The sequence below is a fragment of the Mytilus edulis genome, chromosome 3 (genome assembly GCF_963676685.1).
Source record: "Mytilus edulis chromosome 3, xbMytEdul2.2, whole genome shotgun sequence".
Taxonomy (NCBI): Eukaryota; Metazoa; Mollusca; class Bivalvia; order Mytilida; family Mytilidae; genus Mytilus; species Mytilus edulis.
The window spans coordinates 60,364,283-60,652,640 of NC_092346.1; the positions used below are offsets into that span (position 1 = coordinate 60,364,283).

Consider the following 288,358-nt stretch of genomic DNA (forward strand, 5'->3'; position numbering starts at 1 on the left):
AGAAAAAGTCATGTTACTAATATGTAATAACTTAATGTTAGACAAATTTGGCATGGTCTATAAGTTAGCACGTCATTATTTAAGGTCGAGGAAAACCAAATAAATTTCTGTACCCAGAATATGAAGGACAAGGACAAAGCTACAAATTTACTCCATGTACTATATGGTCAGTTGCTTGAAGTTCTGTAAATAAGTATTTATATAAATGAGATCAAGGTTGTATGTATTGCCAGATAGATATGTACACCTTACAATATATATAGTTGACATATGGCTTAAAGTATATGAGAAACTGACCTTGAAGAATATTGACCTATGAACAATAAAAATAAGGTCATGATCAGTTGAACTATGCCACAAGGATAGACATGTTCACCATACAATCATTCTATACATTAAATATAGTTGATATTTTGTTTATAACTTGATAGTATCAAACAAACCTACAAAACCACCTTGAAAAATTACCATTGACCAATGAAACTTGAAAATGAACTCAAGGTCAGATTACAACTACCAGACAGACATGTACATGACACAATCATTCCATACACCAGAAATACTGGCCACATTGCTTACTAATGTACCATATACCAAACATGTTTATCCTATAATGGTACTCATAATACATACTTATTTTTCATGACAAAAACTTTTTTCAAGCAGTAGCTGAGCCATGAACATGAGATCAAAGACATTGGACATATAACAATATAAAACTTCTTAACATTACATAAGGCATCTGCATATAAGTTATGAAGTATCATGATCATCTTCCTGCTGTAATATAAAGCTTTATACAAATAATTTAATCCTGCTGCAAATGTTTGCACCTGTCCTAAGTCAGGAATCTGATGTACAGTAGTTGTCGTTTGTTTATGTAATATATACGTGTTTCTCGTTTCTCGTTTTGTTTATATAGATTAGACCGTTGGTTTTCCCGTTTGAATGGTTTTACACTAGTAATTTTGGGGCCCTTTATAGCTTGTTGTTCGGTGTGAGCTAAGGCTCCGTGTTGAAGGCCGTACTTTAACCTATAATGGTTTACTTTTTAAATTGTTATTTGTATGGAGAGTTGTCTCATTGGCACTCACACCACATCTTCCTATATCTATATATAAGCTGCTGTGGCTGGAAAGTATTTCATGTCACATTTTGCTTCTTACTATAAATCTGCACAACATCCTCAGACCAGAACAAAATTCAATCTTCATCTGTAACTCCTCATGATATAAAATGATTCACAAGGCGCAGCTTGATACGACCGCAGAGGTAGAGCCCTTAACAGTTGTGCAAGTATGGACACAACATTCTAGCTTGATATAGCTCTGAATTTGGATTGTGATTAAATATTTGACACAGCATAGGTTTCTCACACCAAATGAATGTGGTCTAAGAACTTAAATTTAAATTGGACATCTAACTACATGTGTTATGGTCTAATATCCAAAATCTAAATACATTGATAGATTTAGCATATCAAAGAATTTTTGTTGAAATCAAACAAAGTTTAATTTTGTACCCTGATTTGGACCAACTTGAAAACTGGGCCAATAATAAAAAATCTAACTACAAGTTTAGATTCAGCATATCAAAGAACCCCAAAATGCAATTTTTCTTAAAATCAAACTAAGTTTAATTTTGGACTCTAAGGACCTTAAGGATGTACACCTCTGAGGAGCCAAATTTTTTTTTCTTAACCTGATTTTTGGGTTTATAAGACTAACAAAATAATTGGTAAAGAAAAAATCAAATGGTGGTGCACTTCTTATTTTGCTACGGCCCTTTGAAAATGCCCAATTTTGATGATTTTCCCATTTTTCATCGATTTTTACCTATTTTTGGCCTATTATCGTGAAAAAAATCACAGTTCCACAATTAAACTTTTTTTCATACTTTCTATAAAGATGAAGTGGAGCAATCTGCATACATTTTGCTTAAAAAAACTATAGGTAGGTGTTAATATAAGAAAGTTTTATCATATTTTGACGCTTTTTTGTGTAAAATTTACCATGCTGTCAATTTTGTATTTTTGTGATTTTTCTCAGTTTAAGAACAAAATGCGTATTATTTCATCTTTTTTGTTATTAAATGATTGAAAAATACTTTTCTAAGAAATTTGAAAAGACCAAAATGATATGGGATATCCATAATTCTTGTAAAATAATTTTTTGTATCCCTCACCCATTTTCTCAAAATTTTGGCTAAAAATACTGACTTGATTGGTCGTAAAATTTGAAAACTGGATTACTCAAAAACCATTCATAGTAAATAAACAATTTTTTCACAGAGTTATGTTTGATTATAATATTTTTAAATTTCATTTATATTTTCCACTTGTATCACGTTTTGGAAATAATTCAAGAACGAGCTTAAAAAAACGAGCGAAAAGTCAGAAGAATACATCCTTAATGTAGATTAAGCATATCAATTGAAAGAACCCCAAGAATGCAATTTTTCTTAAAATCAAACTAAGTTTAATTTTGGACTCTAAGGACCTTAATGTAGACCAATTTGAAAACGGGACCAAAAATTAAGTATCTAAAATTTATGATTCTAAATACACAGTTAAATTCAGCATATCAAAGATCCCCCAATAGTTTGTTTTTTTTAAGAAATCAAACAAAGTTTAATTTTGGACACTTTAGACCTCAATGTGGACCAATTTAAAAACTGGGCCAAAATTCAAAAAACTTAATACACGTTGAGATTTAGCATATTAAAGAACCCCAAAGAATCCAAGAATAAAACCCCATTGAAATTGGTCAATAAATAAGCAATTTATACAAAATATGAGAAAAGTATTGTTTTTGGCCCCTAATTTTAAACATTTAGGGCCATAACCCCCAAAATCAATCACAACATGTATATATATATAACTTGTTTCTGATCTGTTTTGCTGATCAGAACTTCCCTCTATCTATTATAGTTTTTACCCAAAACACCTAAAATGACATATATTTCTGCTACTGGGATTTCTTTTATTTACATTGGTACCAATTTTCACAGATTTATGATTTAGTGATTTTGTCAAATGCTGAGTACAACTCCTTAAAACAATTATACATGTACTCTGTTGAAGACTTAAATTCTTGTTTCACCTGTGCCAAAGAAATCCTTAAATATTGCTATCCAAAGGAAAATAACGAATCAACATTATGTTGACTTATTTGTAGATCCCTGTTTTGCAAAACTGGTCAGTATTTTGTCTTCACACTCATCAATTTTTTGTCCTTACCAGTGGCGGATCCAGAGGGGGGCATAGAGGGCGTACGCCCCTCCCCCCTTAACTTGGACTTCTTTTTTTTTTTTGTAAAGGATTAATCAGACAAGACTTCGTGAACTTTGATATTTCCCGTGTATTTAGTTTTTATGTGGCAGTTCTTTACTTATAAAAATATTTTTCGCTCGTATTTACTGTAATATATTATTGGTTATGACAAAGTCCTGTGATTCGCTACGTTGGAGTAAACCAGTGCGTCGAAAAAACGTAACTATGTCAATTTGAAAATCAAATTACAGTAACAAATTGCTTATGCTTAGGGTGACAAGAATGACACCTTCAAAGTGACAAGGATTGAGCAAGAACATACTGACTTCTATTTCATAATTCCACCAAACAGAAAGTAATACTCTATTACAATGTCAGGAACAAAAAAGTTCCACACCAATATTATTTACCTACAAAAACATGTTTAACCAAACACGGCCAAGCCTATTAATAACATAGCTGAATAATGATCCCCTGTCAGTAAGCTTAAGATCTAAGGTACGGACCATTTGATTTGAAGGGGCAGTCTGAGATGTATAAGAGGAAAAGTTCTGACACTGCTTTCTGCCTTAAACAAAAATTCTTATCGTAACAGGATTGAAAACAATAATCTTGTCCACTTTTTTTGCCATTTGAAACCAAAATTTCCAACAGATTTTTTTAGAATTAAATGAACATGATGATTACAGTGACTTGACTGTTAGTGTTGCTATCCACCAATTGCAATTCATTCAAAATTTTGACCAAATTGCAATTTGTTTTATTAAACCAAATTGTTCAACTGGTCAGAAATTTGAACCAACTGCTGTAGAAAACCAGTCAAGTCTTGAAAGTGCAAGGTGATAAAATAAAACATACTTACAATCCTATAAGACTTTAACTCCACTTTATTGATGGTATTACTTAATCAGTCTATCAATCTGTATAGTTACATTATAGCCATTACCATACTAAAGGTGAACTGTTTTATTTTTAATTGCTATAAAAATGTCCAAACTAAGCTTTTATATAGTTTTTCTTTCGAAAAGTATTCTATATTCATAAGAATCACACATTATGTGAATAAAAACATTTCATATTCAGTAAAATATTTGTGAAATTGCAATATGTTTGTAGGAAGGGGAGATAATCTTTTTTGGTTTCAAAAAATCTTTATTCAAAAGAATAGTATTTTAGGTTATCTCCCCAAGGAAACTTATCAATAGCATATTGTTATTTCACACGTATTTTACTGAATATATGATGTATTATTTTAAATGATATATGATTCTTATAAATAAAAAATCCTTTTCGAAAGAAAAACTATATAAAGCTTAGTTTGGACATTTTTATAGCAATTAAAAATAAAACAGTTCACCTTTAGTATGGTAATGGCTATAATATAACTATACAGATTGATAGACAAATTTAGTAATAACATCATTTAAGTGGAGTACAAGTCTTATAGGATTGTAAGTATATTTTATTTTATCACCTTGCACTTTCACATATTGACTGAACAATTTGTTCAATATTCTGACCAGTTGAACAATTTGAATTTATAAAACAAATTGCAATTTGGTCAAAATTTTGAATGAGTTGCAATTGGTGGATAGCAACACTAACAGTCAAGTCACTGTAATAAATGGGCGTAATTTTTTGGTTCCCGGAGTTTTGCATGTAAATCAAGTATCTGACCGGAATGTCTGTTTCGCCGAACTGATTTATTGAATACTTTGTTCAAGGCCCGACTGCAACCTGCCTGCTGGGTGTTGCCTTAATGTCTCCATTTTTCGACCGTCATTCATTAATTCGTTGTCATTTCAGACTCATTCGTAGCCTTTGGTTGATTTGGAACCCCTCATTTCCATTGTTGGCAGAAACATTTCGACCAAACATTTGGATAAAAATTGTCTGTTTGTTTCTTAACTCGTGTCGGTCGTATTGTAAATTTCATCGAATAGCCCGGCGTATATCTTGATACTAACTAAACATACAACAAACGAGAATTTTCCATGTCCATTTTTAACTGGCAAGTCCCAATCAAATATATTAGTACATTAGTAAATAGCTTTGGATCCATTCCATCATTTTATAATTTATTTATATGTGGAGAATACGGCATAAAAAATGTCCAATCTTACACTTTACAGCAACTATAAAATATACATGCCCAAAGTCAAGAACCGTTTAAAAAGTGCATTTTACACTTATTTTATGTTTTTAGTCTAAAAAAAGGTCCCAAAAATTTTTCGCCTCGTTCCGCTTTTCGATTTTTAGTTACTTCCTCCCCCCTTTCCAAAATCCTGGATCCGCCCCTGCTTACACCAAAATGATATGTGCTTAGCAGAGTTGTAAGAAATACACATTTTAAAGTCTTTGGTTTGATCATATTAAAAGTGTCTATGATATCAAAAGACTATCATACCGTAGTAGTTATACAAAGATTTGTACACCACTTGTTTATGAACATACTGTAATTTTATACAGTGCAAAATGTAACCTCACTTTTCAGGATTGAGTATGCAAATCAGTAAAATAAATGACAACAAAACTGAAATATATATAGATTTTTTTTAATCATTTCCTTTCAAGTAGGTTTTTTAAATAATTTAATAACCAAGTTAAAATGATATGTTACACTGCTTCAATATCACAGAATAAGAAATAAAAACACATATTAAAATAAAAACTTATATAAAATATTGGACGGGAATTGATTTACACTAACAGAAGATACACAGGAATCTGTATTTTTCTTTTTTAACCAAGTTTTATTGGGGTTTTTTTTCTAAAAATAATCTTCAAGAAAAACTTTCTTTTATATTAATTTGAAGAATTTAAAGGAGAATAATATCCAATCACTGGTTTTACTTTTCATAGGGAAGATTGTAATCAGCTATAAACAACAATTACAAAATTTCTGTGCAATATTGACTTTTAAATAAAAGCAGGAAATTTTAAAAGTAATTGTGCAAGTTCATATAAAAAACACCAGAAAATTATTTGAAAACTATATTAGAAAAAAAATAGTATCAAAAAGTGAAAACGAAGTGGAAATATTTGCCAGAATGATCTAAATAAATAGTAAGCCAATTTTTTTTATTAAATAAACTGAATAAACAAATAAAAAGCTTGCACAACCAAAAGACGCTCCCTGAATTCCCTGTTGTCTAGATATACTAGTATATCTATATATATAACAACAATACTCTATTGAATTTTCATAACCAACAGTAAACTTAACCTGTGTTTAACCTTTAACAATGAATTTGCAAACTTAGACCAAATAAGTCTAAAACAGAACATTTGTATTTAAATTATTATTAAAAATAATACAACCACTTTTTTGGCCACTACATTAGGTATAAATTTAAAGGCAAAGTGTAATTACGTTCAGAAAAAGCACTAAATTAAAATTGTAAAATAAAACTCAACTATCAGTTTTTTTCCAACATTTTCCAATATATCATAATTGTGAATGGTATCACCAATTATAGTGAAAATCTAACTTGAGCTGACAAATAAAGTATTTGTTATGTACTCCTTTAAAAAAATCATGGAGCATAAGACACCTTGTAATGCAATGGCAGTCTGAATCAGTGGTTATATCATAAACTTGTTAAAAGAATATTACAAATTTCAAAAGTGATTTTCAAAATTAACAGATATTGCTATTTTCTTTCTGACAACATTTTTCTTTTCAAATTTGAATTAAATAGCAGTCACTTTTCTTCAAATGGAACAACTTAAAACACCAAAAAATCCATCTGCTAAAAAGACCAAGAATGAATATAAATAAACTGGTTATATTTTCTAAGTTCAATTTTGTTTAACTTAAATGACCCATATATATACTGCTTTAACAAACTGAGAGTAACTGTGGTTATTTAACAAAATACCCAATTTGTTAACATGATCAAAATATCAAAGGGTTACCAATACTGATTTGACACAACACAATCTCAGCTCACAAGTACATTTATTTAACAAGGCACTTAGTCCTTATAATACTGTTCACATTTTGTTTCCTGTTCAAATAGTGGTATTCAAGGTGTTTAATATTAATAAGAATCTTACTATGGACTTGCAATTAGTGGTTTGCCTCAAGTCCCAAAAAAATCATAAAATGGTATATAAAGAAATACAGTAATGTGTAAATATAAAAAAAACTTGGTTATAAGATTTCTTTTTCATATAATACTTTAAAAAATACCTCTTCTTCTGAATGATATAATAAAAAGAAATATTTCTATAAAAATTCATTGAAAGTATTAGCTTCGATAGGATCCAATTCATCTAAAACTAATCATGATTTACTAAAATTAGTTTAGTTTGTCGATCTATTCAGTATTTTTCCTGATATAAATGTAATCTTTAATTCTCTTTATAAACTAAAATGTTTTAAAAATCCCTGGTTTTAGTGATTGACATAAAATTTCGAAAGCAGCAAAATGTCGTCGATGTATCCACATTCACCTTCAAATATTCAAATATGTAGCATTTATATATTGGTCAATTTTTTTAAAGTATATTATGTATAAAATGCAACATTTTAAAAGAATTAATAAAATTTAAATTGATAATGTAACAAAAACCTATACATAACTGAGTTGCTGGAAACTATAACATTTCCATAACAAGAAGAATGCATTCTTCCAACATGATCTGAAGGTTACACAAAGGTTATAGAAAACTGAAAGCTTTTGGCACTAACATAATTAACAAAAATAAAATTTACATATAATTAACATTTAATCACAGGGTTGATGCCATTGTAAAGTCAGCTAACATATTAATATAAATGATACATAGACTTGTACACTGGTCCATCATTCTATTCAATGTAACTTTTCTTAAAATGCTCTCTGTTGCAATGAACATAATATACATTGCTTTTTGTGGAATACAATTTAGATTTCGGTTGACAAAAAAAATCATGCAAAATATAGCCTATTCATATGACGTCATCAGCTCTACGAAACGAAAAACAATTAAAATAAAGTACACTAAATGAGCTTTCTAATCATAGTTTATACGTCGACCTTCAATACCAAAAAGGTCTTGAACAGAACACTGAAGATCCCTGGTATCAGCAGTGTCCCATTGTTGACAGTTCTATGTTGATCAATAGAATTACATTGTTTTTCACCTGATGGATTTATATGTTAAAGCAGCTAAATTTTGCTACTGTATCCACATTCACCTTCCAAATATTTAAGTATATAGCATGTGTCAGTCATTTTTTCCCGTCTACATTTTTGTCTTGAGCAGTAACTTATTACTTCAGAAAAAAAGATGAAGAAAAATTGTGTATACATACATATATATATATATATTAAAACATGGTTAACATGGTACTATTTTACTGGTGAATTTAAGCATGAAACAGTAACAGAATTGCAAACTAAATACTTTCCTATAAAGAATGCTTGTAATTGATCATTCATGGAAGAATATCTAAAAATTGTATTTCATTTGTGCCACAGAGTTTTATTTCATTTGCATCCAAAATAAATCATGCTTTTGTGCCAAATTGCAGGTAAAATATAAAGGAAACCATTTAACATAAGTTGAATTCTGAAAAAGAGGCTTGTACAAGAAACCTCTCCCCATAAATATAAACCAAAATATAAAGGTGTCAGTATTTAGAATGACTTGAACAATGGCACCATCTAAATGACAAATCACAGTTGGTTACACATTATAAATGCATTGTCATTAATCATGTATATAATACTATGTACAACTAAAATGAATACTGTTATTAAGGTCTTTTTCACGCAAAACTCACTATCATCCTTCACAATAAATAGGTTATACATTTAACTAACAATTTACTTGGTTTTCTAAAAAGAATGCCATCACACATGATAACAGAAACATGTAAAAAATCTACTCAAGAAGATGTCCTCAAAGAAATATTTAAACTTTAATGCAATTTTAACTCGAGTAATTCTGAAAATCTGGACAAGGAGTTCAAAAGTGTAAAGATTAGAGGTTCAGGAACGGTCTATGCTATGCAAGAACCAGTCTCACAATAAATTTTAAATCTTAGAATCTATTTATTACATTTCACTTATCAATATATATATATATACATAAGAAGATGTGGTATAATAGCCAATGAGACTATCCACCAGAGACCAAATGACATAGAAGTTATCAACTATAGGTCAGCACACTGCCTTTCCCCCATACATAGGTTTATAACTTGACATGGCTGCATTGACTTTTGATTAAGTTTAACACTGAATACCTTAAAATTTTAAGAATCTAACATGGAGCTAAAAGGGGTCCATATTTATCCATGAAAGCCTAAAATAGCATGGAGATAAAACAAGAACCTTTAAACATTTTACTGTTTGCTTGCATATCATCTATAAAACGAATTCTGTAATATTTTCTGTATGTCTTTAGAAATAAGATAAGTATATAATGTATACCTTTGGTTTGAAAAAAGTAAATTAATAATATGAAAAAATGCAATTCAAATTATCTTTCAGAACATCTTCAAAATCAATCAAGAACATTTGAAAAAAACATACATGAAAACTAAAAAACACATATATGGTTCTGATGTTTGTATATATAAATAAGTATGAACAAGTCTATTTCTTAGAGTTAAGAAGATAACCATATACCCTGTCAACAGTGAGTACAATGAAAGATTGAATTTTCGAATGTTGCATGAATAATTGATGTCGCACCAACTAATTTCTTATTCTTTAATTTCCTGTATATGAATATCACATTGTTGTTTAGTAATAAAATGTTTGTTGCTATATCAACAAAATCTGTGAAAACATGAATGACTGTAAGATATGCTACAGTAAGTTACTGTGGATTAATTTATTTTTTGTGGGTATCAATTTTCGTGGATTGAGGGAAACTTGCATTTGCATAAATATTTAATTTAGGGTTTTGCCAACCTTTGCATTCAAAGCCAATACACTGTATGTCATTGAAAATTTCAGTTCGTGGTTCACCTGTACCAATGAAACCCAAGAAAATTTGTATCCAACAAGTAATAATGAATCTACAGTAGCTCTTGACATTTGATGAGAATAACTGGCAGATGTTTGAGCAATTTCTGTCAACAAAATGACTAGCCTTACAGATGTTTACATTCTGTAATTACTATAAATTAATTTTACACATTTTAAAGAGCTACAGTATATTGACTGAGAAATTCAGTGCGAGACCTGAGAAATTCTGCAAACAACAATAAAGGTGCTCTCAGAACTGTTTTTCACAAGATGTAGCACTGAATGTAGATTATTTCTTGATAAAAGAACCCACTACATTCTATTAAAATGATGCAGCTTACAAATTGTAAAACATGGCTACCACAAAACAATGAATATCTAAATATGGCTTCACATCTGCACATTCAAACAATATCTCAGTCATCAACAGAACTGTATATAGTATTGTCATGGTTACAATAGTCTGCTAAAATCCTGCCCCTCGCCTATCTAACGAGGGGAGATAAGTGTTTGTACTCAATATATTCTTTGTTGCTTTACTGTTTGCCTGAAAAAATAAAATGATTTTTTTCAATTAGTATATATTTTACAGTGTGCTTTCATATTTATTATGTTTGTTTAAATTTTGTTACATTTTCCTAAAAAACCTATCATGAGCAATTCTACATTAAGTTGCAATCTTAAAGTCAGATAGTTTTATCTTTTTAAAGATAGAAACAGAAAATTCAAAAATCAATGATGTATTAATTGCAAAATGTGTCCATTCCTAGAAACAGATCAATGTAACTTTTTCATTTTTTAAATATTGTTTTAATCAAATTATTTAATAAATTTTTTCTTTTCAATTGTAAATTTATATCATTTTTGTGTGCAAATTTAATTGCCCATGATTTAAAACAATAAGTATTCTTCTTCTATTTTACTCTAATTTTCCTGCTTGGTTGTAATGTTGTTCTAAAAACTTATGTATAGTTGGTCTTTTGTTGTTCAAATCATTCTTTTTTTTGTTGTTTTTTTTTTATCAATATTAATTGTGATTTTGAGAATGAAAATAAAAATATGCAAAAATACATACAAGAGTGCACACACTGAAATGTCTCGCCTTCTTTACTAATCATTGATTATGTTGATACTTCTAAATATAAAGCTTTATTGACTGTCACATAAACTTAACATTAACCAAGAAAACTAAACATTGATCAATGAACCATGAAAATGAGGTGAAGGTCAGATGAACCATATGCCAGGCAGATATGTACAGCTAACAATGCTTTTATACAACAACTATGGCTGACCTATTGCTTATAGTTTTAGAAAATAGACCAAACACAAAAACCTAACACTGAGCAAAGAACCGTAAAAACCAGGTCAAGGTCAAATAAAACCTGCACGACTGACATATAGATCATAAAATATTTCCATACACCAAATATAGTTAACCTATGACATATAGTATTAGATAAAAAGACGAAAACTCAAAAACTTAACTTTGACCACTGAACCATGAAAACGAGGTCAAGGTCAGATGACATCTGCCCGCTAGACATGTACACCTTACAATCATTCCATACAACAAATATAGTAAACCTATTGCATAAAGGTATGAGAAAAACAGACCATAACACAAAAACTTAACTATAACCACTGAACCATGAAAATGAGGTCAAGGTCAGATGACACCTGCCAGTTGGACATGTACACCTTACAGTCCTTCCATACACAGAATATACTAGACCTATTGCTTTTAGTATCTGAGATATGGACTTGACCACCAAAACTTAACCTTGTTCACCGATCCATGAAATGAGGTCGAGGTCAAGTGAAAACTGTCTGACGGGCATGAGGACCTTGCAAGGTACGCACATACTAAATATAGTTATCCTATTACTTATAAAAAGAGAGAATTTAACATTACAAAAAATCTGAACTTTTTTTTCAAGTGGGTACTGAACCATGAAAATGAGGTCAAGGACAATGGACATGTGACTGACGGAAACTTCGTAACATGAGGCATCTATATACAAAATATGAAGCATCCAGGTCTTCCACCTTCTAAAATATATAGGTTTTAAGAAGTGAGCTAACACCGCCGCCGCCGCCGCCGCCGCCGGATCACTATCCCTATGTCGAGCTTTCTGCAACAAAAGTTGCAGGCTCGACAAAAACTGTCATGGCGGTAAAAATTTGACACCTACAAATATAATTAAATAGTACTTACTTTATGTGGTTTATAAGTACTATTTATACTTGGTAGTAAAGACATAGTTCCATTATTATGTAATGCACTATAAGATCCTGAGAAAGCAGCAGCATGAAATGATGGGTTTATTGAACCTGTATGCATTGGAACTTTCGGAAGATTAAGTCCTGTGTGATTTGTAAATTGATGGCTTTCTATTAATTTCTTATTTCTTCTCTGAAATAGAAAGAATAGCAAAAATTCAGCATCATATTTAAATGTTACAAATCATTGATATTTCAATATGTAATTCCAATACATTCAGTAGCAAACTGTGTTATCTCCCTTTTCACACAATTTATCCAAATCATTTACTTGTCATAAATCAGATTTCACCCTTTCATGCTTTTTCGTTCAGTATATGTTTACTAGTTTTTTCATACTTTTTCGTTCGATGTACGTTTTCTTGTTTTTTCGTGCTTTTTCATTCAGTGTATGTTTACTTGTTTTTTCATGCTTTCTCATTCAGTGTATGTTGACTTGTTTTGTTCAAATGTCTAAACCATTTCAATTGATATTCCATAGCTGTAAGCGTGTCTTTTATGTTGTAATGTTACACTACTGTCTCAGGTTAGGGTGAAGGATTGCATCTGTTAAAACTTTTAAAAACTCACTGCATTTGTATGCACCTGTCCTTCAGTTGTTCAGTGGTGGTTGTTTGTTTGTGTGATTAATAAGCATTTTTTTATATCGATTAGACCATTGGTTTTCCTGTTTGAACTGTTTTACACTAGTCATTTTGAGGCCTTTTAGAGCTTGCTGTTCAATGTGAGGCAAGGCTTGATGCTTTAATTTGCTAATTCTAAATTTCTATTTGAGCTCTGTGTTGAAGGTCGTACTATAATTGTTAACTTTTTATACATAGTGACTTGAATGGAAATTTGTCTGATTGGCACTCATACCACTTCTTCTTTTATATTTGTATTTACATTTTTTGATAACTTTTCAATATCCAATTTATAATGCAATCCGAATTTTCAAACAAATTTAATTTCAACTATTTCAATTATAATTCAATTTTTTTACTTTTTAAAATAGAAAGTAGAAGAAAGCAGCTACTCTTTAAGGGATTTAATAACAGTTTTTTTCTTCAAATTTATACACCATAATTTAATCCAAACTTACAGGAACTCGTTTTCTATCTTTAAATAAATGAGGATGACTGGGTAAGGATTGAGCTTTAGGTAGACTAGGTACAATTGTACTACTGCTGGCATCAGAATCAGATTTCTTCTTTTCTGATCGTGATGTGTCCATATCAGGTGAAGCAGTTATTTCTGATGGAGGCACTGGTTTAGTTAAATCTAAAGTTTTCTTTTCCTTTTCTTCATGCTGTTGTTGCTGTTGTTGTTTTGCTTTGGCCATCATGGCTGCCCTTTTATCAGCATCCCTATAAACATCCAATGAAAAATTTAAGGATCTTTTCATATGAAGATTGCAATCCAGCATTTTGAAAGAAGCCTTAATAAACACTACTACCAAAGAAACCTGAACAATTGTAGAAAAGAGTTATTTCTTTACATCTTGACATTTAATGAAAAAGTCTATTGTAATTAAATTTTAACTATTGAACAAGTTAAACTTCAATCTTAAATTTTTTTTTTTTTTTATAATACATAAACCCCCTTATGTCATAGAAAAAGGAATAATTTCCAATTAGATGCAAAGCCATATATTTTCAATGGTGTGTTTCAAAGTAAGAAAAACAAATATTCTGCACAAGAATTTAAAATAAAAGAAGAATAGCCCCTGCCCAAGCTTTGCAATTTTAGAAGGGCAAAACTCTAGAACATTAATGACTCCATACCCAAATTTGAACTCTATCTGCAAGATTTGGTTCATAGCATTGTGTACGATTTTCATAAAATTTCGATGTTAAAAAAAACCCCAGAATCACAAAAACTTTGCAAATGAGTGTCTGAATCAGTATTAAAATATCCTGCATTTTCATATAATGATGTTAAAATATGATGTATAATTCCCTCTACTAACAATTCACTACAATACTAGTATATTTACCTGAGATCTTTGAAATACTGATGTCTCAAAGCTTGTTTGGCTGACATTCTTTCATCTGGGTCGTATGTACACATTTGATATATTAATTCTACAGCATCAGTGCTTACATGTGGCAGTAATCTTTCTATACCACTACCTTTCTTAGATGGAAAATTAAAGTTCATTCCTCGCGACCTGTAATATATCAGTAAGGTTTATGATAGTGTCCTTCTTAACCAAGTGTTTTTACTCTAAGTAGTGAAAATATGGTTATCATGTTATAAATGTTGGTTTTAAGCTTTACTATTATGACTGTCAAATTGTTTTTTTCTGTATTAACAATGTGTAATATTGATAATGGTCACATAAAGGTGTTTGTGATGATGACAATATGTTTCAGCAGAATTTTTAATTATGTGTTTCCCCTTCAAATGCAAAAGTTCACAATTTACTTAAATATATATTTTTTTAAATTATTGTTTTACTCAAAATTTTCAAATTATTGTTAATTCAGACTGCTGCTACTTACTTTTTCAATTTATTGAGAACTGAAGGATCTGGTGTCCCTAAAATGTCATGGATTTTAGCTATTTGGTCTACTTCATTAGAACCAGGAAACAGAGGATGCAAGCTAAAATATAAAAGTTATTTCCCTTTGAACATATTGATACATGATCACGTATTGTATTGACTTTTCAAATTCAAAGTTGTTTAACACCCATTAAAATATTGAATGCCTACAAATTAAAACAACCAAAACAGTCAAAAGAAAAGTATGTCACTGTATTGAGAATTGATATAAAGCTCTTTTTTTTCTTTTTCTTACTCCAATGGTTGAGTAGGTATTGAAATATACATATCTAAACTTCTCCAATCAGGCAGAATAACCCTTGCTAAAAAGGGTTTCTGATTGGTTTTGCATGATGTATAAATATTCAGACTGGTCTGGTAAAGATGGGATGGGTCATATAGAGCAAGCACAATGCATTGAAAGTTTGAGAACCCTTTTTTTCTTTTTACAAGGAAAAAACCTGCCTATTGGACTTGTGATGATCTGATTTATTTTGACAAAAACATGAAATATTTGCCACTGAACATAAGAGAACAACAATCAATCAATCTACCATTTTAACGAATCAGAAGTATAACTATAAAAACAAATATTTATTTGTTTAAAACTTACAGTATGTATCAATGCAGACAAATAGGTTGTATATCTTATACACTTCAAGAGTAGAAGAATGTTCAAGTTGCAATTAGTTCAATTTCAAGTGTAGGTAACTGGCATGATATTTACCACAAAAAGTTATCAAGATGTCTTTGCAGATGGTTGAAAATAAACTAATATAGAGGTTTGGGTATAAAACATATTCCAGCACCAAATGTATATTTAAACATTCTGTGCCTTCAATGACCATGATAATGGGGTTTTACCTTGACTGGCTATATAGCCCTCGCACAGTCAACGAACATCCCCTTCCTTTCCCCTTATTTACTTTTTGTATGAAAAAGCTAGTATATTGAGTTGTTTACCTGAGAATTTCAAAGAAGACACAACCAACACTCCACATATCCATTTTATATGTATAGTAACCATCAGTCAATAAACATTCAGGTGCTCTATACCTGTAATATAAATATAAATTGCATAATTATAAAAGATTTCTCCTCTTTCTTCCGGTCTAATTTATCAAGGACAAAAACTCTTAAAATTAATCTGATCAACAGGAAATGTGAAATAATATTTTTTGCACTGGCTGTCTTTCAAATATGTAGAAGTAGGACAAATGTAAGGGTTTCACCTTGTGATTTTCTACCTAGCCTTTGTGAAGACATAAATTTATCATATCCCCCCTATAAAAAAAATATTCTATGGTAAACCCGTATGAAATACCAAACATTTATAAATAGTCTCAAGCAATCCTTTAATTAAAACTTTAATAAAATTGGTAAGTGTTTCACAGGATTTTTAGGTAACTGTATTTCATTTCAATATTTAACATTATATTTCATAGCTATATATGTTTTTTTAATTCTTAAAATGTGATCTCTACAAACATAGAAATAACTTAGTCCATCAATTGCTTAGCTATCCCAAAAAATAAATCAGATATACAAATAAAATTTGGATGTGTACATTTATATATCATATGAAGAAATACGGTCTAGTTTCTATCAAATGCAACATACACATAAAAACATACTTCTGCCATATATTGTGGTGGAGACAGTATTCAAATAAACTTTTACTGCATACAAAATTGTGTCTTTCCTGATTTGCATGACAACCAATAAACATGGAATAAATGTTTTATCACTATTTCCTCAAATTTACCCTTGACGTTTTTATGCTTTAATTTTTCATATTATCATATTCTAGTTCTATTGGGAATTTCTCTGTAGAGTAGAAAATGAATGTTTGACGTCATAATCCAACATCATAGAAATGCCTAAGAACATAGTGATAAACAGATTATCAATGTTCTTTTAAACTTGAGGATGTTTCTGGGCAACATCTCACCAAAGGGCTGTCACCCTTCCATGAGATTGTAGCAGAGATACTCCTTGTTTGAAGGACCAACAATTATCTAAAAGACCACTGTAATTTTCTTTGGTTGTGATATTTCCAAAAATATTCAGAGATGTTTTAATTTGCAAATGAAGTATATTGTACAGACTGTGGCAGTTGGTAAATACTTGTATGAACAAATAACATTCTTTCCTCCAATCCTGAATGATTTAGCTCCTATTTCTTGAAATTTCCAGGAAAGGGGAGAAGAAGGGTTGAGGTAAATTGTTTTATTGCTGTTTAAGTAACAGTGTTTCAAAATGATACAACATTTTTGTTTTGATTGAATTCATTAACTTACAAAATGTGAAATCAATATTCGTACAAATTCTAGGATAAATTTCAATCTATCAACCCAGAACTGAGAGTCATTTAGTAAAAAAAAAAACATCAACATAAGCAGAACTTTAGTTTTGTGATTTTAAAGCAGTTATTGAAATCCCTCACAACTCCTTAATACAATGGTTTCATTTTTTTCGCAGAGTTGTTTTAAGAAAAAAAATAGACTAAGAAGCTTTTTTCTGTATTTTAAATGTCATCACTTATTGTGATGTTGGATAAAAGTTAGAACATACATGATCTTAAGGTACAGGTAAAGTTAAATCTCATTCAATGAACTTTCATACCAATAAAGGAAAGTACTTTTATTAAGTTTGCATAATTTGGCTTAATTAAATATTTAAATGGTATCTATAATCTGAAGATTAGCATAGGTTATGACATCTTTATTGAGAACACTAACCATCTGGTAGATATATATTCTGTGTAGGGTTGCTTTGAGTATACACTTCTACAAGAACCAAAATCAGCTAATTTTAACAAGTCTTCCTGAAAAAAAGTGAGAAAACTATTAACACGGTTTGAATCAAGAAGACAAAAGGTGTTTCTTGAAAAATAAAAATAAACCGAACAAACATAAAGAGATTAATATATGATTTAACAAGAACTTAACCTCCTTATAAGATCTGTAAAAAATCAATATTCCTATATGTAATGATTAATCCTTGAAGAATAAGTATATATACATAAGGTGGGAGTCAAAACTCTCGTTGCCATGTCAGAATATAAACATCTTATACTGTATGTTTTAGCAGAAGACAAAAATATAAATAATAAAACATATTATGTTGTTTACAAATAAAAAGTATCTTAATAATTGGTTGAATCTTTTATATTAAGCTTGTACTATATCAACCATATTGCAAATGAGAACATGTTGATTATACATGTACACAAAATGTATATAAAATGTCAATATAATCCCTTTTTTGTACTATATCAACACACTATACAAAATTTGTTATATACTAACTCATAAGGTTATGAATGACATGTAAATAAAAAGTCCCTTATCACTACATTTGTAAGTAAGAGATATTATTCTGACTCAAAGTCAGCCTGTCTTTTGTTACTCCTAAATGCTGCATGATATGCAAAGACTTCTAATACGCAACAAGACCAATACATTGCCATGACCTGTGTCTTTGCTTGAGATTGATTTCAAATTATCAGCACACAAGGATTAACTGTACAGCAGGTCTAAAAATGCTTACATGCTTCAACTCAACATTATCAAGCTCCAGACCAAACATAAAACTTTATACTGCAATCAGCTATTTTACTATACAGATAAAGCTATACGTATAAACGTTAGCTTTATACGTCAATGACCTCAACTAACCTATAAGCCCCGCCTACTTACCAGAACTACTGTATTTCATCAACAACGTCACGTCACAACCATGACAACGTGTAGTAACAATGGTCAAACTTTTATGAATTTAAACTTGTTATGTCTTCGAATTGGTAATTTATATACCATGATCATTAAATGTTATTAATTAAGTTCATTTTCCCTTTCTAATTCCTTAAAATGTCAATGTCTTTCCGCCGGGACTACGCTCATAGGGAAATACCCCAAAATGATACCCCATGAGGGAAATTCCAAACACTTTTTTAACAACAATTTGTTACATATTTTTTTATTTTTTTTATTTTTTATCAATTTCAGTATAAAGACAATATACGTATAGTGTCTTGAAATATGAAATTTATTTGTATTCGGCACGAAACGGGAAAATGCTCGGTACAACCTCGCATTCCCCCCGTTTCTAAGCCTCATACAAATAAATTTCATATTTCAAGACACTATACGTATATTGTCTAAATTCACTTCAATAGAAGCTAACAAAAAATTTACAAAATTTTGTTTCTACTCAAGGTCTTTCCAGTGGTGAATATATCTGCTTTTACGATACAGATACTATGGTCCTAGGTGATGTTATATTATTGCCAATAAGACAAACTATTCAACAGATATAAAAAAGAAGATGTGGTATGATTGCCAATGAAACACCTCTTCACAAGGGACCAAATGACACAGAAATTAACAACAATTTGTCACTGTACAGCTTCCAGATGAGCAGACTTTCACATGACCACTGATGTGTTTGTATTGAGTATGCTTTTGAAAACATTATTTGAAACAATTTTTCTTCTGATACAGTAAATACTGGAAACATTTGATTTTCTGGTTAAATGTCAAAACCATTTAAGATAAATATGCTTTAACGTATGGTTCTAATGACGTCAAAACTAGTGTCAACTTAATATGCTTGATTTTAATGTATTGTTTGATCCAGTCTTTTATAGACCTTAAAACTTAGATATGTTTACACATTGGACAGAAAGGATATTCTTTATAGAATGGTCAATAGCTAGTTGACCTTATTCAACCCTAAGTTTTTAATTCACTTTGAAGTTCTATCGATTAATAAAACTATCACAAACCCTAACCATATCTATGACATATATAGTGGCTGATTAATAGCCATTTCCATGTTAATTAGCAGTTGTACCTAAACATGGAACTGAAAACAATCATAAATGATGAATGGTTCTTACTTTAATTAATATGTTTTCAGGTTTAACATCTCTGTGAAATATACCATGCCTGGAAAAGATCAAATATTATATGATTATTCAAAAAATAATGATCAACAATGGCAATATGCAGACATTGATATATGATAAACTCAATTTGTTGGTCTAAAACAACTAATATAACTATTCTGTTCAAAGGAGTAAACTTTTGCTATTATGATGTGATTTTTTTAATTGGAAAGAATTTATGGTAGAACCTTGTCTGTAAAACAGTCCACTCCTTATTATTTTACTGTACATGAAAAACTAACAAATTATACCATATTTTACTTCATAACAAATGTAAACAAGAATGTGTCCATAGTACATGGATGCCCTACTCCCACTATCATTTGCTATGTTCAGTGGACCAATAAATTGGGGTAAATATCATATCATAGGGAACATGCGTACCAAGTTTCAAGTTGATCAGACTTCAACTTCATAAAAAACTACCTCAACCAAAAACTTTAGCCTAAAGCAGGACAGATGAACAAACGGATGAACAGACCAGAAAACATAATGCCCCTCTACTATTGTAGGTAGGGCATAACAACTGTCAAATTTACTCATAAAAATTGAAGTTGAAAACAATCCCTTCTCATATGAGTTTTTTCCCTTCCTTATTTTATTCATTACTTGGTATGATTGCCAGAAAAGTTTGAAAGTAGAAGACTAATTACTATTAGTTGGCTGCCTGATTCCAAAGGGGAAAAATGTTTCTATGCAAATGAAATTCAAATAAACAAATGATTACTTAAATTACATTTGCCAAGGGGATATTCATTTGTTGATTTAAAAAGTATAAGCACAATTTCATTTCCAATGTCATTTTGAATGTAACAAAGGTTTGTTTTATAAAAACATCATGTTTTCCATTCTTTTCATACTACCTGGCATACCCCAGTTACACTGTTTATTTCTATCTAACAATCTTTATTCAAGGAATTAAAAATCACAATTAAATATTTTACCATTGTAACAATGCATTTGGATTTAAAAGTTTAACATTTGCTAGTTTGCCTTTTGTGAAACAGTTTGATAAAAATCATTTTGAACAATGATAAAATTTATTATGAAGATTGGACCATTACTACGTATCAACAAGCGATTAAAGTCCCACTTGAGAGTGATAATTTGAGATAATCAAACACTTATGTTTTCAATAAATGGCATAAATTGTTACAGTATTTCAAGCTGCTCTCAAAGAAAGATAAGTGAAGGCCACGATAACATTTGACTTGAGTTTGACACAATTATTTTGTTGAATGACTTGCATTTTTTTCAAATCTATGCAAAAATTACATACTTTAATTATGCTTTAGCTTAAAATGAATATATTTCATAAGACATCAGAATAAGCCAGAAACATTTCAGTATAACTTAATACATTTCTTTTATTTTTTGTAAGATTTTTTTGTGAAAGGAACCTGTGGTCTTTGGATAATTTTCGAAAATACTGCTAATAACATAATCCTTCTTATAGCATTAAATAATACAATTGAAACCTGTTTACGACTTTTCTTCACAATGATTCATTCTTTATCATTTGCTATGTAGCATATGATTGAAGTAAATGCAGAACCCACTGAATAATTTGCCATCTTACTTTAGATATGAACACATATAATAAATTTTTAAACAGTTTAACCCTTTCCTCCATAATGACGTCTTTCGACGCCACCCCTTTACTTCATAATGACGCCTGTGTAGTACGTCAGTTGAAACGCTGTGACTATGAAATGTCTGCATCAATCTTAATAAAATGTGTATCCAATATGAAAAGGATATTCATAAGAATATCTGACTAACTATTTATTTGATGAAATATTTGTTTTTTTCAATGCATTAATACTTTAATGCATATTTTCAGGGTTAATAACAAAGCCCTAAATATCAACAATCTTAATAAAATTGATCATTTGCAGCAAAGTTGTACTAGGTAAAAGAGTTTTGTATTTAAATCATTTCAAACTTATTTTTGACTCGTACAGATGAATACTACATACCTATGCATATGAGCTACAGATCTTAGCAGCTGATACATGTAATTTTTAACAACAGATTCAGGCATATAGTGCTGCTTGTCTGTGCAAAAAGAAAAGATATGTGCAAACAGGCTAACTAAAGAAGATATCAAACTTAAAACTAAAACATTCTAGCTAATGTGCAGAGTAACATATTCACACAATACACTAGACCTAAACTGTGTTCTAAAAACTCAAAACAATTAAGTCATGGAATAAAAGTTTGCATTCTAACATAAGTATGAGTCCAATTTAATAATAGGTTTTAATATCAAAGGGGTATAAATAAAAGAAATGGCAGCTATTTCATAAAATTTTGGTAGAAAATTAAACCAAACGCTGCAATCGAAAAACAAACTTATTTACGGGTATGTTTTTGAATGCTTAATAAGCAAAAATGAATTACAAAAACATCAGTTCAGTTCTAGTCATGCAATTCTACTGACAAAATATATTACAAAAATGCAGTGATGATGTTTGTAAACACATGTTGTGAATGAATCCTGTACCCAATACTACATACTATTGCAACTATATTTCATGTCTTAGTCCCAAGTCCAATGACTTTAAAACAATTTTTCTATCTAACTAGTTTCAGGCCAGCATCATAAGAAAAATAAATGGTGAATGTGTCCATGGGACACAGATGCATGGACACAGATGATGCCCCTGCTTGCATATCAAAAAGAAGTTAAAAAGGGACATCACTGAAGAACAGTAAAAGTAACGCTACCAACATTGGTACTTGATCTGAGTTTTGTGGTAATAAGCATTGTGTATCAGTTTCATAGGGGGAGGGTTGAGATCTCATAAACATGTTTAGCAGCTGATACAGGTGCGGGAGTTTCTCGCTACATTGAAGACCTATTGGTGGCCTTCGACTGTTGTCGGCTATATGGTGGGGTTGTTGTCGCTTTCACACATTCCCCATTTCCTTTCTCAATTTTTTTGTGTATGAGTTTCATAACATTTGGTTGAGGCTTACATAAGTGATAGAACGGAAACAGAAAAATCAGCAATTTTTCCACTTGTAAAGGGGCATAACTCTAGAACGGTTAGAGTCACATAACCAAAATTCAAATTTGGTCTCTATTTTGTGGTAATTAGCATTGTGTATCAGTTTCATAATATTTGGTTGAGGCAAACTAAAGTGAGAAAATGAAAACCAACTTTAGGACATATGTACATACAGACAGACAAGGGCAAAACTTAATGCCCCTTTGTTATGACGGGGGCATAAAAATACATGAAGAGAAAATTTCCTAGATCTTTACTCTATAGAAGTGTTCTTCATAGATCTTCTAGAGAAGTATAATGTTTATTTCTAAAGTTTGGGAACCTATGGACTATATATTCATTTATACTAGTAATTTTGGGGCCCTTTATAGCTTGTTGTTCGGTGTGAGCCAAGGCTCCGTGTTGAAGGCCGTACTTTAACCTATAATGGTTTACTTTTTTAAATTGTTATTTGGATGGAGAGTTGTCTCATTGGCACTCACACCACATCTGCCTTTATCTATTTAATTCTATGAGAACATTCTTAATACTCATGAGTATGAAAATTATAAAACTATCATTTCCAATATCCTATTTCTTCATACTTTACACTTTGGGCTATTATTTTTGTTTACTTTTCTAATGGCAAATTCAATACAGTTGTAATTTCTGCTAATGAAACATTTTTGAATAACTTAACAGCTTGCCTCAAAAACAAAACTTCATGAATGGATTAATTAAACTAACGCCTATTGTTTAGATATGCAGACCATATAACTAACATTTAATAGATCTTACATGTGATATAATCATATTGATCTTACATTTGCAGGTTTTAAATTCTAGAACTCTGGTGATTTACATATTGATTCCATGTTTGTTATATTCATTACTTATACATCTTCTTTTTCATCAACATTTTTTTCTGAGAAACTTTTATTGATTCTGCTTTAAGCTTTAAATCAAAACTTGAACGGTTAAAACTTTTAAACTAAAAAAGAGATCAGTATTTTGATGTTTGTGTATAGTGTGTTTTGCCCAATGGCACAGCATCTAATTCAAAAGTATAATTCCAGAGTTATGGTCCCAACACCTAGCATCCATAAATGACAAAGAAATGCCACTATCATACAATTATAAGTAAAAAGTAACGGAATAATATTCAAATGTCTTTGAATGCTAGAAGCATTCATATGTGTATTCTTTTAAAACTAGAAGGTGTCCTAAGGGCCTTAAAATGAACACCATGAAAAACTACACATCATGGTAATTCTAATTTCATATTTGCAGTTACAGTTACACTTCATGTATTTAAACTTAAAATGCAATCAATTATTTATCAAAACATTCTGAATTTATTCAAACTGAAGGAGTTTTCAAATGAATGTTTAATTTCAATATGTCAATACATGATTTTAAAACATAATAGTAATAAAGTTGCAGTGAATTCAATCATATAGTTAACAACAATAAACCAAACTAAAGTCTTTATTACCACTACCTAAAAACCTTAAAACTTTCTTATGTTGAAAAATGCTACATCTGAATAGAAATGAAAGAGAATTTTTTGTTTATTCAAATGTACCTTTAATCATATAAAAATGACATCTACTGAATAAATAGCCAAAACAAATACAAGAATGTTTTCTAACAGTGAAAAATAGATTTAGTGTATTACAGGTACATGAATGGAATAAAGTATGAAAAATACCTTTTGGTAGGTTCATGAAATAAGATGAATAAAGTGAGGTCAAATGCATGCTACCACGATAAAAGAATAAATGTGTTCAGAGATACAGAGTGTGTTCAAAGAGTGCAAAGAAACTAGCAACAATATACTTGTACACAAACCATTCTTTTAATATTTTCTACATATTCTTTTACAAAATTTCCTGCTAAATTTTTAAGTACAGATGTACAAACACGAATAAAAACTATTATCAAAATCTATAATTGCTGAAAGATACCAATAATATTCTTTTATTCAATGAAGATTAAACTATTTTGATAACCAAATAGAGGCATTTTCTCTTGATGTGAAGAATGATTTGTATAAAAGTACAAGGTTTTACATATACAATAGTGAAATCATTTGTTTGGTGTACTTTACCTATGCATATGTTCAACTGACTTTAACAATTGATACATATAATGTTTAACTTTTCGTTCAGGTAAATAATGTCTTTTTCCTGAAAATGTCAAATTTAAGTATAACATCAATAACAGTAAATTAAATAAATAAAACACTTATTTGATTTAAACTTCTCAACTAATTAAGTATAACGAATGGTAAGATTTTCTAGAGAACACAACTTTCTCGTTTACTAATACAGCAGAATTTTGATTTATAAAAGTGAACTATTCAGCATCATGAACTTTTAACAATACAATTAATGGTCTGTGTTGTGTAAATGTCACCTGGAGAAATTATTAGACCTGCTTGAAAAGAACACACCTTAAACTAGAACAGGGTTTTATAGTCTTTGTCTTTTTACAAGTTTGAGTATATCATAATCTTCAACTGATCCAAAGCATATTATGATAATTGTATGGAAAACTTTGATTAGTTTGTGATTCAAACTTTATTTGACACAAAGATCCCAGTAAAAGTTTCAAAAACATTCTAATATGACGTTCTTCTTTAGCTTTGGGTACAAAGCCATGTTCTAATTTGAATAGAACATGGGCTGCACGTGTTTGACGTCACAATTGAAATTGCAACGTCAGATGAATTTTGAACAACGCCAGAGATCAAAATAGACATTTTTGGCATGAAAGAATTATTTCTTAATTAAGGCAAGCTAAAGTTATAACATTATATCCAATGAAACTAATATTGGGAAACACTTGCATCTTAACTCATATGGAAAATAATATCATTTTTTGCACTTGTTTCTGAATTTGTTAAAAGTTCTTTGTAAATAAACCAAAAACCTGTCATCCGAAAAAAAAATCATTACATAATTATCAGTGGTAGTTGCATATAGAAATTAAGTCTTGTTGGGGGTCCTAATTTTCTGATGGAAAGTATCATTTAAAGTATTTATCTATACTTTCACCAGCATCATCAGCTTTGCTATCCAATGGTTACCATCCAGTTCCCCACTCTTCACAGTAAGGGGGCAAGATCGTCACCCTAGCTAGGGAAAATACATGTTCATGTACTGTACATGCAATTACAAACAAAAAAATCAGCTCTATATTTATAGAATTTTGTTCCTCTATAAAGTTGATAAAGTGGTATTGATCTGATTGTAAACTTTGGACCAATTATGATACATAATTGAAACATCACTTATAAATCATTTACAAAAACAATTGGTTGCTTCCTACAGGGACATTTAAACTGATGTGTTGCTACATACTTTTTTAATAATTGAGGCTGTTTAGCATACAAGTCATTTATTATGAAATTTTATGTTCAAAATAGCTACTGAATCTTAGTTTAGATTGATTCATTATAATGAGAAATCAAACATGAACATTAAATACCTTGTTAACTAGTGAATCAATATATTGAAATTAGACACAACTTAAACATGTCTCTGTCAAGAGCCACAGATCCAGGATTTATAAAATAGTAAAATTCTGTCTATAAGGGGGGACATGCAGGCTAAAAACTGAAAAAAAGTGCTAAAATAATTGGCCATAAGTAGACGCAACTTTAAGAGGGGGGCAGGATTTGGTTAAAGTCACATTGGCTAGCCTCAACAAATCAAAATTTTATTTGGCAATCAATATTTACATACTGTGTATAATTATTTAACTTGTATTCAGAACCCCTTTTTATTAAAAATTTGGTACATAAGGATATATCTGTATGCATAAACTAAATTATAAATTGTTACTTTTTCTTTCAATTATTGAAATAGAACTGAACCACAAATATACAGATTATTTTCAGACCTACATGTAAACTTTGTACAATGAGTAAGTTTGCCTTCTCGTTAGTTTTTATGAACTAACTGATTATCCATGTCTTTTCAATAAATAATTCTTGTATATTTAATTTTCAAACAGACAGTTTTGGTTCAAAGACTAAGTATTTTTCAAACTATGGTCTGATTCTAAAACAAATCAGCAGAACTGATATTTAAAAATATGTCAACATGAAAATTTAATACACCTGGGATTTTTCACATGATTTTTCTAGCTAACCATAAGTGAAGAAAGTTGATCTGTGATAGAAAAAATATAAATGCAGTTGTTAGAATAACCAATTGATTTCTGTGCAGACAATTACCAAAATCCATTTTTAGAGATACATGCTGGGGTTTGAGAGGGGTTTGATTTAGGGGGATGGTTGGCAATGTTGAAGGCACAATCAGTAACTTCAACTAGACTTCTTTGCATGGTTGTCACAAGCTAGGAGCCTTTCTGAAAACAAAAAATACTTATAAAGGCCATGAAAGTTAGAACAAAGACACCAAATAACCCCTCATAGAAATCCATGATACAGACCTGTTACCCTTCCCTCTTTAGCTTGCAAGAAAGGCACTTTTTAACCTGCTTCTTATTTCTTTCACATTGAAAAACTTCAAAAAAATATTCTCTCCTCAGTTTTGGAATTGCTGACTAACATGACTAAAAGAAAAGTTTTCAGGATTGTCTATTTGATAATGGGTTTGAGAAAAAGAGTTTTGCATAAAACCTGTACACATGAAGTGAAGCAAAGTAACTGTCCAGACTAGTCATAGCTAATATAGTCACTGCACAAGTTTTGGGTATCTTTTCAGTAAAAAAAGCAGCTACCATAATTCAAATTATTTCTCAACTGGAAATTAACCTTTTTCAGGTGCCAAAAAAAAAGTATGTGTACAATCCATCCTTTGTAATAAGATTATGGGGGTTTGATCTTTACTAGTTTTCACCAGTGATCTGTTTTTGCCAGTTGTTGTCACTGCTCACTTCTGTTGAAAATATATGACAGAATTTATCAAAACTGAAATATAATCTTATATTAAACAATACCTAACTGTCATTGCCAGTGGCTTAATGACTTAAATTTTCTTGGTAGGTCTAGTTTAAGTGTTCTCTAGAAAATCTGTTCGAACATTCTTTCTATGATCTAAACTTTTCCATTTTATAAACAGACGTTAATATAGATTTTTGGCTTAAATAAATAATATAACTGAGCAATGTAAATAGCTTTACTTACCTCTAATTAATTCATATATATTCATATCCATTAATTCACATATAAGCACTAATGTTCCTGACTTCTTGTCACTAAAACAGAAAATTAAATTACTTATACATGTTATATGTTTATCATGACTAGTATTGTTATAATATCCATTAAAACTGAATAGAGCAAAAACAGACTAATAGTCATTTTTGGGGCACTATATAGCTTGGTGTTGGTGTGTGTCAAGGCTCAAAGTTGAAGACTGTACTTTGACCTATAATGGCTAACTTTTACAAATTGTGACTTAGATGGAGAATTGTCTCATTGGCAGTCATACCACATCTTCTTATATCTATATAATAAATTGTAAAATTCAAATAGGAACAGTCTATTTTGCCTATTTCTGGTTCTAAAACAAATAGACTTTTGACGTTTTCTAATGAATTATTATACATGTAGTTAAAGTTACTTAGGATACATTTACATTGACAAATAAGTGTTCTTTTAGAAATGTGAGGTGAAATTTTATATATGAGTCTATGACATGTCATGTTATCTGAAATGATTTTCTTATACGTTGTGCTGTGGATGTGATGTTATTATTTCTAGAAACAGATGGCATTCAAAGAGTAAAATAACAAAAATTCTAAACGGAAACAACAGTCCCTAAGCAATGGCAAAATAAAAAGCTTGAACACATCAAAAGAATGGATAACAATTGTCATGCAAATGTTGAAATTAAAATAGCAATTTTTTAACATGCAAGTTATGCATACCGGTATTCAAAGTCAATAGACCATAACCATGATAACTTAGGATGTGGGGCCAAAAAATCACAGTGGAAATGAGATGTATCAATGTTATTTCAACTACATTCCGAATATCATTGACCTTCCACTGGTGGTTCCTCATGAACTGACCTTATCACAAACTAATATATTGTTGAAGCTGGCATAGGAACCATCATACCTATGTTTTGCTTTTTGACTCCTTCAAAGGGGAGACCAAAACAACTACCTTTGAATTAAACATGCCTTCAATGTAAATGTTTAAAATTTGAAATAATTCTATATTAGGCTATAAGGAAGCAGCACATTTCCTGCAAACCTCTGTGTCATGAAACACATGGAGATGCATGTAAACATAACCAGAGTATAGACATTTAAACTAACAATACCGAGCTAAACATAGATACATGATTGGATTTTAAATTTTTAAGCATATCTACCTTTTAACAATTCATTAAACTGATAAATAGTCAAACAATAAAACATGATGTGATTGACTGATAAAGAACATGTGCAAACAAAAAATTGAGTCGGCACATTTACACCATTGTTTTAACAATTAGAATGTCATGGTGTAATAAATGCCTTTAGAATATGTAGAAACATTAAACCTAAATATGTAACAAACACCCAATCTATCAGATGATAGTTACAATCGCATGCTTACTGTTTAAACATACAATCTCAATCAAACATATGAAAACATTTCCTCCTGCAGTTTATACATTATTCTACTCATTTCCACATTACAAGTTTTAAAAGACTGATCTACATATCATTCATGAGACAGTACCAAAGAAGAACTTAATTCTGTGGTTTAATGTTTCAAACATTAACATGCTCCACTCTCCATTTTATCAGAATGGAGAATCATTGCCAGTCAGATATGTACACCTTTATACAATCATGAGCGTCACTGTAGACACAGCTAGACACTTTTTGTAGACACAACTAGACAAATTGTGTGTCTGGCGTAGGTACAAAATTTAATCCTGGAATCTATGATGAGTTTATCCATACACCAAATATAGTTGACCAATTGCTTGTAGTATATGTGATACGTACTTGACCACAAAAAATTAACCTTGAACACTGATCCATGAAATGAGGTCGAGGTCAGGTAAACCCTATCTAATGGATATGCAGACCTTGCAAGAATCCCATATATACCAAATATATTTATCCTATTATGCAGAATAACTGAGTATTTCACATAGACAAAAAAACTTTCTCAACTTTTTGTTCAGTCACTGAAGCATAAAAATGAGGTCAAGGACAATGGATACTTTGTCTATCATTTTCTTATAAATTTGTTATAAAATTGACCAAAATATTGTTAAGTTGCAAAACTGAACAACTGAAGATTCTTATTACTAAAAAGAAGTTATAAATTCAAGCCTTAAAATATTACCAAAAAAAATTAGAAAAAAAATTGAAACAGATAATGGTCATTCCATTATTTCCAACTGTTAATTGTCTAAAGGGAGACCACTAGGCAATTATAAGGTCACCTAGGGGCTTTTTTGAGAAGCCTACAGGTGTAATATTAATACCACCATTGATTTTCCCCTATTAGTCTTTGTTAAATTTGCACTTTTCAAAAAAATGTGTAGAATTTATCTTTGTTTCAAATTAAGAAATACTTGGCATGATTAAAGTTTTATCCTGTCCAGCACTATAGAAAAAAATTCACATTATAACATTTCATTGCATATAAGAAAATAACCATCACTGGAAGTTAACCAATCAAATTTCTCCCCTTATTTTATCTGTGTACAAGGTTTAGTCACCATGTAACCTAAAGATTACAAAATATTCTATAGAAATCCCAAATAAAAAAATAATGGTGCTTAGAAATACCCAAGACATATGTTTATGACACATAAATCTTTTACTACAATAAAATGTAGGATTAATTACCTACAACTGTCAAATTCAAGGGAATATTTTTTTTCGACCTATTTTCTTATACAACCGGATGTGACATACCATGATTTGGTGGTATTACACCTACAGTGTACATGACTGCAATAGAAATATTATTTGTCAATATTCAACTTTCCTTTAAGCCATTTTGATTCCTAAAGGCACTTTGACTTTTTTCTAAATGTTTTATTATGTGCACAAAAATCACCATTTTCTCTTGTTTTGTCAAAATCCATAGATCACCTGTTCCCCAAATTAAATACTTACAATATGACCTCCTGAAGTTCCAGGATATTGGAATGGGGGCTTAGTCTCCTCATGGCTTGGATTTCTCTTAAATTGTTTACTTGTTCAATACTGTAAGTATAAAATAAACAATGATAAGATATCTACCTTGAGATATCTATAAATATAGGTGCATCAAAAAATGTATCTATTAATCAATAAAAAGTCATTTGATTTTAAATAAAATATGCTAAACTATGTTTATATCACTTGAACTAGGTGACCAAATTTCTGCATATATCCATCTATTAAATAATCTCTACATGAACCTTTCCAAAATCTTTTCATCCTCCTATTGTGGGGTAAATAATTAAAATGGTAGAAAGAATATTTTAACATTAATAACACATACATTGCAAAAAATGTGGGGTTTTTAGTGTATGCTGGAAAATATACTATGAAGTATATGCATGAAAACTCTCAGTTTTTTTAATTTTCAGTCCTCTAGTGTATTTCAATAAACAATTATCTTACATACATTTTTCAAGAAACACTTCCATGAGGTCCAATATGAATATAGAGGAAATTGTATAAGTGTATTAATACACTAGAAAGAGTTTTGGTTCTTCTTGTAAATTTTTAGAAAGATTTGATGACACTTATTGCTTCCTATACTTTAACAAATAATTCTATAAATTTTGAGTTTTTAAAAAACTAATAGAAATTTGAAGTTATTTAAAGGTCCTCTGTTTATAGAAAAAGTCTGAGCTATTTATTTTTTATATATTTTTATATTTAAAATTTACTGCTTCATCTATTATCCCTATTACATTTCAATTATTGTAAAGATTTGTCAGACTTTTGTTATAAAACTATAAAAGGAATGGTCAAACATTATAATTCAAAGTCCTGAAACTGAGATGTATATATTCTTGAAACATTCTTTATATCTTATTTGCCGTACTTATAGATTATCGTTGGTTATCTCAACGAGATTGAATTCTCGCTTGAGCCGGTCACAGCGAAAGCGAGAAATTCAATCTCGTTGAGATGACCAATGATAATCTGCTTTATCGCTATTTTACCAATTTCATGTCAATTTCATTAGCAACGCCACATGGCTACTTAGTTTCTAGCGATAATTTTCCATCACAAGCGAGTAGCATGATTTGAAATATTATCACAAAAAAAGATCAAAGGAAAAATGCACAAAAAAGCGATAATAAGTTATTATCATTATTATTCACTGAATGAATATCTACATTTGTACATGTACATGTACATGCAATCATATATGATTATCCAACCTATTTGTTGATAAACATCTACATCATTTGGGTCTGGTGGAGAGTTGTCACATTGGCAATCATACCACATCTTCTTATTTCTATTCTTATTTGTGATAATATAATATATGGTGTCGTATATAAACTTGGATTTTGAAACCAGCATGAACACATTATTTATATATTCTTAGTATTCATATATTCCTACTATTCATATATTTCTGTACCTTTTTGAAGATTAAGTATAAACTATACATAAAAAGAACATTTTCTTCCTAAGATATTTAGTCTAGACCGACTCAGAATTTAGCCTGTGTGACACTACTGAGTCAAACTAAACACATCACGATTCACAGATGTATTTTATGATATAGTCTGAAAAGATCTCAATCTGCATTTTATTCAAAACTTTTTTAACATCAATATGTAAAGATAGTTTAAATGCAGATGATCAGTATACAGTATGTAACAGTTTTCTTTGACACTGTGACAGTATATGCATTATTCAAATATTAGACATAATAAGAATTGGGGGAATCTTCTTTACCATCGCTCAGCTTAATTATCTTTTATCCTATGCATGTAGTTCTAGTATTTACCAAGTATATCTTTACAAATTATTGATATTAATCCAGGAAGTTCATGACTTCTGGAATTTTTTTTCCTATGATGAATCAATACAATATACTTAATTCTTATTTATTTCTTTTAATTGGATTTTTATCACTTCCATTACTCATGTTACTTGTATATTATATTTATATTAACAAAATTTTGTCAGGTTTTTTTTTAGGTAAATATGTGGAAGTGCTGTAAGGCAATGGCTTTTAAGTTTTTATAAATTTATAACACGGAGAAGTTATAAAAAGTTTAAATGCATTTGTATATGCAAATAAATCCTATCAATAGTGATTAAGGACCAAAGTAGACCCACAGAAAGATAACTGCTATGAGCTAGTTATTTAAGATAAATATTCAAAAGTTAACATTTACTGTTAAATTAGAATGACCAGTAATATCAGATCAGAAAAAAATTTGGTATACATTAAAACGAAATGGTAGATGTTATAACTTTATGACTTTTTACATGGAAAAAAATGGGTCAATTTCAAGGAGAAATAGTGAATTAAAAATCAGGTTTGTCGACAACGTGAGGGTCAGACTAAACTTGGGCTACATTTTAGAGTGCAATATAAATATTAGCATAAACAGGATTGGTTAAGTTGATGAATTTTAGAAAATAAACTGTACTTGATAGGAGTTATTGATATAAATACATGTACATGTATGAAGGAGTATAAAAGTCTTTCTATAAAAATAAATATATTTTCATTTATTATTCATGTTATTTGATTACGAATATTATGATTATGAAAAATCTTAAAATGAATATTATGATTTAAATTTCTAAAATATACCTAGCCTGGAATAAACACAAAATGTAAAAAGGAGTAGGTCCGGTAAGGCCTGGTTTCGGCCTCAATTTTCAAGTTCATCTAACGAAAGATTTTAGACACTTTTTAAACACTTAAGTGTCTATTTCAATTGATTCAATTAGTTTATGGGAAAGATTTTAACTGATTACGTCATTAAAAATGCTCCGACTCAGGCTTAAATATGAAAAATCTATCAAATATGCCAAAAATCGTCACTTTTCAGATGGTTTTTGTCAAAAATGAAAGTGGCCGCATCCGTGTTCATCCTCGACCTTTATATATATCATGTATTATCATCAAATACAATTTACATTTCAATATTATGGATGAACACGAATGCGGCCACTTTCATTTAAGACGGAAACCGTCTAAAATTTAACTAAAATGATCAAATTGTGAAGATTTCAGTAATTTAGCACGACTTAATGATGCTAGTACTCGATATATGTGAATTGTATTGTCAAAAATAACCCATATTTATGTAGCAGAAGCATTCTACTTTTCAATGAATATCTTAACGATTACATATTCACAATTTTCTAAAACTGCTATATTTTGGGGCCAAAAAGGGGTCTTACTGAACCAACTCCTTTCAATGGTTAGGAGAGTGCTAAGTTATCATACATCTTTATATGTACAACATGCTAAATGTGCACATGTCTGTCCAAATTTAGTGGTTGTCAAAGATTGTTGTCTGCCTCTTTAGCATTTATTTGTTTGTTGGTATTCTCTTTTGAATTGTGTTACATTTTTTTCATTCCTAGGCTTCTTTTAGTTTACAATAGGAAATGGGTTTTGCACATTGTTAGGGGCATTGTCCTACAGCATTTTCAATATCCTTGTCCTCTGGTCACTGGTTGATAGTTGTTACATTGGCAATATTACCACATGTCCTTTAATATTTCTAGGTTTATAAACCATCTTTATTGTGGGTTTTTTCATAGGACTTTTGGGGAATATGACTGACAGATTGCCTTGCTTTATGTTCCACTAAAAATCAGTACATGTATATAACAAAATCACATGTATTAGATTACAACATTTACATTTCAAAAAGTCTTCTTTGATAATATGAGCTCAAAGATGTCTTTTTGGTGTATTTCTTTTGTTAGGTTGCTGTCTCAACAATTATTAACTCAACATCTCATAGTATTCACATGGATATGTCCATTATCAAACACATAAAATTGATCTTTATTCCATTAATGGTAAGAGGGGTTTCTGTGATCAAAAAGTGCTGACATATCTTAATAAATGAGATAAAAACATTGCACAAATAACAAATTAATTCTTTTATAATAATTATTAAATATAGATTTTATTGATTTGAACTTTATCATGTTTATTGAGGTACATGTACATGTATGAATATCTGATGAACAATTCAACATTTAGTACATAAAATAATCAAAAGACTTAATTGTAATAATAGTCTGCTGGTGGGATCATTATAGACTAAAGGCCATGTATCTATTGTAAAGAGGAAAGGTATTTTTGGACTCATGCCACCCCATGAATAAATATTAACAAAATATTTACTGATCTAATAATATAAATGTAAACAAAAATCAACACATTAACATACAAATAGTTGTCTATACATGTTTGTTTCAGTTTAAATTCAAATTAATTTTAAGTAATACGATATAACTAACTACGAAAAGTTGCCAACTTTCATGGTATTATGAATAAAACATATTCTTTTAAAATACTAATTGATAATTGATTGAAAGTCTTTCCACTTGACAAAGACAATTGATTAGTATCTAAGATATCGTCAGTGTAATATGTTTATACTTTTGAACCTAACGATAGAGTCGGATCAGTGATATTTGTTTGTCTAAAAAGCAATATATAACTGACGTATAAGATATTGACCTGTCCTTAATGACTTTCACATTTTATCTATAATAATATACACATGTATATCCTAATACGCCTTAGATCACATAATTGGAAATCGCATACCTCATATCTTTTTAAGATTAGGTTTTCAAACCTCAGTAAAAAATATAACACGATAAACAGGCATTTTTTACCTTTCGTATGTTTGTTTCATCTTCTTGCACGCCCAGTAAGTACCATCTTTTATATGTTGACATTTTAATACTTCAGAAAATGTACCTTCACCCTTTTTTCCAAGGATTCGATACTCTGAAAAGAAAATAATCCATAAAATTATTTCTCTTACATCATGTGTACATGTAATTAATATTAAGGACATCCACAAAAAATACATGATGATGTACATTGTACTTGGTTAGTTGTTTCTCATTGAATGTAACTGACTCCCATTAATCACTGTAAATCAGTTTTACCCTTTGTTTTACAATGTGTGTTATTCAACAACAAAAAAACAAATATTCCCATTAACAAATTAGTATTTCATATGCATTCCTTACTTTGTACCCTCTCCTTGACAAATCAGACATAGCTTGTACAAATGTAACAGCAAATTTCAGTTCTTAGTCATGATTGTAAAGAAAAAGGAAAAAGATATATGCAAAAGGATGGTTTTGGTCAAAACCATATAAAACAGTTACAGTAAATTTGAAATTCACAAATGATTGCAAGGTTTATATCTGAGAATAATGCGCAAAATGTGCCTGGGTGAATATCTCAATTTTAAGGACTCACATTCTGATAATGATACAAGTAAATGTATCTGTCATTTTGGACAATTCTTCAAAAAAATCGCAACAATAAATGCTATATAATTTCTAAGTTTACAGTATCATTTTCAAAAAAGTCTACATGCATGACATTGGAGAACTGATGAAAAGATGTTTGAAACAAAGATGATTTTTACATAGGTTGGATTATTAATGATAATTTACTTTATACTTTTCAATTTGTTTGTATGTATTGTAAAATCATTTTGAATGTTAACTTTTATATATAAATTAATATCAGGTTTTTAGATATATATTGTTCTGAGCTTATTCAATAGAATTTGAAATGGGGAGAAAAACAAAACAGTGCCTTTTATAGCTGACTATATGATATGGGCTCTGCTCATTGTTGAAGGCTGTACAGTGACCTAGTTAAGTTCAGTGTCATTTGGTCTCTTGTGGAGAGTTGTCTCATTGGCAATCATACCAAATCATGCAAATAAGCCTGTAATATTGATCACTGAATCTTGAGCAGTCACTTTAAAACACTATACATTGTAAATACTGGGATAACTTCAGAAAAGAGAATGGTTACAGCAGGGCTGTACTTGTGACTTTCATGTAAAATGTCAAAAAGCACTTGAAACAACTGTCTCAGACAAAGTTCATCAGCTATCATTTCTATGTCTCTTTTAGTAATAAAAATATGCAGCCTCTTGTATTTCTACACATATATACATCCATGAATGTCAACTCTTTAGGTTTCAGATGCACAAAATTTACTAAGGGTTATTCTATTTGCCACTTTCAACACAGACCCATCCATCTTTAATCATCATACATGGATCAATATTTAGAATTTCTTCTGTGGTTCAAAAATTTGGTAGATGGTCCAGAGATAAAAGTCTTAACCTGATAATTTTATACATTTTACACAACAAGAAGACTTGGTTAATTTTTTAACCAACAAAATCAAAGTGTATAAGCATGATGAGTGACTGCCTTTTTGACTGGACATTATATTTTTTTTTAAATCCAATCAATGTTCTCTAGATCTGCTATGACAGAGATGACATTTCAATTCTACTATAAATTAATAAGATAATCATTGAACAGAATTATGTCTCCCTCGTGCATTCCTTGTTAAGTTTTGGCAATACTTTAGGTACTTTTTGGTTGATCAGGTCAGTCTTCAACATTTGTAGTTATAGGATCTGAATTATCAAATATTTTGATTTCGAGCATCACTGATTCAAATGTGCATCTGGTGCAGTATGATTCGTACTGGATACATGTATATTATTAGCAATATGCATGTTTGTGTCTTTACATGAACATGTAAATAGTCCTTGTTTTTTAACTTTATATGTAAATTTTGCTCATCAACTACATGCACTAACTAGTACCATTGAGTACTAGTATAAAAAAAACAAAATTTTTGACTTCTTGTACTTGCTGACATCATTAGTTAATCTTATATTTTAAAAGTTTTATTATTTGGTTTCTCTGGCTCCTGTTAAGGTGTCAATGTATAATTGTTCCGCTCAGTTCTAAACCCTTATGTCTGTATAAACATCTACATTTATGTACATGTACAATGTATACATTTTGTGTATTCTAAAAAAGCTTTTATCATCATGATCATAAAAAAAACATCCATGCTAAATATCATATGCTAAATATAAGTTTGAAGGAGAGACTTATTTACAATGTACACATCTTTTGAACCCCTTTTGTGAACAGAATAAGCAAAGACACAAATGGACCTCGGTGTGGGGGGAAGGGGGTTAATGAATTCTTGGTCAACTACATGTTCATTGTACATGTACCTCTTAATCAAAACTTCATCCCTATTAAACAAGATCTTTATTTGACCAGTGAATGAATCAGAGTCAAAACCCTGATCACTGCTAATGTGACAAAGATTTTATCATCTTAAAAAAGAGGGACGAAAGATACCAGAGGGACATTCAAACTCACAAATCGTAAATAAACTGACAACGTCTGGCTAAAAATGAAAGAAGACAAACAGACAAACAATAGAAAACATGACACAACATTGAAAACTAAAGAAAAGCGTCACGAACCCCAACAAAAATTAGGGGTGATCTCAGGTGCTCTGGAAGGGTATAAAAGCAGATCCTGCTCCACATGTGAACATGATGAACAATAATTTGACAAAAGTGCTAAGTTTCAAGAGACATTTATTGTGTCTTCAATTTCATGATAAACCATGGCCACTGTAACCCAAATCTTTATCCTCAGCAATAAATTGCAAAAACAGGGTTAAAAAGTAATTTCATGTTCAACTACATGTAAAAGTGAGAATGGAAATAGGAAATGTGTCAAAGAGACAACAACCTGATCATAGAACAGACAACAGCAGACGGTCACCAACAGGTCTTCAATGCAGTGAGAAATCACAGCACCCGCAGGCGTCCTTCAGCTGGCCCCTAAACAAATATATATACTAGTTCAGTGATAATGAAGGCCATACTAAACTCCAAATTGTACACAAGAGACTAAAATTAAAAATAATATAAGACTAACAAAGGCTAGAGGCTAGGTACATCTTTGTACATGTACAGAAATTGAATCTGAAATAGGATTGAATAGAAGACTGAGACTGGCAAATAATTTGCCCCTTCAATTATACAATGTATAATGGGCATAAAAATAACAGTACATCAGAGTCCTTATTGACTTATGTGGTACATGTATATGTTATTGAGAGCCTGAAACCTGTTCTGAGCTAACAGAATTCTAGTGGAAACAAATAATCAGTCAACATGGTCAAAGACCATGAAGACAATAAATGTCAATTATAAAAGTATCTAGATTTATATCTTAAATAGATTAAAACAATATTAATTTTGCAATGAAATTAAAATAAATATATCATTTCCTGATACATTTTATATTCAATCTTCCAGCAGTGAATGATCATAAAAAATCTTGAGCTGCACTGCTCCATTGTATTTGAAGTACATGCATGTATTTGGGTAAAATCATGATAACCATATTGGATTGAGCAGACTCTTACCAGGCAGTTGCATACTCCATAAAATCAGACAAAATTTAAACCAAGAATTAAAGTAGTATGAAAATTTCAAAGAATCAGAATTATCAAAATGCATTAAAAAGCCAATAATGCTTTACTGTGACAGTTTTTGGGATTATGTTTAAACGAGATTCAAAGCATCCTGATCGCAATTCTAAAGTTTGTCAGCTTGCCGCTCTCGATTTGCTCACGGGTAGTACTAAGTATTGTTACACCGAAGTGCACCTTCATCTTTTTTAGTTTGTTTTTTTATAGAGGAAACCTGATAACTTAAATAGTAATGTTTTGGCTTGAACATCATGAACATATGTTGAATTCGACTGTTAAACTTGTTATAAAACATAGTCGACCATAGGTTTTTTAGAGTGAAAAAAATCTATTTAACCCACAAAATTCTACAGTAACTAAATTACATTTCTAGTTATAAAATCTTAAATTCCGGCTTTTTTCAACCTATAAAACCTGACTGAAATAGCACTCACTTTGAAGTAAAAGGTTCATTCGAAGAGTACGGAAAGTCATCCACAATTTAAAAACGAACAAGCCTCTTGGCAATTATTTAAACCTTTCTCTGAATACATCACAACTTTACACATCCCATTTGTAAATTCATAGTTTTCGTCACTTTATTTACAATCCAACAAACGTGTATTCCATTTTACAACCGCCATTATCGGTATCCTTGAGCAATGACTGAAGAGGCCCACCACAGGAGAGTTGCAGAATTTAATCGAAAATTATTAGAACTATTTGTATTATTATCATATCTTGAAAGGCGACACTGTAGGAGGACGTCACAGAAAAAAATTAAAGCCGCCTTTAACTATTTGAACATCGTTTGCCAGTTCATATTTCAATATAAATTGACATCAAGAGTAATTAACCAATTGAATGTCTTCGTTGAGGTCCGCGTTTGCAATAGCTTCGCGGGAACGCGGACCTCAAAGAAGACAATATTAATATGGTACTGTCCGCATCGGCCGCATCTTTAAAATTTGGAATGCCTTGTTTAATAGCTTTCTCAAAGTAAACAGCAACCCTCTATCAATGAAACCATCGTATCGGCAACACAAGCTTTGCCGAAATTTCGTATCAACTGGAGATAATATACTCTGCTCGTTGTTGAAATGATGCTACACAGAAATGGAAGGTTCATAATAGGCGAATTTACACCATTCTTACTTCGGATAGCTTATTGCCATTTTTTAGTATCACTTTCTGATTATTACTCAAAATATAAAACATACTTGAAAGTACAACTTAACCAGGAACCAACATGCATTATATATAATTGTTAGATATACTGTTCCAATATATAATGTATCTTCACAAACTTGTCAAAATTATACTCAAATTTAACAATACAATCAATGTCATTCAATGGAATGACCATATAAATGATCAAGTCAATTCTAAAATGAATAAACTGGTGTTAGAAATAAAATAAAAAAGAAAGAAGATGACATTATGTGTATGTTTGTCCAAATGAGACAACTTTTTACAAGAGACCAAATGATTCATATGCCGCGGGATTAATGTAAATGTTGGAGATTAAGTGTGCGGAACCAAAGATTTTTCAAACAAATTAAAGTATGTTTCTAGAAATTTAAGAAAAGATTTCCATTCCGATATTTATATATCTCGTACATTGTCAAGAATCAGTCCGGTCGATATTGCGCATGCGTGAATTCAGACACCCTTTTTGGTAAAATTGTTATATAGAAGTTGTATGGAAAATAATCTTTATAAGACGATATTCAATTTTCTTCTCAATTGTTTTCTTAGCTGTTGTGATCACCAGACTCCTAAAAGTGTCTTCTTTTTAATGATATAAATTATTTTAAAATAGTGTTTGAACTTTTTGCAACAAATTTGGATTTTTTGTACAGTGATGTAAAATTGCTTACATTTGCAGTTATTCTAACAGAAAAATCTCATTATTAGGAAAAGTTGTCAGCTTTGGAAAAATAAATAAAATACTTTTACTGATGACATACCTTAGCTGCTCTGACCAAGAGAAAGAAGAAATGTTAAAGTTTAACATGGTGTAATTAGGTCTTTCAACCTTTCTGTTGAAAGACCTATTGTATTCGTTCTGATTATTATTATTATTATTATTATTAGGTCTTTCAACCTTTCTGTTGAAAGACCTATTGTATTCGTTCTGATTATTATTATTAGGTCTTTCAACCTTTCAGGTGAAAGACCTATAGGGTTTGTTCTGATTATTATTATTATTATTTTTTTTTTTTTTTTTCTTCCGCCAACTTTTTTTTCCTTCGCTGTTTTTTTGTTTCACAAGATATCGCTTAGATATAAGGTAAATGATATCGAACAGTTAATACGCTTCTGAAACTGACACCGCGTAACAAAAAACTTGACCTTGTAAGAGTTATCTCCCCGAACACTGTTTTTCTTGTGGCCACTACTCCTTCGCAACCGTATAAGAAACCGACAATTTTTTTTTTCCAAATTGCTCGTTATATCCTTAGGATGTTCTGTTTCATTTCAACCGAAGCTATCCGGAGACTCCATATGAGAGTTATCCCCCCTTTTATATATGATATCAGTGATATGCATTTCTAACTGGTAAACTATAAGTGATAGAGACCTAGGGTCTTTTGATTTAAGATCCTTGGTCCAAAAAAATGAAAATTAGGTCAAGGTCAAAGGTCAAGGTCAAATTCTAAATTTTGATTTTGGCTTATTTTCACTTATTCTCATTAACTTTATAAGATTTCGACAAATTCTTTTTACTAAATTGTTAGTTGCGACATGTCGTAACTTAAAATTTTTGATTGGAAGGGTGCGTAGACAATAAACGGGAGTTTTTGCCCCTCTTATATTTAGAATTATGCGTAAAGTGATATTACTCATGAACCATACATACTACTGACCTAGGGTCTTTTGATTTGTGATCCTTGGTTTATGACCTTGAAATTGGGGTCAAGGTCATAGGTTAATTGGACGTTCTAGATTTTGACCTTTGCTCCAAATTCATATTTTCATATCATAAAGCCATAGCAACTGACATTTTCAACTGAATCTTAATATTTTCATATCAAAATAGATCCTTATTGGTTGAAAGACCTTCAATTGTTCTTTGAACAATTGGTTTTTAATTATTATTATTATTATTATTTTTTTTTTTTTTTTTCTTCCGCCAACTTTTTTTTCCTTCGCTGTTTTTTTGTTTCACAAGATGTCGCTTAGATATTTGGTATATGATATCGAACAGTTAATGCGCTTCTGAAACTGACACTGCGTAAAAAAAACCTTTACCTTGTAAGAGTTATCTCCCCAAACACTGTTTTTCTTGTGGCCACTACTACTTCGCAACCGTATAAGAAACGGACAAATTTATTTTTCCAAATTGCTCGTTATATCCTTAGGATGTTCTGTTTCATTTCAACGGAAGCTATCCGGAGACTCCATATGAGAGTTATCCCCCCTTTTATATATGATATCAGTGATATGCATTTCTAACTGGTAAACTATAAGTGATAGAGACCTAGGGTCTTTTGATTTAAGATCCTTGGTCCAAAAAAATGAAAATTAGGTCAAGGTCAAAGGTCAAGGTCAAATTCTTAATTTTGATTTTGGCTTATTTTCACCTTTTTTCATTAACCTTATAAGATATCGACAATTTTTTTTTACTAAATTGTTAGTTGCGACATGTCGTAACTTATAAATTTTGGTTGCGAGGGTGCGTAAACAATAAAAGGGAGTTTTCGCCCCTCTTATATTAAGAATTATACGTAAAGTGATTTTACTCATGAACCATACATATTAAGGAACTAGTGTCTTTTTATTTGAGATGTTTAGTCTATGACCTTGAAATTGAGGTCAAGGTCATAGGTTAATTGGACGTTCTAGATTTTGACCTTTGCTTAAAATTCATATTTATACATCATTAAGCCATAGGAACTGACATTTTCAACTGAATTTTAATATTTTCATATCTAAATAGATCCTCATATGGTATCGTATTGGTTGAAAGACCTTCAATTGTTCTTTGAACAATTGGTTTTTAATTATTTTTATTTTTTTTCTTCCGCCAACTTTTTTTTCCTTCTCTGTTTTTTTGTTTCACAAGATGTCGCTTAGATATTTGGTATATTATATCGAACAGTTAATGCGCTTCTGAAACTGACACCGCGTAACAAAAACCTTTACCTTGTAAGAGTTATCTCCCCGAACACTGTTTTTCTTGTGGCCACTAAGGCTTCGCAACCGTATAAGAAACCGACAAATTTATTTTTCCAAATTGCTCGTTATATCCTCAGGATGTTCTGTTTCATTTTGACCGAAGCTATCCGGAGACTCCATATGAGAGTTATCCCCCCTTTTATATATGATATAAGTGATATGCATTTCTAACTGGTAAACCATAAGTGATAGAGACCTAGGGTCTTTTGATTTTAGATCCTTGGTCCCAAAAAATGAAAATTAGGTCAAGGTCAAAGGTCAAGGTCAAATTTAAAATTTTGATTTTTGCTTATTTTCACTTATTTTCAATTACTTAATAAGATTTCGACAAATTATTTTTACGAAATTGTTAGTTGCGACATGTCGTTACTTATAAATTTTGGTTACAAGGGTGCGTAGACAATAAATGGGAGTTTTCCGCCCTCTTATATTTAGAATTATGCGTAAAGTGATATTACTCATGAACCATACATAATACAGACCTAGGGTCTTTTGATTTGGGATCCTATGTTTATGACCTTGAAATTGAGGTCAAGGTCATAGGTAAATTGGACGTTCTAGATTTTGACCTTTGGTCGAAATTCATTTTTATACATCATAAAGCCATAGGAACTGACATTTTCAACTGATTCTTTATATTTTCATATCAAAATACATCCTTATTGGTTTTAAATTGGTTATTGTTTTCTTGAAACAAATTTAATTTAAAAGTAGGCGATTTTAAGTTTTTTTCTATCAATTTCTTTTTGAAATCAGGATACATTGTTTGTGTCAACAGATAGTAACCTGTTATGCAATCTTGTTTATACAGTCATGCTGAGCTGTGTTACAGTATAGTCTCAGTGCTGAGACATTATAATTCATGTAATATAGTGTAAACGACATTTTGTATAAACTTGGTTCAGAGTTTAAGGAATTACAAAACACTATATAATATGAAATTAACGTTTTTATAATGAAAGATAAAGTTTTTATTAATTTTGTGTATTTTACATCAAACCGAGTTTCTGTTATTTTATTTCTTAAAACTAGATATACGAATAATGTGTGCGCACAATAAATTAGAAAGTTTGCACCTTTCAAGACCCGTTTTATCATCATAATTTAAATTCACAATCGCCGTTAAAAAGAAACTTGTTGATGACAAAAATAATTGAAATTAGCAAACATCTAAATGCAATCGTATTCGTGTATAAAATGAAAATAAACTACTGTTTATAGAATTTCCTTGTCATTTTATTTTATCATTAGCTTTTTTCAATTTAAATACCGAAACGTCAATAATTTCTTCACCGAAAACGATAAAGATTGTTAGCTTTGAACAGGTACTTGTATGACAATAAGCATGATGTCAACTTCAGGCTATATACCTGTGGATATATGGGAAACGATGCTGGAAGCTTGAAATTACATTTCCGAGATTTCATTTTCAGACATAATTTTAAGTTTATTTTCATAACGCAGATACAAAAAAAAATGTAGAAACTGCTTTTGAAATTACGCTTTCTCACTATCTTCGAGCAACTATAAGTTACTGTATGGCCTTTATCAATTAGCTAACCCCCATATCGTATACATGTAGTAGCTTTATAAGGATAGAATTGAGAATGGAAACGGTAAATAATTAATAAAAGAGACAACCACCCGACCAAAGAGCAGAAAACGACCCAAAGCCGCCAATGGGTCTTAAACGTTTGGGGAGAATATTCCGCACGTGCAGGCTGGCCCCTATACTATAATGTTTACTTTATAATATTGTTCAGCGAAAAGAACGTCACACTAAACTCCAAACATACAAATAAACCAAAATTGATAAAAAAAAAAAAAAAAAACACACACACATAACACTTACAAAGGCTAGAGGAACCTGACTTGTCATTTGGTCTCTTGTGCATGGAAAGCAAAGAAACGACAACCTCATAATTACAAATAATTTGTTCCTGTGATTATTAAACAGAACTAGATATATATAAAAAAGAAGATGTGGTATGATTGCCAATGAGACAACAGTTTTCTGTCCACAAGAGACCAAAATGACACAGAAATTAACAACTATGGGTCACCGGCCGTACGACTTAACAATGAGCAAAGCCCATACCGCATAGTCAGCTATAAAAGACCCCGAAATGACAATGTAAAACAATTCAAACGAGAAAACTAACGGCCTTATTTATGTACAAAAAATGAACGAAAAACAAATATGTAACACACAATTAAACGACAACCACTGAATTATAGGCTCCTGACTTGGGACAGGCACATACATACATAATGTGGCGGGGTTAAACATGTTAGCGGGATCCCAACCCTCCCCTAACCTGGGACAGTGGTATAACAGTACAATTTAAGAACGAACTATGAAATTCAGTTGAAAAAGGCTTAGAAACTTTTTCATGCGGCGGGGTTAAAATGTTTGTGAGTGCTCAAGTTTATCTGTGGTATAAAAGCACAACACAAGACCAAACTGTTAAAATTAGTAGGAAAATGCTACTTTTTCAGATGGACACGAAACTTATCTACAGAATACAAAAGATCTAAAGTACCGATTGAAGATAAATTATCTACACATGTAACATACATATGAAAATAAACAAATGTAATATGATTGCAAATAAGACAACTGTCCACCAAAGTTCAAACGAAAAAAAGTATAATAACAAAAATACTGAATTCATGGAAAATTCAAAACGGAAAGTCCCTTATCAAATGGCAAAATCAAATGATAAAACACATCAAACGAATGGATATAGCAACTGACATATTCCTGACTTGGTACAGGTGGTCGTATCCAATTATAGGCAACCGTACGGCCTTTAACATTGAGAAAAACACATACCGTACAATCGGCTATAAAAGGCCCAAACATTAAAAAAAATATGGAACTATTCAATTGAGAAAACTAACGGTCTCCCTTATAACAAAATAATTTACGAAAATAAATAGGAACTCGAGCTCTAGGATTGTGCTGTTATCCTCACTCAAAGTATTATACTGTTAATTTTATAATTATGAACTGTCAAACGACAGACATTCCGAATGATGTACCAGTTATTATACATAAAAAATAAAATTAAAAAAAAAGAATCGGAAGACAACGACCTTTCGGCCAACTGTCAACTAGTTGAACTAAAATATTAATTACATTTCAGTCAGTTTAATGCTTTATTCATTTTGAATAAGAATCAAAATTTTTATTTATATGCGTTTTTCATTTACTAATTTGGGTCAAACATCTTGCGCCGTTTCAATGTTTCAACTTCTAATACACTAATTCCGAGTAGTCCCCGGTTTTAACAAAGATCGGAACTTCGGCCTTCAATTAATTTTACAAATTGCACCAAAATAAAGAAAATATGAATCAAAATTATTTTATCGATAACATCTGGTATTGGTTTTCACTGAAGTTTTCTTAACACTGACCAGCAGGTGTTCAACCCCTTAATTGTGCGTCTTATCGCACATGTCAAATTATCAAGTAACCCCATGTGGAGCGAGGATGGGTTATCGTCCTTGTCGATACAAATAATTGTTATCAAATTGAGTTATCTCCCTTAAACCGGACAGATTCTTGGCAATGATAAACATCAACCCAACAATGTTAGATCTGTAAATTTGCTTTCGCACATTTTTTGTTCTTCCCTCGCCGGGATTCGAACCCATGCTACTGAGATATCGTGACACCAAATCGTCTGCACTGTAGCCGTCCCGCTAGACTACACGACCACCTGGGCTTCTTAAAAATGAAGCTTTCGGTGGCCATGTGTTACCGTTCCACGTCAGTTTTAATCTAGCGTCGTACTACAGTACATGATATATAAGGCATGGAGATGTAATTTTTATAGATCAGCTAAATTATCTATAGTAAAGGATCCTACAAATTAATGTAAGATATATATATATATCTGTAAATTCGCTCCCCCAATTTTTGGTTCTTCCCTCGCCGGGATTCGAACCCATGCTACTGAGATATCGTGACACCAAATCGCCTGCACTGTAGCCGTCCAGATTTGGTGTCACGATATCTCAGTAGCATGGGTTCGAATCCCGGCGAGGAAAGAACCAAAAATTTGCGAAATCAAATTTACAGATCTAACATTGTTGGGTTGATGTTTAGACGAGTTGTATATATATACGAAAGACGAAGGGTTTTACTCCGAGGCTAAACTTTATATATTTTCGGTTACTTGTATGTTTGTACAGAGGGAGTTGTCTTTCATGTTAGCAATTGTTTGTGAAATAGGATCGGTTTTCCAAATCATTTTTTTTTTAGTATGATCTAGTATCTTTGTAGATAGTTTATATATTTATTTTAAGGGTCGTCTCTTAAAAAACACAAAATATGAATTTTGACAGATAACAACCAACACAAATACAAACAACATCGAGTATTCTCGTCTCTAATTTCCAATGACGAATTTCTCTCCATTAATGTACAATTGTGTAGACGGTCTTTTTTTCCATATTCAAAATGCAACGATTACCCACTGGATACCCCAATATATTGTAAATTGTTAATCTGGTATATTATACAATTTGATTAAACCTAAAACTGAAGTTAGGCATATTGTGAAATTATATTTGATAAGTGATCGATTATTAGACGAAGGTGTCAACACAGAGAACAAGAGAAAATATTGTTAAATTGTAAATAGATCTATTTAGCTGCGGATTTATAATACAAGACGAATGACATCTGTATGTAAACAATCACCTTGTCAACGACGCCGATTCATTCTTTTGAAACCGCGGGTAATATAAAATACAGTTCATGTTTAAATTGGTGTAGTTAGATCTGGGAATAGTATACTTATATAGATTTCCCAGGTTAGACACATGATTTGTAAATACCGAAATCAGAGAAGAAAAAAAACAGATACTAAAGATATCTGATTTTAAAAAAAAAGAAATTTCAGCAATTGGTCAATTAGTTAATTCAATATAAGTTGTAGTATTTGGTAAAAATATAGATGTCTCTATCTATTAAGTTTTACTATGGAAGTATTATATTATCAATATAATACTTCCATGATTTAAATAAAGTGGCCTGATTTTTATCAGAGACAAATATATACAAAATCGAGAGATTTTATCAAAGATTTTAATCACAGGCGCTTGGATATATATGATAAGATACTTTTTTTTATTTTTTTTTGTTGTTGTTAAATAAAATATTCAATTTTCTATATTTATAATACATATCTATCACTTCTGTGCATGTCTCAACGGCTAGTTTCGAGTGATTTAAACGACTCCGAGAAAATACCAAATTTTACCATCCATACTAAGAAACAATTTGAGACATGCACAGAAGTTATAGATATGTATTATTAATATAGAAAATTGAATATTTTAATCAACAACAAAATCAATTAAAAAAATTATCTGTATCATATACTCAAGCGCCTGTGATTTTAATATTATATATTCAGTGACAGAAATTAAAATTTGGCTGTCCTTGATCATTTCTTATTGCTTAATGTTACTTCGAAAATTTGATATAATTGATGGCAGGCCTTTGGTGGTTTCTGTTTAAGTTATTCACTTGTTTTCAGACAAGATCAGTTTCGTTGAGCTTGACATTTTGTATGAACGCTGGTCTATTGATGAAGACTGTATGTTGACCTAAAGATTGTTTTAATACTGAAAAAAATAATACCACTATTGAACTATTACAAGCTATTAGCAGTTAGTAACCTCGGAGTAACAGTGCACGAGCAGCAACACCGACGCAAACAATACGTATGTCTGATATCAGAGCTATTGACGCGTGTTTCTCTGATGGTCTTCAACGTACATGGAAGCCCAATCAATCACTTTACACACTCAACAGAACCTCAAAGACAACACACGCTAAAAGTAAAGGTCAAACACTAAACTCTTTAAATCCTTATTTATCATATGAATTAATTGCCATTCTCCGCCATACCCGTATTTTGCATAATTGTTGTTATTAATATTTCACTGATCATGTAAAATGTATATTCTCTATAAGCTGTATTGCTTCTGAAAAAAGTATTATTATTATTTTAAAAACATAAAGGTCTTACATGTAGGTTTAACATACTTAACAAAACGGTCAAAGACTAAACACACGAAACAAACAGTTCAAAGACTAAGAAGAACGACCATATGCTTAACAATTTACTTAAACAAAGCTAGAGGACATGGATAAACACAAAGGTCAAATTCCGTGAAAGCGCAATAAACAGAAAGGTCAAAGTTTAAACACAATAAATAGAAAGATCAAAGATTAAACACGCTTAACAGAAAGGTTATAGACTAAACACAGCAAACAGAATTGTCTAAGGTCAGCATGGAGCTTTTTTTTAAAAGAGGTTCAACATAAGTTTGACTAACAGCACTTTGTTAAAATCAGAGACATATAATACTAGTACAATGTATTATATGTCTCTGTTAATACACAGGGATTTTTTCTGATGATATCATTTAAATCATATCAGCACTAAAGCACTGAATAAGGTCCTTATTATAAGGACCTTATTCAGTGCTTTATTAGGACATTAAATTACTTCATATAAAAATATAGAAGAATAAAATTGAGAATGGAATGGGGGAATGTGTCAAAGAGACAACAACCCGACCATAGAACAGACAACAGCAGAAGGTCACCAACAGGTCTTCAATACAGCGAGAAATAGAATGTATTTTTGACTCTAAACAGAAGTATTTGCAGTGATTAATACAATATATTTTTTTTCTAATCACTTTCAGACCCTTGTGCCCTTTCGCCCCATTCAGTTTATGTATACACCACTTACAGTCTGCTATGTGGTTCTTTATGTCATAGATTAGTGTTTTTTGTGGGAAAATCAAGATAATTCATTTTCAGTTCAGTTGCTAAAAACAAATGCTGGCAGAAAATACAGACATTGTGCTATTAGCTGCTACAAAATTGAAATTATTTTAAATAAAGGCCCTGAATCATGCAAAACTTTAATTCCTTGCCCGTCTTTGGTAATACTTTTTTTGGATTTTTTTTTGTTTAAAAACTTTTTTTTTGATAAGATTTGAATTTTCAAATATTTTTGCATCGATCATATTTTCGAAGCAGTAAAATTGGTATTAATGTTATTAATTATCACAGAGTAAGAAAGATAACTCAATTGCACCTACCCCCAAAAGTTACAAATGATTTGTTTATCGAATTCTTCCTTTCCACTTTATCTGTATTATCTTTGTCACTTATGTTTGTCTTTTCCTTTTTCTTTTCATTCTTATCCTTTTTCTTTTCGCGTTTTTTGCCAGATTTTTTACTTTTGATACTTTTAATATCAAGCTCATCGTCCGATGTTTCAGCGTTTGTATCCATCTGATCCAATATATTCATGTAAAATCGAAACGACTCCAGGATGATCTTAAATTTTGAAAGAACATTGCAAATTGATACTTCTTCTCACACAAACACACATTTTTAAGAATTTCTTGATACTTGGCACTCCTTCTGAACACATTTCTTAAAATTCGGATTAAACTATGATTTTCATTCACAAGTACATTGAATCCACAACAAAATGCATCAATGTAAAATATGCAGTATATCATCCATTTTGAGGGAAAACGTATCAATTTGATACAGAGCACAAACCAGAAACTGCGTATCCAATGTAGAATAAATAAATAAAGAACTAAGTAATTTCAGTAATATATTTTAATCCCTTAAAACCGGGTATAAAGGGATATTATTACCCACGGATTTAATATACAGGTACATATATTAAGAGTATTATTGTACTGAGAGAGGATTAAGAAGATCAATCTATACAATATTTACTGATTGTAAGCCCCTTTTTCAATACTAGGTCATTAATGGCTATTGAATCCAAAATAAATTAAATTAAAAAAATAATTATGTTTATTATTGAAATACTTCGATTTTCCACTCCACAATGGAAATGGTATGCCAATTCTGTATACCTCTTACTCGGAACTGTAAATAAAATGGATGTTGAATTATTTCGTTTTGGAAGTGACTATAAAGTTACCCTTGCAGGAGTACGTATGAATGACACTATACAAAATATGTATTAACACCGAATACCGAGACTTCCCTTATAATATGGTGGTTGGTGAAAGAGCAAACATAATTTTGGAGTATATACAGAATGACGCTGCATTGACCTTAGATAGACTGAATTTTAACACTGTTAAAAGTAACGGAATGGAATGCCCATGCACGTTTATTTCTGTTCATTTATATAGATCTAATATGTTTTGTTAGACAAAAGTTTGTTAAAATGAAAGAAAAAAGGGTTCTGCTACCATCATAAGTTTTACAGTGGAAAAACTGGTAAAAATATCTCCTCTCAAATAGAGCCCTCGAACATTTGGCACACAGGAACTGCAATACTCCGTACTGTGTATATGTATGAAATAAGACCACAGTTCTAAGTGAGAAAAAAAAATACAACAAAATTCGTATGATAATATGTGGCAGAGATTAGCATTTTTTAATTTAGTTAAATAAGCGAGTTCAAAGTTTTAAATAAAGATTATCAATTAAGAATTAAATAAAGCGAGAAAACCTTCATTTTTTAGCAATTATCAAGCCATAGTCAAACGTATTCTCGATGTTCTTATCGTACCGATTAACAAATCTGAAGCAATGTAGGTATCCGATATTTTTGATATATCAATAAGAAAACATTAATACGTATCCGTATTATTTAATAAACGTTTCATAAGTCTAAAAGTAAATTAAGCATGTCCCTATTTTTAACATTTTCTATGTCTCACTAAAGTTTTTCCTATAAATGCAGCTTATTTCGTTTCATCAAGTTAAAGTGTTCTTGTTCATATCTTTATCATTGTTTATACATTGGAGCAATTTACATGTTTTGAAAAAGAGTGAATGGTCGACAGCAATGAATTGCTATACTATATAATATCTAACGTAGAACATTAAAGAAGAAGAGGTTCTATGCAGTTGCAAATGTGGTCAACACAAATAAACCTTATTAACTGAAGATATTTTGATATCATATTTGGTCATATACTAGTAGCTCATCCACTGTGTCAGTTCTTATAATACATCCTTAAAGTTCAAATATATGGCTTTGAGCGTTCCTAATAAAGATAAATTAATAAAGCTCTTTGGACGCATGGGATTTATAAAGCGTAGTTTTAATATTTTGGATCGTCTGGTGACATTTAATAACATTGGTGGTATTTCATACATGTATACTGAATATTTGATCGTTGTTGCGGAATAGACTTTTTATATTGATTAGACCTGTGGTTTTCCCGTTCGAATGGTTTTACACTAGTCATTGTTGGGACCCTTTATAGCTTTCTGTTCGGTGTGAGCCTAGGCTCCGTATTGAAGACCGTACCTTGACTTACAAAGGTTTACTTTTATAAATTGTGACTCATACAACATGTTCCTATATCTATTATATTTTTTTTCTAATATTTTCCTTTAGAATTCTCAAACCTTATATTCTATCAGTGATTAAATAATTAGTCTCATTCATCCATCGAAGACACAGACGCTATATTGTGTCGCTACTGTATATGTATTTCTGTCATATTCGTAAGTGCCCCCGTATCCATTGCTACTTCTAAAATGCATAAAGATATTGAGCTGAATTTTATACAAATCTGTTACGTTATGATCAATTTTTCACCGATTTTTGCCTTTGAAGATTTTTTAAGTTTAAAGTTTTCTTATTCATTCCCCTATATATAATTTTACATTATACATATATGTAGACATAGTATAAGAAATTGATATAAGATTGATTATAAGGAGATCTATAGGTTACATTGGAGCTTATAGGTTGTCATATTATAGGAGTTATGTATAACTTTATATGTACGTTAAACTTGAACCCTCCTAAACATGTATATCTTTTAACAAGGAGTGCATGCAAGCAGCAAACAGAAGTATTTATTAAACTTCGTACTTTTTTTTTTCCATTCGAGCGTCACTGATGAGTCTTCACTGATTAGTCTTTTGTAGACGAAACACGCAGCTGGCGCAAATACAAACTGATTCCGGTCCTGGTATCTATGATGAGTTTATTTCGATCATTCATAAAGTAATCTGTTTTAGTTTAGGTTTTAATCTTATAGTTTATAGTTTTTTGTCCTTCAAGAAGGACCACAGAAAACCAAAACAGAAAAAAACCCACAGTAAAATATATTCCACCACTTTACATGATGCCTAAATTGAGATAAGTGTCCATGCAAACCGTGTCAAATGCCAAATTCTCAACGAAATTAATAAAATATATTTTATTTGCAATCTGTTTAAGAGTTGCTGTGAAACTACAATAGGGTATGATTCGTATAAGAGTGCAAACAATCTGAAACTTATACTTCACAAAACAGTTTACATTTAGGCAACAGTGGTTTACCGTTGTTAAAATTTGGGGAGAACAAAATTGCGAAGGGGATAAAAATCAAGGTTAATAAAACAAAAAAAAACGAGGGAATCGTATGACTTCCATAAAGAAACTGAATGCGTTGACAGGATAACGTCACCAACTGTGAGAATACACATTCCGTTAAAAAATGCACAATCGAGAACAGGAAACATGATAAAAGTACAGAACAGGCGACTATTTTGGTATATAAGACATCAAAAACATTTCGCTTGTGAGTTTAGACACATGCTAGTGGTGGTGACCGTACTGCCAACATCAGTCGTTTTCCCTCATTACTTTATTTGAGCAGTTTTTGTGAACGGATTACAGACCTGATGTCACCACGTTTCTAATTCTTGAGTTCTGGAATTACATACATCAAAATGTTTAAAGCCGAATATTTGAAAGCCAAGGATGTATAAAAACCATAAAGACCCATAGTAGTAACTAGTAAAAGAGGGACATAAGCCACCAGAGGGACATTCAAACGCATATATCGAAAGAGACAAACTGACAAATAATAGAACACAAGACACTAAAGACTAAGCAACACGAACCCCACCAAAAAATGGGGGTGATCGAAGTTGCTGAAGAAGGGTAGCAGATCCTGCTTCACCTGTGGCACCTATCGTGTTGCTCATGTTATTACAAACCCGGTAAATAGTCTAATTTGGTAGGTCATTTTCTTGAAAAGGGTACGGGATTGTAGTTACGACATAAGGAACATACCCAGTATTTGATATCATCTGTGAAAGTAAGTACTAGTATACCGTTGTTCAAAAGTCATAAATCGATTGAGAGAAAACAAATCCGGGTTACAAACAAAAAATGGAGGAAATATATCAACTATAAGATTAAAACAACGAAACAACAGAAACACTGAAGTGCAACAAAAAACAAACGACAATGCAACATACATAGAAACGAACTATTCGATAACAAATGCCATATTCTTGACTTGGTACAGGAAATTTTAAGAAGAAAAAGTTGGGTTGATCCTGGTTTTGTGGCTGGCCAAACCTAGCGCTCTGTGACAATGTTAAATATACCGGTAAAATAAACAACATAACATGAAAGGAATTCATTACAAATAAATACAAGAACACTCAGGACAGAGAAATATATAACTAAATAATATAATGATAGATTTCGACATGTTAACCACAGAATAACAACGAATACCTAAAATAAATTTAGGACCGTACACAAAAACAGCGTAATGGTATTACGAACTGTGCGTTACACGAAGGTATTAACACCACACAAATGACGTCACGTTTAAATTTCTAAAAATTGAATATAAATCGAAATTAGGTTTGTTTATGCTATTAGATGTATTTTATAACAAATACAAGAATAATATAGAATTGTGTTAATAATTGTGCAACTAGCTGCACTATCTAACTATGACGGCCTTTCTTCCCAATCAAACTTTGTAAATGAAATAAATTCTGTGCACTTAGTTGCTTTGAACTAATATTACACAAATGAAGTTAGAACTGAGAGATTAATTATCTTTACTTTTACTTACGAATAGAAAATAAAAAATAGAATTACAACTACAAACGATAAGACAAAAAACAAAATACTATTTTGTAACACTAAGGCTTTTCTACCTCAGAAATATATTACCTTGGTAGTATTTGGCAAAACTTTTAGGAAGTTTTGGTCCTCAATGCTCTTCAACTTCGTACTTTATTTGACCTTTTCATTTTTTTTATTCTAGCGTCACTGTTGAGTCTTTTTTAGACGAAACGCGTGTTTGGCACAAATACAAAATTTCAATCCTAGCTGGTTTCTATGATGAGTTTATCAGAATTACAAATAAAACATATCATAACTAAATACATGAACGCTGGCTGTACAAATACCGAGACAATGCGAATTCATACTCAGCAAAACAGTCATATTCGGGAATAGGTCAAGTTCGGTTCTTCAAAGACCAGACGAAATAGTAAACCACAATCTAAGACGTGATAAAATGTCCTTAGTTAGTTTAGACACAAACACATCGTATCAATACATTCGTGATAGTGTTCATAAAATTTACGGAGTGTCATTTTAAATCTTCCCTCCTTATAACTCTGTTGGAGCAGTTATTGCGTAAGGAGCACACTCCTTTATATGAAGTCAGAATAGTGTGAACATGCGCGAGCATAACGTATCGAACGAGATATGTAAACACCATACGATGGAACAGATGGTATGTTACTGCTGAGAAATAGAAAATTGACAATTGTGAAGTTGAAATCGCCTTGTTTGTCATAGATTTTAGTTTGAAGTCTTCCATCTGTGTCAATATTGAGGAACAGACCAAGGTATGAAGCAGTCCTTCTAGTATCCGTAGTATCCTTAATTTCAAGTTTAATAGGATATATGAGATGTAAGTACTGGTTGAAATATTTGTTATTCAGTGATAGGACATCATACATACTAAGTATATATGAAAGTAAAAATAAAGAATTTCGCAAGGTGCTTTTTCTCTTTGTCTTTTAGACAGTTCTGAACGAATTCTGCTTCATACAAGTACAAAAACATATCGACCAGCAGGGGTGCACAATTAGTACTCATTGGAATATCGACTGTCTGTTGAACTATCAATCCTCCAATCTCAACAAATATATTGTCGATCAAAAAGTCCAGCATTTTGATAATATAATTTTCAATATATTTTCTAGTAGAATCATTGTGGTTCTCCACAAAATAAGAATGAGTATAACCCAAATCAAGAAATTTGTATCAACGATTCCCATTTTTATAGAAAAAGCTCTGTTCATAAGATGGTGAAGCTTATCTTTCAATAGTCCATTTGCCAATTACCAATTACAATCTGTTATTTCACACTTTTCAAGCAAATTACTCCCCTTTGTCAATCGTAGAGTGGTTCTATTCTGGACAAAATCGGCATTTACTCACTCAAAGCATGACATGTTGAAAGTCATATATCGGCGTTTTAAGAAATTTGAAGTGAAAAATAACTTCTGGTATGAAAATTATTCAATTTTACTAACAACAAATTAAATGTAAGTACAGGGTCAATTACGGAATTGGCAAACAGACTATTGAGCATGGGGAATGGTAGTGTAAAGCGTAAACAAATCAAAAGTCTTAATGTTGTTGCAAAATTGCAGAGATTGTAATCTAAGATTTAGCAATAGATCTTTAGAATTTTTGTAAATCTACATCTGATTAACACCGCTGGTAGAATATATCTAATTACAATAATTTTGAAGGCCATCTTTTACTGTAGAAAGAATAGTAGTCAGTACTTAGAAAGATGTTAAGTGGAACATCTTGATGATCCAGCTATGTATCGTTCTTCATACTGAGTTTTGTGAAGTTTCGGTATCTAGTATAATGACGGTAATTGTTTTCGTTTTCTTTTATGTTGATACCAAAAGAAAGAAGGACATATTTGAGACTTTGTAAAATTTCGTCCTTTGTAAATGATGTTAAAAATATGTAGGAATACCAGTTGTGTTGTTTATTCCAATCTTCTTTGTGAGACATTGCAATATGGTTTTTACATACGAAGACAATCTTATTGGAGGCTTTATCTGCTGGAATAATGACATAGTTGTCATGCAAAGAGGATAAAGCATGCAAAACCGCCGGGTTCTTGAATGGGTCGGAACCCTTGTGTTCATACTACACCTTAGTTTCTGAATGCGCTTCTGAATGCACGATCAAATAGCTTTGATCCTTTCAGACAAAGTGTTCAGTTCTGTTTCGTCGAGTTCGAGCTTTAGTAGCATAGTAGTCCTCAACAGCATCCATCAGTGGCCTGAATTATTTTTTCCAGTTGATAGGCTGGTGAATTCTTTATTTCGGTCCTTAGGCTAACAACTCTCTTAATTGTCCATTGGTAACGGGACAAAGGTCGCATTTTAAAACATGACCAGCCGGACTATAATTGTATTTTGACGATGTACATGAGTTATCTGGAGGATTGGATTTCACATCTTTGAGGTTAAAGGCCTCTAAAACTCTCATGCAGTTGAACATCTTTCTAATGGAAAATATTGCTAATATTGATATCATCTATTTATTTATTGGCAGATAAAGCCCCAAACAACATCGTTTTGATGTGTAAATCGTATACATAAACTGCTTGTAAAAACGAATTAGGTATTGACAATTCACTTGGAAAACTCAACACATCCACGACATTTACCAAAGAGGAAATCCCGGATAATCATAGGCCTGTTCTATGTTCCTTTAGAATTTCAATCAAAGATGAAGAACTGGATCTTCAATCACCGTATTCGATACATAAACTACCTAAGTGTCCTTACAAACAACAGTATATTCCAAGTGCTCCACGAAACCTCTTTCTAAATTATAAACATCAATTTTATCAGCAATCAAAGCCGAATTTTAAAGTTATTGTGAAACTGCTTATTCTAGGGGTGGCGGGAACTAGATGTGGGTAAAAAAAATCCAAAGATCTTTTAGAGTACATACAATCTAAGACTCTTTCATCTTGCAATAGTATTAAAACATTTGACATTTCTACACTTTACACAAGATTCGTTTTCAATCCAAAACTAAAAGACAAATTGCAAGAATTGATTTTGCTTTGTTTTATAAAAAGGAATGAACAACGTAGATACAAATATCTTGTCTTAGGGAGGGATACATCCTACTTTGTAAGGAATCACTCTGATTCAAGCAAAAATTCTGAAAATTACATTATCAAGATGCTTTATTTCTTGATTGGCAACATATTTGTTACGTTTGGAGGACGTTTTTTTCAACAAACTATCGGCATTCCCATGGGAACCAATTGTGTCCCTCTCCTTCCTGACTTGTTCCTTTATTCGTACGAGGCTGAAATTCATACAGGAACTTCCAAGGAAGAAAAAAAAAGAAGTTAGTAATATCCGTTAACTTTACTTTCAGCTATATAGATGATGTTATCTCACTAAATAACTCAAAATGTGGTGGTTATGTTGAATGCTTCTATCCCATCGAACTAGAGATACTAAGGATACAATAGTTATCAAAGGTACCAGGATTATAATTTAGTACGCCAGACGCGCGTTTCGTCTACATAAGACTCATCAGTGACGCTCATATCAAAATATTTATTAAGCCAAACAAGTAAAAAGTTGAAGAGCATTGAGGATCCAAAATTCCAAAAAGTTGTGCCAAATAGGCTAAGGTAATCTATGCCTGGGATAAGAAAATCCTTAGTTTTCGAAAAATTCAAAGTTTTGTTAACAGGAAATTTGTAAAAAATGACCACATTATTGATATTCATGTCAACACTGAAGTGTTGACTACTGGGCTGGTGATACCCTCGGGGACGAAACGTCCACCAGCAGTGGCATCGACCCAGTGGTGTAAATAGTTATCAAAGGTATCAGGATATACAACAGATACAGTAAAGTCTACCTCATATATTGACCTACATCTAGGAATTGACAATAAGGGTCGGTTGAAAAAAAATTGACGACAAAAGAGATGATTTCAGCTTCCCAAATGCAAACTATCCGTTTCTATGTAGCAACATTCCAACAGCGCCTGCATACAGAGTATATATCTCCAAATTGATTCGATATTCCCGGGCTTGATTTTCCTATCATAATTTCCTTGGTAGAGGGTTTGCTGCTCACAAGGAAGTTGTTAAGACAATGGTGAAGTTGAAATCATTCCTTCTTAAATTTCATGGACACAATCACGAGTTGGTTAACCGTTATGGAATATCCTTTTCACAGATGATTTCGGATATGTTCCTTATGTCTTAACTACTATTCCGTTCCCTTTTCACTAATGTGACCTAGCGATTTAAGACTATTTACCGGGTTTGTAAAAACGTTAGGAAAACGACGAGTGCAACATGTGGAGCAGTATCTGCTTATCCTTTCGGGGCACCTGAGAACACCCTCAGTTTTTGTTGGGGTTGGTATTTTGTAGACTTCAGTTTTCTATGTTGTGCCTTGTTATTAATCTTCCATAAAAAGAGGAGGTTCCAATCACCAGACTCCCTGAGATCTGCCACTGTATCTTAAAGCAGCTATAATAAAACAAAAATTGTACATGTACTTCTGTCCACTGCAGATTGATTTTATTTTCTTCAATGGTAATGGTCACACTTTTGAAGACTTATGATATTTCCCTTTTCCCAAGGACGTATATTACGTATGTTAGTTATACGTCCTTGCTTTTCCCTATATTTTTGTTCAAATGTAATGAACAGTTCAATTCTATTCTAACACAGGTTCTTCTGACAAATGACTGATAAACCCCTCTTGTCACCTTCTATCTACCAAAAGGGTGTTTGAGAATATACAATAAGTCCAAGTTTCAGAGAAAAAGTCAGTCTGTTAAATGTAGGTAATTGTCTTCTTTGGAAGTGTTCAAAAACCTGTAAGAACTTGAAAAAAATGTCATATATTCAACCTTTCCATGACTATTTTAATGTTACAACAGTAGAGGAACATGGAATATTGAAAAGAAATCGTCGAAATAGATCTGCAATCATTAATTTTACTCAAATTTACTATTGTGAACTTGCAATATCCTACGATGCGCGTACCGAGTTATCTCCCTTTGATCTCCGCTTCGCAACGAATAAGCTGACACAATTGCGTATCCGGGGTTTTTGTGATGTGATATAGAAAAATAAGAAGCAAAAAATGGTTTTACTTCATATTTTATACCCCTCAACCCGTTACCAAACCTATTTAAGGAATTATTAAGGATTTTCCGCAAATTTTGAGAAAAAAAGTTTCACTTCACTCGTGAATTTTTAACATTTTAACAACACTTTTGAATGATAATTATATATATATAAAAAAAAAGGAAGCTTATTCAATCTAGAATTGAACACTTTGATTTTTATTAATATACGAGTACAAATAAGACAATACGAGTCCAAAGACCACGAGGCATGCACGTTTACCAAAAAATCGTAAACTCTGACCTTTTATCACGTGACCAATGTCTTGACCTTAGAAGCCATTAAATCGCTTGTCGTTCAACTGTGTACCAAGTCAGGAATATGACAGTTGTTATACATTCGTTTGATGTGTTATAATTTTGCGTCTTGAGAAGGGACTTTCCTTTTTGTATTTTCTGCAGAGTTCAGTATTTTTGTGATTTTACTTTTTAATATGGGTTTAAATAGTCTATGGTAAGCAATATCCATGATTATTGTAACTAATCTATTCAGATAAGAATTAACGGAAGTATTTTGAGTCTCTTGAATTAGAAAATGAAATTCAGATAACGGAATGGAATATAATTTATATCTAATATCGTGAATTCTTAAGGTTTTTGAAAAGACGATAACAGACTTTCAATTTTCACAATGTAAACAGCTGGTCATTACGACGTAATACAAACCAAGACAAACACATAAAAACAAGAAATGTAAACAAAACAACAGATATATAAAAAAGAAGATGTGGTATGATTGCCAATGAGACAACTGTCCACAAGAGATCAAAATGACACAGACATTAACAACTATAGGTCATCGTACGGCCTTCAACAATGAGCAAAGCCTATACCGCATAGTCAGCTATAAAAGGCCCCGATATGACAACGTAAAACAATTCAAACGAGAAAACTAACGGCCTTATTCAAATATAAAAATGAACGAAAAAAAATAAATGTAACACATTAACAAACGACAACCACTGAATTACAGGCTCATACATAAATAATGTAACGGGGTTTAACATGTTAGCGGGATCCCAACCCTCCCCCTAACTCGAGACAGTGGTATAACAGTACAACATAAGTCACGGCTTCAAGTTCCCTCGCCTCATTTTTAGACTTATATCTCGAATTTGACATAAGTGGTCATCTCAGTACCAGAATCGATTTTGATTTTAAAATTACCTGCATATGGAATATACATTTGCAAAGTCATTATCTGTTCAAGAGCTTGCACCATATGGAATATACATTTCCAAACTCATTCGCTGTTCAAGAGCTTGCAGCATATGGAATATACATTCCAAACTCATTCGCTATTCAAGAGCTTGCAACTTTGTAAAAAGTTACCAGAGCAGGAAGTTGATGAACCAGGGGTATTTCAAAGAACGTCTCGTCATTTTTCTAAAATAGTTCATCGGAAGAAACCAAGACATTATTGATAAATATTCCGTATCAAATTGACAAATAATACACGATGGTCTTAAAGTATACATTCTAGGTACTGCTGTTGTTTATCATCTTAATAACAGGAAAAAATATTCTTGTATTTGTCTTTGTAAATCATTACTTTAACTGTTTAGGCTATTTTTGGTAATATCCACTTGATGTGGCTCGGTACTTATACATCCCGTCATTGTTCTATGGTAAATTTTTGTATTCTTGTTTTTCGTTTTTGCTAATGCGCTTTGACTTTATGCCGTTTTGTTTTTCTTTGTTGACATATTCGTTTGTTATAGTGATTAAGATTATAACACAATGTTGACTGCTGTACCATTGTGACATTTTTACATACTGTGTCTATTTGTTTTATTCACACATCGTTGTCAATATAATGGAGTTCTATGCGACTGTCATACAAGTGAGCGGTTAAGACAGGTTTAATCAACCTTTTCGTACATGTAAGAAAATGCCTGTACCAAGTCAGGAATATGACAGTTGTTATTTTCGAATCCTGAGTTTGAATGTCCCTGTGGTATCTTTCGCCCTTCATTTGTTATACATTCGCTTTAGCTTTTGATTTTGCCATTTGTTTAGGGACTTTTCGTTTTGAATTTTCCTCGGAGTTCGGTATTTTTGTAATTATATATTGTAGCATTTAATTGAGAATGAAATTAGGGAATGTGTCAAAAAGTCAACAACCCGACCATAGAGCAGACCAAAAACGAAAGCCACCAATGGATCTTAAATGCAGCGAGAAACCCCCGCACCCGGTGGAGTCCTTCAGTTGGCCCCTAAACAAATATGTATACTACTAGTAAATCAGTGATAATGGACGTCATACTAAACTCCGTATTATACACAAGAATCTAAAATTAAAAATCATACAAGACTAACAAAGGCCAGAGGCTCCGGACTTGGGACAGGCGCTAAAATGCGGTGGTGTTAAACATGTTTCTTGATCTCTCAACCCTCCATGAATGGTCGCAGTTAGTGAATTCAAACTAGCTTTCGGTACACAATTAATACACCAAAGACAATAATCTCAAAATGGTGGACGTTTTGATCGACAACATATTTGTTGAGTTTGATGGATTGATATTTTCGCAGTCCATCGGTATACAAATAATGATGTGCGTTACTACTGAATGACTAGTTTTTGTCCTCATTTGAAGAATTCATACAAAACATATAAGACAAGACGAAAGAAGCAGTTATACATACTCTGCTCCATTATATGGTGTTTACATAGATATAGGAAGATGTGGTATGAGTGCCAATGAGACAACTCCCCATCCAAAAAACAATTTATAAAAGCAAACCATTATAGGTCAACGTAATGCCTTCAACATGGAGCCTTGGCTCACACCGAACAAAAAGGTATAAAGGGCCCCAAAATTACTAGTGTATAACCATTCAAACGGGAAAAACCAACGATCTAATCTATAAAAAAAACCCGAGAAACGAGAAACGCGTTTGAATTACATAAACAAACAACAACTACTGTACATCAGATACCTGACTTAGGACAGGTGCAAACATTTGCAGCGGGATTAAACGTTTTAATGGTATCAAACCTTCTCTCTTCTGAATTGATATGTTACTACTTCATACTATATGGATTTCAATAGCAGGGTACGATACTTACTTTAAAACTGATAGAACAGAGTTACGAGAAAGAACGGATGCAAACAATGCTTCATAAGTTGATTAGTCTTTAGTTTTGTATGTTGTGTTGTGATCTATTTTTGTCTGTGTCTTCTTCTTTTTTAGCCATCATTTTTTTGCCAGCTTTTTTTCGATCCCCTATTAGTTTGACTGTCCCTCTGGTATCTTTTGCCCATCTTCTACGGTCAGCATCATATGTTGGTTGACCGATTATGTACCAAAATAGTCGTCTTATTTGTATTTATACCGATTCTGATATTTTTACTGGGTGTGATCTCATATTGCTGCAAGCATAACTTTTGTTCCTTTTTTCCGAAGTATTCGGACTGCTTATATGAAATTATGCCATCATACAAGTGGGTGTCCTTCGGATGAGATTTCACACATCAAAGCAATACAGAGAACACGAAGACAAGATCTAGTGCAATGTCTAGAATTTTAATTCCCCCCAAAAAGAAGCTTGTCGCTTATTTCGTAACAAACATAATGCCCTCTCATTTATAATTCAAAGTTTTTGACTACTAGTATGCTGATTGCATTTATCACTTTGAAGTTAGAATAAGTAAACATTAAGCACATATTTACTATATACTTTATGTCCAACCTTAACTTCATTTTATGTAGTACATAAACGTATCTACATAATGAGTCTATACATCCTAGTTGAAACGATACTTATTGTAATAATGTTTTTCATGTATGCGATATTTTTTATCGGTAACTGTCTTGTCTATCCTCTGTCATTAAAAAAAAATGTTTTATTTTCATATTCGGTACCGTTTCAGGTCTAACAATTTACTTGGCCGATGGTTTAAAACTTATAGTAGGTTCCCTTCCTTTTTGAAACACCGAAGACTGAGTCACCACCGATTTTCGATTGGTTTCTTTGGTTTTCTATGTTGTGTTGTGTTGTGTTGTGTGTGCTGTTATATTATTTTGGCCATGGAATTGTCGGTTTGTTTTCTACTTATGAGTTTGAATTATCTGTATTTCAGCTTGTAACACTGTTTTACCATTCAGACTATTTGAATTCATCTCTTGTTCTTGTCGAGTTTCATGTAACTTGATGTAGTTTTCTGTTGTGTTTTGTTTATCAGCATTTTTTTTTACAGAATACTCAAGACGTTTTTCATCCTATGAAAAGCTATATCAATATCGTAAACCTATACCTCACAGTTTCTGTATTTGTTTTACAACATAACATGTATATGTTTAGCCAATAAAAAAGACACATGGTCCAAATAAACTATAGATCTTTCAATAATTCTATGACTCCACTATCTACAGAACTGTAGCACTGAGGCTAAAATAAAAGGAATAACAAATGTTAAAAATGATTTTTTTTATCAGGTCTTCCCCCGATTGTTTGGAATATTTCAAAGACACATCATTTAAAATGGACTACTAGACCTTCCCATTGTTTTAAACAAGTTTAGTATTGTTTTCGGTTCATATTTTACCGTTCTGATGTCAGAATGTACGCAAAAAATATGCATTCTCACTTTTCTTTAAAAAGAACGTTCACAAAACAATTTGAAAACTGATCAAAGATACTAGGCTTATTTTAAATTATTCCGGATGCATTTCAAATCTAAATATTTTATTGGTTTTGTCAGCTAACGATATTTGGAATTTCAAATATCTTGGCATCGAGCATCACTGAAGAGACATTTACTGTCGAAATATTCATTTGGTGCGGTACAATTGGTACCGTTAATGTAAAAAGTTGTGACAAGTATGTATAAGCTCATCTTTGCCTTGAAAAAAACCAATCCCATGTGTTTCGAATGAATTACCTTCATGAACAGTTAAGAAACAGAAAATGGCTGTATCTATAATACTGCATGTAAGCACAGAAAAACTGACTACTGTGGTGGCGAAACCCTCAGCAATGACGAGTCCAAGTGGCTTAAAAAAACAAACCTAAAGGAGTGCAAATAAGTACACAAATACTAGTAATCATAAGGTATAACTTTATTCAACGATGAAACATGAAGCTACATATGGCAAAATAATTGTTTTACAATTCGCCAAACAAAATATAAAAGTAGCACTCTATATCATGAAAACTATTTCACATTGTTGAGATTGTTTACTCCCTATTAGGCATGCATGCAAACCAAAAAATAAAGACACAACCGTATCAATGTTGTATGATGTGCAAATGCACGACACTGTTACCAAATTGCAAACTTTTCTGGTATTTATAATACAAAAAGTTTACAAGATGTAGAATGCTTGATAAAACTCCACACAAATAACAAAATACACACATGGTGGTACCTGCCTTATACATATCGTTCGAAAACAAAGATTTTATTCAATTGCTTTACTTGAATAGACAATAACTCTATCACAAAACTGTCTGATTATACAGTACTTTTATGAAACACATTCGATCATGTTATTTATTACAAAAGTAAGATGGAATCTAGCAAATGATATAGACAATCTAGATACCGATACCTATTACTTTGGCACAAGTTTTTATAAAATCAAATGGACAACAATATGTTAACGATCTTTACAAACAATTTTTTTTATAAGATTGAAATTTTGTATTTTCAAATTATTACATAAACATCTGTTCAATTTTGATTTCCTCCATCTATTAAAGTCTTAGTAATAACATGAAATGGTATTTTGGATTGAATTGTATTCAGAAAGTACCAATCTGTTTAAATTGTATTCAGAAAGTACCAATCTGTTTAAATTGTATTGTTTTTGTTTTTGATTTTTTCGGAGAATTGAAAGGTAAATTTCCATGACATTCATCAATCAGAAAAACAAGTAAAGGAATGATTTTTTGCAACAAAATTTCAAATCTTTTCAGAAAATTCATATGATATTCGCTATGAAGCCTGTTAGAATTTTCCTATCCAATTTATAATTACAAAAGATTTTTTTATCGGATGGTGCTATTAACAGACTATAGTAATTGCAGTACTTCTAGTAATGTATATATAGTTTCATGTTGCGATCAGAATATACATTATTTTGAAATAAATTCAGGTCTCCAATTATTCATTTAAAAAGTAGAATAACAAAAATACCGAACTCCTAGGAAATTCCCAAACGGAAGGTCCGGAATCAAATGGCATTAAATTTCAAATTAAAAGATTCACTAAGTTATGAACTAATTATATACTACTGTAAATATTATTAGGCTATAATCATTTACAAAAGTAATTTCATATTTGTTTTGCATATACAATGTAATTGCTATGGAATAAAAGGTTAACATATTGTTGTCTTATAAATCTTTCTATATTAAAAATAGATTTAGTTCATGACTGGAATTCATGTTGCAGACATTTCTTCATTAAGACATTTTGATAATGTAACAAAAAATTCATACATTTCATTAACCAGTACAACCTTAATATTAGTACCTTATCAGTACATATAATTTTCATTCGGGTAAATAATTTGATACAATTTGCAATATTATTTCAAAACAAAATGCATGGTCGGATTAGGTAAATCACTTTGATTCGTTGTTTTGGCAGATGTATCCATTTCAAATCAAACAATAGACATGGGAAGGTTAAAGAAGTGAACTGAATTGTTCAAATATTTCACAATGTTTTATACAAGTTTATTACAGATTAAAAAATATTGGTTTTCTAAAAGCGATTTAAATTTACCAAATGGTCAATACATATAGTTCAGTATTTAGAAACTTAAATGATACTTCGAACCCTTATTCTGACTATTTTATTTATTGTGTCTGTTTAGTTAAACCATCAATGTCAATATAACGGAATTTGATGAGACTGCCATCAAAGTGAGAGGGTTAGCGCTATAAAACCAGGTTTAATCCACCATTTTTTACATTTGAAAATGCCTGTACCAAGTCAGGAATATGACAGTTCTTGTCCATTCGTTTTTGATGCGTTTTGTTATTTGATTTTGCCATATGATTATGGACTTTCCGAATTGATTTTCCTCCAAGTTCAGTATTTTTGTGATTTTACTTTTTATCACTATATTTTTTTTCTTAAGAAAACCGAAAATTAAAATTTTGCAAATTCAGAATCCTGAACCCTGAATTTCAAGCGGTAGCATATTACTTTTTAGAATATCAGAAATGGGTAACATTAGAATGTGAAATAAAGAATATTTCTAGTTATTATGTCTAACTTTTTCCTCAAAAGACTCCCACTTCAAATAAATTTAAATTAGTTAAATTAGTTAAGTTTGTATTAATTGCAATATGTTTTGCAATGTTTTTGTATTATACACTTTTGGGTACTGATAAATTAATTTCCTTATTTTCATCCTGGACTGAATAATTATTTATTATTAATTTGAAGACATTATTGATCTTAAGTTAGGCTATATACAGGTTTTACAACGTATTTTTCAATGTTCAAATCATTTTAGTACATCTGAACTTTAAAATTTTTTTTTTGAATTGCCATATGTCACTAAAACTTGTTTATGCATTTATTGTCGACTAACTATATAATAAAACATCTTAATTTAAAATGTCTGCAACATGCTTTTCCACATAGAAAAGTTTTATGACAGGTTTCCTCAGATGAAGCAATATAACAAATCATCAAGACTTATAATGATTGACATATGTATACACATCTTCACATTAACTCATGATATCACAAATATTTAACTTGTATTTTTTTTTAAACAAGTCTAAATGCATAGAAATATTTTTGCTCTGGATTATATAATAAATTTATTATCAACAATGTTTCTTCTGGATCAAGAAATCAAATAATAATTTCGATTACCATTAACCATGAGTCTAAATAAAGTTGTCATTCAAGTAATGCAATGGATTAAGATTATCTTTTCATGTAAAGTAGATTTTGCATAGTTATGAAAGCTTCATTCATGTTTGGAATCTTTAAACATGCTTTAAGCTATAAAACCAAAATATAAATGCATGATTTTTACAACAATCTGAAGGCATTTGGTACTTTCTTATGCTGTCGGAAGATACTGTTCAAATATTCAAAGAATAATGCATTTGCTATAGTGTTGCTTTGCAACTAAGCTACATATTTACATATTACAAAAGATAAGCACATGAAACAACAAAATCACAATCAAAGACATAACTATTACCAAGGAGGCTCTAGCCCCTTGTTATTACACACATATTATGTTGTTTTGTTATTGAAATTAAGATCGATTCCACCACCTTACCAAAACTAAGTTCTTCCAGCCAACAATTAACCGAGATGTCTACAAAGCTTGAGCAAATGAAAGACGTTTTACTTTGTTTAATGATTAGTGAAAAGTTTTGATAGCGAACTAAAGAATTCATGTTACAGAAAGACCAAGACATTACTAAAGAGTCTATTTGAAACATAATATTTTAAATAATGTTTACCTATGTTGAATGCAAATATTCTTGAAAATCAAAATGCGATTTAAAAAAAATATATATATTACCATTTATTTTATACTAGTTGGGTACAAGTATTCATATTAGGTCCAAACTAAAATTTGTTTATAAATTTAAAATTTTGTTGTTGGCACTGTGATATATAAGTTGATTTGATAATTATGCCAAATATTGAAACATACTGAGGATTTGATAGGCTGATTATCTATTACATATGTTTTTTCATTTAGAATTTCATCTTATTGCTGATTACTATAACAATAACAACTTTCATTTGATCTGGATAAACTTAGTTTTGGTAGAGTAGTTATAATCAACAATCATTTCAATGTTTCACCGGGTTAAATAACTTCTCATTACATAAAGATAATTTGTGCAGCTATAAAATTATCGCTGACAATGTTAGAAGTTTTATAAAATAAATAAAAACTTCATGCAACATAATATGGCACATTATATCATATATGGAAAATTACTGTAAAGCACCTTTAGCAGCAAAAAAAAGTAATGTATATCATATAATTTCTAATAGAACTAAATAGCAAATTTCTTGGAAATATATTCAATTATAATAATTATTTGAGTAACATTGTTTTACAATGCACAAACATTAGTAGTAGGTGGAGGGGACAGCGGTCACCACCACAGAACTGTTGGTACCCTTCTTTATCCACCGTTCTTTCTCGATACAGTAAATATTCAGAGTTACACCCCTTTGACTGTTTGTCGATTTTTTAAGAAAACAATCAAAATAGCACCATAATCTAGGATTATCAACAAATAAAGAAGTTGCATCTAAATAATACGTTTCTTCTTAGCAAATTAATATAAGCGTATCAAACTTTTAATTCCAGTGGAACATAAAACAGAATACATTATAAAAAGATATTCATGCATTTAATGCATTTAATAGACAAAGACAGAGGACAAAACCTGCATTTGATACAATTGAAAAAATCACAAAATACAAGCATTATTGCACAAATCGAAATTTTTGTAACAATATATGTTTCAATCTAAATACTTTCTATAATATTGCATTACACAACCAAACAAAACAAAACATTCTATAGTCAAATTGATAGTTTACACCTAGAAAATGTATCATGAATACAAATATCTATTTATATTTAGTAATATGACAATACATGTACAAAGAAAACATTTTACATATAATTATGTGTTTGTAAATTGGCGAATTGCTGAAATTTAACATTGCATTTATATGTGAGCATTGGCACTTTAATTTCAATAAGATATGATGTCCGCCATAATTTGAAAAAAAAGTTATTAAGAATATTCGAAATTTAAAAGCTTTGACAAATTAAAGCCAGGTTTGACCTATAGAAACATAAAAATATGTTTATATATATACATGTATATATATATGTAGTTCTACAACTGAAAAATATGCAAAGCCATTCGAAAATATGACTATATTTACACATTTACAATTGGTTAACATAGTAATGAACAGTTTCAACAAATCTAAACATCTTTATAATATACTTTAAACAACATCAACATGAATGCCATTTGAGCAAGTCATTAATATATATAGTTTGACTGGTCCGATCAATCCGCTTCTCATATGTTTAAAACACATGTGATTAACATTAACACTGATAATATCGTCAGATAGTGATACAACTGAATGATGGAACAATAGGGGTGTGATTCAGTGTTAAATGCACTCAGAACATCATATCAATATGCACTGACTTCCAGTTGATAGGAGATCTCTCTTAAACTCATCATATTGAATGCTAGTTATTGTAAAATGCACTTGATGTGAATTGAGAAACAAAAAATCTACTCCGGGGTATATGAACAATACATATTATTTGGTAAGTTATCCATTACGACTGATCAATTATCGAATGAAACTGGTGGATGTTTGTACTATTTATTTTTCTATTTCTAAAACTATCCTTCCATTTTGATTGGATTACTAAAAGGGAAAACTCTAAACTGTGTGGAAAACTTGGACGTTCCTTTTTATTCCCAGACTTACTTTTGAAGCGAGAACATATTTATGACTGTCAAAACATCAAGATAAAATATTTTAAGTGATCATTGCGATTTTGATTTTTAAGTTGGATTTGAAATAAAAACACTTTGGGAGCCATGCTACTACTCAATTAGAAAATGTACACAAGAAATAACAAGTATATGCCGTCCAATGTGACTTTAAAATGATAGTGTCCACTTTGCATTACAGCAAATTTTTGTATTTTCAACATGATGCTTATTGATACAAAGAGTATCATAAATTGATAAACTCAGAAATATAAACAAAGATAACAATGGTTGAATCAAAAACCAAAATTCAGTCAATATATGTTTGTTAGACATTGCATTTGTCCATTATCGATAGTAGGGGCCCCTATCTAGCAGGCTAGGGTTTTGATTAAAAGTATATGTCCATGCAGTTGGGCTTGCATCAACTTGAAACTTAGTTCATATGTTCATTTTGAACTTTTAGAAGTGAACTGTTAACCAAATTAATGTTTTGAATGTTTAGATATCACAAATTATTTGATCAGTTTAGAGTTTTGGTTTAAGATAGTTGATTTCCAGTAAACCTAACGAATGTTGGTGTCATAAGTGTGTCGAGACATGCGAATCATTTTATAGTGCTCTGATGGAGTTTGATAAAAGGAAAAAGCATCTTTAAGAGAATAGTATATTCTGAAGAGTTTCAATTATATAAAATTTAAGTTTTGGCTTAAGAAAGTTAAGCATGAAGCTGTTAAATAATTATGATAACTTTGAAAAATATTATGCCAAGTAAATGTGTTGTCCCAGATTTCGTAGCTTACTTGTCAGCTTGTGTCAGATAGACAGTTGACCTTGTATATTTGTATATCTAATTTATGAATTTTAAAAATCAGTAAAAACTACTGTTGTCTGCAATTGATTTCAAATAAAATATACAGGTATCTAAAAGAAATCGGTTCAGACGGTATATTTTTTCTTCTTGATTGTAAATATGTTTGGTCCAAAAGCTGTTAAATCACTCATTGGCGCTTTAGCTTCATGTTATGAACACGACTTAATTTTCAGTAGGAGAGAATTTGAAAAATTCCAAACAAATGATGTAAAAAAAACTAGTTGAATAACAAGGACAGGCAATTGTTCATTGAATACAATCGAAGTCATACCTTAACCGTGACTTTGTTATATTTTAGTTCGTCAATAACAGCAAAATATGATACAAATATAGTTTTATAAAACCCTAAGCCTCAGGTGTCTTATATAAAAAAAACCTCATCAATGATACCAAGTTCATAAAGAAAAATTACCATTAAAGATTCTTACTATTCACACCAATCACAAGTGCTGATTCCAGATTATTGAAATAACCATGTCATATATGGAAATTTAAAATTAAAAGTTCTTATTTCTTGAATTGATTTTAAGAGGATGCAAGTAAAAAGTCCAAAATTATATTTATATCACTCAAGTTATCAGAAAAAAGGGTGAGCAAAAACGTTCCAACTATATAAAATTCTTCATGAATATTATCCCTTATAATCAGAATGCACACATACAAAATGTATACTGGCCCAACTAGGAAGAAATACGAATGTATCACATTTTGCTGCTCTTTGAATAAATCTTTGATTTACGGGTCTTTTCCCAAAAACCAAATAGGCATTAAATGCTGCTGTTCCTTATCAGTGAGATTGTCTGCATACAATATAAGTAGTTAACATGAATATAAAACCAACCGGATTTCTCGTGCAGGAAGACCAACTGTTACCAATCAGTCCATTCTTGCTGCCAATGGACGGAAAGTTTCCGTTTATTTTAACGCTAATACAACAAGACGACACTGATCTACATCGTCATAGTGATGTAGTTTGACTGTCACCGTTTGATAAATTAGGGTTTTGATGCATTAATGTTTCGATCTTCCCTTCTAAAAATTGAACTCTTTCTTTTAAGTAATGGTTCTCATATTCTAGTTCCAGAGCCCTCTTATAAAAACTACGCTCTTTCTCCTTTTTTGCTTCTCGTGATCGTCGTGCAGAGTCGTTGTTTTTCTTTCTTTTCTCCCAGTATCCATTGTCTTTGTATTCCGATGGTATGTTTGCCTTTTTTCTCTTTGAAATGATTTTTCTTGGTTTATAACCGGCAACTGTTACACCACTATTTACCATTTCGTCAATATTTATATCCAAAGGAACAGTAGGTGGTGAATTACCTGGTGGCCAGTCTTCAAGTCGACTGCCACTCCCACTTCCGCTTGCTTTAGAATCGCTGTCCGATTCTCCGAAATCAAACGGCGGCGGTTTGTTTTTCAAAGGATCTTCAGGCCGATTAGGAATACCAAGTTGTGTGAGTTTAGATTCATGTTGTTTGAAAGACTTTTGGGAATATGTTTCATCTGATGAACTAGTGACACTTTTACTCAAATTTTCATAGAGTTCTGTGGTTGAATTGAACGAACAAGGCTTCCACTTTCGATCGCAAATTTCTGCTTTTAAAGCAACGTTAAAATCCGGGTATTTTTCATTAGAGTAGTTGCCATATTTTTGTCTGAACTGATCATGCAGTGGCTTTAAGCTATCAAGATCATACGATGGTCCGAATATGTTATGCATTCGTCCATTTGGCACTTGAGCGTGAAAGGTTCCATTATTTTGTGGCAAATATGGGTAGCTGCTATGAGTTGAAAAGTCTGGCACTTGATTCTGAATAGACCAAGGCTCAATGGAAGGTGTCGATTGAAAATGATCCGATCTCTCTGCTTTAACAAAGGCAGATCCATTAGATGTAGTAGCACCGTCTGGCCAATTACATAAGAGATCATTATCACTATCCATTAACAATGCACCTGCCATTAATTTAGAAAAACTTTGCTCTTCTGCATTTGACGATGACATGCCTGAAAGAAAGAAAAAAAATGATGTAAATTAAGTAATGACAATAATATCACATCACAACTACAGACTTGTACATTGCAAACTACCTACTTCCGTGAATAAAAGGAGATATATGGTTAACGTCAACGCTTCAGCTATATAATGACACACATTTCGATAACACAGAAAAAGATCAAGATAATATGTATTTACAATACAAATAATGGAAAATTTGTACGTTCATTTGGTCAGTTTCTTCTGTGAAGAGTAATGGTAACTAAAATTCATTTACATTTGATTATCTAAACAGTTTTGTTTAAGGTCTTAATTGATAAACGAATGATACCAAAATAAGTCAGGTGTTTCTGGAGTAACCTTCATTTGGGTATGGTTGAGACGACCAAAACTGAGAGGCAATATAAAATGTAATGACACATTAACAATAAAGGTTTATTATCAAGAAAATAAATTCTGCCATCTGTGTGTGGTTAACAGACGATTGTAATCATTTTAATTTGAATATGTTACGTTTCAAGTTTTCCCCCTTTTTTGCAAGCCATTATATCAATTTTCGACTATTAATATTTTATTCATGATATTTTCTGTAGTCCGATGTTGTGTAAATATCTAATATCTTGTCTGAAATGAAATAAGTGTCGCATTATACATTGGTTTTGATACTGGCTTCTCAACACAATGACGTAAAAAAGTTGAACGTTTCCTTGTGATTTATCAATGAAAGTATTGATAGTTATTCTAGAAGATGCCAGGAAAGAGGTCAAGCAAAATTATGGAAAACGACTACTTAGGAATAAATATTGATATTCTGCGATGCAATTCTCAGTTCTAGAGGAATGGTCAGTGTAATAAAGACAGTTTTATAGGGATGTGTTCGGCACAGTCTATTATAAGTACTTTGCAAACAAGGAAAGTAATTAGAATTGATTGTTCTATATATGAATATCGATCTAGCACAAGTCGATACGAGAATTTAGTTCGTTACAAGGCTGTCACGGTTTCATTTTCTTCAAATATCTGCATCTTAACGCAGATAGTGCATCTCATCAATGTATTGGATTAATAGTTGTCGCGCTGTTGTAAGGATTTCTGTAGAGTGTATAGTGGTTTTAGAAGAGTTTCATCTTCTAGTTTGATATGAGGATAACATATAAGGACTTACGTTTAACAGAGCGGAATATTTTCTACAAAGACTGATTCGAAAGTTTTGAATAAAAAATAATCGTCCACTTTGAAAGAATCAGCCTCATGAAAATAAATTAACCTAAAAATATAACACTAATAAAATTGAGATATTAAAACTATAGAATTTAAAAAAATCCTGGTCTTCATTCATACATGTCACAAATTTTATAAATTATCTTTAATAATTCATTAACTTCTTGCCTAATTGAAATAGAAAAATAGTAGCTGTTGTACCAACTAAGGACTTAAGTACGTTGCATATTCAATACGCATATGTTTTATATCATGACGAAAAATCAATCTTCTACGAGCTGCATTTTGTTAGATTATACTGGTACTATGCACTTGATTGATTATCTCCTAGATATGTACATCTCCCATTCTGCAATATGACTAGATAGTTCGTTGTCTTATTTCGTTTGTGTGTAAGAACATAGAATATTTTGTTCTGCATGTCGACATAAGAAAACAATAAAGTCATGTATTCTTGTCGTTCCAATATTTTCTATTTCTTGACAGTTGTAGAATTATTAAAATTAAAATCCTTGAATGTCCCTCTGGTATCTTTCGTCCCTCTTTTACATTAGAATAGAAAACTTAAATGATTTGATTTTCATGATCACTTTATCAAGACAATTGTCAAGTTTATCAATTTCGCGATGTTGAAAACTCGTAATCCTTTGGATACACAAACTAAGAGAGAGAAGGGAGAGAAAGAGAAAAACCCAGAGGGAATTATATGAACTCCAAACGGAATGAAGCGGGTATATCGACATGATCATCGGTTTCGTGTTATGTATGTGTCAAACGCCATGGAATCCGAATTCAGTAAGTAATAGGAAACAATCGGCTAATTTACAGAACCAGTAATATACACCAGAAGAAGAGTATTGCAATGGTGTATTAAACACATATAACAAAAGAAGAGATGTATAGCAATGATGTATGAAACACATATAACAAGAGAAGAAATGTATAGCAATGATGTATTAAACACATATAACAAAAGGAGAAATGTATAGCAATGATGTATGAAACACATATAACAAGAGAAGAAATGTATAGCAATGATGTATTAAACACATATAACAAAAGGAGAAATGTATAGCAATGATGTATGAAACACATATAACAAGAGAAGAAGTGTATAGCAATGATGTATGAAACACATATAACAAGAGAAGAAATGTATAGCAATGATGTATGAAACACATATAACAAGAGAAGAAATGTATAGCAATGATGTATGAAACACATATAACAAGAGAAGAAATGTATAGCAATGATGTATGAAACACATATAACAAGAGAAGAAGTGTATAGCAATGATGTATGAAACACATATAACAAGAGAAGAAATGTATAGCAATGATGTATGAAACACATATAACAAGAGAAGAAATGTATAGCAATGATGTATGAAACACATATAACAAGAGAAGAAATGTATAGCAATGATGTATGAAACACATATAACAAGAGAAGAAATGTATAGCAATGATGTATGAAACACATATAACAAGAGAAGAAATGTATAGCAATGATGTATGAAACAATAGGCTTCTATTATAATAAGTACATCAGGTGCAATTATCATTTTAGAACAACACGTGGAATCAGAATTTATATGGCTGAAATCGTTAATCAATGAAAAGTAAAACTGTAAAATAGACTCTCAAACCAAGACCTAGTCAAACATAAATTACGCTAAAACAGATGGCATGACAAATATGGAAATAACAATTGGACAACATGCAAATAAATAAATAGAAAGTGCTTTAGAACGGATCATTTTATACGGATACTCTATGGTCCTAGACGGAAACGATTAAGAAGGTTATTATGTGGCTTTATATTGACTATTGCAACTCAAAGAAGTTGTAGTACATTCTGTGTGCTCATATCACTATCTAAGTTTTATGTACAAAAATGAATACTGAACGATGCATAATCGCTCTATGCGGATTCCAGAATGTGCAATGCAAGATATAAACAATTCTGAAAGTTTCCATGGATACGCAATTGTAAGAATATTTCCAAAGGAGATCAGGATTATTGAAAATTCAGCATAAGCTTAAGTTTAAAATAGACAATATGAAAATAATATTCAATAACTTGTATTTAAAGATATTAACATACGTTTACTAAAACAGACAGATGATTGTGGAATGAGCAGGAAAATAAAAATATTTCTTGATATTTTGTACAATTATATCGTGTACAATCTTGGAAATGTTCTTCTTTTCCTTATTTATAAACTTGGCAGGAGGTTTCACAATCTATTTATATATTTAGTATTAAATCAAACAAACACATGTATAGCTGGAAGAGTCGAACAATAAGATGTCTGACCATTCACCTTTTATAGGAGCATAACTCTTCAAATACTTGTAACAAATCAAATATTTTGACTTAATGAGAGGAAGTTCAAATAACCATGACTGAAATATAGCACATGCTGTTGGTTTTTTTTTTTTATATTTCTACCATGGAAAAAGAATTGTTGAGTAATTTACAAATAAACCATTTTTTATTCCCTATCTGCTGCACTAACTAGGACCGCTAAAGAGTATACGTTTTTCATATTCCTTAAATAGATTTTAAGTCGAATTTAATTGAAATAATCCTAAGATAATTTGTTCAAACATCAAATTTCAAACATTTAAATCAATGACAATAGCATCTGATAGTTACAATGCAAAGGAATTACCAAGAATTTCCGTCATGGTTTTAACATCAGGTACTGAAATTACTAATACAATTCACCAGTAAGCTCATAACGATAACAGTCCAAATAAGAATGGAAACAGAGAGAATTTGAAATTTTGATTAGATTCTTCTTTGGAATGAGTAATTGAAAACTACAAGTTTAGAGTATTGGAAGTACGGAAAGCATAAAAAGACAAATAAAAAAGAAGATGTCAAAGAGACATCAAAACCAGAAAGCTCATAACAATAACAGTCCATATAAGAATGGAAACACACGAACATACATGCCATAAGTTTTTTGCGATAGAATTAGAACAATCGATCAGATTCGTCCTTGGAATAAGAAATTAAAAACTATAAGTTGACAGTATTGAAATTACAAAAAAAAAATAAAGAAAGTATTGGAAGTACCGAAAGCATAAAGAGTTTAAAAAAAAGGAGATGTCAAAGGGACATCAAAGTCATTTTTAACATCAGGGCTAAAAGAAAACTAAGGAAACAGACTCTTTAGCAACGCAAACCCTAGCATCGTGTTACTTCTGTTACGTTAAAGATCACAAAAGAGCCTTAATAGATAAGGAAGCAAGAAGCAGGCAATAAAACATCATCATACAATACATCTTAGGAATTTGAACGTTGTTTTCCATTCGTTCTGTTAGTTAGTATAGTCTAACGTTTGATTGTACCACGTTTTATTTACTTTTTTTAATTTACTTAAATAAAAGATTTCGGTATTTTTGTTAATAATTTTGTCTCAGAGACATAGACAGCATTGACAAAAAGGAAAATCCGTTATAATAACGTTGCTTAATTCTGAACATATTGGTCTGTAATCAGCACAAAACTTCGTAATTTTCAGTAATGATTCAAATCCGGTATCTATTCTTAACACTGATTAGAGTAGCTTCCTTCATCGGAAAAATGAAAGCTAGTAGTTAATACATAAAATATGATATATGCGACTTATGTGTGTAGAAAACACAGGGTGGGCAGTCCCTACCACAGAACAAAGTAAAAGTTTTCCTGACTTCCGGAACGGTTCTCTTCTTCAGAAAACCCTCATAAAATGATAATTTTGATATATTAACTTGATCAGGAAATGAACTTTCTTATTCACTGATATGTAATGATTTTTTTTATTATTATGTTCAGAAGATGTTTGGACTAGTGCAATTATCTAGTAAATATTATTAAGATTCCGTGACCAAGTACGTCAACACTATACCAATATTACTAGTGAAAATTCTGGTATTAAGCTGCTTAACTATTTAATAGACAATCATTTATCAACAATCATTTATCAAAAGTAAAAGAAGACTGGTTTTGTAAGCATTGCACTGTTTTTTTAATCCATTCAAGTTTCATTTCATGGAATCATACTCAAAAATTAAGTTATGCCCTGCTGAAAGTTTTACTGTGATAAGTTGTCGAGGAAACTAAGAGTTTATTGTGTTCATATTGTTTTAAACTACATTGTTTCGGTTGCCAGAAGAAGATCGTGTTAAAATTGTGAAAAATTAGATACCAAGAAGGTTGTCTGAGCCATTCTTGACTCACTTTCTCTAATTTAATTGAAATAAAATGTTTTAAATATGGTTTTTTTTATGTTTAGCTTTGCCATGTATCAAACATGTCCACGATTACCTATCTGCTGATATAAGATTTATCCTTTTTATGGCTGCCATTCTTGCTTCTGAATATCCTCATGTTAACCCGTTAGTCCCAATCTGATTCGATGTCGTTCGATTGCTATTCATTGACTTGTTTGTCTATTTTAGCCTCGATACTTTAATAGACATCGATATGTTATCTTAATATTCGTCCTTGAGTAAAAGTTATTAAAATATTTTAATGGAACATTTACCCAAAATTAGATTTTAATTTGTTAGTTGGAAAAAAAATTGTCTAATGATTAAATTCATTTATAGAACCCAACCTATGATTCAATGACACTATCGCGTAAAGATATCACTTGTTTTAATAGTAGGGGTGACTTTTTGAGGGGGGTTTCTTGCTCAACGTCCAGTGGCAAAAAGTTCATGCATATTATGAATTATTTTTCGTCTTTTCAATTGTAAAGTAAATGGTCGAACAGTCTAATAATGTTATTCATGACAAGGAATTCTATCTTGAAAAGAAATTAATTTCAATTGTTTATCATTTTCATGTATTGTCAACATGAATACTCGGAAATAAAGGAAATAAATTCAGTTTCTTGTTCCTCCTCCTTACTCTGTATTTCCTATCATTTTACAAAGTTTAAATCTTTCAAATTCAAATTGAGTCTAAATTTTCGGTTAAAATCAAGCAATATGAATACAGCATTCTATTACTGGACGTAAAAAGCATAGTTAATATAACACATTTCGATAGTTTTACATCTGTTTCCATTGTCATTAAAAGTTTATTGCAGCTTTATAAAATACAAAATTAAGATCTTTTTATGTTATTTACACATAAAGTTTGATATTGAGATTATTGACATAATTTATGTTTTTAATTAAAGACAAATGGCACACACGCACTATAAAATGATCTATGGAAAGAAAGATCCAACTTAAGCACTTCAATTCGCATCAAACTAGTTTTTTGAAGAAACAAAAAAGATGGCATAATGGCCAGTACACATTGTGAATGCGTCTAGACGCATCAGTCGTCCGTTATATTTACAGTGACCCTAATCAAAACGTATATTGCATGCAAGTTGTGAATAACGATGCACGTTTAGACAATACTAAAAGCATTGAAACCCTCCATTAAAATTTGAAAACGGAGATATATTATATACGTCAAAGAGACAGCTCCAATTCAGTGAAAAGTAGAATCACAAAAATACTGAATGAACACCGATGAAACTCAAAACGAAAAGTTTCCAATCAGTGAACTACACAAAATTCTAACACTTCAAGCTACTAAATAGTCCCGAATCTATGAAGTTATCAAAATATGTCATCAACACAAGATATTTTCCAAGTAACTTAAAAACAAAAAACAAAAATCAAACAAAACAAAATATTAAGATATGGCACAATACAACTAGTACTGACACGTGGTATCTGGCTTGCAGTGCAGCAAGGTTATTGTAAGTTGTTGGAGACCTTAGCCACCCCCATTTTAATCAAACATTAAAAGGTACATACAAGAAAACACTTTGAGTTTAAAGTAACGGTATGGTATATAAAATAAAAACAAAAGTTCAAACAAAGCAATCATAAACATGTCGTACAAAACAGTGCTTTATCCTGAAACGTACCAGTATATAAGAAAGGAAAAGTCGTAACGTACATAAAAAAAATTGGCCTTGCCTATAGTGAATTTATATGGAGTTTTCGTCAAATAGATTAAGTCATAGAACTGTCGTTTTACATTTTAGTTTGAGTGACTCTTTTGTTAGTTTTATAGGGGCATAAAAGCGATTTGTATGAAGCGCGGAAGCCATTAATGCTATGAATATGCACAAGATCAACACTGTTGCAGTCCTATAAAATTACAAAAGACGTATTTCGTTCGTTTTGTTTAAAATGTTCATATGCATTGTTGAAATGTTGTCATAGAGAGCATGTGCAGTCACGAATTTTATTGGAAATAAAAAACCTCTTTTTTAAACCACGTGGATATTGTCTGACAATCAAACTAATGGAATCTTCCGAAACAACTACTATGTGTTTTTATTAAAGAAATGAAATGGGGATGATTATTAACGAAAATATAAATTTCTTCGACTGAACTTGAAAGTAATAATTGCAGTTTTTTTTAAATAAGAGATAGTACTACTTGTTAAAAATGTTACTTATATTACATGTTTGTTATTTTAATTTGTGAGCATTGTCACAATACTTTTTTTTCTTCATATTCTAAGTGCCATTGGCTTATGTCCAAGATGTTTCAAAATAACTGAAGAAAACAATTCGTTTTTATTCCAGAAGTGTCTTAAACTATACTTAGAATCATATTCAAAACAGTGTGGCTGTGGCTATTGATTAAAGACCTAAATTATCCCATTGACTGGGACAGATTGTGTGAACGTTGTCTGTAACGACCACTGCTCACTATGTCCCTTTTAATGACACTTAAACTGTGGGGTCACCAACGGTTCTCAACACCTAAATAAAGTTATTCGAAAAACTAATCAGGAATAACACGAATATAAATCAAAATATAAAGGTTATTCCTGATTGATTTTTCGAGTTTTTTTTTATTGTTAAAGGCGTTAAGAACCTTTGATGACCCTACGGTTTAAATTCTATAATAAGTAAGTAGTGAGCACTGGTAGTTACAGACAAACGTTCACCTAATCTGTCCCAGTCAATGGGACAATTTAGGTCGTCAATCAATGGCCACAGCCACACTGTTTTGAATATGATTCTATATGGTATCAAATGCATGTGTATAAAAAAGAAGATGTGGTATAATTGCACATGAGACAACTTTCCACAAGAGACCAAATGACACAGAAATTAACAACAATATAGGTAACCGTACGGCCTTCAACAATGAGAAAAGCCGATACCGCACATTCAGCTAAAAAAAGGCCCCGAACTGACAATGTAAAACAATTCAAACGAGAAAGCTCACAGCCTAATCTATATATAAAAAAATGATTGAAAAACAAATGTGTAACACATAAACAAACGACAACCACTGAATTACAGGCTTCTGACTTGGGACATGCACATTCATACAGAATGTGGCGGGCTTAAGTTTGTAGCGGGGTCCCAAACCCTCCTCTAACCTGGGACAGTGGTGGAACAGTACAACATAAGAACTAACTATAAAAAAACAGTTGAAAAAGGCTGCACTCATCAGATGGATAAAAATACAAGTACTACAAATACAAGTGGACGTAGCCGGGTACTTGTACATCTCAACAACAAAAAGACACTAAGTACAGATCTGAGAGTACTAGCAGTTACTGACAGAAATGTGTGTATATTTAAAATTTGCTTATGAGCGTATATGCAAACACAATTATGAATAAGGCTGAGAAGAACAACTTAAACATGAAATAATTTTGACTTTAAACAGATGTATGTGCTTATAAAACTAGTTACGTATCAATCTATATTCAATTTCATTTATACAGTTCCCTATATAACATTTTTTTCAAACTATGTTAAGCAGTAAGCAAATGTAAACTAAATAATGAATATCCATCAAAATTTTCTCCACTCGTTGGAAAACCCATAGAATTGATTTTCGGAATTCCCTTTATTATGGACTAACAAACAAAGTAACAATGTATATAAGTAAAATGTGTCACCAATAGAGTCAATTTGCATCTCTGTATTCGTGCATTCATGATTAATGAGTTAAAAATGTAACAGTGGAAGGTACGATAAGAATGTAGGAAGAGGGAAAACCAAAACTAGACACTGCATTATAACTTCATCATATTGTCACAGTTTGATCCAAACCGATCTGAAATTATAACCACTTCAACAGTAACCGATATCTTAGTAAAAACCAATATTAGATTATATCGAATCCTTACCAAATAATTTGTATTACAATAAGCCAAAAATGAATATGTCATCAATAAAGAGAAGTTGTAGAAGTCTTATATTCGGACAGGGATGAAATAAGATAAGGTTAATGTCTTGTTCATATTGACCTTTCAGTGATCATGCTTCTTTTGTAGTATTCATTTGTCACAAGGAGATATTGGGTATATACCATCTTTGCGTTAGTGCGTAAAAAACTTCAAACAACTATGTAATAAGAGACCATTACAAAAGTGACCATTTGGAAAACAGTATATGAATATGATTGAGTATATCCAATTTCAAAGAAATCAATTATCAGATAGAGCATAAAATGGTAAATCGCTTTTTTTAGTGAAGTAAAGGCTGAAAGCGCTAATACCATCTTAAATCTATAACCAACTCAAATTCAATCCATGTATGGGCAAACATCTAACACAAGCACCTACAACCAAACTGTACAAACAAAAATATAGAGATGCGCGTTACATGCATATTCAAACATCAAAAGGAAGCATCTACAACCATACATGTAAGCACCCAAACTAAACAGACACACATAACATACATAGACAAACATCAAAAGGAAGCATAAATAACCATACATGTAATTTTCAATCTATAGAGATACATGTAACTATGAGCTATATATTTAATAATGTTAGACCTTTGACTCTACTTAAAGGTGCTTTGACAACTGTCAACAAGTTATTAATCTTGAAAGATGATATTGGTATTATTTTCAATATCCTAACTTAAATCATGATGTTTGAATAGAATAATTTTTATTGGAAATGGTAGAGAGACTAATGTGGTAAACTTCGATTCTATTATGAACAGAGTTTAAAACTAAACAACATTGATGAAAATAAATAACTTTGTCATGTGAATCTAGAAATAAGTTTGTAGATATAACATGATTTTATTACATTATATTATTTATTAAACATATATTCGATAGTCTTATGGGTATACAATAGCAATATGCACAATGCAAGTCGCCTTGTCTTTGTTCTTGTAAAAGGCAGAATGAATATAAATCCATATTTCTTATTACTCTTTTAGAATTACTGCTCATGATTTTATATTCAAAAATCCTGTTTCAGATGTCATTGAAATCTTTTGTTTCTAAATGGACTTGAATTGAAGAATAATTCAAAGAAAACTGAAAAAAATACCCCTGATATTAGAAGAAATGACTAGGAAATCACAAGACGATATACGCATATTAGTAAATAATCAGCTCCGGAACGGTTAAAACTTTTAATTTACTGGTGGCACCCATAAATACGATAGGTAGCGAGAGGATGACAATGTTTACCATTAAGAATCCTTTGTTCAAGAACTTCCATATAAGCAATTACCCTCTATCTATAAATTTATGAAAAGATAATGTCAGTGAGCCCTAATCATAGTATCGACTGGGTTGTTCAATTTAAACAGATTGTATTCATATAATCAATGAAGTATATAGAGCTTGTTTAAACCTAAATACATTCTTAACTGGGTTATATACTCTATATATAGATGCTGCTGCTGGAAAGATCCTTCATAGAAATAGATAGTTTTCAAGAGGAAACATTTATATCCTAAGCTTCCTCCTGGATGTCAGTCAAAATAATAAACATACCTATAACTTTAACAGTGCTGCCCTTTATTAATATTCAATTAGACATGTACAATCAGCATAGTCACAAAACTTTGAATCATTTAAAATGAGAGGACATATTCTATTTAACAGAACGTGAAATTAAAGGATTTCGAGCTTGGTTCCATTATTTTTTAAAGTCCCTGGATATCACAAACACAAACATCATCTTTATCTCTGTTTGCCAGTTTCAGGAATAGAAAATCTATGACTTTGTTTTCCCATCCTTTAAATTTTAAGCAGAACTATAGCATCAGCATTTTCAGTTAGTGTACTCTTATTTGTCATAGTTAATACGATATGCCTTAAAAATATAAAAAAAACTAGTGCGAATTTTGTCCCAAAACAATTCATATGGGAGTTTAAATTCTTGCTTTAAAATATTACATTTGTCGTTGCATTTTCTCTCATGTAGAATATAAACGAGACTCTGCATGGATCTTTAAGTCCGTTACTGTATGCCAGAATTATAATAACTGTCAATGTACCTCTTCCGACTTCAAGTTTGCATGCGAGATTCTTTCGATTTCATTTCAAACTTGTCATTTCTTTGTTGGATTTATAGATTATTTATCAAATGATCTGTAAGCTACTAAAATTTTCTTATTAATGTTCATTGCTTTCTTTTATATTTTAATTACCCTCAATTTGCAATTTGCGCATTACAAAACATCAAGTTTTATCTTATAAGAACCAATTTCGTTTGAATAAACTTCACTACTCTCTATAATGATCCTTTTCTTTTTTTGATTGAAAAGCAGAAAAATCATACAAAGGATTCAACAACGGGAAAATATGCATACCGTAAGTTCCAGATATAAAAACATACTCTGTTGTTTAATTAAGGCTAATCATGTAAAATGAAAAAAATATATACTATACACTACAAGGACAACGATAGCCACTTGCTCACATGGTATATAATAATACGACACACACACACACATTAAATATATGTCGTTGTAAAAAGGTCATTCGACAGTGTTTTAACAGTGTTATTGTAACAAAACAGAGTGTAAAATTGCATATGGAAAAAAGTAAAATCACACAAATACTAAACTCCGAGGAAACTTCAAAACCGAAGTCCCTAATAAATTTCAAAATCGAAAGCTCAAACACATCAGACGAATTGACAACAACTGTCATAAACTAGTATTCCTGACTTGGTACAGACATTTTCGTATGTAGAAAATCGTGGATTAAACCTGATTTTAAAGCTAAATAAACCTCTCACGTGTATGACAGTCGCATACAATTCCATTATATTGACAATGATGTGTGAACAAAACTAATAGACATAATAGGTAAAAATGTCAAAAATAGGGTTACAGCAGTCAACATTGTGTTATTATCTTAATCACTATAAAAAGAAATAAATATGTAAACAAACATTTACTATGGCAGAATAACACAATGACGAGATGTATAAGTACAGAGCCACGTCATATGTAAAAAAAGAAACACAAAAAGGCATAAAGAAAAAGCATATATAAGCAAAAATAAAAGACAAGAACGCAAAAATTACAGAACAATAACACATTACACATGGAACTTACTCATATCCTAATACTTAAAACAGAAGACCCTCCCCAAAAAAACCCAGCAAACAAACAAAAACCGAAAACCGAAACTCCAAACGTGAATATGATATCGATTATTTAATATTGCAAGCTTTTTGTTCAAAACCCCGGTTCAACTGATGTTTAATCAGTCCCCGGTTTATCATGTTGTTTATGTTGCTTAATTTTGAATTTCTGTTTAGAGTTTTGTGAATTTTCTTTTCAAATCGTAATTTTTCTGTATAGTCAAGGAGTTGCCTGGTTTTCTTCGTCTCAATGATTTGAAAAAATAAGGTATCGACATGATTGCTATAATACTACATTAAAAAAAGACACAAAAAAACATGATGTAGAATAATATGACCTGTGTTTTTAATGGTTGGTATTAAAATTAATGTAAATTTGATCACAAACTTGAAATATGCCAATGTTTATACATGCCATGTGGAAGGCTTACAATCAATTTTAAGTTTGGTTTAGGATGTTAAAAGATGATTGATGCGGTTAAAATACCAGAGGGACATTCAAACTCATGTGTCGAAAATATTCGACCCAAAAATATTCCGGTTGTACAAAAATTGCGTCCATTGACACTTGAAAAGTTAATGTCGATATAAATTTGCATGTCGACCAAGTTCAGAAATATGCATGCATTACTAAATTAAGTATCGTATTTAACACTAAACGTTCTCTTTGGACGTAGATTTATATTGTTTCATACGAGGTGGTAAGGGAACATTGAAATGAGGGGGCGGAAAAACAGGAATCGGGGCGGGAACTGGGAGTCGTGGGTGAGGGAAGTATGAGTAGGTGGCGGACACCGGGGACAGAGGGGATCACATGATATTCTGGAAACATTATTTTTACCGATTTTCGTATGGAAGTAAAGGAGAGAGAGGTCGACGTATAGTAAGGGAAGCGGCAATCAGGGACCCCTATGGCCAACACCTCATAAATACCTGATCCCAAGACGACAGATTAATATACTAGTATTTGAAGTCGGTACATTGCAATATTCTCAACCTTATGAAAATTATAAAAACAATTGTTTAAAAAGGCCGTAGGATTTATTATAAAGATATTTGAATATAAAGACCATAAGTATAAAGACCACATTGAACACCTTTCTGAGAATAAACAATAAACTTGGAGACAAGGTGGTGAGAATTCGTATGAGCAAGGCTGTCAACAGGTTATCTTGCAAGCCGGATTAAGTCAAATTGCTATTTCTTCCATTGTGATTTTTATACGTGTTAACTTGTTATCATGATCTGTTTTCACGCCATATGGCGTTTATCAGATTTATGTTCCGCGTTTTATTTCCCTGAAATGGGTTTGATGAAAAGATTTTAAGCTGTTTAAATTATTATTCGGCCATATTCACAGAATAATATTTTATTCTTCTAATTTATAAGTAATTGATAACATACTGATATACATGCATATGTATAGCTTATTAAGTTTTTAACAAAATCAAATAAGAAAAATATTACTAAATTTCAGAAGTCAGTTTCTATTCATACAATTTTAAAAATCTCTGTCCATACGTTAACATTTAAAGATAAAAAAAAATCTTTCGTGAAAATAACAGGAGGAGCTGTGGCATGATTGCCAATGAGACAACTCTCCAACAAAGTCCAAGAGAAGAAGATGTTAGCAACTATAGATCGTCAATAAGCCAAAGCTATATCGTATAAAAGGCCTAAACATGCATGACAAAATGTGCAACATTTCAAAGGAGAAATCCATTTATGTACAAAATAAATAACAGAAAAAGTGATATTCAAACATATTCATAATCAAGCCATTTAACATATTTTTATATGTAAATGGCACCTGTTGTATCAGTACATTTTTGTGCTATTTTAATAAGAAACTTTCCTTATGAAATGAATATATAAATAACGGAAAGAGAAAAGAAGATACATTTTGATACACTATAGCAAATTTCAAGCTTCCATGTAAACTATTGAATCGGTGTATATTTCTATCGAAAATGAACGTTCCGAGAACACAACCCATAATTTCGACAACTTCCAACAGAATTGTAAACTTGACTTCAAATAGGATTATGGCTTTGATTGAAAATGCTCATGTTATTCAATTTTATCTTAAATGCCAAATTTAGCCTCAATTGAAGTTTTAAGCCATTTTCAAGTGATTTTCATTTAGTTTCAAGTAAAGAAACAGTTCAATATACAAGGCTTAGAAAAAGGGAGACAGAGGGACCGGGCATTACGTCACAAATGTTTGGGCCATAACGAGGAGTAGGGGCACCATGAAGAATACAAAATAGTGTTATTACAGTTTAAAGTTACGCACATGAAGTTGATGTGCTGTAACTAAGTTTTAGACTGACAAAAGTTGATTGAATCTATGTCATTTTGTCTCTGTTGGAAAGTTGTCTCATTGGCAGTCATACGTGTTCTTAATTGTATAACGCTAGTATTTGGAATTCCCTTTTTTATACGAAAATTTGAAATTTAAAAAGGTACTCTATCACTGAATGCCGTATGGTACCTTCAAAACACAAAATGTATATATGTATACCTGTGTTCATTAGATGCTTGTTTGGCATTTGCCAAATAAACACATATTGTCCGCTTCTATTAATCTTTGCGCAGTATTTATTGTCGAATAATGCTAATATTTGTTTAAGTCCGTTTCTTTACTACTGAATATTATAAGGGCATCCTTAACCGTTGCATCTACTGGAGAAAAAAATCTAAGCGTGTTTAGGAAATCTGACACTATAACAACTTCTTATTATCAAAAAGCCTTCATTATCACTGAACTAGAATATATTTTTGTTTAGGAGCCAGCTAGAGCACGCCTCCGGGTGCGGGATTTCTCGTTGTATTGAAAACCCATTGGTGGCCTTTAACAGTTTTCTACTCTTTGGTCGGGTTGTTGTCTCTATGACACATTCCCCATTTCCATTCTCAATTTTATTTATATCAATAATTGTCCCTTTTATTTGTGGCTGTTTCCAAAACTTCGTCTTCATGTCAATCTTTCTATTTACAAATCATTATTTTAACTTGAAATAAATAGCATGCAATATGCTGCAAACGTGTTTAGATTTTTTATGTTATATAACGATGATATTAAATATTTAAGGCGAATACTTTACTTGTTTAGTAAATACTTATGCATTTCAAATGCTACGATTTGAAAGGATACCGAAAGTGCAATTTTTACAGGGAAATGTAGCAGTATTAATGCTCAAAATAGGTAAGTATGTTATACATACTCGGTGATAATATCAAGAGAGAGATATAAAAATTGTAGCTTATTTTTAGTTAAACAGTTAACCTTTATAGATGCGGACCCAGGATTTTGTATAAAAAAAAGGCGGGGGTGGTCAAATTAGGCAAAGTTTGGAATGTGACATGTAAAGAGTCTATGTATGTAGCAAATATGTAGCTTAATATAGAGTGTAGGCTACAAAATAGTATCGTTTGGCAAATAATACAGTAGAAGAGATAAACGATTTCATTATGTTCCTTTGAATCTGTTTTTAAATCGTATATATCAAGTGTTTGACACTGGTGTTTGTGTTTGTTTTAAGCTGCTAAAAACCATCGACCAAAGATATGAGAACAACGACAACTATCACTATCATAATGATCATAAAGTCATCCTCATCTTATTATTATTATCAAAAGAAATATATTACCATCTAAATAAAAATGTCATGATTTTTTTTATTATTTCATCAAGAGAGAAAGATCAGAGCAGACTATTTCTAAATAACTTTTACACTTACCGAAACGTCTTGTTTCCACAAAATATTACTATATAAAGAATAAGCTACTGAGATTCCAAAATAATTTTTCAAAGATTGGAAGTAAATATAAGTTTTCAAATAAACAACACCATGTGCTCTCCTCTGTTATTAATAGACAGTATTTTATTAAAAAAAATATGTATGTAAAAATTCGCTAAAAAAATCATAAACAAATTACTTTAAAGGATTTCCTATAAACGTTTGAAGCAACAGATTGTCAATTTCCGATATGTTCTTTTCCATGAATAAAAATATGTTAAGCATTGGAAATTTATCGGAAAAATCAAAATTCAAGTTATCTTATAAATACTCAATATAAAGAAGAAGATGTGGTGTAAATGCCAATGAGACAACTCTTCACAAAAGACAAAATGACACAGAAATTAACAAATATAGGTCTCCATACAGCCTTTAACAATAAAAAAAGCATATATGCATAGTCAGCTATAATCATGATACCTCCTGCAAACCATAATTTTTCAACTGCTATTGCATGCAAATACCAGTAGTTCATCGTGGTAGTACTAAAGATATTATACGGTGCAAACCTTTGTCGTTAATTTCAATGTTGTTTCGTTTTTCGTTTACCTCAAAAGCCATAATATCATATACTCTCAAAAATCTAACACATAGGTCTGACAATTTTCAAAATAAAGATGGCATTACGGAAATTAAAGATTGAAACTGCATCTCTCAGTTGGTTTGAAATACGTGTTTGTGCAGTGGTGCTAAATATTGCTATAACTTTAAAACACGGATACAAAAATAATTATACAAATTTTATTTTACATAAGGGATTTATAATGGCAAAACAATGTTATTGCATCATACCGGGTTTATAAGATGGTATTCTTTATAGAGGAAACAAGTTGAGGAAATATCGTTCAAATCTAATTTATGATTCTACTGTTGTGCAATCAACCAACTATTCAGGGACTGAATTTTTGGCTCTCCCTTGACACCATATGCGAGTATGGTCTTGAGGAAACGATGATAGTCCGTCGGAAGGGGACGATAAATGGCTGACCCGTGTTAAGAGAGAGCCATATCTCTTGAACGTAAAAGACACCCTTGTAGATTTCGAATAAGAACAGGCTAATGCCGTTACAAGGCAGCACTCGCACCCGCAAAGTGGAAAGGGATAAACATAAGTTGCAAAACTTGTTTCCCAATCCACTATAAATAAATATGTTAAAACTAAACCAGCTATTTGACAGAGTTCAACTGAAATAGGTGTAATCAATTAAACCCCACCGTATACGGCCTTTAAAACTGGGGGGGGGGGGGGGGGGGGGACAAAAAAGAAGCAATTGGCCATTTTCCGTAAACAATTGATTGAGTTAATTTGCGAACCTGCATATGTCACTTCCATGATCTAAGTAACAGTGAAAGCTGGTTAATTGATGTTTGATAATTCTTCCATTGATTTTAAATTTTAAAAGGATTCTTTTTTCAGTATATTTCTTAAAACTGGGTTACACTTTCGACATGTGTTCAGACCCCCCTCGAATAATCAGATCTAATGGTAACAGCCATATTTAATGTTTGTTGTGTCATCAACCCATAGTTCAAAAAGGCAATAATAAATGTATGATATCATAAAATTTGCTAATGTAAATATTACATGTAGATGTACAAGAAATGAATTAATATATATCATATCTTAAAAGTTTCTCATTAATCTTTCTAGATGTGTGCATAAATTGTATATGGTTTTACTGCGTTTTGTATTTAGTATGTAAATCTTAATATATATTTGTATGTAATGACACTAACATAAAATGTTGAATCTGAATCCGTTTTTTTTTTATCATATTGTTTTTGGTAAAAGTGGCTGCCATGGATGATGTTGGTTGGTATTATGAACCATAAGACGTCTAAATTAATTATGAAAATATGATATATCCCCGATTTAAACTAGAGGCTATAAAGAGCATGTCTTTCACTACGGTGTATGTGCTTCTTCAACAATGGGCACTCTTCATCATTGTGGACTACAAAATAATAAATGTTAAAAAAAAATTGTAGATTTGTATTACTGATATTTTTTTCTGTGTACAACTTCACTCCATCTCCTAAAGTTTTTTACCAAAAAAAGGTAAAATAATCGTCATGGGTCTAGTCACGATTTGGGTATTATTTAACTTATTTGTAGATCTTGTCCAGTATCTATCTTGTATAGTTCCTTTGTCTAAACTTGTGAGCAAAGCTTGATAGTTAGATCGAATTTTTTCTTTCTGGTTATATTTTCTATTCGTGCTATATAAAGAGTATATCTATCTATTACATTTTTTATTTAAATAATATAGGCAAGAACACTAAAAATCGGCATTCAATAGCAATACGACAAATAAGGAGATGACTGAAGATTTTGATAATAAGATTCAGTTGTTAGTCTTATCTTTCTGATCATTTTGCTCATTTAGCTTTAATCTATTCATTGTAGTTTTGTTTAAATAATAGGCAAAAACAGAAAAAGTAAAATGATATGAACCACAATAAAAGGACAAACACACCATTTAATGAATGGCTATTATCTATTTTGAATTTATTGAACCATAAAACTAATTTTTGACTCTTCACATTGAATAATCCGCGAAGCGGATTATGTAAAATGTGAAGAGTCAAAAATTAGTTTTATGGTTCAATAAAATCAAAAAAAATTATTGCCATTCATAATAAATAAATTTCTATCAAAAATAAGGCTCAAAGAACTTTTTATATTATTTATATTAACAATAACAACGTACACACATGTTGGCGTATGAATACACAACGTCAGAGTGGGCGTGTCGCCATCAAAATTGACAACATTGAAAATAAAACTAATAATTTTAACCAATCAGAAGACAGTAAAAACACCAAATTTATTTATAAGAGAATTGTCGGATTAATGCCTTGACTGTGATCTTATTTGTAGATATTGTCTTGCTATATATAAACAAGAAGATGTGGTATGATTGTCAATGAGAGTTAAACGTGTCTCTCTATCTATTATGTTTCGATCTACTATTATTTTATTTTTTATAGTTTTAAAGATATTAGGTAAAAATTAAAAAAAACCATGAACAAATCTTTTAAGGACAGAATCTCCAATAAGAAGCCATCAGACAGTTTTGATGTAAATAAACAGTAGGGAGCTAATTCAACATTATGAATATTGCCCCTGTAATTTTTTCCCCTTTTCAAATCGGGTTTCAAGACAAAAGACAAAAGACAAAATATCCATTTAACCCATATATGTTCTATTTTTAGCCAAGTTGGTAATGTTTGTTGGTAGGCGAGGTCATCGGGCACATTATTAAAAAAATAATATGGACTTTTTTTCAACGTCAGCTAAATTGGATTAAAACAACGTCGGGGGCAAATGGTGAGAAAAGCTAGCATTTCATTTTGTCATTTATTTCAAATAAATGTTGCCCATTTAGCATTAGTTATAAAAATTCCAATGCATATGATGGCAGAGTCTGACAGTGGGAAGATTCGTATACTTTTTATCTGTAACACCATAATGTAGGACAAACCAAACTTATATGTGAGATCTTCTACGAATATACAATCACCATACCGAATGTAACAAAGACAAAAAAAATATCTTTGAAAGTAGTATACCATCTATACATATATTACTGAGTTGGAAGAACCGTTTCGTGGCATGTGATTAGACCCTGGTGTGTTTTAAATAATATATATGAATTGTAAATTCAAATTCATCAATTCCACTTGGATAAAAAGCACATTTTACATGTTTTAGGGTTCGTGCTACTAGTTTTTAGTGTAAAGTATGATTGTTGTAAGTCAAACAATTTTATTAATCTAAAACCTTTTGCTATCAATGATTCAATGTTTTACTGGCTTCCATAACGTTTGGTCTCCGACTATTCATTGCGAAGGTTATTTAGAAAGCACTTAATATATATCTTTGATTTATAAAGAACGATATTTGAGACGTCGAACAATGCACGAAAACTTGAAGCCACCATCATTTACATGCAATTTCAAACAACAAGTGAAGCAATAGACTTACGCTTATATTCTGTAGGCCGTTATTGTGGCTAATCTCACAAAGTTCTATTGCTAAAGGAATATCAGTCATAGCAATTGTCCTGCTACAGATCTTCTAATGTTTCTCGAAATTTAAAGCCATACTGCGTTTAAATGTCACAAATTCAATGATTATTTTCATCAGAACCTTTACATAAATTTTTTAATTTGTGGTTGGTTAAGCTTTTCGTTTCAATCCAAATTCTCGTAAAGCTTATATACAGTATGATGGCTTCTAGATCTTTAATTGTAGCAACAGGTTTCGCACACTTGTTCAGCTATTAATTGTGTAAATTTATGGTTGACATATTTCCTGAATGTGCGACTTGGCGTATCGGTAAACCACCAGATCACAGCCAAATAAAACCTAAGGTTATAATTATTTCCCTTAGTACATTTAATCTTTAAAAAATACATGTAGTCGTAGGTCTATCCATCGATTCACTATTTAGTATAACATTTAATGTACAATATCGCGTGCAAGTAGTTTAACAGTTTAGGGATTTCAGAAATATTTGGACATTTATATATAACAACACACCATTTCAATAAGGACGATGCGGCATTTCCTATCATTATCAGTTTTGTGTTTAATGTGTTTTGTTTTATGTCAAATATTGTTATGAACCAAACAAAGGAAATGCACAGAAGAAAAATTCTGGTCCCCATTATAAGGATGGAAAAGCTCTTTAAGATCTCTGGAATGTGACAGGAATAATTTAACAACTTTAAAAAAATGTTACCACATCTGGAATATGTATATAAACTTGATATAGTTTCGAATTGTGAGCAATATTTGTTCCTATGTTCAAAACACAGGCACTTGTCTCAGAATTTTTTTTCTATATACCTTAATATTATAACATATTGTTATATTAAGGTATATAGGGGGGAAACTGAGACAGGTGCCTATGGTCCCAAAGTCATAGTTTGTTCTGTTTATACATGTGTTTGTCTATTGATGATGTTAGAGTTAGTATCACATATTTGATAGTCTTTGTTGAACTTACTTGTCTAGACTCGGATCTGCCACAGTTTAGAGATTGTTGTATACGGTCATAAGGTGAGGGTTCCTAGCCATAGTTGAAGACCGCTTTATTACCTATACACTTCTATTAGGGCTAAATAAATTTTGTTGTATGATTGCTGTCTATTATGTGTACCATATAGTTATTGTTCATTCATATACCAGTAATTCATTGGATAAAAATATCAACGAATGCATGAAGGCACCTCTCGTTTGATCTAAAAGGCATTTAATGTCTTCCTTGTATATCCTGTTTTTTTTTGTCAAAGGTCGTAAATGTTCAAGAACAGTTATGCAGCTGTTGTCAACTCATTGCAACTGAATAAAGACGTTTCTTCGAATGGAAATTACAAATTTCAAATACAATTTTTATCAAAATGCAGATAAGTAATAAATACATTTATGAGCATATGTTATGCCTTATACGTGTACACATGTATACAATATATATATATATATATATATATACATGAGAGATAACTGAATTCGATCCGGTCAATAATTAATTAGAATAAAATTTCAACGTACACTCATTATGTAAGTGTTATAGTATGCGAATTTTCGCGCAGATTTTAATAGGTCGGAAAGACTACGAATGCCTTAGAAATCCGGTTTTATCCGTTTACATTGATTTATTATTTTAAATTTTAGAAAGAGACATGGTAATTCTTTCCTACACAAGTTTCACTCACGAATAAAAATCATAATTTTGTTAAAACCCACAAGGTTTATAGTAAAGAGACTAATCATGGACTATTTCTTATAAAGTGTTTTACATTTTGTCAGCCAATGATAGCTTACTAAAGCGAAATGAAAATATTTTGAATTTATGTTAATATAAAAGATAATTTTACATTTTACTTTTAGTGGAATTAGTTTTGATTTTGATTGAAAATATCTTTCCTACAATTTCTTCTTTTTTGGGGGGGGGGGGGGGGTCGTAAATAATGATGCAGAAATATACCTAGAGGGCAACTTGCAATAACCTATCACAATTGTTGTTTTGAGACATATATAATGTGGTTACAAGTAAAAAAAACCAAACTTCAATGTTGTTAGAAACTTAAAAGTCCACACTTGAAGTTGTGATAATGTGAATTTTAGTAAAAATTAAACAACTTATTAAACATAGAGCTAGAAAAGTGTAAAATAAAATTCAAAGTTAATCGGCCCTACAATTTAATTCCTCTTATTTTATGTTATTTTACACCTAAAATTCATACTTATATTTCATTTAAAGCAAACGTTAAAAAAAATGATTTCTATCCTATTTTTCACAAAAATATTTTTAAGTGTCCATTTAGCTTTTTCGGTAACTTAATGGGACAAAAGTCTCCTGTAAACATGCGTATTTTCTTTGCCAAGCCTCTTTTTCAGTGTAAAAGACGAAAAGAAATAGACATGGGAGACATTTATTTTCTACTTTTTGTGTTCTGGTTACATTTCCTGTCTATTTAGAAGTTGTTTGTGGGGATCTACATGGTCTAGAAATACGTCAGTCATTCTATATCCAGTTTCAGAACGTATCGTAATGTTCCCAAGTTGTACAGGAACTTCTAGTGAATAAATAGTAGAATATGAATACAAAAAACATATGAACTTAGCTTATTGTCAAAAAAAGTTTCCTAGAATAACTTTTTGTTTAGCACTAAATTATATACTTCTTGGAAGTAGGACGGTTTGACAGAGATTAAACACCCCATATGGATGATTGGTGGAGCATGCACGAAAAAATAAGCAATAAAACGTTTATTTTTCAAATCGTGCGATACGTATTTCAGGGTACAACTACATTTGGATTTTCTTATAAATAAAATTTATAATATCAATATTTTGTGATTTACAAGATTTGATTGTACAGGAATTAACAAATATAACGGCAAATAGGTTCTTACTGTATTTATTTCCCATCACTAAATTATTTCTATATGAAAAGCAAACTGGTCAATAGAGTTTTCAACACCGTTGATCGTAGACTAAGTTAGAATTGATTTTTGTACGCAGTCCTATCTCTATCCCCCTTCAATCTCCCTTTGTACGCAGTCCTATCTCTATCCCCCTTCAATCTCCCCATAACAAAAGCTCAAGACAAATTAACTCATGCTATATATAAAAGAAAAGTGTGAGAGTTTTCCTTAACCTCTGTCGCGTTTACTATGCGTCTAAATATATGCATTAATGGGAAACGTAGACGAGGAGTGCTTCATGAAGGTGCTGTTATCCTCTCATGAATTGTTTTCGTGGCTGTTTTCTTCCTTGCATTAAACTTTACGAGGTTCACTGTTAGTCTTCTTCTGTAGTCATAATCAATATCTACTATTATTTTTTTCTTCTGTTTTCTAAAGGACAATCTTACTGACTTTTGACTTGATGCAATTAACAATATTCGATTTAATTCGTGCGACAATTTCAATATGCATATGGCAGGCGTATCTTGTGCTCTTGGTGAAATGTCTTATATTTTTGTTTGCATGATTTTGTTATCAAACTCATACCACAATCTAGCATAACTGCATAGACGACATAATCCGGTTATGGGATTTGTAGTTGTTTAGAAAATAACGGAAGGACAGAAGTGAAACCCAAACCATATCTTTCTTCAAAAAAATATCACCATACATGTATATACGAGGATTCCTCTAACATAATAAGTATATCTATATTAATTGAAGTTAATAGGTAGATAAATAATCTTTAAGATGATCTAAGATGTTTTCAGACAAACAAAATTATTTAGAAACACGTGCAAAAATTGCATTTATTTGGCCGACCTGATATTCTTGGAACGTAAAGGGTATCTGTAACTCGAAAGCACTTCAATTTTGTACTAAATACATAAACTGGACCAAAACCTAATTTTGTAGAACAATAATATAAACCTATTTGCAAAAGAATACCTTACCATAAAATTTGCTTTACATGCTATAAATCAGTACGTATTGTATTGATATCTATATTCGTGTGTAATACACGTATGTCAATGACATAAATGTTTTGTAAAATAAAAGTTTAATCTTAAAACAAAGAAATATGTGCATTGTATCTGTACAATATTAAGTGCATACAACAGCTGATTGCTATTGTTTTTGAGTTGTCACACATGCTATATTTAGGTGGAATTCTTAACAATACATTTAAAGTTACATTACACAGACTTGGTCAGTTTATGTTATTTTTGTATTTATATGCATTATAAAAATAAGAAAAAAATTAGATGTGGAGTCTCCACCGGAGACCAAATGATATAGTCTAAGTAAACAATAATAGTCCCCGTACGGTCTAAAACAATGATCACTTGAAACCAAGTAAACAATAATAGTCCCCGTACGGTCTAAAACAATGATCACTTGAAACCAAGTAAACAATAATAGTCCCCGTACGGTCTAAAACAATGATCACTTGAAACCAATACAGCATGGTAAGCTATATATAAAAGTCACACAAATGTAAAACAATTTAAATGAGAAAAATAACGACCTGATTTGTGTATTATACAAAACAATAAAGAAAAACAAATCAAAACAACGTGTACACAGCAACAAACTTACTAAAACTACATGCTCCTCAACCTTGGACAGGATTTCACTATTCACTATTCATAATAACCGGTGATTCCGCCGATTTTCTCATAATATTTTTTTTTCGAAGATGATTTTAAGCAAGTCTACATTTTGTTATATGAAAACTTATCTGAAATTTAAAAAAAATAACGACAAACAATGGCTGCGATTTATATTGTCAACAATTTCCTTGAAAGAGATTAATAAAAAATCTACATAATAAGAACCATTATTTCTGAACAAGTTTGGCAATTTAAAATAAAGTATTATACCAAAAAAATCGAGTGATTTTTTTCTTCTCAAGTAAACAGTAAGTTATTAAAAAATTCCACATAATGTAATGACACTGATGAACTTATACTGTAAAGGTTTGTCACTTTCAAATAAATAATAAGAAAAACGCGTCTCATTTTTCATTAAATTTCTGATTTATTACATGTTTTATTTCTAGAAGTTTTGGATATTGAAATATGACTTTATAAATTATGATTTTGATATTCATGAAAAAATGTTAAGAATAATTAACATATTATGTATTTAGGATATAATTTTATATTATTGTCATTGAACATCCTGATCATAATTCAAAATGCTTACATTCTTACATATATTCACAGTTCTTCTTAAATATTGTGGGACAAATCAAAGACGTTTATTTGGTGTTATAATTTTTTCCATTCAATCTGTCTATCAACATAATCTTGTCTTCCAAGTCTTTTTTTAAAAAAACTTTGGGACAAAACGTTTAATTGGTATTTTAATTTGTGTTCTTCAATCAATTATCAAATATGAGCAAGAAGATATTTTTTTTTGCAAATACGTTTTTATTGCACTTCAATTGAAAAATTTATCAGAAGACAATTATATATTTAAATTATAGTTTGTTATTTTCTTTTTTAATTTCTGTCCTACATTTCGCCAACCTAAACTTTCTTGTCGTTCTAATATCGATTATATTTTGATAAATGTTGCATTACATCAATATGTTATACTTGTAGGATAATTCGTTTTAAGTCAGTGAACTTCTTAAACTTATCATAAAAAGTACAAAATCATATTTAAAATAATAATACATTACATTATATATCTATATATCAATGATCATCAATGAAATATAGTCAGCTGCTTTTGTTTAAACTCATACAGGAAATTCATCTGGGTTTTATTCGGTGAACAGATAATGTATAAAGATATAAAAGATCGTAGGGAAGAGCATAAAGAAACTAAATAGTAGATGGAAAGAAAGCCGGTCCCTGGATTGGCATAGAATGCTCTAGCAATAGTCCGCAATACTACTCCGGCTAAAGTGTCGCCTTGTCTTTCTGTGACGGAGGGAGAGTTTTGGTTATGGTGGAAATCCCTGCTTTTGTAAATTTATTATTATTTTAGAATAATTATAGGTATTGCTGGACACTTTTTCATATGTTTTATGTATACATGTTATGCTGCCCATCAAGGGTCCTTGATTGGAATAATAAATATTCTTATTCTTATTCTTATTGGCCTTTATTCTAAATTATTTACTTTTGTTTTAGTGTTACACAACATTACTGCTGTATATTTTTAATCTTCATATAAACCTAAAATACATCATGTATTTCTTTATATATTAATGTTAATAGCTTTGATATAATATATCTTTTTGATTATTCAGACAAAAGTTCAGAATCGTTTCCTAAAACGTAAACAAATGTGTACATAGAAAATCTCTGTTTGATTGAAAACTGTCTTCCCATGGTATCTCGGGACATTTTATACAGACGTAATAATACAACCAAAACGATTTCATGTATGCAGTATCTGATAAAACTGGTAATATCTAACTAATGTATCATATTTTTCAACTAAATTATATCCCAATATAATAATTAATTCATTTCGAACGGAAAACTCTTTCTGTACAAGCAATCAATTAACAACACCCACCCATGTACACCCTTGCTAACACGCTAAAAAGAATGCGCCACAACAAATTCCCACAATGCAAATACTACTGCACAACACTTGTACAAATATCAACTGTAAACAAATACACAAACTCTATAAATAAAAAAATCGTTTCGTGTTTACAATCGTTTTCTAAAAACCCAATACACAAATGTCCTTGCAGATTTACTCCAATTGACCATAATTGATATATTTTAAACGTTCTATACGTTTTTAATAAATAGATAATGTGTAAATGAATTAAATTTATCACAATGTAGGTAAATAATCTTCGCTGTCTGCGTTTACCATATGAACACTATACATGTATGTATATATGCACATTTGTGCAGTGAAGGTAAACTTTAACCTAGAAAATTGTGCAGCGTCACATGAATAATGTTAGTGACATGCATTGGTGTAGTCTAACATGCAGACATAAGATATCATAGGGCAGACGTTTGAGGCTCAATTGGAGGTGTCTCTTTGGACCTTTTCGCACTAGCGAATTTACGATAGATCGATAAGCGATGAATAGTCATTTCAAAATATCATCCATATTTATTGAGACAGCTCTATAATTTCTGAAATAAGTCTTTCAAATCTTTTAAAGGAAAAAATATATACGTGTGTAACAAATGGGGGTCGGGCAAACATCCTATCATATTTCGAATGTTCTATTATGTATTAGAGTTCATACTACACACGTTTAAGTTATTGATATTTATTAGCTAATTCATCTGAAAGATCAAGAAGGTGTGAACTTAAATATCTACTTTTAAGATCTCAATCTTGCTTCAGATGGAGAATCTGACATAATGAGAAAACTTGAGTTACTACGAAACTTTTGAATGAATCCTGTGTGGATGTAAATATAGTTTTAGACTTTTAGGATTGCACCTAATCCAAGCAAACAAGAAAATACCTTACCATACAATTGCAAGTTTGAGTTTGATATAAATCAGAATATATTGGATTTATTTCAATTGTACACCTTGTTTAGATTCTAGTCCTCTGGTCTCTCCGGTCACAGTGGTGGAAAGTTGTCTCATTGACCATCATACCACTAAGACCTTCTTTTTTTATAAGAACAGAAACTGTCACAGATGTGTTTAGGTGTCTCTGAATGTCATACAAAAAGGAGACCAATTGGTGAATTATCATATATAAAGCAACTGACACTGCTTTAACATCTTTCATGTATAACTAGCATATTGTAATAAAGTCAGGGGTAGCCAGTCCGGAACATTTAAGAAAATGGCGTCTCCGAATTTAAGGCTGGTTAAATTCCATCTTTTCTATGACTATACATAAGTGGGAATGGCAAATATGTAAAAAAAAATGGTACATTTTGATATTAATTTCACTAAAGGGAGAACATGGTATATAGTTATTTGTCTATATTTGAGAGGAGGGTTGGTTTTAATTCAAGTTACACACAGACTACTTTCTGTTTTAATATTTCATCTCTTGTAGTTTTATCCATATATTTTCTTTACCAATTCATAGATATACTCCACTCAAACATTCATTACACTTATGGTTCGACGGTTAATTACTTTTTTTTTATTTATACATTGTAAAACTTAAAAAAAAAAAAAACAACAACTAACAATTGTAAGTGAATTTTCATTAAAATAACAATGTGATAAATATTCAAATTTGACAGACATTTTTTAATCTTTTTATAAATAAAAACAAAAAAGAACAATTAATTTATTCCGTAAATTAAATTTTCAGAAAAAAGTTTTCCGTAAAATCCAAAAATTTATATTAATTATTTTGCCTAAAAAGATTTGCACATGAGTTCAACGTCCAATAGATCATTCAACGTGTTCTTCTGTAATATCATCACATTTCATTCATATATTATCTAGAAATATCCGATTATATTTTCTCTTTACTTTTTTCAGCTACTATTTACTATCTGGCTTCACTTAAAAAATAATTTTATATCTCATATAATATTTAAAAAAATATGAATAGAAAAATTGTACATTTTGTGCAAATATGGAATAAATCAAACCTGTTTTCACCAGGCCCTAGTCGTTGATTATCATGGTACGATACATCATCATACCACATTCCGTAAAATGGACATCCCACCCGTCATTTGGGTAGCCAGTGTCCCGATTCCGTGACCTTTCTGGCTTGTTGCAAATGGCCAGTCGACAGCAAATAATTATCTCCCTTCGTAACGTAATAAAATAGATTGTATGTAATGTTTGAATAAAAATCCATAAGTTTCCTTTAATAAGTAGATTAGATTAATTCCATTTTATAAAGGTTTTTTATATTCTTTTTGTTTTGAATCTGCAATTGATATTTATAATAAAGACAAAACATGAAGCTGATAACTCTTTTTCGTCGGAGATAAATTTTGAAGCGTCGAAAATGGCTGACGATGGAACCGGCAAAATCGAAAGCGCAGAACAAAGAACTGTTACTGTAAATACAACATAACAACTGGATGTCTTTTCGAAACATTAGGTTTTATTTGAAGTTATATGAGACAAATTGTTTTTATATGATCACAGTTGCCTGATCAACGGATTTTATCTGCGCTTTAAACACACAAAATTGTTGCAAAACAAAAGTAAAATAATTTTTGGTATTTGTTAAAGATCATCATAATAGATAGACAAAATAGCTTTGTTTACACCTTGAAAATTACTAAAGAGTAAAGAAAAACCAGTACAGTTGGAATTGAGTGACGATCTAGCACACACTAGATATTTAAAAGTATTAAAATATTTTTTTAAGCTTTAGACAGATAAAATCGTTTTTAGAATATGAGGTATTAGGACTGTTTGTCCCAATATACTTTCACTCCTTACAGATTTGGCAGGCCATCATCTTGCAATGACGATTTAAGTCGCCAAAGAAATTTAAAAATTACTGAATCCCGTTTATTTCATCGGGAAGTCAAATGAATTTTAATCGCTTTCAAAATCTATATAAGGGAGACAACTTATGATTTAAATGTCAAACAGGTAAACAAAAATAGCGACTAACAAGCAAAATCAAGATTTTTGAAACCAACAAGGACTAATTTTGTCGATGAACAAATGCAATTCAAATGTAGATACAAAGGCAACTTTGAAAATCCTCTGATTTAACTTTCAAAACTTTATAAAAACTGGAAGCTGAGTGGCTGTTTTAGTTATCTTTTTACAATGATTTTCTTCTGAGAATGTTGTGTAATCTCTCAGATGATTTGCTTTTATAGGCTTTTTACAATCTTTCACCAGAATGTCAATTTACAACTGACATAATGTCCTGAACATTAAATAATGTTTTTCCAAATAATGACAAGTGGGCATGCATTTGTACAATATTAGATGAAAAAAATTGCAATTATTGTATTTATTAAACAATTTCCTTAGTGATAGAAGTACTCCAACCAATACATGATTACACTCAACTTTTTCTCCATGGTTTTCAAAGCTGGTATGGGAATCAACATTATTTTGAATCAGTAGTCCCCAACTCCAACAATACTGTACAATACTCTTTGATGTTGATTCAGATAATAACTTCAGTGTCTTAACACTATGACAATGTCATTTTATAAATTACATTGTTTTAAGCATTACTGCATAGAACAGTTGATTGGATACTAGCAGTAGTTCATTACTAGGAGCCTGAGTTGTAATATTAGTAACAGTTTGACATGGGTCATAAATGAGTGATGTACATTAAATGTGCATAATTGTAATATAGTTGTGAAGGTCTTTCTTTGAAAAGACTTTCTACATTTTATCAACCTTTAGTAAACCATTTTTAAAGGATTATTATATGCAAAATAATCTGATTCACTGTTTTTGTTTTGTTTAGAAAATACAGTTTCTTGCGTGTATAATAGTGTTAATGAAAGCTTTCTGAAAGTATTTGATAGGATGCTCATTTATGAGGACATGACAAATTGTCACAAATGTCTAATCAGCTTTTCTCTGATAGTGCTGTACAAATTTTGATCGTGCCACTGCTTGAACACTGTAAATGACATTGTCTTGAACATAATAACACAGAATCAAAAAGGGTTTACATTTTTACACTAACCAAAATAACCATAATTTTAAAATTATGTGAAAGGGGGCAAATGTGAATTGGAGTGAACATGTTTTGGGCAAACAGACCATTTCATGATAGACTTTCTACCATATATCTAATAAGCAAAAAATACATTGTTCAATATTGATAAAGGATGCTTTGCCAAAATAAAGCTATAGCTATTCGCGGCATATGTCGCGATGACAACGGATTTTTCATAAGGACTCTTAAACCATTCGGTTTTCATTCGGGTCCTCTCTAATTTTTCCTTGTATGAATCGAGAATATGCAAGGTCTCATTTGCGCTTGAAATCCCGGCAATTTTTAATGTAAAATCATGCAGTAGAAGGAAAATTGAAGGAAAATAAAAACAAATATTTTGACAAATGCAAATGGCGGAAATCGGAAACGAAGCTGTAAATATGGAAATATTTCAGCATTTCTATGGCGAAACTGATGACGAGGATTAGTTAAAAGGTTTCTTGTCATCTCAATGTGTTTATTACATTCAATTCGTGTGGGAAATATGATTTGATCGATCATTTCGAGACGTAGAAAAAGGGGGGAAAACAGAGGTTGACTGAAAATTTTGAGGACGGAGCCACTGATTTGTGCCATGATTACATAATACGTTGTGTATGGTGCAATACGCTACGGAATCGAGCAATTGGTGTCTTCTTTATTATATGGCAGATAAAAAAACAAAATAGATGAAGACGAAAAGTAGTTTTTATTCAAAATTCAACACAAATGTAACAAATTACACCTTTTACCTGTTAATTACCTGAAAATGCAGGTAACATGATAAAAATTTTACTGAAATAACTGCCTAACATTACAGTTCATACTCTCCTGAGCATTTTTCATGCAATAACTTTTTCTGTATCTCTTATAATAAAAAAGATACGGCAGTCTGAAAAGGAATATAATGTTCTAATGAATGAACAAAAAAAAATGTAGCAGCAGCAGCCATTTTTCTATTTTTTTGTGTAGCGTTGAAAGGGTTAATTCTTTACTTGAAGTTTTTCTTATCTTTTTAAGGATATGAATACATCAGAAGGTGATGAAAAAATTGAACAAAAAGTGATGGAAAAAGATAACCAGAAAGAGAATGAGACATCTGTAGCAAGTATGCCAGATGAAATTGAATCTGAAAGGTGTTTGGAAAAAATATTAAAGCCTGAATCAAAGATAGAAGAAGACACACCTGTTGACATTAGTACTGATATAACAAAAAGTATAAAGGCTGATGAAATAAAGGACAATGATTGTTCTGAAAAGGAACGCGAACAAGTAATAAAAGAACAATCAAAATCTCAATTAGGCTTATCTGAAAATACTCAAAAAAGTGAATCCCCTGATCCTATTGCTTTACAAAAAACTCCTTATATAGATCATGGTATGGATATTGAGACTGCAAGTTTGAGTACTGCTGATAAAAGTAATATGAACCCAGTCACAGACAGTGATAAAATATCTAGGGCTGATAATGTTACTATTGCTACTGGTTCAGATCATGGTCAATCTGAAAGTACTGATAGTAGAGTTAGTACTGTTACTTTAAAAAATGACAACCAAGAAAAGATAAACATTCCTGAAATGATTGAATCTACTAATGAGACCAGATCTGAATTAGGGCTTTTAGGGAAAAATGACATGATGCAATTAAAAGAAAGTACTGTATGTGTAAATGCAGAACTTACTAAAACCGCAGAAAATGAGGAAAAGGAAAATACTGTTGAAAAAGACATTTCAAAAGTTGCGGATTCACAAAAGTTGGAAGCTTCAAGTGAGACTGACATTCCATGTACTACTTTTCAAAAGGATGAAAGTGAGACTAACAGTCCATGTATTACTTCTCAAAAGGAAAAGTCTGATGGTAATTTGAAGGAATTAGAAAAAGGCACAAACAATTACCCTGAATCATATAATATTGGTGAAATTACAAAGGAACAAGCTATTGTAGCAGACAAACCTGAAGATGACATTTCTAGTGTTCAAAATAAAGCCCTAAATATAACTCAATCTGATGTACAAATGTCACCAACTTGTTCTAGTAAAAATGTAGAACAAGATTTATCAAATGCCTCTGGTTCCCTTAATGACCAAACTTCTAATTCTGGTTCTGTTTATGACCAAACTTCTAATTCTGGTTCCGTTAATGACCAAACTCCTGACAAGATTACTGTAAAAGATGTTCAAAACGAAACCTTGGAAAATAAATCTAATTTGAAAAACCCAGATATGTCTAACAAAGATGGAGAAGAATCTGAAATGGAAGTAGATAGAATTGTGTTAAAACCATCTGAAAGTACATCTTTAGATCAAGGTGAAAAAGATGAAGTTGAGTTGAATCAGTTAGAAACCCAATCTTCAGATCATGAAGAGATAGAGAAAATGGAGTTGAAACAATCAGAAACTCAATCGTTAGATCAAGAGTCAAATGCTAAAGATCTTCAGTCTGACATATCAGATGATGAAGACAGCAGAAATGAAACAGAAAGCAATGGAGAAAAAAATCTGAATACAAGGACTGAGTATGATTCATTTTTGTTCTCAGAAGATTCGTCATCAACTTTCATGCCAGAAAGAAAAGTTAATGGTATGGAGGTAGATGCTGCACTGATATCAGAGTCTAGTTGTTCAGAATATCCACCAAGCCTTGATACACCAGGGCCACCCACACCAGCTTCTTGTACCGTTGATACTGGATCCGCAGGGCCGACTCCGGCTAAAAGATCTAGACAGGGAAGTACAGATACACTACGCTATAAACAGTAAGAATCATAGGTCATCTGGACAGAGTCCAATATTAATACTGCCAGCATTTTGTAAATAGGCAAAATTGCAAGCATTGTGAAAATTAGTTAAAAAAAATCTAAAATTTTAGTATGAATGCTGCTATATGTTTTCAGGTTAAGAATCAGTTTTGGTACAACTAAAAAATAGGCAAGTCTGAAGATTAGTATTTCAAAATTTCAGATAAAAAAAAAGATCCATTTTGATTTTGCATATTTTTAAAAGTCCAATGTTGCCTTTTGTCGATGTGTCCGATAAGTAGCAAGGTTTTTGATTAAAAAATAAAAGAAGAATGTGTCTTGAGACACAAATGCAAAGCTTTGCAATTTTCTGATGTTTAAAAAGGGACATTACTCTAGAATGGTAAATCACTCACATCCTAAATTCGACCTGTGTACAACTATACGTGACTCACTGCCCTTATTTGAAGTCTGTCTGCTAGTTTTGTTTCCTAGCATTGTGTATGAGGTGCATATTATTTGGATGAGGAAAAGTAAAGTAAATGTGCAGAAACGAAAATGGGATGAACAGAAGGACAGTTGAGGGTAAATTTTAGATTTTAATGCCCCCAATTACTATGACAGGACATATAAAATCAGCACACCATCATGAAAAGATATATCAGTAGTAGATATATTTTGATGTTCATGAACATTTTTTTTTATAAATATGCTAGCAATGTACTAAAGTTTACATAATTTTAAGACGCCTGCTTTGAATTTGTTCCTTTTTTCAGTCCAGTATTTCCTGCCAGTAAACTGTTTGAATACCAGTGGTCACATGATGGGGCAGTAGCTGATTGGTTCTTTTTACAAGAACAACTTAGTGAATTTTTAGATGTCAAATCATTTAGAAGAAAATTTCCAGGTATATATTAGTTTATGAAATATCATTTGTTTTGTTAGAATAGATATATTTAGGATTCATCATATATATGATTCACTTCAAATTATTTTGACTGGTATTGATTAAAGGAAAACTATATAATGTATATCACAGGCATTGTTGATTATTTTCTATTAAATTGACAATGATTCATGACACTAAGGGGTATCTTTTCTGGCTTCAGCAATATCTACTATTGTAAATGTCATTGTTTAGGTCACTCATCGAGAAATAACTAATGATAACTCAAGGATATTTTGTAGAAGCTTGTATTAGCATTGGCAGATCTCATTTACATGAAATTTATTTGGCACTTTATTTCCATAAGTCATAGTCACTTTTGTGCAGGTTATATGCTAAAGTTTGTAATTGAGTCACTTTAAAGGAAACCATCAATTATAAGTTTTTAATTGTTTAAGTTTTGGCTCATCTCATTTCCATAGTGAATATGTGGTCATTTATGTTGTAATTCATAACTTCAAGCGAACATAAATTATTTACAAAATAAATTCAACACCTTTGTATGGGATCAGCTTGCCTGACAGTGTGCAGCAAAGCTTTAATTTGATTAAAGACAAATGCAATGTATAAATGTTCATCAGTGTTACTGTCTGCCTAGACCGCTGCAGGTGACAAACACAAAAACCAATCTACAAAAATAAAAACAATTTTCATTATGTACGCAAATACATATTATGAATCAAATAAAGATTCTGTTCTTACACACATTATTATTCACATTAATAAAAAAATAACACATGAAAAAAACAAAGTCAGGATGGGAGGGTGGGAACCTTTAATGCACCAAAATCAAACCTCGAATGACAATATCTTTAATTCACAAAACCGCCAAAAATATAGCACGAAATATTTGAAATGACCTTATTCAAACATTATGGTCAGTTCTAACTCGACCAATGAAAAACATTTAACCTATTATATACTTTCAAACATGTGTAAATTTATAAACAAATACACGTTGTAATGTTTACATGGTATATACCAGTGAACATAACTTTAATATATTTTTATTGTCCATTAACTGACACTTTTGCATAATTTACTAGTCAAAGTGTTGACATTTTAACTTCAACATTTACAATATTCGATTGAAAGTAAACACAGGAAAGACATATCTTTGTGTCAACAGTTAATTGAATAATGAAATATGAATTTTCATTTCAGTATTGATAGAATTCATTACATACAACATATGTGTTTAGAGTCCTGCTGTTTCATTTAAAATTATGAATATATTTTTTTAGGTTTGCTTACCATTTTTATGTTCATTATAAATGATCTTTAATTTTAAAAGAGCTAACAAGGAGACCAGTGGATATGAAAGAAAGAGAATATCTGAGAGACAGATTGGTTGTCACTGAAACACAATGTGATTTAGGTTTGTAAAAATGAGTGAGAAATTGTCTACCTCTAGTAAAATATATAGTATACCCTTACATATGATATAAAAATGATTTCGAGGACGTTGAGCAACCAACAATCAATCAATCAATAATTTCGATGACATTAAAATTACAAGAAGCTTGTTTCCTATGACTATAACACCTGCAGTAAAATAATACCATCATACAGCATTCAAAGCATTTGCAAAATTAATTAGAAGATTATGCTTTTCCACAAGCAACAATAATCAATTCTCTTTACATTGATAATAAAATTTGACTTTTCTGTTTTTTAAAACACATATTTTGCTATCATTTCTTGAAAGTGTCAGTGATCAATGGGTTGATAAACAAAATTCCAGCTTATTACTGAAAAACATTCATTTTATTTATCAGGTCAATTCTAGGTACAATATGAAATTATATTTAATAATTTACATCAAGTCACAGTCTTAAATTCTACCCAATTATGATAAATGTAGATATTATAGATTTATTGAATTTATACAACAGGTTTGACTGCTGTAAGAAGTGAAGAAGTCTTAGATATGATGGCAAGGGACTATCCAGAAAAATATCGAGTGAGTATGCTAATACAGTCAGAAAAAAATTAAGTTAAACAATAATTCTTTTAGCAATAACGGAGGATTTAGAATTTGCTTTTAAAAAACAGGAAGAAACAACCTTAACTGTTGTAAAAATGTGAAATATTTGTGCTGACCAGGCTTTTTGGTTATACAACTTTTGTTTGTACTTGAATTACAAAAATGTGTGCTTGAAACATCAAATCCAGTATTTTGATCTTTAGGTTTCTGGGTCTTATTGTCATAATCATATTCAAAAGAATTTAACTGCAAGGCCTGCTATTGAGACTCATAGCTTGGTCAAGATAATAGTTGAGTAATTCTATGAACATACTACGCACAACATAACTTGAAGTCTTGTCCCATACAGTTGGATACCTAACACATCAGTTATATTCCCTGATAGCTAAAATAAAGGTTAGCAGTCTAGTTGTACCGTGAGGAAATGTCCTGGAGGTGAATAGATAACAAAATAACAAAGGTTAGCAGTCTAGTTGTACCGTGAGGAAATGTCCTGCAGGTGAATAGATAACAAAATAACAAAGGTTAGCAGTCTAGTTGTACCGTGAGGAAATGTCCTGCAGGTGAATAGATAACAAAATAACAAAGGTTAGCAGTCTAGTTGTAACGTGAGGTAATGTCCTGCAGGTGAATAGATAACAAAATAACAAAGGTTAGCAGTCTAGTTGTACCGTGAGGAAATGTCCTGCAGGTGAATAGATAACAAAATAACAAAGGTTAGCAGTCTAGTTGTAACGTGAGGTAATGTCCTGCAGGTGAATAGATAACAAAATAACAAAGGTTAGCAGTCTAGTTGTACCGTGAGGAAATGTCCTGCAGGTGAATAGATAACAAAATAACAAAGGTTAGCAGTCTAGTTGTAACGTGAGGTAATGTCCTGCAGGTGAATAGATAACAAAATAACAAAGGTTAGCAGTCTAGTTGTAACGTGAGGTAATGTCCTGCAGGTGAATAGATAACAAAATAACAAAGGTTAGCAGTCTAGTTGTACCGTGAGGAAATGTCCTGCAGGTGAATAGATAACAAAATAACAAAGGTAAGCAGTCTAGTTGTACCGTGAGGAAATGTCCTGCAGGTGAATAGATAACAAAATAACAAAGGTTAGCAGTCTAGTTGTAACGTGAGGTAATGTCCTGCAGGTGAATAGATAACAAAATAACAAAGGTTAGCAGTCTAGTTGTACCGTGAGGAAATGTCCTGCAGGTGAATAGATAACAAAATAACAAAGGTTAGCAGTCTAGTTGTAACGTGAGGTAATGTCCTGCAGGTGAATAGATAACAAAATAACAAAGGTTAGCAGTCTAGTTGTAACGTGAGGTAATGTCCTGCAGGTGAATAGATAACAAAATAACAAAGGTTAGCAGTCTAGTTGTACCGTGAGGAAATGTCCTGCAGGTGAATAGATAACAAAATAACAAAGGTTAGCAGTCTAGTTGTACCGTGAGGAAATGTCCTGCAGGTGAATAGATAACAAAATAACAAAGGTTAGCAGTCTAGTTGTACCGTGAGGTAATGTCCTGCAGGTGAATAGATAACAAAATAACAAAGGTTAGCAGTCTAGTTGTACCGTGAGGAAATGTCCTGCAGGTGAATAGATAACAAAATAACAAAGGTTAGCAGTCTAGTTGTACCGTGAGGAAATGTCCTGCAGGTGAATAGATAACAAAATAACAAAGGTTAGCAGTCTAGTTGTACCGTGAGGAAATGTCCTGCAGGTGAATAGATAACAAAATAACAAAGGTTAGCAGTCTAGTTGTACCGTGAGGAAATGTCCTGCAGGTGAATAGATAACAAAATAACAAAGGTTAGCAGTCTAGTTGTAACGTGAGGTAATGTCCTGCAGGTGAATAGATAACAAAATAACAAAGGTTAGCAGTCTAGTTGTACCGTGAGGTAATGTCCTGAAGGTGAATAGATAACAAAATAACAAAGGTTAGCAGTCTAGTTGTACCGTGAGGAAATGTCCTGAAGGTGAATAGATAACAAAATAACAAAGGTTAGCAGTCTAGTTGTACCGTGAGGAAATGTCCTGCAGGTGAATAGATAACAAAATGTCCAATCTTTTCATGTGTAATTTCAAAACCTTTAAAACATCTGTGTTCAAATTAGGACTTGTCTTGCAGTTTTACCATTTCCAGATCTTTACATATGACTTTGTACGTAAAAGGTAAAACAATATATATTATATGGTATCTATATTTTTCTCTTTCACAGCAATATAGTGAAGTCATCCATGAGAGAGAAAAACAGAAGAAGATAGATAAACATAAAGAATATGAAGTGGTATGTTCATAAAATGAAATCATCATTAATGAGAAAACTTCTGGTTCATATAGTGGAAATTGTACTCATCTCAATAACTGAATGTTATGGTTTTACCTCAGTACAAGATCAGAATAGTCAGCTGATTGTTTTGGGTATTAATTTAGTGTTGTCATATTCAAAAGAATAGAATTAGGGAATTTTGAATATTCTCTATGAGAGAGATTGTAGACGGAGTTATACCCCTCCTAACTACTTGTTAATCAGGTAGGTACCTAACAACAGAATTAATGTCTGATGTGTTTGGATTAACTTGTGGTCTATTGAATATTCTCTATGAGAGAGATTGTAGAAGGTGTTATACCCCTCCTAATCACTGGTTAATCATTTTGTTTTTCCTTTAATCTAAATGATATAGAAGCAGTAAGGATCTCTTGGCTTTCTTTATCTTGTCCTGTTCTCTAAGTGGGAATCTCACCAGGGCTGTTCCCATCTCTTTCATTTCTTTGTCTATTTAGGAATTTTCAGACTTTTGGTTATCTCTGCAACTTACCAAGACCTAAAGGGATTTAAAGCATGGTGACTGGTTTGAGTTTATGTCCATTGTTTACGTAGGCCATGCACATAGTGACTTCTGGCTATCTATTTTTGGTAAACTTGTTGGAGGAGGGTTTTCACATTGGCTATAATTACACATCATCTTATCTTTATGCCCCATTTAGGGGCATTATGTTTTTCTGTCTGCTTCTGTCCGTTTGTTTGTTTGTTTATCCGTCTGTCCCGCTTTAGGTTAAAAAAAAATGGTCAAGGTAGTTTTTGATGAAGTTGAAGTCCTACCAACTTGAAACTTAGTCCACGTGTGCCCTATGATATGATCTTTCTTATTTTAATGCCAATTAAAGTGTTGACCCCAATTTCAGGGTCCACTAAACAAAGAAAATGAGTGTAAGTGGGGCATCCTTGTACTTTGAACATTCTTGTTATATTGTTTTGTTGGGTTGTTTTTAATGGATGTTTACTATTTTTATACTCCTGCTTTGAAAAATTATATCCCGCTTTGAACCCCTGCTTTGAAAAAAGGGGTGTATACTGTTTTACCTCTGTCTGTCCGTCCATCCGTCCGTCCCATAAATATTTTTCGTCAAATTTATCTCAGGAACTACAATACAAGGATTTCTGAAATTTGGTTTTAGGGTTTATATAAGTCTGCTATACTGTCTGATGTGTTTTCAGATTCATCACTTGACAACTCTTACCGAATACTTGCATGATTTTAAACATGATAACCAAGTTGAAAATTTTCGTCACATTTTTCTCAGGAACTACAATACAAGGATTTCAGAAATTTGGCTTCAGGGTTTATACAAGTCAGCTATACCGTGTGATGTAATGTGTTTCCAGATTCATCACTCGACAACTTCCTGTTTACCGAACACTTGAATATTTATACACTATTAAAATTATCCTCTTGGGGCAGTGTATCATCAGTGAGCAGTATCTCGCAGCACTTGTTATTTCTAGTAACAATGTAGACAACATTTACATATTCTATTAATTTTTTTAGCCAAAATTGGAGAAAGACAAAATGAAACTATACATGCAGAAAGCTATGAGGTCAGCCTCAGAATGGAATGCTGGTTTTATTAAAGAAAGGAAGACAGAAAGAAGAGCTTATTTTGACCAACAAACCTTTGTAAGAGTATTGACAAATTATACAATATTTTTTTTTTTTTTAAATTCAGTTTTATTTTTAAATAAGAATAATTTTTAAAAAATCACCTCCTCTCCCCCTGAAAAAAACAGATGTTTGGTTAGAATGTTAGAGCTCTTATGACTTATTAGATCGTCAGTAATGGTTTTATGACTCTTTTTTGTAACATTAAGGTTCAAAGGGTCCAAAATTAAACTTAGTTTGATATGAACAAAAATAAATTCTTGGGGTTCTTTGATATGCTGAATCTTGACCATGTTCTTAGATTTTTTATTATGGGCCCAGTTTTCAATTTTGTCCAAATCCGGGTCCAATATTAAACTTTGTTTAATTTCAACAAAAATTGAATATATGGGATTCTTTAATATGCTGAATCTAACCATGTATTCAGATTTTTTTATATTCTGGCCCTGTTCTCAAATTGGTCCACATTGAGGTCCAAAATTGAACTTTATTTGATTTCATAAAAAATAGAATTCTTGGGGTTCTTTGATATGCTGAATCTAACCATGTATTTAGATTTTGGATATTGGACCATAAAAGGTAAATGTCAAATTTGAATTTTTTAAGTTCTTAGACCACATTCATTCTTTGTCAGAAACCTATGCTGTGTCAACTATTTAATCACAATCCAAATTCAGAGCTGTATCAAGCTTGAATGTTGTGTCCATACTTGCCCCAACTGTTCAGGGTTTGACCTGTGGTTATATCAAGCTGCGCCCAGGGGAGCATTTTATTATTTTTGGAGATTAGTTTTATTGAGCTATTGAAATTTTGTTTAAAATAGAGGAACATAGCATGATAGGCCCATTTCATAGCTGCTTAATTACCAGACTTCTTTGATAATTTATTGAAAACCTTTCTTATTCGTCAAATACTGTTTTCACCAGACGGACATTAAGAAATATAAAATGTAACTTATTATTTATGCCTAACATCACTATAATATATTTCCTCAAGAATTCATTTGAAATAATATGGTGTATATGTAAACTTCAAGTGGTACAACAAATTTTGTAATGGGAAAGACTACTTATGAAAATAATATAATTATAAGTGTGCTTATAGTTTTTGTTTCCTGTTTACTACTTGGTTTCTCTTCTGGTTTCCTCAATTGTAGGATGTGGTTCAATTCAATAATGGGACTTTTGACTATTGTTTCTACAATATTTGTTTATATTGTTTTATGCAGTCATTTGAAAGTCACATAGTAATTTTTAAGACGCAAACAGTTTCTTTGTGACATAGCAAAAGAACTGACCTGAAGGCAATGTAGCCTAATGTTTTGAAATGACATTATCTGAAAGGACTAAATAGGAAAAATTGCAACATATGTTTTCTTTGTTTATCATATGTTTGATATATGTTTTTTCATATGCTTGAAAACATATGGAAACATATGTTTAGGCCCTGATATGAAAACATGTTTTTTAACATGAAAAACATGGAAAACATATGAAAAACATATGTTGCAATTATTCCTGTCTATGTTTTGTGTTTAAAACCTTCAAATCAAAATGTTTATCAGCTCTTCTGTTAATAGATATTGTACAATATATCTGTATGCAAAAAAAACACTAAAAGTCAATACATTTAAATGCATTGTTAACGTTATTTTCTGACACATACACACCATTTTGCTTTAAAAGAACAGCTGTGTAAGAATATTATGTATTGGTTTTAGGATCATATTTAGGCAGTACACCCCCCTCCAGGGGTTGAAGTCATAAAACTTTGCTCAGTGCTCGGAGCACAAAAATCATGCTCGAAACATGAAATCCAGTATTTTGATTGGTTGATTCTTGAGTCTGAGTACAAAAATCGTGCTCGAAAGTTTTATGACCGCAAGTCCAGATCCCCATCTGAAATCAAATGTGTTTTAAATTATTTCATTCATGTTTTTTAGTTCATGTATTTAAATATTTTTTGTTTGTTTCAGAACATCCACTTCCCTCTGAACAGATATAAAAAATTGTTACCTGAAGATACAAAAATCAGTGCATATCCAGTAGCTTTACTACCAGGACAGTTCCAAGCAAGTTACAAACAGTAAGTTACTATACAAAATCAGTGCATATCCAGTAGCTTTACTGCCAGGACAGTTCCAAGAAAGTTACAAACAGTAAGTTATTATACAACATCAGTGCATATCCAGTAGCTTTACTGCCAGGACAGTTCCAAGAAAGTTACAAACAGTAAGTTATTACAGTGAAACCTGTCCAAACCGAACACCAACAGGACTTTGTGTTCTGTGAAACAAAAGCAGGGGTCCTGTTTATTCTCGGAATTTATCGATGCTGAATAGCTAATGGAAGTCTTTGGGAGCATCCGAATCAAATATATAGGGCCTCTAACGGGAATCCGACAATTGAAAGCCATTGACCTTGTTGTGTTGCACGACTTCTTAATCCAGTGAAAAGCTTTAAAACTATTATTTAATTAAACAGTTTAGCTACAAAATGGCAGTTACGATTTTGTGTTCGTAATTATTTAAGTAACATGCATTTAATTAATCTGAAAGTTCCTTCCTTGTCATTATCGGCCATGGGGGTAGCTGACCAGTTTAACGTTTCTTTAAAAAAAAAAAAAAATCACATTAGACATGGACACAAACATGCTAATTAGTTTGTAATAACAACTCACCAGTTAATTAACCTCAAATACACTCGGGGATACTCTGTCTTCCTGTGTTTGTTTAATTAAATCATGCAAATAATTAAAAATGCTTTTTTGTTTTGATTGCTATTGATCGATTTTGACAGGTAATTTTTAAAGACAAATTTACTAACCAGCCTTCAAAAAGCGTTCGGAATTCGGTGTTGACAGGGTTCGGTTTTGTCAGGTTAGATTAAGGTTAATTGATAGGGACATTTTTCGGGACTTTGAAAATTGTTCGGTTTAAACTGAAATAATTATCAGGGTTCGGTTTACCCAGGTTTCACTGTATACAAAATCAGTGCATATCCAGTAGATTTACTGCCAGGGCAGTTCCAAGAAAGCTACAAACAATAAGTTATTATACAAAATCAGTGCATATCCAGTTGCTTTACTGCCAGGACAGTTCCAAGAAAGTTACAAACAGTAAGTTATTATACAAAATCAGTGCATATCCAGTAGCTTTACTGCCAGGACAGTTCCAAGCAAGTTTCAAACAGTAAGTTGCTATACACAAAGGGTTAATAGGTGAAGTAAAATCTCTTCTACTGTAGACCTGGTCAACTAATATAGACAATTACCTGGCTTTTATATAGAAATAAGGAGATGTGTTATGATGGTCAATGAGACAACTATCTACCAAAGTTAAAATGAGGTGGAAGTAAGCAATTATAGACAAGCCATCATACAGCCTTCAACAACGAAAAAATCCATACTGCTTGGTTTGCTATAAAAGGCTCTGACAGAAAAAAATTTGAAACTATTGAGTATTCAAATTAGAAAACTAACAGCCTAATTTATAACAACAATTTACAAAAAAAAACCAATATGACAGACATGAACAAAGGGCTGAATTACAGGTTCTTGTCCTAGTACAGGCACATACAGAATGTGCAGAGGTTACAAGTAGTTTGCTGGTGCCAAACAAACTTTCCCCATACTTGGGACATTGGTGTAACAGTACAACATAAGAACAGACAATAAAAATCAGTTGAAAAGGGCATAACTCATCAGATCTATACAAAGCAAAAAATATCTAACAAAAACACAGACATCCCCCACACTTATTATTAGTCTAGTTATTGCTAACAAAATCAATTATAATTGCTATGCATTTAATGAATGTTTATGTTTTGCAGTTACTCCGGAGATGAATTGAAATATTTCCCATTAAACACAGCATTATATGATCCCCCTAAGACCATCAATCACATGTTATCTAGTCCTACATCACAAGAAGCTGCATCAGAAGAAGATGGAGATGTAAGTATCCTAAGATGTACAGTTCATACAGATTCTCTTCTTTTATGACTCCAAGACACCACATGATTCCATTATAGATGTTTCCAATATGTGTTAAGCAACCTTCCATACGAATATAAATATTAGTTCTGCCCACCTAATAATCCACATTATTTTTAAGGCAAATGAAGATTGAAATCATGTATGATTATACCAAATTCTGATCACTTTTCAATATACTCAAATCTTAACTTTTAAATTCCAGATCTTAAAAATAGTCATATTTTGTGAAAATGATATTATATGCTGGTCTTTCTTCAGAGCAATTAACATTGTTGGTCCTCTAATTATCTTTTAGTCATATCCTAATTACTAGTATATTTTCTGGTTTTGACTTTTAAGTTTTGAAATAAGCATTTGTTTATTTTCACATTCTTCAATGTTAATAATAGGCCAATGGAGGTGAAGCATGGAACAAATTATCTGAAATAATAACATTAACAAAAGAAAATGAGCTGAATAAAAAAAAAAGATTTAGACATGAGTTATCCATTAAAATACAAAAGACAATCAGATTTTAAAATTGTATTACAAAACAATGTTAAAAGTATTCAGATTGGACAACATTTAATGTATGCATATCTGAGGTATCCATACATTTTGGTTAATTCTTATGTAGTGTTGGGAAAAATATGAGAGTGATGTAAGTTAAGAAGGTAAACATTGACTGTTTTGTCAAGTCTTGCTGTTATATTTTGCAGGGTAAATCAGGTTCCGACTCAGACAGTGATGATGACAGCTCTAGTAGTTCTGAAGGTAGCAGTGAGGCAGAGGGAGAGCAAGAAAAGGTAATAATTCTATCTCACATAGAACCGCTATGAGATTAACCTGAAAACAATAACTAAAACATTTTAAGCTAGCCCATAAATTGAAGAATTTGTAATGTGTGCTTTTTATTCAAATAAGTATATGTACATAAATATTTCTTAAGGGGTTTGTCTTGTCTGTTTTGATAAGGCTTCAGGTGGGCATTTGATGTATACCAATTTATCAAGTCAAATGTGTCGGAATGCAAAAATAGGTACGCTAATAAGATGGCAGTGACAGTGCTCACTCATATAATGGTTTGCTATTCAGAACGTACTCATTGTATAATGATTTGCTATTCAGAAGGTGAATAGTTTGACAATCCATATTTTGTTTGGTGATGCCTTATGGCTGTAAGGGTTTATCTTGTATATGTCAGTTGTCCATGACCTCATCTTCATGATTTAATCATTTACTATAAATGTCCTTTTATATTTGCATAAGTTTAAATTTTAATTTCTTTAGATATTTAAGTAGGTCCACCATATTTGTTTCATCAATGAATTGCTACTATACTATAAGTCACATTCTGATATTTAATTAGAAAATGGCTTAATCACTATAATGTTCAATAGATTTATGACTAAATGATGCATTATTTTTTTTTTAGAAGGAAGAGCCAGCAGAAACAGGATGTAGAGTTTGTAATTTAGAAGCAGAAGAAGAATCAGGAACAAAAGAACTTGTTCAGTGTTCAGAATGTGCCAGACATGGTTTGTACCTTGGCCTAAATTTTATTAGATTGCCATACGGTATACCTCAACTCACCCTGGAAGAATGTAGAAAATCCCTCCATTGCAATATTTCAGCCTAATTTTGACACCCAGACTTTGTGTATTAGAATTATGACTGAGGCCAAAATCATATCAAAGTCCTGCGAAGAAAAATGTTTGATTTTGATACTCTCAATAATGTTTGTGAAAGATCCTTCATCAGGTTCACTGATGGTCAAACATTGAAATGACTAGCATTGAAGAGTTTGACTCCTGTTTTATTTCAAAACTTTATACTTTTAATCATTTTAGTATATCATAAAGAAATATTTTTAAGTTTTGCCGTTGTCATTGTTGACCAAGTATTTCAAAAGTTTTATAGACTTAAATTTCACTTCAATTTTTCATAAGAATTGTCTGATAATTATACTGTTAATGTAACTGCATTAACATGACTTAGTTCATAAGTTGTATATGTATGCCAAACTATACAGGGGATTTGTTATAAATAAGTGTTACATGAGTGTCCATAATAGTACTACAATACCTTTATAGCGATTCTTATCTTGAATCTTGTTGAGGAGTTAACTCTACAACATTGGGTAAAATAGATTACTACACACCTATGTCTGTTCAGCAGCTTAATGTAAACTATAACCAGTTAACCAACATTATGATATTTTTTAGGTCACCCTGCCTGTTTAGATATTACAGATGACATGGTGGCAGTTATAAAAACTTACCCTTGGCAATGTATGGAATGTAAAACATGTGTGGAATGTATGGATCCTTTTGACGAGGTATGTCCGTGTATTGAATGTAAAACTTGTAGTATTAGGTGATTTTTTTCACAGCTTATCTATCGGTCCTGTCTCCATATGTAGGGGGACAATTATGATATTTATTACAGGTTGAGGTATGGGGCAAACGAGTTATATGACCATGAGAAGTTGGTAAATATTTTATAAAATTATTCTCTACAGGTATTGTATTAAGGTGTGATAAATTCTTGAAAAGAAAAGTACAGTTTTGTACTTTATAAAGACATTCCAAATAAAAATTTATAACAAATTGCGTAACCTTCTCATCATGACCTTCATAATTACATGTATGTTTTTGTGCTGACACAAAAATTCTTCATGTAAAGTTAACCTTTTTGGTGTTGCTTTTTTTGTTTATGGCATTCCATCCATACTTTTATTCTAGAGCATACAAATGAAGGTGACTTAAGATATATATGGTTTACTCTGGTCTGAATCATATGTTTATTTAGATAGATTGTGGTAAATGACAACTTAAACTATTCAGAATGTTAAGGATTGTAATTTATTGCTATAAGAAGCAGGATTATTTTGTCAATTTATTTTTCAGAGAAAAATTGTTTCAAAGTATCGTAAGAAAGTTAGTGCCTTAATGTGTAAATTTTAGAGCTCTAATGAATGGCTTAAGTTCTCATTTAAGAATTGAATGCTTCTTTTTGTAAATTTATTGGAGTGTAAAAGCGTTGACCGAAGTACATTTTGTATGAAGCGCGGAAGCGCTTTATTCTAAAAATGTACGCACGGTCAACGCTTTTACAACCCTATAAAGTTACAAAAAGAAGCATTCAATACTTATAATTACATTTTTTAGCTATGATCATGAAAACACGAATTTTATATATTTTATTATTTAATTCACCTGTGCACTTTATTGTTGGAGCACGTGTTATCATGAGTGAAAAGTTGTATTGAGCAATGAAACTGCTTACGGAATAACACGTGATGTGCAGTTAGCCAATCAGAATAAAATATTATAATGAAACATACATCTAATGTAATTATTATCACAAGCTATCACTGATCTTGCTATGGTCATTAAATATAAAATGTATTATGAAGTTGCATGTATTCTAAATAGTTATGTTGTTGGCATTGTAGACAAACAAAGATCACATTTCATAAGTTTGTAGTTGATTTAGTAGTCATGTGTTATTTGTTTAAAATTATACTTAAAACAAGAGAGGTAGAAATCTGAGACATTATATTTTCTCTGCTTAAGTTACCATATGGTAGTGTTGTCATTGCTTACCGATACATTATAACAAAGGGGGTAAGATATAAAATATTGGTATATCAATTAGACCAACTTCTCATTTGGTAGATCTATGAGAGAAGCATAAGCAAAGGAAAATTTTAGTACAATAGTATACAGCATAAATTAATTCTAATTATAAAATAGAATAACAATATTGTTAAAGAAAAGCAATAAAGAGATAAATATTGTTTCTGGGTAGAATTAATAAGGATGCATGTCTAGATAGTATACCATTAATACAGTTTATATTTGACTTTCAGGATAAGATGATGTTCTGTGACAAATGTGATAGAGGATATCATACGTTCTGTGTTGGACTCAAGTCAATACCAAATGGTCCGTGGAAATGTCAAAGTTGTAAAGGACCAGAAACACCCAAAACACCAAAGTCTGCTTCAAAGAGAGGAAGGTTAGTATAGAGTAATAAAACTTGTTCTAGTGAAATCATTGTGTACCGATACCTGAAAGTGAACATGTGTTGTCATGAAATGAATGCCACAAAATATTTTGCCAGACATGGTTGTTATACTTTACCCACATTATCTTAGTCCCCGAGGGTATCACCAGCCCAGTAGCCAGTACTTCAGTTCTGACATGAAAATACAGATTTTTTGTGTTATTAAAATTTGCTGTTACAAAATGATAGAAATTATTATAAATTAAGGAATGTATCTCCCTCATGCAAAGCTCTGATTCCTTCCACGGATTTGGCTATACTTTTTAGACCTTTTGGATAATAGCTCTTCATCTTTTATATAAGCTTTGGATTTCAAATATTTTGGCCACGAGCATCACTGAAGAGACATGTATTGTCGAAATGCGCATCTGGTGCAAGAAAATTGGTACCGTTAATTTTATTATCATCATTTATACGTTATCTTGTGATGATCCAGTCATTTCAGAATTTGAATAAGATTCTTTGTTTGCGCTTATGAAAGAGATGATGTCTTATGATTTTGTTTGCACTTATGAAAGAGTTGATGTCTTGTGATTCTGTTTGTTCTTCTTGCTCATGCTCTCCTACTGAACCCTTACAAATTTTCTAACATTATACTTATTTGAATTTGAACAGGGTGAACCAACACCTGAAGTGGTTATCGTGCGGTTGGGTAATAGTGGGTGGATACCTTATTTATTAAAAGGTTAACTCATAACTATCCTGCTACTGTCAATACTTTAATTTTGGCATTTCACAAGTCATGTCTTCTTTGACTGTCCATGACGTTAAACCACTTAATCCCTTTGATGTGTTTTATTTGATTTTAGGTTCTGATGCATGATTTATTTTTATTATTAACTGTCTTTGACTTTTAACTAGCTTCCAGTAACTGTGAGTACTCTGAAATTGTACTTTTGTGTTTATTTTACCTGTTGATACAATTTGTTAAGTTATTTGTTATTTATCTTTTACTTATTTATGGTACATGTAATAGGTTATAAACCATCCCAATCTCGGATGAACTATGAAATTTGGATAATAACACTAGATGATATAGATACTTTAGTATGATAATACTAGCATTATAATTTATTTGTCTATTGATGTTATATTAATATTTTTTTTAACGACTAACAATATGCAGTTTATCTACCTGAAGAATCCGTGAACTTCTGGTACTAATGAAACAGGGACCTTCACTGAGATAGTAATGAAACAGTGACCTTCACTGAGATAGCTATGTCATTTGAGTAGTTGTTAACAGTGTGCAATACTGTTCTGGAATAAAAGAAAAAAAGACAAAATTAAATTCTTTTATTTTTTGCAGAGGTAGAGGTAGAGGACGTGGTAGAGGCTCAGGAAGAGGACCTGGTAGACCTCCTAAGAATTTACAGAATTCCCCAAAACCAACAAAATCTCCAAAACGTGCAAATTCTCCCCAGCCAGCAAGTTCTCCTAAACCAGCTGATACCAGTGTTAATAGTGAATCTAGTACAGCAGAAAGTTCTCCACCTCCTACAGATTCACAGGAAGAAACAAGCTAATTGACATGTTCTTTAGACTACATAGAATATATATTTACAGTAAAAAATGTTTATTGTTGTTTCCATAATTTGTCGTCAATATGCCATTATTGTATGCATTATTTGAATTCAGAATTATGCCAAAACTAAGTGGTTAAGATTGCATTGAAAATTACATCTACTGAATTGTTTACTTGTTAATTTAATTGTTTTGATGCTATAATTATTGCAATAGAGTTTTTTAAGGTATGGTGAAGATAATGTGAGAAAAGGAAAACACCTTACTTTTTGAAAAAAGGACCAATAAATTCAAGTAAGGAACCTTGTAAAGATGATTTTATTAATTTAACAAAAAAATTAAACCATTAATCAACCATTTTTTCTATATATCTTTATATCATGAAACATGCAGGGGCATTGTGTATATTAACAGGAAACTTACAGGACAAAACAATAGCATACTGTTCTATGATGAAAATTCAGACCCATAAGGCTGTGTGTGGAGGGATACTTTTGTCTTTATTCAATTAATGTTAGGTATTTCACCCCAGTATGTTTGTCAAAAGGAAATGTTACCCAGTCCTATGGTGCTATATACCAGTAACTTTAATATCATTTATTTTTGTGATGTATGTCCATAATTTTCTGTGTTCATTTGCATATTTTTATTATGAAAGTTTTATATAAGATGAAATAGATAAAATATTTGTAATTGTTTAAAATGTAAACCTTGATACATCATTTCAGTGTATCCCAATATTTTGATGTAGTAAAGAGAGATTGATAGCTCTTAGGAGCCTAGACATGAAAACTTGTGTTTAAAAGACTTTTCATCAAAAGGGTACTTTTTAAGAAGTATCTGTATTTTTGAAGATTGTTGTATGTAGTAATTTTACTAAATAAAAGAATAAAAACCTTAACTTTCACATTTTGGTTCATTCTTTAGTGCTTAACGAACACATCTAACTCAGAACACAACATAATAAGTCTGCAAGATTTTAGTCACTTGTGTAACATCTTATTAATTCTTAAATCATGTCATACTTGATCTACAATGGTTCTGATTCAAAAAAGAAAAAAAACCTGCCTGATTTATGTTAAAATGACAACAGAAAAACAAATATGACAAACAGCAACTAGTGAATTACAGGCTTACAACTTGGGTCAGACTGGTGCAGAATGTGGCATGGTTAATCATGTGTGTAAGTGCTCGAACCCTAATAAGAAATAGTGTGTAACAGTACAACTTCAGAACAAACTACAAGAGGCGATAATAAAACCAAACAAACATGCTTTTTGTCTTGTCGCAGAAAGCAAACTCTCTATAAAGCTTTATGTATTTCTGAAGGTAGAAAACCTGGGTGCCTCATACCTTGTACATGTCATGATGTGTATACAGATACCTTATGTTACAAAGTTTTAGTCTGTCATGTCCATTGTCTTTGACCACATTTTCATGGTTCAATGACTGCTTGAATTGTCAAGTGAAACTTTATTTGGTATATAGGTTCCTCGTAACCTTTACAAGTCTGTTAGGTAGGGTTCACCTGACTTAAGCCTCATTTAATGGATCAGTGATGCAGGTTTAAGTTGTGTGGTCAAGTCCATATTGCATCTACTGTAAGCATTAGGTTAAATATATTTTGTGAATGGAATGATTGTGAGGTGAACATGTCCCAATGACTGATTTCATCTGCACTTGAGGTGTAATACCACCATTGATTTTCCCCTATTAGTCTTTGTTAAATTTGCACTTTTCAAAAAAATCTGTAGAATGTATCTTTGTTTCAAATAAAGAAATACTTGGCATGAGTAAAGTTTTATCCTGTCCAGTACTATAGAAAAAAATTCACATAACATTTCATTGCATATAAGAAAATAACCATCACTGGAAGTTAACCAATCAAATTTCTCCCCTTATTTTATCTGTGTACAAGGTTTAGTCACCATGTAACCTCAAGATTAAAAAATATTCTATATAGAAATCCCAAATGAAAAAATAATGGTGCTTTCAAATACCCTAGACATATGTTTATGACACAGAAATCTTTTACTGCAATAAAATGTAGGATTAATTACCTACAACTATCAAATTCAAGGGAATATTTTTTTTGACCTATTTTCGTATACAAACAGTACTATGATTTGGTGGTATTACACCTTGACCTCAATTATATGATTTATTAACAATGTTAAGAATCGTGATTTGTAGATATAAGAAGATGTGGTATGAGTGCCAATGAGACAAATCTCCATCCAAGTTACAATTTGTAAAAGTAAACCATTGGTCTATTACTGAGATACTAGAAGCAATAGAGCTACTATATTTAGTGTATTGAATGATTGTTATGTGTACATGTTCATCTGACCTTGATCTCATTTTCATGGTTCATTTGACAATGTTTAGGGTTTTGTGGTTTGGTGTATTTCTCAGATAATATAAGCAATATGTTAATTATGTTTAGTGCATTAAACATGTTTAAGGTGTAAATGTCTAGCAGTTGTTGAAAGCTACCCGTAGTTCAAAGTCCATGTTAATCAGTACACATGTTTATTATTTGATCTGAATCCAGGCCTAAACATCCTATCTATTTCCCCAAAAGAACCAAATCCAGATATCAACATCTGTGCATTTATTCAAGAGAACTAAATCCAGGCATTACCATCCATTACATGTATCCAAAAGGACATCACCAACTATCACTAAAGTAACATTATACACATGAACTGAATTCAGGCTTGACCATCCATAACATTTATTCAAAAGAACTTGATCAAGACATCACAATCCACAACATTTATCCAAAAGAACTGATATTAGACATCACAATCTATTATATTATACATAAAAAAAAAGATTCCAGGCATCACCATTCATTTCCATTCACCCAAAAAAAGAAAGGGGGGGACATCACCATCCATTTTATATACCTGAAAGAACCAAATCCAGGTATCAATCATTTCATATACCAGAAAGAACTGAATTAAGACATCATCATCCATTACATTTATCCAAAAGAACTGAATCCAAAGTCAAGAGTCTGTTGATCAGTGGTTGTTGTTTGTTGGTGTGGTTCCTGTGTTTCTCGTTTCTCTTTTTTTTATATAGATTAGACTATTAGTTTTTTCAGTTTTAAAGGGGCCATTTTGGGGCTCTTTCTGGCATGGTGTTTGGTGTGAGTAAAGGCTCAATGTTGAATGGCGTACTTTGACCTATAATTGTTTACTTGTTAAACGTTGTGACTTGGATGGTGATTTTTTTTGAAATCTATTATTTGATTTTGGATGTCATTGGTAAAATGATGTAAGTGTTCGGTTAACAGGAAGCTGTTGAGTGATGAACCTAAAAACTAATCACACGTATAGCTGACTTATTTAAACCCTGAAACCAAATTTCAGAAATCCTTTTAATGTAGTATCTGAGAAAAATGTGACGTAAATTTTCAACTTGGATATCATGTGTAAAATGATGTAAGTGTTCAGTAAACAGGAGGTTGCTCCGTGATGAATCTGAAAACACATCTCACATTATAGCTTACTTATATAAACCCTGAAACCAAATTTGAGAAAACCTTCTGAGAAAGATGTGACGAAAATTACAATGGGACAGACAAAGGTGAAACAGAATACCCCCCCCCCCCTTTTTTAAAGAAAGGGGTTAATAATTCAGTATTCAATATGCATTGTTGACAAATGGATTTTTACAATTATAGTATTGAAGGTTTTTAATTTTCTCTCTCTGACAGATGGAGTGTTGTTTCATTGGCACTCATACCATATCTTATAAATAACAAGAATGTGTCCACAGTACACGGATGCCCCACTCAATTATCATTTTCTATGTTCAGTGGACCGTAAAAGTGATATAAAAATCTAATTTGGCATTTAAATTAGAAAGATCATATTATAGGGAACATGTATACTAAGTTTGAAGTTGATTGGACTTCAACATCATTAAAACCTACATTGACCAAAAACTTTATCTTGAAACGGGACAGACGCACAGACAGACAGACGGGCAAACAGACGAACGAACAGATGGACGCACAGACCAGAAAACATAATGCCCCTCAACTATTGTAGGTGGAGCTTAAAAAGTTAATGTGTCCCCATGAACACAGATGATGCTCCCACTTGCATACAACATTATGAACGGACATAACTCAAAAACAATAAAAGTGACACTTCCCAAATTTGTACTTGATCATAGTTTTGTGGTAATAAGTATTGTGTATAGGTTTCATAATGTTTGGTTGGGGCAAACTTAAGTTACCGAAGGGAAGCTTAAAATTTTGCAATTTTTTCAATTTATAAAGGGTCATAACTCAATAACGGTTAAAGTGTGACACCAAAATTCAACTTGATTTGTGTTTTGTGGTTATAAGCATTGTGTTTAAGTTTCATAACATTTGATTGAGGCAAACTCAAGTTAGAGAACAGAAACAATTTTTTTAATGTATGAACAGACAAGGGTAAAACTTAATGCACCCTCCGCCCACGGCAGGGGCATAAAAATCAGTTTCGTGGTTGCATGCTCTTTATGTTTCCTGTATATATACCCATTTTCACTGATTTGTCATGGAAATCAAAATAAGTTCTATTAGTGTCAAACATCATGAAAATCACTCAAGTAGGTAAGTTTTCAACAAAAAAACATATTTCCTATCCAGTCATGGTAGCAGCTGATTCATCATATGATAATATTGGTCAATACATCATAATTTGAAATTGCAGCAAAAATAAGGGCTGTTTTAGTGCCTTATTGGACCTATTCCTTTCATGAATGCTAGCCTGTTGGAGTTGGCAGAAGCCAGAATAATTTGTACATAGACAGCTTATGGTCTTCAAATTCTATCTTGTTTCATTGACTTAGGCAATTAACTTTGATTGTGCTTACCTATCTTACAGTAAAGGCATAAACTACTTTGAAGTTGTTTATACAATTTTACTACCCTCACAATATATGTTCATTGCCCATTTAACAACTAACAAAAAATGTATAAAAATTTATTATAACTATATTACTCTGGTGAGAAATCTTTAGATTCTTTCATCTTGATTTTCAAAGTCAAAGGTTTACGATTACCAGCACCGTCTGAACTCTCACCTTCTGACGAATAATAATGAGATTTTTTAAATGGCAATGGTTTAAAATCTTCTGGATCTGATTCAAATTCAAATTCATCGTAGACTTTAGCTGCAGATTTAGCAACCTGTTTCTTCTTTTTACTGTGTTTAGAATCTTTAGCTTCTTTGGAATCTTTAAATTTTGATGAATGTGAATGTTTTGGAGAATGTTTATAATGGGGAGACAACTCTGATTTATGTGATTTGGGAGAACTTTTGTATAATGGCGATGAACTTTTTGGTGAATGTTTATAAAGAGGTGACATTGCATGCTTTGGATTCGGAGAACTTCTTTGTGGAGGAGACATAGTCTCCACTGTTTTTACATGCAGATTTTTATTTGGTCCTCTAGTTATTTTTAGCTTTATCCCTTGTGTAGGTTCACTTTTCGTAAAAGATTGATCACTAGGTGAATCAAGAAAAGCAGGCACTGTGTCTTCGTCCTCACTATTTGAACTATTTAACACTGTCAAATCTTTCCTTTGAGCTTTTTGCTCCTGTTCTTTTATCAATCTTAATCTTTGTTCTTCTTGTTCTTTCATCAATTTTAATCTTTGCTCCTCCTGTTCTTTAATTACTTTTCTTTTCTCTTCTTCTTTCATTGTTCTTAATTTTTTCTCTTCGTGCTCTTTTATTACTCTTCTTTTTTCTTCTTCTTTCATTGTTCTTAATTTTTTATCCTCTTGTTCTTTCATTACTTTTCTTTTCTCCTCTTGTTCTTTCAATATTAATAATCTTTGCTCTTCTTGTAATTTTAACATTCTTAGTCTTTCCTCCTCTTCTTTCCGTTTTAATATTAATTCCCTCTCTAAATCGGCTCTTCTTCTTTCTTGTCTTCTTCTTTCTTCTTTTTCCCTTAACATTCTATTTCTCTCTTCCTGCTCTTGTTTTTCTCTAGCAATTCTAATTTTTTCTAATTTTTCTCTCTCTAGTTGTGCTTTTCTAATTTCTTCCTGTACACGTACTTGTTCCATGAACTCATCTAATAATTCCTCCCCCGTTTTAGCTGCCTCAGGATCTGCTAGAGAAATTAATTCATCCTTCTTTGAGGGTTTAAAAACACTTTTCTTAAAATCAATAGTTTCTGCCAAATTAGGCAACTGTAATGTCAGACTATCGCCAAAGTAATCATACATTTCTGAATAGAACTTTGTAACTGAGGTACCAAAAGGGTTTGGTAATGTTTGTGAATTCACTTTCTGTTCAGATTTGTTTACTTCAGGATCAGAAGGTGTTGCTAACACACTGCTTTCTTTTTCTTTGGATATTTCATCTTCAAATTCTTTAATCTGACTTTTCAGTAAATACTCCACACAATACTGAAAGTAGAATAGGAAAAATGTCAATACACTACACAGTATAAAAATAGGGATATAAGGTATGATTGCCAATTAGAAAACTTTCAAATACAGCCCTAAGAAAACAGATTCAAACAACTACAGGTCTTTGTAGGCTAATGCAAAAGCACCCCATAAATCAATTGCCATCATAAATACATCATCATTTACACACTTAATGTGAACACTTACAACAATGTATCATTAGAACACTGTTAAGATTTGAAAGACACTGAAACATGACTATGACTGGTTTCACACATTTTCTATGAAACTGAAATGCATACTTATGCAAATGTGTACCAAATATTAACTCAATTAATCAAAAATGTTAACATTAAACAATGCACAAGTCACTATAGTATGACTGAGGAGGCTTCATATACTGCATATCTGAGATGAATCAATGCTTAAGGATCTATTATATATTTTAAAAGTACACATGATGACAAAATAGATGTTATGGGTTATTGACTAATTACTGTATGAAATATGCACCTTAATCTTTTTTTCTTTCTGATATCATTAAATTAATAACTTTCACTACCTAGTTAAAAAATTTAGTTTGATTTAATTTACCATTGTTGGAGAAACAAGAGAGTTGTGTAAATGAGTCCCAAAATTATGCTGATGTGTTAATAATCACCTACCAAAACAGCCCCATACACTTTGTGAGCATCAGACTTAGTTACAGCATTAGCCCTTGATGTATCATCAATAATACTGTTTAAATATGGCATATAAACTGGTAGGTGGGGAATCAAAATCTCTTGGATATGCTGAAAATATATACAATAAACTATCAACAATAATGTTTTTTTAACATATGAACCTGGTTTGTGCTTTTTTTACCCATATTTAATGAAAGGGTTAACTAGGTCTATACATGCATACATTTGTTTAAAAAATTGAGTCTTCCCCTTTGTAATACAGTGTCTATGGCATCACTTATACAAATCAAACATATGCCTAATGAGCATGTCACTACGGTACTTTTCAAATGAATATAACATGCACCATATAACAATCTTACTAACTGCAATTATATATTAATTCAAAGCCACGTTGATTCTAGTATCAGAATTGGACTCCAATAATGTCTTCCCCAAAAGAACAGAAAGAAGTTATGACTTATTTAGTGACATTCAAATTCTTCCAACATGCTTCATGTTTTCTTCATTGAATTTGAACATAAAACAGAATCTTTTAATACTAAAAACTCAAAATTGTTTGCTTTACAAATATTTTTACACTGAAGGCTATGTTGATCCATATGAAACATGGATGATTCTCAGACAACTCTAAAGGCACATGACATCAAACAAGAAGTGATAAAAATGCCCTATTTGTGTGTGTGTGCTGTTTATCTATTATGCTAATAAACCAGAGAGAGTAATCTTAATCTTAATCACCAAGGCAGGAGCCTGTAATTCAGTGGTTGTCGTTTGTTTATGTGTTACATATTTGTTTTTCGTTTATTTTTTTATATAAATAAGGCCGTTAGTTTTCTTGTTTGATTTGTTTTACATTGTCATTTTGGGGCCTTTTAGAGCTGACTATGCGGTATGGGCTTTGCTCATTGTTGAACGCCGTACGGTGACCTATAGTTGTTAATGTCTGTGTCATTTTGGTCTCTTGTGGACAGTTGTCTCATTGGCAATCATACCACATATTCTTTTTTATAATAAATGGAACTACATGTATAAACTAAGAGTTATTAAGCTTTGCAACAAAAAATAAATGGGGAATATGTCCATGAGACACAGATGATGTCCCCCCTTGCATATCATATAAAGTTATCAAGGGACATAACTGAAGAAAGGTAAAAGTGATGCTATCCAAAATTTGTACTTGATCTGAGTTTTGTGGTAATAAGTATTGTATATAAGTTTCAAAAAATTTGGCTGAGGCACACTTAATTTAGAGAATGAAAACAAAAAATTCTGCATTTTTTTCCAATTTTAAAGGGCATTACTCTTAATCAGTAAAAAAAGGCAACCCCCAAAATTCATACTTGATCTGTATTTTGTGGTAATAAGCAGTATAAGTTTCATAACATTTGGTTGAGGCTAACTTAATTTAGAGAAGGGAAATAAAAAATCCATCAATTTATCCATTTGTATAGGGCATAACTCTAGAACCATTTAAAATGATGCCACCAAAATTCAAACTTGATCTATGTTTTGATGTAATATGCATTGTGTTTAAGTTTCAAAACATTTGGTTGAGGCAAACTAAAGTTAGAGAACAGAAACCAAATTACTTACAGGTGGACAAGGGTAAAACTTAATGCCACATCTGCTACGGTGGGAGCATAAAAATGTATGTTTTAAAAAGGTTTAACTGTATTCATGCACAAAAATGTTGATTCATTATTATTGGTTGAATATCAATTTTTGTGGGTCATGCATGATGCATGGGTATAGGTGAATCATGAATTTAAATGTGCTATCAAGAACAAACTTCTAAGGGAAACTTTTAAAAATAAGATGTGATATGACATCCAATGAGACAAGTCTCCACCAGAGATCACATGATATAGAAGTTTTTAACTATAGGTCACTGTGCAGCCTTCAACAATGAATATAACCCATACTGCACAGCAAGCATCCTGGAAATTAAATTTCAGTATTTGTGTTTTTGTCAGTAAGTTATATATGGAACTTTTGGTTGGTACAATGAACCATCATTTAAAATGAATTAACTAGAGGCTCTAAAGAGCCTGTGTCGCTCACCTTTGTCTATGTGCATATTAAACAAACACAGATGGATTCATGACAAAATTGTATTTTGGTGATGGTGATGTGTTTGAAGTTCTTACTTTACAGAACGTTCTTGCTTCTTACAATTATATCTTTAATGAACTTTGCCCATTAGAAACATAGAAAATTATTTGGTAAAAATTTACATAAATTTACCAAATTAATGAAAATTGTTAAAAATTGACTATAAAGGGCAATAAATCCTTAAGGGGTCAATTGACCATTTAGGTCATGTTGACTTATTTGTAGATCTTACTTTGCCGAACATTATTGCTGTTTACAGTTTATCTCTATCTATATTAGTAGTCAAGATAATAACCAACCAGATGCTCCGCAGGGCGTAGCTTTATACGACCGCAGAGGTTGAACCCTGAACGGTTGGGGCAAGTATGGACCCAACATTCAAGCTGGATTCAGCTCTAAATTTGGATTGTGATTAAATAGTTGACACAGCATAGGTTTCTGACACAGAATGAATGTGTTCTAATGAACTTAAAAAAATTTTGTTTTCTCTTAAGAGCAATTCACTATGCTGTTGAATATTAATCCTCTCAAAAAAATGTTTGAAGAAATTTTCTTTTTTATTTATGAAATTTCAAATGAGAAAAATTGAACCCAATTTTTTTAATCACATCCCCCTTTCCCTTATTCCAAAACTAATCTCAATTAAAATTTCTAATGGAGTTTGCAACAATAACTACTCATTTAAATACATCATAAAATATTAAGATGTAAAAAAACTGCTTGTTATCACTGAATGGTAAAGATTATTTTAATTTATCAGTTGGTAGTAAAAAGTGAATATACATTGTATATTGTATATAACAAAGATTTAAGTTGATTCTGGACAAAGAAAGATAACTCAAATTAAAAAAAAATCTTGCTATTGCACAATATTTTGCAATTAGATATTTCTTGCTTACTATTCTGGACAAAGAAAGATAACTCTAATTAAAAAAAAATTTGCTATTTCACAATATTGTGCAATTAGATATTTCTTGCCATTGAGCAATACTGTGCAATTGAAAAGACTTGCTATTGCACAATACTTAATATAATAATTTTAGATCCTGATTTGGACCAACTTGAAAACTGGGCCCATAATAAAAAATCTAAGTACATTTTTGGATTCAGCATATCAAACAAAGAACCCCAAGATTTCAATTTTTGTTAAAATCAGACTAAGTTTAATTTTGGACCCTTTGGACTTTAGTGTAGACCAATTTGAAAACAGGACCAAAAATGAAGAATCTACATACACAGTTAGATTTGGTATATCAAAGAACCCCATTTATTCAATTTTTGATGAAATCAAACAAAGTTTAATTTTGGACCCCGATTTGGACCAACTTGAAAACTGGGCCAATAATCAAGAATCTAAGTACATTTTTAGATTCAGCATATCAAAGAACCTAACTGATTCATTTTTTGTGCAAATCAAACTAAGTTTAATTTTGGACCCTTTGGACCTTAATGTAGACCAATTTGAAAACGGGACCAAAAGTTAAGAATCTACATACACAGTCATGACAGTTAGATTCGGCATATCAAAGAACCCCAATTATTCAATTTTGATGAAATCAAACAAAGTTTAATTTTTATTCTGTTGGGACCAAAACTCCCAAAATCTATACCAACCTTCCTTTTATGGTCATAAACCTTGTGTTTAAATTTCATAGATTTCTATTTACTTATACTAACGTTATGGTGCGAAAACCAAGAAAAATGCTTATTTGGGTCCCTTTTTGGCCCCTAATTCCTAAACTGTTGGGACCTAAACTCCCAAAATCAATACCAACCTTCCTTTTGTAGTCATTAACATTGTGTTTAAATTTCATTGATTTCTATTTACTTATACTAAAGTTATTGTGCGAAAACCAAGAATAATGCTTATTTGGGCCCTTTTTTGGCCCCTAATTCCTAAACTGTTGAAACCAAAACTCCCAAAATCAATCCCAACCGTTCTTTTGTGGTCATAAACCTTGTGTCAAAATTTCATAGATTTCTATTAACTTAAACTAAAGTTATAGTGCGAAAACCAAGAAAATGCTTATTTGGGCCCTTTTTGGCCCCTAATTCCTAAAATGTTGGGACCAAAACTCCCAAAATCAATACCAACCTTCCTTTTGTGGTCATAAACCTTGTGTTAAAATTTCATAGATTTCCATTCACTTTTACTAAAGTTAGAGTGCGAAAACTAAAAGTATTCGGACGACGACGGCGACAACGACACAGACGACGACGCCAACGTGATAGCAATATACGACGAAAAATTTTTCAAATTTTGCGGTCGTATAAAAACGGCAAAATTTCTTTAAAAATTGTCAGATTTCCTCTAAATGCTTTGGTTTTTGAGTTATAAGCCAAAAACTGCATTTTACCTCTATGTTCTATTTTTAGCTGTGGCGGCCATCTTGGTTGGTTGACCGGGTCACGCCGCAAATTTTTTAGATACATCATAAATTTATTTCAAAAGTTTTCAAATATACAGTTGTAAATTCCTTACCTTTTGGTCCAACATCGTAATACCAATGACAGCTCCATAATGGCTACACAATGGTTTATTGTTGTCATAAAGCACTTCTTTAAGAGTTTTTACTGTGTTGTACATCAGGTGGTTAATGGGTGTGGACCAAGAACTGAAAAAATACAAAAAAGTAAATTCAATGAAGTATTTTAAAACAAGAATGTGTCCAAAGTACATGGATGCCCCACATGCATTATCATTTTCCATGTTCAATGGACTGTGAAATGGGGGTACAAAATCTAATTTGGAAAGATCATATCAAAAGGAACATGTGTACTAAGTTTCAAGTTGATTGGACTTCAACTTCATCAAAAACTACCTCGTCCAAAAACTTTAACCTGAAGTGGGGTGAACAGACGGACGGACAAACGAACAGACGAACGAACGCAGAGACCAAAACATAATGCCCCTCTACTATCCTAGGTGGGGCATAACGTAGGTGGGGCATAAAAATCATAGAATTAATAAGAATGCATAAAGAAAAGACTCAATGTTTGGTAGTGTCTCCTATAAGCTATGAATAGTTACAGTTTAAACTCAAAATTTGAAGAATTAGGTGTAAACCAACTCATTTTTCGCAATTTTGATGAGTGGAAAAATCATGTCAATTTCATTAATTATGTTAGCTAGGCTTAACATGGAAAATATATCTGTGAATATTTTGGTTTACAGTATATACCTTTGATGGCTTTGAGTTGGAAGAAATGATACAATAATTCCAGTCAACAAAGTAGTAGTATGATGTAATAATGAAAAATGGTAAATATATAATACTTACAATAGAATCTGAGCTAAAAGTCTAGCTGCATAATCTCTTAGAAACCAATGATCATTCTTCAGATCAATAGAGGCTGTCAGGGGCTCCAGTAAACAATACATTAATGACTGTACCAGGAGGTTCAACTGTAAACAATACAATTTATAAACAATATATTAATGACTGTACCAGGAGGTTCAACTGTAAACACAATACAATTTATAAACAATACATTAATGACTGTACCAGGAGGTTCAACTGTAAACACAATACAATTTATAAACAATACATTAATGACTGTACCAGGAGGTTTAACTGTAAACACAATACAATTTATAAACAATACATTAATGACTGTACCAGGAGGTTTAACTGTAAACAATACAATTGATAAACAATACATTAATGACTGTACCAGGAGGTTCAACTGTAAACACAATAGAATTTATAAACAATACATTAATGATTGTACCAGGAGGTTTAACTGTAAACACAATACAATTTATAAACAATACATTAATGACTGTACCAGGATGTTCAACTGTAAACACAATACAATTTATAAACAATACATTAATGACATTACCAGGAGGTTTAACTGTAAACAATACAATTTATACACAATACATTAATGACTGTACCAGGAGGTTCAACTGTAAACAATACAATTTATAAACAAAACATTAATGACTGTACCAGGAGGTTTAACTGTAAACACAATACAATTTATCAACAATACATTAATGACTGTACCAGGAGGTTCAACTGTAAACACAATACAATTTATAAATAATACATTAATGACTGTACCAGGAGGTTCAACTGTAAACAATACAATTTATAAACAATACATTAATAACTGTACCAGGAGGTTCAACTGTAAACAGTACAATTTATAAACAATACATTAATGACTGTACCAGGAGGTTCAACTGTAAGCAATACAATTTATAAACAATACATTAATGACTGTACCAGGAGGTTTAACTGTAAACAATACAATTTATAAACAATAAATTAATGACTGTACCAGGAGGTTCAACTGTAAACAATACAATTTATAAACAATACATTAATGACTGTACCAGGAGGTTCAATTGTAAACACAATACAATTTATAAACAATACATTAATGACTGTACCAGGAGGTTCAACTGTAAACACGATACAATTTATAAACAATACATTAATGACTGTACCAGGAGGTTCAACTGTAAACAATACAATTTATAAACAATACATTAATGACTGTACCAGGAGGTTTAACTGTAAACACAATACAATTTATAAACAATACATTAATGACTGTACCAGGAGGTTCAACTGTAAACACAATACAATTTATCAATTCATCTATATGTTGTTATGTACACAGCCAAAATCAGTTAAATGGGACCATAGCAATTACCAAAACGGCGAGAATCAGCCTAACACTTTCACACTTATAACTTATTTTTTTTCAAAGCGGTATATTTCAACTTCTTATTTTTTTTATTATGAGCACCAAATAGTCTTATTTTATATTTTTTTCAGCAACTCATTTGAACCACGTTACTACATGTTGTGAATTACGTTACTTGCTCTGCTCTTATCTTTCTAAAGAAATTACCAATATGACAATCCAAGATAACCATAAATCGAGATATTAAAAACTTCAATCACATATAAGTTTTCGAAAAACATCGATCTTTGTAGACATTTTGCATCTCTAATTTTTTTCCCAGTTTTTTTCTGACGTCATAATAAATTATCTTCGGATGTTTTTCTAGAAATTGAAATACATATTTTTCACGTTTGAATATATAATATATAATCGCAATTGAATGCTAGAAATATTTTTCAAATCAATATAAGTACATATTTTATTCCATTTAAAAAAAATCTGTCCATAATTTCTTTGCATTAACTGAACTTCTTTGCATTGAAAAAGCATCTATCAGGTAACGTAATTCACACGAATACTCAAATGTTTTTAAAATGCAATGTTTGACTTAAATGAAGTATATATATACATGATATATGTGTAGCAATATATTATAAAGTTTGATTTATGAATACATAATGATTGGTGGGTGTCTGGAATGAGTTCTGGTTTTACAGTATCATATATGAATAAACAAATAGTATTCTAATTTGATTTAATCAACAAAATTCAAGAAACAAACTTTATATCAACAATTAAAATATGAAATTCATAACGTAATAAGATAGAATTTGAAAATTTAAACCATTTAACATATATATTATCTATATTATACGACAAAGGCATAGAAACAATATTCATGAGTCAGTGGTAACGTAATTCACTGAAATTCAATTAGACAAAATAGTAAAAAATGAAGCAAAAACGCCAAATATCTCAATGTATTTATGGATAAATTTGATAAATGGTCGATATTACAATTAATTTAACATTCATAAATGAACAGATAATCATCAACGTTCACTTTTTGTGAATTACGTTACCACAAGTCATGAATAAAGCACATGTAAATGTTTGTTTTTATAGTAAACTTTCAATTTTATTTACATCATCCGGCAATAATTTGTACATTCGGACAGGTTTTCTGCCTACTGGAGCCGGGTTATTGACCTGACAAACGATGTCTGTCTCTGTAACCCACAGTTCTTCAGGTCTTGTTGGCCACTTCATGGTGTGGGATACAGGATTGCTCTTTGTCATAAAGGCCAATTGATATTCATTATCATTGTTGTCAAAATCAAGCACCTTACAAATGTACCAAACATTGTCATATACACTTGCCACAAACGTGTCCTTTTGGTAGCTCTGCTCAAACACTATTGGCGGTTGTGCTAGTAATGACTCTCCTCCTTCTACGTGTCGCTCTACTTCTTCTTCCTGTGGATCTTTTGCCTGTAATTCAATCTCGTTGGTTTCAGTACCAGGTGCATTTCTTTTTTGTTTTCCCTCCAGAGAAACAGATCGCCAGCCGTCACAAGCAGGATGAAAGCGTCCGCCACTAAAACAAAGTAGACAGAAACATGAGGTGTTTCTTATGCTTATTACATTTCTTGTAATAGGAACAACAGCATGTAATTCCATGGTGCCTTTCACTGCAACAGCATTCCATTCTTTCATTTCGTTGTTTGCGCTCTGACATTTGGATTTAGGAACGAAAATGTAAGTTATGTTACTTGTTTCTTGAGACTTCCCCCAGTTGAAGAAATCTACTGGTGTTTGGATTACAACCTTTTGTTGTCTAACGGCCATGTCTGCAAGTCGTTTTGCCGTTCCACCTACCCCGTCGCAGGGTCCCTTTCCGTGTCCAGCTTCGAAGTAATGCCAAGAGGCTGTGATCCCATCAAACAACATACCATGTAACGTTACTAAATGAAAAATGTATTTGTTCCTGTATTGTGATGTTGGCGAATCTGTGATGTAGTGTACAGCTTTAGTTCCAGGAGCTATTTGCAAAATTTTTGGTATCAAATCCTTTATGAATGCATATACCGTTGATGAATTGTGACCTGGTTCGTCGGAAACGAACACGAACGATTTATGATGAAGATTAATATCGCCGTCAACTTTATAGTATAAAACAACGGGATGTAATGTAACGGAAGCTTTGTCGAAATAAGCGGATTGAACTTCATCTGCATGCACGCATGAATAATTTTCTGCGAAGTCCATTTGACATATGACATTATATTTTGTTAAGTTCTCCTTTAGTGTTCGTATTTGTTCATATTGAGTTTGTACCCTGTATACATGAGCTCGGAACTCATTTAACGATGTTCTGATCAGTGTGCCGAATTCCTGTTTATTTGCCTCACATTGCACAACATTCATTCTCTTTTTCATCATTCCCTTCTCCTCTACATCAACCCTTTTCCATTCAGAGTATTTTATTTTCTCATCTTCCAACTCAGTTATTTTTGCTAAAACTTCCTCATCTGTCATCTGTCTTATAAGTTGATCTGGATTTGATGTAGTAGTAATATTTAGTGCTTTCAATGTTCTAACTTTTAATGCCATATTTTGATGGCGCTGACAAAGGCACGTTCTCCTGTTTCCAAAAGATGCTAGTACATAATTTGCTGGCCGAAAACGTCTGAATACAGAAACACTTAATTTTGTGAGTACATTCTCTGACAAAAATTTCTGATGTAGATTGTCTAAATAGTCATTTAACACTCTTTTTTGCTTTTTCTCTTTTCCGTCTTTTTCGTTGTCTCTTTTTCCCGGAAGACAAGTACTGTTATCGTCCCTCTCGAGAAAGACTAATACTTTTGAACGAAGATCTTCTCTTGCAGCCTTCATGCGGGTTTTCTTTTTTTCCTTCTCTCTTTTTGATTTTATTTTCATCAGCAGTTTCCGATTTACCTTGATGTCATAGCTTAGCCTTCTAATGCATTTATGATCTCGTATGGCCTTTCCTGTTATAACTTGTAGTACAGGAAATTTGTTTTTCTCGTGACTTACTGATTCTTTAATTTCTGATATAAGGCAGTTGTGATACGTAAGTTTCTTTTGAAGGTCCGGATATTTGGTCGGAGAAAGATTAGCTTCTCTCAAATCTTGATTTGCTTTACGCATAGGGCTTGTAATTGTTTTTTCCAGATTGTTCTTATTATCTTTATTTTCTCTTGCCATTCTTCTTTGTAATCTTTTTGTAATAGTCCAGTTGCGTCTTTTCAACTCCTGAATTTTCTGTGTCATTTTATTTATTTTATAATTAGCTTTGGCAACTGCTCGACTTGTTCTTTTTCTCGTCTGAATTTTGCTTCTTGATTTCAATGGAAAATTTAGCTTAACTAGCATTGGAGGTTGTTGTTGTTGTGTGTTAGATCTTGTTGAGCACTCTGGTACTTCGTCTTTGTCATTTTGTGGGACTTTATCTTTAGCTCTCTTTTTTGCCATGCACTGTCGTATTTTCGTCCTTCTCTGTTCTAGTTTTTTCTTTGATAGGGCGGATGTATCAACATAATAACGTTTTACTCTTTCTCTCTCTTTCTGAATATACGCATTTCCATCCTTTTCCTTTTTGCGATCTCTGTAGGCTTTTTGGATTTCGGCTCTGCTTTTCCCCATTTCAAGCAAATCTAAAAGAAAAAATATATATATAAAGTTTTTTTTTGTCTATATGTTAACAATAATTACTCATGAGAAACTTATCGTTAATGTATAAAAAAATATGCACTTATTTTCGTATCACGTATGTATTGTATTGTATATATGTATGTATGTATGTTTACATATGGTATTTACTTTGAAGTGAGCAGTATTCAAGCTTTATCATGAAAAGAACAAGGTGTAATAAATTGAAAGTATCCGCCATTGTATAGGACTTGCATATGCACCCTCTTTTATAAATCATTGTGTGTAAACAATTGTGTTTTCAATGTTAGGGGGTAGCAAAACCGTTGTTTCTTTTATTTCGATACTCCCGTTTCATTACAATAACATTATCTCATAAATAAAATCGCTGAATATCCTTACTTATTCTATGTGAATTACGTTACAAGAAGTGTGAACTACGTTTTCTCGATAAATGAATATGACCCATCACCTTACAGAACTTTCAGTGCTTTGATTTTTAATGCATGTAAGTTCGACATATTTTTTATCCCCTATAATAGGGTTCGAATCTTTCATGTCAAATTTATGACTTGTTTATGTCAATTTTAATATTAACCTACCACAGAAAGTTCATACACTTTTGTTTAATTGTTTGTTTTTGCATTTTCCCAAAGCACAAAATTCGTCTGCTACAGTTTCCGGTTGTGAGTTATGAATAAAGGAAAGATTTTTGCACCAAACACAAGGTTAAAAGAAAGATTTAGTTTTGCCATGGTAACGAAGTTCACATCACGTATTTCACATTTTATGATGGAACAAGATTTTTTCCATGAATAATTGCCTCCAACAATGTCAACCATACATTTTTTTTATTAGGCTTATGGTATTGTTAAATACTGGGTTCGTTTTATGTCTTGTGAATACCTTATTATGATATATTGGCGTAACGTAGTTCACATTCTTAAATAAATAAATAAAAAAATGTTAAAATAAGTTTGTTTATATATAGACACATATCTATATTACATATTAAATGATACACCTGTTTTTAAAAGGGTAAATGGCTATTATTTTATTCTTTTTAGACACATGTTCTCGGCAATATTAGATGGTAGACATGAATTCTACATGTACGTAACGTAATTCACATAAAATGACTGGACATTCGATAAAAATTTATTTTTGATGGAATTTTAACTTATACACGTACCTTGCTATTTTTATCTGATTCTGTAACTGTAGAAATGTGAACAGCGCGCAAATTGTACCGCTATCGGTCATATTCTGATACGTAAAATGCAATGTCCTTTTTTGCAACCGCTTTTGGACACAGCGTTTTGAGTTGGCCTTCAAACTTCAAAATATCATAACTTTTTAGTCTGTCATCAGAATATCACATAATTTGAGGACTTTTTTGTAATTTTTTTATTTTATAAGAATACACGCCGTTGTTAGACCAACTACTTTTTTATATGATCTAAAGCATCAATGATATGCGCTGGACTCGTTTATGTGGTATTGGTTCCATTTAACTGATTTTGGCTGACATATTTTAGTTTAAAAATAATAAGAAATCCAATGCACTTAGTTCTAAATTCTATATGTTGCATCTCAACTATGACAATTTGGATAACATTTTTTGAGACATTAATTAATCCTTATAGTTCTTCACTTTCAACTTTTCACTTTGATTAAGCTATTAACTTGACCAGAGATAATGAATAATGAATGATTTCTACAGATGTTATTACATACATAAGGCTGAGGTTCTAGGTACAATGATGTGTTGTTCAGTAATGCTCTCAGTGTATGTAACAGTTTTGTAAGCTGTTTTAGGTCATGACTCACTGTTTTTACCTGTAAAAAATAACATATGTACAAATTGTTAAGTTATAGTAAATACATCAATATATACAGTAATAGTAATTTATGGCTGTTTCTTCGATTCTTTAATAAGTTCCACCTATATGATAGTCCTGAGTAGGAAGTTGTTTTTTTTCCATTCAAGACGGATTATAGATTGATATTTCAAATGTTTCTTGTCATATAAAAGTAAAAAAATACCTATCCAAATTAAGAATAAGAATATGCTTTGAATCATGTAAACCTAACATTTTCAGTCTCGTTGTATAGTTATGCTCCAAATCTGTAAAGGCACTCCGATCTGATTGTGTAATGCAGGCAGGTTTTTGCAGTTATTCAAAATTTGACTACAAGCAATCGTAAGATAGCAGTTTTTGAAAATAATGAATGAATGATGGATTTAAGGGATTTTAATGTGTTCCTACTGACATCAATTTTCTTTCCTTTATTTTCACTTTCCTACTTTTAGAGCATTAATGGACTTAATATATTGATACATGTACTTGTAATAAAACTTACCCCATTTGATATAAAACTAACAAAGTATGGCAGAAGTGGTATGATCTGGGCATTTGTTCTAAGATCAGTAAACGCTAACTGTAATGAGGAGAAAAAAAATAAGATTTTAAAAATAGCACCTTTACCTCAAGTTAAATCTTTACAAAACTAACATGACAGTTAAACTTATGGATAATATGTGGTATGTGTTTCAAATAAAACCAGGTGCTCTGCAGGGCGCAGCTTTATACGACCGCAGAGGTCGAACCCTGAACAGTTGGGGCAAGTATGGACAAAACATTCAAGCGTGATACAGCTCTGAATTTGGATTGTGATCAAATTTTTGACATTACATGGTGTTTTTTTACACAAAACAAATGTCAAGATTTCACAAATCAATTAAAGATTTCTTCTTCAAACTTTTTAAATCTAAAATTAAATAGTTGACACAGCATAGGTTTCTGACACAGAATGAATGTGGTCTAATGAACTTAAAAGTTTTTTTTTGCTTTTGAGCAATTCACTTGAAATGAGAAAAATTTAACCCCCCCCCCCCCCCCCCCCTTTTTTTTCACATCCCCATTTCCCTTTTTCCAAAACTGATATCAATTCAAATTTCTAATGGAGTTTGCAACAATAACTACTCTTTTAAATACATCATAAAATATTAAAATGTAAAATAAAGTACTTGTTATCACTGAATGGTAAAGATTGGTTGGTAGTAAAAGTGAATATACATTGTTTATTGTATAAAACAATAAAAAAAACTTCATCAGCAACATTTTATATTGGCAAATTTCCAATGAAGTTATTTACATAAAGTTATTGGCAAATAAAAATAGAAAATGACATCATAGTCATGTCTGGCAAATGTCCAACATACATTATCTAAAAACATTTTAGATAAGATAAGGAAAAAAAGCTTCATCAGCAACATTTTATATTGGCAAATTTCCAATGAAGTTATTTACATAAAGTTATTGGCAAATAAAAATAGAAAATGACATCATAGTCATGTCTGGCAATTTCCAACATATATTATCAACTACTATTCTATACAAAGAAAGATAACTCCAATTGAAAATTAATTGCTATTGCACAATATTGTGCAATTAGATATTTCTTGCTATTGTGCAATACTGTGCAATTGAAAATTTCTTGCTATTGCACAATACTTGATATGGAATCCTGATTTGGACCAACTTGAAAACTGGGCCCATAATCAAAAATCAAAGTACATATTTAGATAAAGCATATCAAATAAGCCCAAGAATTTAATTTTTGTTAAAATCAAACTTAGTTTAATTTTGGACCCTTTGGACCTTAATGTAGACCAATATGAAAACTGGACCAAAAATTAAAAATCTACATACACAGTTAGATTTGGCATATCAAAGAACCCATTTATTCAATTTTTGATGAAATCAAACAAAGTTTAATTTTGGACCCCCATTTGGACCAACTTGAAAACTAGGCCAATAATTAAAAATCTAAGTACATTTTTAAATTCAGCATATCAAAGAACCCCAAGGATTCATTTTTTGTTAAAATCAAACTAAGTTTAATTTTGGACCCTTAGGACCTTAATGTAGACCAATTTGAAAACGGGACCAAAATTTAAGAATCTACATACATAGTTAGATTCGGCATATCAAAGAACCCCAATTATTCAATTTTTGATGAAATCACACAAAGTTCAATTTTGGACCCTTTGGGCCCCTTATTCCTAAACTGTAGGGACCAAAACTCCCAAAATCAAACCCAACCTTCCTTTTATAGTCATAAACCTTGTGTTTAAATTTCATAGATTTCTATTTACTTATACTAAAGTTATGGTGCAAAAACCAAAAATAATGCTTATTTGGGCCCCTTTTTGGCCCCTAATTCATAAACTGTTGTGACCTCAACTCCAAAAATCAATCCCAACCTTCCTTTTGTGGTCATAAACCTTGTGTTTAAATTTCATTGATTTCTATTTACTTATACTAAAGTTATTGTGCGAAAACCAAGAATAATGCTTATTTGGGCCCTTTTTTGGCCCCTAATTCCTAAACTGTTGAAACCAAAACTCCCAAAATCAATCCCAACCGTTCTTTTGTGGTCATAAACCTTGTGTCAAAATTTCATAGATTTCTATTCACTTAAACTAAAGTTATAGTGCGAAAACCAAGAAAATGCTTATTTGGGCCCTTTTTGGCCCCTAATTCCTAAAATGTTGGGACCAAAACTCCCAAAATCAATACCAACCTTCCTTTTGTGGTCATAAACCTTGTGTTAAAATTTCATAGATTTCCATTCACTTTTACTAAAGTTAGAGTGCGAAAACTAAAAGTATTCGGACGACGACGACGACGCCAACGTGATAGCAATATACGACGAAAAATTTTTCAAATTTTGCTGTCGTATAAAAATCTAAGTACATTTTTAAATTCAGCATATCAAAGAACCCCAAGGATTCAATTTTTGTTAAAATCAAACTAAGTTTAATTTTGGACCCTTTGGACCTTAATGTAGACCAATTTGAAAACGGGATCAAAAATTAAGAATCTACATACATAGTTAGATTCGGCATATCAAAAAACCCCAATTATTCAATTTTTGATGAAATCAAACAAAGTTCAATTTTGGACCCTTTGGGCCCCTTATTCCTAAACTGTTAGGACCAAAACTCCCAAAATCAAACCCAACCTTCCTTTTATGGTCATTAACCATGTGTTTAAATTTCAAAGATTTCTATTTACTTATACTAAAGTTATGGTGCAAAACCAAAAATAATGCTTATTTGGGCCCCTTTTTGGCCCCTTATTCATAAACTGTTGTGACCTCAACTCCCAAAATCAATCCCAACCTTCCTTTTGTGGTCATAAACCTTGTCTTGTGTTAAATTTCATTGATTTCTATTTACTTATACTAAAGTTATTGTGCGAAAACCAAGAATAATGCTTATTTGGGCCCTTTTTTGGCCCTTAATTCCTAAACTGTTGGAACCAAAACTCCCAAAATCAATCCCAACCTTCCTTTTGTGGTCATAAACCTTGTGTTAAAATTTCATTGATTTCTATTTACTTATACTAAAGTTATTGTGCGAAAACCAAGAATAATGCTTATTTGGGCCCTTTTTTGGCCCTTAATTCCTAAACTGTTGGAACCAAAACTCCCAAAATCAATCCCAACCTTCCTTTTGTGGTCATAAACCTTGTGTCAAAATTTCATAGATTTCTATTCACTTAAACTAAAGTTATAGTGCGAAAACCAAGAAAATGCTTATTTGGGCCCTTTTTGGCCCCTAATTCCTAAAATGTTGGGACCAAAACTCCCAAAATCAATCCCAACCTTCCTTTTGTGGTCATAAACCTTGTGTTAAAATTTCATTGATTTCTATTCACTTTTACTAAAGTTAGAGTGCGAAAACTAAAAGTATTAGGACGACGACGACGACACCAACGTGATAGCAATATACGACCAAAAAATTTAAATTTTTGCGGTCGTATAAAAAAGTTATAAATATTATTAAATACTGAATCTTAAAGAAGATATAATATGTTCATTGCTTTATACTCTAACAATTTATGATAGGTGTACAAATGTGTACCGTAACAAAAGAAAAGTTCCAGGATCACAATCAAAGTTCCATGAAACAAGAAACAAAATAAAACAAGAATGTGTCCCCAGTACACGAATGCCCCACTCGCACTATCATTTTCTATGTTCAGTGGACCGTGAAATTAGGGTAAACCCTCTAATTTGGCATTAAAATTAAAAAGATCATATCATAGGGAACATGTATACTAAGTTTGAAGTCGATTGGACTTCAACTTCATCAAAAACTACCTCGACCAAAAACTTTAACCTGAAGCGGGACAGACGGACGAACGGACACACAGACCATAAAACATAATGCCCCTCTACTATCGTAGGTGTGGCATAAAAATATGCGTCAAGGAAATCATGTCAAATTTCCATTTAAGTGAACTACAAATTTGACATGTATTTAAAAAGTTCACCTCAGCATAAGATGATGGACCACACCTTTATGGTAATCATCCAAAATGCCAAATTTTATACCTAACAAGGTATGATCTAAATGACGAAAAAGGAGTAACAGACTGTTAATAAATACTTTCATACAAGGTTTAAGAAATTCTCTCGCGTCAGAAAAATTCAATTGCAAACATATATTTAAAACACTATGTCACATAATGTGGTTACAACAAGTTAAAAAATTCTAAAACAGAAATATATTGCTAATATATAATAAAGTTTACCTTCATTAATTCTTCATCCTTGCCAAGTATTGAATTTGTTACACGATCGAAGTAGGTCTGCATTTCTGCTGATAATTTTTTCTCAACAGGCTTCCCTATTATGGAAGAAATTAGCATATTATTTTTCATTGTAACACTCTCTAATGAATTTCAATTTATCTATATTTTGCTTAAAATGATATTGTTATTGTTATTATGTTTATCCATAATTCTACTTTATTTAAGAATTGAATGTTTCTTTTTGTAACTGCATTGGGGTGTAAAAGCGTTGACGGAAGTACATTTTGTATGCAGCGCGGAATTATGTTATTTTTTTTTTATTATCTAAGAATGATAAATTCATGAAAATAAATATGACTATTCTTTATAGAACATATTAAAAGAAACAATTCTAATCTTGTAAATAGGAATATATATATGTCTTGGTTTTTTTACATACCTGATGCTAGACCTTGTGATGTTTGTGATTTTGATGATCCTTCAACAGCCAACCAGTGTGCTGTAAAGTTAGATAAATAACTTTTTATAAAAAAAAAAATCCAACATATGTTCATATTTTTGATAAATTGTTAAGGTAAAGGGTTTGAAAAAAGTTTGTGGATTATCTTTGATATGAATACACATCTTATATCAAATTGTATTCAATTACTTCCACAAACATAAGATATGGATAATTTTTATCATTCTTATCAACTGCTTAAATTAGATATACACCTTTTAATTTTAATTCATTAATAGAACTATAATGTATTATAAATTTTGATTTAAAAAGGAACTTTTGCGTATCAAAAATTTAGTAGCTGTTCAAAATATCTTTTCTTTATTTAAGGGCAAATAACTTGTCACAAGTTGTAAGTATATGATTAAATGGTGTAACACTTTCTACAAGTCAAAATACACATCATTAGATTCATGATATGTCTTCAACTCAGAATTATACAACATCATAGAATGATCACACCGATCCAGCATAAAACAGAACATAATATTGTTTTCATAATCAGAATACTATTTTTTTTTATTTATTAAAAACCATAATTCAAAGATTCCTTTTCAATATATACAAAAATAGAGGAATACCTTTGATTGACACAGCTCCAGGATTACTTGGAATATTATGATCTAATGCAATATCCTCTAGATTTATATCAGCTTCATCTAAAAACATTATCTGTCCATCTTTTGTTTGTTGATATGTCCACACTTGTTCTGGATCCACTGGTCTGTGACCATAAACAGGCTAGAAAAATTTAGTAAACAATGTAATATACATGAATTGGCAAACTGTGTATACATTTGTGAATTTCTTAATTCAGCATATTTTTGTATTAAAAAAACTTTGACTCAGCCGGTAGGTAAACTGCAGATCCCATGCCCCTGTAAAGCAGTTCTTAGGGAAATCAATCATTTAGTAGATATAATATATACATGTAAAAATAAACAAAAAAATACAATTGGAGCATTTGTTAGATTGTTTGATGGCACAAATGATACATATGGTTTTCTAAATGAAGTAAAACAGGAGTTGTATTCGAACAAATGAGTTAAGGTGTAGATGGATATCTGCCCATGAATAAATACTGCAAATGTACTTTGAATGTAGAATTAATTCAACACATGTTAGTTAGTGAACCAGACATAAGATAATGATTATGTAACTATTGTAAGTTTAAACTCATTTGATTTTATCCCTGGTCAAGTGAGGCTATTAAAATACAGGGGTCCCTAAGTATGCGACATAGGCTTCTTAGGTATTTATATATCAGGAAATGATTGAATAAAAATATTTGTTATCTTAAAAAATAAAAATAAACAAGAATGTGTCCCAAGTACACAGATGCCCCACTTGCACTATAATTTTCTATGTTCAGTGGACCGTGAAATTGGGGTAAAAACTCTAATTTGGCATTAAAATTAGAAAGATCATATCATAGTGAACATGTGTACTAAGTTTCAAGATGATTGGACTTCAACTTCATCAAAAACTACCTTGACCAAAACTTTAACCTGAAGCAGACTGACGGACAAACAAACAGACGGACGCACAGACCAGAAAACATAATGCCCCTCTACTATTGTAGGTGGGGCATAAAAAAGAACTGTTAAAGTGAATATAAACTGTGCAAAATATTTGATTGAAATTTCAATTAATTTCAAAATATGGTTCTATATTTATCATCTAGAAACCTAAGTAATATGAACTGACATGATGGATATGATGATTAAGGGAATACTATAACGGGCACATAATTTAAATTTGTTCAGATCAGAAAAACAAAGGATATGGGGTGTCCATCCATGACACAAAATCAATACATGTACAGCCAAAAAAATAAGTAAAAATCAAAGAAATAGCACTTGTATTGCTGTCTTCATCTCAAAGTCACAGGGAGGACTTCAACAAGGTGCAACCAAACCCTCACATCTCAAAGTCACAGAGAGGCCTTCAACAAGGTGCAACCAAACCCTCACATCTCAAAGTCACAGAGAGGCCTTCAACAAGGTGCAACCAAACCCTCACATGCTGTCTTCATCTCAAAGTCACAGAGAGGCCTTCAACAAGGTGCAACCAAACCCTCACATTATACAATTTCAATTTCGCGACATACAGGATAATAACAAAAAGTATTTTTCAAATTTTGCTCCAGGTCTTATTTTTTTTTAATGAAGAACATTCTGTCCAAGTTAGTTTTGTTATAAATTAGGCTGTTAGTTTTCTCAATTGAATTGTTTAATATTTTTCATGTCAGAGCATTTATAGACGACTATATGGTTTGAATTTTTCTCATTGTTGAAAGCCATACTGTTGCCTATAATTGCTTAGATCCACTTCATTTAAGCTTTGGTGGATAGTTATCTCACTTGCACTCATACCATATCTCCTTATTGTTCCATACAGTTACCTGAACATCACTTTTCCTTAATGCTTTATTGAAATCATCTGTCATAAGCTTCTTCCTCTTAGCATGTTTCATATACTGTGAACTATTCTAGTAAAATAAAAAACAAATTTATGATTAGGTTAGGAAATGTCAGATTTATACAGTACTCAAGGATTTTGATTATTTTTTATAATTCACATAGGTTGAGTTTAATTTTCCAACTAATGACAATCTAAAATCAAAGGTGTCTAAACAGAAAATCACAATTTTTCTGTTTGGCATTATAAATATAATAAGTCAATTCAAGAGATAAAATAAATTTCTGTAAATTTGATACCAGATTATTTCCTGTTCATTTATCATTTTAGTAATAAATTATGCATGAGAACATTTAATAACAAGAATGTGTCCACAGTACACGGATGCCCCACTCGCACTATCATTTTCTATGTTTAAAGGACTGTGAAATTGGAATAAATTCTCTAATTTGGCATTAAAATTAGAATGATCTTATCAAAGGGAACATGTATACTAAGTTTCAAGTTGATTGGACTTCTACTTTATCAAAAACTACCTTGACCAAAAACTTTAACCTGAAATTTGCACTATCATTTTCTATATTCAGTGAACCGTAAAATTGGGGTCAAAACTCTAATTTGGCATTTAAATTAGAAAGATCATATCATAGGGCACATGTATACTAAGTTTCAAGTTGATTGGACTTCAACTTCATCAAAAACTACCTTGACCAAAAACTTTAACCTGAAGCCAAAAACTTTAACCTGAAATTTGCACTATCATCTTCTATGTTCAGTGAACCGTAAAATTGGGGTCAAAACTCTAATTTGGCATTTAAATTAGAAAGATCATATCATAGGGCACATGTATACTAAGTTTCAAGTTGATTGGACTTCAACTTCATCAAAAACTACCTTGACCAAAAACTTTAACCTGAAGCCAAAAACTTTAACCTGAAATTTGCACTATCATTTTCTATGTTCAGTGGACCGTGAAATTGGGGTAAAATCTCTAATTTGGCATTAAAATTAGAAAGATCATATCATAGGGAACATGTGTACCAAGTTTGAAGTCGATTGGACTTCAACTTCATCAAAAACTACCTCGACCAAAAACTTTAACCTGAAGCGGGACAGACGGACGAACGAACAGACGAACGAATGAACAGACGGACGAACGAACGAACGGACAGACCAGAAAACATAATGCCCCTCTACTATCGTAGGTGGGGCATAAAAATGTACATTGTACTGTCTTTAATTATATCAGCATATAACACACTTTAGTAAATGTAAATGTCTACACATATATTTGCTTATGTTTCATACATGTATACATTTAGAACCTTGTGTAAAAGTATTCTATTAACATATACCTGTGTTGCTTCCCTAAGCCTGTAGCTTGCATCCTCACCAAGAAGTGTGGCTGCCTGATCTGTTATTTCTGTAATACCCACTGAATCAGCAATTAATCTAATGGTATCTTTACTGAAAATGGCAAATCTTTTTTCATCAACTACTTTCCTTTCTTCCTTGTCAGCCATTTTATGTGAGGTTATTATCTACAAGAGAAATTTTCAAGCTGCCAATGAAAAAAGAATGAACAAATACTTGTTATAATATCTCAATTTTTCACTATAAACATGATAAAACAATAAGCTTAAGATATGGAAAATTAGATAAAAAAAAAACAAGAATGTGTCCAAAGTACACGGATGCCCCACTCACACTATCATTTTCCATCTTCAATGGACCATGAAATTGGATAAAAAATATAATTAGGCATTAAAATTAGAAAGATAATATCATAGGGAACATGTGTACTAAGTTTCAAGTTGATTGGACTTCAACTTCATCAAAAACTACCTTGACCAAAAACTTTAACCTGAAAAACTTTAACCTGAAACATGCACTTTCATTTTCTATGTTCAGTGGACCGTGAAATTGGGGTCAAAAGTTTAATTTGGCTTTAAAATTAGAAAGATCATATCATAAGGAACATGTGTACTAAGTTTCAAGTTGATTGGACTTCAACTTCATCAAAAACTACCTTGACCAAAAACTTTAACCTGAAAAACTTTAACCTGAAACATGCACTTTCATTTTCTATGTTCAGTGGACCGTGAAATTGGGGTCAAAAGTTTAATTTGGCTTTAAAATTAGAAAGATCATATCATAGGGAACATGTGTACTAAGTTTCAAGTTGATTGGACTTCAACTTCATCAAAAACTACCTTGACCAAAAACTTTAACCTGAAAAACTTTAACCTGAAACATGCACTTTCATTTTCTATGTTCAGTGGACCGTGAAATTGGGGTCAAAAGTTTAATTTGGCTTTAAAATTAGAAAGATCATATCATAAGGAACATGTGTACTAAGTTTCAAGTGGATTGGACTTCAACTTCATCAAAAACTACCTTGACCAAAAACTTTAACCTGAAAAACTTTAACCTGAAACATGCACTTTCATTTTCTATGTTCAGTGGACCGTGAAATTGGGGTAAAATCTCTAATTTGGCATTAAAATTAGAAAGATCATATCATAGGGAACATGTGTACCAAGTTTGAAGTCAATTGGACTTCAACTTCATCAAAAACTACCTCGACCAAAAACTTTAACCTGAAGCGGGACAGACGGACGAACGGACGAACGGACGAACGAACGGACGGACGAACGAACGGACGGACGAACGGACGCACAGACCAGAAAACATAATGCCCCTCTACTATCGTAGGTGGGGCATAAAAAATGGTATGTATGATTTTAAATATTGTCTGCCCTGATCTGAACGTGTAATTGCTGTGGCAAAACTTAATATCAAATTAACCCGGGCAGACATTTAAATCAAGACTTAAGATTACCACAGCCAATGTAAGGGTGGTGCTTCTCCATCACAAATTTGAAGTATGAACCTAGGTTATTCTTATATTATAAGTTATGAAATAACACAACTTTTTTATGTTGCAACTTACTTACAATGTATCATATGCACAATACACTTTTTAAACAGGACCTGACAAATAGCTTCTCTTGGTATGTGAAAAAAGTAACACTATATGAGGCCCACTATGAGTTGTGCATAGAAATTTCATGAAGATTGGAGACATTTTTGAACCATCAAAAACGATTCAAAGAAAGCATTTTTATGACTTAATTTATGTTTAAAAATTTTGGATCATAAACTACATGTATCCAGACCTCAAATTGTTTACCTGAGGAACTTATTCAACTCATTACTTACTAATTATTGGGATCTCCTGTAGTTAGTGATCTAATTATCAGTACTACATGTAGTATAGTCATGATTTTAGCAAATGTATTGTCTAAAACTAAAGGAACACAATGTCATACCAGTATTGTGGTTTTTAATTATAAAATTTTTAGATTAGAGAAAAAAATAAATTGCTTTACTAAGCGCAGCTGGATACCACAGAGGTCCAACCCTAAACAGTTGGGGCAAAAATGGACACAATATTAGTACTTAAAACAGGTCTGAATTTGGATTGTAATTAAATACTTTACATATAATAGGTTTCTGACACAAAATATTAATAACTGAAGTCAAAGAACTTAGAATTGGTTGTATGAAGTGTATTTATTTTCCAGTTTTTGCTTTTGTGCAATGGACTATGCTGTTGCGAATCTACCTCCCCCCCAAAAAAAAAATTTGCCCCCCCCCCCTTTTTCTTTTGATATAGACTTTGCTGTTGCAAATTGATCCTCCCCCCCCCCCCCCAAAAAAAAAAAAAATTAAAAAATTATAGAAAGATTCTTTTTAATTTCTGAAATCTGAAATGAGAAACAAATTATTCATAATTTACAAGCTGTGTAAGGGAGGTTATCCAAATATACAATACATTGTACTTTAAATGTGATTGGATTACCTCCCTTACACTGCATTAAAATTGTCTTAATTGTCCATTAACCAGGAAACCCTTGTTTTTCCCCTTTTTTGCCACCAATTCCTAACTGAAAATCCCTGGAGTATAGAAAGTTCCTGGGCCCAGTTAAGAAGATTTCATTTATAACATTATCAAAAGATTACTAAAATAAGATAAAGTTCCCCATTTAATAGATCGTCCCCAACCTGTTAAAGTTTGGAAAAGTAATATGGCAAAAATTGTGTGGCAAATAATTTTGCCATTTGGACATGCATGTATGTATCATTTGATGTGCTTTTGTCACATTTTTATTTCAAAGCTATCCAGAAAATGCTAAAAATGAATTTGCATGAATAAAACTATTCTAAAAATAACCTTCAATATGTACTTTTGTACAGTTGTACAGAAATTTAAAAAAAAACTTTCGAATATTTAATTTATCCAAAGACTTGCCAACTATAAATTGTGAACCTATTTGTGTATTGTAATTTCGGTTCACCGGTATTGACCAGAATTTGCCAGTATTTCCTGCAAACCAGGCCAGTACTGGAATTGGCCGGTTTTTTGCCAACCTTTTGTTTACCCCAGAAATACACAGATACAAGCTTGAAAATGACCTCCTGGAGAGTTCATGACAGGTCAAATTCAACAAAATGTATTGAAATCTTTGGTAGAAGAATTTGCAATAAATGCAAAAAGTGTTTAGTCTCACAACTTTGCTGAAGATTTCAATAATAAAAACTAACAAGCACCTGTCAGCATTACAAAATGTACCGAATTATCTCCCCCATATCAACTTCCGTGTTTTATAGATATTTCGTACCTCAATACCTGTCGTCACCTTGCGTCTTTGTTTGTTTAAAAAAAAAAAAAGCTTATATTTATACGTAGCAGAATTCTAAAATATTGTATATCAATCATAGAATTTATTCAAGTGTAGATTCTTTAATTATGGCTACCATGTTACCCCTACGTGCAACCAAATACTATCTCGACCAAAGGAAGAGGACAACTAATAATATATTTTGTCAAGCACGGCCCTAATACTCGCCCTTACCGGAAGCACATCGTCTGCATTGGCCAGTTTTTTGTAAGTCCAAAGCATGATAATTATTAGAGTATTGTCGCTTGCATAGATTTATTGGTATGTATATTGTCAGTTATATTTTTCATGATTGATATTAACATCAGGCCTGTTCTTTGCCAAATATATATTCATATATAAATTTGTTTTTCTAAAACGTAAAAATTATGGGTATAAATTACCCAGGGCCATGTCAAGGTAAACATTTAGTGTGTAACTTTTCCTTGAAGGCCGTTTCTTTAATTTCAAGGTATGCAAAATATTTGAAAAGCATGTTGATATTAATTAATTAATTTCTATAAACCTTTAATAATGCAATAATTATTAAAAAATAAGAATAACTGTCATTGTCTTGGAATTCATTTTTCTTGAATTTCAAGGGTATACATATATGTAGGTAAACCATAAAGGAATCATTATAGTATCAATTACTATTGGTTTTTGTGTACAAACTTTGGAAAAAACAAAATATATATATATATCCATGTATACAAACATTTTCCTCAATCCTAGCAGTGCTAGCACCTTGAACTGCTGAAGATAATTTTGATGATAATTGGTATGAATTATCACTGATATCAACATGATAAGAACTTACAGAAGGCAAGCTGGATATACTGAAATGTTTTGATTTCAAACTTAAAAAGTTTCTACTATATACAAATGATGTACATGATATAATGAATGTCACCTATTTATTTTGGTTTTAAGTCTCATTTTTTCTTGTTTGCTGTATCTTCATATTTTATTCAAGTGAATTTCTTTGATAAATTGTGATATTGATCAACTATATTTTGTGTATGCAATGATTGTCAGGTGTACATGTTTATCTGGCAGGTTTCATCTGAATTTGACATCTTATAGCTCAGAGTCATATGGTCAATGTTCAGTTTTTGTGGTTTGATTAGTTTCTTCTTGATGTTATAAGCAAACAGTTACTGTGGAAGTACTTTTATTCTGGGAATCAATTTTTGTGATTTCATATGTGGCATACAAAATAATCAAATGTATGGATGGATTGATTGTGAAATGTTCATGTCTGTCTGTTAGATTTCATCTGACCTTGACATTCTCTTCATGGTTCAATGGTCAATGTTAAGTTTTTGTGGTTTGATTATTTTCTAAGAGGCTATAAGCAAAACGTAACTAGTATGAAAGAACTTTTATTTTGTTTTACATTTTATTTTTTATTTACTTGCTCATGATTTCTCAAATTCAGAGTATTGAAGCTTTCTTTAAAAAAAATCTGATTGAAGAAAAATTCCAGATGTTGTTTAATAATGTAAAATGTGGAATTAAATACTTGTTGGTCTTTCATTACTGACAACATTCATCTGAACAGAACTTGACCTCATTTTCATTGTTCATGGTCAGTTTTGAATTTTAGTTGTTTGGTCTGCTTCTCAGGTACCACATTTCAAGAATTTAATGATTGTAAGGTGTATATAACTGTCTGGCAGTTTCATCTGACCTTAACCTCATTTTCATGGTTCATTGCTTAATTTTAAAATTTATTTGTTTGGTCTGTCTCTCAAATGTTATAAGCATCACATTAGTATGTATAAAATTAATATGGAAATTAGAAGGATTGTAAGGTACATACATGTCTGTCTGGTAAGTTTTAACTGACCTTGACATATTTGACATGGGTCATTGATAAGGTTAAGTTGATGTAGTTCAATCATGATCAGTAAACTGTAAAGCATTAGACATGTTAGAGGTATTTCATGTGTGCTCCCTTATTTTCCCATAAAAATTAAAATTGTTTCAAGCAATAAAACGAGATTGAGACCTTATGAGCTGGAGATTGCTTCTTAGTTTTATTTGAATTTAGTATAGCTTTCACTCTTATAGCCATAATGGGAAATGTACAAAATAGAAATAAGATGACTTTAAGATGTGATATAATTGCCAAATGAGACAATTTTTAACCAGAGACCAAATGACATAGAAGTTATCAACTGTAGGTCACTCTCCAGCCTTCAACAATGAGCAAAACCCATACTGCATGTACATAACAAGCTAGAACAGGTCCCAACTGAACATGTCAAAAGAAAAACAGTTGAAACTAGAAAACTAACCATGCTGACAGCTTCATTTATGAAAAAAACAATAAACAAAAAAATAAATATGATAAATAACAAAAAAACCAAATATGACATACAGCAAAAAAACAACAACCACTGAAATACAGTCTACTGACATGCAAATACAGAACATGTGAAGGTTAAACATGTTTCCAATTACCTAACTTGGGATTTCGGTGCAACAGCACAACACTTTTAACAACTTCAAAATAAATCCAGTTGAAAAGGGCTGAAGTCATCAGATTGATACAAAGCTCAAAACAACAAACAAAAACATGATGAATGTTCATATGTGTATAGTAACAGTATTAATTATGAAAAAGAAGATGTAGTATGACCACCAATGAGACAACTCTCCACAAGAGACTAAATGACACAGAAATTAACAAAATAGGACAGTAAGGTCACTGTTCGGCCTTCAACAATGAGCAAAGCCGAAACTATTAAGTTTTGTCTTAATTTGATGACAAGGGAATCAATATTTATATGATGTGTACCAACATAAACAAAAATCAAAGATCCAATTACAGTGTGAAATTGGTAACCTTTTATATTTGTTATACATGTTATAAGCAGTCTGCATGGTTAGCCACTAGTCCGATGCCCCAGACTAGTAAAATTTCATTCGGACTAGTAAGTTTTTGAAAAATTTTGTTTGGCCCAATAGGAAAAATGTCAGAATATTGGTCTTCGGACTAGGTGTTGAAAAAAGTTTTTGGTGCAGACTGTATAAGGATGGATAACTTTACCAAGATTGTATCTAAATTTACTGCCTCTTGAGTACATTTTAAGTAATTGACCTAACAAATCTTCTCTCTTAAATTCGAATAAAACTAAACAATATTATGTGTAAGCCAAAATGTATGTATTCAGGGTGTAGAGGAGATTAACAATAACACTAAGGGTATTTAAATGTCCCTGGAATTAATGCTATCTGTGTGTTTAATACTACATAGAGAATCAAAGTACTGAAGTACTGACCATCGGATGACCACAAGTTTTTGTGGATGGTCACAAGCACTAGTCTCAGAAAAAAAAATTACATCTCTATACCTGAAAGTGAGGTTAAAGTACAGATTTATTTTTTTTCTGAGACAAATGATAAATTCAACCTCATCGTAATAACTATTATATTGTAGTGATACAAATCAGTATACTCTGTTTTTTTTGGTTATATATTGTATTAATATTTGTATATATATATGTATATGTCGTGTACATGTTATTATTTTGTACAGGTTACCTGTACAAAAATTTTATACAAGTAATTACTTGTATGATGCCATCATACAAGTTATTACTTGTACAAATGCAATTGTACAAGTAATTACTAATACAATTTTTACTGAGAAAAAGATAACTTGTACAAATCATTATTTTACGTCGGCCTATTTTAAGTTCACAACATTGAAATCATTTCCCTTTTAAGAAATTATTTATTACTTAGCCTAAAGGTATCAACTCTCAATGTGTGAGTACATTTTATATATCAAATTCTGGAGTTGGTCATGAAGGCATCCACAAAACATATAAGAAGTTAAAAAAACAATTTGCAAATATCATCAGAGACTTTTTATTCAGATGTTGTGAACATTGTATTTTGAAAAAAGTCGCTCTGAAACCACCAAATTGTTAGTTTGTCCTTTCACATCTACAGACTTTAATTCCTGTTGTCAAGTAGACCTTGTTGACTATCAATCATGTCCAGATGGAGAATAGAAGTGAAGCATGCACTACAAGGACCACTTAACCAAATTCAGTGTATTGCGCCCTTTAAAGTCAAAAAGAGCAGCTGAATTTTTTTTTAAGTGGCTTACCAAACTAAATCTGATGGACAGCACCATAGCTTATAAATTCAAGGTTGCTAGACCATAATTGGACTTATTGTGTAATTCAAGATGGCATGCTTCCTTGTATTGTGCAAACAAATAGGATATGTAATCAAATAGGATATGTAATCTATTAGGCTTGACTTTTGTTTCCAATATATGATATTATGTATGCAACTTTTTGTAATGATGTATGTTTGAAAATAAATGGTTGAAGGGTAACAATTTAATTTTTGCTTTAATACGACTATGTCACTTTGCACCAGAAGTCTGTATTTATGTGGCATCAAGCTGTTTAGCTAAAGTTGTCATGTTAACTGATGTAATTACTTTGCATCCTTCGTTTGTCTGTAAACTTCTAACATTTCAAAATCAATACTTATAATAAATATTTGAAAATAAGGAAAAAAAACCAAACACAAATAAATTTCAAAAATGTGACAAAATGCACAAAAAAATCCAGTCTAACAAACCCAAAAGAGAAGAGTTTTTAGATAAAAGAAGAAACAAATATAACTTAAAGATAGTGAGTTGTACAAGTTATTATCTTTTTCTCAAAAAAAATTTGTACAGGTTATTACTTGTACAATTATATTTGTACAAGTAATAACCTGTATGATTGCATTATACAAGTAATTACTTGTATAAAGTTTTTGTACAAGTAAGAACCTGTACAAAATAATAAAATGTACACAACATATATATAATTTGCATTCATTTGTATATCATTCTTTTCTACTATATTTATAATAGTGCAGTGCAAGTGCATGGTGGATACTCTTCTGTAATAATTTGATTTTTCTAATAGATTCAATGGATTTGAGTAGACATTCATATTTTCCAGCAAAAAAATCAATGTCCTATGCAGAGTTATCGTCCTTGAGAGAGAGCAAAGACTGATAACTCTGCATTGAAGATTGCAAACGTTCTTGAGATACTCTTTCACATACATGTATGCGTTAACACGCTTTTTCTGTACGTGAGCATTGATATTAAAGATTTTTTACTTATATATATAACAGTCTATTATTTGAACTTGGAATTATATTTAATTATGGAATTTTCTTGATTTCTTCTTATTGAATTTTTTTAATAAATTCCATGTTTATTCTGTACTGAAATGTTCTGTGCTGCGCACAACACTTTCTATTACAAAGAAAATAGTATATTTTCAAAAGAATGTACTGTGCCGCGCACAACACTATCTAACCAAAATACATTGTATGGAAAGTGTTATTAACCACTTAAAAGATTATAATACCAAATAAACATAGAATTTATCAAAAAAAATTAAACACAAGAAATTATGTAAATTCCATAATTAAAAATAATTCCAAGTTCAAAAAATAGCCTGTTACATATGTTTAATGACAAAACACTTTCATATTATTAATTTATGTTCTGAAAAAAATATTTTTAGTAGTATGCATTGAAAAAATTAATTTATAACAAGCGATAAGGAATGTTTTTTGCACTTAATGAATGGCTATTATCTATTTTGAATTTATTGAACCATAAAACTAATTTTTGACTCTTCACATTGAATAATCCGCGAAGCATAAATTAGTTTTATGGTTCAATAAAGTTAAAATAAATTATTGCCATTCATTATAAATAAATTTCTATCAAAAGTAAGGCTCAAAGAACTTTTTGTATTATCTATATTAACAATAACAACATACACACATGTTGGCATATGAATACACAACGTCAGAGTGGGCGTGTCGCCATCAAAATTGACAACATTGAAAATAAAACTAATAATTTTAACCAATCAGAAGACAGTAAAAACACCAAATTTATTTATTTGGTAATGTCAGCATATTAATCATGTTTATAGATCAGTTACAGTCCCAACACAAAAGTTACCTATGGAAACTCTAGGCAACAGCAATACACTGGAATGCACTCAGCGTCATCTGATGTAAAAAGCAGTTATGGCTTTTCTTTTCATGACTTGCTTTGTATAATTTGACAATTTATGATGGTTCCACAAAGTGTTCAAGAGCTTAACGTTATATTGTCTACTTTGTATATGCTAACTTGATGTTTATACCTAAGTGAATGTAAGGCCAATATATCCCAAACTCTGTCTGACCAACAAAATGTCAGACAAAAAATTGTTCGGTCAGACAGATATATTTAGATTTTTTACTTGAAAATATAGAAGAAAATATCAAATTTCCTTTTAGGTCAGAAAAACCCTAAAACAGTTTGGTACAGACTGTTAGGCTCACATGAAGAGTTTTGTTATTGCAAAAAAGAACCATAAACAGCTAAAAAAAACCTTAAATAAACTGAAGCAAAATTGTGAAACATTAAGCAAAGGAAAAAATAAGTAAAAAATGTAATTATGCATGTACATGTATACACTTTCCAAATGTTTTACATTTATACACACTAAATACTAGCAAATAGTATAATAAAAGAAACTCCTGGTTGTTCTTAAACTTTATGATGATGATAGGATCTCTATGGCTTTCAATCTCTTAAGTCAAATTTATATTTCCAGTAGATAAAACAATACAAAAATCATACATTCAAAGTAGGCAAGGTAACAAACTGATACTTTGAAGTGCAGCATCCATTCCTGGCCTATCTTTGATTCTGCTGAAAAACAACATAATTGGTATTATTATGATTCTGTTTGATGATGTAGAAATTTTGTTAACTTTTTAGACTAGAATCAAAAGGATGTCTACATGTGCATGATTATCTACATTCTGCTGTGTAGCCAAAAAGCAGTGTTTCTGTTTTACGGAATGATACAATATTTGATCTTGAACTATTAATGATAATGTCTAATGATACGAGAGATTGTACTTTCCACATCCTCACATGTAAATCCTTATTTGAATGTTTTTCACTTTTTGAAAAAGGGGGAAAAGTAATTCCTTAATTGATTGATTATTATATATGTTCGTTTTAATTGCTGAAATACACATGTATATATATATACAGGACATAGATAACTACAAGTAATTTTCTATAATCCAGGATGTATATTTATATAATACATTTACCAGGAAATACATGTAGTAAACATAAACAATTGATGGTGAGGTGAAATACTATTGTTACTTTTATACTTATTTTTCCTATTTGTTTGTCTTTTTGTTGATTTTGAAATATATGATAAGAGCTTTTTACATCAAGTTTACAATACATATTTTCATTTAATATGTTTTACTTAAATTTGTTAATTCATGTAAGTGTAAGATGATATATTGAGTCAGTACATGATTGTAAATTTGTGACTTAAAGTTAGTAGTATTCCATACTTCATTAAATTTGTATTTGAAACTACAAATGTTGACTTTCCTTCATATATTTACTGGACATGCACTGTCAAAATATGAAATCTTGGTTATTATAACATTTATTAATATAATCTATTCATCCTCTTTAATTGTTAATATTTATACTTTTCACCTGATGTGTTTTGTTTATTTTAAGTAAAGTTTTTTCTTGAAGACTAAAGGTAGATAATGATTTACTGATTATAGTTGTAAAGCAGGGCTCTGTCCTTGGCATTACACTAATGTTATGCATGATTTTAAAAGTTTAAGCTTAAAGTTCAATGTCATGTGTCCAGGAATGAAAATTACAGACTCATAGCTTTATCATATGTTTTTCAGTGCTTGCATTTTTTGTATGTCATATTTATTATACATGTGGTAGGTGAGGAATATTATGCATGTTATAACAAAAATTAATGTAAAACAAAAAAGTTCAGAAAGTGGAATGTAAAAAGTTATAAAGAAATACTGTTAAAAGATATTCATTTCAGGACAGATCTGGATTTTTTTTAGATTTGTTAGCAACTTTTAAAAAAGTTCTACAAATTTAATAAATTGCTGCAGAGTCAACAACAAAAAAAAATTTTGGCCATTCTTTTACCTCAAAATTTTAGATTTATTGAAATTAACTTGAAATGTTTGATTCATTTGATTGTTGAATTTCATAATAAAATTATCTATAGAAGACTTATTTTGAGACTCAATTGAATTTTCCTGTAAGTGTTATATTCCATTAATGAATGATTTAAATGCATTTTACTTTTACTGAAAGAATAATGAAGCATTTTATTTTTCAGATTGGAAAGTTACATCAATAAAGACTGAATTATAATAGTGGATTAAAAAACAAGCCATGTTTAGACTGCAGTCAAGGGTGTCCAGTTTGTGTACAACAGCAAGATGTCACTTGGCCGAATCTATACCAACCAAACAGAGACATGGCTATAAGCTTCCAGTTGGACTTGTCCGACAGTATGCCTCTGAACATCCAGCCACTAGACAAAAAATTAAAAAGTTAATGGTGGCCAATAGAGGTGAGAGCTATGAAGGAGTCTAGTGAGAGAGTAGTGGTTTTGTTTTACTATTAACTGTATTCCCCACCATTTCCAACATTTTATGAATGCTCTGATTTGAATAACTGTGTCATTATAGTTATTAAATGACAGACATTTTTAAATTTCTATTAACTGATTTATAAATTTTTCTCTATCTTTCCAAAACGTTTAATCTTCATATACATGGTAAAGTCTATAACTCATATTGCATGTAATACTTGCCTAGCTATTTACTTTGTGGTTATTTCAATGTACTTGGAAAAATCTAAACAATTCATTGCGTTAGATTAAAATTTGTACATGACATATCAGTTGATGTTATCAACTCTTAGTTACTGTGGGTATCCAATCACCTTTGTGGTAGTGAATTACCTATTGCCTGACCAGTTTAAAAAATTGTCAACACAATTTGTCCATTTAAATTGTACAATAGGTATTGTGAGAGCTATTATCAACAGGTGGTCATTTAACTACCTGTAGATTTACCTGGTTTTTTTTTAACAGAGCTAATTTAAATGAATGATAGCTAGCTTGCTTTCCTCATGTCCAATGTCCTGAATGGACTATTCTATTTAGGTATGGGACATTTTACATTTGATACACTACTTGTTCTTTCTAACAAAGATAATTATTGTAAAATTTTTTTTTTGCTAACAATCACAAATAAATCATTGCTGGTAAATCCCACTTTCATAATGAAGAATAAAGCACTGAAATTTCTATTCACTAAGCCTTTGTACTTTTTTTGATATATTGAAAATAAATTTTTCACAGTAATTCCGATTGAAGAAGATCCTGAATATTAAATGAAACTTAGCATCACTACTATTCCATTTCAGGAATCGTAATATAACATGAAAATATATCCCATTATAAAACACCAAGCCACACATAATTCATCTTGTAGAATTATTCACAATTAGATGGGCTATCCAAAAAAATCCATTTCACAAACACTTTAATTCCATATCAGGAATCAGAAACTTAAAATATATCCCACATTAAAACACCATGAAGCAAACATATATCGCCTTTTATTTATAAACTAAAATCACTGATTGAATTTCCATCTTCACTGTAAAGAGACACAAAAAGAAATGGCTTAAAATGTCCCATCTCTAAATAGAATAGTCTATTCAGGACATTGGTCATGATACATGAGGAAAGCAAGCTATCTATCAGTCATTTAAATATTACCTTTTAGTGATTTTTTTTTACTGGGTAGTTAAATGACCACTTGTTGATGAGTTCTCACAATACCTATTGTACAATTTAAATGGACAAATTGTGTTGACAATTTTTTATACTGGTCAGGCAATAGGTATTTAAATACCACAAAGGTGATTGGGTAATGACAGTAAAATTATAATCATAATTGATCCATATGCCTTGTTCTCTTTGTTTTTTCATTATATATATTTCATAGAGAAATATATACGGTTGACAAATACATGTGAATAGAAGATATCTAGTTCTTTTTAATTGCATGTATCTATTGAAAAATCAGAAAAATAGCAAATTCCTTTAACTAAAAAAATTGGCTTTTAAAAAAAAAAAAAAATGATGAAACAACATTAAATCAGCTGAATTTATTACTTTTCAGGTGAAATAGCCATTAGGGTGTTCAGAGCATGTACTGAAATGGATATACGGACAGTGGCTATATACTCAGAACAGGATAGAATGCACATGCATAGACAAAAGGCTGATGAAGGTTATTTAATAGGTAAAGGTCTGCCACCTGTAGCTGCCTACCTTAATATACCTGAGATCATACAAATAGCACAGGTATTATCAATATATGTGTTTCCATATTATATCTAATAAAAAAAAACAGACAGTGGCAGATTAAGGTGCCCGGTGTGCCCCTAAAATTGCAAAATTTAAATGTTTTGGAATAAATCAAATGTTTTAACATGCTCTGCTTGGCTAATTTGTTCAAATCACATCTCATAAACCTCAAATCCTGTAATTCATGAAAACAAACTTTATGCTCTTTCCCTTATTGATAAGTGGCAATTGTTCAACCCTCTAAAATTTGAGATGTGTTTCTGAGAAAAATCTTATATTGTAATTTATTCTTTTAAAACTATTTCTCATTGTTTGTCGAGAAGTTTTAACACTGCTCCTTCATATACTTTTCTGTACTTCTATAAACTGTTTTATAGGAAAATGAAGTAGATGCTATCCATCCAGGATATGGATTTTTATCAGAGCGATCAGATTTTGCAGATGCTTGTGTAGATGCTGGTATACAGTTGATTGGTCCATCACCAGAGGTCATCAGAAAAATGGGCGATAAAGTAGAGGCAAGACAGGCAGCTATTGATGCTGGTAATAATATATGAAGCTTCTTCCTTTCAGTTGAAAGGATTCATATACAAACATATGTGTGTTTCCTATTTCGGACTTCTTTTACTTCAAGGGTCCCTATACTTTAGAGTAAGAGTTCATTCATTGTTTTGGTTAGGTTAGGAGATGTTTGAGGTTAGGTTTTAGGGTTAGAGCTAGTGTCAGGTTTAGGTATAGGTTAGGGTAAGGGTTGGGGTCAAGGATAGTTCAGTATAGCTCTATATGGGTTGGGACCCGTTAAGTAAAAGAAGGTCCCTATTTCTCTACCTTCCCTGTATTTATATAACATAACACTGTTATTTCGGTCTTCATTTCTTTTAGACAATAAATTCAAATTAAAAAAATCGTATCTGCTCTATCTCAAAAAGATTACTATTGGGAAAAATAATATCGAAATTATACAAACTTCTACCAGCCCTATTTCAAAATGTGAACAATTCTATGTTAAGGGGGTCTAAAATTCAGTTTGACAGTTTCAGACATACTAATTTTTTACCTTTTTTAACTAGACCAAGTCACTACTTAACATAAAGCTACATCACACAAATTTTTTCAACATGTAGTTTCACCCCCTTGTTTTATATTTCATGCATCAAATATCAGAAATAAATTTGGATGAAAAAAATGATGAAAAAAAAATGCAAATTATACACTGTTTACACTAGAGACTATATTTGTAGACAACGAAAACCAAAGGACGATAACTGTATCCTTGGACCAAATAGCCTATCTTAAAGTTTGTATTATGCCCCATTTGGCATTATGATTTCTGGTCTGTGCGTCCACTCGTCTGTCTGTTCGCCTGTTCTTCATTGGTTCGTCCGTCCGTTATTCCGTCTATCCCGCTTCAGGTTAAAGCTATTGGTCAAAGTGGTTTTTGATGAAGTTGAAGTCCAATCAACTTGAAACTTAGTACACATGTTACTGTTGATATGATTTTTCTAATTTTCATGCCAAATTAGAGTTTTTACCTCATTTTCACGATCCACTGAACTTAGAAAATGATAATGTGGATGGGGCATCTCTGTACTAAGGAAACATTCTTGTTTGGTCATTTTTCAATAAGCATTGTTAAAGTCAGAATTTCTCTCCCATAGACTCAATTAAAAAAATGTAAAATAAAAAATCTCGACCTTCCTTCTATTTTCTTTCAAAGATGTAATAGGAAACACACATATAATTTTATTTGTCCTAGGTAACAAACTCACATCTTATATCGCAACTTGTTTAAGCCTGTATATGAAGGAAAATATTTTGAAAAAGCATAGTAGTTTTGCAGTGGCATAAAATATACATTTTACTCATAACTGCACCTGTAAACTAAGCTTAAATACACGGAGCTAAAGACGATGTACATTATTATTTACTCAATATTTATATTTTCAGGTGTACAAGTTGTACCTGGAACACCTGGCCCAGTAGAAAATGCTGAAGAAGCTTATCTGTTTTGTGAACAGTATGGTCTACCTGTTATATTTAAAGCAGCATTTGGTGGAGGTGGCAGGGGTATGAGGGTTGTGAGAAAATTAGAGGTGAGAATAATTGTTTATGAGGAAATTTCTGCTGTTTGTATATTTGGTCATGAGTCTGAACTTTGAAAGAAAAAACAAAAAGAACGGGTGATCTCTGATGTACCTTCTCAACCAGAGGCACCTGCTCATGCCATTTAAAACTAAATGATAATTGATACTTACAGTAAAAAGTACAAAATAGTCATGGTCATCATTAATATTAATTTGATATCCATAATTGAAAATGAAAAAATATAGTGGGAACCCTGAAGTGGAACATATTGAAATATTCAAAAAGGGTTGGATATATAATTCAATTTGAGCAAATTTACTATTTTAGGAAGTTGAAGAAAATTTTCATCGAGCATACTCTGAAGCAGAATCAGCCTTTGGCAATGGAGCTTTGTTTTTAGAGAAATTCATAGAGAGACCTAGACATATAGAAGTACAGATCATAGGTTTGTATATTAATCAGATCCAATATTTAAGAATTTTAAATCTCTTGTTGTTTGACAATAGTGTTGAAATATCAGCTTGTTGCAAAGGACATTATTGTACAGTCAAACCTGCCATAATCATCATCTAATTTCAACAGTCACCTGCTATCGCCGGTCACTTTCAGATCCACCAAAATGATTTCTCTACTGTGGATTTATTTATTTTCGTGGGTACCAAATCTCTTGGATTAAAGAAAATTTATATGTATGTTGATGTTTAATTTCATGGTTTTGCCGAAGTCTGCATACAAGCCTATAGAAAATTTGTCATTTGTTGAACATTTAATTTTGTGGTTTATCTGTGCCCACGAAATCCACGAAAATTGGTATTCAACGAATAATAATGAACCCACAGTATATAATTTAACTCTTTGCAGCAGCCACCTAATTTTTGGCAACTACAAACAGTCATTGCAATATTTGTGCACTATGCTGACAAACCATAAAATGCTGAATTTTAAGGTGCTCATATATTTGTGCCCTTAAATGTTGTTTGTGTTTTAGGCGATTCCCATGGAAATATTGTTCATCTGTATGAAAGAGATTGTTCTGTACAGAGACGACATCAGAAGGTTGTAGAGATAGCACCAGCCCCACAATTACCCAGAGAGATTAGAGATAGTATGACAGCTGATGCTGTAAAACTGGCCCAGTTTGTAGGATATGAGAATGCTGGTACTGTGGAGTTCCTACTCGATACAAATGGACAGTACTTCTTTATTGAAGTTAATGCTCGTCTACAGGTAGAACATACAGTTACAGAAGAAGTCACAGGGTAATTGTATTCCTATGATTTTATAGAATATCTTATTTGAAATGGTTTTAAAAAAAAAGTTAAGATATATGGGAACAAAGTTTTTCTAATTCCAACTGAAAACCTTTTGTCCCCTTATGATGTAACTTCAAATTTTTTGATAGGTGAGACTTCTCTCTTGCTTTCAATTCCAGAATTAAATTTGTTCAAAAATCATGTCAGAAGCATTTTAATGACTGGGTCCTTATTGATGATTTTTTTTTTATGCCCCACCTAAGATAGTAGAGGGGCATTATGTTTTCTGGTCTGTGGGTCCAATCATCTGTCTGTTCGTTCGTCTGTTCGTCCGTATATTGTTCGTCCCGCTTCAGGTTAAAGTTTTTGGTCAAGGTAGTTTTTGATGGAGTTGAAGTCCAATCAACTTGAAACTTAGTATACATGTTCCCTATGATATGATCTTTCTAATTTTAATGCCCAAATTAGAGTGTTTACCCCAATTTCACGGTCCACTGATCATAGAAAATGGGCATCCGTGTACTTGGGACACATTCTTGTTTTTACATAGTATTTCAGTCTATTAATGAATACATTCAGTCAACAATAAAACTATTATGATATTACAGAGTCGATTTGGTACAATCCCAGATTAAAGTGGCTGAAGGTAGAAGTCTGAAAGAAATTGGACTAGAACAAGACAAGATTGCATTACATGGTTGTGCTATACAATGTAGGATGACAACAGAAGATCCAGCCAGACAATTTCAACCAGACACTGGTAGAATAGAGGTCTGTTCTTTTAAATTAATTATAATTAATTCACCCCAAAAACTTTGTCAGATTATGTAAAAACTTATATTTAATAAAAATATATATATAAAAAAGGTTTTGGTTAAGGTAGTTGTTCCCACATCTACTTTAAACTTAGTACCGGTACATATATTTAAGATTGATTGGTCATATGGACCTTATACATATGGTCTAGACTATATTTAGATATTCCAATATTCAACTGATTTTTCTTTACATGGATGACTCAAATATGAAAATAACGGTTTTTATTTTTGAATTTTTTTTCTTTCTTTATAGACTCCTCAAAAACAATGAAAATTAACAATTTTATGCAAGGCTATGAATTGATACCTTTTTGCAGTATAGAGGATCTTTTCAATTTTAGGATTGCTCATAGAATTGTTTAATTTTAAATCCTAGCTTGGTATTCAGTTTATTACTTTTCTTCTTAATTTTTTTTTCGATATCATAGAATTTCTCAAATAGATATTTTATATTTAAATTATTGCTATGTTTGGAATAAACAGCAGAGATATGATCAAAGAAACTTGACATAGTATTTTACTTTTCCAGGTATTCAGAAGTGGAGAAGGTATGGGTATAAGACTGGACAGTGCGTTAGGTTTTGCTGGTGCCATTATATCTCCATACTATGATTCTTTGCTGGTCAAAGTTATTGCTCATGCCTGGGATCACCCTTCAGCCTGTGCTAAAATGTTAAGAACTCTCAAAGAATTCAGAATTAGAGGTGTGAAGGTATGTTATTTATTACAGTGTAATTGGTATTTGTATATTTTAAACACCATAAACAATCTTCATTAAATAATCAAAATTTCAATTTCAAATGCTATAAAGGGCAATATTTAACATCAAGTGGATCTGAGACTAGAATGAGAGGAAATATATGACCTTCAAATCTATATTTTAGTGATATATATATATTAAACTGTAAAAAAAAACCCTGAGACTCCTTGATGTTCAAATTTCAGTATGCTCAACAACTTCTTATTTGGTTATTAAGAAAAGAGGTCCATGCCACTTTAACGTTTTAACAGACACGGTCAGTTATCTACCTTTATCAAAGTTAGTTAGGGACTAAGGGAGATAATTTGTCTTCTCAACATAGCTATTCAATACTCATAGTACTATCTACCAAAGGGAGAGGATTTATCTTCCCTACCAAACAATTTGATTTATTATTTATTCAAAATAAACCAGATTATAAATCCTTCCTTTAATCTGTTTATTATATTAAACAGATTAAAGGAAGGATACCAAAGGCAATCAAAAAGTATTAGTCCAAGATAAACAGACTAGTACCATGGTTTAAAAAGGAAAACAATAATGAAAAGAACTAACAAGTCTTCTCAATGCTTTATGATAAAAAAAACTTAGTCAAACCGCAACTAAAAACCAAGAGTGAACTCATGTGCTCCAGAGGGAAGGCAATTCCACCTCTGCTAACGGAATCCCAATCTCATTATTGAAAGTGAAAACTCAATATAAAGTTGCATCATGTGATGTCACCATCAAAACATTTTCTATTTTACACAGAAATCAGTTATTAGCATGCATTAGTTTCTGTCAATGCATATTCTCCATAGAAATTCCATATAATTAACAAGTTTACACAGATTTTGTTTGATACAATTTTCACCTGTATTTCCAGACTAATATTCCTTTCCTGTTGAATGTATTAGAACATAAACAGTTCCTGTCAGGTGTGGTGGATACCTACTTCATTGATGAGAATCCACAACTGTTCCAATTTAATCCATCTCAGAACAGAGCACAGAAATTATTGAATTATTTAGGACAATGCATGGTCAATGGTCCAATGACACCATTTGCTACTGATATTCCACCATCTGAGATACAACCAACAGTACCAGAACTGCCAATTGGTAAGTTTTCTTATATCTGGAATAAAGTGTTTTAGAAAATATGTAACATTATCAGAGATCATTGAAGGAAAGAAAAATGTTGGATTCTGACATTTTTTTAGACATCAATAAATTTGTTAAAATTAAGTCTCACTGATATTTTTTGCACCACTGAAATTGTTAAAAGTTAAGTCAGACATTTTTTAGACATCAATAACTTTGTTTAAAGTTAAGTCTCACATTTTGAAAAACATTAATAACTTTGTTAAAACTTCGCTGTATTTCATGAAACTTGGACAGAAATTTGATCAGGATCTAAAAATTGCACCATGATCACAATTTTGAAATTACTTCTTAACACTTTTTGTATTTTACTTATAAATGGATTCTTCTTTTAAAATTTTAATTGTCTGAGAATCTTACATAATTTGCCATATCAGGTAGAATATCAGTGTATCAACTGTATAAGTATACTTAAGTTTTTCCCTATGTTAGAAGTAACTGTTGAACTAACAAAACCTTTTATACAGATATGACACAGCGTGCTGTTTCATGGAAAGCTGTTTTGAAATTAAAGAGAGGACTTTACAAAATACTGTGACCTAAATTAAATGTAATTTTGTAAAACCTTAGACATTTGCAGTAATAAAGGGTAACAATTTTGTCCATTCATTAATTAACAGAATTTTTTTACATAGTCCCATTGTGCACCTATTTATTTTTTTGTCAAGTTTATTTTTTCGGGATTTCATAATAAAAACATTCTGTCTGTGCCTGTCCAAAGTCAGGAGCCGGTAGTTCAGTGGTTGTAGTTAGTTCATGTCTGTCATATTTGTTTCTTGTAGAATGTTTTGTTATAAATTCGGCTGTTACAAATTGTTTAATATTTGGTTATATCGGGAACCTTTTACAGCCAACCACATGGTATGGGATGGGTTTTGCTCATTGTAGCCTATAATTGCTTACATCCACTTTATTTGAAGTTTGGTGGATAGATGTTTCATTGGCAATTATTGCACATCTCTATATTTGTATATGAATGAAAAGGTTTTGTAGTGCAAGAACTTTTTCATATCGAAATAAGGGGTAAACAGCTTGTATCCACAGTTCCTAAACCACTGACTTCATATGAAAGAAATGATTACAGGAACTTTTCTACATAATGCAATTGCGCAGGTCTTGTTTCTGTCTTATCCATAAGATGAACTAAGAATTTGCTAGCTCTTTTCACAATTTTTGTTGAGCCTTCAACTTTAGTTGAAAAAGCGAGACTAAGCGCTCCTACATTCTGTCGTCGTTGTCGGCAGCGTCCACAAATATTCACTCTGTGGTTAAAGTTTTTGAAATTTTAATAACTTTCTTAAACTGTCCTGGATTTCTACCAAACTTGGACAGAAGCTTGTTTATGATCATAAGATAGTATCCAGAAGTAAATTTTGTAGAATAAAATTCCATTTTTTCCGTATTTTACTTATAAATGGACTTAGTTTTTCTGCCAGGAAATATTACATTCACTCTGTGGTTAAAATTTTTAAAATTTTAATTACTTTCTTAAACTTTCCTAGGTTGGTACCAAACTTGGACAGAAGCTTGTTTATGTTCATAAGATAGTATCCAGAAGTAAATTTTGTAAAAAAAAAAATCCATTTTTCCGTATTTTACTTTTAAATGGACTTAGATTTTCTGCCAGGAAACAACACATTCACTATGTGGTTAAACTTTTTTAAATTTTAATAACTTTCTAATACTATTTTGGATTTGTACCAAACTTGGACAGAAGCTTGTTTATGATCAAAAGCTAGTATCTAGAAGGAAATTTTGTAAAAAAATGAATCTATTTTTTCGTATTTTACTTTTAAATGGACTTAGATTTTCTGCCAGGAAACAACACATTCACTATGTGGTTAAACTTTTTTAAATTTTAATAACTTTCTTATATTATTTTGGATTTGTACCAAACTTGGACAGAAGCTTGTTTATGATCAAAAGCTAGTATCTAGAAGGAAATTTAGTTTTCTTCCAGTTAACATTACATTCAGTCTGCAGTTAAAGTTTTTAAACATTTATTAGATTCATAAACTATCCTGGATTTTTACCCAACTTGGACAGAAGCTTCTTACAATCAAAAGATAGTATCAACAGGAATATTTTATTGATTTATTTCCTCATTTTTGTTGCGCCTGCAATTAACAGAAAGAGTAGGCGAGACACTGGGTTCCACAGAACCCTTACAAATTTTTATTAAGTTTTATATACAATTCCAAATCCTGGTCAAGTAAATGGTAATGATGGACTTGTTTTTACAGTAAATGTTTTAATACTAAATGTCAGACTGTACGTTACTGATTTTAATTGAGAATTGAATGCTTCTTTTTATGCCCCACCTACGATGGTCTGTGTGCCCGTCCATCCGTTGGTCCTACCGCCCGTCTGTCTGTCCCACTTCAGGTTAAAGTTTTTGGTCAAGGTAGTTTTTTATGAAGTTGAAGTCCAATCAACTTGAAACTTAGTACACATGTTCCCCATGATATAATCTTTCTAATTATCATGCCAAATTAAAGTTTTTGACCCCAATTTCGCAGTCCACTGAACATAGAAAATGATAGTGCGAAATTCAGGTTAAAGTTTTGGTTAAAGATTTTGGTCAAGGTAGTTTTTGATGAAGTTGAAGTCACATCAACTTGAAAATTAGTACACATGTTCTCTATGATATGATATTTCTAATTTTAATTCCATATTAAAGTTTTAACCCCAATTTCACAGTCCACTTAACATGGAATATAATAGTGCGAGTGGGGCATCCATGTACTATGGACACATTCTTGTTGTATATTTTTTGGGCATAAAAGCCTTGACCAAAAAACATTTTGTATGAAGTGTTTCATCCTATGAAATTACTGAAAAAAAACCATTCAATACTTATACATGTAATTACGTTTTTTTGTAAGGATTCTGCAAACATGATTTCTATCGAGTTTTCTTTTAATAACTTGTGTACTTTATTGTTGAAGCTCGTGCCATCATGAATATTACATCTCATTTTGAAATAATGGTTAATTTTAGAATGATTCAAGATTGTTGTGAAATATACATGTGGTATAATTTTTACTATACATTTTGTTTTTAGACAACTTTTTTTTGTATAAAAAAAAATAGATTACAAGTTTTAAGATTCAAAGTCAGTAGTGTTTCAAAATTTTCTATTGTGATTCCCCTACATTCTATGAAATAAGACTCAACAAAATAATAAAAAAAAACTAATTTTAAATCCTATATAGATGTTGAAACAGGGTTACATGGTAAGAGAATTACACTAAGACATTTATGTTCTTAATTTAGCTTTACATGTGCATGGATTTATTTATGAATTTCAAAATATAGTATCAAATATTATTTGCTATATTCTTTGAAGAACAATTTTAGTTATATATTTGGCAACCTGCCTTTTAATTGATGAGTATTTCCAGCTTTAAGCATGTCAGTTATTGACACATTTTGTTTTGATAGTTTCTGAATCACTGTACATCTCCATGCTTTGTATAGTACTTTGCATAAGCTGAATAAGATGCTGAGCTTTATAATCATTATCAAACTGAGCAGCAAACTACGGGGTATATGTTGTTACATATTTATTATGAAGAACTTTATAATATAAAACTCAACTGACATTTAGGTCTGAGTAACAAATAAAATCACATTTTAGGTTTTTTCTATACATGCTTGATTGCACAAAATGTGGTTCACCAAAAGAGTTTTTCAATCAAAGGTTTTAAACATTTTCAGTACAGGTCTTAACCCTTACCATGCTGAATTGATTTAAGAAATTGTCTAAATTTCGAGTATTTGCAAAAATATGCAAATTATATGCAAATGAGCTGTACCCTGATGCTGATGCATATTGATTGCATGAAATCTAAGATAGCGGTTCACGGGGTGCGGTGGGCGGGAATTTGCCCCAAAGTTAGTTACCATTCTGCAAAAAGCGTAAATTTTTACGTTTTTTTGTTGTTTTTTTCTCGGACCTGGAAGTCCAAGGGATGCTAATAGATGCATCCAACTGTAGTTTGCATGTATAGTGGACCCCAGTGAACACATTTATCATAAAAGTTGCTTGGTCGGAGTGAAACTGATCTGGGTACACCATTCTCAAGAAGGTCATTTGCAACAAAATTCAAAAAGTTTCCAATTTTTCTGATTTTGTACTTTAACTGTACCTGCAACGGGACATTGTCGTTGCCTAGCCGATTTTGATAACAAACACAATCAGTAGTTATATGCCTTCACGGTTACACTATTTATCAAAGTTTCAGGCCTCATAACTTTGTGTTTATGACCTCGAAGGTAAGCCCACCCCTCCAAAAACCCAATTTTGTCCAATTTCAATTTTAGAAGTTGGTATTTGAGCTAAAAATGAACATTAAAATTGAGAAACATGACAATTCATAGTGTTAGATTGAGGAAACATGCAAACACTTCGAATTAAATGGCATTATGATGACCTTCAAATGTATGGAGAGCCATTGGTGCCAAATAACAGTGGTTTTGGTATGACCTTAATATTACGACCCCCACATGTTAAGGGTTAAAATTCATAACAAAAAAACTAAAATCCACATTCACAATGGCCTGCTTCTTACTTGAAAATATGCAATACTATGTACTTAACTAATATAAAGTAACTAACATAATTTAATCATACTTGGCATGGTCATAAATATTCTACAGTGGTGATTTTTTTGCAATTTTACATTTAAAGCAGCGATGCAGCCACAGGACATCTGGTAGTTTTGTTTTAAATGAAATATTTTTATAACTATAGTTGTAATTTTGCAAGTTTTATAAATGATAGTTGAACTCTCTAGGTTATTTTACACCCAAAACTAGAAAGGGCCATCCATCATTATCATTTTGTAGTTAGACATTTGATGGAGGGGAATATTATGAGATTAAGGAAAAAACATATTGAAGGTTTACTGCTTATTATGATAGATGTTTAGTATGCAGCTGTCAATGTTACCATGGTTACAGCATGGAATGGTCTTTTTATTCTGCATTGTACAACAAATGTTGGATGAAGCTGAATGTATTTTAGTATTACACATATAAAACACATGTATTATCACAGTTTTACACAGTAAACAGTAGACAGTTGAATGAATATGCAACTGTTATGTTTATATTCAAAAATGTATTATTTAAATGTTGAATAACCGTAACCGACTCTATATTGAAATATCAGATGTTAAATGGTCAATGGATAACTATGACAAATTCACCTGGTAAACAAAGGGCATTTTTTCAAACTGTATGAGAATAAATAAAACTCAACAAAGCATTGTAGAATTCATAAAATCACAAAAAGAATGTCTGTACATCTCAGGCTTTATCCAAATTATGTAAAATATTTAATGAACTTGATTTAATTACAATAAACAGAAAACAATTTCAAACTTGTTCCTTGTAAGCATTTATGTTGTTATTCAATATGACTTTTGTTATGTGAAAATATATTCTTCTTGTCAACTGATATATATCTTATAATATAACGGGCTGACAGAACATATTTATAATGCAAGTGAATATTTACTGTAGTGAGTTGAGTAAGAACTTGTCTCCTTAGAGTTTTTGAGTCAAGTCATGTGGTCTTTTAGAACTTCATGTTAAGACATGTTTCCTGATCATGTCTAACAAGCAAGTGTAAGTGCAAAGATAATGTCCTCACACCTGTGCCATGTAAAAATGTCCTCACACCTTTGACCAAATAAAAAAATAAAACAAAAAATGTTAAGCGATCGAAAGTACAGACAGGGGATTTGTCAAATGACTACTGTATATGGATTTGAATATTGGTAAAGGAGTAGGTCCAGTAAGGACTCATTTTGGCCTCAAATTTCAGTTTCATCTGACGAAAGATTTTGCCCACTTTTTAAAGACTTAAGTGTCTATTTCACTTGATTTAATTAGTATAAGTGAAAGATTTTAACTGATTTAGTCATTAAAAACAATCCAATTCAAGCTCAAATATGAAAAATCTCTCAAATATGCCAAAAAAACGTCACTTTTGAGATGGTTTTTGTCAAAAATGAAAGTGGCCGCATCCGTGTTCATCCACAACCTTTATATATGTTATGTATTATTTTAAAATACAACTTACATTTCAATATTAAGGATGAACACGAATGCGGCCACTTTCGTTTTACAAGGAAACCGTCTAAAATTTAACTAAAATGATAGAATTTTGAAGATTTCAGTAATTTAGCATGACTAAATGGTGCTACAGCCCGATATATGTACATTGTATTGTCAAAAACAGCCCATATTCATGTAGCAGAAGCATTCAACTGTCCAATAAATAACTAAAAGTTTACATTTTAACAATTTTGTAAAACTGTTATATTTTGGGGCCAAAAAGGGGTCTTACCGGACCTATTCCTTTCATACCATTTTGTGAAGTTTTAAGACCAACATTTGGAAATCAGTATGAGTATATTGATGATTTTGGAATTCTATATGACGTTTAAAAATTAATTCTAGCCAGGATAAGTTCCTCTTGCCAGACCTTGAGGAATGGTAGAAAAATACTTAATCAATACAATGTCTGTTGTGATTGTGTCCATTCATTTTTTCTGGAACAAAAGCCGTGTTAATAAATTGTAATATGCTTGCCTAATTTATTCCAAATTATATAATTATTAATAGGATTTATTGAATAACGAAATTCTATAATTCTACTTATATGTTAATAGTTTATGATCGTCTTTAAAAAAGTGATTTTCTGCCTCCTGTATTGCAATTTTATGTTGTTTAAAGACATGGGTGTAATTTATAGAAAATCAAATAATAACATTTAGCTAAATACTTTTTTATCTGAGGTTGAGGTTTAGAGGTAAACAGAACAATTAAAACTACTTTTGAAGTAAGGTTATTAAATAGTAGCTGACAGTTTAATATTTCATTTGCAGAAAATCTTTTCTAATTCTAAAAGCCTGAATTTGATTTTAAAATGACTATATGATATATTAGATGGATATTAAGTCTTTACTGTATTATGCAAGATTAACTCAGTTTCCTATTGACAGTTTAATTCCTGTTTATAGACCCAACAACCTACAGCTGTTATTCTCAAAGAAAGGCGGTAAAAAATTAGTATTGAACATTTTCTTTTTACTTAGAAAGTGCTGAATATTAAATTAATGTATGGTTCTGTTCATTCCCTTTTAAAATTTCAGGCATATTTATTTAGTACCTGGTAAAACATAATAAAAATATACATTGTTTTTTGTCGATCCTGCAACTTTTGTTGCAGAAAGCTCGACATAGGGATATAGTGATCTGGTGGCGGCCGCCACAGCATTAGCTAACTTCTTAAAAGCTTTTTATTTTAGAAGGTGGAAGACATGGATGCTATAGAGCGCATTTGTTTCTAACCTAAACGATGTAAACGACTACGCGTGTAGTCGTTTAATCCATTTGTTTCTTACATTTTTTGGTCAACGTTGACATCGTTCACATAAACGATGTACGCTCAAACTAGTCGCGTAGTCGTTGATCGTTTATCGTTGAGACGTGTAAATGATAAATTTGTTTCTGCATCTGTCGTTTAAATAATTACGAGCACGTGTTGTTTTCGCAAAGTCCTGGTTATTTATTTTCCACTTTTTTACCTGTTTGTTTACAGTAAGTGAGTGTAATCTATTTTTGTCTGACAACGTGGGGTCGATAAAGTTTATTAAACGATGTATTTTTTTCTGGCAGCTTAACTTTTACTAAACGATAGTCATCGATGACAAAATTTCGGGTTAGAAACAAATGCACTCTTATACTTTGTATATGGATGCCTCATGTTACGAAGTTTCCGTCAGTCACATGTCCAATGTCCTTGACCTGATTTTCATGGTTCAGTGACTACTTGAAAAAAAAGTTCAAATTTTTTGTAATGTTGAATTCTCTCTTATTATAAGTAATAGGATAACTATATTTGGTATGTGTGTACCTTGCAAGGTCCACATGCTCGTCAGACAGTTTTCACTTGACTGCGACCTCATTTCATGGATCAGTGAACAAGGTTAAGTTTTGGTGGTCAATTCCATATCTTAGATACTATATTATAAGCAATAGGTCTAGTATATTCAGTGTATGGAAGGACTGTAAGGTGTACATGTCCAACTGGCATGTGCCATCTGACCTTGAGCTCATTTTCATGGTTCAGTGGTTGTAGTTAAGTTTTTGTGTTTTGGTCTGTTTTTCTTGTACTGTATGCAATAGGTCTACTATATTTGGTGTATGGAATGATTGTAAGGTGTACATGTCCAACTGTCAGGTGTCATGTGACCTTGACCTCATTTTCAAGGTTCAGTGGTCAAAATTAAGTTTTTGAGTTTTGGTCTTTTTTACTAATACTATATGCAATAGGTCAACTATATTTGGTGTATGGAAATATTTTATTATCTATATGTCAGTCGTACAGGTTTTATTTGACTTGACCTCATTTTCACAGTTCTTTGCTCAAGTTTTTGTGTTTTGGTCTGTTTTTCTTAAACTATAAGCAAAAGGTCAACTATATTTGTTGTATGGAAGAATTGTTAGCTGTACATGCCTGCCTGGCATGGTTCATCTGACCTTGTCCTTATTTTCATGGTTCAGTGGTCAATGTTTAGTTTTTTTGGTTAATGTTAAGTTTATGTGACAGTTGTAATAAAGCTTTACATTTAGGACTATCAACATAATATCAGTGATTAGTAAAGAAGGCGAGACATGTCTTATAATAAGTGACCAACTGTTTCAAAAATATATTTCATATTGTTATTTTTTATAAAAATCTCTAAATTGCATATTTAGTTGTGTCTTTTTGTGTTCACTATTTTATGCATTTTTTGTAAGAATTACCAACTTTTGATGATCAGTACAGAAGAAAAATAAAAATTAGTGGATAATAAATTTTTGCTTTTGTTTTTAAATTTACTTTGTATACTTTGAACTTTGAATGATTCTTAACATCGAAATTACTTTGATATTTTAAATGATTAATCTTATAAAAAGTTACATTTTACTTAACATATTATTGTAGCCAAAGCACCTCCTCCAGGTTGGAGAGATATTCTAAAACAAGATGGTCCTACAGCATTTGCCAAGAAGGTACGAGAACATAATGGACTATTATTGATGGACACAACCTTCCGTGATGCTCACCAGTCTCTGTTAGCTACACGAGTCAGAACATATGACTTGAAGAAAATTGCTCCATATGCATCACATAAGTTCCATAATTTGTACAGTATGGAAAACTGGGGAGGTATGTTATTCAGATATATATTCTTAGGGCAAAAAAAAAAACACGTGTTTCCGCTAACATGTTGAAAAAACTAGGGTAGGTAGGTAGGCAATTTAATTTATTTTACAAACAATTTTTTAGCTGGTTACTAATAGGGAACCAGTCTGACATTGCTTGTTCCAAAATGGCATAAAAAGTGTTAGGGTAGGTAGGGTTAGCTGAAACACATGTATCATTTTTTTTTTGGCCTTAGTAAGTTGTATGCTCAGCATCACTAAAATAACTTAATTTGTAGAGCAAAACATACAATACAATGATGCTTTATTTGAAAAATTTTGGTGTTACATACAAATGTGTATCCAGAGGTAAACATATACAAAATAGAGTCACAATTATACCCATAGATCATAGAAATAAATAAAACCAACTTTTAAATGGAATGTATTAATAAGTACTCTACATGATAATACTTTTAGATAGCTTTAAAACAAATAAAAATACTATGTACTATATATGTACAGGTGCAACCTACGATGTAGCCATGCGATTTTTACATGAATGTCCATGGGAAAGGTTACAGGAGCTAAGGAAGAGAGTTCCAAACGTTCCATTCCAGATGTTACTGAGAGGAGCCAATGCTGTAGGATACACTAATTATCCAGATAATGTTGTATACAAGTAATTATCATGTATAGAGAGATCAAACCAGGGGTTTTATTGATATTATTTTTGTGATCAGTGTATTTTTTTCTATTGTTTATAATGTCACTGTTATTGATTAATTAAAACTAATAAACCAATGAAATATCTTCAATACAAATAATTATCTTAAACTGTAGAAAAATGTGGTACCAAGGAAAAAAGAACAATATGTTGGTTCTAATGATGGGAAAGGCACAATATCAGGATATGATTTTTAGTAAAAATAAAATCTCATGCTCCTTGTTTACCATGAGGAATCAATTATTTTAACTATTATTTTCAGATTCTGTGATTTAGCTGTAAAAAATGGTATGGACATCTTCAGGGTATTTGATTCCCTGAATTATTTACCCAATATCATTGTAGGAATGGAGGCTGTAGGCAAGGCTGGTAAGAAATCTTTCTTTTTAATTGACAGTATGATGGCTACCTTCAAACTGAAACACTAAGCATTTTCAAATTTGATGTACCTATGCCATATTTTGTTTGTTTGTTTGTGAATTCTACAATGATGTCTGATTTTCATATGTTTCAATTGAAATACTCAATAAACCATGATAAACCATGAAAACATATAATTTTCATTGGCTTGTCGTTACCTTTCAACCTATGAAAATGAAAATGCAGGTCATAAACAGCATGGAAGAAGAAAATATCAATGGAAATTTTTTTAATTAGATACTGGTAATTCTTTTAAATACAAAAATGTATATACAAGCTCAATCTTATTATTTCGGGCCTAAATTATTAGGAGAAAGAGATTTTTACATTTGTGTTTTGCCAATTAACAGGTGGTGTTATAGAAGCAGCCATATCTTATACTGGTGATGTTTCTAACCCTAGCCTGGAAAAGTACAACCTCAAATACTATACAGATCTAGCTGATGAGCTCGTCAAAGCTGGTACACATGTTCTTTGTATCAAGGTATTTCATTGATGATGGTTATATAGAAAAGACTATTACACATTAGTTTCTTTTTATTGGACGAAGTCTTCAAATTACAATTATACATTTAAGTTATGAAAATAGTAAACAAATCATTTATCAATATTATGTGCTTTCCATTTATAAACAAAATGAAGTTTCCATCTTCAATATATTTGAGGAACTAAGTGGAAAAGATTTAAATAAAAAGTTGGCCTAAAAATCTGTACAATAAAAGTATCCAATGAACATGCAATTTAAGCCTAGAAAATGTTTTAACAGGATATGGCAGGTGTATTAAAACCAAGAGCAGCTAAATTATTGATCACTGCTCTGAGAGATAGACATCCAGACATCCCTATACATGTACACACTCATGACACAGCAGGAGCAGGTGTAGCCTCTATGTTAGCCTGTGCTGAGGCTGGAGCAGATATTGTAGATGTTGCTGTAGATTCCATGTCTGGTCTGACATCACAGCCAAGTATGGGAGCTGTGGTATCCAGTGTGGCTAATACAGAGCTAGATACAGGTAACTTTATCATACTGTAATCTTACTCTTTTGTGTCAATACTTTGTTATGTATTTAGCCCTTTCAAGTTGTCTTCATGGTGATTTATTGTCACAACCTTCTTACTTTCTTGATATATGAATAAAGAGATGTGGTATGATTGATGTTTTTATGTAATGGAAGGCCATAATTTTGAATATTCACAAAAAACTTATATTCTCATTATTTTACCTATGTAAAGCAGATAGTTACCGCTGGACTCCATCTATCTATCTATTTTTTGTAGAAAACTTATGTTTTTGTTGCTTCTATGAAAGGGAATGATATAAAATTTAGTCTGAAAGTGGTAATGTGGAGTTTTAGTGAGTAAGCAATTTTTATACGACCGCAAAAAATTTGCCTCGTATAATGCTATCATGTCGTCATCGTCCGAAGAAGCATTTTAGTTTCCGGACAATAACTTTAGTTTAAAGTGATTGGATCTTTATAATTTTTTACCAGAAGGTTCAATACTACTAAAGGAAGGTTGGGATTGATTTTGGGGGTTATGGTCCTAATAGTTTTGGAATTTGGGGCCAAAAAGGGGGCCCATAATAAGCATTTTTGTAGTTTTTAAACAATAACTTGTGTTTAAGTGTATGAATCTCTCTTGAATTATACCACAAGTTTCAATACCATGAAGGAATAGTTAGTATTGATTTTTGGGGTTATGGTGCCAATAGTTTAGGAATTAGGGGGCAAAAAAGGGGCCCCAAAATAAGATTTTTTTGTGTTTTCAAACAATAACTTGTGTTTAAGTGTATGAATGTCTCTGAAATTATACCACAAGTTTCTATACCATGAAGGGATAATTATTATTGACTTTTGGGGGTGATGGCTCAAAATGTTTTGGAATTGGGGGCAAAAAAGGGGAAAAACTAGTTTTTTCTGGTCAATGGACAATTAAGACAATTTAAAAGCAGTGTAAGAGGTAATTCAACAACATTTAACATACAATGTTAGGTATGCTCGAACTTACCTCCCTTACACTACTGGTAAATTATGTATAAAGGAATGTCAGGTTTTTGAATTATTGCAAAAAAAGGGGGGTGGTAGTAGTTTTCAATTTTTTTTCCAAATTTCTCAAATTTTAAATTTTTGAAAAGTTTGAAGAAGAAAACTTTAATTGCACAATATTGTACAATAGATTTGTAAGATCTTGACATTTATTTTGTGTAAGAAACCCAAATTATGTCAAAAATTTGATCACAATCCAAATTCAGAGCTGTATCAAGCTTGAATGTTCTGTCCATACTTGCCCCAACTGTTCAGGGTTTGACCTCTGCGGTCGTATAAAGCTGTGCCTTGCGGAGCACCTGGTTAAATGATCTGTACAACCATTCCCTTTTTGCTGTTAGTTTGAAATGATAGTTAGCACATTTACTTACAACTAATGTAAGTCACATACTATATTTAGTATTTTTTGATACTAGAATCACATGTTGCTAAATTTTCAATAAGTGATCATTATCCAGTTTGTTTAACTAGAAAAGAAAAACATTCCTCTTATATCAAAAAAGATATTCATACTACCATTTCTTACAGAAATTTTAAAAAATTCAATGAGACAAATTTTCTAAGTGACTTAGCTATTGCACCTTTTGATAAAATTGAACATGAAAGTCACCCAAATACATGTATTCAGATGTGGTATGACATATTTAATGCAGTTCTAGATAAACATGCACCAATTGTTACTAAAAGAGTAAAAAGAGACAGACAAACTGAATGGTTCAATAATGAAATTGCATATGCCAGAAAAATGAGAGACAAATACCATAAATTAGGAATGTGGTCCGAGTTCAAATTTTGGCGAAACAGGACAAAACACATAATCGATGAATCAAAAAGAAATTTTTATTCAAAGATGGTAAAAGATTCAAAAGCTTCTAAAGATTTGTGGAAATGTATTCGAAGTCTTAACCCATCCCAACAAGAAAAGCCATATGAACTTTTAAATGAAGATGGTGTTAAAACTAATAATGTCAGAGACATTTATAACGTTTTTAATAAGTTTTTTACATCTTGTGTTGAAAACCTGAGGACTGACAGATGTATGAGCAAAACTCATGATTATGCAAAATTAAATCAATTTGTACAAAAGAAATTTACTAAGTCAGAACAAGTAAAATTTTCAATTCCACCAGTCACAATAAATGGTCTATTTAATGAGATGATCAAACTTGACATTAATAAATCCACCGGATCTGATAACATAGGACCAAAAATTTTAAAATTGAGTGCTCCTTTCATAACGTCATCTTTAACTTACATTTTTAACAGAATAATAGATACAAGTACATTACCCAGTGTTCTAAAGAATGCAAGAGTAACCCCTGTTTTTAAAGCTGGTGAAAAATTCATGGCAACAAATTATAGACCAATTTCTGTACTTCCCGTTTTATCAAAACTTTTAGAAAAGCATGTTTCAAAACATTTGTATGACTACCTAAAAAGATTAGATCTTTTACACCCAGCACAGTCTGGGTTTCGACAAGAACACTCTTGCCAAACTGCCCTTATCAATATCATAGATAAATGAATACAGGATATGAATGATGGTAATATCAACTTAGCAGTCCTGTTGGATTTTAAGAAAGCTTTTGATGTAGTAGATCATGATATTCTCTGTAAAAAACTTGAAATTTATGGATTTGATAATACTGCTGTTTCTTTTTTTAAATCATATTTGAATGAAAGAACTCAACAAGTACAAATTGGTAATGCTCATTCTAAAAAACTTTATATCAAGTATGGTGTCCCCCAAGGCTCCATATTAGGCCCCCTTCTGTTTATATTATACATAAACGATCTTCCTATTTATATGCAAAATTGTTGCACTGATTTATATGCCGATGATTCAACTTTACATCTTTCTGGTAATTGTTATCAAACTCTACAGTCAAAGGTACAAGAAGATTTACATGGTGTAGAGGAATGGTGCAATGATAACAATATGTTCATCAATAAAAATAAAACAAAATATATGATTATTGGAACGAAGCAAAGAGCAATGCCACATTACAATGAGAGTTGTTTAACTATTAACAATCAAGTGATACAATCTTCCACATGTGAAAGTCTTTTAGGCATTAAAATTGACCCTTCCCTCACATGGACAAACCAAATTGATGTGATCTGCTCAAAAATATCATCTAGACTATATCTACTATTAAAGATTAAAAAATTTCTAAATCTAGACTGCAGAAAATTATTCTATAATGGTTATATCTTGCCACTAATTGATTATTGTTGTATAGTGTGGAGTAGTTGTAGCAGTGAGGGTTTAAAAAGGATATTAAAATTACAAAAGAGGGCTGCTAGATTAATACTAGAAACAGACCCATTCGCTCCTTCTGCACCCTTATTCAAACATTTAAACTGGATGACAGTTGAACAGAGAATAAAATATCATAAGTTAGTGATGACATTTAAGTGCATTAAAAATGAGGCCCCATCATATCTTACTAACAAGTTTCATTATGTTTCAGACAGAAATCCATACCCCTTGAGAATTGCTGTTCAAGGAAACCTCATACTCCCTAAACCTAAAACAGAATTGTTCAAAAAATCTTTTATGTATTCTGGACCATTCTTGTGGAATAATTTGCCAATACCGTTAAGAAATATTACAAATGTTAATTCTTTCAAATACAAAATAACAGATCATTTATTGAAATCAACCTAGCTATATCAATAATATTAAAAACTGATCATGTCATCATGTTTATTTTTTTTCATCACATTTTATCAAGTTGTATTAAACATTATTATCATACTTGACTTTTTATACTAATGTATGCAATGTATATGTTTGCATTTTGTTTGATTTCTCATGATGAGGGCCTCAGGGAAGATTAGTTATATAGCTAACTGTGTAACCCTCTTAAAATAAAGTATTGTTGTTGTTGTTGTTGTTGTTATCAACAGAATGATGCCACTTTTAGAAGATAATTTTATGTTGGCAATTTGTAATTTATGAAATGATGTTAAAACATGATATTGTTTTAGAAAAACAGGCTGAGCAATAAAGAAGACAATTATTAAAGGTAGACTTTTTTGTAAATTAAACATGTTTGAGTCAGATATCATCATCTAATACTGCTTTAGCAGCCAGTTGAATAAAACTTTTTTTTATATTATTTTAGGGATTGACCTACATGATGTTACAGAATACTCATCCTATTGGGAACAAACCAGAAACTTGTATGGTCCATTTGAATGTTGTAAAACTTTAAAGAGCGGTAACTCAGATGTCTATGACAATCAAATTCCAGGTAAGGAGATCTCATTTACTTGATATTAGTTTGATCTGTATAATTATTCCTTAAGATTTTTATAAAAAAAAAAAACCTACACTGTAACACTGAGGAAATAGGATAAATAAAAAAAACATCAAATGCCAGAGAAATCTTTAATTTATTATATCAACTTTCACAGAATAGAAACTTCCACTTCTAAACCTTAAGTGGTGGTTTAACTTACAACTATGCAGATTATATTATTTATATTGGCTTTTAAAGATAACAATAGATTTTAAAAACAAATAGGTTGACATCTTGATCAATGTTCTTATAAGACCGCAAACGTTTTTGGGATCATATAATGGTATGATGTCGTCCAAAGACACAATAACTTTAGGTTAAGTGAATGGATCTCTATGAAATTTTTTAAGAAGGTTCAATCCCACAAGAGGAAGGTTTGGATTGATTTTGGAGATGATGATCCCAACCATTTATGAATTTAGTTTTCAGACAATAATGTGTGTTTAAGTGTATGGATTTCTCTAGGTTCCATATAACAGAGGGAATCCTGGGATTGAGTTTGGAGTTTTATATACAAATATTGTTGAAATTAGGGGCTAAAAAAAGGGACAAAAAAAAGCATTGTTCTAGTTTCCAGACAATAACTTGTGTTTAATAGTATGGATTTCTCTGACATTGTACCACAAGGTTCCATATAACAGGGGGAATGCTGGGATTGAGTTTGGAGTTATCTATAATACTAAAATAACAAGGTCCAATTTGTCAGCCGTCATGGGGGTAAAAACGACAAATCAAAGAATTCAACTTTATATATAGCTCATATAGGACAATGGTGTAGAATAAAAATTACACCACTCCAGACCCTTTTGTTTTCCACATACATTGTAATTAATATTGCCAATAATTAACAAGTTCTGGGTTGAATCCGATACCGATACCAATAGTATATTCACCTGTTACCTATTACCTTATCTGTACGTTCCGCATCTGACAGACGCACCACTAAACGGTGTATTTCGGATTTTGCTATATACACGGGTCATAATCACAGGGTTTACACTACTAAATTCAACAATCATTGTCAAATTATCCCTATTGTAGTATTTTAATCAGTAAGACTTTCTAAGATGACAATACGAATACTAAAAATTTGGATTTAAAATAAGGCGTATAGGTACAGTTTTCAATTTGAAGCGGGTTGACGTGAAATAGCGAATCAAAGAATTCAACTGTATTTATAACTAATATAGGACAATGCTGTTGATAAGAAATACTCCATTCCAGGATCTTTTGTTTTCCAAATAATTAATATTACCAATAATTGATAAGTTCCAGGTCGACGGGCTCAAACAGAAAGATTTCGAAAGCAGAGAAAACTTTGTATCTTATAATCAGTATGAATTTATTAGATGACAATACCAATACTAAAATAATGCTTACGCATAGTTATATACTTTAATTCAGTCACGGACCTGCGATATCACAGGTGTGTTCTAGTATATAATTAGGTGCTAAAAAAGGACCAATTTTTTTTATTTGCCATATTTGCCCCAACTGTTCAGGGTTTGACCTCTGCGGTCGTATCAGGCTGCGCTCAGCTAAGCATTTTATTTGCAGGATAGTGTAATAAATACCAGTAACAAAAACCAGGCTTGCAGTCAGGATTTATCAAAATTATTATAGATTATTGATTGGTTTTCAAATCTACAATCTCATCGAAGGGCTACAGCCCATGAGATGGAATGTGGCAGAGAAACATCCATGAGTTTATTAAAGACCAATGATAATCTGTTGTTTATCACTATTTTACCTATGATGTCATTGGTGTATACCTAGGCCCTTGTTTCTTGCAATAATTTTCTTTCCCACGCAATGAGCATAATATGAAAAATTATAAAAAAAAAAGATCAAAGGAAAAATACAAAAATAGCTATAAACTGATTATATTTCCTTTTAAGGGGGACAGTATACTAACCTGCAGTTCCAAGCCTTCAGTCTTGGTTTAGCTGAACAGTTTGAAGAAGTCAAAAAGAGGTATTGTGAAGCCAACCTTCTGTTAGGAGATATTCCTAAGGTAAACATTTGGTATTATGTCTCTGATGTTTACTAACCTGTTCTTGGATAGATAATTTTACCTTTGTTTCTTATTCTTTATTTCAATTTTTTTTGTTATTACATCCTTTGAAAATAAACAGTATTTACTCTTAGCTCTGTTTTAACTCTAAGTGTATACTTTACAAGTGTTTGCAATCGTTTATTTCCTGGCAATGAAATGTTGTATAACTTATGTTTGTCAGCCCTATATAGGGTACATGGTGACATTAGCTGACTCCTCAATCAATTTTGTAGCTAGAATTTTTATATTATAGTGAGTGTTTTTTCGTGAGTGTTTGATCAACAATCAATCAATGATATAGTATTTGTCAATTATATGTAACAGAGTTCTTATTAAAAAGAAATATCATAGGTTTCACAAAGGACTTTGTATAATGTATTTTATGTATTGGTTCAAAAAATTCTTTAACATCCTAATCACCAGATACTTGTTTCATATGGCTTTAAGATTGTTGTTTTCTTATTTTTCTTGTTAAACAGCCAGTCAAAGAAATGGGTTGTAAATTATAGTAGAAGAGATATTTTTATTCTAGGTAACTCCATCATCAAAAGTTGTAGGTGACATGGCTCAGTTCATGGTACAGAACAAACTGAACACAGCACAAGTAGAAGATAGAGCAGAAGATTTGTCACTTCCTGTTTCTGTTATAGAATATTTCCAAGGTTTCTTAGGGGAACCACCAGGAGGTTATCCTGAACCTCTTAGGTCAAAGGTTAGAATTATTTAACATTTATCTGATATAAAATATTTTCAAGGTTTATATAGATTACCACAAGGATGATATCATAGTTCCTTTGGACAAGGGTTAGAATGTTTGTTCATACTGAATTTAGAATATTCCCTATGTTATAATATAGGTGAAACAAGAAGTTAATCTACAAGGCTCTTAGGTCAAAGGCTAGACTATTGGTTCAGTTATTGAGTATTTTCTTTTAATCTATAGAAATCCTAAACTTCAAGAACATAAGTTGAAAATTTATTTTCTAAGGTCAATTAATTATCTCAGAGTCTGTGAGTTTTAGACATTTCAAGTAATTTCAATTAGCTTCTAAGAAGAAAACTTAACTAGAAATGACATAATTTTGATATGTGAAATACTTTTTGCATAGAGAATGCCTGACTAATAGAATACATGTGAGCCTTGAAAGCCATTCTGTACTGAATCTGATAGTAAATCATAGTTACCTTTAAACTTACAGATATTAGGAGATAAACCAAGAGTAAATGGAAGACCAGGAGCTTCTTTACAACCTGTTGACTTTGATAAAATAAAGGAAGAATTAATAGAGAAACATGGGAAGAGAATCAGGGAAGTTGATGTCTTAAGTTCTGCATTATATCCTAATGTGACTGATGATTTCCTACAGTTTAGAGAAACGTATGGACCTGTTGATACTCTAGACACCACTTTGTTCTTGGCTGGTCCAAAAATGGCCCAGGAAGTGCAGGTATAGTTGAGTAAATGAATTCAGTAAAACCATTTTCCAATTGATCTCTTTGGGACTTATCAGACATATGAGGATTTTAAAATGATTGACAGAAACAAATATAAAAAAAGTCTGACAGGATTATCATCTGAGACTATGGTGCCGGGGAAAAAAAAAGATGAATATATTATGGAATATTTTGAGTTTCTGATTGCGGGTCAGTACTTATTTGGTATATTTTTAATTGTTGAATGTTCAATTTAAAGTAATTCCACATTTAAAGATACAAAATATATTATATAATTGTATAAAGGGAGTGAAAGTCTTCTGAAAATATAAACACTTTAAAATGATCAAAGTTTTAAATTGGCTATTTCAGGTCGATATAGAAAAAGGTAAAACGCTATCAATCAAAGTATTAGCTGTTGGAGATTTAAACAAAAATGGTCAGAGAGAAGTTTTCTTTGAGTTAAATGGACAGCTAAGATCAGTCATGATTAAAGATGAAGTGGCCTCTAAGGTAAGTTATTGCAACTATAATCAGTAAAAATTCATGAGATTTAATACTCATGAACATTTCAGTATAACTTGCAATCAATTTCAATCACAAGAATATTTTTGATAAGAACCACTGTATTGTACTTTTTCATTTTAGTTGTCATTTGCAAATAGTTCAGATTACACATCTAACATAAGAATATTTTCAGTTCATTGTAAAACCACTTTGTATGCACCAGCACTAGCAGAGGGGCATTAAAATTAACCCTTGTCCTTCTGTATGTCTGGACATTGGTTTCCATTCTATTACTTTAGTTTGCCTAAACCAAACGTTCTGAAACTTAAACACAATGCTAAATACCACAAACTAACATCAAGTTTATATTTGGGTGGCGTCACTTATACTTTTCTAGAGTAATACCCCTTTACCAATGGAAAAGTTGCTTAAATCTTCGTTACCATTCTCTAACTAAAGTTTGCCACAACATAATACTATGAATCTTACACACACTGCTTTATATTACTACAAAACACAGATCTAAAGTTATGCCCTTTTGAAAAATGCAATATTACTGAATTTTTATTCCCCTTCTTTATAAACTAAAGTTTGCCTGAATTAAATGTAATGAAACTTATACACAATGCTTCTTACCACAAAACTCAGATCAAGTAAGATTTGGAATGCGTCACTTTCACTGTTCTTAGTTATACATTTTCAGTTCATATTTAATTTCATACATTTTTAGAAGAAAAAAAGGTTAATATGTTCATTTTTTGATACATTGCTTTTCTTTATTAAAGGAACTTCACTTCCACCCGAAGGCCCTGAAAGGTGTTAAAGGATCAGTTGGATCACCCATGCCAGGAACAGTTATAGATATCAAAGTTAAGGATGGAGAAAAGGTGGAAAAAGGAGATCCTTTGTTAGTTATAAGTGCAATGAAGATGGAAATGGTTGTTAATGCTCCTTGTTCAGGAATTGTTCAGAAAGTCTCGGTCGAAAAAAATATGAAAATAGAAGGAGAAGATTTGTTGTTAGAAATTGAAGCTCTTCCTGAATGAAGATTTTTTAGTGTTTGTTTAAAGGCTGGTAGTATTGTCTTATGAAGACTGACTGTGGTTTTTATCATAGGGGACATCATGTCCATGTTAGTGCTGTAAAAAAGTGCTGGGTAGTATAAATTGATTGTTTTTTGTTGTTGGGTGGAATTTTTTCAAAATCTAGATCTGTATTCAGATGTGTGTTAATTTGTTTAAATGCTGGATCATTCATTAATTGTTCATTTATTTTATTTTCAACATTTTCATGACATTTTTTAAAAACTTTTGATATAAATCTTTAGAATTCCATTGCATATGATAATTTAGAGGAGAGTGAATAATCACAATGTCTGTTAGTACATACTGTAGAAACACTAGTTTTCGTGGGGTTAAAATTTCGTTGTTTTGTCTCTATATAAGATTTCATAGGGATTTAATTTTGTGGTTTCTAATAAATGGAAGTGATATTATATGAAGGTTTAATTTTCCTGATGGTTTTAAATTTCATGGATATATTCTTTTCATGAAATAAACGAAATTGGATCCTCCAAGAAAATTTCTGCTTTTACTGTAGTACAATGCTTTAAGTTGAATGAATATCCATTTTTGGAACTTGATAGTGCTGGTTATATTTATAGTTTGTAGTTTATATAAAATTTTTAAAAAATTCCGTGCTAAAACATTTTGTTATATCATTTTTTACACATGTGCAATATTTATGCCAGACCAACCTTTGAAGTAATGAGCTAAAACTTTTTATTTTATTTTAAACATCATGTTAACTGCAATATAAAATTATGTTAAAAAAAATGGTTTATAGGGTGACACAATAAATTTGCAGATAGCTATGCATAACTTATTGTCATCTTTAGTTTTAAATTGAAATTACCTACTTTGCTTTAAAAATGAAATGAGAGGTGTTGTAAGTGATCTCCACTGCCATACAACATAGATTATTAACATATCATTGGATATTATAAATTTGATATTTTCAGTAGATGTTGCTTTATTACATTCCCATTATAAAATAATGATGATATATAAATCTTAGATACATGGATGTCTAAATAAAACTTTGATTGCTTCTTAGATAATGTTGCTAATTTGTGTATGATATGATATTAATATGTGTGCTTGTTACATCTTTTTTCATATATTTTACTTAGTGCACACATTAAGAGGACCCTTTCTTTATTTTAGTGGTGGGTTTAGCAATTTGATTAAATGAATTCAATATTGTGTGTTAAAGCTATCAAAGATAGAAAATATTGCATAGATGATGTTTTGCAATAGCATGGTTGATTTTCATTAGTTGAATTTTCAAATTGATGTTGAATAATTTAATTAAAGTTAAGATGAGTACAATGCCAAAATATTCTGATGTAAATTAAGCTTTAAAATAACAGCTGTTTTAGTTGGCCTATTGGTGCATTACTTTTTAGCTCACCTGGCCTAAAAGGCCAAGTGAGCTTTTCTCATCACTTGGCGTCCGGCGTCCGTCGTCGTCCGTCGTCCGTCGTCGTCGTTAACTTTTACAAAAATCTTCTCCTCTGAAACTACTGGGCCAAATTAAACCAAACTTGGCCACAATCATCATTGGGGTATCTAGTTTAAAAAATGTGTCCGGTGACCCGGCCAACCATCCAAGATGGCCGCCATGGCTAAAAATAGAACATAGGGGTAAAATGCAGTTTTTGGCTTATAACTCAAAAACCAAAGCATTTAGAGCAAATCTGACATGGGGTAGAATTGTTAAACAGGTGAAGATCTATCTGCCCTGAAATTTTCAGATGAATCGGATAACCCGTTGTTGGGTTGCTGCCCCTGAATTAGTAATTTTAAGGAAATTTTGCTGTTTTTGGTTATTATCTTGAATATTATTATAGATAGAGATAAACAGTAAACAGCAATAATGTTCAGCAAAGTAAGATTTACAAATAAGTCAACATGACTGAAATGGTCAGTTGACCCCTTTAGGAGTTATTGCCCTTTATAGTCAATTTTTAACCATTTTTCATAAATCTTAGTAATATTTTACAAAAATCTTCTCCTCTGAAACTACTGGGCCAAATTAATCCAAACTTGGCCACAATCATCTTTTAGGTTAGTAGTTTGAAAAATGTGTCCGGTGACCCGGCCATCAAACCAAGATGGCCGCCATGGCTAAAAATAGAACATGGGGTAAAATGCAGTTTTTGGCTTATAACTCAAAACCCAAAGCATTTAGAGCAAATCTGACAGGGGTAAAATTGTTTATCAGTTCAAGATCTATCTGCCCTGAAATTTTCAGATGAATCGGACAACCCGTTGTTGGGTTGCTGGCCCTGAATTAGTAATTTTAAGGAAATTTTGCTCTTTTTGGTTATTATCTTGAATATCATTATAGATAGAGATAAACTATAAACAGCAATAATGTTCACCAAAGTAAGATTTACAAATAAGTCAACATGACTGAAATGGTCAGTTGACCCCTTTAGGAGTTATTGCCCTTTATAGTCAATTTTTAACCATTTTTCGTAAATCTTAGTAATCTTTTACAAAAATCTTCTCCTCTGAAACTACTTGGCCAAATTAATCCAAACTTGGCCACAATCATCTTTTGGGTTAGTAGTTTGAAAAATGTGTCCGGTGACCCGGCCATCCAACCAAGATGGCCGCCATGGCTAAAAATAGAACATGGGGTAAAATGCAGTTTTTGGCTTATAACTCAAAACCCAAAGCATTTAGAGCAAATCTGACATGGAGTAAAATTGTTTATCAGGTCAACATTTATCTGCTCTGAAATTTTTAGATGAATCGGACAACCCGTTGTTGGGTTGCTGACCCTGGATTGTTAGTTTTAAGGAAATTTTGCTGTTTTTGGTCATTATCTTGATTATTATTATTGATAGAGATAAACTGTAAACAACAATAATGTTCAGCAAAGTAAGATTTACAAATAAGTCAACATGACTGAAATGGTCAATTGACCCCCTTAGGAGTTATTGTTCTTTATAGTCAATTTTTAACAATTTTCATAAAATTTGTAAATTTTTACTAACATTTTCCACTGAAACTAATGGGCCAAGTTCATTATAGATAGAGATAATTTTAAGCAGCAAGAATGTTCAGTAAAGTAAGATGTACAAACACATCACCATCACCAAAACACAATTTTATCATGAATCCATCTGCTTCCTTTAATATTCACATAGACCAAGGTGAGCGACACAGGCTCTTTAGAGCCTCTAGTTATATTTATCAGATGAATGTTAAAATGATGGTGATCAATTATATCTTTAAAATCTTTATAAGCTATCTTCTCCTTCTGTGAGTCATTTACTTTTACTGATGTTGAACTTCATATTGATGATTTATATACATATATTATATTGCATTTGAATGATCTCCCTAAATGCATAGATAACTTTATTTCTGATTGAAGTTTGATTTTTATTTACATATATAAATGCACACGAATTATTATTCTTGCCTTAGTATGGTATATTAAGATCTAAATAATTAATTTATTGAAATTTCTTGTTATATCATAAAAAGTCTTTAGAGGGTGTTGCTGCAGATTTGGTAATTAAGAGTTTAAGAGAAAATTGCTTTTTTTAAAATTACAATCATTCGCAAAACTTCAAAAGTTTTTCATCCTGTTTCTATGTGATGCTGTTGGAAACAGTGACCATTCGGTTTTGGTTCCATGACCAAGGGAAGGAGGACCCTGATATTGTGAGGATGAACTGCACAAGTATGAAGTTCTGTCGAAAATAGCAGCATGAACTAAACTAAAAAGGCCTATCAAATTAAGATTATTTTAAACAAAATTTCGAACCAAAAAAAACTTCAAATAAATAATTGTTTTGGTTAAATGTAAAATATAAGTTATAGAATGGTGAAAACTAATGTTGACAATCTGAAAACAATAACGGGTCTTTAACAATCTGGTTAAAATACAGTTAAATAAAATAAGTTCTTTAAAACAGAAACTAGAAAAGGATTTTCAGATCCTTGTTAACAGAATATTAACACAGTCTCTTTTTAATCAGCTTGGGTCTTTATCAAAAGAAAAAAATAGTGTCAGAAATTCATGGAATTTTTTAGAAGAAAAAAAAAATTGTTATTTTAATATCTGCCTTCCAGCTGCTTGATACACTCACGCTTGTAAATTGCTGGTCTATTACAACTTTTTTTTATAAACATTTAAGAATTTGTTATTTAACACAGAACTATATGAATTCACTGTTTGTATTAGAATAGAGAACAGTATTATTAATAAACATGAAATGTTGTATGATGCAAACACCCATTTTAAGTGAGATTATAAAATGATGGCAATCTTTTGTGAGAACCTTTATAATCAATTAAGATTTGAAATGTTATTTAATATTGTTATGTGAGTGATTTTTATTAAATTAGATTTAAAAAAAGGGCACCTTGCACTTACAAAGATGATATATTAGATTTGAGTCCTTCAACTGTCTTTACTTAAATATTATTTGGTGTATCCAGATTATAGAATCATTCAGATTTGCATAATATCAACATTGTGATTAACACCTGATTCTTAGATCTGCATAATTACTGGGCATTTATTGTGGCTTTTTGTGTTCAACATTATACATTCTAGAATGTTAATTTTATATTGTCTGTTATTCATATATATTCATCATATAGAAATAGTTTCATTAATAAATTCAGTGGTATTGTAGCTTCTAGTTTTAAATCATTTGGTTTATGGTATGGAAAGATTAATGTCTTATGATGTTTGCCTGGTAAAATTTAAACCGTAATTAGGAAGAAAACATTTTAAGTTTTATATGAAAAAGAAACCCTGTCTTAAACTTTATTTTAAGGAGCTTAATTATGTGTGTATTGGTAAACCTTTAAATTTCCATTTTCAATGAAGTACATATTTTCACAAACTTTAAGTTTTATGCAGATTTTAAAAAAAAAAATTAAAAAAAAATGGGATATCCCTGAAAAAATGATTTTTTTTTCAATAAACAAAAATGGTATCCATGATTATAAATGAATCCACAGAAACAGTCAGGAATAAAACATATCATCCTACATACTTTTTTTATTCCTGAATGCCAAATTGTCTAAAGGAACGCAATACCAGCTTGCAAAGCTCTGATTCCTTTCATGGATTTGGCTATACCTTTTGGACCTTTTGAATTATAGCTCTTCTTCTTTTATATAAGCTTTGGATTTCAAATATTTTGGCCACGGGCATCACTGAAGAGGCATGTATTGTGGAAATGCTCATCTGGTGCAGGAAAATTGGTACCGTTAATGTCATTTAAATGTATTTACCTGGAGAAGGAAATCACAACCTCCTCCACTCAAGATAGCATTCTACCAAGAGAGCACTGGGGTCTGTCAAGAAGAGAAAAGGAGATACTCCATACTGCTAAGAAATCATTATCACATACAAGAAAACTTGTATTTCTATATTAAGAAAATATTATAATTTTATAATTTGTAGACAACTGATATAAAAATTTGATTGGAATAAGGATTAAAAAAACACCCTGAAACACATTTTACAAGAATCAGTATTAAACAATTTTAAGGAGAGAATGTTTAGTGAATTTAACAGTCCTGCCAGAGTTCTTTTTTAATTGCAGATTGACTCAAATAAACAAGCATAATTAGTTAAGAAAAAATGAAACAACCTTTTTATTGGTTGTAACTAAAATTCAGTAACGACCTTTTTGGTCTTGCTACATTATTTTTACACCAAAGCTCTGTGGTTTTAACAAGTAGTTTTTAATGTCATAATTTATCAACCTCATGGGAAGTACTCCAATGAAATGCAATGATATTCTCTTATACAAAGAAAACTGATGAAACTCATATAGAACGTCAATGAAATGCGATGATATTCCCTTATACAAAGAAAACTGATCAAACTGATGTAAAACGCCAATGAAATGCAATGATACCCTCTAATACAAAGAAAACTGAACAAACTCATGTAGAACACCAATGAAATGCAGTGATGCCCTCTAATGCAGAGAAAACTGAACAAACTCATGTAAAACAGCAATGAAATGCAGGGATGCCCTCTAATGCAGAGAAAACTGATCAAAATTGGGGAAGTAAACAAATTATACAAAAAGAAAAAGAAAAATCCTAAGTATTAAAAAAATACCAAGAAATAAAGACCAAGCTCCAGAAAGAAATGAGAAACTCGTACTGGCAATACATAGAAAACATGATTTTCGATATTGAAATAAAGGAGCCAGATCAACCATGCTTCAATAATACACCTAAAAAAACTGAACACCTACATTAAAAGCCAGAAAAACGAAAACACCGGCATAGCTCCTCTGCGAAGTGAAGGTACACTGCACTCAAGTCCATCTGAGAAAGCAAATATACTTAACAAACAATTTCAGTCTGCTTTTACATCTGAAGCAAACACTAACATTCCAGACAAAGGTCCTAGTAAACACCCTATAATGGAACCCATTAGAATATCTAGGGATGGTGTTTACAAACTAATCAAAAACATAAGCCCGAATAAAGCAACTGGTCCTGACACCATCGCAGGCAAAGTACTAAAGCAAAACATCGAAATATGTACAGATATCCTCACTTTAATATTTACAAGATCACTACAAACAGACAAAGTACCATCTGACTGGAACCACGCAAATGTCACACCTGTCTTCAAAAAAGGGGGTAAACACAACCCAGGCAACTATAGGCCTATATCCTTAACATGCATAGCTTGCAAACTACTCGAACATATCTTTGCAAGCAGCATGATGAATCACTTAGAAACAAACAACACTTTATATGAATTACAACATGGATTTAGGGCAAAACGATCATGTGAATCCCAAGTCATCTCACTGATACATGAATTATTCCAAAACAACGACAAGAACATACAAACAGATCTTATAATCATGGATTTTGCTAAAGCTTTCGACAAGGTACCACACAAAAGATTACTATACAAAATGAAATACTTTGGCATATCAGATCAAATCATTAACTGGGTAGAATCCTTTCTTTCAAACAGAACGCAAACAGTGCTTTTAGAAAACATGTCATCTTCAAAAATACCAGTCTCATCAGGAGTCCCACAGGGTACAGTGCTAGGACCGATACTATTCTTAATTTACATAAATGACCTCCCAGATTACATCCAACATAGCAAAATCAGACTCTTTGCAGATGACAGTATAATCTACCGACAAATTAAAACTCAAAACGACTGCCTCAAGCTTCAAGAAGACCTAGTTGCTGCCATACAATGGGGAAAAGATTGACTTATGTCTTTCAATCCAGACAAGTGTAACATCATGAATATAACAACAAAAAGAAATCCCATCCACTTTTATTATAACATGTATGGACACATCTTAGAATCTGTAAAACATGCAAAATACTTAGGTATCACCATCTCAGCAGACCTAAAATGGAATACCCACATCCAACAAACTGCTGCAAAAGCAAATAAATCCTTAGGTTTCATCAGAAGAAACCTTAACGTCCAATCGCCAAACAATTAAAGAAAGAGCTTACCAAACACGCATAAGACCAAAGTTGGAATACTGTTGTACTGTATGGGACCCATTTACAAACGAAAATATAAAATCACTGGAAAAAGTACAAAGACGGGCAGCAAGGTATGTGTGCAATAGACATCACAACACCAGCAGTGTGTCTGAGATGTTAGACACCATGAAATGGCAAACCTTACAAGAACGCCGACTACGAACAAGGCTTATAATGTTCCACAAAATTGTAAATGAAAATATAGCCATTCCATCGCAAAATGTATTACAACAGAGTCAGTCTACTACAAGATCCACCAATAAAGAATCCTACAGACAAATTCATTGCAATAAAGACAGCTATAAATTTTCTTTTTTCTGTCAAACCATCAAAGACTGGAACAAACTATCCCCTGAAATTACCAAAAACAGTATTACAGAAAACTTCAAGGATGCACTCACACACGACGTGCTCCTTAATACTTACCCTCATCTGAAATAAACAGATACTCTTGTTTTTATCTTATACCAAAAAAAAAATAAAAAATAAAAAATGTAATATTTAAAAACTAAATAAAAAATTGTATAAATTAAAAACAAAGAAAAATTGTAAAAATTGAAAATACGAAAATATATGACCAAATACAACTTTGAATAAGAAATATTTTGTTAATTTATATTTTGACAAAAATTATCCACATAAATTTATTAAAAAACATTTACCAGGCATGCGCTGGAAAGTTAAATCAGTACGTTGATGGTTTTCTGTAACAAAAGAAGAAAAAGAAGAAGTTCTTGAATGAAATTCAATGATATCCTCTAATACAAAGAAAACTTAAACTCATGTAGAACACCAATGAAATGTAGGGATGCCCTCTATTACAAAGAAAACTAATCAAATAAAATTAACGGTATCAATTTTCTTGCACCAGATGCGCATTTCGACAATACATGTCTCTTCAGTGATGCTCGTGGCCAAAATATTTGAAATCAAAAGCTTATATAAAAGGTGAAGAGCTATAATCCAAAAGGTCCAAAAAGTATAGCCAAATCCGTGAAAGGAACCAGAGCTTTGCATGAGGGAGATACATTCCTTAATTTATAATAATTTCTATCATTTTGTAACAGCAAATTTTAATAACACAAAAAATCCGTATTTTCATGCCAGTACCGAAGTACTGGCTACTGGGCTGGTGATACCCTCGGGGACTAATAGTCCACCAGCAGAGGCATCGACCCAGTGATAGTAATAAAATTAACGGTATCAATTTTCTTGCACCAGATGCGCATTTCGACAATACATGTCTCTTCAGTGATGCTCGTGGCCAAAATATTTGAAATCAAAAGCTTATATAAAAGGTGAAGAGCTATAATCCAAAAGGTCCACTCATGCAGAACGCCAATAAAATGCAATTATACCCTCTAATACAAAGTAAACTTATCAAACTCATGTATAACGCCAATGAAATGCAATGATATTCCTTTTTACAAAGAAAAGTTATCAAACTCATTTATAATGTCAATGAAATGCAATGAAATGCAATGAAATGCAATGAAATGCAATGAAATGCAATGATACCCTCTAATACAAAGAAAACTGATCACAAACTCATGGACGTACTTGAATTAAATGCATTGTGAATCCTGATACAAAGAAAACTGATTTAACTCACGGATGAACTCCAAAGAAATGCAGTGATACCCTCTAATACAAAGAAAAGTTACCAAACTCATGTAGATCGCCAATTAAATGCAGTGATACCCTCTAATGCAGAGAAAACTGATCAAACTTGTGGAAGTACTCGAATGAAATACAATGAAACCCTCTAATAAAAAGAAAACTTATCAAACTCGTTGAAGAACAGTAATGAATGCAATGCTATCCTCTAATACAAAGAAAACTGATCATTCTAATCGAAATACTGCAATGAAAAATAATGATACCCTGTCTGATACAGAGAAATCTAACCAAACTTGTTGAAATATTCCAATTAAATGCATTGATATCTTTTCTGATATAAAGAAAACTGATCAAACTCATTAAAGAACTGCAATGGAATGAAACAGTACCCTCAAATACTAAGAAAAATTATCAAACTTATGGAAGTACTCTAATGAAATACAGTGTCACCCTCTAATACAAAGTATCCTGATCAAACCAATGAAACGCAATGATATCCTCTATAGACGATTGACATTAACCATAAAGTTTTATTTTTAATGCATCCACCTAACATATCGCTAAATCATATACCATTCGAAAACACATAATCTATGCTATCTTTTTTGCTCGGTCTCAAAAATTCGTTTGGAGCAGTTTCCGTCAAATCACAGCGAAAGGTCAAGAACAGATAATTTCTAATTTTACAAGATGTCAGCATTTTTGCCTATTCTGTTCTGAATAATGATATTTTGTATCGAAAAATGGAAATCTGTTAGAACAGATGTTAATAGTAACTTATCAAAAGCATATAGACATATTGATGTCTGATTTTTAATAAAAAGCGTCGTTTTCCAGAAATTTCCTTTGAAAATGACAAAAATGCATGAAAAAAAAAATCTCTGTGTTTCAGTTTTAGTTTGTAACCCAGATTTGTTTTCTCTCAATCGATTTATAACTTTCGTACAGCGGTATACTACTGTTGTCTTTATTCCAACTGTTATTCACCATAAAACCAAATACTAGTAACTTACTTTACTTGGCGCTAAGGATGTTTTTGACATCGTTTAATTACTGCAATTAAGCTTCTTGATAATTAAACAGACAATTATAACAACCATGCATTTGCCAAAAATACCGGCATCTGCAACAAGATAGCCTTTGTATCTGTTCTTTGTGTTAAATCATTCGTATGTAGCCGAATCGGATATAACGTTGAAAAAGACAAATCGCAAAAGTACAAAAATGTTAAAGGACAGATTACACAGGTTATTTATGATTTAAGGGGAAAGTTTTGGAGCGAAACTTTGATATTTCAAAATGTATATGTTTTCTTGGTTGCTTATACTGCCGCTTGCATTGTCTGAGGAATTGCAAGGTATTATAAGCTAGACACTGAAATGTTCTTTATGCCTGGCAAAGGTATTTTACCCAGTAGTCAGCACTTCGGTGTTGACACGAATATCAATTATGTGGTCATTTTTATAACTTCTTGTTTACAAAAGTATATTTATTTTTCTAAATACTCAGGATTTTCTTATCCCAGGCATAGATTACCTTAACCGTATTTGGCAAAACTTTTTTTGAAATATGGGTCCTCAATGCTCTTCAACTGTGTAGTATTCTTAGTATTTGAGGGTACTGTTTGGCTTTATAACTATTTTGATATGAGCGTCACTGATGATTCTTGTGTAGACGAAATGCGCGTCTGGCGTATTGAATTATAAACCTTGCACCTCTGAAGGCTTTGATAACCATTATCCTATCAAACTACCTAATTCTTGTAAATGAATTGAGAATTTCGCAATTATATTTACTTACATTAATTTTCTAGGTGAACATTCAAACAATTCCTAATAACAATACATACAATCCCGAAAAGTTTATATATTGATACATTGTAATATTAAGATGGTTGATTGATTGTTGGTTCAACAATACATTTGTTATAGCGATTAGTATCAAGGTCGAAATTACTGGGTATGTGACACAACAAAAATCTGCCAATCAGCATCAATTATCTTTTGTAAAAGTAGGCAACCTCTTACAAAACAAAGCAGTTTTGATTTTGATGTTTTCTTCAGCTAAATGTTACAAGTAAAGTTGCTTAATCATGTCATAAGAACAAATGTAAATGCATTTGAACCACTTTTTTTCAAATTTAATTGGGCATGATTTTGCATCAAAATTTCAGTGTAGATGTGCCACATAATATTTTAAGGCATTTAAAAAAAGAACACTATTTAAGTCAAGTCAGTTTAGAATATTCCTCGGATCTCAGCATATTTGTGATTTTACTTTTTAGTAGATCATCTTTTACTGGTTAGTCTTGCGTAGACGGAACGCACGTCTGGAGTATTGAATTTTAAACCTGGTACCTTTTGTTATGTATTATTCGTGTTTTACTCTGTCATATATGTTTTCCCATTTATTTGTATTGTAGTCCTGTCATATAATGTTGTCATTTTAATTTTATATTTAACATTGCCTTAAAAGCGGGAGGTTTGGAATGCCACAAAACCAGGTTCAACTTTTTTTTTAATTTCCTTTACCAAGTCAGGAAAATGGCCATTGTTATATTATAGTTCGTTTCTGTGTGTGTTACATTTTAATGTTGTGTTTCTGTTGTGTCGTAGTTCTCCTCTTATATTTGATGCGTTTCCCCCAGTTTAAGTTTTTAACCCGGATATATTTTTACTACTGTTGAGTTTATTTAGGTATTGGTCGGACATAGGCATATTAACCTGAAGAAAGTACATGTACATTAAGAATAGATATGGTTAAAATGAATCTATACAATTGTGAGAAATAAAAATTGTGATTGAATTTATCCAGTGGCAGTTGATATTTAATAGTTCGTTTCTATGTATGTTGCATTGTCGTTTGTTTTTAGTTGCACCTCGGTGTTTCTGTTGTTTCTTTGTTTTCCTCTTATAGTTGATGTGTTTCCCTCGGTTTTAGTTTGTAATACTGATTTGTTTTTCTCTCAATCGATTTATGACTTTTTAACAGCGGTATACTACTGATGCCTTTTTTTATTCAATTTTTCAATTTTTCAATTGGTGTTATGTCACCAAAGCTTAAATTATGTTTGCTGATTGTAATTGTGCACTGAGCTCTCTGTCATTGATCTGACAGCGACTTTTGGTGATTTTCTCAACGAAAAAATTATATTTTTTTCCGTTCGGGTTTCTAATGGTGCGAAGATCTCACAACAATATTAAGTGACATAAGTTGACATGGAACAAAACCCGTACAAAATGTTATGAATAAGTACTAAAAACTGGGGTTAAAACAATCTGACCAAAATTCAAATCTAACACGACTCACCTTCTCATATATCGTATGAGAATAACGAAATCAGCGATCTACATTTCAATAAGAATTGGGGTTAACTTTATGATATAGCTTAAAAGCAGGTATGTCCTGGTAAATTTAAAGAGATTACTATATTTAACTCTTTTTGAATATGCATATGTCTGTTATGAAAAAAAAACTCCTTTTTACGTATAACCTCCATATGTGCACTAGCTTATAACTTACTTAATTCTACAAAGCAATGTCAGAGGAATATTGCTCATTACAATTTTTTTAGACTAACAGATGGATAAGTGAATGGAAAGAACAAATGACAAAAAGGACGTAGGGACAAGATGATTCCTACATTTCCGCTATATTATTTAAAAATAGAGAGAGAGAGAGAGAGAGAGGGCGAGAGAATAACGAGATTTATGACAACTGTTTTCCAATCGTTTGATGTGATTCAGCTTTTGGTTTTGTCATTTGATAAGAGACTTTCTGTTTTGAATTTTCGTTTGGAGTTCGGTATTTTTTGTTGTTTAACTTTTTATATTTTGCATCAGTATCTGAGTTTTAGTTCTATTGTTGTTGGTTTTTTTTTTTATTTCAGCTATAAACCTGTTGGTTATCTTTTCTTTTGTTGGAAAAATGAATCAAATAAAAAGGAGGCAGTGCAAACCATAGTCGAAGAAAAACAACATGACCGCGAAAAAGGCGAAAAAGTAGGACAAACAAACAAAACTTCCTAAAACACTATACCGAAATGTGCGAACACTACATAAACCAGAATGGTGATTATAGTTTCTCAGGAAGGGTATTCAATCTGAATTATACATTTTCAGTCATATTTAATAAAACAACTAATAACGTATATAATAATATAAAAATGAATTCGCCGGATTTGATATTGAAAAGCGCATGATACTACCAGTTTTCATTCGAAAATTGAACGAGAATAAACTTGGTAACATGTCTTTCCACATCAGAACTCATTTTTTACCAAGTATATCTTTTTTGTTCCTGAAAGATCTTTCATTACCCCTTTTTTTAAATGCGTTTGGTCATTATCTGCCGATATTGGTAATATTATCTACCCAATAAAAGCAAAATTATGCCAATTTGCAAATGGTGTTTTTTTAGGGCAACTGCAAAAGCTTCATTAGATGGCTGCATTTTTACCTATATCATATTAGTTGCAGTTTAAAAAATTCCCTCGGCCTATAAACTATAAATCTATTTTATGTTTGACATACAAATAATCAAACTTCAGAAAACATTTACATTTTATTGCAATTCATCACTTTTTGCAGTTTATAAAGAAATGATATTTTCTATAAATTTAGCACAATCAACACTAAAGTTTGCATTTGATTTAGAATTATGATAATTTGTTTTATAATAGTTAATCAAAGGTACCAGGATTATAATTTAGTACGCCAGACGCGCGTTTCGTCTGTATAAGACTCATCAGTGACGCTCATATCAAAATATTAATAAAGCCAAAGAAGTACAAAGCTGAAGAGCATTGAGAATCCAAAATTCCAAAAAGTTGTGCCAAATACGGTTAAGGTAATCTATGCCTGGGATAAAAAAATCCTTAGTTTTAAGATTTAAATGATTTTTAGAAAAAAAATATTCCATACAAGTTAAACCCGCTGCAATTGTTTGCACCTGTCCTAAGTCAGGAATCTGATGTTCAGCAGTTGTCGTTTGATGATGTGGTTCATAAGTGTTTCTCGTTTCCCGTTTTTGTTTTATATAGATTAGACCATTGGTTTTCCCGTTTGAATGGTTTGACACTAATAATTTTTGGGGTCCCTCTATAGCTTGCTGTTTCGTTTTAGCCAAGGCTCCGTGTTGAAGACCGCACGTTGACCTATAATGGTTTGCTTTTATAAATTGTGACTTGGATTGAGAATTGTCTCATTGGCACTCATACCCAATCTTCTTATATCTATAAACTTATGGAAGTACTCCAATTAAATACAATGAAATCATCTATTTCAAAGAAAACTCATCAAAATATGGTAAAATTTGCGGATGAACTTCAATGATATCATGTAATACAAAGAAATGCTTTGAAAAAAAAGAAGAAAACGGATCAAATTAAAAAAGTACTCTAATGAAATGAAATGTTTATACAAAGAAAACTGATCAAACTCATATGAGTACTCTAATGAAATGACATGTCACCCTTTAATACAAAGAAAACTGATCAAACGCATGGAAGTACTCTAATGAAATGAAATATCACCCTTCAATACAAAGAAAGCCGGTCAATTCCACGGAGGTACTATAATGAAATGTAACAGTGCGCTTTAATGCAAAGAAAACTTTTCAAACTCATGGAAGTACTCTAATGAAATGAAATGTCACCATTTAATACAAAGAAAGCCGGTCAATTCCACGGAGGTACTTTAATGAAATGTAACAGTACGCTTTAATGCAAAGAAAATTGAAGTACTCTTATGAAATGAAATGTCACCCATTAATACAAAGTAAACTGATCAAACCCATCGAAGTACTCTAATGAAATGAAATGTCACCCTTCAATACAAAGAAAGCCGATCAATTCCATGGAGGTACTCTAATGAAATGTACCAGTACGCTTTAATACAAAGAAACTCGATCAAACTCATGGAAGTACTCTAAAGACATACAACGATACCCTCTAATACAACGACAACTGATCAAAATCATGGAAGTACTCTAAGGACATACAACGATACCCTCTTATACAACGACAACTGATCAAAATCATGGAAGTACTCTAAGGACATACAACGATACCCTCTTATACAACGACAACTGATCAAAATCATGGAAGTACTCTAATGAAATGCGACAAAACCCTCTAATACAAAGAAATCGGATGAACATTTTGGAAATATCCCAAAGAAATACATTGGTTTCCTCTTGTAAAAAGAAAACCGATCAAACTCATGGAAGCATTCAAACACATAAAACGGTAAATAAAAAATAAATTAAATGGGACAAAACTGATCGAACTCATGGAAGTTCTTCTATGAATCCAATAATACCCTCTATTACAAAGAAAATTGACAAAAACATAGAAATACTTCAATGAAAAGCAATGATAACCTCTAAGACAAGGATGTTACCCCGATTTTGTTTTTTGTCCATGGATTTATGAGTTTTGAACAGCGGTATACTACTGTTGCCTTTATAAATTATCAGATTTATTGAAGTACGAAATACAATGATATCCTCTAAAAAGATGGTTAATCAAAAAGTAAAATTACAAAAATACTGAACTCCGAGGAAAAACTGAAAACGTAATATCCCTTATCAAATGCGAAAATCAAAAGCTCAAACACATCAAACGAATAGATAACAACTATCATATTCCTGACTTGATACAGGCATTTTCTTATAGGAAAAAAAGGTGTATAAATTTCCATCGTATTGTGACAGTCGTTGAGAACGATGTGTGAACAAAACAAACAGACATAATAAGTAAAAATATAAAAAAATAGAAGTACAACAGTCAACATTGTGTCATAATCTTATCTTAGTAACTATAAAAACAAACAAACAAGTAACAAAGAAGCACCAAAAGGCATATAGAAAAGCACATTAGCAAAAATAATCATGTATAAAAAGCTCATCGAAACACTAGTAATTTCTTACTCTTTTATAAATTTCAATGCTGTATGAATTTTACTTATTGTTGGAGGCCGTACGATGACCCGGCAAAAGTTGTCAACTTCTACGTCATTTTGCTCCCTGGTGAAGGTTTGTCTCATAATGAAATTAGCAATCATACTGCATCTTTTTGTTTTGTATTAAGCTAGCTAGCAAACAATAAATAGCCATTTACTGATCCTGCGTAAAAACCTATGACTTCCCAAGCAAGACCTTTGGTACAGTATTGAAAGTTCACAATCAAGACTCGGAACGCTGGAAATGTCAGTTCATTAGAAGGGTATTTTTTCCAAAATATTACTAACCTTTTACTGGGATAAGCATAATAGTCCCAGCCTTTTGTAAACACATATTTTGATTTTCATATATACATTTTATTCCTGAATAAAATTGAGAATGGAAATGGGGAATGTGTCAAAGAGACAACAACCCGACCAAATAAAAAACAACAGCAGAGGGTCACCAACAGGTCTTCAATGTAGCGAGAAATTCCCGCACCCGGAGGCGTCCTTCAGCTGGCCCCTAAACAAATATATACTAGTCCAGTGATAATGAACGCCATACTAATTTCCAAATTGTACACAAGAAACTAAAATTAAAATAATACAAAACTAACAAAGGCCAGAGGCTCCTGACTTGGGACAGGCGCAAAAATGCGGCGGGGTTAAACATGTTTGTGAGATCTCAACCCTCCCCCTATACTTCTAACCAATGTAGAAAAGTAAACGCATAACAATGCGCACATTAAAATTCAGTTCAAGAGAAGTCCGAGTCTGATGTCAGAAGATGTAACCAAAGAAAATAAACAAAATGACAATAATACATAAATAACAACAGACTACTAGCAGTTAACTGACATGCCAGCTCCAGACTTCAATTAAACTGACTGAAAGATTATGATTTCATTATATGAACATCAGGCACAATCCTTCCCGTTAGGGGTTTAGTATCATACCATCATAACATATATGAGAACATAACCCGTGTCATGCCAACAACTGTTTTTAAAATAAATGTGTTTAGTTCCGATGCAAAGACCTTATCAGTGACTCAATATTAACGCCAAAATATGCAATCTTTAATATTTACATATTTATTTTTTTATGAACATTTATTTGTTTTTCTGAACATACATATATCTGTTTTCAAATTTGAACAAAATATAATGTTCATAAAAATAAAATATATACTGATATATTTTTATGAACTCTATATTTAATTTTTTATGCATACATATACTTTATGTTATATAACTTCTTTTTTTAACATACATTTTATGTGAGTATTTGAACGTTTGACATGCCATAACCAAGAACTGAAATTGAAACATGAAACAGACTTGTTGGAATATATATTTCAAAACTGTTTGAAAACATTTTATTTTTGACTAGGTAACACATTCGGTGAAACAAACATGTCTATTTCTTTAATTTTGGAAACTCGTTTGAAGTTTTTGTTGATATATATGTATCTATTTTTGACATAATCAGGAAGAAACATGAACTAATAATACACATCCCTCCTGTTACATATAGTTTCGTCCTCATACATATATAGTTTGAAGAACTGTAACCGGTTATTAAACCAACTGACAAAACCAGATTGAGTGATGAAAAGGCAAACTCAGATTTTAATGGAAACGCCTCTCCAATATATCCTGTAACGAAATAAAATATCTCATCATTGTTAGTTTACAGCACACACATGAGACAGACTAAATTTTGAAGTGATATTGGAAGCTGTGGGGATTACATAGGAATTCGTGACAAAATATTACACGGGTCAAACACAATATTGAAATTCGTATAGAGAACTTCTTGAATGTTATTGAATAGATATTTCGTTGGCACATACCAAACATCTCTTTCTATGTACTCAATTTAATATTTGTCTTATTTGCAATCATATCACATCTCTTTATTTTTATTTAAGATTGATTGATTACTGTTTGATTAACATCTAAACATAAATATTTTATGAAAATTCAAGACGAGGAAGCCACATTCCTATCGTGATAAATGATGAGCTGATAGTTTGCCGTATATTTTTGTCACATTCTGAATACGATGGACAACCTGTTGTTCCTTTTTTATATACGTTTTGCCATCACTGGGTGTAAAAAAAACACGTACTACTATATACTATCATAAGTATGAGGCATCATGCCATTTAGAACTCCGATGGTAGTAGAAGGGTAAGGAAGTGCAAGAACCTGTAGTAGTTGGGAATACGAAGTGTTGTCTATAATAAAGTCTTTTTGAAGTATCTTTATGTTCTGGTTTGTTCGCTCTTGTCCATTGATTAAATCTGTTTTTGTTTATCGATCTGTATTGTCCTTTGGTTGACTGACTTTCTATCATTTGCTCTTCATGAAAATATAACATATGCCTTGTACTTTTACATACTGAGAGATTACAGACATTTTGTTAGATCAATTCTTATTGTTGCAATGTTTTCAATAAAATGGATTTTAACATCAACAATGATTAGAACTTACCATTGAGATGTGTTTGCCAGATACCATGAGCTAGTCCCCACAAAGAACACAACCCGATGGTATAGGTCATATAGCTAGAAAAATAGTTCCATATTAACATTCCCGCAACTGCTACAACTTCAATTATGCATGCTGAAAGATAAATTAGTCAGCTTAAAAGTGATTTACTTTATTTATAATTTGTGACCTGGATGGAGAGTTGTCTCATTGGGACTCACACCACATCTTCCTATATCAAGGTACATTGGTTTATTAAATATCATACGTTATCCCAGAGAACAGTCAGCTCCTTTTTCGGGTTTTAAAAAATCGGTCCTGTGAGTTGAGTGACAATCAATTACAACGGGTACACAATAATTTAAGACATAACGTTCGTGTTGGTCTTTCTTTGACTTATGACTTTTGATTTACCCATTGATATCTTTTTTTTTGTATTGCTTGTTTATGCAGATCAAGACATGTTTGCGCTTTAAGTGCACTTATAATAACTCCTGTTTTGTGAAAATGTCTTTACTGTCGAGGCTCGATGTTAAACATATGTTTTATTGTTTGCCTGTACATATGTAGATCTGTTGGTCGTTCCTTTGTCACTATTCTACCCTCTTGGTGATTATAGGTTTTTTTATTCAGTAAAGGTGACTTGCTGTAAGTTAGATTATCCCGTTAATATCGGGATATATGATAGTATGAAATTCAAAACAGTGTAGCTGTGGCCATTGATTGACACATTAAAATCATTCATTGACTGGGACAATTTAGGTGAACGTTTGTATGTAACGACCAATGCTCACTATGTACTTTTTAAAGACACTTAAACTATGAGGTCACCAAAGGTTCTCAACACCTAAATAAAGTAATTCGAAAAATTAATCAGAAATAACACGATATTTTGATTTATATCAATTATATAAATCAAAACACAAAGGTTATTCCTGATTAATTTTTCGAATTATTTTATAATTAAAGGCGTAAAGAAACCTTTGTTGACCCCACAGTTTAAATGTCTATCGTAGGTACGTCATGAACAGTGGTTGTTACAGACAAACGTTCACGTAAATTGTCCCAGTCAATGGATGATTTTGATGGGTCAATCAATGGCCACAGCTACACTGTTTTGAATTTCATACTATATGTCAAAAAGATAACAAGTATTTAATAAAGCTCATCAGTTATAAAAAAAGTAAATTCAATTGCATTTTTGGCCAAAAATGATTTCTGTGGAAAAAATTTAGAAATTTCACAATAATGAAAATATATGCAAAAATCATGGTTAGCTTATATGAGGGGATTATTATATTATCTTGTTGTACTCACCTAGCATTAACACGTATTCTCGTCCAGTACCAGTTTGTATGAAAACGGATAATGCTGATGAAAATGCAGAACTAAAACCAAATGCCGACAGAAAATATCCAATTTTTTCAACACCATATCTACATCCAACATATTCCTAAAGACATGGGATAAATCATCATTATCAAATATATTTCTACACACACATGTAGATGCCCCTTTAGGGCGTAGGCCCGGCGGATGGGTTTATCTAATATACACTAAGATAGTATTGTAAATAAAGAATATCTTGATAACTATACGGTTAGTTTTCTCGTTTGAATTGTTTAACATTTGTTATTTTGGTGCCTTTTATATGCGGTATGTGCTTTTTATCATTGTTGAAGGCCGACGGTGACCCATAGCTATGGGACAACAAAAAAGACCACCACAGGGCACAGGCACTCGTCTAGGAAAAAAAAATTCTGAGACGAGTGCCTGTTCCACAGGGCTCTTGAATGCAACATGCATGAACATGTGGGAAAAAATGAAAATGTTTTTGTTTGATTAACAACATTGACTGATTTTTTTTATGGCCGAAAAGATTATTTACGTTAAACACATTTTCCTTTTACTTACATTTTGTTTTAAAATTCATTGCCTCTTAAATCTTCTCGTTACACCTTTTTTAGTAATAGTTGATTCTGATTTATTTTAGGCTGAAAATGACTAATTGTATGACATTTTTACTTTGTTAGTTAATAATTAGGTTTAATTTTATTCGTCCATCATGGTACATTTTTTGTCATACGAATAAAACCACGCAGCTATCTATCGATTCGTATAAAATTTTGTTTGCATTTACTATTATATTTAAAAAAGTACTCTTGACTTGTCTTACATTAAACGGACGGGACGTTTTCGGCTTTAAGGGGAAAATAAATGTACAGTTCATTTTGAGTGCATTGTGTAGGGTATATATCTGGCAAATAAAAGTTTTACTTTCGACAACTGAGTATGGTGTACGGGATGTGCAATTACGCAAACAATTTCGTTTGATTGAAGAAGAAGTTATTTATGATTTCAATTGTAAGCTTAATTCTCGTCAAGCAAGTCAAATCTAGATATAAAGGTGTTCTCACAAATAAGTATCGAATGTATTAATTACTTGTAGAATGCTGATTTTCCTACCTTGAAAAAGCTGCCAGACATAAAAGCCATTTGAAAACCATAATGAAATATCAAGGGAAATACTTTTACAAACGTTGTGTTGTATAGTATTTTTATGATATTGGTTACTGAAATACAAATTTTGCATGTTATTTGTTCATCTTTTTCTGGTATATGACTATCCATCACAAAGAGAAACATTGCTGACGCCACTAGCATACATCCTGTGTAAAACCCCAAGATAATGTATATTTTGACACGTGGCACTGCTAAACTAGGTAGATTGTCTTCATAAAAGCAAATGTCTGGTCCACAGACTTCGGAATCTGACAAATCATCAGAAGACGTATTGTTGAATATCAAAGTTTTTAAAACATCAATTCCAAATGTTTTGTTCATTTGTTTGTTGAATTGTTTTTGAAAATGCGGTTGTCGATCCTTTCCATACAGCGAAAACGCTAAAACAGTTGATATCCCGCCAAGAATTGGAGAACAAGATACTACCAGAGAAAATATGCTAAACACTTTGTTTACATTGTTTTTCTTATTTGTAGAAATAGTCTGACTGATCCAAACAAGATATGAACCACTGGCTGTCCACAGAATTGATTGTGTGAATCCTCCTAAAAATGATAACGGTAGCAATACATACAACTTTGGTAAAGCATTTGATATAAGAAACGGTATTTGAAACAAAGCGGAACAACTGATGCTGACCTTTGCATCAAATAGTCGGACAGTACTACCAGCAAATATACAAGCCAGCAAGTATCCAAAATAAAAAGTTGCCAAACCAAATAATCCAACTCCATCTTTGTGATTAAAAGTGCTTGATAAATCTTTTATAGATGTGAAAGAGGAATACATGAGAATCCATCCACCACTTAATGTCACTAGGTTTTTATAACACTTCAGTTTTGAAATGAGACTGCATGTTGTTAACATTTTTGATATCTTTTTCAGTCTTTACTTGTATCTAGAAAAAAATAATGTTAAACATATCTTTGTACAGTTGTGATTTAAAAAATAAAAGTGTCACAATATCTTTCATCTTTGAATACAGAAGATAACCAATCCAGTAGCACTTGATAGACATAGACTTTAATTTTCCATTTACTTTCGAAGTTCGTATTGTTCTAGTCGAGAGAGTGACTTGTCAATCTGAACTATTTGTAAATGAAGAATACTGTAAAAATGTCAAATAACAGACCAATAGTTTCTACAGTCTCGAAAAGAAACTTTTCAACTTTAAAGCAACAACAGATTGTCAAACGTATTTGCGCCATTGTTCCTTTTAATTATTTGAAAACGAGAAAACAGAGGAGAGGCCTTGGTTTTCTAATTTATTAAAGACCGCTATCTTAAGTGCCGACTATTTTATGTCAAATTTCTCAATTTCTACATGTTTAGGATAAGATATTGATATCCCCGAGGAAGTATCTTGTTCGTCATACAGAGTTTAAACAACTTGAACAATTTTAGTTTGATGCTATTTTTTTCAAACTTCATGTGTCCAAATATAAATGGCTTCTATCATACTTCCTCTTTTAATATCTTTAATAAAAATCTATATTTGCGGTATAAATAAAAAAAACACCAGATGATAAGAAACAAAAAAAACAACTTACATGTTACTTTTGAACGTGATTGCCTGTCAAATCCAGCAGTATAAAAGTAACAAATGAAGATGTCATTATCATCACTTCAGGTTAGTTACCTTATATATAACTATTCAGCATGTTTCATAAGATGTAACTTTTATAACGTCACATGATGTAACAAATGATGGTGTTTAATATTATATAGGTAAAGTATTAATCAATATGATTAGTGACCTACACAAATCCGGTTACGTTTACAACTTGTCCCTTGAAAAGTGAAACAATCATTTCGTTATAAATACAAGCACTCACTATCTATATTTCATGTTTTTTAGGAGGTGGAAGTATGTTAAGAAGAAATAAAGCACGAGTTTTATCAAATTCTATCAGAGCACATATATCAAATGGTATTAATTGTTTTGCATTATACCGTTAACGCAGTATAAATCTCTGATAATACGGACATTAAAGATACATAATATGCAATGTGTCACTGAGAAGAAACTGGAATCGATGATTAAAATTCTGACATTGAACAGAAAGTAGATACCGGGATGTCTGGAACTAATAATGATAACCCAAAACCATAACTGCATATTTCCAATGTGTTCCGCAAACTATAAAAAATGAAAAGCATGCAATCTAAGAACACGATTCAAATCAAAGCACTGATTTTCTGTTTTGTTATTATGGTTTTGTTGTCCGAGATTACTCTGACGTCCAACGGCTGTTTTGCCAGACAAGCTGGAGCCGTAGGTCAATCAGCTGTTGGACATCAGAGTAATCTCGGACTAGGTTTTGTGTGGTGTCGCTTTATGATGCTGTCTCAATGACGTAAACGCAAACGCAACATTTCATTTATTTATATTAATGGTTGATTTTACTGTAAAATTAAACAAAAATGTAAATCCTAATTCTGATTTCCATTAGAAAATATAATATATCTAAAAACTTTTGAAAGGATTAGAGTAGAATTTACTTGCACCTCAATGGCATAATGAATCGGTATCCTGAAATCATCAGTGATAGACATGTAAAATAGATAAACTGGGAAAAAAAAGTATTATAGATGTTATTTTCTGTATGCATAGCCCTATACATGGATTAAACAAAAAACCAAAGGAGAAGAACGCGTACAGTGTTTTTAGGGCTTTTCTTTGCATTTATTTTATTTTGTTTTGTAACAAGCTAAACAAAATGTCATCCAAATTATCTCTTCTAATACACTAAAGCACATTATACGAGTCACGGCTCAATTTATTGAAACATTCTATCGTTTAGTTTTCTTTCTATAAACATAACATTGGTTGTTTCCAATGCTACATGGTTTTGTACAACCCGTTGCTTGAAAAAAACCTCACTGACCCATACTTTTTGTTAATTTTTTCCAATAGAAATAATATAAACTATATTAAAATTTTTGGGAAAGTATCAAAATATTCTAACGTTAGTAATTTAGATCACGCTCCCCCAAACTCAAGTACACACTACCGTGACCAATACAGTACCTAATGATAAAGTAAACTCCAATGGCAGACAGAGACGGTAAACGGACAGAAAGTCACAGGACGACATAAAGTCACAAATTTGGAAGGACAAACTCACAAAGTCACGATTGGACTTCAACTTCATCAAAAACTACCTTGACCAAAAACTTTAACCTGAAGCGGGACAGACGGACGGACGAACGAACGGTACGACAAACGGACTGACGGACGAACGGACGCAAAGACTAGAAAACATAATGCCCCTCTACTATCGTAGGTGGGGCATAAAAATCGACTCTTCAATATATTTCAGATCATTTCATAAATTTTGCATTACCACGTAAAATTACGGAAAATTGACAAAAACCGGTCCAGAGTTTACATTTGCAATTTGAGTTATCCCCCTTTACAAGAAAACGTCGAAATGGTAATTATTTGCAATGTTTATAATATTATGACTTACAAGTAAAATCGACTAGAACAGAATGAAGAAATTTGGTTCAGGTCGACACATCATTCAGTATTTAGCCACGCTTTAATATGGTTCACTACGGCAATTTCGTTCGGCCTAGAAGGCTATACCAATAAGTCCATGCGTTTCTGACATGCATGCAAATTATTTCAAAACAACAGACATTTTGTTATGAAATGAACGGAATTGACTGCCTGTATCGTAAAAACATATAAATAGATAAGTTAACAAACAGAGTTTCATCTTTCCCTTGAATCTGAATGTACCAAGGGTGGATCCAACACAGGATAAAAAAAAGGGGGGGGGGGGGGTGAATGTTCAACCATCTATCCCTACAACACTATTTAGGGGGGGGGGGGGTGTGAATGTTCAACCATCTATCCCTACAACACTATTTAGGGGGGGGGTGAATGTTCAACCATCTATTCCTACAACAGGAATCAGAAATTCTATCAATAATTCTATATAATAATTTAATAAAGTCTACTATCAGTACTATCTACTGATAGTAGACTTTTAATATTGTTTACAGACCTACATTTATTTCATATAAATTTTATATATATACATGAAACTTTGATATTCAATGTTTACAACACTGGGGGCAGTGTAGTCCAAATAATTATGACGTCTGGCAAGGCTATTTTTTTTTCTGGGATGCCTGCTGTCGACGTCATAGGAAGGCGTCCCAGATAAAAATTAAAATAGCCTTGCCAGACGTCATAATTATTTGGACTAGGGGCAGTGATGCAAATTGATTGTTTAAAAAGATAAATCAATCTTTCTTTGGATTTTTTTTCTGAATTGTTAGCTATAGTCTATAGAGCAAAAAATATCTTCAAAGCTTATACTAAGGTGGATCGACCCGAAAGCGCATTATATAATTACCTCCAGTTTATTGTTAATGTTTGTTGCATTTGTTATAAACAGATAAAGGTAAGATTAAGTATTTTTTCACTTCTTAGTTGTTTTGTCTACTATTTGATCTACATGTAGCGGGTGTTCATTTGTTATATACATGTATCAATAAGTATTTGGTGTTGTTTATAATCCTGTAACACCTGAGGGTAATTGCCGGTCTGTATGACCAGGTTTGAATATCCCCCTATAATTATAGTACCTGTTGAATTTCCGTACCATTTGAAATGTTTTGTATTAGAGAAAATGTAAAATAACTCTATCTTATGCCAATTTAGGTTAGCATGTACAATGTACATGTACATCTATAGCTTAATTAAAAAAATATGAATGTTAATTGCAGGGAAAGGCAAAGAAAACAAGGAATTTTGCTGTCATGAAAAGGATGATAAGTCTGAAGGATACTAGAATGTAAGTTGTTCATTGTCAATATATAATTATTTTTGAAGTAGAAATGTTATCATGGCTATGTAGACATTGAAGTATAAATGTAAAATGTCATTTACAGCAAATATGTAACCATGTTATACATGTTATAATAAAATGAATAAACAAAATGTATCTTTTATCCAAAAGAGCAAGTTTTATGGATTTATATACCAAGTTATTGGAATGGAAAATGTAAGGCTGATGCACTTCAACAAGTTAGAATGTGAAATAACTGTTTAAATACAGGTCCCATAATAACCTATTGACTACTGAACAAAACACACTATATCTATCACTTTTATGAAAAAGTCAAAAGGGGCTGATACTTAAAATTGTTTTGTCTATTTGTATAAATACTATATTCAGGATCAGTAGAAGTTTATAATAATGTGTCACTTCTTTTAACAGTGTCGTGGCAGAATTCTACAAAACAAAAATGTGAAATATTGTCAAATATTATGTAAAACATCTTAAAAACAAATATAAGATACATGAATGTAGAAACCGTTCATTGATATAATAAAAACAAGCACTTTATGGCTAGCACAGCAGTAGCCAGTGCAAGTGAAGTTCCAATGCTCCCTCATTTATCATGTTTTTATAAAATTTAATGATTTATGTCATACATTTACTACCATATGATGTATACATTTTGTAAATGTCTATATATGTTACAGAAAAGCTGAAGACAGAGAGAAAAAGAAAAGAAAAAAGCCAGATCCTCAGAACATGAAAATCAGAGAACTGTGAGTAAATATACATATCTTGTTCTCAACCTTATTATTTGTTTATTTTGCCACTGGAAATTAAACAGAAATCAACTCATCCATCCATCAAATACTGCATCTTATAGTACAAAGGTGCTTTAAAAGGAGATGTGGTATGATTGCAATGAGAGAATTATTTGACAGAGACCAACATATGTGGATATAAGCAGCCATGGGTCACCATACAGCCTTCAACAATGAGAAAAAAAATCTAATTAAAGATATAACACCAAACTTGTATAATTAATAATTAGATTGATTATTATGACTGTGCATTGTACAATTTCTTGTATCCATACATAACATACCTGCCAGCTCTTCAAAATGCCCATAGGGGTTTTGCATGGAAGATGGCTGTTATAGTCCTAAAAAACTTGTAAGGGGCCTTCAAATACATTTTAATGACCATAACAAAAAAAAGGATATGTGGTATGATTCCCAGTGAAACAACTCTCCACAAGAAACCAAAATGGCACAGAAATGAACAACTATAGTTCACTGTACAGCATTTAACAATGAGTTTTTGTTTTATTTTTTGGAAATATTTCAGTACTTATCATAAACAAAATTGATGTGTTTAACTGCATTTTATAAATAATCTTCTGACTCTTTCTATCTTAAGAAAAGTAAGTTCAGTTAGAAGTTTAATCATTACGATTCAGGAAAGAATGATAAACATTTATGCTTGTCATTTTTGTCTGATTGTAATGGAATATTTAACTACATGTATAAGTAACTCAATATAGCATTAACACCATGATTTAATTTTCATTAAACTTTTATGATGTTTATTTCTTTTTTAGACCACAGGCTTCATCAGCATTATTTTTCCAGTACAACACACAGCTAGGACCCCCATATCACGTGATTATAGATACCAACTTCATCAACTTTTCAATAAAAAACAAACTAGATATCATCCAGTCAATGATGGACTGTTTATATGCTAAATGTAAGTAGTAAGAAGCTACATGTAATATAAAAAAGTGGTATGATTGCCAATGAGACAACTCTCCAAGAGACCAAAATGAAACAGAAAATACAACTATAGTTCACTGTACAGCATTTAACAATGAGCTCATACCTCATAGTCAGCTATGAAAGACCAAGAAATGACAAATGTAAAACAATTCAAACAAGAAAACTAGTGGCCTAGTTTATGTACAAAAAAAATGAAGGAAAAACAAATATGTAACACAAACAAATGACAATCACTGAATTACAGGCTCGGGACATACAGAATGTAGTGGGGTTAAACTAGTTAGATGACCCCAAATTACTTATATATGACAATTTTTTTTCAAACTGTGTGGTTTTGTATGAAGGAAAGAGAAATCGCTCTGATTTACAACCCCAACTAATTAAACTTATAGAATATACTGATAAAAGTTTCAGATGTAAATGTGGTAGTCACCTGCATTCATTTTGAAAATTTTCCAATTAACGATTTTTACTGAACAAATGTGTGTGTACTGTAGTTATTCAAAGGATTCCTTTTTGTTACATTGTTGATAAATTGTCCATTATCCATTGTATTTTACTGATGTCACATAACTAGTTATATCTAATTGTTGTACTGACTACATTTTGTTTAAATATTACAGGTATTCCTTACATAACAGACTGTGTTTTAGGAGAATTGGAAAAACTTGGCAGGAAATACAGAGTTGCTCTTAGGTGAGATATCATATAGCAAGTCAGTTCAGCGATAGCATTAAAAAAATAGATTAACTTTTATAGCATATACATGTAGGACTATAAGTAGATAATTGAGGTATCGAAGGATTATATCTTTTTTCTTAAAAATGACTCCAAGTTGATATTCATTTAAAAAAAAATTGATAAAAGACATACAAGAACTTACTCTTAACTACCTGTTTGTTTATGATTAAATAGAATTATTTTATTGTTTTAAAATCAGCAACATTATATCTTTACAGAATTGTGAAAGACCCAAGGTTCCAAAGAATACCTTGTTTACATAAAGGAACATATGCAGATGATTGTATAATGCAACGTATCACACAGGTATAGAATAGCGCAGTATCCATTGCTATTTCTTCCAATACTAGGTTCACACGCGTGTCACACAGGCATAGAAAAGCGCAGTATCCATTGCTATTTCTCCCAATACTAGGTTCACATGCGTGTCACACAGGTATAGAATAGTGCAGTATCCATTGCTATTTTTCCCAATACTAGGTTCACACGCGTGTCACACAGGTATAGAATAGCGCAGTATCCATTGCTATTTCTCCCAATACTAGGTTCACACGCGTGTCACACAGGTATAGAATAGCGCAGTATCCATTGCTATTTCTCCCAATACTAGGTTCACACCCGTGTCACACAGGTATAGAATAGCGCAGTATCCATTGCTATTTCTCCCAATACTTGGTTCACACGGGTATAGAATAGCGTAGTATCCATTGCTATTTCTTCCAATACTAGGTTCACACGCGTGTCACAAAGGTATAGAATAAAGCCCCAGTCCCACTAGATCACGCTCACCACGACCTAAACTTAATTCCGATCGTGGTGAGGTCGCGGTATGAGCGGCATGAAAATGTAAATTTCCGTTGCTTTCACGATGCTACTACGTCCTTATTACGCTTCTACAACCATCCCGCTACGATTACACCACGTTCTCACCGTGCTTATTCTGCTACCTCACTACGCTTATCAAGATCTTTCTATGCTCATCACGTTCTCACTACGACCATACCATGAGTTAACCGATTGCAACACGATCTTACCACGCTTCTACTGCGAATATAGCACGTTCTTACCACGATTATACTACGTTCATACTGCGATCTTACCACATTCTCAGCAAAAACGTCAACATTGTGTTCCATATCAATACAGTTCCATTCCTTCTATTTCTGATTAATACGTAGATTTAGCGGAAACAATACTGTCATGCCACCAAAATCTACTAGAACACATGGGCGTGGTGCTCGGGGTTGATGTAGAGGCAGAGGGAGCTCTGATTGTAACGAATCCAGATCAAGCAAAGATGTCGGGCCGCCCAATCCAACCTAAATTACAACCTTTTGCTTGTCCTTAAAGCTCAAATGACGATACTTTAGTGAACGCTAACAGAGATGACACAGATGTGTCAACAGATATAGGAAGATGTGGTATGAGTGCCAATGAGACAACTCTCCATCCAAGTAACAATTTATAAAAGTAAACCATTATAGGCCAAGGTATGGCCTTCATCACGGAGCATTGGCTCACACAGAACAGCAATCTATAAAGGGCCCCAAAAATTACTAGTGTTAAACTGTTCAAAGGGAAAAAGACGGTCTAATCTATATAAAACGAGAAGCATTTTTGAGCCGTTAGAGAAAATGGACAAGAAGTACATGTATTAATTACATACAGACAAACTAAACCTGGAGAGATTTAATATATTTTATGTGAAAATGACACTGATGAGAACGATGGTTGTAGTATGAAAGTAGTCAGGTCGTAAGAAGAGCGTGATGAGGACGGCAAGGGCGTGCTAGAATCGTACTATGGTCTTGAACAGCGTGGTGTAAACGTAGTTTAGTCATAGTGGAAGCGGAGTTGGGTTGCAGTGAGAACGTGATGGTCGTAGTGAGGTCGTAATAATGTCTCTGTGAGATCATATTGCAATCTCTTCGAATAGAATCACGCTTTCGCTACGCTCTCGCTGGGAGGTACAGCGACCTTCGCGATCTTACTACGACCTTATTGCGCTCTTACTACGCTTCTTCTGTGACCTGATTTCGCCACGACCGCACCACGATTGTTTTGAACATGTTCAAAGCTGTCCACGCTCATCACGATCTTGAAGACCTCACCACGACCGTGATAAGACCTTACTGCGATCTACACGATTGTACTACGATCATCAACATTTGCATTTTTTTCACAGATCGTAGTGCGATCATGGCCTAGTGGGACTGCGGTATAGCGTAGTATCTATTGCTATTTCTCCCAATACTAGGTTCACATGCGTGTCACACAGGTATAGAATAGTGCAGTATCCATTGCTATTTTTCCCAATACTAGGTTCACACGCGTGTCACACAGGTATAGAATAGTGCAGTATCCATTGCTATTTCTCCCAATAATAGGTTCACACGCGTGTCACACAGGTATAGAACAGCGCAGTATCCATTCCTATTTCTTCCAATACTAGGTTCACATGCATGTCACACAGGTATAGAATAGCGTAGTATCCATTGCTATTTCTCCCAATACTAGGTTCACACGCGTGTCACACAGGTATAGAATAGCGTAGTATCCATTGCTATTTCTCCCAATACTAGGTTCACACGTGTGTCACACAGGTATAGAATAGCGTAGTATCCATTGCTATTTCTCCCCATACTACTTTCACACGCGTGTCACACAGGTATAGAATAGCGTAGTATCCATTGCTATTTCTCCCAATACTAGGTTCACACGTGTGTCACACAGGTATAGAATAGCGTAGTATCCATTGCTATTTCTCCCAATACTACTTTCACACGCGTGTCACACAGGTATAGAATAGCATAGTATCCATTGCTATTTCTCCCAATAATAGGTTCACACTCGTATCACACAGGTATAGAATAGCGCAGTATCCATTGCTATTTCTCCCGATACTAGGTTCACACGGGTGTCACACAGGTATAGAATAGCGTAGTATTCTTTGCTATTTCTCCCAATACTAGGTTCACACGCGTGTCACACAGGTATAGAATAACGCAGTATCTATTGCTATTTCTCCCAATACTAGGTTCACACTCGTATCACACAGGTATAGAATAGCGCAGTATCCATTGCTATTTATCCCAATACTAGGTTCACACGGGTGTCACACAGGTATAGAATATCGTAGTATTCTTTGCTATTTCTCCCAATACTAGGTTCACACGGGTGTCACACAGGTATAGAATAGGGTAGTATTCTTTGCTATTTCTCCCAATACTAGGTTCACACGGGTGTCACACAGGTATAGAATAACGCAGTATCTATTGCTATTTCTCCCACTACTAGGTTCACACGCGTGTCACACAGGTATAGAATAACGCAGTATCTATTGCTATTTCTCCCACTACTAGGTTCACACGCGTGTCACACAGGTATAGAATAACGCAGTATCTATTGCTATTTCTCCCAATACTAGGTTCACACGCGTGTCACACAGGTATAGAATAACGCAGTATCTATTGCTATTTCTCCCAATACTAGGTTCACACGCGTGTCACACAGGTATAGAATAACGCAGTATCCATTGCTATTTCTCCCAATACTAGGTTCACACGCGTGTCACACAGGTATAGAATAACGCAGTATCTATTGCTATTTCTCCCAATACTAGGTTCACACGCGTGTCACACAGGTATAGAATAACGCAGTATCTATTGCTATTTCTCCCAATACTAGGTTCACACGCGTGTCACACAGGTATAGAATAACGCAGTATCTATTGCTATTTCTCCCAATACTAGGTTCACACGCGTGTCACACAGGTATAGAATAACGCAGTATCTATTGCTATTTCTCCCAATACTAGGTTCACACGCGTGTCACACAGGTATAGAATAACGCAGTATCCATTGCTATTTCTCCCAATACTAGGTTCACACGGGTGTCACACAGGTATAGAATAACGCAGTATCTATTGCTATTTCTCCCAATACTAGGTTCACACGCGTGTCACACAGGTACAGAATAACGCAGTATCCATTGCTATTTCTCCCAATACTAGGTTCACACGCGTGTCACACAGGTATAGAATAACGCAGTATCCATTGCTATTTCTCCCAATACTAGGTTCACACGCGTGTCACACAGGTATAGAATAACGCAGTATCCATTGCTATTTCTCCCAATACTAGGTTCACACGCGTGTCACACAGGTATAGAATAACGCAGTATCCATTGCTATTTCTCCCAATACTAGGTTCACACGCGTGTCACACAGGTATAGAATAACGCAGTATCCATTGCTATTTCTCCCGATACTAGGTTCACACGCGTGTCACACAGGTATAGAATAACGCAGTATCCATTGCTATTTCTCCCAATACTAGGTTCACACGCGTATCACACAGGTATAGAATAGCGTAGTATCCATTGCTATTTCTCCCACTACTAGGTTCACACGCGTGTCACACAGGTATAGAATAGCGTAGTATCCATTGCTATTTCTCCCACTACTAGGGTCACACGCGTGTCACACAGGTATAGAATAACGCAGTATCCATTGCTATTTCTCCCAATACTAGGGTCACACGCGTGTCACACAGGTATAGAATAACGCAGTATCCATTGCTATTTCTCCCGATACTAGGTTCACACGCGTGTCACACAGGTATAGAATAACGCAGTATCCATTGCTATTTCTCCCAATACTAGGTTCACACGCGTATCACACAGGTATAGAATAGCGTAGTATCCATTGCTATTTCTCCCAATACTAGGTTCACACGCGTGTCACACAGGTATAGAATAACGCAGTATCCATTGCTATTTCTCCCAATACTAGGTTCACACGCGTATCACACAGGTATAGAATAGCGTAGTATCCATTGCTATTTCTCCCAATACTAGGTTCACACGGGTGTCACACAGGTATAGAATAACGCAGTATCCATTGCTATTTCTCCCAATACTAGGTTCACACGCGTGTCACACAGGTATAGAATAACGCAGTATCCATTGCTATTTCTCCCAATACTAGGTTCACACGGGTGTCACACAGGTATAGAATAACGCAGTATCCATTGCTATTTCTCCCAATACTAGGTTCACACGCGTATCACACAGGTATAGAATAGCGTAGTATCCATTGCTATTTCTCCCAATACTAGGTTCACACGGGTGTCACACAGGTATAGAATAACGCAGTATCCATTGCTATTTCTCCCAATACTAGGTTCACACGCGTGTCACACAGGTATAGAATAGCGTAGTATCCATTGCTATTTCTCCCAATACTAGGTTCACACTCACTCTGTAACTTCTCAATAAATGGTTGAAAAAACATGGAATCCAGATATGGGTTCAGTTGGGAAATTGTTCGACATGTAAACACATCATTTTCATGTACTTAGAAATAATTAAATCAACCTCAAAGGTAACTGAATACTAATGCACAACTGAGAATTCACATTGGCAGGTGTTAAAAGGGGAAAATATGTTTTACACATCCTAATGAGACTTTATGGCAAACTGAAGAAGTCTAGGTGGAGCATTGATATATTGTCAACCTGTTTTTCACCAATCTGGTAGAAAGATCAATCTTAAGGGCCTCCATGTGTAATGCATAAGTACACAGCCATGTCCTATCCGGATGGAGATGATTAATCTTATGCCCCATGTTGTAATAGTGCCATGGTATCTCTGCACATATAATAACCATTGCAATAATTCTCAGCGGTCTGAAGGTTACTATTTCAAAGCATTATGTTTGTCCATACCATTCATATCCACCTTTTCTAGTGTGTATTGAAAGCTCTCCTGTTCATCTTGGTCTACTCACTGTCAAAAACCTACAAAATTCTTTTCTGAAATATATGTTGCTGTCAATTAGCAAACAACAATCAATTGTCATTTTGTGAAACAGTGTTTTGAAGTTTATATTTAAACATACTTGATTAAGTTAACATGTTGGAAATGTCTGTTTTTAATCTCAATGTAAAATTACTGATCAAATTGACTTTGTTCTATCTTAATATCATTGATAGATGTAAAACAAAAATTGAATTGTTACAAATTATTATTCAGAAAAAAAAACACATTTGTAACAGTTATCATTGGTTCAATCATTAAACCAGATCATTTTGATCTAGCTAATATCTTTGCATAGATATAAGAAGATGTGGTATGAGTGCCGAGACAACTCTCCATCCAAGTTATAATTTGTAAAAGTAAACCATTTAAATGATTATATAGGTTAAAGTATGGTCTTCATATTTGTTTACTGTGGATTCATTAATATTCTTTTGATACCAATTTTCGTGAATTTCGTTGGTACAAGAGAACCACAAATTTAGATGTTCAACAAATAACACATTTCCTGGAATGAATGCAGACTTTGCCACAACCACGAAATTAAATATCCGCGAAATATGCAATTTTTCTTCAAACCACTAAAAGTTGGTATCCACGAAAATAAATGAATCCACAGTAATTTCTTCTCTTTCATTGTCTTTGTAGCACAAATGTTACATAGTGGCAACATGTGATAAAGAATTAAAGAGAAGAATAAGAAAAATACCTGGCGTACCTATTATGTACCTTCAACAACACAGGTAAGAAAATAAACACAACATTCTTCCTGATGAGTAAAACTGCCCAATGAGTATTCTAGAATCATTTTCATAACAGCGTGGACAACCACAATACTTATATTGGTAATAATACTGAATCATTTCCCTTTAACCTATTTGTGATTGGCTATAGATAACAGTGATTTTACGCTCACTCAATCTGTCAGATGCCTTCCAATGGGGATTTAAATAGAATAAAAGAAAGTTTAAGTATTCGGCATTTGAATCAACACACAAGGTTTAGTGTTCTGCTAGTTATTCATATTATTTTATTTAGGCGTTTAGAACCTTCAGCGACCCCACAGTTTAAATGTCTATAACTCACACTATATGGCAAGTGGGCAGTACAGACAAACATTCACCTTATTAAACCTAGTCAATTGATAACCTGAACAAGCCAAGAAATGGTCTTGTCCACGCTGGAATGAAAATAATTCTATGTATAAAAGTAAATTGCAAACTTATAAACTATTTTAATACTGCACCTTGATCGTTTTCTTTTCTTTATCTCATAGTAAAAATCTAATAATCCAGCTTTTAACATACATACTAAAGGGATTCATTGATATCATTTAACATAAGTTGTTTTGTTGTCCATTTACTTTATACATTTAATTCCTTGCTCAGCTTTTACACTGAGGTTTATTTTTCCTTATTGTTTATTTGTTGACCCTCTTAAATTAAATATACTTCTCAGAAATCAATTGATGGATTGAAGTTAAATTTATGGTTTTAGTTTTAAAAAATATTGTCCAATATTCCTATAGATAAAAAAAATAGGTTTACAAGAAGAAAATCATGCAAATAAGGATTTTTTAATGGCTTTAAAAATTCTTGTTTATTAAAACTTCAAGAAATGTAAAAAGTTGTGTCTGATAGGTATGATTACAGCCATTATTTGGTCTCTCTAACAGTAAAATAAATTGTAAAATTCCTCAATCCTTTTTGTTGAGCCTGCAACTTTTGCAGAAAGCTCGACATAGGGATAGTGATCCGGCGGCGGCGTTAGTTAACTTCTTAAAAGGTTTATATTTTAGAAGGTGAAAGACCTGGATGCTTCATACTTTGTATATAGATGCCTCATGTTACGAAGTTTCCGTCAGTCACATGTCCAATGTCTTTGACCTCATTTTCATGGTTCAGTGACCACTTGAAAAAAAAGTTCAGAATTTTTGTAATGTTGAATTCTCTCTTATTATAAGTAATAGGATAACTATATTTGGTATGTGCGTACCTTGCAAGGTCCTCATGCCCGTCAGACAGTTTTCACTTGACCTCGACCTCATTTCATGGATCAGTGAAAAAGGTTAAGTTTTGGTGGTCAAGTCCATATCTCAGACAGATACTATAAGCAATAGGTCTAATATATTTGGTGTATGGAAGGACTGTAAGGTGTACATGTCCAACTGGCAGGTGTCATCTGACCTTGATCTCATTTTCATGGTCCAGTGGTTATAGTTAAGTTTTTGTGTTTTGGTCTGTTTTTCTCATACTTTATGCAATAGGTCTACTATATTTGTTGTATGGAATGATTGTAAGGTGTACATCTCTAGCGGACAGATGTCATCTGAACTTGACCTCATTTTCATGGTTCAGTGGTCAAAGTTAAGTTTTTAAGTTTTGGTCTTTTTATCTAATATTATAGGTCAACTATATTTGGTGTATGGAAATATATTATGATCTATATGTCAGTCCCGCAGGTTTATTTGACCATGACCTCAATTGCAGGGTTCATTGCACAGTGTTGAGTTTTTGTGTTTTGGTCTATTTTTCTTATTAAAACTATAAGTAATAGGTCAACTATATTTGTTGTATGGAAGCTTTGTTAGCTGTACATGTCTGCCTGGCATGGTTCATCTGTCCTTGACCTCATTTTCATGGTTTATTGGTCTTTGTTTAGCTATCTTGGTTAATGTTAAGTTTATGTAACAGTTGTAATAAAGCTTTATACTTAGGACTATCAACATAATATCAATGATTAGTAAAGAAGGCGAGACATTTCAGTGTGTGCACTCTTGTTTAATTGGGTGAGTATTGGAAATAAAGTCTTATCATTTCAGGGCACAAATATAATTTCTGATATGTCTTAGATTAAGTTATTATTTATAAAATTTGACTGATAATGCCATTTTACATTAAGATTTTCAATAAATAGGAATATTACCAATAGCCCTTTGCCATCATATATATTTGTTTTATATTAACATAGAAGTTGAAATATGAAAATATAATAATCATAATTTTATTCTCAGAAACAACATAACTGATTATATTATTAGCTCACCTGGCCTAAAAGGCCATGTGAGCTTTTCTCATCACTTGGCGTCCGTCGTCGACGTCGTCGTCTGTCGTCGTTAACAATTTTTCAAACATCTTCTCCTCTGAAACTACTGAATGGATTTGAATGAAACTTAGCATGATTGTTCCTTAGATTATCCTGCACAAAGTGTGTGCTTCGATTTTTGATCCGTCAAAAAACATGGCCGCCGTTACTTAAAATAGAACATAGGGGTCAAATGCAGTTTTTGGCTTATATCTCAAAAACAAAAGCATTTAGAGCAAATCTGACATGGATTAAAATGTTCATTAGTTCAAGATCTATCAGCCCTGAAATTTTCAGATGAATCAAACAAACCATTGTTGGGTTGCTGCCACTTAATTGGTAATTTTAAGGAAATTTTGCAGTTTTTGGTCATTATCTTGAATATTATTATAGATAAAGATAAACTGTAAACAGCAAAAATGATCAGCAAAGTAAGATCTACAAATAAGTTAATATGACCAAAATTGTCAATTGACCCCTTAAGGGGTTATTGTCCTTTAATGACAATTTTTCACAATTTGTTCATTTTTTATTTCGTCAAAAAACATGGCCGTCATGGCTAAAAATAGAACACAGGGTAAAATGCAGTTTTTGGCTTATATCTCAAAAACTCCAGTATTTAGAGCAAATAAGACAAAAAGTTAAAGTATTTATTAGGTCAAGGTCTACCTGTCCTGAAATTTTCAGCTGAATTGGGTAACTGGTTTTTCAGGTATAATGCCCCTGAATTGATGATTTTAAAGAAATTTTGCAGTTTTTGGTTATTATCTTGAATATTATTATAGATACAAATAAACTGTTAATAGCAAAAATGTTAAGCAAAGTAAGATCTACAAATAAGTCAATTTGACCAAAATTTTCAATTGATCCCTTAAGGAATTATTGCCCTTTAAAGACTTTTTTCACAATTTGTTCATCATGTTGACTTACTTTAAAAAATCTTCTCCTTTGAAACTGCTGTATCAATTTCAGCCAAACTTAGGCTAAATTAGTTTCAGAGTATCTAGTATAAATTTTATATTTCATTTCCTTGTATGTCAGAAACATAGCTCCTATGGCTAAAATAGAACATAGGAGAAAATGATTTTTTTTTGCTTTTGAAGAAAATAGGACGATTCAAAGAACATTTAAATAAATTGAAAAGCCAAAATAATCATTGATGAGAGATTTAACCAAAAAAATTAAGGTGAGCGATTCAGGCTCTTGAGAGCCTCTTGTTATTAAACGGGATTCATCATTACTCACATTCTCTTGAGTAATCAGTTCCTGCATAATATTAAATTGATTTTAAATGTATATCAATAGACATATAACTCATAATTGTAATATTTTTATTTTTAGATATTCAATTGAAAGAATGCCAGATGCATTTGGAGCTCCAAGAACTTGATTATAATAAATTAAATTTTGTAAATCTATGATAGTATGCTGCTTTTTGTTATGTTTAGGAGCCTTTGTGGCTGACTGGTATACGTTGTTCATCTTCTGTTTCACTAGGCTGTCAACTCTGTGGTTGAGAGTTCCAACCCTGCAGGTGTACAATGTAGTTGATTCCAATCTTAATTGACTATGATTGTCACTTTTCCTGTCTAATAATGGTAGTTTTCTCTGGGTTCTTTGGCTTTCTACACCAATAATAGTTTACCTCCATGATATAGCCAATAGTGCTGAAAAAGGGATTAAACATCAATCAATCAATCAATCATGTTATGCTGAGTATTGACACCATATTAAAAGAAAGATTTCTGTGCATAATCTTATGAACCTAACAATATCTTTACAAATACCAAAATTAGGCAATGTAGGCTGAATGCTTCCTACCCCTTAATATCAAAAGATGAGGATGTAAAAACAATAGGTCATCCTACATCCTTCAACAATGAGCAAATCCCATAATGCGTAGTAAAAGGCCATGGCAAAACAAAATTTGTAACAATTCAAAAAAGAAAACCAACAACCTGATTTATGCTAAAAACAAATATAGCAGATAGTTAACAATAAGAGTGAAAATACACAAAGTAATGATCTAAGAATACTTGCATTTACTGAAAGGTAGAGAGAATTAAGGTAAAATTAAAAAATAGCAAAATCCAAAATTGTATAATTTACCAGATTATAATCCTTAAAATCCAAACATGGCATATTGAACAAACTGAGAAGAATTTACGAAACATAACCTTTTAAAAAAGGAACTAACAATAGAAAGTGAAAGTTGGTTTGATAATCCTTAATGAAGTGAAGAAATATTTATTGTTTTTATGTCACCTGGTTGGAAGCTAGTTAGTTTGTACCATAACAATTTTATACTATTGCCATTTCATACCCTAACTTACGATTTCATATCAAGAAAAAAAAAGTTCTATACCATACATATCCATTGTTACCATATGGACCAAAGTCATATATAGTCATTTTGTACCCAATGCAATACTATTTTGTTCCCTATTTCTTGCAAATCATTGAACCTTTGTAAAAACATGAATTTTGAATACGCTTCAATTAAAAAATTAAGACTTTTAGAAACATACTCTCAGAGAATTTGTTTAAATATTACAAAATAATTTATTACAGAATCAAAAAATGAGGTTTAGATTTAGAGGATAAAATCTATAAGCTGTTGAATTAAGTAGGACAAAGACACTGTTATAGTTTTAATTCAGCTTTATTTTTAGACAGGACTATTCCTTAAGGATGTTCACTGCTCTTTTAAAATAACAGGCTTTAAAAAAGATTTTAAAAAATTGATGGTATACCAACAATGGAAGTAAAAAAGCTAAGAAAAATTGAAGTCTGGCTTGAATTATGTCATTTAAGTCATTTTATAAAATCCTTGCACCCGGTAATCATGCTGTTTATAAAAGATTGATTGTGCTCTAGTTTTGTTTATATTACTGGACCACAGAAGTTAAAAACATGGTTATTCTTGTTTTTTGTATTAATGACTACATGTTATAAATTTTAAGTATATTAGGACAATTTTAGTTGATTTATTGTTTCATTTGCATCTTCTGATATTAAAGTACAAACACTCCTTATTGTAATATCCTTTCTGAACTATAAATTGTATGGTTTGCCGTATATATAGCTTCTATATCGATATGTATTACTCTTGTTTAATACCCCTGTTTTCAGTAGACATGATGTATGCATCTAGGAAGTTAACTTTTCCAAATTGTGGCTTAGATGGAGAGTTGTCTCGTTGGCATACATACCAGATCTTCTTTCATCTAGTTGTTTATGATGTATGCGTCCAAGTATTTTGTTTGTGATGTATGCATCCAGGAAGTTGTTTATGATGTATGCATCTAGGTAGTTGTATGTGATGTATGCATCCAGGAAGTTGTTTGTGATGTATGCATCAAGGTAGTTGTATGTGATGTATGCATCCAGGAAGTTGTTTATGATGAATGCATTAAGGTAGTTGTATGTGATGTATGCATCCAGGAAGTTGTTTGTGATGTATGCATCAAGGTAGTTGAATGTGATGCATGCATCCAGGAAGTTGTTTGTGATGTATGCATCAAGGTAGTTGTATGTGATGTATGCATCCAGGAAGTTTTTTTATAATGTATGCATCAAGGTAGTTGTATGTGATGTATGCATCTAGGTAATTGTATGTGATGTATGCATCCAGGAAGTTGTTTGTGATGTATGCATCAAGGTAGTTGTATGTGATCTAAACAACCAGGAAGTTGTTTATGATGTATGCATCAAGGTAGTTGTATGTGATGTATGCATCCAGGAAGTTGTTTATGATTTATTCATCTAGGTAGTTGTATGTGATGTATGCATCTAGGAAGTTGTTTGTGATGTATGCATCAAGGTAGTTGTATGTGATGTATGCAACCAGGAAGTTGTTTATGATGTATGCATCTAAGTAGTTGTATGTGATGTATGCATCCAGGAAGTTGTTTGTGATGTATGCATCAAGGTAGTTGTATGTGATGTATGCATCCAGGAAGTTATTTTACGCGACTTCCTAAGGGAGCTACCATTTAATTTTTATGGGGGGCTAGGATGAAATTTGAAAAAAATAGGCAGGACAGGAGTTTTGAGTAAAAAAAAAGGCAGGATGAGACACTTGTCAGGACGACAATTTAGGTAAAAAAAAGTCAGGATAAACTAAAAAAAAAAAGGCAGGACCGGACAGAGTGAAAAATAAAAAGGCTGGACAGAGATTACAGCTGGAAAAAAATGCAGGACAAAATTTTTCCTCCTAGCCCCCCCCCCCCCCCCCCCAATAAAAATCAAATGGTAGCTCCCTAAGCATCAGTAAATACTGGTGAGCGACACAGGCTCTTGAGAGCCTCTAGTTTAGCACACCTGGCCCGAAGGGCCAAGTGAGCTTTTCTCATCACTTGGCGTCCGTCATCCGTCGTCTGTCGTCCGTCGTCGTTAACTTTTACAAAAATCTTCTCCTCTGAAACTATTGGGCCAAATTTAAGCAAACTTGGCCACAATCATCATTGGTGTATCTAGTTGAAAAAATGTGTCCGGTGACCCGGCCAACCAACCAAGATGGCTGCCATGTCTAAAAATAGAACATAGGGGTAAAATGTATATTTTGGCTTATATTTCTGAAACCAAAGCGTTTAGAGCAAATCTAACAGGGTAAAATTGTTGATCAGGTCAAGATATATCTGCCCTGAAATTTTCAGATGAATTGGACTACCCGTTGTTGGGTTGCTGCCCCTGAATTGGTAATTAAGGAAATTTTGTCGGTTTTGGTTATTATCTTGAATATTATTATAGATAAAGATAAACTGTAAACAGCAATAATGTTTAGCAAAGTAAGATCTACAAATAAGTCAGCATAATCAAAATGGTCAGTTGACCCCTTAAGGAGTTATTGCCCTTATAGTCAAATTTTAACAATTTTTCGTAAATTTTTGTAATTTTTACAAAAATCTCCTCTAAAACTACTGAGACAAATTTAACAAAACTTGTCCACAATCATCAGTAGGGTATCAAGATTAAAAAAATGTGTCCGATGACCCCGCCCGTGAACCAAGATGGCCGACATGGCTTAAACTTGTACATAGGGTAACATGCAGTTTTTTTTGGCTCATATCTCTGAAACCAAAGCATTTAGAGAAAATCTGACGCCAATTGAATTGTTCATTAGGTCAACATCTATCTGCCCTGAAATTTTCAGGCCAATCAGGCAACCTGTTGTTTGGTTGGTACGCCTGAATTGGTAATTTTAAGAAACTTTTGCAGCTTTTGGTTATTATCTTCAATATTATTATAGATAGAGGTAAATTGTAAACAGCAAAGTAAGACTTACAATTAGGTCAACACGACCAAGATGGTCAATTTTAACCATTTTCATAATTTTTTTTGTTAGTATTACGTCCGGTCAGAATAGGGATTTTAAACCCGATGCGTCGTTCCAAAGGAGTCCTTTGCTCTATGCAACTATTTGAGGGGTCTGTCGATGGCTTGTTGCAAGGTAATATTTTTGTTCCTATCCAATTATCCGACTGGCAGCAGAACCCTTGCCAAAGTAGTGAGTAGGTTTGGCTATGCGGAATGTATAATATCGCATCAACGTCTGTTTAGAATGGGGGCATTAAATCTGATGCCTCGTGTAAAGAGTGTGTCACATATTTTGAACGATAAGAACCCTTGCAACAAAACTCTGCGGGTTCCGTGTGTCCTTTATCTAAGATGCCTTTATTGACCAGTGGCAGTCCAAATTTCCCTAACTTTCATCACGGTGGGCCCCTATTACAGGAGCTACCTATTATTTTAATTGTTAAGATGTTCTCGTTTTGAATTTGCATCAAATATTTGCAACTGGACATAAAGCAATCAACAATCAATCAATCAATCAATAAAACATCTTGTTTGTTATCCAATGATGATTCTGGTTTCATATAAGTAATTATACCAAGTACGTCAGAAAATTCTGGTGCAAGATCAACAAATTTGTCCATTGTGAGGTCAGCATTTAGTTATAGTGTTGTAAAAATAATAGATATAGACAAAAACCTGAAACGTTTCGCACACACATCAGATGAAAATTTGATGATGAACGACTGAAAATAAATGAAGAAAACACTTAAAGCTTAGGTTCTTAATATTGAAGACTTGAACACTTTGATAGGCCAATAGTCTTAATGCCACATGTTCAAGGTTTGGACACTATGTGTATGCGAGTTTCCATGTGGGGAATTGTATTCAAATTGTAACATTAGGATTTAATTCACGTAGGAACATTTTTAAACTCATTTACATGCAGAGAGCATCACAGAGAACGCGTCACTGATCATTGAACAGTTAAATTGCAATGGTATAAAGAAAACTAAGTAATGTTATTATGAACAAACCTACGGAAGCGTATAAGGACATAGAAAAAAATAAAATTGGCAGTGAACTTTTTTTTCAAAGTCGAAATTTTGACATTTCAAATCTTAAAATTTCGACTTTAACTCGAAATTTGAACTTTTCTTATCTTGAAATTTTTACTTTCTAAAATCTTGAAATTTCGACTTTCTAAAATCTTGAAATTTCGACTTTCTAAAACTTGAAATTTTGACTTTTTTTAGAATTCGAAATTTTGACTTTATAAAAAGTCGATATTTCGACTTTAAACACAAAATTTCGACTTTTTTCAAACTCGAAATTTCGACTTTTTCTAAACTCAAAATTTCGACTTCTTTTAAACTCAAAATTTCGACGTTGTTTCGAAAAAGTATTTTTACGTTTGCGATTATCACATTCACAGTCATTTATATCAGCAAGCGGAGAGCCATATACATCATAAACTTGATAGGCATTTTAATAAACTAACCCATTTTCAAGAGGTTATTTTAGATAGAAAATCTTGTTTTTTTGCCGAAGAATAAATGTAATATGTTTCACGTTCAAATACATATTTCAAGTCTTGACTTCAGATATGTGTATGAAGACAACCCCGTTATTCTGACACACCTATATTACGACATACTTTTATTCAACAGTCTAATATATAAAGACAAGGCTTAATAGTTGTGTCATAAGAATGCCAACTTGTAGAGAATGTTCCAGAAAAAAGAACCAACATTTTAAAATTCCAAAACTAGAAAACAGGCCTTTGAAACTGTCAAATGGTACTGTCTGACGATCCTATGACAGTGTCGTGGAAACTAATACATGGAATATGGGAAAACATTTTTTTCTGTCAACATGCATGTTCTTTCCGAATGAAACTCTTCAATATTAAATGCTAATCCATATCTTAATTTAAAATCAAAACCAATTTCTGAATATAAATTGCCAAAATGTGTGGATGACGCTTTAATAATTTGCGTCCATGTCTACTCCTTTTAAAATTGTAATAAATGTGTTTGAATACTAACATCAAAGTTTTAAAAGTACTTAAAAAAAGTCAAAATTTCGAGATTTCAAAAGTCAAAATTTTATAACTTTAAAATAAAAATTTCGAGAGTCGAAATTTCGAGTTTAAAATAAGTCGAAATTTCAAGTGTTAAAAAAGTCGAAATTTTTAGTTTAAAGTGGAAATTTCGACTTTTTGTAAATTTCAAGATTTTAGAAAGTCAAAATTTCAAGTTTTAGTCAAAATTTCAAGTTATAGTCAAAATTTCGAGATTTGAAATGTCAAAATATCGTCTTTGAAAAAAATTTTCACTGCTAATTTTATTTTTACTATGTTCCTAATACGCTTCCGTACAAACCTAATTAGAAACTATATGCAAGTAAAAATTCACCGAATACTACCATATTTATTATATTATGTAACTGAGATAATCCCCATGCTTATTCAACAACATGTCGAATCATTTTCATATGAACTCATTTGATAAAAAGAAAATAATTTAAAAATTATATATAAAAATTATATCAAAAAGATCAAGGTTTTTATGAGGGTCTGGATGGGGTTAACAGATTAGAAAACAATGGGCAAAAAGTGCAGAATTAACAGCTTAAAACATACTGGTGTCAACGCCTCATCCGCTAGCCTATCTCACTCAGCCAACTAGGTTACGTAAAATATAGCTATCGTTAGTCGAGTTATGTCTTTTCTCGCCCATAACTATATATATATGTTTAGATTCAATATATAATCTTACAAAAATGCTATTTAAAAAAAAAACATACGCAGCATGTGTTAGAATTTAATTCAAACATTCAACAAAAATTTAAATATAGAAATAAGCGTCACATTGAGTTGAAATTTGGCATATTGAACTCTTAGAACTCACAATATACTGAAGTGACGGAATCTATCATAGCAATGCTCAAAACGTACAGATAATTCACGATAAACTTAGATCACTTAGCCCTCGTCTTTTAAAAAATTTGTAAACGTCGTTCCATCATATATTCATGATCTGACCCTAGATGATACTAATATTAACTGTTAATGTATGCAGATGAAATCGTTTAGCTCTCTGCCACATCAGATGTTCTTCAATCCAAATTTAAAAATAGTTTTATTTTGATGATGCTTAAACATAAACACCAATAAAACAAAAAAATAGTATTTAATAAGCAAGGTAGAATTATCAAGTTAATCCAAGAATTTGTACTAAATGCGATTTAAATAAAGTGGAAGATAAACTTCATGTTCTTAAAGAATGTCTTGCATACTTTATAAGGATATATCGATTGATTGTTGGTTGATTAACGTACAGTGGTAAATGTTTCATGCATGTTCAGGACGAGGAAAAATTAACAATACATACAATAGATATGTCCTGTAAAAGAGGCCGTTCGTGATGAAGATTATGGATGTGTGTACTGCTCGGGAAAATGGTGGTATATAAAGTAGGGACAGAAAATTAGCCTTGCAACAGGCCACCTACGAACCCCGAAAAGAGTTGTTGTAGAGGTTCTTAATGTGCAAAGAGCGCGACACTTTCTTTACACTGATTTAACGTCCCCATTCTGTGGGGGTTTCATTGGGGGGTTCTGATCCCGGATCCCGCTTACTGTTTTGATAGATTCCCGTATCCCGCTTACTGTTTTGATAGATTCCCGTATCCCGCTTTCTGTTTTGATAGATTCCCGTATCCCGCTTACACTATGTATGTAAGCAATTCTCATTTTTTTTTTGTAATTTCCTGTGTCCCTCTAGACTTCATTTCCCGTTTTCGCGGCATAATAATTTGACCGGACGTGGCTGCGTACTTGACCATCCCACACAGCTAAACGGTCGGCATACTTTGCCAATTGGCGAGGCATTGCATTTAATGTATGTTGGAGGAAGACTAATGGCGACCCTTTTTTTTATTCCCCAGTCACCATTGGGGGCTCAAGGGATAGATATTATATTAGTTATTTGATCTGATATGAAAATAAAATAATCTTTTACTTCTTAGATATTGTCATTCGTCTACTGATATTTATAAACAACTTGGCTATTCTAAACAGTTACAAATTCTATATAACACTGTGACACTGTTATAGAGCAATATTTGCAATGTCTAACTTTGGAAGTAAAATGAAATACTTTAATGGTCTTATACTTTGTATGCTAGTTGGCTGATTTTCTTGACTGCATATTTGATTGTAGCTTTATTGTCATATGCACTTTTACCCTTGATGAAAACTCGTATGCAAATTTATTCAAATAAAAGACATTCTGTTGTATTCTTCCCTTCCCTTCTCTTTATTTCCGTCCATTCCCTTCCATTCCCTTCCATTCCATTCCATTTTATATAATGTGTGACGTAGTGTATACAAGTTATATTTATAGATTTTATCCTTATGTATAAAAATAGATGAAAACATTTGTTGTTGTTATTATGTACGATACTGATTCAAAGATAACGTACCAAACATTGTAACCGCATACATATTTTCCATCAGAATACAAGAATACAAGAACACTGAGAGGAGGGTTGAATAGTTCCACTTAATTTCAGGTATTTATTTAATTGCTCTCAGTTGGTTTATAGGTCAAGGAAGTCATTAACCTTCAAAAACACCCGAGAGAAAATTGGTTTGTGTTTACTAAAAAATATAAACAGATGAACTATTCAAGACCTCCCCCTTTTTTACCTTTACAGAAGATTTTTAGACATTACATTCCAGATAATAAAGACTTAAGTTATACGTTCCAGGTGAGTAATAAGATAAGATACTATGTAGCATTGAAACTACATATATATAAGTAACTGCTATTGATTTGCACCACTTTTCGATTCACCTTTTTATTTTGAAGATTTCTTTAATTTTGTCTATGTCATGTTGAAATTCAGTGTATGTAATGTGCGAATCCTGAAATGTCATTTTCACTGTATCAGTGATGAATTTCTTATGTAAAATGATAAATAAACAGACGACAAAATCACGATTTTGAATAAATTAATAAATAATATACAAAAAGTACTAACCGTTTTTATTAATTCATGATAAATGTATTTGATGCGGACGGGTTTAAATCGCGCCTACAGCCATCCAGGTGTAAAATTGATACACAGATAGATAAATATTAAGAATAGTTCACGTACAAAGCGTGCAAGAGTTTTAAAAGTAGCAGTCAAGTTTCATTTGTAGAAAAATGTACCTTTTAACATGATTTATAATGTAGTAAAACTTAAAACAGGTTTTGTTGTTCAGATTGTTGGTATTCAATCAAATTCCCTTTGTTGTTTTTGTGATGCGATTCGTGTTTACTGTTGAATAATGATACCATACTTTCATTTTCACTGTAGAGCGATTCATTACTGTAGTATATGCGATGCGTTTTCACAGACGGATTTTAATTAATTTTCATCATATAAAGTCGTAATTTAGCTGACTCTCTAACATAATTTATGAAGTCAGAAGGATCGATGATATATGCCTACTTTGTGAGTGATAGTCTGAGGTAATATATCAATAAATTCCGTAAAAATGGCATTTATTGTTAATATTGTCAATTGTAACTTGTAACCCTCCCCCCCCCCCCCCCCCCCAAACCGCCTCCAGAGAAAATCAAATGGTTGCTACCGGAAAATCAGTTTACGATTTTGGTCTAAATATACATCTTATACTTATTGCTTGCTTTGATTGTATTTATGCTTGCTTAGGCATTGTAATTAATATTGAGCACATATTTATACTAAAACAGCAAACAAGCCATCCAAACCGTTTAACTACAAGCATTATGAAAATAGCTCTAATGGATGCGTCTTAGAAAATCAAAGAGCAGTCACAAAAAGTTCTTCATTGCACGATTGATTGTGTGGTAACGTTTTCATCTCGCACAAACAATTGCTTTACATTTTCCGTCTGGATGGCTGCATAATTTATTTTTGTAATGTCATTTTATATATACATTTTATACAACTTAAAGAAAGATCGAGCAACAATCGAGTCACCTTGATATAATTATGTTTGAATTTCTCATAAATTGTTAACTATGTTCTCGATGTTTTACTTACGAACGGTAGGTTATACCCGTGTATATTCAAGTGAGAATCTACGACCAGCTTGCATTGTAAATATCATCAGTATTAAAGTCATTTTTAAGACTGTTTTCAGTTCTTGCAGGTCGAATTATCATATAAAACGATAATGAAAATTCATCGCATCTCCAAAAAATTTCACATAAAAAATGAATGCACTGTCAGTGATAATTCTTCGCATCTATAGTTAAAATGAATAGCATGCAGTCAACAATAATATGGATTCAGCTACTTTAATTACACTTTTTGGGACTTTAATCTTGTGATTACATTAGAAAGTTATATTCTTATACAATTGTGTTAAAACATACATTTAAATCAATTATTTCGTACTTTAAAAAAGTAAACAAACGCAGTTTTTTCCCGTCATCCTTTATTCTACAATAAACATACTCGCATAACAGTGAAAATGAACATACTGGATTCGCACTTTATATACACTGATGTAGAGTATATAACACACAATTCACATAATCCTCTCTTGTAATTTATCCCAGTCTTAAACCAAATGTTAAGCATAAGAAAAACCTACGACACATCTATACATCGCCACGACATGAAATTTGGTCAAATCGCGGGTCATCTGTGGTCGCTGTCGTGTGTCGTGGGACGAATTTGGACATGCACCTTTTTTGCTCTACGATTTTTTATCGCGTCACTGTCTTGTGGCTGTCGTGAAAGTGTTTTACAATTGTCGTGCGATAAACAAATTGTCGTGGGTATCAATATAATGCATTTTAATTAAACAATCATCGCACGGCTGTCGTACGACAATCTCACGACTGTCGCAAGACACTCGTGATACAGTCGCACGATTGTCTCACGAATACCAAATGTCGTACGATGATCGCACAACATTGATTGCCTGTCGTACGACAGTGGTACGTTCGTCGTGCAACATATTTTCGTTATATTTAGAAGAATACAATTCGGCGGGAATAAATGTTTGGAAACACATTCCGTCTATCGTTTAAACAGGATGCTATTTAATCAGAACGATTATGCTTGGCCCTGCTGAATAGGCGCCTTGGCGGACTACAACAAGATCAAAATATGGTCCTGTTTGCGTTGATTCGAGCCTGTGAACAGTATAGGAACCAGCGAAACGCCCGACGTTGGTGGATGAGGCCATGGATCGAACGGTACAGTATAGTACACTGATATAAGAGTTGGAGCGAGAATCTGCCGGTGATTTCGTTGGATTCATGCGGATGGAGCCTGGCATGTTTCAAAAGCTTTTTTTGAGTGTCGCATCACAATGGCACGACAGTGACACGACAGTAACACGCACATCCCATGACATGAAAATCTGAAAATAGCCCCAAACAACTCACGATTGTCGTACGATTATCGCATGACTGTCAAACGACTGTCACACGACCGACTTGCGACAAACTCACGACAACTACAATTACAATTCTTTCTTTCTGTCTTGTACCCATCGTGGAACCATCGTGGACATGTCGTAGCTGATGTGACCACTCGAAATATTTTTTTGACATTTTGCACGACAGCGCCACGACAACTATTTTATAGATCTTCCACGACAAAAAAATCGTACGATCTGTTGTGACCGGGGCTTTAGTCGAGTTCTTATAGTAGTTATGTTTTACCAGATGATTTTAACCCATTTATTTCGTTTTGGGTTATATTATCGAAATCTAAAATAAATTCTTTATTTTCGAAACAAACAAAAAACAATTTATGGTTATAGCAAATACAGAGACAAAACAAAGATACGAAAACTAGAAAGAGCGAAATTTACACTCTACAAGTTATTACCATGGCATAAAATGCAAGTTAGTTAACTTGGCTATAACGTTATAAGTCAATTTAATATAGGAGTTTGTGTCCTGAATAAAGAATTATTTACATTTTTGCCTTTTTAGCTGAAACTAATAAAGTAAGACCCACAAATAATTCAACATGATTGAAATCGTCGTTCCACTCCTTGATATGTTGTTGCCTTTAACCAATTTCAGTGTTGCTATTATCCTTAATTGCCTCTTATTAAAGCAGAGAGGCAGTACTGAGTTATGTCTCACGTTTCCACACTCGGGGCATGGAAGCATCCACGTTTGCACCGAGACGTTAAATCCCCAGTTAGTCCGAGATTACTCTGACGTCCAACGGCTGTTTTGCCAGACAAGCTGGGGCTGTGGGACCACCAGCTTGTCTGGCAAAACAGCCAACGACCCCAGCTTGTCTGGCAAAACAGCCGTTTGACGTCAGAGTAATCTCGGACTAAGCCCCAGTCTACTGTCACGTTTTACTACGTTTGAAAATGATACGTTTCACCTACGTTTTGAATAAAAATGTCCCGTTATTTTGAAAGCTATGTTTACTAGACCTTTTGTGCCACGTTCTTAATACGTTTTGCTAAGTATTAGTACGTGAAGACCCACATTTCCACCAAGCATTGATACATTTCGCTACGTAGTAAGCACGATTTGTTACGTTCCGCTAAGCTTTAATACGTATTTACTAGGTTTCAACTTCGTTTAAATTTTCGCTACGTTTGTTGTTGAACTCCAGTTTTGAACAAAGGATCAATACGTTTTTTTACGTTTCTACTGCGTTTCGATACGCTTCAATACGTACGTATACTCCTGTTTCGCTTTCAAAGCGTAGTAAAACGTAACTCTGAAACGTGACAGTGTGACTGGGGCTTAAAGGGATGATAATGTGGCTGGGGAACATTCATTTTGGCATTGTATTTCCGATATAATTTTTTTTAATAAATTAGCACAGGCACTTGTTTCTGTAATTATGGTTTTTCTATCCATACCCGTACGACAGAAACAAGTGCCTTTGTAAATTAGACTGGAATTAAAAGGGAAATATTATTAATACTGCTCGGAGTAAGGGAAAGTCCATTAGAAAAAAAGCAAACTCATACTTTATGGCGCTATTTGTGAAGACGGTTGGTGAACAGTTGCTTTTTAAAATTGAAATTCCAATAGTTTTTGACAAAATTATGTTCAATTAATTACAGATTAAAGTTGTTTTTCTGTATTTGTTTTCATTGTGTAGGAATATTTGGTATGTTTGCCAATAAGCTATATATCCACAAGGCAGTGGTGCAGCACCAACTATTAAAATCGACTGGAAACTAGTACATTCTTGATGTCTTAAAAGTGCATATGCCTTTAAATGTCCTTCGTCATAACGTTATAGTATTTTTAAAAACATAAACTTAGTAAGAAATTGTAAACTTTTTTTTCATAATTACAAATTTTTATTTTGTTATGACTCCAAACAATTTTCCTAAATTTTAACCCGAAATTAAAAGTCTAAACTCATTCTGCAATTATCCGTTGGTTGAGAATTGTGAAACATTGATTAAATTCAGTAAACTTTAAAAACATAATCCCGCCGTAAACTGGCGCAGAATGACGAAGAGAGGGTCAGGTAACTCGTCTGAAGTACTCTTATCTTATTGTACCCCCCCCCCCCCCCAACAAAAAAACATATTGATTTACAATTTAGTTAATAATATTTGTTCAAAATTAAAAAAAAAAAAAAATACAAAACATGAATGCATGTTAGATTATTTAAAAGACGATACAGGCCATAATGTTGTTTATGGGCTTTCCTTTACCTTTCATCTGAAAGCCGATCTGACCGTCCTGAATTAATTTCAATGAAGTAAACATCTACTGTTTCCAGGGGACTGACCTTATATCATCATTTCATCGAATAAACATGAAAGAGAATAATTCGAGCTAAAATAGATTGTAGCTAAATAGATAACCTCTGTCGTTAATATTTGGTTGTTTTCAATGCTTTACGATATGCAAGTTTTAACTCACAGATAACGAAGATTTCAAAAGAGCAATGCATGGTTAAATACTGAAGGCGAACGCCTGATTTCGATGGGTATGGTGATAGCATTGTATGCGGTTGTTGTTGTTGAACATTTTTGCAACTTGAAACGGTTTCATATGTTGACAGTGCATACAGTCAGTAAACAGTGTTCGTGTTTTTCTTAAATTATTGGTAATCATTTGGACATATTCACGTTGGGATATCCCGGATTAACACCTTAGTTTTCAAACATTTTCTTGTCCTTGCCTCTAAGTTGTCTGGCAAGTTTGTTAACCCTTGCATGTCTTTTAATTTATGTCGCCATTATCGTCACATGCACAGGCACTTGTCTCAGAAAAAAAAATCCCATTATACTTAATATTAAGGTATACAGGATTTTTTGACTGAGACAAGTGCCTGTGGTCACATGACCTAATTTCCCGCAGGAGTAATTGAGCTTTTCATCAAACACAACAGCCGAAGGCCACTAATGGGTCTTCAACGCAGCGAGAAAATCCCGCACCCGGAGATGGTCTCATCTGTCCCGTACATAAAATTGTGTTCTAGTTCAGTGAAAATGAACGTCAATTTAAACCCAAAACATACACATGAACTAAAATTAAAAAAAACATTCAAGACAAGCCTTGGGTCAGGCGCAAAAATGCGGCGGGATTAAACATGTTTTTTGAGATCTCAACCCTTCCCCTATACCTCTAGCCAATGTAGAATAAAGAAACACATATATAGCAATACGCACAGTAAAATTCCGTTGTATGTGTTTTAACGCAATTTGGAATGCTTGAGATTTCACGGCATTTTTGCTACATTAACCAATCCTGTTTGTGTCTATATTGTCAATATAACAGATTTATAAACATCTGTTACGCAAGTGGGATGTTTAGTTTGCTACCAAACCAGGTTTATGCAAGATAAGTGCATAAAGATAATAATGACTCATTTTCTTACGACATTAAACATGCGAAGCATAACATTCTTTAAAGTAGGTTAATTACATCTCGTATGTTATGCAAGTATATAAGTGCATTTATGCCAAGGATGCTATTTTTATGAATCTTACTGTGACAACTCCATAGAGCATAACACATTAATTTTAAACACATTAAAAACTTGTTCATCAATTTATAAATATATTTTCCCACTCAAACAAAAACGCGAAACTTCTTCCGTACTAATGTACTTTTCAGTAAAATATGAAGCCGAAATATACAGCGATATATTGTACCTTCTTCACAAATAAAATGCTTCGAAACAAAAATCGATAATTTAGAGCTAATTTCCTAATCACGGCATGTAGAGTAAGACTTTGGTTAGCTTGTTTGCTTTGTTTGTAAAAATTGTACAATTGTATTTGTGATGACGTCCAATCAGATTTGAATATGATAATAAATATATACAAGTGTAACTATGCCTATCTATATTGTTTGCGGATGCCAATCTTAATAAAGATCCTTGAGGAAACGTTTATACAACCAAAGCAAGCAACACAACTCAAGTCTTACTCTACAAGCAATAGGAAATTAGCTCTAAATGACTGTACCTGACATGGAAAAATATAAAAACAGACTGGTCCTAGTTAAATCTTGCATTCTTTTATAGAGACTAAACTAGTAAAAATACTACCCTTTATACTGTTTTCACAGTTAAACATGTGCTCCATTAGAAAATAATATTTAAGAAAGTTAGAAAATAATTGTTTGTCTAATTTTACTAGATGTATACCATATAATGATATAGAAAGTAACTGCTACTGTATTTCACAAAGAAACGTATCAATCTTTAACAGTTGTCTAAATTAATCTAGAAATTAATATTTCGTTAGTACTCATATACAGCAATACTATCAATGAGTTTTAACCAATTCTATCGTTTAATGTTTCCTATATAAGGAAAAAAATAAGTTTTCCGTATATATATGAATATAAAATATCTGTGATTTTGTTAGTCTTAATGTATTTTAATGGAATAATTAAAAGTCCGTGTTTCCCAGATTATATATTGAAATTCGAAGTACATTGAACCATAAGATTTTTTAATCGTTCAACATTTAGACCACCCTAACTTATAGTAATACGTTTTTTTGTAAACATACATTTTTGTTTTGAACTGAACAGCCTATTTGAGTACTATGCAAACTCATTAGAGCAGAGAACTTTTAATTTTAATATTTACTTAGATTCGCGAAGCATATCTCCATCACACAAAGCATGTGAACTGTAATGGTCAGATTATAAGTTACAAGAAGCAATTTACAAAATCACATCTCATATAAAATTCATTAGTTATTGTCCTGAAATGATAATTTCCTCCCTATCTTAGTTTGACTTTTATCTTAAAAATTATAATTAGAATAGAGATAAGCTTTCTGAAAAAAATGCAGATCAACAAGATAGAAGGACTTACAACTAGTTGAAAAAACTTAAATTGAAAACTAATTTCTTTTCGGTGTTACTGCCCTCAATTAATCAATTAAGGTTATCGCTATTTTGTGCATTTTTCTTTTGATCTTTTTTTGTGATAATTTTTCATATGCTACTTGCTTGAGATGGAAAATTATCGCTAGAAACTAAGGAGACACATGGCGTTGCTAATGAAATTGACATGAAATTGACAATGTCGTCATAGGTAAAATAGCGATAAACATATTATCATTGGTCATCGCAACTTGATTGCTTTTCTCGCTTTCGTCGTACCGGCTCAAGCGAGAAAATCAATCTCGTTGAGATGATCAACGATAATCTATAATTATAGGAATTTTTTTTTCTGAGACAAGTGCCTATGAGTTGTACCACTTTTTGCGATTGTTTGCCGTTCTTGAGAAATCTAATAGATAAAGGTAGTCAGTGAACAGCTTGCATGACCGATCAGATTCAAATTTAACATTACTGAAAGTGTGCATCCACTTTCTTTAGAGGTTATTGCCCGACGCAAAGACAGTTTTTACTAAAGGAGTAGGTCCGGTAAGGGCCGATTTTGGCCTCAAATTTCAAGTTCATCTAACGAAAGATTTTGGACACTTTTTAAACACTTAAGTGTCTATTTCAATTGATTCAATAAGTTTTTGGGAAAGATTTTAACTGATTTAGTCATTAAAAACGCCCAAATTCAAGCTTAAATATGAAAAATCCATCAAATATGCCAAAAAACGTCACTTTTCAGATGGTTTTTGTCAAAAATGAAAGTGGCCGCATCCGTGTTCATCCTCAACCTTTATATATGTTATGTATTATCACCAAATACAACTTACATTTCAATATTATGAATGAACACGAATGCGGCCACTCTCATTTAAGACGGAAACCGTCTAAAATTTAACTAAAATGCTAAAATTGTGAAGATTTCAGTAATTTAGCATGACTTAATGATGCTAGTGTACGATATATGTACATTGTATTGTCAAAAACAGCCCATATTTATGTAGCAGAAGCATTCTACTTTCCAGTAAATATCTAAAAGATTACATTTCCACAAATTTGTAAAACTGCTATATTTTGGGGCCAAAAAGGGGTCTTACTGTTCAAAAGGAGAAGGTTCAGTAAGACCCCTTTTTGGCCCCAAAATATAGCAGTTTTACAAATTTGTGGAAATGTAATCAATATTGTGTTTGAGAATTTGTAATTATCATAAACACAATAATCATAGATAGAGAGAAAAGGTAAACACCAAGATATAATCTACAAGAAAAACATGATATTTTGGAAAACACACATTATATTTTTCTTCAAGGAGAAGGGGGTGACGGGAATGAAATATCCACGAAAAAAATAGTATATGTATTAGGAATCCAAACAAAAAAAAATTGGTAAACTTGACAATGATTGAGATCGGGGTAAACATATTTTTTTCTTCCATGCCATATCCTCTTGCCCAATCCCACCCAAGAAATAAATGGTCGTCCTCTTAGCAATTCTGTGCATTTTCTCTCGAGTTTAAAGATTCAAATGATATGTCGTAATATTGAACTTTGGATTTGCGATGGAATACAAACTACCGTTTTGTTTTGTTTTTAATTTTTGCAATTGAATTAAAAAAAACTATTTCTGGAGTATTCCTCTTTAAAATTCATTTGGAATAATTCAATAACCCAACACATACAATATCTGATCTTTGAAAGGATTCTTAATTTGAAGAAACCCTACATTTTTATATCAGTTTTTCAGATTTTTTCCGCAAGGAAACCGAAAATATATTGTTGCTATGCACTTTCTATAATAAAATAAATGGTTGCTAAGTACTTGTGGGATGAAATTGACCGATTTCCATTGTACTTTTTTTGATTACATAAACAAATAAATGATTGGGGTTCTTTGATATGCTGAATCATGTATTTAGATTTTTGATAGTGTACCTTAATAGGTAACAGTCCAATTTCAAATTTGTTAGTTCTTTGACCACATGCATTCTGTGTCAGAACCCTATGATGTTTCAAATAACTTATCACAATCCAAATTTAGACCTGTACAAAGATTGAATGTAGTGTCCATACTTGCCCACACCGTTCAGGTTTCAACCTATGCGGTCGTATGAAGCTGCATCCTGCGGAGCATTTTATCACTCAAAGCGTTACCGATGATTTATTTGAGGAGAGTGCATGGTCCATGAAAACCGTCAGGCCACGTAATTATGCTTAGAATGAAATTCAAAACAGTGTGGCTGTGGGCATTGATTGACACATTAAATTCATTAATTGACTGGGACAATTTTGGTGAACGTTTGTATGTAACGACCACTGCTTACTATGTACTTTTTAAAGACACTTAAACTATGGGGTCACCAAAGGTTCTCAACACCTTAATAAAGTAATTCGAAAAATTAATCAGAAATAACACGATGTTTTGATTTATATCAATTATATAAATCAAAACATAAAGGTAATTCCTGATTAATTTTTCGAATTATTTTATAATTAAAGGCGTTAAGAAACCTTTGGTGACCCCACAGTTTAAATGTCTATCGTAGGTACGTCGTGAACAGTAGTCGTTACAGACAAATGTTCACGTAAATTGTCTCAGTCAATGGATGAATTTAATGTGTCAATCAATGGCCACAGCCACACTGTTTTGAATTTCATTCTATATGTAAGGCGCTGTTTCGATTTTTTTTAAACGTAGTTTTATCAGTAATTTTCTGAAATAGTTAGTTAATAAAGCCCCGGTCACAACAGATCGTACAATGTTTTGTCGTGGAAGATCTATTAAATAGTTGTCCACTGTCTTGCACAATGTCAAAAAGATATTTCGAGTGGTCACATCAGCTACGACATGTCCACGATGATTACACGACAGAACAACACATTGTAATTGTACTGTCGTGGGTTTGTCGCAAGTCGGTCGTGCGATAGTCGTACGACAATCGTGAGTTGTTTGGGGCAATGTTTTAAGGTTTTCATGTCATTGGGTGCGCGTGACACTGTCGTGCCACTGTCGTACGACTGTCGCACAACAGTCGTGGGTCACTCCGAACTACTAGTATATAAAGAAGGCCCGATTTATTGGGTTAGTGATGTGAGCGGCGACTCTCAGCAAAAGTTCTTAAACATGAAAGGCTCCATCCGCATGAGTCCAACTAAATCACCAGCAGATTCCCGCTTCTACTCTTGTATCTGTGTACTATACTGCCCAAACATCAGGCGCAGTTCGATCCATGGCCTAACTCACCAACGTCGGGCGTTTCTCTGGTTCCTATGCAGTTCACGGGCTCCAATCAACGCTAACAGGACCATATTTTGCTCTTGTTGGATTCCGGCAAGGCGCCCATTAGCAGGGCCAAGCGTAATCGTTCTTGTGGTACACCCATCATCTTTAAACGGCAGACTGTGTATGTTTTCCAAACTTCATTTCCGCCGAATTGTATTCTTCTAAATCGAACGAAATTATGTTGCACGACGAACTTACCTCTGTCGTACGACAGACAATCAATGTTGTGCGCGCATCGTACGAAATTTGGTATTCGTGAGACAATCGTGCGACTTTATCACGAGTGTCTTGCGATAGTCGTGAGATTGTCTTACGACCGTAGTGCAACAGTCGTACGGTTATTGTTTTTATTAAAATGGTTTATGTTGGTACCCACGACCATGTGTTTATCGCACGACAGTCCCACGACTGTTATAAGACACTCTCACGACAGCCACAAGACAGTGACACGATAAAAAAACCTCGTAGAGCAAAAATGGTGCATGTCTAATTTTCGTCCCACGACACAAGACAGCGCCACGATGCTCAAAATATCGTGCGTCTGTCTAACGACGATCACAGATGACCCGCGATTTGGCAAAAATTCATGCTGTGGAGCTTCATAGATGTGTCGTGGGTCCGTTGTGACCTGAGCTTACAGCCACATGATGCTTGCAAGCTATAAAAATAGAAATCTACTGGAATGTTCAAATTTAAAGTACAATGAACAAAAGATGATTTGTGTGATCCCTATATCAAGCGTCTTTTCTTGCTAAGACGTAATGACCACATTTAAACCCGGGAATCTTACAGTTAAACCCGGGAAATAATATAACGGTAAGAATATACTTATTTACGCGACTTTCGCGAGTAGAAACATATCGTGATTATAAATCGTCGCAAAAAAATTAAAACTACATCAAGTAAATTTGAGAATCGCCGAATTAAATTGCCGCGAAATGGGCTAGAAAGGGCTGAACGCGAAATAAAGTATCCGTGAAAATAAGTTGGTTAACAGTAATCAATCTGGCTGAAAAAAATACAGTTTTCTGTTTATTCCCTTGGAAATAAGTTTTAACTGTATACAGTAATTCGCAAAATTTTCCTTGAAAAACACCAGTTTCACAGATAATTCATTAGCTGAGATTCTGCTTCAAATCTACCGCAAAGCTGTGTCAAACGCTTTTTTTTTTTAATCGACGAAGGTGCAATACAATTTCGCCCATACACAAGTAAATTTAATATAATATCTCGAATTCCAAATATAACTTTTGGATTAACAAAAAAAACCTCAGTCCCACTAGACCACGATCGCACCACGCTCACCGCGTTCTTAAATTAATGCAGATCTTTGTAAAGTCGCGGTATGAGCGGCATGAAAATGTTAATTCTAGTTGTTTTCACGATGCTTGTACAGTCATAGGACAAAAGTGGGTTCTCACTCAAAAAATGTCCTATCATTTCATCTAAAATCGATATTTTTCAAAAAATATTACCAAGTAAATCTATGATCGATTTTTATACAATAGATACCATAAGGGACGACATCAAAAGATCAATGTAAGATAAAAAAAACTTTAATTTTCAAATAGTTTGGGGGTGGGGGTTGAACTGCTGCAACATTTGGTTATCCGACATTGATTTTTACATATATCATATGGGTCAATCAAATTGTCCCAAATTAAGTTAATAGGGGGGTAGGGGGGTCAGTGAAAAAACTATTTTAATTAAGTTTTTTATCCTTCATTGAACTTTTGATGTCGTCCCTAAGATGCAGAAATGTCTGAAGTTTTTTTGTTTAATTGGCCATAATTTTGGTGAGATCTGTATTCATTATCTAATGGGTTAAACGCAAATGTAAATTTTTACGATTTTAATTTGGTTAGAATACATAGCAAACCTTTCAAGTAATATTTTTCTTCGTGTTCACCAGAAATTTAGAATAAGCATGCATAATATCATGGTCAAATAAACAATAAAACTTCAAACGTTTCTGCATCTTATGGTATCTATTTTATGAAATTCGCTCAAAAAGCTACTTGGTAACAATTTTTTGAAGATTATACCACGTTCTCACCACGCTTTTTCTACGATTATCATGATCCTACTACGCTCATCACGTTATCACTACGACCATACCACGAGTTACCCGATTGCAACACGATATTACCACGCTTCTACTGCGATTATAGCACGTTCTTACCACGATTATACTACGTTCATACCGCGATCTTACTACGTTCTCAGCAATAACGCCAACATCGTGTTCCATATCAATACGATTCCATTCCTTCTATTCTGATTAATACGTAGATTTCTCGGAAACAACACAGCCAATCTACCAAAATCTGCAAGAACACCGTTACACGTGAGAGTGGTGGCAGGGAAAAATGTAGAGGCAGAGGAAGCTTTGATAGTAACGAATCCTGATCCAGCAGAAATGTCGGACCATGGAAGTAATATTCAATATTACTTCCATGGTCGGACCGACAAATCTACAACATATTGCTGGTCCATCAAGCTCAAATGACGATGTTTTAGTGAAGGATAGCAGGGATGACACAGATGCATCAGGCTTTATCGAACCGTTAGAGAAAAAGGACAAGAGGTCCAAATTACATGCAGATAAACAAAATCTGGAGAGCTTTTATATATTTTATGTGACAATGACAAAGAGTATGAAGGTCGTAGTATGAACGGAGTCAGGTCGTAATAAGAGCGTGATGAGGACGGCATATGCGTGCTAGAATCATACTATGGTCTTCAACAGCGTGATATAAACGTAGCATAGTCGTAGAGGAAGCGTAGTTGGGTCGTTTTGCTAAGTATTAGTACGTGAAGACCCACATTTCCACCAAGCATTGATACATTTCACTACGTAGTAAGCACGATTTGTTACGTTCCGCTAAGCTTTGATACGTATTTACTAGGTTTCAACTTCGTTTAAATTTTCGCTACGTTTGTTGTTGAACTCCAGTTTTGAACAAAGGATCAATATGTTTTTTTACGTTTCTACTACGTTTCGATACGCTTCAATACGTACGTATACTCATGTTTCGCTACGCTTTCAAAACGTAGTAAAACGTAGCTCTTGAAACGTGACAGTGTGACTGGGGCTTCAAAGGGATGATAATGTGGCTGGGGAACATTCATTTTGGCATTGTATTTCATATATATTTTTTTAATAAATTAGCACAGGCACTTGTTTCTGTCAATATGGGGTTTACTATCCATACCCGTACGAATTTTCACAGAAACAAGTCTCCTGTGTAAATTAGACTGGAATTAAAAGGGAAATATTATTAATAATGCTCGGAGTAAGGGAAATTTCATTAGAAAAAAAAAAAAAACTCATACTTTATGGCGCTATTTGTGAGGACGGTTGGTGAACAGTTGCTTTCTAAAATTGAAATTCCAATAGTTTTTGACAAACTTATGTTCTGATTATATTAATGGGATACGATAGTCATAGATTTAAGTTGTTTTTCTGTATTTGTTTTCATTGTATAGGAAGATTTGGTATGTTTGCCAATGTTTGCGTTATAGTATTTTTAAAAACATAAACTTAGTAAGAAATTGTAAACTTTTTTTTTCATAATTACAAATTTTTATTTTGTTATGACTCCAAACAATTTTCCTAAATTTTAACCCGAAATTAAAAGTCTAAATCATTCTGCAATTATCCGTTGGTTGAGAATTGTGAAACATTGATTTAATTCAGTAAACTTTAAAAACATAATCCCGCCGTAAACTGGCGTAGAATGACGAAGAAAGGGTCAGGTAACTCGTCTGAAGTACTCTTATCTTATCGTATACCCCCCCCCCCCCTCTCCCAAAAAAAAACCATATTGATTTACAATTTAGTTAATAATATTTGTTAAAAATAAAAAAAAATAAAAATACAACACATGAATGCATGTTAGATTATTTAAAAGACGATACAGGCCATAATGTTGTTTATGGGCTTTCCTTTACCTTTCATCTGAAAGCCGATCTGACCGTCCTGAATTAATTTCAATGAAGTAAACATCTACTGTTTCCAGGGGACTGACCTTATATCATCATTTCATCGAATAAACATGAAAGAGAATAATTCGAGCTAAAATAGATTGTAGCTAAATAGATAACCTCTGTCGTTAATATTTAGTTGTTTTCAATGATTTACGATATGCAAGTTTTAACCGTCGCAGATAACGAAGATTTCAAAAGAGCAATGCATGATTAAATACTGAAGGCGAACGCCTGATTTCGATGGGTATGGTGATAGCATTGTATGCGGTTGTTATTGTTGAACATTTTTGCAACGTGAAACGGTTTCATATGTTGACAGTGCATACAGTCAGTAAACAGTGTTCGTGTTTTTCTTAAATTACTGGTAATCATTTGGACATATTCACGTTGGGATATCCCGGATTAACACCTTAGTTTTCAAACATTTTCATGTCCTTGCCTCTAAGTTGTCTGGCAAGTTTGTTAACCCTTGCATGTCTTTTAATTTATGTCGCCATTATCATCACATGCACAGGCACTTGTCTCAGAAAAAAAATCCCATTATACTTAATATTAAGGTATACAGGATTTTTTTACTGAGACAAGTGCCTGTGGTCACATGACCTAATTTCCCACAGGAGTAATTGAGCTTTTCATCACACACAACAGCCGAAGGCCACTAATGGGTCTTCAACGCAGCGAGAAAATCCCGCATCCGGAGATGGTCTCATCTGTCCCGTACATAAAATTGTGTTCTAGTTCAGTGAAAATGAACGTCACATTAAACCCAAAACATACAAATGAACTAAAATTAAAAAAAAACAAACATTCAAGACAAGCCTTGGGTCAGGCGCAAAAATGCGGCGGGATTAAACATGTTTTTTGAGATCTAAACCCTTCCCCTATACCCAAATGTAGAATAAAGAAACACATATATAGCAATACGCACAGTAAAATTCCGTTGTATGTGTTTTTACGCAATTTGGAATGCTTGTGATTTCACGGCATTTTTACTACATTAACCAACCCTGTTTGTGTCTATATTGTCAATATAACAGATTTATAAACATCTGTTACGCAAGTGGGATGTTTAGTTTGCTACCAAGCCAGGTTTATGCAAGATAAGTGCATAAAGATAATAATGGGACATTAAACATTAAAAGTAGGTTACATCTCGTATGTTATGCAATTATTTAAGTGCATTTATGCCAATGATGCTATTTTTATTAATCTTACTGTGACAACTCCATAGAGCAGAACACATTAATTTTAAACACATTAAAAACTTGTTCATCAATTTATAAATATATTTTTTCCCACTCAAACAAAAACGCGAAACTTCTTACGTACTAATGTACTTTTCGGTAAAATATGAAGCCGAAGTACACAGCGATATATTGTACCTTCTTCACAAATAAAATACTTCGAAACAAAAATCGATAACTTACTTAGAGCTAATTTCCTGATGCATGTAGAGTAAGACTTTGGTTAGCTTGTTTGCTTTGTTTGTAAAAATTGTACAATTGTATTTGTAATGACGTCCAGTCAGATTTGAATATGATAATAACTATATACAAGTGTATGTACAACTATGCCTATCTATATTGTTTGCGGATGCCAATCTTAATAAAGATCATTGAGGAAACGTTTATACAACCAAAGCAAGCAACTGAACTAAAGTCTTACTCTACAAGCATTAGGAAATTAGCTCTAAGTGACTGTACCCGACATGAAAAATAGAAAAGCAGACTGGTCCTAGTTAAATCTTGCATTCTTTTATAGAGACTAAACTAGTAAAAATACTACCCTTTATACTGTTTTCACAGTTAAACATGTGCTCCATTAGAAAATAATATTTAAGAAAGTTACAAAATAATTGTTTGTCTAATTTTACTAGATTTATACCATATAATGATATAGAAAGTAACTGCTACTGTATTTCACAAAGAAACATGTATCAATCTTTAACAGTTGTCTAAATTAATCTAGAATTTTATATTTCGTTAGTACTCATATACAGCAATACTATCATTGAGTTTTTAACCATTTCTATCGTTTAATGTTTCCTATATAAGGAACAAAATAAGTTTTCCGTATATATATGAATATAAAATATCTGTGATTTTGTTAGTCTTAATGTATTTTAATGGAATAATTAAAAGTCTGGGTTTCCAAGATTATATATTGATATTTCGAAGTATATTGACCTATAAGTCTTTTTAATCGCCAAACATTTAGATCACCCTAACTTAGTAATACGTTTTTTGTAAACATACATTTTTGCTTTGAACTGAACGGCCTATTTGAGTACAATACAAACTCATTAGAGCAGAGAATTTTAAATTTAAATTTTTAATTAGGTTCGCAAAGCATATCTCCACCACACAAAGCATGTGAACTGTACAAATTTGACATTACTGAAAGTGTGCATCCACTTTCTTTAGAAGTTATTGCCCGACGGAAAGACAGGTTTTACTAAATTTTGAGAATTTGTAATTATCATAAACACAATAATCATAGATAGAAAGAAAAAGTGAACACCAAGATAAAATCTGCAAGAAAAACATGATATTTTGGAAAACACACATTATATTTTTCTTCAAGGAGAAGGGGGTGATGGGAATGAAATATACACGAAAAAAATAGTAAATGTATTACGAATCCAAACAAACATAATTGGTAAACTTGACAATGATTGAGATCGGGGTAAACATATTTTTCTTCCACGCCATATCCTCTTGCCCAATCCCACCCAAGAAATAGATGGTCGTCCTCTTAGCAATTCTGTTCATTTCTTCTCGAGTTTCAAGATTTAAATGATATGTCGTAATATTGACCTTTGGATTTGCGATGGAATACAAACTACTGTTTTGTTTTGTTTTTAATTTTTGCAATTGAATTTAAAAAAAACTATTTCTGGAGTATTCCTCTTTAAAATTCATTTGGAATAATTCAATAACCCAACACATACAATGTCTGATCTTTGAAAGGATTCTTAATTTGAAAAAACCCTACATTTTTATATCAGTTTTTCAGATTTTTTCCGCAAGGAAACCGAAAATATATTGTTGCTATGCACTTTCTATAATAAAATAAATGGTTGCTAAGTACTTATGGGATGAAATTGACCAATTACCTTTGTACTTTTTTTGATTACATAAAAAAATAAATTATTGGGGTTCTTTGATATGCTGAATCAGGTATTTAGATTTTTAACAGTGTACCTTAATAGATAACAGTCCAATTTCAAATTTGTTAGTTCTTTGACCACATGCATTCTGTGTCAGAACCCTATGATGTTTCAAATAACTTATCACAATCCAAATTCAGAACTGTACAAAGATTGAATGTAGTGTCCATACTTGCTCACACCGTTCAGGTTTCGACCTATGCGGTCGTATGAAGCTGCATCCTGCGGAGCATTTTATCACTATAAGCGTTACCAATGATTATGATCGATGATTTATTTGAAGAGAGTGCATGGTCCCTGAAAACCGTCTGGCCACATAATTATGCTTATATGTAAGGCGCTGTTTCGATTTTTTTTAAACGGAGTTTTATCAGTAATTTTCTGAAATAGTTGGTTAATAAAGCCCCGGTCACAATAGATCGTACGATGTTTTGTCGTGGAAGATATATTAAACAGTTGTCGTGGCACTGTCTTGCAAAATGTAAAAAAGATATTTCGAGTGGTCACATCAGCTTCGAAATGTCCACGATGATTCCACGATGAGTACTCGACAGAACAACAAATTGTAATTGTACTGTCGTGGGTTTGTCGCAAGTCGGTCGTGCGACAGTCGTACGACAATCGTGAGTTGTTTGGGGCTATGTTTTAAGGTTTTCATGTCATTGGGTGCGCGTGACACTGTCGTGCCACTGTCGTACGACTCTTCGCACAACAGTCGTGGGTCACTCCGAACTACTAGTATATAAAGAATACCCGATTTATTGGGTTAGTGATGTGAGCGGCGACTCTCAGCAAAAGTTCTTAAACATGCAAGGCTCCATCCGAAATCACCAGCAGATTCCCGCTTCTACTCTTGCATCTGTGTACTATACTGCCCAAACATCAGGCGCAGTTCGATTCATTGCCTAAGTCACCAACGTCGGGCGTTTCGCTGGTTCATATGAAGTTCACGGGCTCGAATCAATGCTAACAGGACCATATTTTGCTCTTGTTGGATTCCGGCAAGGCGCCTATTTAGCAGGGGCAATCGTAATCGTTCTGGTGGTACACCCATCCTCTTCAAACGGCAGACTGTGTATGTTTTCCAAACATTCATTTCCGCCGAATTGTATTCTTCTAAATCGAACGAAATTATGTTGCACGACGAACGTACCTCTGTCGTTCGACAGACAATCAATATTGTACACGCATCGTACGAAATTTGGTATTCGTGAGACAATCGTGCAACTGTATCACGAGTGTATTACGACAGTCGTGAGATTGTTTTACCACCGTAGTGCAACAGTCGTACGATTATTTTTTTTTATTAAAATGGTTTATGCTGGTACCCACGACCATGTGTTTATCGCACGACAGTCCCACGACTGTGGTAAGACACTCTCACGACAGCCACAAGACAGTGACACGACAAAAAATCGTAGAGCAAAAAATGGTGCATGTCTACGACACAAGACAGCGCCACGATGCTCGAAATATCGTGCGACTGTCGTACGACGATCACAGATGACCCGCGATTTGGCAAAAAATCATGTCGTGGAGCTTCATAGATGTGTCGTGGGTCCGTTGTGACCAGGGCTTACAGCCACATGATGCTTGCAAGCGATAAAAATAGAAATCTACTGGAATGTTCAAATTTAAAGAACAATGAACAAAAGGTGATTTGTGTGATCCTTATATCAAGCTTTTTCTTGCTATGACGTAATGACCACAGTTAAACCCGGGAATCTTACAGTTAAACCCGGGAAAGAATATACTTATTTACACGACTTTCGCGAGTAGAAACATATCGTGATTATAAATCGTCGCAAAAATGTAAAACTTTAATTAATTACTCCTTACTTAACTACATCAAGTAAATTTGAGAATCGCCGAATTAAATTGCAGCGAAAGGGCTAGAAAGGGCTGAACGCGAAATAAAGTATCCGTGAAAATAAGTTGGTTAACAGTAATCAATCTGGCTGAAAAAAATACAGTTTTCTGTTTATTCCCTTGGAAATAAGTTTTAACTGTATACAGTATTTCGCAAAATTTTCCTTGAAAAACACCAGTTTCACAGATAATTCATTAGCTGAGATTCTGCTTCAAATCTACCGCAAAGCTGTGTCAAACGCTTTTTTTTTAAATCGACGAAGGTGCAATACAATTTCGCCCATACACAAGTAAATTTAATATAATATCTCGAATTCCAAATATAACTTTTGGATTAACAAAAAAAACCTCAGTCCCACTAGACCACGATCGCACCACGCTCACCGCGTTCTTAAATTAATGCAGATCTTTGTAAAGTCGCGGTATGAGCGGCATGAAAATGTTAATTCTAGTTGTTTTCACGATGCTTGTACAGTCATAGGACAAAAGTGGGTTCTCAGTCAAAAAATGTCCTATCATTTCATCTAAAATCGATATTTTTCAAAAAAATATTACCAAGTAAATCTATGATCGATTTTTATAGAATAGATACCATAAGGGACGACATCAAAAGATCAATGTAAGATAAAAAAAACTTTAATTTTCAAATAGTTTGGGAGTGGGGGGTTGAACTGCTGCAACATTTGGTTATCCGACATTGATTTTTACATATATCATATGGGTCAATCAAATTGTCCCAAATTAAGTTAATAGGGGGGTAGGGGGGTCAGTGAAAAAACCATTTTAATTAAGTTTTTTATCCTTCATTGAACTTTTGATGTCGTCCCTAAGATGCAGAAATGTCTGAAGTTTTTTTGTTTAATTGGCCATAATTTTGGTGAGATCTGTATTCATTATCTAATGGGTTAAACGCAAATGTAAATTTTTACGATTTTAATTTGGTTAGAATACATAGCAAACCTTTCAAGTAATATTTTTCTTCGTGTTCACCAGAAATTTAGAATAAGCATGCATAATATCATGGTCAAATAAACAATAAAACTTCAAACGTTTCTGCATCTTATGGTATCTATTTTATGAAATTCGCTCAAAAAGCTACTTGGTAACAATTTTTTGAAGATTATACCACGTTCTCACCACGCTTTTTCTACGATTATCATGATCCTACTACGCTCATCACGTTATCACTACGACCATACCACGAGTTACCCGATTGCAACACGATATTACCACGCTTCTACTGCGATTATAGCACGTTCTTACCACGATTATACTACGTTCATACCGCGATCTTACTACGTTCTCAGCAATAACGCCAACATCGTGTTCCATATCAATACGATTCCATTCCTTCTATTCTAATTAATACGTAGATTTCTCGGAAACAACACAGCCAATCTACCAAAATCTGCAAGAACACCGTTACACGTGAGAGTGGTGGCAGGGAAAAATGTAGAGGCAGAGGAAGCTTTGATAGTAACGAATCCTGATCCAGCAGAAATGTCGGACCATGGAAGTAATATTCAATATTACTTCCATGGTCGGACCGACAAATCTACAACATATTGCTGGTCCATCAAGCTCAAATGACGATGTTTTAGTGAAGGATAGCAGGGATGACACAGATGCATCAGGCTTTATCGAACCGTTAGAGAAAAAGGACAAGAGGTCCAAATTACATGCAGATAAACAAAATCTGGAGAGCTTTTATATATTTTATGTGACAATGACAAAGAGTATGAAGGTCGTAGTATGAACGGAGTCAGGTCGTAATAAGAGCGTGATGAGGACGGCATATGCGTGCTAGAATCATACTATGGTCTTCAACAGCGTGATATAAACGTAGCATAGTCGTAGAAGAAGCGTAGTTGGGTCGCAGAGAGAACGTGATGGTCGTTGCGAGGGCTGTGAGTCTCTTCGAATTGAATCACGCTTTCGCTACGATGGTACAGCGACTTTCGCAATCTTACCACGACCTTACTGCGCTCTAATTACGCTTTTACTACGACCTGATTTCAACACGACCGCACCACGATTGTTTTGAACATGTTCAAAGTTGGCCACGCTCATCATGATCTTGAAGACCTCACCACGACCGTGATACGACCTTACTGCGATCAACACGATCGCACTACAATCGTCAAAATTTGCATTTTTTCACAGATCGTAGTGCGATCGTGGACTAGTGGGACTGCGGTTTTACATAAAATTAGTAAAGTACTCAACTGTTTTTATACGACCACATTTTTTTTTGGCGGTTCGTATAATGCTATATTACAAGAAGTTCAATACTACAAACGAAAGGTTGGGTGGGGGTGTGGTACCTACAGTTTAGGAATTTCTTGACAATAACTTTCGTGTAAGTGTATGGATCTCTCTGACATTGCACCACAAGGTTCCATATCACAAAGGAAATGCTGTTATTGAGTTTTGGGTAATTGTCCTAAACATGCAGGAATCGGGACCAAAACAGGGGCCAATACAAGAATGTTTCTAGTTTCCAGACAATAACTTGGGTTTAATTGTATAGATCTCTCTAAAATTGTACTAGAACGTTCCACTCATCAAAGGGAGGCTGCATGGGATTGAGTTTGGGGCTCATTGCTCCAATTTGTTCAAAATGTTTGGGGAGAATCTTTTTCCCTTTTATTTTAAGGAGCTCATATATTATTTTTTTCAAACTTTTTAAAATTTAAAATTTTGTAAAGTTTCAAGAAATCTTCAGCTGCACAGTATTGCGCAATAGATTTTAAAGGTATTTGACCACATTTATTTTGTGTCAGAAACGGCCTATATTATGTCAAAAATTTGATTGAACAATACAAATTCAGACAATATCAAGCATGAGTGTTGTTTCTAAACTGCTACAGCTGTGCAGGGTTTGACCTATGCAGTCGAAGACAGTGTTTATTTTCAGTTATAAATTGAGGAATGGAATCAATAATGGAAAAGTAAAGATAGTGTGTGTGAATTCATGACATAAAAATCCTACCCATACTTGACAAAACCCACTTTTTATACGACCGCAAAAATTTTAATTTTTCGTCGTATATTGCTATCACGTTGGCGTCGTCGTCCTGCGTCGTCGTCGTCGTCGTCGTCGTCCGAATACTTTTAGTTTTCGCACTCTAACTTTAGTAAAAGTGAATAGAAATCTATGAAATTTTAACACAAGGTTTATAACCACAAAAGGAAGGTTGGGATTGATTTTGGGAGTTTTGGTCCCAAAATTTTAGGAATTAGGGGCCAAAAAGGGCCCAAATAAGCATTTTCTTGGTTTTCGCACTATAACTTTAGTTTAAGTAAATAGAAATCTATGAAATTTTGACACAAGGTTTATGACCACAAAAGGAAGGTTGGGATTGATTTTGGGAGTTTTAGTTCAAACAGTTTAGGAATTAGGGGCAAAAAAAGGGCCCAAATAAGCATTATTCTTGGTTTTCGCACAATAACTTTAGTATAAGTAAATAGAAATCAATGAAATTTAAACACAAGGTTTATGACCACAAAAGGAAGGTTGAGATTGATTTTGGGAGTTGAGGTCTGAACAGTTTAGGAATTAGGGGCCAAAAAGGGGCCCAAGTAAGCATTATTCTTGGTTTTCGCACCATAACTTTAGTATAAGTAAATAGAAATCTTTGAAATTTAAACACAAGGTTTATGACCATAAAAGGAAGGTTGGGTTTGATTTTGGGAGTTTTGGTCCCAACAGGTTTTTAGGAATAAGGGCCCAAAGGATTATGGGCCCAGTTTTCAAGTTGGTTCAAATCAGGATCCAAAATTATTATATTAAGTATTGTGCAATAGCAAGAAATTTTCAATTGCACAGTATTCAGCAATAGCAAGAAATCTTCAATTGCACAGTATTGTGCAATAGCAAAAAATGTTCAATTGCACAGTATTGTGCAATAGCAAGAAATCTTCAATTGCACAGTATTATGCAATAGCAAATATTTTCAATTGTACAGTATTGCGCAATAGCAAGAAATATCTAATTGCACAATAGTGTGCAATAGCAAGAAATTTTCAATTGATTGGAGTTATTTTTCTTTGTCCAGAATAGTAGTTGAATCAACTTAAATCATTGTTTTATACAATGCACAATGTATATTCACTTTTACTACCATCTGATAAATTAAAACACTCTTTACCATTCAGTGATAACAAGCACTTTTTGTTACATTTTAATATTTTATGATGTATTTAAATGAGTAGTTATTGTTGCAAACTCCATTAGAAATTTGAATTGAGATCAGTTTTGAAAAAAGGGAAAGGGGGATGTGAAAAAAAAATGGTGGTGGGGGGGGGGGGGGGGGGGGGGGGGTTAATTTTTCTCATTTCAAATTTCATAAATAAAAAGAAAATTTCTTCAAACATTTTTTTGAGAGGATTAATATTCAACAGCATAGTGATTGTTCAAAGACAAAAAAAATATTTGAAGTTCATTAGACCGCATTCATTCTGTGTCCAAAACCTATGCTGTGTCAACTATTTAATCACAATCCAAATTTAGAGCTAAATCCAGCTTGAATGTTGTGTCCATACTTGCCCCAACCGTTCAGGGTTCAACCTATGCGGTCGTATAAAGCTGCGCCCTGCGGAGCATCTGGTTTCGTCTTATGTTCATTCCATGGAGACTTTTGTGATTCTGTAACCAGTTTTAATTTTGAGTTCTTTTAAAGAAGTAGATATCTAACCCATTTTAACATCGAGATTGTTAAAATCAAGTGGGTTAGCTATGAAAATGATTTTTTATAGTTAATTATCATATGAAAAAAACAATAAATGTCCTTGCATGTACTTGAGATATTTAAATGCATGTTTAACAAGCGGTTTTATGAAGAATAATGTGTTATTATTTTTTTATCCTTTTTGTAGTGAGGTATGTGTTAAATCTTTTGTCAAAATTACCGTGGTGTGTTTTCGGAGGCTGGTATTTCGTGTACTGTCATCAAATGTGATCACCAGACGTCTGTCATCTAAGAGTAGGTCATGGAAGGTAAGCACTTTTAACTCGGTAGCGTGCACATATATAGCATCAATATAGTTATTTAACTCCTCTGGCCAAATGGATCCCGTCTTCGTGTTGTTAGAATTGTTGTGTGTGGTCTATCTTTAACTTTGGCTCGGTGTATTTCAAAATTACACCCTATGTTCCTTCTGATCAACGGAAATGGCAATCGTAACTAATAGTAGAAGTTATTAGTAAAACAAGCATAACGTTTTGAAATATAAACAAAACACTAAATATTATTGTTAGCAATATTGGATTTGTTCAATGTTGAAGGCCATATGGTGACCTAAGTTGTTAATTTCTGTGTCATTTTGGTCTCTTTTAAAGAGTTTTCTCATTGTCAGCCGGACTACATTTTCTGTTTATAAAAACCTGAAAATTGCGTCCGTTAAACATACGAAGTTGCTACTTTGAACAACAAGCCATTAAGTGAATATATTTAATCGCTTGCCCTCCTGGTAGATATAAATGAAGGGGTATGCTATAAACTTAAATAAGGGATACATCTCTTAATATAATACTTTTCCTGTTGATTCATTTTTATATAATCACGATTAAGGAGCAGAAAAAAATCTTAAACATATATGATAGTTCTTGCTCAGTCTTCAGAGTATAAAGAGTAAAACGAATATCGTATACTACAGGTCTGAGTATTCATAGACTTGGTTCGATGTACCTTTAAATCAGTACCCCATCTCTCGCCCAAGCTTCAATAGTCTTGTCGTATCTTCAATCTTATGTAATTTGTATTAGGTGTTACTTTCTGTCATTTTAATTTTTTTTAATTTTCAACATTTATATTTTTTTTTTAAATGACTCAAAGTGCTCTAGTTGTGATACAAGATTTGTTTTTTTTCCATATAGATACACCGCGTGTGCAGCCATCTATGATTTCACTTATGATCGCAGACTACTTGGTGAATCGTGCCATTGTAAAACAACAACAATACTGATTATAATGATAATAATATTGTTGTCATAATTCATTAGATTATCCTATTGAACTTCCGATTAAAATTAACATCCTTTGATATTTGCGCATATCTCTTTACATAGCAAGAAGTTTTTTTTAAGTCAGGAAAATCCTTATTAAAACATTATCCGAATACTATAAATGGCAACTTGTATGTGTTTATCTATTTATTGAAATTTCATTGGTTAAAAACTCACACACCCCCTCTTCCACGTGGTTCAATACCAAATATAAAATGCAGAAAATAATTCTGTCTGCACAACTTTTACAAATTATTTTGTGGTCTTTTACAGACAAAACTAAAATCAAATATGCCTACAGATGAAAAAGTGGCCAAAATAGGACTAGTTGGTGTGCCTTTCAGCAAAGGACAGGTGAGCGGTTATCTTTAAGAAACTGAACAATTGTGTAGCTTGAAAATCAAGCAGCATTTTAAGAACAGCGAATTGAAAGAAAAAATAATTTTGGGTTGAAAATATAAAATCTTAATATCTAAAAATTTTAATAAAATAATTTTTTTTCGTAAGCAGGGAAGGTATTCATATTTATATATAAGTAAGTAACAATTTCATATAACATTATTATTATTCTGATATTCTTATTAACTGAATATCGAAAATATGGTAAATTGATTAATGCATATAACTTTTTTTTTAATTTGGCACAAAAAAAGGTAAACGCCAAACAGCTATTAAAAGCGAACCGAAACCAAGTTACATTAAAGATATAATTTGTCGCCAAAATTTTCCCCGCACATAACTGTTGATATCGTATCGCAAACGCTAGCTTGAAATATTTTTAGATTGATGTTTTAAAAGATTATATTTTAAAACTATACCAAACTGTAGTTTAAATAAGCTTAAAAAAAATGTAAATGAATAATCATGGTTCATTGAGCATTTATTTTGAAGCTGCGTGATATGCAAAATGTCAGATTTTGTTAAGATTATACGTTGAAAAACTAACCTTTGTGGAACTCCTTAAAAACAAAATATGAGAAGAAAGCTCCTTGGGGGGAAATGAAAAAAGGTTGCATTTCAATATAAAATTTATTTTTCTGAATTATCTCCCCTTACATGGCTAAGTAATTTAACAATGGAATCAAAGGAAAAAGATTCTGTATATGCACTAACAGACATTATTGTAATATAGCAAAAATGGTCGGGGTTTGATCTTTAATGACACACGCAAAATTTGAGACATGCTTTCTTGTCTCAAATTTTGCGTGTGTCATTAAAGATCAAACCCCGACCATTTTTGCTATATTACAATACAAGATTGTGGACGGCCATATTCTTCCTCAGCAGTTGACATAGAGCAGTTAGATGTTGTTAAGGGTGTTAAACAACACCACCTCACTATGTTTTACATTGGAATGGTAATTCATCAACACAGTGTCAACGTTATAATTCTGAAAATAACAACGGAGACATGTATCATCACTTACACATCACAAGGGACCTGGGTAACAGCAATTATTCAAAACACTGGAAACTACAACAAACAATTGCAACCAACACAACTATTGATGTTTAATCAATTTAGCTTAGCTTCGATACTTGTATTTTCAGCTGCGTTGCAAATGACCTATGTTGGTCTTGTAACCTATCGACTCATTTAGTCCGTCCGTCCCTCTGTAAGACTTTGGTACAAAACTTTTGTAAATAATTTCTAGAATCTATGATCTTTTATTTGGTCTGTAGCGTGAAGATGTTGAAGATGTTGATTTGTAGCGTGCAAGCAATTATATATTTTCTTGTAGCTTTTTCCTGTTTACCGATAGTTCGAAATACAACAACAGTCATTGAACAAGGGAATTTCTTTTCTTTATTATTACATTAATGAAAGAACTTTATTCGAGGCCAATTAGACATGGCTTTTTGAAATAATCTTCACCAGTTATGTTTCAGTACACATGTTATTTCAAATCAATTACATACAACTTTGCAGGTCCAGATCACATTTTAGTCTTGTTTCCGTTTGTGTAAATATAGAAGGTTGTCAGCACTGCTATTTGTTTCTGGGTTCTGTTCGTTTCAACGATGTTGATAAATGATACAGTAAAAGATAACTAAAGATACTGATACGTACGCAGAGCAATACATGTTCAAAAAGATACCTTTTTTTCTACCACTGAATTCCCCTTTCACAAAGTAATCTATTATTATTTTAGATGGAAATAATGTTTTACTTTTCTAAAAATCCGATGACCTGTCAAAAAAGTAATTTTTATAACTCTGAAAACTATATCTTTATATTTAATATACAGTTTTAATGATATTCCTAGAATGATTATTCGATCACCACTCTCCTTAAATTTCTAAGAAACTCTCCTTTTCACCACTTCGTAACTAATCTTTGTATTGTTGTTTCCGGAGCAAATCTTGTTTGATGTGACTAATTTGTGCTGGTGTTGTCTTTATTAATTCATTTAAATTGAGTGACAAATTAACATCCTAGTGTGTTATCATATCATTATGATAGAGAATATAAATTTCTTAAATCCCAAAGCTTATAAACCCTCTCTATTGTTTTATATACCCTGCATGCATGATAAAAAATGTCTTGACAATGGGATTAAAGGCTAAAGATTAGTCAATTAGAGAATTTAAAACTTACTGCATAAATTATGGCTTTAACTATCTGCTTAAAATACTGTAGCTTAAACAGTTCAATCGACAAACAGATAAAGGAAAGACTTAATTATTAGTTTGTGGACCCCTCCACGCAACCGAACGTACAAGGGCTGTATAGCCAGTCAATGTCGTTAACAAATTCCGTCGTTACCCACTCCCGCCCGAAATATCAACTTCCAAGTGATGAAACAGTTTTGAAATTTCAGTTTTATTACAAACAAAAAATATACAATTTAAAAATTGTACAATTTTTTTTCTGGAACAATTCCAGATACATGTACCATGTTCCGATAATGCAAATTACTATATGTAATCGGAAATGTAAATATGTTACCAAAACATTTATCTAAAAGTCTATGGTTTCATATCTCTATTTATACATTTAAATATCCAAAGCCAAAGAATTAGTTCATATATTAAATATTTCTCACCTGCAAATAATGAAATTTTGTTACTCGTCAAACTAAGCTTTCAAAATTGAGGTTTCCACATTCAAAATGAATTTTTCTTACTATTAGTCATTTCCTTAGTGCACAATTGCCTCCCAGAATGGGTTTTCTTTAAGGGAAAACAATGACAGAACCCCGCAAAAGGTCTTTCCATTATTAAACGAAGTTTAAATGAACAAAATTGACATTTAATCTTTCGATATTTACTTTCTCAAGGTTTGATCTGAGTTTCCGGGTTGTATTTCCCAATTTGAACAGATCGAGTCATGAATATGTTGTGCTCCATCATATAATTAATTTTAATCATAAATTTGGGGTATGAAATCTTGTGCAACACTGTTTCAGACAATCCGAGTAAATGATTGGCTTGCCAATGGCACAATGTGCTTAAAGACCAAACGACCTTGAGTTTAAATATAGGTTATCTTAAATCCTTTAACAATGAGCAAAACTCATACCGCACAGTAAGATGTAAAATGCACCGGAATGACACTGTAAAATAATTCAAAGTTGAAACGAGAAAATATAGACTGTTAAAAGTAGGGGACAATAGGGGGTCCGTTAACATGTGAAGAACACTTCGATTTTGGCAAAAACAATTAACAACAAATGCAAAACTGCTGATTACAGTTAACAAAGTGGGTTAAAAACAGTTAACAGCTATAATTGATCTCAGATAACAGTTAACAACACCTTGAAAAGGGCCAAAAACAGGTTAACATAAAAAGGTATCCCCCCCCCCTTATCAATGTTTATCTTGTAGATAAAGTCTCACGTCGTTAGGTGTTTTTTCAAATACAAGTACTTATTTTAGCAACGAGATGGGACAGAAAAAGGACCCGGAGCACTTCGAAATGGAGGTCTACTGGAAACTTTGACATCAATCGGTCACGATGTTCATGATTATGGAGATCTGCCGTTAGACTTCAGTGATGACAAAGAGGGACAAATAGGGGTAGCAAAAAATCCCAAAACTGTTGGACATGCATCGAAGATGGTAATTATTAATTATAATATAAAACTACCCAGTACATATTTAAAAATGATTTATTACTGATCTTTATTGCTATATTTTTGTGCATACTCTTTGTCTTCTTTTACTTTCGTTAATACATTTGCGGTCGTAAATTGATATCACGACGTCGCCAGCTTCGTCCTAAGACGGATGGTTTCCGAATAATAACTTTAGTATAAGTAAATAGAAATCAATAAAATTTTAGTACAATGTTTATAACCACAAAAGGAAGCTTGGGATTGATTTTGGGGGATATGGTTCCTACGGTTTAGGAATTAGGGGCCCAAAGGGGCCCTAAACAAGCATTTATCTAGTGCCAGTACAAAAAGTTGTGTATAAGTATTTCAATTGTTCTGAAATTGGACCACAATGTTCAATACCATAAGTAGAAGGTTGGGATAAATTTTGTGGGTTATGGGGCAAACAGTCTAGGAATAAAGGGCCAAAAAGTGGCCAAAAAACAAGCATTATTGTAGTTTTAGGACAATAAATTGGAGTTATCTTTCTTTGTCCAGAATGGTTGTTGAATCACCTAAAACCAATGCTTTATGCAATCTTCTTTGAAAATTAGAGTTATCTTTCTTTGTCCAGAATAGTAGTTGAATCAACTTCAATCAATGATATATACAATATACAATGCAATATTCACTTTACTACCAACTGATAAATTAAAGCAGTCCCATTCAGTGATTACAAGAACTTTGATTACCATTCTAGGGTTATGCCCCTTTACAAATGGAAAAAATGAAGAATTTTTTAGTTTCAGTTCTCTTAACTTAAGTTTGTCTCAACTAAATTTAATGAAATGTATATATAATGCTTATTACCTCTAAACTCAGTTTAAGTTCAAATCTGGGCAGCTTCACTTTTACAGTTCTTGAGTTATGTCCCTTTATAACGTTATATGCTAGCGGGGGTATCATCTGTGTCCCTATACACATTCCCCATTTATTTTTTTAGAAGTTACTCTTTATTAATATTAATTTTAACCATGACTGTATGACATTTTATATTTAAATATTTAAATATTTTATGATGTATTTAAATGAGTAGTTATTGTTGCAAACTCCATTAGAAATTTGAATTGAGATCATTTTTGGATTAAGGGAAAGGGGGAGGTGAAAAAATAATGGGGGGGGGGGGGGGGGGGTTCAATTTTTCTTATTTCAGATTTCAGAAATTAAAAAGAAAATTTCTTTAAATATTTTTTTTTTGAGAGGATTAATATTCAACAGCATAGTGAATTGCCCAAAAGCAAAAAAACCAAACATTTTTAAGTTCATTGGAACAACATTCATTCTGTGTCAGAAACCCATGCTGTGTCAACTATTTAATCACAATCCAAATTCAGAGTTGTATCCAGCTTGAATGTTGTGTCCATACTAGCCCCAACCGCTCAGGGTTCGACCTCTGCGGTCGTATAAAGCTTCGCCCTGTGGAGCATCTGGTATGAACATTTTTTTTATTTTTTTTTTGCAAATGAAACATTTTGTCTCATATACACGAATAGTTTAACTATAATATGGATATTTTTTGCATTTTATAAACATGCGTTAAAAATCTTCCAGATTGCAGACAAAGTTTCTGAAGTTGTTAAATCTGGTCGAACGTGTTTGGCATTGGGTGGAGATCACAGTATGGCTATAGGTACTATATATGGACAACACCAGGTTCAACCGGACCAAGTCGTTCTGTGGATTGATGCACATGCTGATATAAATACACCTTTGACATCCGGAAGTGGAAATATGCATGGAATGCCTCTGTCCTTTCTTGTCAAGGAATTAGATCCGTATTTACCCAAGATTCCAGGGTTTGAATTTGTAAAACCATGGTAAGTAATACCTGAATCGACACTTTAGTAACAGAAATTCATAATGAATGAGGGCCCTCATGGGGTTTTTGATTATGTGATTACTTGGCCGTTTTTTTAATGATTATTTGATTATTAAGCCAAATATTTCATGATTATTTGATTACCTAGGACTGTATTTTTAGTTTATGATTATTTGATTACTAAAGATAAGCAAATATTTAATGATTATGTGATTATATTGGCAAAAAAATGGTGATTATGTGATTACTAGGACCCCCCATGAGGGGCCTCATGAATGATGGTAGCTGTCTCGTCTTACGTTCTGCATGTTTTTGAATATAGTATCTCTGGACAAGGTCGTCTTTCTTTATTTTATGGACTTCACGATGTTGTTGAAATATTCTGTTTGTCTGTGGTCTATGTTTAAGTGTTCATGTACATTGCAATTGCTTCGATAATTTCAGAAGAAATAAGGCATCTCGACTTCTTTATGGTACTCAACAAAGTTCACTCCTTGATTTGTTCACAGAACATCGGAGACTGTATTAAGTTATACTCAACGTATCCTTCTTCAGATTATATACTATATATATAAATATATATGATAACAATAAAAAAAAACAAAGATGTGTGTATTGTGGTTTTGCATTTCTTTACTATAAAACATAAAATACTACAATCAAATATTTTTATCCGACCATTTCACTGGGTTAAAATGATTGAATTTTCGTTCAAAATCAGAGAGACGAGGCTTGGGCCCTAAGGAACTACATACATGGTTAATGCCATACACTTATTACAATTCTGCTCATAACGGTGTCTTGTTGCCCCCTTTCATAATACTTTTATGCGTTCATTTTTAATCTTTATTTTAAACAGTCTGACAGCAAAAGATATAGCATACATAGGACTCCGAGATGTAGATCCAGGAGAAAGGTTTGTGTTTTTATTATCAACTTTTACAACGTTTGTTCTACACTGTCAGCTCTCACAAAGATCTAATCAGGGCCAAATTATAATTCATGTTCTGAAGTCATTACCACCGCTCTTCCTGGCAAAACCAGACAAACAAACAAAAACAAAAAAACAACACATACATAAAAGCACAAACACACACAAATATTATTACCAAAATTGTTTCTTTATACATACAATGTGTAATGCTCTTATCTTTTGACTTAAAACTTTTCTAGAACTTCCAGGATAGCTTTTAGCTCTTTGATTTTATTACATAAGATATGTTTTATTATAATGAAAATTTTATCATGGATGTTCAGAGCGTGAACTAGTATCAAAAGTACACGAAAATCTACAAATAGAAATAAGAATATGTAATAGAGTGCTAATGAGACGACCTTTTAAAAGTTAACCATTATAGGTCAAAGTACTGTCTTCAACACGGAGCATTGGCTCACACCGAACAGCGAGCTATAAAGTGTCAAATAAAACCATTTTAGCAGGAAAACCAACAATCTAATCTATATAATTAAAACAAGCTTCATCCTTACCTGAAAAATAGTGTAGCATCACAACATAGAAAGACACACTACAAAACATCCATTGAAATTGCTTAACTTAGTCAAAGCCTTCCTATGTCATTCCCCAACTTTTTTTCAACAAAGTTCAATAAAGTTGCAGAATGTATCAAATGAAATAATTAAAATACAATTTTGTGTGTAGATATATCATTGAAAAACTTGGAATCACAGCATTTTCTATGCAAGAAGTAGACAAATATGGCATCAATGAAGTTATGACACGTGCACTGAAAGCTATAGATCCAGAGTAAGTACATTCAATATACTAGTATGCGTTTTAATTCTCAAAAAAGAGAAACACACACTTTTCCACACCACATTTTAAATAATCTTTGCAAAAGTAATTGAATGTAATTTCAACAATATTATGCTGTTTTTATTACATATGAATTATTACCAAACGAGGTAGATTTGTGCCCATTGTTGAAGGTCTATGGTGACATCTATAAATCAGTTCTATTGCAATTTTATTATTGTTGAGTAAATTTGTATCTTAGTGTCATAACTGACAAAATAAACTTAACATATATAATCACAAGGTAAAAAACAGACATGAAAAATAATTGTCAATTAAGAAATGTAAATATTCACATTCTGATCTTGTGATCTTTCATTGGCAATACTACCACAGCTCCTTATCTGTTAACATTAAATATATATATTAATACTTAGTCAAATGCATCCTTGTATATGCTTGTAAGCAAAATTTGTTGTTTTTCTGATGTTTACAAATTTTTGTTTTTGATAGTTGACAATATTAAACATATAACTTTGGTGAATTATTATCTCATTGGCAATCACACCACATCTTTTCATTTTTATATGAATCTTGTTATAATCTTTACCATACAAATGCAATGATTTGTATTTTGTTATTTTTGCTTTATAGCATATTAGCAACATACAAACCATCTTCCATAGCTTTACCTTTTAAATTAAGTATGCACATCTCTACCTCAAAGAAATTTTAACATATATATGTCTCCTTTTTTCCAGAGGAAAACGTCCAATTCATTTAAGTTTTGATGTTGATTCATTAGATCCATCTCTTGCACCTAGCACAGGAACACCAGTTTTAGGAGGGCTGTCACTCAGAGAAGGATTATATATTGCAGAGGAAGTAGCAAATACAGGTAATTAGGACATTTTTGTCTTCCACATTATAGACATGAGAGAGAAAAAAATTGAATATGTAGAAAGACATGAAGGAATAAACATATAATATAAAAAAATGCCGGAGTGTAAATGACGATTCTCGATCCCTGGAGCATCACCATCAACCCATCATATTATAAAAATCGCCCATCAAACAACACAAGTCTGTGTCCACCCAACTCTGTATCCACACAACTATGTGTCCACACTTCTTTTAAATACCATCCAGATAATATATTTTCACACAATTGCATAATAATCTCAAAGAGAATATATTGTATGTGATAGGTGATACAAAAGCAACTAAAGAAATCAATGTTTCCCATGAAATGTTCAGGGTAATTTTTAGATTGTACTCGAAATTCAATCTAGTTGAGAAGTGCAATGAGTCTATTTTGTTATTAAATGCAATCTGTGTTTTATTGATTTTTATGAATCTTTCAATGTCTAGAACACTTTTTTTGTTAGTGGATTCTTTAGTGGCATTATTATGTATATGTTACTCAAAATTTGATTGTTTCTTTATAATTATTTACAGGTCGTTTATCAGTCATTGACGTTGCGGAAGTAAATCCTAGCCTTGGTTCAGAACAAGATGTTGAAACGACAGTGAAAAACACTATTGAATTTATTACAAAATGTTTTGGCAAAAGAAGACAAGGAGCCTATCCTCCAGGATACCATATTCCCTTACCAACATAAACTTTTGTCTACCATTGTTGTCACATCTGTTTCTTGTATATATCATGCTAAAATAGGAGTAAAATATTGTGTTGTAAATAAACTGAAAAATTTGCTTTTATGTGAGAATAGAGAATTTCATTTTTATGTTTCACAAAAGTGTTCATTAAGTCAATATTTTTACACTCTTATTCATTGAACTGTTGATTTTGTGATATATATATATATATATATATATACATATACATGAATTTGCGTGTTTATATGTATATTTGTTTTTTTATTAATTTAATTGAAACTAATGTTTCAAAGGATATTTTGTTCAATTTTGTAACATTTCGTACAAATTAAATGGTCGGAAATTTTCCATCATATTTTGAGTTTTACATTGTTATTTGATTGATAATTACATTATGTATACATTTTATATAATCGTTTGTTTTAATTGCCTAACCATTATATACCACATGGTTTTATCACAAACTTTCATATCGTATGAACCCTTTTACCATTTTGAAACATGTGCTGCCAAATATGGTTTATTGGTATATCTTTTAAAATTAAATTAATGCTAATGATTATTTATCGTTGTTCTTCTTATTTGATGTTAAGTCAATTTCTGTTTTGATTAACTGCTGTTATATAGTCTGTGTTACTGAATATGATAGTAGTCTCAGATGGCTAGCTGATGCACGCCTTCGGGTGCTGGATTTTCTCGATGTTTTCAAGACACATTAGTGGCCTTTGGCTGCTATCCGCTCTTTGGTCGGATTGTTGTCTCTTTGACACATTCCCCATTTCAATTCAGATTGGCCAATTTAAAAAATCGTCTTTGAAGCTATGTAGTAGGTGAAATATTTTGAAGCTTTACGATGCAGATTGTAAGACCCTCTAATATAATGTTGATTAGTGGCACTTCTTTCCCCTTGAAACTCTATGTAAAAACATATGTTTATCCCTTTCGTTGAAACCAATATTTCTATGAAACAACCTGGACAGGGAGGATGTTTGGCTGGTCTCCTGCAGGAACTCGGCAAGACCTGACGACATGGGTAATCTTTGAATTTAATTAGCCAATTTTAAAAACTTCTCTGAAACAAGGTGAAACGATTCGAAACGTTATACAATTCTAGTGGAAGACCCTCCACAAACTCACCATATGTATAATGTTAAATGAGTGGCAACAGGATGGCATCTTGGCATATACAAATAGTTCAAAATAAAACTATCTGGGAAAAAGAAATAAGAAGATTTGCCGTATGACTGACAATGAGACAACTCTCACTCCAGATCGCAATGTGTAAAAAGTAAACAATTAGAGGTTAAAGTCATGACTACCGTCAACACGGAGCCTTCGCTCACACCTAACAGCAAGCTATATAAAATAACCAAAAATTGAATATTGTAAAACAATGCAAACGGGAAAACCATTGGTCTGATCTAAAAAAAAAAAACACACCCGAACACTCTTTAATATGAATAAAAGCATGCATAGCAAACCTTTGATCAACTTGCTTGCTATGTTTGTGTGGATGGTGTTTGTAAAAAACAGATAGGTAGTCTGTTTACTACATACTAGAATTTGATTGGACAATAAATGAACTTCATTTGAAGGTTAAGTTCCACTTGGTATGTCAATTTTATTGTCCAATCAAATCCCAGTATATATTAAACTCCGCCTACCTATTGTTTGCATGTCACGGAATAGAATTTCCTTCATAATATAAGTTCCAAAAGGAAAAAATGTTCTGGAATATTATTTCCACAGGAATAAATATTACAGTAAATGTTCCCAACGGCATAAATGGTTTAGAATATTTGTTCCAACAGGAATAGATATTATGACAATGTTTATAACAAAGTTTCCATTGGAACTTCTGTTAGGTGGAACAAATATACGTTGACATGTAAACATCCAAGCACACATAACAAGCAAATCGATCAAAGTTTGGTTTTGCATGCTTTTATAGAAAAGCTGTAACACAAAGGTACGATTTGAGAGTACTAAATTAAGCTAGTTAAAAGCCAAAACAATTAATTGTAAAAAAACAAACATGCACCATCTATAATACTAAAATTACGAGGTCCAATTTGTCAGCCGTCATCACGTAAAAACGACGAATCACAGAATTCAACTTTATATATAACTAATATAGTACAAAGGTGTAGATTAAAAATTACACCACTCCAGGCCCTTTTGTTTTCCACGTAATTAATATTGCAAATAATTAAGAAGTTCCGGGTCGAGTCCGCTACCGATACCAATAGTATATTCACCTGTTACCTATTACCTTATCTGTACGTTCCGCATCTGACAGGCGCACCATCAAACGTTGTATTCAGGACTAATATGCTATATACACGGGTCATAACCACAGGGTTGACACTACTAAATTGTCAAATTGTTACCTATTGTAGTATTTTAATCAGTAAGACTTTCTAAGATAACAATACGAATACTAAAAATCTGGACTAAAAATAAGGCGTATAGGTACAGTTTTCAATTTGTTAGTGGGCATGACGTAAAACAGCAAAGCAAAGAATTCAACTTTATTTATAACTTATATAGGACAATGCTGTTGATTAAAAAATACTCCATTCCAGGACCTTTTGTTTTCCAAATAATTAATATTACCAATAACTGATAAGTTCCAGTTCAACGGGTTCAAACAGAAAGACTTGAAAGCAGAGAAAAACTGTGTATCTTATAATCGACATGACTTTATCAGATGACAATACTAATACTAAAATAAGGCTTGCGCATAGTTGTATACTTTAATTCAGTCACGAACCCGTGATATCACGGGTGTGTTCTAGTAGACTTAATAAATATGAATCATGTTATATATTAAAGATAAAGCAATCACTATATAGAAATAAAAGTGGACCTGCATTAATACATCCCCATAAAAAAGAGGGTTCTTTATTGGTTTCGAAAGAAAGAAAAACATTGCCACCAGAGGCACTATATGATTTTGATTGGCAAATTTTCAAAAAGCTACGAGGCGAAATTCACCTGCATGTATACATAAAGTCATAGATATAATAGACATAATAAGATGTGGTATGAGTGCCATTGAGACACCTCCAAATCAAATACACATTTAGTAAAAGGTAAACCAATATAGGTCAAAGTACGGCCTTCAACACGGAGCCTTGGCTCACACCGAACAGGACTGGATAAAAGGTCCAAGAATGAATACTGTTACAGCTAATTTCCTAATGTATGTAGAGTAAGACTTTGGTAGCTTGCTTGCTTTGTTTGTATAAATTGTACAATTGTATTTGAGATGAAGTTCATTCAGATTTAAATATATATACAAGTTTAACTATGCCTAAATATTATTTGCGTATGCCAATCTGAATTACAATGCTTGAAAATACGTTTATACAATCAAAGCAAGCAACCCGACTAAAGTCTTACTATACAAGCATTTGGAAAGTAGCTCTAAACATTTCAAACTGGGAAAAAACAACGGTCTGATCTATATAAAAAAAAACGAGAAACGAGAAACACTTATGGACCACATCAATAATCGACAACTTCTTCAAAGCAGAATCCACTTAGGACAGGTGATATTGATAGCTACAAATTGCAAGCACGTCAAGGGGCACAATGTGTGATTCTCACATACCGGTATTCAATAAATACGCGCATAACTTGACAAGGAAATTAATTTTAACCGTTCTTTAATAGCCAAGTTGACTTATAACATCCAACAGTCATTCTATCCACCGAATAAATTTGATCTATCTCTTGTAGCATATGATAATTTGACCTTATCACAAAAAGTTAGTATTGACCAATTAATCTTGGAAATGAGGGTAAAGTCATGTTATCCTGTTATTGACAGACACCGTTTCTCCATTCAGTGATCATCAGTATTACTTACAGCTGATGATATTCTGCTTTTCTAATGTCATATTTATTTGGCTATTTATCTTCCCTTATCTCAAAGTCTCTGTCTCTCTATTCTGGTACTTTGATGTCTTTAGATAGTCCCAACCTTCATCAGATGTTTCGACCTTGAACCATTACATCCTCCGGTTAGCGGATCAGTAAAGGTGGCCAAATCTCTTCTCACCAGCACTTGGATTCCAGCTCAGATAATGTCGGCGATGTCATAACCAGCAAGATGACCGTTCTTCCTAAACTGTTTCCCATAGCTAGCCTGCCTTGCTGCTGTCTTCCTTGCCTTTCCAACTATTGCCATTGCCTTAACATCCTCCATACTGACTGTGCAGGAAATCCCCTGCAGCCTACTTCTTCTTGGAATAGCCACGCTTTCCAACCTCTCTCTCTTCATGTTGTCATCGGCTATGTGTACTTCTTTTTCTTTCACTAGTATGCCTCTTTCCATCTCTCTTCCCAAGAAACTTTTATTTCTTCTGTTACTATCATCTTTGACTTCTATGTGACCAAACCAGGCTACAATGTCTGTGTTTATGGTTGTCTGTACACATTCCAGAAACACAAGCTTCTTGCCAATGTAAGCTCTCATGTTCTATTCACTGCCCCTGTCCAAGATGAAGTGCTGTTTTGATTTTGTTGCATGACCAGTATCTACCTCTCTTGAAGAATCTGATCTGCTTTGCCTCTGTTGTTGATGGTTTGTTCTTCCTTCTCTCAATATCAGGGATCTCTGCAAGATGATTTAGGACCTTGTAAGTTGTGCGCCCTCGATATCTTCTCTGTGTCAGAACAATCTTACAGCCTGAAAGTATATGTGCCATAGTACCTCTTTCTCAACAGAACTTGCAGCCTTGTTCTATCAGTCTCCACTAATATAAGATTGAAGAGAGGGAAGTGTATTGTAGACTGACCTAAGCATGAATGAAATTCGGAATGGTTCCATCCTCCATAACTCAGCCCATGATATACTAAATACTAGTACCTTATACAGATGGCCTACTTAAAACTTAAAAAGTCACGTGATAAAAGAAAAGAAAAATTGCTGTTCGTCACCCAATCAGACACCTTTTTACAAGTCTGGGGCAGATATGGTTGATCCAGATTTTCAAACTTCCAAAATAGGAATATTTATCTAAAAAGCTAAAGGCGTTGTCACCGCTTGGTAGCAATCCATGTTCATTCATTCTGCGACAGGCTAGACAAGCGAAAGCTACCGATGTCAGACTTAAGCATACGGACTGACATGTATATGTTCCAGACCATATGAGTATTTGGACCGTACGCGTACGGTCCGGACCGTATACGTATACTCGTACGGTCCGACCATACGCGTACGGTCGGACCGTATGAGTATACGCGTACGCTCCAGTACGAGCTGACCATACATGTTATTTGATCATATGGGTTAAATTGAAACAAGCATTTATCACATTTTTATTTTTAGTTTTACAAATTGTTATTGATAATTTATTACAATTAGATAGATAAAATGAACAAACGAACAATTGAAATTAAGTATTTGTTTGATTTTATATCTGAATCCTATTTTGGTACTCTCGCCCAAGGTGACACAATTCAAGTAACGTAATATTTTTTACATTTTCATGTATGCAGTTCATGCATGTTCCTTTGCATTTGCATTTTTTGGTAAAGTTGCTAAATATTCTAAAACAATTGACCTCCCACATTATGTTTACTTCCGATATCTTCAATTTCAGTGATCATAATTCAATTAATGTATTACTGATCGACATGCTTTTCTTGAGAGCAGTAAAAATTTTCAGATCTGACTATTACAGCTCTTGTTTTACAATATGTAATACTAGTAGTAAACAAGTTTCATAATTCGGAATAAAAGTTTAAATATATAACAACTCCAATGCTTGCTTATAATAAAAATATACCATACTGCACTCCCTAATAATAACCAGAAAGTTAAAAAAAATATTCGGACAACAGTTTTATTCGAACGATAAATGCACCAAAAAAAATATGACCGGATTTCTTTTTTCAGTTTTCGGTTAATCGAACAAAACAATGCATATATGTAATCGGTGATCTGTACTTATTAAACAGGAAATATTTTCTTGTCAAAATAATTAATAGCGTTAAAACTGTGCTTGTTTCTGGACAAGTTACATAAGCTAACAAGAAAATATTATTTTACAATATATGATATTTCTTTAATCAAGTGTCGAATTATTTATTCAGGTGAATTTCAATGTTCAATAAAAGTGAGTATATGTCATCAAAACATAGGATAAGTATGAATAAAGCAATTAAAAACATTTCTGGAACAATTTTGAGACTGAGTTAACCAAAATATGTAGTAGTGAATAGCTCCGCAAATTGCCTCGTCTTTTATTTTTAATCAAAAGAATAAGGAAGCCTTTTAGTTAGTTTAATTGTAAAGTTGCACACTTTGATACTTGAACAGATCAAAACATCCATAAAACAGATTAAATATTATTTCTCTTCAATTTGAACTTAAAAAAGAGAGTTCATTAAAATGTCACTAATACAAGAAGCTAATTATGTCAGTATAACATTTACAAACTAGTAAAGGCATGTATACCAAACTCAGATATGAGGAGTAATGCAAGAAAGCGCTTAGAATGCAGCAAATTCTGTTTTTTTTTTATGATTGCAAACTAACTTATCGTAGGCTCTGATTATACAACACTGTAACAGAGGTGTTGTTTCTTCGGATAGGATCCAACTAGTGGTAAGTGCTTCGGTATGCATGTATGTCATATCGCTCGTCCCTCCTTCCGTGATGATGGAAGTATTTAACGACTTTGACTAGATTTACTACATCCATCGCACGGTCGGCTAGGTACCCGAGGGCGTTTGGTGAGCGTTTAATATGTTTTCTGCAGTTGGTAGTCAGGAACAGGTTGAAGGTGCCATTTTGGTAAGCGGCCATCTTGGTTTTGATTAGTCCTATAACATATGACTTCGCATTCTTATTCAATTTTTAACGTTTTTATACTGATATTTTCATTTTTTATTTTTTGATGGCTATTGTTTAAAGTTGGTTGAGCAATTCTGAGAACAAAATCTGATCCAATGTTAACCTCCCATAAAAATGACAATGAAATTTGGTGGCAAATTGTTTTACTCGTCTGTATACCAATATACCAAAATACCAAAATACCAATATATCAATATAGGAAGTTTACCGGAACATCTGATTTCAACTGCTAAAAGTTCTCATATTTCAACTGCTAAAAGTTCTCATATTTCAACCACTGTGTGACTGTCTGGTATATTTTTAATTCTCTCATTCATTTAAAGTTTGACGCATTATCTTATGATTTCTTATATCGAAATGTTGTTGTTAGGTTAGGCATTGCACGACATCTCTTAAGAAAGGGGACGGTTGAGATCTAAAATAAATATTTTAACTCTGTAACATGTTCTTGTGCCAACTCCTAGTCACGTATTTGTTTTATTTAAATGTTCCTATTTTGGAATGTCCGATCTTAGGTAGTTTCTGTTTAATTCATTTACAACGTTTATTTTTAGACCCTACTTGATTTAAGTTTGACACAATGTATTCCTGTCCATTGTTGAAGATTATGTTTTTCCTCTACATGTATTTTGGTCGTATCGTAGGATTGAGATCTAAAAAAATAGTTTAACCTGTAACATGTCCTGTGCCGGTCTTTTTTGGCCTTTACAACATACCTCTTTTTCATATTCCTGTATGCTACAGAAAAATTTTCGTAACTCACAGAAGGATTTGCCGTTGGTTAATTGCAAACATTAAAATGTTCTTAAAAATTGAATTACATTGTGTCACATGATAGTTCAACTTGTTCTAAATTTATGACAATTCGTCGAAAAGCCGCGCGATCTTTTTGAACAGCTGACTTCAATGGAATAATTTTCTTCTCTTTTGAAGTGCATTATACCAGAACATCTTAAATATCTTCACAACTTTTAAATAAAAAAAAACCCAGATTTTATCATTTGGAGTTGAAACCTGATGTTTATATTTTGTTACTTTGGATATTTTTCAATAATTTCAAAGTTCATTAACCAAGGGTCATATATTTTTTTCAAAATGTTTAATCACCCGAACAGTCTATTTTCGATGAATCATTTTTAGTAATTTAAATGAGTTAACCTTGAAAAAAAAAATTACAGAAAAAAACCCATATTTTCTTCAACTTGTACTAAATTTTATACCATCTTCCGATAATTTACTACCTTTTAACGAGTTCGAAGCAAGATATCCGTCTTCGGGGGTGAAATTTTCTTATTTTCTTATTTTTTTAACTGAACGAATTACAAGCAGATAAAAATCTTACATATATCATAACAAATTATTATATCATAGCTGTATTTGGCCATTAATTTTCTCGTGTTATACATGTGCCTACATGGTCCAACTAACACAGTCCTGTTCACAAACACCATAATGGTACTTTTGGATAGCCTTCAAGGGTTGGCTCACTGCTCGACAAAAAGTAGACGTAGTATTAGATTGGGTAAGGATGCCAGGTTATATTTTGGGAAAGCGAAAATTAATCTCTTATTCAGAATAAGTCCTTGATAAAGAAGTCGTATTGACCTTAAGAAAGACTTTTTGCTTTCTTTTTTTGAACTTATGTAGTTTAGTTTGTCAATGAAAAAGCTTTTTGACGTAGGACTGTTGTTTATTTTATTTGGGAAATTGTGAACTTTCTTTTTCTAAAAATATTGGTACAAATCTAATTATTATTCAATGTTGTTGTTGCATGTCGTTATACTTATATAGAATAACGAGAGACATATATATGTCTCTGGTATTGGTATAACATATTATACTAAGGAGAGGACCATCTAAGTACAATAACTTGTGTCTGATCCTTTTTGTTAAATGTAACTACAAATAAAAATATGTTAAAACGAAAACTATTGGAAAGGAATTTGTTAATACAGTTTATCTTTGTTGTATAATTAAAAATATCCACAGGCTTGCACTTGTCCTAAATTTAAGACAATCTTAGCTTCGGAAATTCATAACCTCGATCTCGTTCTCTAAGGTCGAATGACATCTTGAACTCAGTGAACCGAATTCAAGACAACATTTACGAAATTTACAAATATCAAAACAATTTTTTCTAGGGTTTAATTGCATTTGGTAAATGCACTAAATTTAGGACCTGACCTGTCGGAAATTTACAAAGATTCAAACAATCAATAGATTCTTCCTAATGTAAGCATTAAAATTTAAAAAACAAAGCTTTGAGATGTTTTCCCATTGCGTGACTGTTAACTAATTGCCAAAATTTATCAGGGAACCATAGACACGAAGACACCTTCAAGTGGGTCTCATTGGGGTCTAAGCGTGACGCGGGATTGCCGATTTTTGGTAAGCGTGACACGGGAAAGACAAATTATTGTGTCGTGAAAACGGGAAATGAGGTCTAGCGGGACCCGGGAAATGACAAAAAAATCAGAATTGCTGACGTACATAGTGTAAGCGGGATACGGGAATCTGACAAAACGGTAAGCGGGATCCGGGATCGGAACCCCCAATGAGACCCCCCTTCAATAGACCACTTTCGAGTTCATCCGTCACCGGAAAAAACTCGTCAATTATACGCGCTTTTATCACCGTCATTTGTGCGTTTTGGGGCGTCGTCACTTCCCTTCCAATGTTGAGCGAGTGGTTGGAAAACTATAATTCTATATTATACGAATTATTCGGCAAATTGAATTCTCAAAATTGACAATCAACACTGCTGTCATTAGGGAATTGTCAGTAAGTACCTACAGAGCAACCATTATTTTTAGTTTATCCTGCACAAAGACGATCACTAACACGCTTGATGAACGTAAATAGTGCAGGGATACAGGCGACCCCCTCTATCTGGTAAATGACGTCATAAAGGCGTGCATAATTGACGAGTTTTTTCCGGTGACGGATGAACTCGAAAGTGGTCTATTGGCGGGTAATAGCCTTCTTCAACAAGTCGAAGACTCCGAGTATTAATATTGTTTTCGTACAAGTAACGATCTTATTCAATTGCCGAGTAATTTGGTTCGTGAAAAAGCGGTTGTTGTTTGCTTAACACCCAGCGCCAAATTATTCCTTCACTTGAGGTCGATCGTGAAAATTAAGTTTTGGCAATATTATATCATATAAAAGATGGGCAAATTCTCGTTGTCAAAGACCTTATCATGAACTTCATCTCTTCACTGTTGCCACAGGCACTTGCCTCCGATCCCCCCCCCTATATATACCTTTATATATAGGATTTTTTTCTGACACAAGTGCCTGTGACTGGTGCACGTAAATAAGTCAACTCACTTTACACATTTCGCTCCTTGCAAGGATTTGTATAATAGACTTTACGAATCCATTCTCCTTGTAAAATTCCACATACACAAATGTAATATATCTTTGACCTTTTTAACAAACTTACTAAGTCAAATAACCTGTAACACCTTTCCACTTTACAAATCAATTCTTAAAATGATGTTAATGCAGTATGATATCATAAGGATAGAGATTTATAATACCCGATTAGCAGACCAAATATTGTCGGTTGAAGAGGATTTGATCTCATCATGCAAAATTCGCATGAAAAATGAGGTCAGGGTTAAGTGACAATGAATGGTTTCAAAATTTTGTATTTTCCAGATATAAATAAGCAAGTATCGTTCCTTTTCTTTTTGTGTGTTTTTTGCTGTGCATGTACTGATCCTATGTCAAGGATAAACTATATATATCCTTTGTTTTTCTAAAAAAAATATTTTTTAAATCATCCTTTCATGTTGAGAACTCCTATGCAGTCGGGATAGTGATTGTGGGCTCTGCTGGAGTAATCAATTAGATTGTATTGCAAAATAAGAAGTTATCCGAGTTATTTGGTTTAAACATCATTTAACATATACACAGGGAAGATACACATTTTCTTTTGCAACACTTATTCATCCCTAAACTTCAAAGGGTTTTAAAGATAGACAGCTGGAAAAAATTGGTGAACATAAACACAGGTACGGCTAAGTTGATCCAAGTTTTTGACCATAACTTTCACTGTACTGTTTTCTTACTTGTACAAGGCACACTTTCTCGTAGTGGTGGATAATTATGCCAAATTTAAAACCAAAACCACAGCAAAATAAAAACTAAGAAAACAGAAAGCACTTTTGTGAATTTGCATAGGATGACTAATTTTAAATAAGTTTCCTGACTAAACTCCAAGAGGTTTGAATGTTAGAGATTGTAGACAATTTGTTGAGGATGAATAGTCAGGCTGATAACCATAGGACTTCTGCTGATTAATTGTTTCAGCCATGTTTTTTTTTATCTTGAATTGCTGATCATTTTGGCTGTTTTCAGCTAGTCTATCAATAATTCTTTTCAAGATAATTAGCAATTACCATAAAATTGGTAAAAAATCCCAATTTCAGGGGAATAACTCTTTTAAGGGATCAACTGACGAGTTCATAAATGGTTTGAAAGTTAGATTTTTATATAGATCTTGTTTTGCTATTATTTTTCACTATATATCTACTAAATTTTACAAGACAAAAAGCAAACACATTACAATTTGTCAAAAGAGCACGATTTAAGGGCAATAGCTCATAAAGAGAGTTGTCTCAGTGATATTTTTGGTGAAATAAAAAGTACCAGTTGGTTGAGCTGGGCATTTTTAACTTGTTTACCAGTCTTATTTTTCTCTTTCTATTATATCACATAAGAACATGTATTTAACCCTTATGTTCTCTTTTTAGCAATGGTGGCCATGTTGGTTGATAAGCAACAGGAGCAAAAGCACAAACTTGATACAAAGATACCTGAGAGTCCAGTGGTAGATATCCTAAGAATCATTCAGTATAAAGTTGGTTAAAGTTGGTACTATGGTTTGAAAGAACAAAAGGCTCTCAAGAGCCTGAATCGCTCACCTGTTATTTTTTGCTTTTCAATACATATTAATGAGTGTCTTAAAAATTCCATTTAAATGTTCTTTGTATCTGTCATATTTTCTTCAAAAGCGAATAAAATGCATTTTACCCCCTATGATCCATTTGTGTCATAGTGGCTATGTTTCTTGACGTACAAGGAAATAAAATACAAAATCTATACTAGATATTCTGAAACTCATTCAGCCTAAGTTTTGCTGAAATTGATTCAGCAGTCTTAAAGCAAGCATCTAGATGAACAAATTCAGAAAAAAAATGTCTTTAAAGGGCAGTAACTCCTTAAGAGGTCGATTGACAATTTTGGTCATATAAACTTTTTTGTAGATCTTACTTTACAGTTTATCTTTATCATTAATAATAATCAAGATAATAACTAACCAGATGCTCCACAGGGCGCAGCTATATACGACCGCAGAGGTTGAACCCTGAACAGTTGGGGCAAGTATGGACACAACATTTAAGCTGGATTCAGCTCTAAATTTGGATTGTGATTAAATAGTTGACACAGCATAGGTTTCTGACACAGAATGAATGTGGTCTAATGAACTTAAAATATTTTGTTTGCCTTTGAGCAATTCACTATGCTGTTGAATATTAATCCTCTCAAAAAAATGTTTGAAGAAATTTTCTTTTTATTTATGAAATCTGAAATGAGAAAAATTTACCCCCCCCCCCCCATTTTTTTTGCACATCCCCCTTTCCCTTTTTCCAAAACTGATCTCAATTCAAATTCCTAATGGAGTTTGCAACAAAAACTACTCATTTAAATACATAAAATATTAAAATGTAAAATAA

At 32.1% G+C, this 288,358-nt stretch overlaps 7 protein-coding genes, 1 long non-coding RNA gene and 1 pseudogene across 21 annotated transcripts; 5 read left to right on the forward strand and 4 right to left on the reverse strand.

The window, feature by feature from the left end:
• Nucleotides 1–5,810: 5,810 nt before the first annotated feature.
• LOC139516973 (MAPK/MAK/MRK overlapping kinase-like) lies at nucleotides 5,811–51,101 on the reverse strand. Of its 4 annotated transcripts, none has more exons than XM_071307465.1 (13): nucleotides 50,796–51,101; nucleotides 35,819–35,933; nucleotides 31,100–31,189; nucleotides 28,149–28,219; nucleotides 21,977–22,055; nucleotides 19,950–19,998; nucleotides 17,788–17,873; nucleotides 16,010–16,102; nucleotides 15,006–15,107; nucleotides 14,498–14,671; nucleotides 13,604–13,868; nucleotides 12,458–12,655; nucleotides 5,811–10,786 (listed from the first exon to the last, which is right to left on the reverse strand). In XM_071307465.1, the coding sequence occupies exons 1-13, from the start codon at nucleotides 51,007–51,009 to the stop codon at nucleotides 10,706–10,708; spliced, it is 1,617 nt and encodes a 538-aa protein (XP_071163566.1). In that variant the 5' UTR covers nucleotides 51,010–51,101; the 3' UTR covers nucleotides 5,811–10,705. The 4 variants fall into 4 exon arrangements, with proteins under 4 accessions (XP_071163566.1, XP_071163565.1, XP_071163567.1 ...); XM_071307464.1 differs by lacking the exon at nucleotides 21,977–22,055 and adding an exon at nucleotides 25,101–25,179 and having other exon boundaries at nucleotides 50,796–51,100; XM_071307466.1 differs by lacking the exons at nucleotides 21,977–22,055; nucleotides 50,796–51,101 and adding exons at nucleotides 25,101–25,179; nucleotides 39,935–40,146.
• A 14,677-nt stretch (nucleotides 51,102–65,778) lies between these two features.
• Nucleotides 65,779–103,288, reverse strand: LOC139516989 (uncharacterized). The gene is made up of 2 exons (XM_071307511.1): nucleotides 103,038–103,288; nucleotides 65,779–74,088 (listed from the first exon to the last, which is right to left on the reverse strand). Exon 2 carries the CDS (start codon nucleotides 74,084–74,086, stop codon nucleotides 73,046–73,048), a length of 1,041 nt encoding a protein of 346 aa, XP_071163612.1. The 5' UTR covers nucleotides 74,087–74,088; nucleotides 103,038–103,288; the 3' UTR covers nucleotides 65,779–73,045.
• A 62-nt stretch (nucleotides 103,289–103,350) lies between these two features.
• Nucleotides 103,351–125,164, forward strand: LOC139516988 (dentin sialophosphoprotein-like). 3 transcript variants are annotated; one of them, XM_071307510.1, is made up of 15 exons: nucleotides 103,351–103,459; nucleotides 106,106–107,841; nucleotides 108,600–108,730; nucleotides 110,064–110,147; nucleotides 110,665–110,732; nucleotides 112,971–113,039; nucleotides 114,583–114,711; nucleotides 116,669–116,778; nucleotides 118,524–118,647; nucleotides 119,388–119,474; nucleotides 120,104–120,206; nucleotides 120,894–121,006; nucleotides 122,543–122,691; nucleotides 123,601–123,612; nucleotides 124,049–124,188. In XM_071307510.1, the coding sequence occupies exons 1-14, from the start codon at nucleotides 103,406–103,408 to the stop codon at nucleotides 123,608–123,610; spliced, it is 2,967 nt and encodes a 988-aa protein (XP_071163611.1). In that variant the 5' UTR covers nucleotides 103,351–103,405; the 3' UTR covers nucleotides 123,611–123,612; nucleotides 124,049–124,188. The 3 variants fall into 3 exon arrangements, with proteins under 3 accessions (XP_071163611.1, XP_071163609.1, XP_071163610.1); XM_071307508.1 differs by lacking the exon at nucleotides 123,601–123,612 and having other exon boundaries at nucleotides 124,049–125,164; XM_071307509.1 differs by lacking the exon at nucleotides 123,601–123,612 and having other exon boundaries at nucleotides 103,399–103,501; nucleotides 124,049–125,164.
• A 4,073-nt stretch (nucleotides 125,165–129,237) lies between these two features.
• Nucleotides 129,238–156,001, reverse strand: LOC139516992 (TAF6-like RNA polymerase II p300/CBP-associated factor-associated factor 65 kDa subunit 6L). Of its 3 annotated transcripts, none has more exons than XM_071307519.1 (12): nucleotides 155,821–156,001; nucleotides 152,697–152,882; nucleotides 151,325–151,411; nucleotides 149,502–149,661; nucleotides 148,861–148,920; nucleotides 148,422–148,516; nucleotides 144,178–144,255; nucleotides 143,551–143,652; nucleotides 136,776–136,900; nucleotides 135,977–136,109; nucleotides 131,359–131,487; nucleotides 129,238–130,690 (listed from the first exon to the last, which is right to left on the reverse strand). In XM_071307519.1, exons 2-12 carry the CDS (start codon nucleotides 152,862–152,864, stop codon nucleotides 129,266–129,268), a joined length of 2,562 nt encoding a protein of 853 aa, XP_071163620.1. In that variant the 5' UTR covers nucleotides 152,865–152,882; nucleotides 155,821–156,001; the 3' UTR covers nucleotides 129,238–129,265. The 3 variants fall into 3 exon arrangements, with proteins under 3 accessions (XP_071163620.1, XP_071163622.1, XP_071163621.1); XM_071307521.1 differs by having other exon boundaries at nucleotides 155,950–155,997; XM_071307520.1 differs by having other exon boundaries at nucleotides 152,697–152,902; nucleotides 155,821–155,956.
• A 190-nt stretch (nucleotides 156,002–156,191) lies between these two features.
• On the forward strand, nucleotides 156,192–194,227 carry LOC139516990 (pyruvate carboxylase, mitochondrial-like). Of its 6 annotated transcripts, none has more exons than XM_071307512.1 (22): nucleotides 156,192–156,347; nucleotides 164,300–164,536; nucleotides 166,161–166,345; nucleotides 166,726–166,891; nucleotides 168,296–168,441; nucleotides 168,761–168,878; nucleotides 169,422–169,692; nucleotides 170,295–170,457; nucleotides 171,034–171,216; nucleotides 172,130–172,364; nucleotides 175,622–175,642; nucleotides 181,411–181,635; nucleotides 182,136–182,292; nucleotides 182,600–182,706; nucleotides 183,108–183,241; nucleotides 183,524–183,773; nucleotides 187,940–188,068; nucleotides 190,015–190,130; nucleotides 190,705–190,884; nucleotides 191,372–191,620; nucleotides 191,979–192,119; nucleotides 192,899–194,132. In XM_071307512.1, exons 2-22 carry the CDS (start codon nucleotides 164,356–164,358, stop codon nucleotides 193,157–193,159), a joined length of 3,618 nt encoding a protein of 1,205 aa, XP_071163613.1. In that variant the 5' UTR covers nucleotides 156,192–156,347; nucleotides 164,300–164,355; the 3' UTR covers nucleotides 193,160–194,132. The 6 variants fall into 6 exon arrangements, with proteins under 6 accessions (XP_071163613.1, XP_071163616.1, XP_071163618.1 ...); XM_071307514.1 differs by lacking the exon at nucleotides 156,192–156,347 and adding an exon at nucleotides 156,478–156,537; XM_071307513.1 differs by lacking the exon at nucleotides 156,192–156,347 and adding an exon at nucleotides 163,204–163,261.
• Nucleotides 194,228–217,669: 23,442 nt separating this feature from the next.
• Nucleotides 217,670–231,920, forward strand: LOC139516993 (rRNA-processing protein FCF1 homolog). The gene is made up of 8 exons (XM_071307522.1): nucleotides 217,670–217,720; nucleotides 219,027–219,094; nucleotides 219,790–219,858; nucleotides 220,683–220,831; nucleotides 221,484–221,556; nucleotides 221,820–221,907; nucleotides 228,067–228,161; nucleotides 231,844–231,920. The coding sequence occupies exons 1-8, from the start codon at nucleotides 217,718–217,720 to the stop codon at nucleotides 231,890–231,892; spliced, it is 594 nt and encodes a 197-aa protein (XP_071163623.1). The 5' UTR covers nucleotides 217,670–217,717; the 3' UTR covers nucleotides 231,893–231,920.
• A 1,732-nt stretch (nucleotides 231,921–233,652) lies between these two features.
• Nucleotides 233,653–234,469, reverse strand: LOC139515349 (uncharacterized; annotated as a pseudogene).
• A 5,726-nt stretch (nucleotides 234,470–240,195) lies between these two features.
• LOC139516994 (arginase-1-like) lies at nucleotides 240,196–276,306 on the forward strand. 2 transcript variants are annotated; one of them, XM_071307523.1, is made up of 9 exons: nucleotides 240,212–240,374; nucleotides 265,329–265,449; nucleotides 266,731–266,811; nucleotides 270,337–270,519; nucleotides 272,106–272,371; nucleotides 273,233–273,289; nucleotides 274,034–274,138; nucleotides 274,888–275,024; nucleotides 275,585–276,306. In XM_071307523.1, exons 3-9 carry the CDS (start codon nucleotides 266,749–266,751, stop codon nucleotides 275,746–275,748), a joined length of 975 nt encoding a protein of 324 aa, XP_071163624.1. In that variant the 5' UTR covers nucleotides 240,212–240,374; nucleotides 265,329–265,449; nucleotides 266,731–266,748; the 3' UTR covers nucleotides 275,749–276,306. The 2 variants fall into 2 exon arrangements, with proteins under 2 accessions (XP_071163625.1, XP_071163624.1); XM_071307524.1 differs by lacking the exon at nucleotides 265,329–265,449 and having other exon boundaries at nucleotides 240,196–240,374.
• A 5,452-nt stretch (nucleotides 276,307–281,758) lies between these two features.
• On the forward strand, nucleotides 281,759–287,723 carry LOC139516995 (uncharacterized). The gene is made up of 2 exons (XR_011663068.1): nucleotides 281,759–281,874; nucleotides 287,375–287,723. It is a non-coding gene; the product is annotated as an uncharacterized lncRNA (long non-coding RNA).
• The last annotated feature ends 635 nt before the right edge of the window (nucleotides 287,724–288,358 follow it).

Bases quoted from the DNA above. Each gene is read 5' to 3' on its own strand.
- LOC139516988 (XM_071307508.1), top strand. From the start codon at position 103,406: ATGGCTGACGATGGAACCGGCAAAATCGAAAGCGCAGAACAAAGAACT. The intron at 107,842-108,599 runs GTAAGAATCATA...TCCTTTTTTCAG, and splicing joins GATACACTACGCTATAAACA to TCCAGTATTTCCTGCCAGTA. The intron at 119,475-120,103 runs GTAATAATTCTA...TTTTTTTTTTAG, and splicing joins CAGAGGGAGAGCAAGAAAAG to AAGGAAGAGCCAGCAGAAAC.
- LOC139516993 (XM_071307522.1), top strand. The intron at 219,859-220,682 runs GTGAGTAAATAT...TTTCTTTTTTAG, and splicing joins AACATGAAAATCAGAGAACT to ACCACAGGCTTCATCAGCAT. The intron at 220,832-221,483 runs GTAAGTAGTAAG...TAAATATTACAG, and splicing joins GGACTGTTTATATGCTAAAT to GTATTCCTTACATAACAGAC.
- LOC139516989 (XM_071307511.1), bottom strand. From the start codon at position 74,086: ATGTCATCGTCAAATGCAGAAGAGCAAAGTTTTTCTAAATTAATGGCA.
- LOC139516994 (XM_071307524.1), top strand. From the start codon at position 266,749: ATGCCTACAGATGAAAAAGTGGCCAAAATAGGACTAGTTGGTGTGCCT. The intron at 270,520-272,105 runs GTAATTATTAAT...AAAATCTTCCAG, and splicing joins TTGGACATGCATCGAAGATG to ATTGCAGACAAAGTTTCTGA. The intron at 273,290-274,033 runs GTTTGTGTTTTT...TTTTGTGTGTAG, and splicing joins GATGTAGATCCAGGAGAAAG to ATATATCATTGAAAAACTTG.
- LOC139516990 (XM_071307512.1), top strand. From the start codon at position 164,356: ATGTTTAGACTGCAGTCAAGGGTGTCCAGTTTGTGTACAACAGCAAGA. The intron at 182,293-182,599 runs GTAATTATCATG...TATTATTTTCAG, and splicing joins CCAGATAATGTTGTATACAA to ATTCTGTGATTTAGCTGTAA. The intron at 188,069-190,014 runs GTAAGGAGATCT...TTTCCTTTTAAG, and splicing joins CTATGACAATCAAATTCCAG to GGGGACAGTATACTAACCTG.
- LOC139516992 (XM_071307519.1), bottom strand. From the start codon at position 152,864: ATGGCTGACAAGGAAGAAAGGAAAGTAGTTGATGAAAAAAGATTTGCC. The intron at 149,662-151,324 runs GTAACTGTATGG...AAATTTTTCTAG, and splicing joins TAAGGAAAAGTGATGTTCAG to CCTGTTTATGGTCACAGACC. The intron at 144,256-148,421 runs GTAAACTTTATT...TCCTCATTACAG, and splicing joins AGGATGAAGAATTAATGAAG to TTAGCGTTTACTGATCTTAG.
- LOC139516973 (XM_071307465.1), bottom strand. From the start codon at position 51,009: ATGAATATATTGGATCAGATGGATACAAACGCTGAAACATCGGACGAT. The intron at 22,056-28,148 runs GTAAGTAAAGCT...CTTTTTGCACAG, and splicing joins TATATATGAATTAATTAGAG to ACAAGCAGCACTATATGCCT. The intron at 10,787-12,457 runs GTAAGTACTATT...TTATTTTTTCAG, and splicing joins GTACTTATAAACCACATAAA to GCAAACAGTAAAGCAACAAA.